At 39.7% G+C, this 288,358-nt stretch overlaps 1 protein-coding gene and 1 long non-coding RNA gene across 6 annotated transcripts; both read left to right on the top strand.

Moving 5' to 3' along the window:
• The first annotated feature begins 55,049 nt into the window (after positions 1-55,049).
• COBL (cordon-bleu WH2 repeat protein) lies at positions 55,050-215,081 on the top strand. Of its 5 annotated transcripts, none has more exons than XM_050970351.1 (15): positions 55,050-55,252; positions 97,118-97,324; positions 108,360-108,570; positions 109,289-109,517; positions 114,015-114,109; positions 117,400-117,477; positions 140,734-140,928; positions 161,003-161,141; positions 164,084-164,254; positions 188,804-189,116; positions 201,628-201,728; positions 202,989-205,006; positions 205,621-205,740; positions 208,070-208,321; positions 213,784-215,081. In XM_050970351.1, the coding sequence occupies exons 1-15, from the start codon at positions 55,209-55,211 to the stop codon at positions 213,799-213,801; spliced, it is 4,191 nt and encodes a 1,396-aa protein (XP_050826308.1). In that variant the 5' UTR covers positions 55,050-55,208; the 3' UTR covers positions 213,802-215,081. The 5 variants fall into 5 exon arrangements, with proteins under 5 accessions (XP_050826308.1, XP_050826309.1, XP_050826307.1 ...); XM_050970352.1 differs by having other exon boundaries at positions 201,625-201,728; positions 202,992-205,006; XM_050970350.1 differs by having other exon boundaries at positions 201,625-201,728.
• Positions 215,082-224,467: 9,386 nt separating this feature from the next.
• LOC127059169 (uncharacterized) lies at positions 224,468-233,881 on the top strand. Its single transcript, XR_007776720.1, has 3 exons — positions 224,468-224,548; positions 231,587-231,730; positions 231,835-233,881. It is a non-coding gene; the product is annotated as an uncharacterized LOC127059169 (long non-coding RNA).
• Positions 233,882-288,358: the final 54,477 nt, after the last annotated feature.

The raw sequence follows: 288,358 nt of genomic DNA, 5'->3' as shown, positions 1-288,358 counted from the left end.
TTTTGTCAACATTGAAGTGCCTGGGTACTTTTCAAATCTGATACAAGCAAACCTTTAAGTATTAATTGAGGGTGAATGTCGTAATAGAGAAAAGAAGTGAATGTATTCCTTGAAAGATCATAGAAGCACAGAACAGGAGAGTAAAAAGTTACACTAGCAACTACAAAAGATTTCATTGTGGCTGTGGCAGAGATCTTGTTCCTGGTTTTGGAGCCCACAGCTCAAGAAAGGATTTTAAGGAAAAAAAAATAAAGAAACATAACATGAAAATATTGTATGAGTTGGTAAATTGATCCATACTAATTCAAGTGGTCAATTATCAGATGCATGTGGGAAAGCTTAGGTAGTGAAACAGGGCAGACTCCAAAAAGGGAACGTAAAAGTGGTAGCTCAAGGAGTTCTTTTTACTAATTTAATGATAGAGACAAGCAAGACCATATGCAGTGTAACTCAATAAACATACAGGTTATAATATTGAATCTTAAATTAAATATTATTGCGATTGAAGTAAATCCTTTGACTGGCAGATTTTTCCACCAAGATTGTAAGTGTTTACTATAACTTTTTTTCTGCTTCATGCAGTGTTCTCTGGCTCTTTGTGGTATCGGTTATTTCAAAGAGTGTTCCTTAAATACAAGTTAGTGTCAAAAAGCCAAACTGGAAGCATATAAGGTGAATTGGTTTTTAGTAAATGTTTTTCAAGAAATCTCTGTGTTCTTGACTTGAATTCTTTGTATTTACAAAGAAAAAATGCAAAAAATTTTAAACTTCCTGTGAAAATAGAGTGTTGGTTTGCCTGGTTTTGATAAGCCCTTTGAAGGAAATATCCATTAAAATCTGTGTACTGAAGACATTTTGAAATATGTATTTTTAGAACCAAAGTGAAGCATTCTTCCATTACATATTCAAAGAATGTATCCTCTCTGCACTTGAGTCATATTTCTTAGTGCTCTAACACTTGCAAGAGTAATTTCAAGTATGTTTGCACTATACCTACAGCTTTATGATGCTGGATCTGTTGGTCTTAAGAGATATTCTTCTAATTTATTTTTGATATAACCTAGTCCATATTTATTGTATTTGCGAGGATTAATGGAGGGAAGATTATTTGAAGGATTAGAATATTCAGTCTCCAAAAAATTCAATTTTTTTCCTGCTGAATATAAAGTGTCAGTCTGTAGTTATTGTGAGGAATTTCCTTTTTTGGAGTTTCTCTCTTACTTCACCATAGAAATCTTGGAATTTTCCCTTTTGCTTGTTTTAGAGATTCCTGTCATGTCAGTAGGTTCTGTCATTTTTCTAAAAATAATTGATCATATGCTCTCTGCTAACCTTATCCCTTTATTTGCTCCATAGCTTATGTACTGGAGTTCAGAGGCTTCTTCCATATTTGTTGTCCATACAACCAATACATCTTACCAGTCTGTGTTGGTTGTTGAAATAGTTTCTCTCTTAACAGTAAAGTAAGTATCCGCAGTAACACCAGCTCAGATTCAGCTGAACTCTTGATTTTTATCAGATTCCCAGATCCAGGTGCTCTTTGGAGAAAATTTAGGTTAGGTGCTGCACAGTTGATCTTGGTTATATTTAGGTTTCAAGTTCAAGTTATAAAAAGAATTTATATTTCAAATAGTGTTTGAGTCTTGTTATATTTTAAACTGATTTTCCTGCTACTTCCTTTCCAGTCATCAAGGTGTAAATATCTGTGGGTTTGCCAGTTTAGACAGAATCTAACATAAGGGGCACAACAGCTGTTCCCTATCAATTACTTGCTATTCCTTCCTAGTGGAAGTTTATTCCTCTTCTGTTTGAAAGTCTTTGAATGAGCTTCTAGAGGAGCCTTCTGGAAAAGAGATCTGCACCTTCCCTGAGATGTTCAGTTATACTCCCTTAGCTTTATGTGAGCTTTGATTTAAGCACTCACAGCTATGGAGGTTCCTGGGACTTTGTGAGTTAGCTAGGGGCTGCAACTTTCTCAGCAAAGCAGCAGTGCTGAATACTGAAATATGTGTACAAGAGGAACATGGAATTAAATGAAAGGGGCTCCGAGAAACCACAGCTTACTTTTCTGAGCAATTGGTCCTACTGTTAGAATATGGAGTATTATGCTGTCTTTAGCTCTTACTCAGGATGTAATGTAACATAAAACAGAACACAAAAGGGCAGAATACTCATTGCCCAGTTTTAGAAATGAGCAACAGTGCTGCACTGTGGTGTTCCAGTAACTGAATGGGCTTTTTTGCCGCTGATGCAGGCCATCAAGGCAGGAACTGGATCTAGTTAAAATACTGCTAGCTCCAAACCTCCAGTAATGAGACACAGGCTGTTGCTTGTGTATTGACTGGAATTCTAGAAAGACTATAAATATGAGAAGAGATTCCTTTTTTTTGAGCAGAATTTTAAGGTTATGAAATTCATTTAAATCCAATTAAATTTTAAATTCTGAAAAAAAAATTAAAAAGAAAGGTATACCAAAATGAGAATATGGGGGGGGGGGGGGGCAGGGGGAGTGTTACTGTGTTACTGCTTTTTCCTTAATTATACCTCTGCCATCATCAGGGACTTTAAATACACCAAGATAATGAGGCATTGCTGTTGTACTGCATTGATGGACAGCACTTTACATTGACAATTAACATTATTCTTAGTATGTTTTTTCTGTGATGTATATATGTGCAATAGGTCCATTGAGTGAGTGAAACTATAACTACAGTCTGGCTTGGTTCAAATTACCACTGTAATGACAGATTTTGCTTTCAGATTGCAGGATCAGCCCCCATTCTCTTGCAAATGTTCAAATTACACCTCTAAAAAATCAGAGTCCATAAATGGAAATAACAATACCACATATCTTTAGGGGTTTTACATTTTGATTTAGTTTTGATCAGAACTTCTATCCTTTTTTCAAAATATTTGTTCCCTAGTAAACTGATAATCTGAAGAGGGTTAAAAACATCATGAAAGGGCAAATTATTTCAGTTAACATAAACATTTTTTTCCTCTCCTGCCTCAATGTCATTGTATTTAAAAACTTTCCTGATGACTTACTACAAAATAACAATTTATATTTTATAAGCTGCCAGAAAAATAAGCCAGTCCAAACAAATTAGATATTTCAAAGATATCATTTTGCAAGCAAAGTAGAAAGGTTTTCCTGGAACTTGTGATACTAATAACAAATGTGGTTTCTTGAACAGCAATTAAGTATTTTCCAAGTGAAAATACTGCAAATATTCAGAGCTGCTGCAGATTATTTTTAGTTCTCTCAGATCTCTGTAAATAGTTCTATCACCAAAAAGCAGTCAAGCAGTGACACCCAGTGGTTCCAGAATTTTGTTTTCAATCTCTATTGCAGAGAAATCTTTTGTTTATCTCTTGGTTTCAAATCCAGTGTTACTCAAAATAAGTAAATCATTTCCTCTTGAAGAGGTAGTCAGAATCCAGTAGTGATCCATGGTAATCCAGACTTCTCCACCTCACTAGGCAACTCTAGAATAAATTATTTAGCTGCCACCAGTATGGATATTAGTCAGATCTCTGTATTCAATGAGTTATTCAAGAAATGCATAGAAATAAACTCTGCAAATAAGCAATTAAGTTAGCCTTTGAACAATCAAGTGTACAAAATTCTGTGCTTAAAATCCTTTAACTGTCAGAAAGAAAGGGCATTTTTAACCATGTTTAAAGCCTTTGAAATTCATGAATGGAAAACTATGTTCTATTGAAAAATTCTATTAATATTTATGACATTAGGAAAAATAAATAAGAGGTGATGTTAGTACTGCCTTTAGGATGACAGCTTGACATTCTCAAAGTTGCCTGGAATTTAAACTGCAAAGTAAATCAAAATTCTGCCAAAACAAGTTTTCCTATCAAACATGACTGAACTACAATTTCCTTAGAGGCATATCTTGAAAAGAAATTGTCTGCCCAACATAAGGAGTGAATGCAAGAAGGCTAATTTTCTAACTGCTGTCTCAGAGATAAACAAATATGACATTTTTGAGTTTTAAATCAATAGCTTGGCTTTATCAAAACAAGCAAAACATCTTAGTCACAGAGTACTGATGACCATAAAAACAAATCAGATCACCCAGCCTTTTAAAATGTTCCAAGAGTTGTTCTCAGGGTATGTCTCTGCCAATCTTGCAGATGCTGCAGAAGAAGAACTCTAGAAGAATTCCTTGTTTTGCTTCTCTACCAGTTCAGTGTAACCAGTTTGGTGTATAGGAGTAAAGAGAAAGTAGAAATGCATTACAGCTATTTCAGCAAAAAGGCTCTATGATTTAGCACAGGTTTTATTAAGTGAGCTCAGGAAGAAGATATGGAAGTCCATGTCCATCACTCTCATACATCTCAGCATTCCCTCAGGTTGTGGTTGACTGCCCACTGCAGAAGATGATGCAAGACAGGCATCCACCACATCACTCCTGAAAACACTGACCCATGTCTATTTCAGTGGAAATTCTGTAAGCAGCAGTTATGATCAATAGTCTGTACTTCCACAGCAATGGGAGGGTGTAGTGGCATCTACCTAGAAATTCATAACAACTCCCAAGCCAAGGTGTCGCTGAAGAAACAGGCAGACCCTACGTGGCAGTGCACGAGAAACAGCGACAGATAAAGGAAGGAAGTCAGAGAGAGCTATTCCTCTGAAAAAGGAGGAGACTGCAGTTCTGCCAGGAAGAGTTGGCCTTCAGCACCAAGGTTCTCCCCCATAACTGCTTCATGGACAATAAACAGTTTTAAGTAAAACAAAACAAGGAAAAGCAATAGAAGTGCTCAGGGGCTTGTTAGATAACAGCTCTAAGGTCAGAGACGTTTCAGGCTAAAAAAACCATTTGCTGAATGTGCTCTTCTTCTTTCTCCTTTTCTCATTGCTAAAGACCAAGGGAGCTGTTTAGCATGGAGAAGACTGAGGGAGGACCTTATTGATGCATCTAAGTATCTGAAGGGAGGGAGTCAGGAGGATGGAGCCAGGCTCTGCCCGGTGGTGACAAGCAGTAGGACAAAAGTCAATGGGCAGAAACTGAAGGACAGGAGGTTCTACCTGAATATGAGGGAGAGAATCTTTACTGTATAGGTAACCAAGCACTGGAGCAGATTTCCAAGGAAGGCTGTGGAGTCACTATCTCTGGAGATGTTTCAAAAAGCTTTTTGGACACAATCCTGCATAACATGCTCTAAGGCACCCTACCTGAGCAGGGCTGTTGCATAGTTGATCTTCAGTGGTCCCTTCCAATCTCACCCATTTTTGGATTCTGTAGCAGAGGAGACTGGATGGTCTTTCTGTAGCAAGGTTTTGGTACCTGGCAGATGAGAATACACCTAAAGCTTGCCCCCATGTTGGACAGAACCAGGACAAACTGGCTCCAAGACAGACCCACCACTGGCCAAAGCTGAGTCCAGAAGCAACTTTGGTGGCACCTGGATACCAATGGGAGGGAGCAGTTACATCTACTCATAAATTCATGACAACTGCCAAGATGGAGATCTGAATAAAAGAGATATTGTTGAGGTTTTCCAAGGATATTTCACCCTTTTCTACTTTTTCTTCTTTAAAATGTATAGTGAAGTATTTTCATTGGACAACAGATGCTGCTATGGCTTGTTTTATACTGAGGTGCCAGCTGTCCCTTATGTTCCAAAAACAGTGCCAAACCTGCTGGCACGGGACTTACTGTACTGTCTTTTATACAATGTTAAGTTGTTCCAAATGGGCAACTCTTTCTGATAAAGTTTTCCCTCTTTTTAATAGGCACTAGTTTTAATGCTGGAGGCCACTGCTGTTATTGTTACCTGGAGTGACTGGATATTTGGAGTAACAAGCCATATGGGAGAACTACAAGTGATGACCAAACAGAGCATAGAGCAAAGAGAGAAGTAGGTATTTCTGTAACTGTATCTACATTTTCAACTGTATTATTTCTACAAAGTTGGGGATTGTTGTGCAAACATTATTTTTAGGGAAGATCAGTTTGGCTTAGCGGAAGTGAAAGCTTTTCCCTTGTTCAGGAGTGCTCTTCCACCTGAGTAATAAGACAGAACTTGTGACCTTGTAACCAAAGCATCAGTGCCCTCTGCCTAAATCTTCATGAACAATCATCTTGGAGAAGGGCTTCACAGAGAGATATGATTGATTCCATCTATCACTGCTAACCCACCCCTGTCCCAATATCATTTATCTAGCACAACCATTTGTGTGAGCTCAGTTATTTAACAGCAAGAGCTTGGGGTCCTTCACAATATTTATACTAGCACGATCCACAGCAACTACCAAGTACCTGGAACTCTCAAATGTTTATTCACAGGCTGGTCACTCCACGAGTATGTACCTCAAAAGTCAGGTCTTTATCTAGAGGTAGGTAAAAATCTACCCAAACCAAAGTTCATAATTGTGTCTCTTCTACGGGAGTTCAAAAAATCTTTATATGTATGGAGCTGTTCTAGGAAAGACAGCTTTTGTAGCATTTTCAGCTCTCAGACTTGTTCCTATCACACAGTTGATGATATTTCAGGAGTTTCCCAAGTGACTTGCTTTTCCTATTTCCCAAAAAATTTCAAATGGAAGAGAATTTATTTTCCCCAGGGGTGAAACCAGAGAAATACCAGCACAGCAGACGCTGATAACTAAGAAGTCAATATTGCTGGTGCACATTTTTCTAAAACACCTGGGCACAAACATAGGATGAAAATGCAGGTGTTTATTTTAACAAAACACAGCCCAGCAAACATATGATCCTGATCTGCACAGCTCTCTAATGGAAATTACTTGGAAATAGTGCTGTGAAAAAGACTGTAAATAGATAGCAAGACATAGATTTAGCAAAGTGTAAAACCAGCTATAATCATCAGAATTTCTCCTGCTTAAACCCAGGCTGCACTTTACCAATTTCATTTGATGTCTTCTCAGGTTACAACATGAAATGTTATCACTGAAAAGACTCAACTAGCTAAAGATACAGTTAAGATCATTTATCTGAGGTTTCATGACAAACCTTAGATATTACTTAATTGCAGCCTTCCAGTACTTGAAGGGAGCCTACAGGAAAGAGAGAAAAGGACTTTTTACAAGAGCATTTAGGGACAGGGCAAGGGGGAATGAATTCAAACTGAGAGTAGGTTTAGACAAGTTATACAAGAAATTCCTCACTGTGAGAGTGGTGAGACACTGGAACAGGTTTCCCAGAGAAGTTTTGGATGCCCCACCCCTGGAAATGTTCAAAGCCAGGCTAGGTGGAGCTCTGAATAACCTGGTCTAGTGGAAGGTGTCCCTGTCCAGGTGCAGGGGGTTGAAATGAAATGATCTTTAAGATCCCTTCCAGACCATTCATGATTTGTGACCAATAAAATATTCTCCATAGTTTCTGCAAAATAATTTCTTTTAATGTGAATATTTGAAAATTGCTGTATCATTTTAGAATATAACATGTATATAATAAGGATGATCACTAACAGTAACAGTATCTGCTTTCAAGGTAGCATTCATTATTCATACACTTTACTTCTGTAAGACAACTGCACTGACATTCAATTCTTATCTTATTGAATGTTTGCAAGAAAATGGATCAAAACAGAATAGAAATGCATATTCTGAAAAGAGACAAATCCCATTATTGTCAGGCAATTCACCATGATTTCTTTACAACTTCACCTACTTTCCATTGCTATTGAAGATCTTGCAAACCTCACATTTGTCTGGGCAGCAGAAGACTTCAGGAATTTTAGGATCTATATGCAAACACACACCAACCCTTGCCTAAACAATCTCTTCTAGCAGCGCAGTATATATATAACAAAACCCACCAGCTTTAACATATAAATAGAAACACCTTACATATGACTTTTTACTTACAATATGTTAACAGCAGCTTTTGGTGATGGGGTAAATATTTTTTAGGTCATGTTCCCTCCTCAAACAGTAAGCTTTTGAGTTTCCTACAAAATGGGAAACCTGCACAGTAGTATGTGGTTTACTGACTGACATCTATGACATGAACAAGGGAAATTTTGGCAGTTAAAATGATATTGCTTCAAATCTGTGGGCTTTCTCAGATGGCTAGAGCAGGCAGCAATCAATCTTTGTTTAAACACACCCCTATAATTAATGCTATTAATTAGGACAATTGGCTCTGGCTGTGATGATTAAGATCCTAAGCTCTTTCTGAGCAGCAAACACCAGTCAATATGAATCATGAAGCACTGAAGCAAGTTTGTTTACTGGTAGATTGTTTAACAAATGAGTCAATAGCTCATGCATTTAAAATCATGTTTTCTTTGTCATAATAAGTCACAGTCTCAAATACAGTGCACGACAGCAGCATAAGCTGAAAGCACACATATGTACCCAAGTGTAAGAAAAGAAAATGCTACAAGGGAGAAGAAAAAGTTTCATTGGACATTCAGGGTGCCCACAATTGTCTTTACAAATTCTAGAAGAAGGAATCCACAGTGGTAGAAAAATAAAGAGGTAGGTGAAGGAAATTATGCATGAAAACTTTTCCAGTTTCTCCAGGTAAATGGTACCATTACCTCTGAAAAAGCAAGTTTTGTTTTCCTAATATAACGTAAGCTCTACCTTCAAGCCTAAACTGGAATTTCTACGTTTATGTCCTTGTATCATTTGTGTGTCCCTAGAAAAGTGCTGCTGAATGTTTTCTGCTGTGTATTGTGCACAAACCTATTAAATTTATTAGTGGCTTTACTTCATCCAATTTCTTCCAAAATGATATAAAAATGCCTACAGACTGGAACCCTGTTGGCTCTAGCTATAAGGAGCTTTTAGATGAAAACCCTAATTCTTGGTATGACAAGTCTCTCAAACATGTCTGTTGCCCACTGTGCTGAATGTGGGTCGAGAGGAACTTTGCTATCACAGAGCTTCTGATACCGAATGCAGAGTTTGGAAAAAGACCATGCTACTGCAAGTAGATTACAAAGGAAAATACAGAGTCATAGAAGATGCTCGGACCTTTTCATCTCAGTATATGGGTTTCTGGATTTTATACATCAAAGCACACGGTGAAAGCTCCACGAATTATCTGGAAAATTATGAGTTGCCTTTGAGGAATGTCTCAGAAATGGGATATTCTAGAGAAACTTTTTTTCCTGTATCATAGTGATTTAAAGGCCATCATTCAGAGGTAAGAAAATCTCTATCTTTAATGTAAAAAAAAGACTATTACTTAAAAAATAAGATGTTCACTTCTTTCTTTTTTTTTAATTTTATTTGGCTAAAATATATAAAATAAAATATAATAAATAAAATATATAAAATAAAATAAATTTTGGTTTAAAATATATAAATAAAATATTACATAATAAAACCTAACAACAGTTCCATTTACTTGCATGGTTTCCCTTGTGGGTAGCATATAGACTTCTTTTTAGCTCCTCATTATTGCTTAATCCAACCCTAAAATCTTTTTGATTAGGTACATCACACAGGCAGTGATTGTTTATAGTATCACTATTGCTGGTTTTTTAACTTCCTTTGCTCTCTGTAGTGAAAAAATGGTCATGTTTATCTGAGCTCACTTACTTATTTACCTCTTCATTTCTAGCACTTCTAATTGTTCTTGAAATTTCTAATGTTGATTATTCTGGAGCATAACCTCCTGTACGCATTTAAAAACAACTGTTTCTGATGCCTTGTGTTTTTTCATTGACTGTGTTATGAAATCATGGGGATTAAAAAAAAACACATGAAAACCAGTTTATATAAACAGATTGATATTTTTAGAGCATGGGGTCAAGCAGATCAGCTTTTAATTAGAAACAGATTAAACTTTGATCACTCCTGCAGAGCTCTACAGCATTGACTGAAGGTAATCCCTACAAGCTTTGGAGTGAGCGTAGTTGAGATATCTTGCCAGTGACTTTGCATTTAAAAACTGAAGGTCAGAAAGTCAAAGCAGCATGCTAAAGCTGGGAAGATTCTAAATCCTACTGGGACATTGACACAAATGATGTGCTGCTGGGGAACACAAAAGGAGAGCAGTCCAAACTACAAATCGAGTGCTAAAGAGCTCCTATGTTTTCCAGTTCATTGATTTATGGTAATGTATGAATATCCCTTTTTCAGCGAAACCTTTATAAAAATAGTATTGTAGTAAGGTAGTACAAGATAGTCTTGTAGCTCATATCTGAGAAAGAGAAATAATATTTTTTGTTTCTGAAGGTTTTGACCACAGAAGCTAATTGTAGCTTCAAAATGCAATGGAAAAGCTCATGAGATTTGAGTAACAGTGTATAACCATGGAGCTGTTTATGGCATTTCTATAATGATCAACTTATTTAGACTGCTACATCTCAAATGTTTAAACATTCTTTGTGCTCATGTAGATGTGCATCTCTTAATATTGCTGACTATTGTGAAATCTCACCAAATTTCTCTTTAAAGCAGTGTAGACCCATAAGCAAGTCAGCAGACATAGATTGTCTATCCAGCTCTGACAAACTCATTTGAAAACCCTTTTTGTCTTTTTTTACTCACAATTTTAGAGGAGTATCTTGCCCTATAGGAGTACCATAGGTATTTAATTTATAGAAATAATCTTATGTCTTGCTTGAATAAGTTACAGAGCCTTATTTGGCTCTAAATTGGACAGATCAAATGGGCAGAGGCTCTGGTGACTGCTCTGTAACTGAACATCTGCAGGAGAGGCAGTCAGAAATACAGTCACAGAAGCATTAACCTTATGAGAAGCTTTTCACTTACCTCTTCAGGCTGTCCTGCATTCAAGTATTTGAGATTAAAAGAAATTACTTTTGGAAGCAGTTTGCTTTTGTTAATTACTCAAAGGTGTCAAGGTACCATGAAATTCAGTAAGGGTCCCTGACAAACTCTGTGTGTGCTACAAGAACATCCTAAGAAGACCAGTTCAGTTTTTCAATATTTTTCAATTTAGTGTTGATCTTTTATATCTAATTTTTTCCATGCTAAATTGGAGTGAATTTATTTTTTTTTTTATTTTTTTTATTGTTGGGGATTTTTATTGGGATTATTTTCCTGTTTTGTTTTGTTTTGTTTTTTACTCTCAGGGTAACAATCTGGGAATGCATAATACATGAGTTAATGTATTTCCATGGGGAAAGCTTTTTGTTAAAAATGTGAAAATTAAGACATTGATTTCTATGAAAAACTTTTCTGGAGGAACAAATGAAAAAAAAATTTAAGAGTTTAAATTTTAAGCATAATATTCATATTTTCCTAAGTGATTTCATTGAATGCAGTTGAAATTTATATTGAACAGAATTGAAACTAAAAATTTTGGACTTCAAGGAAGCCAGATGGCCTTATTGATGAGAACTTTATGTTCTAGGATTCCCTCAACAGAATTTTTCAGGAAAAGTCGAGAGAGCCTAAGCAGAGTAAATGCACTGAGTTCCAGCTTAGTTTTTCAGTACATGTTATGCAAAACCTTTGGATGGGTAGATGGATGAGCTGGATTTTTTCACCCTTCTGCAGCTCTCAGTTGTCTTTGGTCTCTTGCTGAAGCTGGTGTGTAATCACTGTCTCTTTGTGCTTCACGTTTGTGTTTTAACCGGCTTCCCTGGCCTCAAGGCTTTGCCCCCACGGCAGCTCCAAGCCTTGAGCAAGCCAAGTGTGGCGGCAGGTGCCTGTCACTAGAGGGCGATGCACATCCAGAGTTGCAGGAATTTTTGTCCCTCCAAAGGAGGCGACAGGTAGCGCAGCCCTTTGCGGTGGATCCAGCACACCTTGCTGCTGTTGCGGCTCTGAACTTTCTGCTTAGTTGTTAGATATGTATGATAACACTGATAAGAAAACATAAGAATTTGGGAAATGGCTAGGAGATCTCTGCCTGGAGTTTTACTGGGGTTTTACCGAAGATGGCTGTGTCATTTTTCTGAGTGCTTTTCCTGTTGAGTTTTACTTAAATATTTCTTTTCCTGTGGCACCTCCTGGCTTTTTTCTTTTTTTTTTCTTTTTTTTTTTTTTCTTCTTTTTTTTTATTTTTTTCCCTCAAGGAATGCATGGGGTTTTTTGTTTGTGGTTTTTTTTTTAATTACTTTCTCTTTAAGTTATTGAAACATAAATGGGTTGATATGTTTAATTACAGAAGTTCATACTTTCTTCCAGTGAACTCAGTAAAAAACTTTTGCCCATGTCTGATCCAGCTGGTGATGTGCAGTGGGTGTGCAAGGCAACAGCTCATGCTTATTGTACTGATCTGTACATGTAACTATTGATACTTAATTGCTATCAACACCTTCTGGCACTTTACAGCAAAAGCTATTGTATCAGAATAACATGAAGTACAGTGTTGTGAAACAAAACAAGCATGCAGATAGAAAAACACCAAAAACCCAGCATTTTCCTTTTCTGTCTCTATTTAAAGAGAATATTTGCTCATTCAAGCAGACCTCAGCAGCAGCAGGAACATGCCCTGTGAGCCCCAAGTTACAAGGACAAACAAGCCAACTGTGAAAGGAGCTGGGCTGGACAAGATAGGAGCTCCTGACAAGCCATTTTTGGAATACGTAATGTAACTTCCTATGGCTGGGATGAACTTGGCTTCTAGTAAGGTTTGGCACTTGTCTGCAATTAATTTTATTTGGAGAAAAAATTGTCATACTGCAAAGGTAGAAATGTTGGCACTTGGGTTTCCACAGATGCAGTCTTTTTTTTCATTTAGGTTAAACTCCTCAGAGGTTAGGGAGGTATCTGAGTTAGAAATGGCACCCAACTATCTCAGAGCTTTTGTCACCATTTGAGAATTAAGAGTATGCTGTTATCACAGGATCCATCAGGAAGTCAGGCAAGGGTTTTATTTCTTGTGTTGCCCATTATCCCAACCAAGGAACTGAAGAGATAGGCCTATTAAATGCTCACTTGATAAGATATACCTTTTCTACCCTCCAGTTCCCTTAAATGGAATGGAGAATCTCTTCCTTTCTAATCTTAAGGGCTTTTCAAGAAAATTTCTTTTGATGTCAGTATTAAGAGTTATTGTTGAAACCTAAATCAGAAAAAAATAGCAGTGACAAGTTCACAGTTGTTAGCTAAGAAAGCTGAGGTTGGATATGAGGTTGGGGTTACTGGTATTTTCTCCCTAAGATACAATACTGCATCTCTAGCTGAGAGATTTGGTGACTTTGTGCTAACTGGCGCAGTGGGATTCCCAAAGCTCAGATTTTGGTATCCTGCCTTACACGGGGCCACTCTGGGGTGCACAATCACTGTGGGGTGTTAGAGAGAAAATACTGGGTTTTTCTCTATCTTCTTTCTTTTTGAATATGATATTTTCTAAAGACTCAGCTTGGCTAGAGAGCCGTGTTTGGGAAAAGACCACTTCCAGTATAGTCAGAAGAGATATGTTTCCTTTTGGAATATACATGAAAGGGGCATTTATCCAGTGAACTTCATGCACAATTATTTCATTGGTGAGGCACAACCATGTCAAGATCTATCACAGGTCGTGTCCCTGCTCACCAGTTACTTCTTCCTGGTCCCCCAGACAGGAGTATTTGAGATAAGAGAAAGCTGTTGCCCCTGGGCAAATGCTTTTAATTTAATTAGCTCTAATACAAAATAGACTGTGCTTCTTTTTGGTAGCACTCAAATTCTTCCTCCTTCCAAGGGCCTAACATTTTGCATGTCTGTTGTGTACCCACACACAAGCTGTGAGATGTCAGGCCTCTTCCTTTCCACATAAATAACAATAAATGCCAAAAGACATTTGCTTACTTTCTCTTCTTCAACCCTCTCAACAGGGAGTCCCTGCTTCACAGCAATTGTTATATCCTGTTTCCATGAGGTCTGTGGTACCACAAAGCAGTCAGGTGATGACCTTGAATCAGAGCAGATGTCATAGCACCATGTATTTGTTTCCAATGCTATTAAATATTTGCTGTTTGCCCTAAGATAGCAAGCTGGCTTTTCTTATGGTAGTTTTCTTTTATAAGCTGGTCTGTAAGAAGTTCCAATTTAAACCTGATCTGATGCAAAGAAGTAAGCTAAACCACAGAGAGGTTGCAGATGAAGTGAATTAATTTTTGGTGCCAAGAGAAACTTTGACAGGATCCACATACCAAATCTTTTTGTACCCTCATGGCTTGAAGGGAGAAAAATAGGTTTTTGGTGTTTGACTAAGATTTGTCTTTGAAGCACCGCCTCAGAGAACAGAGTCACCTTGATTTGCTCTTGCAATGTGAATTCTGAGATTACCATCTAACAGTGTAGTCTCTGAGCACCTGGGCAAAACTTAATCAAGGAGGAGAAAAAGTAGGAACAACTCATGGTGTGCACTGTTTTGGTACTTTGAGCATCCTGTTCTGGGCTAAAGTTCAAGACCTGAATACTCAGATACTTTTTTCCCCCTGTCAGGAGTGCATGCATAACATAGCTAATTACATTTTCCCCTGAGCCTGGATTTGGGATGGAATGGTATACGCTTTCTATTTCTACAGCTTGTGGTCCTATTCACATTTGGCAACAGAGAAATAAACTGAGGCTGAAAAAATAACTATTGAGGCAAATCTTTGATTTGTACAGCTGAAACTGTGGCAGAAAGTCCTTGCTTAAAGGTTAGGAGTTGTGAAAATTATTGATCTTCATTATTTAATTTTTTCCTTGTGGATCTTGGTGATTCTGTCAAGGAAGTTTTAGCTGGCTTGGTTATTGGCTGATTTTTGTTACCCTCAGCATAACAATTTTTGCCTACTTGAGATCCTCTCAAACAGAGGCTAGTCTTCAGATCTTAGTCAACTATATTTGATTTGAACTGATTTCCCATCAAGTAAATCCTTTCTGCTAAGAAAGCAAAATTCAGGGAAAGTGACTTTCCTCAATACTCTCTATAATGCTATAATTGTCACTACTCTGTAAACAACACAACAAACCCACATCGCAGTGGCTAAAACATTACAACTAAAACAGTGGCAAGTCTTGATTAGAAACATAAACTCCTACAGTGTAGATCAGGTCAGTCTGCTCTTCATTTCAGTTTTCTTACCCCAAAAAAGCTAATTCTTCTGGCCATTAGGGTACTTGTGGAAATGCAGAAGGAATGGTTTTAAATTCTACTACAATGGACATGGTTAAGTGTCAAACCCATCTTTGCATTTCCCCAGACAGGTATCTTTGAGGCTTTAAATAGAAACCTACTAAGAAAGAGTGTCACATCTATGTCTAGAATTACAAATCCTTCCCAAAAAAAATCTTCATAAAGAAACATTGAATTATCTGACCTAAGGGGAAAAAAATTCACCAAATGTTCTTGTGAGCACTATAAGCTGAAGCACCTACTTTCTTCCATGAGCTTCAGTGTATTTTCATATCCTTCAACTCCATTATTAGAACCAGTAAAATATCCAGGTTACAGTAAAATTAAACAATCCTTATCCATTTTTTTCTGCTCTGGTACATGAACAAAGAACAATATTTGGGAAGTATTAACTAGAGTCTTTGTCAGGAATTCAGATTAGAAGCACACCTTTATTTCTTGAGCACTTAGAGTAGTTGGCATTTTCATGATGCCTTATGACAGCGTATTACCTTACTGACCTCGTTAGGCACAATACACCGCCATTCCTTAATTACTTTTAATCTCTTTTTAATGTCATTAGTGCAACCAGCACATTTTCTGCAGCCAGTGGAAATGACTAGTGATAATCCTAAAATAGGGTGGCCTGACTGTGCCTGCTGCCTGCTTTTATCATCCTTTCTATTTTGTGGAGATCTAAAAATTGGGACAGGTAAGTGTCACAAGACCTGTCTGTCAGCTGGCACAGGAAGCTGCTCATTGCAACCACAAAGAGTGAAATTAGCCATGCCTTGAGAGATGTCACCTGCTCTGTGTGTATGGTTCATTTTGCAGCTGCACTCTCCAGAGGCAGGGAGTAGTCCTATGTGCATGAGGCAGCTGAAGGTTTTTGTTTCATTGTATAAGTGCTTTAATTTCTTTTAATTTAAAGCTAAGACATAACAAGTTTTGCCAATCTCTAAGGGAAATGAAAAACTATTTAATACATTTTTATCATTCAAACTTGTCACTCTAGATATTTATTATGTATGAAAACAGGCTCATTTTGACCAAACCCATATAATTTTTTTTAAAGTACTCCTCAGTGAAAGGTGCTTTCTTGTATTTTTTTTTTAATAGCAACTGCTGCTTTCTTGTGGTTTTAGGTTGGTATATGCTTTGTTTCTCTCTTTAAACTGCACCTTTTCAAGAATGACAGAGCTGAGACGGTTTGGAGCATCACCAAATCACATCATCAGAAAACCTCAGGATCAATGTTCTAATCATCACCTCTCAAGAGGAGGTGGTCACAATACACTCTGCCATCACCTTTATTGGTTTGGTTGCAGAAGGAAGGTTGACGACACAGCAACTTTGCTTCATTAGACCAAAAATAACAACAAGGAGGGAAACAATCCTCTCAGAGCAATTTACTTTTGAACAGAAAGACCTCTATCCTGAGATGCCTGCTGAGTCTGTAAACTTTTAAGAAACTTCAGTTTCTTTCCTCATGGTAAGATTGCCTTATAGGGAGGGACTGGGTCAAATTAGACTCAGCTCTACCCTCGTGTCTCTTTTTCTGTGTAATAGACTTTGGTTCAAAGTGATCCTAGGTAAAGGGTATCACAAAGTGAAGAGTAGAAAGTGTGGAAACGTCTCAGTGGTAGACCATGTACTGGGGAACAACTTGCTTTGCCTGCTTCAGTTCTGTGGACTTCTCTGAAAGGGAAGAATCAAAACTCAGCTGTTCTAGCTTTGGCATCTGAAGCACTGGCAAGGATATTACCCCCTCTCTTCCCTCTGCTACTCCCCTTACCCCAGTTTACATGAGCATCCATTTACAATGGCACATAACAGCAAGAAAGGAAGCTGTGAAAACAAGATCCTTTTATAAAATGAAACTTGTAAATTCATCTCCTCTAGAAATCCAAAGCATGATGTAATGCTGATCACTTTGTTGTCCTGTGAAAAGATGTCTTTGTTCTTCATAGCTCTCTGAAAGCCAAAGGTTAAAGGCTGAATTCTTGGTATGTTTCTTCTGAGGCTGAATCTTACCCCAGAGATCAACTAGATCCAGGCATGGTGTCAGAAGCCCTTGCAATACAGGATGAGCTCAACTTGGGAATACGTGAGAAAAGCCATGAGCTAAATAATTCGTAGGAGAAGTATGAGAAAGAAAGATTCTTTTTAGCATCTATTATATGTTATTCCACTTCTTGCCAAATGTGCCCAGAGTGCAGTATAAGTCCTGGGGCTTTGAAGTTCTTTGTGCATTTCCTTGTTTATTAGACGAAGAAGCCTTTTTTTTGTTTTGGTTTGTTTTTTTGTTTTGGGGTTGTTTGTTTGCTTGTTGTTGTTGTTTCTGATTGGAATGGCACATGTGCCACTGAAATATGTTATAAATTGCTGCTTTACTATTCACTAAAAGGAAGACATAATGATGGGACTTAGTCACCATCACTTGATTTCTGCTGTCTTTGGGCTTCAGTGTTACACTCAGCCTTTCTAGAAGACGCCGTATTTGTATCTAGGCAAATGATCTGCATGCAATAAAAAATCTAAGACTTAAATTTAGAACTCAGCTAATATTTTAATTTTGATAATCTGCCTGTACTTGATTTTCTCTTCAAGGCTGATCTTTATTTCAGGTAATAGCAACTGAAATTTGAAGGTGAAACTTTACATCATAACATTTATTAGTAACTGTTCTTGTATTAAGTGCATCTTTATTTGTATTGTTGCTGAGTCTCAGCCTTGGACCAAAATAATAAGTCTGCCCCATCCTTTAAAAACATTTCAGTGTATTTGATTAGACGCTGTTAAGGCCCCTTCCAACCCTAAGCATTCTATTATTTCTGGAAGTGGTCCTTGGGGTAACCCTGTAATGAAGGCACTCTAATTTTCTGCCCATATGGCTTTCTGTCATGAAATAAAAATAAAAGCTATTCTAGAATGTTCAAAATGAATTTATGGAAAGGTCTTTTACTATCACAGAAACAGGACATTTGCCAACTGCATCCACCAACAGCTGCTCTGAACTTTTTATACAGCATTTACTGAAAATGGTGTATTAGGTTATAAAGGACTATGATTTTCAGAGCCAAAGTAAATGGCGAGATTCAGAGTACTATCAGCAAATAGAGTAGTACTGCCTTAGTTAGTTATGCAGCCCCTTCGTATTAAGCCTAGAGCTGGAATTCAATGAAGAATTGTAATTGAAAGGACTGTTTGGAAGAGGTAATGGTTTTATATCTGAAGATTTTTCTTTGCCTTGTGAAATTGCATATTATGAGCAACTTACCTGCATTGAAGCAGCTGCCCATATTGGAAAGAAAATGTGCAATGGTGTTTCTTGATGGACTTGGCGCCTTTTCAGGGAAAAGTGAGTTTGTGCATGTATTTTAAAAAACATGTTTGTGTATTATTTATATGCCTCAGCTGTCATTTCACTCCCAAGTCTAATTACGAAAAGTTTAGCTGAATTGAATCTGTCTGGAAATTCCTTATTCAGCAAGTCCAGGTGCTACTGTCATCTGTATCTGAACCAAATGCTAACATGCTTGAACCTCATGAGTTTTTAAAAACTGAATCTCTAGCAAAGTTCATAGACTCACTTCCTCTTAATGAGAGCAAGAGAATACAAAGCACTCTGAGACCAGAACGCATTCTGTGCATTTTCTGGAGTGTTCAAATAACAGATAATTATTCAGGGCAGTGGTAAGGCAAGGGCTTTTAGTTAGCACTTAGAACAGAATTGTACAATGGTTTGGGTTGGAAGAGACTCTAAAGATCATCTCCTCAGCAGCCCCGTGTCATGGGCAGGGACACCTCCCATTAGAAAAGGTTGCTCAAAGGCCACCTTATTAACCATGAATATTTGCAGGGATTGGGTACCCACAATATCTCAGGCAACATGTTCCAGTGCCTCACCAGGCTTACAGTACTGGCATTAAAGAACTGCTTCCTAATAGCTAATCTAAATCTGCCCTCTTTCCATTTAAAGTCTTTTCCTCTTGTTCTCCACTTTGTGAAGTCCCTTTCCAGCTTTCTTGTCCTCCCTTTGAGTACTAGAAGGTGCTCTGATAAGGTCTCCCTGGAGCCTTCTTTTTTCTAGGCTGAACAGCCCCAACTTTCTTAGCCTATCTACATAGGTCAGAGGTGCTCCAGCCCTCTGACCATTTTTGTGGCCCTCCTCTGGACTACCTCCAGCAGGTCCATGTCCTTTTTAATTTGGTAAAAATAATAGGGATGTAAGAATGATCAGAACACAAAGTAAAGGCACTGTTTGTGCTGCTCTCCAACTCTTAAGCTCATTGGTTCAAACCTATTAGAGATATAGTTTCATATTTTTTTTTTAAGTCTTTTGGTAGGAAATAAATTTGATAAGCATGATAATTTAAAAAGCCTCTGCAGGTAATAAGACATGTTTATTGAAGTCAGGGAAATAGAAACAAAAGCAACACTAAGTCCTGTGAAAAGTCAAAATAGCCTTTGTGTGAATTTTAGGGTAGAATGGCTTAAGATATTAGGCTTCTCAGACTAGCCATGTTGGGGTGAACTTTCCATCAGAATCTTGTGCTGTGTATACAGCACAGTAAACAAGGTAGCTTGAGGCTTGATAGCAGCCTGATGTTTCATCTTGGCTGACTAGATCTGTGTCTCTTATAGTGCTCCTATGCTGTGAGCACAGTGTCATGGTTTCAGGTACCTATATACCTGTGCTAGTTTAGGAACTAAGCTATTTCACAGTTCTAAACACAGAAGTGTGAAGAAGACACAGCATGACAGACATCCTGAGAGTGTCTCTGGTTTTTTATTACTTCTTTTCTATGAAAAAGCTCTTTACATAGACAGCCTCAGGCAATCAAATGAACCTAGTTTTGAATTACTGTTTCCTAATATTTTCTGGGGTTTTTTTTAAATCTAATTGATTAAATATGCTGTGGAAAACCAAACAGAATTTTCCTCCTTAATCCAGAAAAACATGGTAAGCTTACAAGAGTGCTGGCTAGGCAATAGATAAATAATATATTGGGCAGGTGTTTGTCAACAAAATTTATTAGCAGTCATGAGTTTCCTTGTAATCACATTACAGCTCTGTGCTGTAATTTGTTGCTGTTGTATCTTTATAAGCCTTGGGCCAATGTATTGTGCCTAGGACAAATACTGTTTTATGCCCTTGCTGATGTCTGTCATTTGATTAACTCACAGTGCTTAATCAATCTTGGCTTGAAGGACAGGTTCTGGTCAGGTGATGTGTTCAAACACACAGGCAGAGAGTGCCCTGGAAAGAAGGAGGAAGAGAATTCCAGGTTCTTCAGAGTTTCTCTCCTGCCAACAGATACAGGAAAAACACAGAGAATAAAACACACGTGAAAGTCTTTAGCTTGTTCTCGGTCACCCTTGCTCCATAGATGTTTAAACAAGTCCTTTACTCCCTAAACATTTGTGCTAGATGTTTTCTTTCCTTTGAAAGCAAGACTTCAGTTATCTTCCATCCTCAGAAGAGACCAGAGATTTGTTTTCAATATCTTTGCCAAAGCATGCTGGCTGCCAGCTAGTCTTCAGGTAGCTGGTATAAGCCAAAAAGACAAAAGATTATGTGAGCTTCGTGTCGGCTGCAAAGTGTAGAAGGGACCAGGGAAAAGATTCAGAAGCAAGTTGTGGAAAATTGTATCCAAGTAAGACAGCATATATACCTGTAATAGACAAATATTCTTTAAAAACAAGTAAATGACAGCAAAAAATGCTGCTTTGGGGAATCGCTATGATCTAATTATCTTGATATATGTTTCAGAACTTCAGAGCTGTGATAAGAATGGACTCCACACTTTTTCAGTCAGGAGCTGAGAGCACCTGCAAAGGGGGTGTCCCCCTTGGGTCGCTGCCTGCTCCTGTAGCCTGCCAGCAGTGCTGAACAGTAGAGTTGGCAGACTGGTATTCATCTGCCAGGGCCAGCACTGAAAAAGTGAATGGACAGTTCTTGTCAACAAATCAGATAAAATCACCATTGAAATTTAGGAAAGACCACCATGTACCTGCACGAGCTGTCAAAAAGGTTCTGTTGAGAGCTTCAGAGTCTTGAAGCAATGACACCAAGAGTTAATGCTCTGGGCAAACTCCCAGTTTTCTTCCTAAAGGGACTTTCATCTTTTACTCTGGTGTCCTTTATTCTTCCCTCAATATTTAACCAATTTCTGTACTGACAACGCTTAGATAACCAGCTATTGAATCATAGATACAGACTGCCATTTTAACAAGTCATGTTACTTAGAGCAACTCTGTCTAGAGCCTAAAGGTAAGTACCACTTAAATAGCAAGGTAATATAATATTTCATTAAAATGTACACATTTAAAATAAAAACAACAAAACCTTTTTTTGAGGTTGTGTTAGTATGGGTAACTTCTATGAAGGTGACTTCTAAAAAGTAGAAACAAATGAAATGGAAAAATCTGTCAAAATTTGAAAGGGTAACCTTCTATTTGAAGAACCGTGGTTTTGATCCCTGATTGAGACAGTCTGAGGAAAACTGTACCATAAGGAATTTAAACTCTCTTCATGCAAATGTTTAAGGGGATATGAAAATTCAACAAATCACTAGTTGTTCTTGAAATATCTATGCATGTAGTGCATGGAAGCGATTTGGAATAACTTGGAGAGTGGGTTGTTTGCACAGTAGTAAGGAAGAAGTGATACAGATCAGAATAAAAGCAAAACTGAGGCATGCATGAAATTGTTAGACATGATGAGATCAAAATACCATGCAAATTAAAAAACATATCTTGTTTACTTACAGCTCAGAGTTATGCAGGCGGTGAATTAGTTGGACTAACACAGGCTCATTTATACAAGATACCACCAAATAACCCATTTTTGGTGGTGCTTTTGTACCTGTGAGGGATTGTCATACTTGTCTTCACAGGACGTGAAAATCACAGTACATTCCTATGGATATCAGTCAGTATTTCTGAAGGGAGATAAGAGGTGGTACAACGTAGTAGGAATTTTTATTTCACAAATAACAATTTTATTTTTTTAACTTTGTGGGTTCAAGTTTCTGGTTTATTGAGTACTTTTGCATAAATAAGTAGTCATACATATGGAATCAGGGAAATAGGGACATATGCTTCTCTGTGGATCATACTCTGAATTTGTTTTTTCCTTGGCACAAAATCCTCAGAAGAAATATAATAATGTACATAGGTGAGGCACTAACAGTAACAAGCTTGCCTCTTGGGCTGCAAATGCAGAACACCTTTGACAGCTCTCCAAGGTTTATGCTATCAGGTAAATTAGTGATGTTCCAATTAGAGCTTCTACAGGAAGAATTTCTTCCCTGAGAGTGTGGCAGGCACTGGAATGCGGTGCCCAGGGAGATGATGCCGTTGCCATCCCCAGAACTGTTCAAAAAACCAAGTAGATGTGTCACCCTGTGATACGGTCTAGTGAAAGTGGTGGTGTTTAGTCAAAGGCTGGCCTCAATGACCTTGGAGGTCTTTTCCAATCCTAATGATTCTATGAAAGCAAAAAGTTACATAGCCTAGCACATTTCCCATTCTTGAGACCCCATCCCACTACTTAAAAGTTTCTCCACAGCTGCCAGTGTTCAGTGGCCTGAACATGCCAGAGTGCTGGAGACATGGAGGGTAAATGGTGACTCCACCATCCCTTGACACTGACCCTGTTTTCTCTATCCCAAATTGACCTTCCCTCCTAGGACCCAGAAAAGTTCTGTGGTTCAGGTCTTCTGGGGGTGTTTTCCTGTGGACTTTTTGGGTTTGGGGGTTTTTCCCCTTTATTTCTTCTCTTCCAGCAGAGATGATGCCCTGTAATTCCTGCAGTTTAACATTTGAAGGCAGAGACACAGTTCTGAGTATCCAGACAGAAGGGACGTGTTGCCTTTGGACACCTGAACTTCATTGTGTTGATGCAGAAGCACATCTTCCTTAAGCCTTATGATGTGACATACAAGAACAAACAGTTCTTGATTGTAGGACACACAGCCTGACAAAAAAATCTTTCCACAAATACTCTTCTGAATACCTGTGGGCTTTGTGCTCAAGTTCTGTTTGTCTTTCTTCACAGCAAGCACTCAAGCTACTAGTATTACTTGGAAGTTTTAATTTTAAAAGAGTGATTGGAAACGGTTAACAGAAAGCAAGACTTGAGCTCAGAAATGTGGCATTTATAAAGTTAAAAAAAAAAGGATAATCAACTTGTGCTGTGTGCATTTTCAAAATAATTGGTATTTTAGGCATGGTTTCTGAAATAATGGTTGGACAGTTATTATATATTACTTTAGTTTAAAAATTACTTAACATGTAAAAAATCTACAAAGAAGAAATTGACAAGAAGATATTGTTCTTAAATTATCCATATAGTTATTAAATCCACAGTTTAATAAATGGATATCTTGAAATATCAATGCCATTTTCTCCATGTGAGAAAAGCTACCTGGGCATAAGTTAAATACCTGTTCTCAGATATTAGTAACAGTTTTATATAGTTGTAATTATTATTCTGAGACATCGGCGCCACAAAAGCCACGAGAGGGCAACACTTTTGCATAGCTTGTACAGGGAGCTGGGCTTTGGATGATTCCCTGCTCAGTATCCATTCCAAAATCTACAGGGCAGTGCATATTTCTTCAGGATGAGAATAAACTCCTCCCCTAGCAATGCACCTAAAAAAAATATTTTTTCAGTTTGCCCACCTACGCTTCAAAACCATTTACAGTACCACTAGCTACTACTGAAAGTACTGACAAAAGTATCTAATTGGAGAAATATTCAATTATGCTTTAATTTTCAAGGGGAAAATTAGTAAAATGAGTTCAAATGAACAGTGTATTCTATTCACACTCCCAGCATGGGAGCAGCCTTGGCACAAAAATGAATATATAATTAAAGGTGGGTTCACCCTCTTGATTTGTCCAGATTTCAGCTATTTTTCTTCCTTAAAAGCTGCTTTAGACCTCTTACTTTTTTATCTTTTCTTAATTGTTTGGATTCCAAATTGTGTTTGCTGAAAGGATGTATTCTTTTCAAAGATTTCAGAAGTTATTCTTATTATCTATCTGCATATCATTTGGTTGAATTATTTTGAACTGAAACTGTGAGAAAGTACCCTCAGATCTCAAAAGAATTTTTCAATTTCTTGTATCTCACAGATAAATCTACAGATTTATCTTCTGTAAATCCATAGACAAGGAACCTGGCTCCAGAAAAAAAAAAATCTATGTTTTCCTTTAATGAAAACAATTCAGTTGGCTTTTTGGATTAGGTTTGATTTTGCCTAATCTAGTCATAAGGCCTTTTTAAAAATAACAGTTAAAACTATAGGCCTTCCCATGTTAAGATGCATTTTTTTTTCTGAGTTCTTTGCATTAAAAAAACATATAGATTAATTGAACCTTCTCTCTTGAATATTTTGGGGTGGGGGGGGGAAGAGTAATGGGGTTTTTTTGTTCTTGGGAAAAAGAGGCTGGGATTTCTCATCAGATCTCTATCACCTTGGTCAATGTGATGGGGGAGGTGGTGGTGTAACAAATGTTGATCATTGTGAAATTGTATCAATTTAGAAATCCTAGTAATGGAATGATTTATGTGCAGCAGAAGAAGTAGTTGCTAACTGTAAGAAGTAAAATGGGGTGGGAGAGGACTGGAGGGGATCAGTGGAAAACAAAGACTCTTTGTCAGATCTACAAGAGCCAAACACAGTTTCTTTAAACCAGTTGAGCAGGTTAAATGTAGAGATGTCTTGTTTTTCAAAAGAAATCCCCTGGAATTGTCAATTACTCTTCAACCTAGACAGTGATTCATTGTCCGTTGAATAAACAAAGTAAAAAAGCAGTTGTGAACATCATGATAAAAACACCTTTGAGAAAAGTCCAGAGCCTTGAGGGCTGAGAGCTCAGAGACAAATTGGGATCCACCTCCAGCCTTAGCTTTACAGTAGCTCCCAGTTTGTCCCCAAAAGAGTGCAGGAGTTCTCTTCACTAAGGACCTCATTTTAACATCTACCTGACTAGCACTGAGTCAGTATGCCTTGGGGAAAAAAGTGACTGAGGAGAATAGTTTTTAAATTGAATTGAAGGCTTTACAATTATTCCAGCTCTTTGTTCACTAACTAGGTTCCTGATGTTGACTCAGTGAAAACAACTTGTATTGTATATTAGCACAATGGTGCTGGGTGGAAAAAAAAACATCTCCAAATGAAATTTCCATCTCAAAAGCAGCCTACTCTTATCTGAATTTAGCTGTTTCCTATCAGTTGATTAGTCTTTAAATCTGGTGATAAAAATGAGATTGAAAGAATGTGCTGTGCCTTAGTAGTCTTGATATAGCTCCTATTAGGTGTTCTAACCCTGGATGAACACAGAGTACAGTAACAAATCACTTTAAAACTTCAGCCACCTCTCAGGTAGAGACCAGTCCTTGGCAAAAGAAAAAAATGTTCTTGCTCAGGGGCTGGGTTTATAAAGGGCACTTAACAGATTACAAATATAAAGGTTATTTGTAGTCCAAATTAAAAGAGCTTTTATACTGGGAAAATATGAATATGTACACATATTTCCCTGCAAACTTTTCAAAGACTTCTGCTTATTACTTCAATAGACAGATTAAAAAAAGAAAAAAAACAAAAAACAAAACAAAGCCAAACTTTCTGACTGGACCTGATGCCAGGTCCAGTATGTGAATTCACCCCTACCTTGAGATGAAATAGTCTTATAGTACATAGAACTCCTTCCAGTGTTTGAAGGCGTCTTTTGAAAACAAATACTGCAGTAATCCAGTGGACAGGCTCTGTGCACATAGTCTGACCAAAATCTCCGATAAACAGACACCTTCTAGGCAAGACCCCATTATCAACAAGGTGATCTTATGCTAGCAAAATTATCAGAAAGGTTTAGGGTGAAAATTGTAACAAGAAAAGATCAAATTGTCTCCTCTTATGACAACAGTAAATCATAATGTGCATATATTTTTGACCAAAATTTCTTAACAAAATGAATAATGGAAAAAGAATTTAGAAGCTGGTAAAATAAGGGGAAAAAAAGTATTGACAAAATACTCCAAAGTTGTGTTGGGAAGCATGAATATCATCTCTTAATTCCTGATTTATCAGTCAAAGAGCTCAGAAACATTTGATCTGTATATTTATTGTTTACTTAACTTTTATAACAAATCCAACCCTGAAGAAAAAGTTGGAGCAGAAGTTTAAGCAACTACTATAGTGAGATTTTGCTCAAATTATTTGATTGGGTAAATAGAACACTAATAAATCCTGCCAATGAATGACAGAAAAATGACAACAAACACTCAGTATGAAAAGCTGCTTCAGCCTCCAGACATGACAGCCTTTTGATGAAATAAACTCCTTCTCTACTCTGCCCAAATTGTATAGTGCCATTAAAAATTTATCTCTTGTTGTGACTAGGCTTTAAATTATAAAGAGAAGGCTGGAAAGTACTATACACAGACTGAAGGGACTGTTTCAGTGTCTTGTTCGGACACTGCTTACCAGCTGATTTACTTATGCCTCGTGCCAAATTATGTAAGAGTGTGTTGAAGAGACAAGAATGTTTTTTCCTGGCACTCGTGACTGGTTACAAATACACCCAGAAATGTTTCTTAAGACCCAAAGCTGTATTAGTTTCTCTTTAGCATTTCTTCTTTGCAGCTGAGCTGAAGAGCTTTTATTTTAAAGGGTGAAAGCAACTGTTTGAGGGGATAAGGAGATGCAACTTTTAGTTTGGTAGAGGCAGAAGACACTTAATGCTTTTAGTAGTTTTCTTCTTGCTTGCAGAGTAGCTAACAGAAGCCCATACAATACTGATCTTTTTAAAAATCATCAACTTCATTAAATGATATTTTCTTCATGCTTTAATAAAGAAAAAAAGAAATATTTAATATGTGCATATGGGAGGGCCCCCTCCTCACAAAACCCCAAATCCTGAAACAAAATCCCAAACTAAAATCACTGCACCCCCAAAAAAGCCTTTCTGAAATTTTTTTCCAACTGCCATGAGAACCTGAGTTCTCCTTTGCTGGTAGCATTGGTAACTATAACAATTAAAGCAGGACAAACAAGTAAGTTACTGATTTCAGATGCTGATGCTGGGGAAGACCACAGAACACTCAATCAGATGTTTCCAGGGGCAAGTCTTTCGGATCAATACTTGAAAGCTTACAAACCTCCCAGGGGTTTAGATGCCAGACTCAGTTAAACCTTCATTTAAGATCATTTACCTTCATTGAAGGCTGCTGGCTCAGAAAATCCTAACCAGAGACTGTTTTTCAGAGGTAGTTAAGTATGGATGTTGTACACAGTAAACATTGGTTCAGTGCAAACCATTTCTGGCCAATGCACAAGAGAAGCATAACTGGAGTCTCAAGATTGATTATGAAAAGGGCAGAACAGCAGCATGTTTGGGTTTTTTTTACCTCTGTCTTTATAATGATTGAAGTCCATACAACCCTTCCACACTTCTCTTCCAGTTGCAGGAAACCTTATATTTACTCCCAGTACCACACTCCTTAAATTGCAATTTTTCCCATTTTTCTGCCAGTTCTGTTTGGGAAATGTACTAATCGCCTGTCCTAAGAGAAACAGCTAAGAATTCATTTTGCTTGGTCCCATTTTTGCTGGTATCTCTTGTAGCCTGGGATGATTAACCTATTTTTGCTGGGTCACTCTTCACTTCTATAAAATGGGCATATTTCTCAACACCTGTATTATTCCATAAGGATGTTCTAAAATTTGGGTAAAGGGTTAATTGAGGTGACTTGTAAAGCACATTTAAAGATTTACCAGTGAGAATTGCTATATTCATGCTAACTTTTTGAAGACTACCTGTACTTACTAAGCCAATGAGTTGAAAATTAAAAACTGGGAACAGAGGTCTCATTGACATGTGTTTTTCTATAAATGAGTAAGAAAACGGATAAAATAAGATTTATCATTTTCACTAGACATCAACAACTACTTACAGCTTTTATTAGGGTAACTTTTCAGCAAAAATTGTAACATTTTCAAAGTTTGTAGGAAGAATTAAGTTGCCATGAGATGGCATGGACCTTTGCCTCTAAAACAGTATTTCTGTGTGAGTGAATAGTAGTTCCCTTCTTACTGCTTTACCAGGAAATAATTGCTTGCATATCTGGCAGTTTTAATCTGTTTCTGTTTGTGAGCCATCCAAAACTTTATCTGAGTGCTATTATCCCAATACAGAACTGCAAGTTAACTTTTTTTTCCAGAGTCTTCTATAGCATTTTTCTTTTGCTCTCTTTTTTGTCACCACCTAAAATCCAATAGCTGGTTTGAAACAGTCACTCTTCCAGCTGAACAGATGTGACCATCGCATGAAAGCTCTGAGGAATGTTCCATGGCAGCATCTGCTGCTTCACTTTAAAGTTTATTTTTAACATGAAATAGTTGTGAGGGTTCATTTGTAGCTGAAATGCTGTCTTCTCAGAGCAATGCAATTAGGTCTGACCCTTCAGCAGAAGGGGAAAAAGGTGTGATGACGTGTGTAAGGTAGAGCTGCTGCAGGCAAGACAGTGACTTTGCTTTGTTATTCATCACATTTGTGCAGGTCTATGTATCTTATATGCTACAATTTCCTTTGAAGTCAGGTTGTGTCATGGGAACTGCATCTTCAGAACCAAAACTTACCAAAAGCTTTGGCAAACTGTTCTGGGGGGTTTTGAAAGTGTTTCTTCTAGTTTAGGGTCTCCTTGTTGAAGAAAATTTTTTAGTTTTAATATGAAATTTTCTCCCTAATTTCATGTGACATCACAGTGTCATTGGAAGAATTGCTGTTATTTCTGTGCAAAAGACTGTTGTCACAACGGTAGGTATGATGGCACAAGATGAGTTTTGAGCTTCTGGGAGGCAGAGGGAGGCAATAGCAAAGGCTTTGCAGGTGTTTATATCCCCTGGGGAGTCAGCATGGCTGGAGCATTGGGGTAATCTGCCAGGGTAGCACAGTGATGCTCCCTGCCGTGCTCACTCAGGATTGTTACAGACAGAGGGTCACTTTACTGCCCAGAGCCAAGTGGCAGCTCACATCACTCAAAGGGGAATCCCAGATTCTCACTTACAGCAGTTTTCCACTCATTTGGTGCCAGGACTGGTGGAGTAGGAGAGAATCTCTAGCCCATTATTTTCACCCATCCAAAAAGACTGGCAGGAAACATATTGAAGCAGATGTCTTGTGTTTGAACAGAATTTCAGTGAGTCATCCACATGCCCTTAGGCATTCAATGCACCAGACAGCTTTCTAATGGCTGTGGCATCTTGCTCACAATCTAATATTATGCACATGTTCCACATAATAAAACCCCACATCCTCAGCTGGGGAAGGTCCATGATACTTTGCTAACCCTGGTAAATTTGCTGTGCAGTTGAGAACCTGGCACAGGAATGCAATGCCCAACACAACCTTAATCTGATTTGGTGTTAAGAGCCAGAAGGTGACCCTGACCCTGGCCCTGTAAGTGGCATAGCTGTAGCAATCTTTTGGGACATGAGCATTTGTCATCTCCAGACAGCCCATGCAGACAAAAGGGGTTTTGTGAGTTGGCTGGCAGCCCGTGAGGTACGTACACAGCTGTGTGCTACCTTAATTTTCCCCTTCTTTGTCCCAACATGCCCCTCCGGGACTGACTCAAAGTGAATTAAAATAAAAGAAAGATATTTCAGCTTTTAACAGCAGCGAGGTCTTTTCCTTCTATGAGTGCAAAAATAAATGTCTTATATCAGGTAAATTGTGCTCTTGTTACCCGTGACAACATGATGTAGCAGCTACTAAGGGCAGCAGGGAAGTTTCTCTTTTCCATCTGTCCTTTTGATACTTACCTACATGTTCCTTCTCCCCTAGCAAAAGAAATAAAGCCCCATGTTCTGTAATCCTCAATTAATACTATCTCACTGATCAATTTCATTGCTGGATTGAAGCAGCAGAGGAGGACACACATCCAGGTAATGATTTACTTACTGCAAGGTCAAGAAAATACTTGTGCACCGCTGATAATGACCAGCCCTGCCTACTTGGTCCCACACTTCCGGCCTGCCACTAAGCCTGGATGTGACGCAGTGATTTCTATATCAGCAATAGCAAAGCAAAGCCTTATCTTCATCACTTTCTTGGATGATTGCAAAATATTTGCACATGTGCCATGTGTAACATACACCTGATTACTCAATGTCATGAATTGACATGAAACCATCCCTGGGAACTAGACCTAGGTAACTCAAAACAGGTTGCAGAACTACAAAGAAATTACTGAACTCTGACAAGTGGTGCAGGAAATAGAGAAATTTATGGCAATATGAAGTCTAAACTGAATCTTATAGTGTTGTAAAGCTGACCTTGGATTAGTATAATTTGGAGTTTCTTACAAGCCCGGTTTTTTCTGTTTCACACAAGCAACTCAAACTTTTCTTTTTTTAAAAATAAAAGAAAAACTAATGTTTTTTCCACTCAGTCTCTCCATTTATTCTGTAAAAATAGTTCTCATAAAATGTCATTCTTACTTATGATTATCATACCAGATTGTCTAAAAACACTGTTAAGTATGCTGTGCTGGAGGGGGAGGGAAACTTTAGAGACTGCTTTACAAGTGCTCCTGTTTGGTTCTGCTCCTTATGTGGTTTTAAACAATGTATATTGCCTTTTTGACTAAGGTGCATGCTTTTTATCAGTGTACTCTATGTACCACATACAGTTGATACAGTAGCTCCCAAAACTGGGAGCTATTTCAGGTGAATCAAACAGTAGGAGTGTTTCTTCTCCTGAGAAAAAAAAAGGCCTTTTAGTTTTACTGTTTGATTAATTTCAGGATAATTTTAGTATAGCTTGTTCTTTGAATATACTTGTCTTTGAACTGTGTGAAAACACTGCAGTGACTTAGGGTTGCTGAATTTCTGACCTTTGATTTCTTGTATTTGCTAATGTTCTGCAGAGAATTCACAATGAATCCTAAATTGATTAAGAAGTGATCTCACTTTCAGCTATGGTGGTATCAGACCTTTTTTCTTTGAAGTCTCAACCTACTGCAGCCTGTTCTGAATGACTTTGGCTTGCAAATTCTGTTCCTGCATTGGAAACTGAAATCTTGCCTTGCAAGAGGGTGGCTTGTCCTGCTATGCATACTTTAACTTGCGTTGTTATCATGGACAGGCTGAAAAGCACAAAATCAATGTAAAGAACCTGGCTTCTGGAAATCTAGTTTATTGCTGTTTAATGAAACTGAAGAGAAATCATGTCATACATACCTGATTTTGCAAAGTGTAACATCTGAAGTTACCTGTAGGAGTGCCTCATGCCAGTGTCCTGTACCAACGGTAATGGGAAATGAATTAGTGAGCCTTTTAATAACAGCATTGATAGAAAATGAAGCTTTCATTGCTGTTGAATTGATTTGCTATGGAAGTGGGAACAACCATTCTTTCCTGCCTCTTGCCTGTGAGTTGCTCTCTGGCTATGAGAAAGAGCATGTGTTCATGTTGTAATTAGTAAACAGACAGTGAAACTTCTGTCCAGTGTATTCCTTCAGTTTTATTCTTTGGTATAGAACCAAAGGAAGTTCCAAAGCTCCTACAGAGTGCAGTAAACAAATGTAACAGAGATAGTGAGGTACCTGACTATTCAAAAGACGAACCTGAATGCACTGAATGAACCTGAATGTGACATTCTACATTGTAGCCGATCAAGAGCTTCATTACATCCTATGCCAGAGTTTTAGATACCTTAGCTTACTATAGGCATTGACAGCAATCCATATTAAATTTTTAATCTAACTCTGAAGATAATCAGAAAACTCGGTTTGCAGGGTTTTGGCTACGACTTACTTCCTGTTCGTTCAAGACATAAATTGTATTTTCTCTGAATAGAAGCCTGCTCAGTGAGGTTCTTGAGGACACTGTGCTTATTCATTGAGTAGGGTGATACTTTGAATGTGTAACCCCATCTTTTTCATATCAAATGTGGGTAAAGAGAGTTTGGCATCTAGCCCACTAACATCCTTAATCACTGAGCTCCTGCTAAAGAAAACTACAGCTGATGGAAACAGCGTCTTTGTTTTGAAAAGAGAACAAAGTGGCCACACAACCACACATGCAAACAAATGCTGGACTAGTTCAGCATGTAAAAGATGTATTTGAAGCCTGAGGTATCAACAAAAGGAATATAATGAGGAGAAACTTCCTAAGGCATCTGTAAACTCCTTCTTGCTTAACAGTAATTATATATAAAGTTCATACAAACATAGCATGTAAATACTGCTACCATTTAGGGGACACGCCTCAAAGAAAACTCTTTCAGTAAGTGACATGAAAATATCAACAGAAATACTTGTGTGCTTTAAGAATGGGGAGAGAACAATGGAAATATTGCCAAGTTTCAGCAAAATATGGAATATATAAAGATATTAGTAAATTATGCCCTGTGTTTGAGTTCAAATGTTTTTTGTTCATACAATGTTTAGTGGAAAATAACTAATACAAGATGCATCATGCTGATTTTATCTATTACATAAATTACATTACCTATGGAATTTGTTAACAGCATTGCTATTGTTACACATAGCATATGTGCAAATAATAGTGAAGAGTGATATTAACCACAACAATTTTCGTTGAACTGTTAGGAAACTAGCTACTGCTGGAAAATGTTGTCTGGGAAAGAAATTTTGTACTGGTTTTAATACATGAGAATGAAATAGCATCTTGACTGTAGAATGAACTATGCCACCTAAACTTTCCATGCAAGGCTGACAAAACCAATGCCAGACAGAATGCAAAAAAAAAATCCCAAATCTAGTTATTTGAGAGTGAACAAGTAGACTTGATTTGAGTAGATTGGAGCTTACAATCAATGTTTCCTACCTTACTGTGCTGCCTTAAGCAATAATCTGGTTAATTGTATGGTGTAGTATGTTCCTCTGTGAAGTTTTTCCTCTGAAGTTGAAAAGGATTAAGTTTCTAACTAATGTACAACATGAACACAAACTTTGATACATGAATATGAATAAGATAGAAATATCTAATCTCCAACACTACACTGAGGACCAAAGGCTTGTGCGCTATGCTCTTGCAAATGTCCAAACAATCTGAGGCTTTGTGCAATGAAATTAATTCTGTTTTGATTCTAGCAGGACTTAAGTGATATTTCTGCACAAGTATCATCAGCTTTTGAATACTCTTTAGCTTTTGATCTGAGATGTCTCAGTTTACCAGAAAGACATGCAACTGGAAGCATCCATCTCCTACACACAGCAGTAAAATTTGAACAGCATTAACATGTAGCATGTACATTATATGTCCCTAGAACCAAGGATTCCAGATATATTAGACAGATGTCAATCACCTATACAATGTGTTATGACAGCAGGCTGGAAATTAATCTACTTCCATTGTGTGAATAACAATAACAACTAAGTATGTATTTAATACATAAACTTTAAACAGATTGGCTTGAGAGTAGTGGAAAGTTTTGGGGATTGAACCCATTTCTGAAATATGCACCTGGGGTGTTAGTGAATATTAGCAAAGTCCAAGTGCCATGTCCTACACTTCAGCCACAACAACCCCATTCAGGGCTACAGGCTGGGGACAAAGTGGCTGGAAAGCCGCCCGTCAAAAAAGGATCTGGAGGTGTTGTTCATGTCCAGCTGAACATGAGCAAGCATGTGCTCAGGTGGACAAGAAGTCCAATGACATTGTGGCCTGTATCAGAAATAGTGACTGTCCCCCTGTCCTCAGCATGGGTGGGGCCACACCTCAAATACTGTGTTCAGTTTTGAGCCCCACACTACAAGAAGGACATTGAGGTGCCAGAGCATGTCCAGAGAAGGGCAACGGAGCTGGTGAAGGGTCCAGACTTATCCAGTCCTATGAGGAGCAGCTGAGGGAGCAGGGGTTGTTTTGCCTGGAGAAAGGGAGGCCCAGAGGAAACCTCATTGCTCTCTACAACTCCCTGAAAGGGGGAGGTAGAGGTCACTTCCAGGAAAATAGTGACAGGACAAGAGGAAATGGCCTCAAGTTGCACCAGGGGTGGTTCAGGCTGGACATTAGGAGGAATTTCTTCACTGAATGACTGTAAAACATTAGAATTCACTGTCCAAGAAAGTGGTGGAGTCACCATCTTTGGAGATGTTCAAGAAAAAACTGGATGTGGCACATACTGCCATCATCTAGTTGACAAGGTGGTGGACAGTCAAAGGTTGGACTTGATCTCAGGGATCTTTTCCAGTCTAAATAAATCTGTGCTTCTGGACATGGTGTCAAGAAGCTCTGTCTGTGTGAATTGCATTAGAAAACTCTTTTGTTTCACTTTTTTTTTTTTTTTCCTGCTTGAGTATGTTCAACAATTGCTGTACAGACATTTCTTCTTTTGTATTTTTTTGAATAGGTACCAAATGGGATAGGGTTGATGTTCTGTGGACCTTAAAACTGAAGAATAACCAGTTAACTTTGTGGAGAGGCACAAATTTATATTTTGGTATTCCCTGTTTTTATAGCAGAACTTTGAAATAGCACTTGTTGAATTCATTAGGGAACATTGACATTTACTAAACAGCAAATTTGGTTAATAATTTCATTTTTTTTCAAGTGTTTTAAAACATGATTCTCAAATTTATAACTGTGATTAATTTGCAAATCAAGCTAGCTGATGAAGAGTGTCTTTTGTCTATAAAACCCACAATCAAACAGCAAGGAATGGAATTAGTTGAAAGATGAGAAGTTGAGTTAAAAGACTGCAACATTCAGGTTGTAAACTTGAAGGAATTTGCTTCTCTTTCTAATGGTCTAAAAAGTTTTTGCCCTTCATTTATCTTGCACTATATGGATTATCTTCCTTTCCATCTGATATGATTGCAATTCCAAGGACATTAGAAACTGCTACATTTTTAGCAAGTGACTTGCCAAGAACTTTTCTCTGCCCTTCACAGTCCATATCACTATAATGTAGACTAAATTTTATTCACCAACTACAAAGAAGTCTTGATGGTCAAATTTCCACGTGATTGACATATACTTTCTCAGCTACCAGAATAATATTTCCCTTTTTACTTAAAGGAGAATGAAATAGGGATTCATATTTCTCTACAAGTCAAGAAACTGGAGCGCTCTGAACTCAACTCTCCTGGAGGCATGTCTAAAGTAAGAGCAGATGAACTTAAATGTTAAGTTCAAGTTAAATGCCTGAAGGTAACAATCCCAGTTGAGAGTATTAATTAGCACTAAAGAAGCATTCAGGTCTTTCAGAGCTCCATCTGCTATTGAAGAACTAAGATAACCAGCAACTACCCTACAGCAAACAAAGCAAACAAGACTCACTTTCAGAACACTTGCGCTCTTTTTCCTGTGGGAAGAACAGCTTATTTAATAAGAACAACATGAGGTAGATTTATTGCCAAGGCCAAGGATACCAAGTATTAGCTCTGCAGTCACTGTCAAGTCACAAGTATTGTTAGAAGGCAAGGTCACCAAGGGCATTGCTTCTCTGTTTTTCGCTCCTCTCTTATGCAGTAACTGTGGAAAGATTTCTTGCAAGGGTGTTATACAATCTATTGAATTTTTAGTGGGCAACACACCAGACTTCACTGTTTAAAGCTGTTCTTAATGTCCACCATAAATTTTACCTTACACATTGCTTTCTACAGGATTTTTTCTTTTCATAGGAGGAACGGGAGTAAAATGGGATTATATGCAAAGCTGAGTCTTGTAGGCTGCCTGAAAGTGTAGCAGCAAGCAAAGAAAAATGAAAACAGTATTTTATAGCTGTTATAAAAATTATTTCTGTGAGTAAAACATTTTCTTTAAAAAAATACCTCTTTCCTAAAAGTGACATATTGGGCTTCATTCTGTTATTGGATACTTATTGAAAATCTTTCTCTGATATTGCTTTTTTTTGTGTTACGGGGTTTAGGTTACAAGAGAGATGAAGAGAGACTTTTCACAAGAGCATGTAGTGATGGGACAAGGGGGAATGGCTTCAAATTGAGAGTAGGTTTAGAATTGATATTAGGAAGAAATTCTTCACTGTGGGGGTGATAAGGCACTGGAAGAGGTTGCTCAGAGAAGCTGTGAAAGTGTGCAAAGCCAGGCTGGATGGGAAAGTGTGCAAAGCCAGGCTGGATGGGACTTTCAGTAAGCTGGTCTAGTGGAAAGTGCCCCTGCCCATGGCAGAGGGGTTGGACTATAGATCTTTTAGGCCCTTTCCAACCCAAACCATTCTGTGAATCTCTTAATTAATGACTGAAAATGAGGTTTATGGTGATAATGCAAATGATCCCACTGTTGTCTCTGAGAGCTGAGCAACAGTTTACCTGTACATGTATGTTCAGTAAGTGGTCATATGCCCAGAGGCATACAAGTGACCATTATTTCTGTGAGCATATTACAGAGAGCCTACTGGATTTTTTATGTTATTTGGCTGTTTTCCCCAGTATGGGTTTCCCCACTGGAAGAAAAAAGACAGCTGTTTTATTATCTATGAGCACAAGAAGCTGCTTCTCCTTAACAGGCAGCAGCTGCCTGCACAGAGATGATAGTGCTGGCTTTGAGTTATAAAGCTTGAAGTGATTCTGTCCTGACAGTATGGGCAGCCTCTCTACTGAGTAGGGCAGTGCCCCACTGATGTTCTTGAGTTCAGACTCAAGGGTTTGCCTAGGCAGAGAAAAATTGAAGGAGAAAAGGCAGGTGCCAAGAGAGCGTAACTCTTGGATTCAGCTAACACGCCTGGGAACACAGGGATGAATAATTTTAGGAATATAAGTACTTCAGAGCTAAACACACAGACATGAGCAGAGTGTGATGTGATGTCTGCACATGATGTTATCTCAATGCTCTTGGAAAGAAAGGGGGATTTTTTTCAGTTGATGGGAATTTGATACCTAAGTCTCGTGAGTATTTGTTGGAAATGTTACTGTGAGGCTTATCTGTTTAGGCATGCATTCCACAAAAATTATTTTTGTTTGGGGGGGTTTTGGGGTGGGATATTATCTGAATAAGGATGGGAGAGGGCTAAGTTCCAAGTTTCAAACAGATATTTTTAATGTTTTAACAGATTCACTCCACTTACTAGAAAATGTAAAGAAATGCATTTTAATATACTTTAAATTAACAACTGACTCTCTGAAGAATTCTGATTCCAATCATCCAGGAAAGCTACTTATCTTGTGTAAACCTAAGACAAGGGGAAATCATGTGGAATGGCCATAGCACCTTTTATTTTCTCATAGTGGACAATGTTTTATTTTGCCAGGGGGTAAAACATGTAATCTGTTCGCATAAGTCAAACAATGGAAATGAAAATATACCCACTGGACACATAAAATATCTCATATATGCTCTGTCAAATATACAGTCCATATTCAAGTAACAAAACCTTAGAGATTGGTACTACTTCTGTGAGTACAGCAATACTAAATATTTTGTATTATTTTGCTTTTTTCCCCCTTTTTGTTTCTGGTCTTCTCTTTCTTGCTCAAAGCATAACTTACTGAAGTGTGTGTGTGTATTTTTCTACTATGCAGAGAATGAAGAGATAGATACCCTTGATCCCCATCAAGCAAACAGCTTTTAGATCCGGAAACTGAAGTAAGGAATTTGTTCTAGCCATCTCAGCAGCTTTTGAATGAGGCAAAAGGACTGCAAAGTGCATAGTAAAAGGCAAGCATCTCACTTTTTCAGTTGCATTGGTTGCCCAGATACCAGACAAGACTGGTGTATGCGAGACTATTATGACAAGACTCCAGTTTAAATTTTGTGGGGTTTTTTTTCAGAATACTCCTGGTGATTGACAGGACATTTTTCCTTGAAATTTAAATCTCCTGGCTAAATTGGTTCCATTTATCTTTAAATGCCACAAAACATATGCTGAGAATGTTATCAGTCACAGGAGATTATATTTTTAATTGAACTTAATATTTTCAGGCTGCTTGAATATTCTGTGATGCTCTCAAGTGCTAGTGTTTGTGTAAAGACACCGTACTAACACATATGCAATGCTCTCCAACCCATTCATCATACCATCAGGGCATCCATCTGCCTGGTAGCCCTTCTCAAAGGGGGCAGCTGAGCAGCATCTAAATTCAGATCTCATTTCTGCCTGAATACAGACAAGTACACGATGGTCATGTGCAGGGGTTTTAAAAACAAAATCCCCTTTGGATCAGACTTGCCACCTTTGTGGAGATTTACCTCCTTGCAGAAAATAGTGAGCAGCAGCACGAACTCTTGTCTGCAGAATGGAAATATCAAGCTGATCAACATTTCCGCATTGCTCGCAAGATAATCCTTCATTTGAGCTGCTTATCTGAAATCTGTCTCATGAATCTGATGGGAGGATTTGCCCTAAGTAGTTAATTATGGTGCTGCTAAATTTCCTCCTCTCTTCTTATTCTTTCACTTTAAGAAAAATCATGCAGTTATAAAGACTGTAAACTTAAATTAAAAACAAATGAAACATTGTCTAGCTGAAAACTTATTCAGGCACCTGAAATTATCTTTTTACCTTTCATTCTGATCTTACTTTTCCAGATGCTCACCATAGGTGGATTTTTAGTTGCAGCTAATCTGGCTGTTCTGAAAAAATGGTGGAGTTTGAGGGGTTTGTTTGGTTCATTGGTTGGTTTTTAGTATGTTTGGAGGTTTTTTTGTTTGCTTGGATTTTTAGGTTGTTGTTGATCTGACTTAGAGCATTTAAATGGAGTATTCTTCTATGTCAGGCTAAGCCCTGTCTGTTGTCCTGGTCTGAACCTGGCTGTGAAGGAATTGCAAAGACAGAATAAAGACATTGCCAGATTAATTATTTCTAGGGCATGTGAGATTCCTACAGTCTTCTAGTCTAACTTATACTGTGGAGAGGAACCATGGTTTTGGTTTTTAAAGTATTTTGTACCTAACAGAGATTTATGGGAAAGATATAATATGTTTTGCAATTTAAGTGCCACTTCTGACCCTTGATGTGATGATGATAAGGGATTGCAAAGACATGTTAATATGGATGATGAAAAATTACCATGGTAATATGGGAAATTGTTGGATCATTTCCCACACAAAGAATACATTTTGTCTATGAGGAAACATTTTGTTGGTTATTCAGATTTGTCAGCCAAACTCTTTAGGAAGATCCTATTCAGGTTCTGTTTACACACAAGCTTTCTTTTCCCTCTAGATGAGTTCAGTATATTTTTCCTGTGCTGACACTGAATGAAACTGGATGTTCCCTGTGCAAGTGGGTCTGCCTTAGGGTGGAATTTCTTATGTGGTTCAGCAAAACATTCATCTTGTGAGACATGTGAGAAAAAGACTTTAATTCAAGTAATAAAAGGTGTTTTCCTATCAGAGAAGAGATACCTATAAGAGTTAAGTTTTACTCAAAAAGTTCTAACAGTTCTGATTCTCCTTTTACTGATTTGCCAAACAGGACAGCCCTGGATTTCATGTGGTGTTGCCTTATGGGAAGCTCCAGGGCACAGCCTTTGTCCTGGAGAGCTCTCCTGCCCAGAGCTGGGTGTGTTGCTTTCTGCAACAACCCAGTCCCTAGAGAAAATGGAGCAAAATGTACTTAATTGTTCTTGCCATGAAAAATTACCATCTTGGAGGGAGAAATGGCTCCCATCCAACCTCTTCTATGAATTCCTAAAAGAAGTTAAAATTTTTCTCTGGAAGGTTTAAGATTTTGGGGATATTGTCAAATTGCCTTTCATTGGCTTTCTATAGCTTTATTCTGGATGTGTCCCAGAAGTTCCCACTTAATTCTCATGAAGTTTTGGTGGCTCAACAGCAGAGGCATAAGTGTCTTATGAAGATACCTGCTTAGGCATTTTTATAATTTTTTTTAACTTTTTATTCCCTTCACACAATGACCAGGACAGGTGTTACCTTATTTTTTTCTCATGATTGTGGCTGTTGAAAAAAATTTTTCAACAGCCACAATCATGAGACCACAATCAAAATTTTTAGAGCCTTTTGGCATGTGGTCTGTAAAAGCTTGTCAAAAGTGAACTTATTTGAACAAATAAATGCTTTCTGCTAATTACTCCAACCAGGCATTCTCCAGGACATGCTGAAATGTTCCAAGACTTGTGCTTAAACCATGGTCAGAAGTTCTTTTCTTCTTCCACATGGATTTTATGTTTTTTTCTTGCACAGCATGCAAAGTAACTGTGTGCAGGTCCTGGTCATTTACATTATTATGTACACATGACCAAGTACTGACTTATACCAGATTTAGTATGAGACACAGCTTCAAATTTTGTTTTGCACTTATTTTCTGCTGAGACCTGAGGCTCTACTAGCCCTGAGGCAGCAGGATTCTCCATGTGTGCCCAGTATTTTGATGCCTGAAGAAAGTCATTGGTTCATGGAAGCCTGTGTAGGACTTGCTTGAAGATCCAGTTTTGGGGTTTTTTTTTACTTCTTGAGGCCCTCGCTACACAGGGTTGCTTTTATTGTTATATTTCATAGGAATTTTGTACCTTGAGCAACAGTGCCTGCAAGAAGAATGTGAGGAAATAAAATGACTTTTCTCCTGCTTTCTTGTGTCAAGAAGCTATTTCTTAAGGCTATCTGCTTAAGTGCAGCTGCTGTCTGTGCCTGGAGATATTAGAAAAAATGGCATTATAGCTCAGAACAGCAGCTTACCCTGGTTCTGATTTCTCCTGCATTTACTACCAGACTCATTGGGCCCCTTACACTACCGAGATTGAGTAGATTGTTAAAATCCAGGTGGTGGGTGGCTTGTTTCCCCTTAACTGTTTTCATGGTTGGTGGCAGGAAAGTTTCTTGCCACTCCCTTATCTGAGATTTATGTAATGAATTGATCATAGGCGGTGCTCGCTTTGAACTTGTTCCAGTTTGGCAGAGCTTGGCTGTTCCTGAGTCACTGTGACTCTCAAAGGAATTCTTCCTGACTTTAGATGTAGGTAGGTGATTTATCCTTACCATGGGCATTTTGAAAAATGTCCCCAGTGAGAAATCAGGCTCTTAATTGGATACTGAAATGACACCATTGTACAGGCACACTCTGATTTAGAGTCTAAAAATACAGATCAGCTCTGACTCCAGGACACATGCTGAACTCCCCACTCTGTGTGCTGTCCTTCACCAAATGAGATACTCCAACTGCATATTCCAGATACCTCTGCCTACTAGGGTCAGTTTGAATCTCCTTACATGGGAGCTTTAACACATGTTCTCATATGCAATCTGTGTGTATGTGTGCTTTCTCATGGTCACTGTCTTGTTTTCCCACAGACAAGATCTGAATGTATCCCCATTTTCCCAAGAAATTAAAAATTAAATCTTTCACCAAGAGGTAATGATACCAGGTGTAATACTTCCTAAAAGATAACTCTACTTTCCCTGAAAGCCTCTAGAAAGGGAAAAGAGCAACCCAGGATCATACTGACAAATAGCCAAAGAGAGCTAAAGTTTTTCTTAGGGGTTACAACCTCAATTAAGCAAAGAGCAGAACACACCATAAAATAGCAAGCAGTAAGTTCTTGCAGCTGCTAGAGGATGTTGTGCTCTATTGACAGAGTGGTGGGCTCACTTCACAGCTAATGGGTTTTATAATGACAGCAGTGAAACACTGGGACAAGATGCCCATCCCTGGAAACATTCAAGGCCAGGATGGATGGGGCTCTGTGCAACCTGGTCTAGTTTAAGTGTGCCTGCTTATTGCAGGTAGGCTGGATCAGACAAACTTTAAAGGTCACTTTCAATCAAAACTAATTTATGATTCTATGAAAACACTCTAAAGTAACATAGTTGATCAAACTGCAAAATGACCCCCACCCCGAAAAGACTCCATCCAAAAACTGTGTATGTTGTGTACAGTGAGGTGCATTTGTTCAACCATCTCTCCCAAGCTGTCACTGTAAGCCAGGAAGAATTGCCTGCTGACAAGCAGGTAAATCCTCTTTTTTTGTTCTTGAGTCCCTTTTGGAGTTTCTAATTCACTTCCTTATCCTCTAAGAAACAGAGAAAGCCCTGTGAAACTGTGACTATTGCTGCAGGACTCCCTGACAAACAGGGGTATTGTGGTCTCTCTGCAGAATTTTCCTTTTTCTCCTCCACCAACAGGTGAAGTGGAGACATCTCACCACTATCACTACCAATAGTAACCTTTCAATGAAAATAGTGCACTTACTTGTTTATGTCCCCAAAAATTATTCCAAATCTTGACATTATTTCCCCAACTTTTTTTACCAACTCACTTTTACCACTTGTGTGCCTGTTCTATTCCACTCTCAGAATGCAAATAAACCAGGTGGGGCCAACTGTCAAGGTCTTTTTTGCTCTCCTTTTAAATTGACTGTCTGTAAAAAAAACCTCAGGGCTCTTTTACCAAATAAATAAAAAAACCAATAAAAATGGCTTACTCATTAAGGTATTTGTTCCTATATTTTGTGTAGGAAACTCTCCCAAACCTATGCTTTGCTCCTAAATTACTGAAAGTGTCCTTTCAAATTGCTAACAGAGCCAAAGAGCATGTGTAAGTGTTGCACAACATACGCACAGGAATTAATGTTTAACACTACAGTGCCACTGCTGAGAAGGTGTCTGTAAACAGTGCTTGTTTATATGAGAACCCTTGGCATATCTGCCGGTGAAGAGCAGATCTCAAAAACGTTTGCACCTGAGCAACTGACTCACAGTTGTTCAACTCCTCTAATGAAGGAAAAAGCCAGCTTCCTGCAAAATGAGCACTTGACCTCAGAAGTTATCCCATGGGACCTTTTGTTCACTGCTTCCCTATTTGGAATTTGTTTTTAAGAATTACAAATAAGGCTGATGCATTTGAGGTGTATTTTTTCTTGTGCAATTACCTTTTAACAAGCATAGATGTTCAGCTGTGGCATCAAGGTTGCACTTCAGGAAAAGTAGAATTAGGTGTACACATGGAAGCACGTAGTGTGGCTACGTTTGCTGTGTTCAGGTTGGGCTCACTGACATAGAATTAACAACTCCAAAGCATTAATTGATGCTAACTTCTCATTACAGTATTCAAAGACAAATAGGGATAGAAGAGTCTTGTTGTCTAAATGGAACAAACAATTTAAAAACAACATATATGGAAAAAGAGCCTTTTTTCCTCCATTGCTAGAATAAACAGCATTTTGCATACCTATATTTACTTGGACAAGTCACCAGCATATCAGAGCTGATGGGCTGTGACCTCTAGAAGTTAATATGTTACAGCAATACTACAAAACAGTGTTAAAGTAGCAAGTGCTGGAATCAGTGCCTGGTCTAGGAATTTCAAGTTCAGGTATCTTGACTACTGCCCTGTTTCACAGTACTCAAGGTATGTCACTGTACTGTCATCGCAGCTTGAAACGTGACTGCACCATCCTCCCACTCCACCCCAAACCAGGAAACCTATCTGGCTTAGCAAACGCTTTCCCTGTCATTCATGGAGTGTTTCTCAGTTGTAGTCAGGATGGCTGTAACTTGGATGGGGGCATGGGGAGGCTGAAAGTGTGTTTGGTAGCAGCAGGGTTGTCTTTCTGAGCAAGCTGCTTTCCCCACTCCATGCCACAGAGACAAATAAAGCTGCTCTGTGTGTGAAGGGGTGGGAAGAGGTGGAAAAGGGAATAGCTTTGCCAGAGACAGACAGGCAGGCAAGATTCCTCCTTTCATAATCTGTGCCAATTTAGATTAGCTTGAAGTGCCTGTGAAACTGTAGTCTAAATTAAGTTTCGTCCCGAGTACCCAGCTTTATTCATAATTGCTCAGAGACAAGGAATCTGTTGAGTCTGGGGTGGTATTTAGTTATTTTAATACACTGTCCTTTTTTCTTGCTAGAATCTCTTTGTTTGCTTCATTTTCAAACTAATGAGATAGACTACACTGCCTTAGTATATCCTCAGACTTCACATCCTCCATCCTACATACCAGTGGTAGCAGGGATTCTCTGGTAAAAGAAAAGTTTAGTCATTTCATTGAAACACTGCTGCTGTTGTTCCAAAGTAACCCTCCTGCCAGGACGTGACTGGCAGCAACAAGGTCTGGGTTCCAACTGAAAGGAGTTGCTCCAAATGTGGTGACTTGAGGCCACACCTGGACAACTGGAAAAATTAGGCTAAACTCTAGTATTCAATAAGCAGAGGCATATGTAAGAGGCAAACATGAATCAAACAGTTCAGGAAGATTTCTTTGGGTTTTGGTTTTTTTTTTTGGTAAGAGAGAACAAAAATCTGACCAGGTAGATAAACAGTGATAGTGACTGTTACAGTTATTCTTTAACTATTACAGTTCATAGTCTTTTTTTCTCTAAAGTAATTTCCAGGGTAGAATTTTTCCTTTCATATAAGCGAAAGTAAGTGAAAGCTAAGATTTTTTGGGCCATAAACTGCCGTGCGAAGCAATGCTCTGGTGGCTGCTTGGTTCCCTGATGGCTGTACCTCTGGCTGATCCATTTTCATTCATGGGCCATGGCAGCTCTGCCAAGAGCCCTTTGCTCTTGTCTGGCTGCTCCCAACCTGGCACAGTCGCCTGTGTGACTCCTGCGGCTGCTGGACTTCAGTGCTTTAATGCTCAAAGCTACCCACAGACAGCTGGCTGAACTGAACTGAACTGAATGAGGAGCTGGACATGAATCTTCTAAGAGGCAGGGAAAAGGGTTTTTTTCTCCCTTATATGCATATACAGACTACAGCATGCAGTCTTGTGAACCCCCTGCCCAAGCTGTCTAAGCATGACCACTAACCTTCCACTCAAAGCACAATATTAGTTGCTGTCTTAGGCTGGGACAGCCATTTGCTCAGATACATTTCACAAAGCTTCAAATAAATTTGAAGGCTATAAATATCATTGTTATATCTGCAAATTTTCCCCAGTTTCTAAACTCCATTTCTTAGCAGTACCTCTCAAGAGTAGTAACACAATGTACAAAATAAATGTTTAGAGCACATCTGCTCAGGTGTTCTATTTACTTCCCTTACACCCCTCCAGAGAGAAAAAGAGTCTTCTCTGGTGAGGTACAGAGGTGTCTAGGGGGAAGGTTGTTCTTACATATTTGGGGCAAGCCATAAGGTTTTAGGTCTCAAAGGTACTGAGTTAAAGATCATTCTGCTGCCGAAGTGTCTTTCCTTTCCTTTCTTTTTTTATTTTATTTTTCTTTTTTAAACATAGAATACCTGGGAATACAAGAGACAAAAATACAAGTCTTTCACAAGTGGCTGAAATCATTGTCCCACTGACAGTGGGTTCAACCTGACCTCCTCAGCTCTTCAGAGCAGCCATGAGCTCAGAAACTCAAAATCCTTTGTCTTATTTTTGTACCTCTCTCTCATCAAAACTGGAAGCTCTGATAACAAATCTACCCAGGGTGTCCTTTCAGCTTCCTGCTACAGCTTTGCTTTTATGATGATGTTAGCAGGATATTTCATCATCCACCTCCTAAGAGCACCCCCTTCATGCCCACGCATTTTATTCCCATTTTAAGAAAAAAGTGAAAGCTGTTCGGCTTTGCTTAGAGCATAGAGGGCTTACAAAAGCAGATATCAAGATTAAAATAAAGCCATGCTGTTCTCTTTTCCAGGAGGTAGTAACACCCTATTTTGCCATCTTAGGAAAGGAGTTGACCCCTCCTCCAAGAGATGCATATTGGGACTATCAGCCTCAAGTCCCCGGGGAGCAGGGACAAAGGCCTTCCAATGGAGAGGTGCTGGATACAAACATTTAAAAGTGGTATTTTGCAATAAGACTTTGGGGAATTTTTGGTGGTTTGTTTTGGGTTTGTTTTCCTGCTCATTGCTCTCTCCCCTTTCTTAATCATTAGCCTTTTCCAAGTTTTAATCCAATACTGAAATGTCATTAAGTCTTTCATTGGTCATTTTCTTGTAACAGATTGTCACAAGACTGTTGAAGAAATCATGCTCATTAAAATTACCTTCTCCAAGCTTTCCACAGCATGTTTTCTGATCATACTCTTGGACCACTGTGGAACCACTGATTTAATTTTGAGCTTCTACAGTAAAAATTAAACTAGAAATGAGTTCCTATCTGTTTTGTTGGCTCAGCTGCTAGATTCTGTTTCTGTTGAAAAAACACTCCATGTAGGGTTCTGAATCCTGGAGTTTCATTCTCAGTTGACCTCAAATATCCTTAGCTTGCCAGTGTAAGTATAAAACCAAACTATTCCTTCAAATCTTTATGGATATGTGCCTATTTATTGAAGAGTTTGTGGTCTTTATCCTAGACCTTTCGCAGCCACTAAAGCCTTTCTGTGATAGAGGAAAGATGAGTCTCTGTGGGGTTGTTGTTTTCCTCCCTTGTCATCCACCTCTGCTGAGTGAGGAGAAGGTGGAGAAAAGGTGGGGCTCTGGCTTTCCGCCCACTCTGCTGGAAAGGTAAACTGTGCCAACAGGCTGGGCAGCAAGCAAGTGCTGATCCAAACACCAGCTGCTGCCAGCAGAGCTCTTGCCATGCGGGCAGAGGAGGAACCAAGCACAGATCTTGTCATCACAGTTTGTTTTCTGGGCGGTCCCTGAAGCCACATACTAGTGCACCACCCTGAGTAGCAAATTCACAGGAAGTCTTGAAATTTTCCTAGTTTGCAACTGTGAACATCAAGAAAGTATTCTCTCTATTTTTAGGTTAGAGTTGCTCTACATTTACTTCTCCTAAGGACATCTAATGAGCTACTTTTGTATTCTTAATGCCTTAAATCTGAGGTAATTCTCATGCTGTACATTTTCTGGATACCTGCAGATGACTCACCTGAAAAAAATAGTGTGTAGTTTCATTTTAATTATGTAATAATTTATACTGCACCCCTAGACTGAGACTGCAGTGTGAGGAGAGCTGCCAAGCCAAGAGAAGACAGAGAAATAAAAAGGTTCCAAAGGTTCATAAACCACGCCATGTCAGGTACAGGGTGTTTAAAGGGTGTTTAAAGAACGTGGCAGACTTTTTACCTTCATGTTGTCTTTTAGGGGACAGTAAACAGCAGACTCTTAGGAAGATTCACAGAGCACCAGTATAACTGGTCAGAGGTAGAATTACAACATGATTAACTTCCCATTCAAAAGAAAGAGGGAAACAAAAAAAAGCTCTGTAGAACAGTCATTACTTGCCTGTGTTTGCAAGTGACATGAAAGATTTGGTAAATGCAATTGGAATCAGTAGAAAACCTCTCAATATCAGTTGGCTTTGGATCATGACGATAATTTTGTTCAGATAATCCATACTTCCTCCACCCCTCTTTGACTCTCCAATCCCTTCTTTGATAATTCAAGGACAGTTTTTCTGGTTTCTAATTCTGTGTATTGCTCATAGGAGCAGGGTGAGGAAGGTGACTGCAACCCTTCATAAAAAGAGAAGCTCTGCCCTGTCTTGTCACTGCGTAACCACATCAGTTCAGTGTCACCGTGGTGAAACAACTCTGTACTTCATCTCAGACCAAGATCTCCTGGATTTGTACCACCAGACATCTTTGGAAGTCACCCCTTTCTATTCTTTATCCATACCCAGCTAACCCAAATCTTCTGGAAAAAGATATAAGCAGCAGGATTGATCTCAAGGTATGTTAGCAAAAAAGAAAAGTATTATTATTTTGTCACATATTGGTATTAAGGTGTAAAGTTTACTAAATCTACTACGGGAGAATTAGGAAGCCTTTGCTGGCCTCAGAGGGTCAGGGGATGGAAAAGTCACCCTTTGAACCATTGATCATATCATGACATGATGGTGACTAGAAAAATTGTATTGTACATGATGTCAATCTAAATAAGCTCAAAGTGAATTCCTCAAGGTAAGGAGGTAAGTTATTTTTTCATTTACCCCCTTGTGCTTGTAACCTAAGTCTGAATAAGGCTTTTTGTGTGTCAGAGTTCATCTGCCCTCTTCAGATGCTTTCCTGACAATAGCATCTGTTAAGGTGCATCATTCCTTCAAGGCTATGAGTCTCATATTAATACAATTTAGTGATTTCAGCAGGTTCATGAGGTCTGTATTTGGGGTAGGAATGAGTAAAAGGTAGGCCTTTGGGAGTGCATGTAGTAATTTAACAGGCTGCAGCTATTCAAGTTCTGCTCAATTTTATGGAGAATTGTAGAGATTATATGATAGGTCAAAGGTCTTTTTTTCCTAAAGAATTAAAGAATATGGTGATATAATATTAGTGATCTTTCTTTTTAAACCTTTGTGTGCTTTGAATCGTTAAACTAAGGCAATCACAAATGAGGTAACTCAGTAGAAACAGTAGTAGCACCAAGGCTGCTACTTTTGTAACTTTGCATACCTATGTATGTATTTGTCTTTTTCTGTAGTGCATTAGCTGTGAATTAAGCACAGAACCAAAACCTTTTTTCGTTTATGTTGCTATCAATCAGGATTAACTGAAAGGTGCATCAGAGGATGCAAATGTGACATGAGAATTATGTATGTAACTATGAAACTCTATAAAATCTAGGTTGCAATTTATCCATTCTGAAACTTGAAAATGAAACCTTGAGATATCACCACCTCCTAACCATGGAAAATGTCTAAATTTCAGTGACTTATTTTCCTGCAAAAAAATATTTAATAGAAATTTAACCCAGTCTGTGAGCTAAAAGATAGTTGTGAACAATGTTAATAAAGCCTCTCCCATACAGTGTTAAATATTTATAAAGAGGACTGTGAGTGTATATAACTCTTCTGATTATAGCATGACTATATTTTTTAATATCAAAATGATAATTGCCTTCTTGAACTAGAAACCCTGGTACTGAGTATTCACTACGGACATGGTTCATGAGAGCTGTCTTCTAAGGGCATTTGGGACTAACTTACTCCAAGAATGCCTCCCGGAGTCAGCAGCTGAAGCCCCAGTCAGGGTTTCAAAGGCAGCAGGCGCTCCTCACTGCCATCATTCCCAGCTCCAGCCATGCTGCTGGCTGGAGAGCTGGGTGTGATGCATGGGAGGCGTGTGGGCTGCTTGCAGTGGAGAACACATGATGTTGTGTATGCAGTGTGCTGCACAGGAAACATTGCAAATGTGCCACATCCACAGCTTATAGAGAGGAGTTTTCTGTTTTATTGTGTCACTAGACCATGCACAGAGTTTCTCTTCTGCAGTCTTCTTCTCAATCCTGCCTGACCCTACAAAAGCCTGGCCTGTGTGTACCCCACTAACTGGAAAAGCATCAGTCAATGATGTGCTACAACTTCATACCACTTCCAAATGAATTGTTTCAGATTTGTGGAAAGTTATTTATGCAGGAGGCTTGTAAAGTTTCCCTTTCTGATAGTTCTTCTGGGCTGGGTGGCCCAAGACCTTTACTTAGATTTCACAAAAATTCTGAATGAGAGGGTAATTCTAAGAGTACAAATTACTTGTATTACAGGAAGAGGTAAAGATGAGGTTAATTTCCGTGGCACAAGCATCTGTGAGGCAGTGAGTTGCATCTCTGAAATGCTGCTTTCACAACTTCAGACTCTATGGCATGGCAAACAAAGAGCAAAAAATCTCCCAGAGAGGAATGGCTGTAGGTAGGTCATTCTGACCAGCAGGACAAACAGGATTACCCAGCTCAGTACAGTGAAGATAACTATACATAAATTAGATAGTGTTTTGATGCAAGTTTGTTTTATGAGGTAGGCAAGATTTCCCAAAGGTTTTTTCAGTCATACAATATGACATGGTGTTGAAAATTGATTTTGGATTTTCTCTGGATAGTACTATTGCCTTCTCTGACACTGTTTGGAGAAGTATGTTCTCACTGTACAGATGAGTATGGGTCATGCAACTATAAATTTTAGGAAGCATCTTCTATTATCATGTTGCCTAGGAAGGTTCTCACCCCAGCTGGGCCCAAGAACATGAGCTTTGGCCCACGGGGTCTGTCCCAGTAAATATACTTTCATTAATGTCAGTTCATTTGTAGACTAGGCCTCAGATTTCAAATGTTGAAAAAAAGTTAACATGAGAGGAATAGTAGAAAAGAGAGGAAATTGAAGGCTACTTGCCTAAAACATACAGAACAAAATGGTATGGAAACCAAATGTTGGGGGAAAAAAAGAATAAATGGAAGAATAAGCATGAAATCAATACCAGATCTTTAAAACAAAATCCCCAAAGTTCTATGGTTCTTACACTGAAGACTGTGTCAGTGATCAGCTAGAGATCAGCTTCAGTCCGGGTTATGTGGTTGTCTGCTGTGTCCACTTTGAGCCACATTTAGAATAACCCAGTTTTTATGTCGTGATGGCTGTTTGATGTCCTTTAATGCACTGTTCACAGAAATTTCACTTGCTCAGTTTACATCATGGGTTTAAACCATTTCCCCATCTCCTTTAATGTACATCATGTTCCTGCTGTCCATATGTCTTCTGAAATACTCTCTTAGGCAAAAGGACCCTCCCTTTCCAGAGTATTTTTACATGGCATGATGGTGCTCAATCTGCCCTGCGGCTCCTGATTGTTGGTGCTGGGCCAGGACTGCATCACACACCCTCTTGTCTCCAGTGCTGCTTCATCCCTCTTTCCACTTTCCAGATCACACCACAGTTCTAAATCACGAGTGAATGGTCAAGCAGGGGTTTCTTCAGCAGCTTTTTTCATCCAGGGAGTGGGCAAGAGCCTCTAGTTTTCTTCACCACAGTCAGGATACCTTTTTCTAGGTCTTAATGCCAAAAACCCACTAAACTCTTCACTGACTTCAGTAAGTTTTGGGAGATTAAAGGAAAAAAATCTCTGAAGGGATCTGTCTTTCAAAACAGAATCGGTTGAGAGACGGCAAGACAAAGGACAAGCTTCAGTATTTCTACAAACACAGAAGACAATTGCCCAATAATTCAGAAATGGCATAAACTACCTCAGCAAAAGCTACAAAACCCCTTATTTGTGTCTATATCCATGTGCTCTTTCAGATGGCTTGTCATGTTTTCATATGATTAGTATCTCTGTGATCCTCAATTGACATCACAAACATTTTACACATAAGTTTCTAAAAGATGAAGAAAACCAAAATTGCTGTTCCAAAACTCTGAGGTTGTCCAGGGCATGAACTGTCTTTGCCCTCTTGCAGATGCCATGCAAGTGCAGTTTGTCTCTGAGTCTCAAAGGAGGCTTCTCAGCACCACACAAGACAAGTGAGAAGAACAAAAGATGAAGCAGAAACTTTTTGTCAATTTGCTATGTGATTCAGGGCAGATCCAAGCACCCTTGTTTCTTCTTCCCCCTTGAGTGCTTCATTTATCAAGCCACGGTGCCTTTCTGAAGCAAATTCAGCCTCTTCAGTGGTATTTGATAATGTGTTAGGCTGTTATGGACCAATGACACAATATTTGTTCAAAACTAGTAAATGTTTTTGTTTGTTATTTTGACTCATTCCTCTAAAATGCATATAATTTGCTCTCAGCTATTTCAGGTTCCTAACAAAAACAACAGGACATGCAGGGCCAACTCCTAAAACAATTTCTGAAGAATGGGCACTCTGGGACTTAAGGAAAAGACCTAGCAAGCCCTGAAAATGTAAATTCCTGTCTCTTTTTTCCTTCTCACTATGGATAGCAAAATAAAAGAGTTTTGTGAGCTTGAGGCTACACAACTCCAATTGCTATAATTACATAGCCAGGAATTTTACAATTGTACAGTAAGTCAACTCTCTTACAGGGACTAATGCTTAAATTACAACTTCTAGATTGCTTAAAATGGGAAAAAGACTTATGTGGTTAAAAAGTTTGCTATTAACTGAACCTAACCACAATAACTAACTTCTATTTGCAGTTTCTTCCTGCTATAAATTTGGAGTTGTTATTTTTTGCTTTCGTTATTAGGCTCAGTCCTGTTTTCCAATTCTATGATGGTCCTCAAACAGCTAAATAATAAAAAGAGATTATGTGTTGGACTTGAGAAAAGGCTTGGTTAACTGGTGCATACTAGCTAATGCTGATCTAATTTTAAGCTCTTTTTGCTATATAAACAAATTCTTTGGTATTAGACTTGTCTTACTAGATTCCTTACGTGTTCAGTTACGTTTATACTACAAACTCAAATTCCTGAAATATTGCAGGCCAGTTTTAGTAGAAGAAAAATGTAGCCAAAGGGTTGATTCAGTAATACTACTGGCAGTGAAGCTGAAGAAAAATAGGAATAAGATTTTGAAAACTCTACAAAGGCATAAATGTGAAATTGCACTGGTGAATACTTGATTTTTGTTTTTATTTCATCCAAGTGAATTGATTTACTTAGAAAATATATTGAAGAGGCCTACTGAAACAGAGAGGAAGCTCTAAAAACAGGAAGGGGTTAAACAAACTGGGAGAGCTGAACATGCCAATCTCACAATTTTATGCCATTGGCAAATATTCATATAGCCCATCTCCAAACTAATGCCATTTGCCTAAACAAAGGAGCACAGCACCCCGATTGTGGGGATTACAATGCACACTAGAAATACCCCCTTTGCCCTTTTTAAGAGGGACACACAGTGCCCAGCAGCCTAGAGAAAAACAGATTTCCATGTTGCATCACACAGCGTACTCCTCACATTTCACTCAGCTTTTCCATCAGATACATGTGACTAAAGAATGGGGGACATGGACACTTGGCCCCACTGGTGCTCTGGAGATGCAAGATCATGAGTTGGATAATTAATAGGCTTTCACTCTTTTGATATGCTGTACAAAAAGAAGGGAACATAAAAAGCAAATACTAATTTGATGTTTTGTACTTTACACCCCTGCTCAGGTATAAAATGTTAGAAGCTACAGCTGAGGCAAGGGAAGTTCTTTTGGTGTAGTTTGCTAATGATGCAGTTGGGGAAACATTTGGGTGTTTCTGCAGAGGTTTTTGTGGCTGTGCAGCTTTAGCAACTGTTCTAGAATAGGGAAGAGTTCATTAAGATTTAGGAATAAAAACAGGAGATGAAAAATGACTGAACAGATGATGAACAGAGCAGTGAAATCAAGCTCCTGTGATTTAATAGATGACCATTCATTCCTGGAGCTATGGAAACTGACAGCGTGCAGTGACTGAACCAATCCACATGCAAAACAAGGCATGCAGCCTAGCCTATTTATTTTCATAAAGGTGCAAATTAAGATCATGCATGTGGCTCATTACTGCGGCATGTGGCTCAGATGACCGGGGGAATTACTAAACTGTGGTGACTCAGTCAACTTCTACCCGTGGTAACAGGGAAATTAGAGATCAATGTTTTGCTTCTGCAAATTTGTGGTTTTGTTTCTCTACATATAGCTAGGACAGGCAGCTGTCTCCCATAGGTACCGGCACATGTGGGCTTGGAGAGAGGGGAATGGAAGCCAGCATTCTTAAATGTCTGCCGAGGAGATGGGAATTAAGGGGAGACTTGAGGTTGCCAAAGTGAGAGAAGATAAAGTTAAGGATGACTATATAGCACAAGTGTTATGTTATACATTGGGGTAAATACATAGAAACTGGTATTTTGATCATAATGCAAAATGCAAAATGTCTTTTGGTAGACAAAAGTGGGCATTTACAGTGAACTTCCAGTCATGTAGTACAGAAAAGATGAACATGTCTTTCACTCCTCTCTTATTTGTAAATTAATCCAATGTCTTAATGTTTCAAAGCATTTTCTATCTGCCTGGGATGGATTTTTCTTGCATGTGGCAATGCCATCAGCTACCTGCAGCTTCTGACCCCTGTTTTCCAAATCTTGCTTACTGAGGAAGCAGCTCTCATTCTAGAACCAGAGAAGCTGTTTGCATCTACTCTGTGTGGTTACTGAGCTGGGCAAGACACTTTCTGATGGGCAGAGTATGCAGAAATATGAGCTCAAAACTGAAGGGATGGAAGGGTTTGGGGAAGGGGTGACCATTAAGCAGAACCTGTGCGACTATCACCAAGGCAGCCAGGTAAAAAGCCAGGTAAGGCAGCAGCTCAGTTCCTCTTTCGAGTCTCTGACTGTAACTTCACTCAGCCTGCTTGTTCCTATCTCCTGGTCCCAGTGTTGGCTGCTGGTCTGACCTGTCTATGCCAACCTCCCACCGTGGCCGGGAAAGCAAGATGACACAAATGGAGAGGAGCAGAGAAACTCTTGAAATACCTGGAGAAGCCAGGCTGCCCAACGCCGGGCACGCTGGGCTGAGCACACACAAAACAGTAGTGCCAGCCAGACTTCCCCGCTTCCAGCCGGGTTTTGCTTTTGCACGCAGGAATAGCAGTGGATATTCTGGGAAAAAGGCGCGAGGAAGGGATATTCCTGAAACAACACACACACAGATTTTAACGCGATGCCCACGTTTCCACGAAGACTGTGCCGTTGTGCGCCCCGCACCGCCCGGGGAGTGGGGCTGCCTTTTCCGCGCTGGGCTCATTCCGCAGGAGGAAAACCCGAGAAGAAGCCTGCCTTGCCGTACCACGGCCCTCCAGCCCCTCTCCCTGACCACAGCCACTGCCATTTTTAAAAGTGGTTTGTGCCGCCTCCGAGAGAAGAAAAACATGTCCCTGTATGAACAGAGGTGACGAGAAAAAGGCCTTAGGTGGTAGAGCCAGGGCTGGGCAGGGTATGAGGCTGACTAAAAGCCTCTGCTCCCCGCGGGGCTCAGTCTCGGGCACACTCGCCTGACAAGCATTGGGTTTGCCAAGTTCGTGGCAAAAGAGACAGACGAGGGTCCTGGGAGCTGGCGCTGGCGGGGGGTTATCGGTTTGTCGCTCCCCTCCCCCGCCTGTTACCCCATCCGCTCCGCTCCCACGCAGTGGCGTGGGCGGCCGCCCTGGCAGTGCCCGCGGGGGCGACCGCCGTGTTTGCGTTTGTGCCGGGCAGTCTCATGGAAACCGGCTCGTAGCGCCCCCGCACTCCCGCGCTGCTCGGGCAGCGGCCGGCCGAGCCGTGCTGCGCCGGGAGCTCCGCCGCCTGACGCTCGCCCCGCCGTGCCCGGCTGCGGTCTGGCCGGGCAGCCCGGGTGTCAGGGCCCGCGGCGCGGCGTGGCTTCCCTGCCGGCCGGGTAAGGCGGGCGGGGGCCGCCCCGGCAGCGCATCCCCGCCCGCACCCGCGGCCGGGCCGGGCAGCCGTGGGCGGCGGCGGCCCGGGCAGTGCCGCCCGACAGCGGGGCGGGGAGCAGGGAAGGTGGGGGCGAGGGAGGGGGCGAGGGCGGCTCTCTCTCCTGAACTTTCCTCTCTTCCCTCCCTCTCGGTACCCCCGCCTCCGACCTTCGCCGCTGTCGGGATCTCGTCTTGCACCGGCCCGTCCTCTGAGAAGTGGCAAGGGGGCCCGGCCATGGAGACCCTCGTGCGCCCCGGTGCCAGCAAACCCCCCACCGGGTAAGCTCCCGCCGGGACCTGGGCCGGACCGGCCGCCGCTCCTCTCCACGGGCGGGAGTGGCTCCGGACGGCGACAGCGGCTGTGCCGGCCGGCGGGCCGCGGTGCCTTCCCTCCGTCCCGCCTGTCTCGCTTCCCTCTGGCCGCAGAGCTCGGAGCGGCGCGCAGGTGTCGGCGGCCGGCCCGCTCGGAACACAGCCCTGGGACGTAGGGGGCACGGCGGGGAGCAGGGGGCGGCAGGGCAGTGAGCTCGGGCGCAAAAAGGTCAGGAGCAGGAGAAAGTGCCTGTTTCTCCTTTGCCCCGCGGGAGGTACGCCCCGGGCCGGCTGTCGGCGCTGCCCCTCCGGCTGCGAGACCGGAGAGTCGGTTCGGTTCGGGGCTTGTTCCCCTCACGGGGTGGTTCGGAGCGGCCCTAGGGGACGAAAGGCAGCCGCTGCTTGTAGCTCCCGAGCCGGGCCACCGGGGCTGGAAGGGACACTGGCGGGGAGGGAGCCGGGGCCGCGGCGGGGCTCGGGGCGGACCCGTCCGGCGGAGGGTCGGGGGAGCCCCCGCGGCCGTAGAGGTTCTCAGCCACACGCCCGTCTGCCCCAGCGCTAGGACGCAGCTGCCAAAAGCCTTTGAGAGGATTATTCAGCCGTCCCAGACGTGGGTCTCAGCCCCACCGCACGGCCGCGGCAGAGGAAGGAAGAGCACTGCCAACCGCGAATTAAAAGTGCCCAAAATTGTCCGAGGTTGGTGGGAGACCGCGGTGACTACTCCCAGTGCCTCCTGCCTTTGGTGACAAGCAGCGCTCTCGCAGCACTATTGCTAAGTAGCGGTCAGCCCGAGTGCAGACCGCAGGAGGGTTTGGGATTTTTCAAGAGAACAGACGAGTAGAAGATATGCCAGCAGTGGAATTTATTAGTCCGTTAATTAAAAGACGAGAGCAGCAGCACGATGAGATCCTAAGTGATCTCCTTTGTCAGAGCAAAAGCTGGGCAAGTTTGAAGAGCTGTGCTGTCTGCTCGCTGCAATTTACTGCTCTACTTCACACTGTACAGGCTGAAAGAGACTGTGATTGCTTCAGCAGCTTTTTTATTTTTAGTTCTAATGTTTATATCATAAATTTATTTTCAAAAAAGTAGGAAATAGCTCTAAAGTACATGCTAGTGGGCTACAGTAGTTTTGTTCCGTTTCATTTCCTTAGTTTGTGTTTAATAGGGAAGCTTGCAGTGTACACACAAAGTAGTATAGGGAGCAGTGAGTGAAGAAAAGATGCCATTGCTAGTGCTGTGGTAATGAAATAGTGTGTGCCATGTTTCTTTGACTTGCAGAGTAAGACATAGCTTGCTTCTCTTTTTGTAAATAAAATGCTTAATTCCAGCTGAAATTGAGCCTGTTTGATCGTGACCTTTTAGGCTAACCTTCCAGGAAGAGTGGTAGATGTAAGGTGCCTCCCATCTCTGCATTTAGTTATTGTAACAGTATAGCTGCTTTCTAAAATCCTGATGGAGAGGAGATCTATGGTGCCAGTTTACATGTGCGCTTTGAAGAGTAATTCAGATGCAGTGCTGGCTAAAAATTTGTCTTGATTGCTGGGTATCCAAAGATTCATTAAAAAAATTTAATTTGCAATGGGAACACATGTCATTGATGCATCTCAGAGAGGACCACTGGGGCCTGGGGGCATTTCTGAATAAAACTCCTGAATACTTTTGTAACCAGCTTCATCTGTGTAAACTTGTCCAGAGCCCGATTCAGAACTCACATGCATGAACAGAAGTTACAGTAACTGCATTAACTTCAGTCATATTGCTCCTGACATGGCTCAAGATGAATCCAGTGGTAGGGTGCAGATTCACTTGTGATATTGTATAACAAAGTGTGTGGGTGCTAATCTGCTCATGTGGAAGCTGATGGCAACACTGTCATGTGCACCAAGAGGTGACTGCCTATTTTATCTGAGCTCATTTCATCCTTGAATTACTTTGTGTTGCCTTTTCATGCAAGTCAGACCTTTCCGGCCTGGATGTGTCTATGCTGTTAGCAAGGGACTTACTTCATGGAATGGTTCATAATTCCCTCAGTTGCTATCATCCATATTGGACACTGGTGGATGTTTGATCCCTAATCAGATTTTACTCACTCAGTGATGAAATCTGTTGGGGTCAGGAAAGTGCAGCAAGAGCACAGCTTTGCCCTTTTTGGTTTCCATATGAATCCAGACATGAACTGCATCTGTGGAGTGTGGCTGAGGACCTCTGGCTGTTAAGGCCATTGTGACAGAAATACCTTCCTTTCACAGCAGAAGACATGCTATACACGATTCCGGCTTATTGATTGGCTCAGCTTGCAGTTATGAGACGGAGGTTAAAATGACTACAGCTCCAAAATTTTTAACAAAATTTAGGCAGCTGTTTTTGTCTCTATGTAAATCATTAACAGCAACATTGTGACCCTCCCTTGTTAAACAGTGAACAAATTTAATGTATAATTTTTAGCAGGGTAGAGCAGCTCTGCTGTGTGCCTACACAGATAAATTGATTATGTGTGTTCCACGGCACAGTTCCTTGAGAATTACACATTTAAATGAAAGACACTGTTGGGTTTTTGGTTTTTGGGGTTTTTTGTTGTTGTTGTTTTAAATGGCAAAGGAAAAACTGCAATTTGTGCTGGTGTTGCAGGTTTTTTTCCAATTTTTCAGTTTCAAAAAAAAATTGCATATTTCAGAACCAATAATTTCATTATTACTGATTGCTAGACATAAGTTTTTTACAAGCTTTACCAAGTACATAATGTTTTATTTAATGAATATTTATTTTGGTTTATGAAAGTGAATTTAAGACAACCAGTAGAAAAAGTAGAAATGACAATTTACTCTGTGATTATGCAATGGATACTAAAAGACAAAAACACTTCTTTAGTATCTTTCTGTTAGTATCTGCCCTTGTTTCATTAGGGAGAACAGAGAGAATCTTCTCTGGGTGTTTCAGTTGGTTTCTTTTTTGACATATTTTGTCATGACAGACATACACTGGTTATAAATGGCACTGCAAGCTCAAGGATCCATTCTGTCCTGCTCTGTTAGGAGCCCTGCAAAGAGCAGAGCATCTTCCCTGGCCACTGAAGGCATCTCCATCTCCCACAGAAGCCAGCAGTTTATGTATCCATCTTCATGCCTGTGTCTGAGCACAAAAAAGCTTCCTCTGGAGTATGGCAAATGTGGGGAAAACCTCTGTATTCAACTGGATATATGAGTGCTTTCTTTAAGCAGGACCTTTATTTTCTGTGGTTCAGCTTCCTTTGCTATCTCACAGGGCCTTATGGCACCAAAAAATACAGGCACATCTTAGCACACACACTTTAGAGTGCCTTCCCTGCTGGATTGAAGTATTCCTGGAAGTCAGATATGGATGTGAAACATCAGTAATGTTTATACGCCCAGCCAGGGAAAGAAAACCCGCAGTTACAGAGCAAGTTGTACATCTCAACTTGTTGAAAGTTCTTCTTACTATTTTATAACTACTACACATAAGTTTAGCATGTTACTTTGTGAAACTGCACAGCTAGCTTTAAAAAAAGAAAAAATGTGTCTAGGGTTTTATTTTCTTGTCTAGGAAAGCCTGGAGAGCACTGTTGTGCACAGAATATCTCTTAGTCTATGTAACACTAGTTATATCATACTCTAGCTCATCTCCAGGTGCTGCACAATTTAGGGCTAAAAAAAACAACATGTAATAAGTTTTGAATTCAAAACTGAGCAATTTGTATATGTTTTCTATGTTTTGTATTTATATGAGATTTCTGTATAATGTACAAAGTAGTTGACGGCAAATGGCAGTGACTGCAACTAGAAATGTAGAGTAGCAGTGTGGTAAAATCGTGGTGGTTTGGGTTGAAAGGGACCATAAAGATCATCTTATTCCAGCTCTCCTGCCAAAGGCAGGAACACCTTCCACTAGACCAGGTTGCTCAAAGTCCCATCCACTTTGGCCTTGAACACTGACAAGGATTAGACATGCACAGCTTCTCTGGGCAACCTGTTCTACTGTCTTACCACATGGTAAAAAATTTCTTCCTAATATCTCATCTAAACCTCCTTTCTTTTAGCTTAAAGCCATTCTCCCTTGTTCTATCTCTGCATGGTAGCAACTTTCAAGACTGCTGCCTTGACTGACACTTGTGCTTTTGGCATTTGCCTTCACATTGTTTCACTATTTGTATCTGGACCACTCCTGCAGAATTCAGTCGATTCACTTCATTGCACTTATGTGTCCACCTGAGATAGGGAGCTTCCCTGTGATGCATTTTTCTGGCACCACAGTCAACATTAACCCTGTCTTCCTCTCAGTCTGGGCCCAAAGTATTTCTTTCTGTGTCAGTGGAGATACATCGCATTAAATAAAACTCTGGTAGTAATGACAGAAAAATTGTTCTTGCTATTGCATAGAATGAAACAGGGTAATTTTTTCTGTGTTTGGCACCTCCATATGAATGTAACTGTTGAGCTAATATACTGTAACAGATTTGTATTTTCAGTCATGACTAATATCTCAGGATTGCTGAAGATAAGGATACTAATTGTAAGGGTAAGCCAAATGGCGAGATAAATGCAATGCAATCCAGTCCTGACAGCTGTTCTTTCTGAAGTCCAAACTCCTATTTCTCATATCTTATTTTTCCTTTTTTTTTTCCCTTTTTCTTTCTTTCAGAATCTGCCAGAGTAGAGAATTAAGGTGTTATAAAATATTTCATTTCTGTACTGTCTAGAATATTCAGGATTTGTTTTGATTTTTCCATCTCCCAGTTGTCTCTTCATTATTTTGTTCCTTTGGAATCTTTTATATTTTTTTCATCTTGCTATTTTATGCCGCTCCTGCTACTGTTAGATGAAATGAACCTTCTCTTTTTTACTGTCACCTGTCTTAGCTGCTGTTCATGTTCTTTCCCTTGTAATTTCAGATTCATTTTTTTAATCAGGTTTTGCTCCTTTAAATTTACATCTTGGTCAAAATGTCAAAATGCTTCATGGAATCATTTCAGTGTTCTGCAGGAACATTTTGATAGGACAGATTTTACTTACCACCCCATCTGGGCTGGCTATACCAGTAACAGTGAGTTTCAGGAGGCTGCACTGGAGAAGGGGGTGTTAATTACAGTTTCAAGTGATCTCCTGGGTACACTTTGAGAAGATGACGACCCTTAAAGAAAAACAATTTCCTAAATATTTTTGTTGAAGTCAGTTCAGTAAATACATAGCTGCTTTGTGTGTCTTAATCTTGCTGGACAAGTGGTACATTTCTTTTTGCCAAGTAATTCGGATCCCAATGGATACTTATGGCCAGAATGAAAGCAATTTTTTTTCCCTTCAAAGGAATGAGAGTTCTCTTGAATACTTGTATTTATTCTTAATCATCTGTCCTCATGAAGACTTCTGTTGTCACAGACTTGAATTATCTCACAAGCATTTATGAAGACTTCCTAACAATATTCATTTGTCTTAAAGAAATACATGTAGAAGACTGCATATTATTTATATAGGCAGAAGTGTGAACACATTTACATGACCAGCTCCAAAAGAAGCCAGGAGGCCTATGACAGAGTTAGGGAAGTACCTCACTTCTCCTGAATTGCAATTCAGTGCCTTAACAAGTGTTCCCCTGTGTCTGGGCTTTAGCTACTCTGTTAGCATCAGTAAACGCTTGATTTTTGGCAACGACTGTGTTCTGTATACTGCAGCTTTTTGTGTTGCTCTGGCATTGTGATTTCCATGAAAATTGACAGTTTTCACACTTTAATGCTGCTTCTAAGAGAATGACGGGCCTTTAGAGAAATTGTTTTTTCCATAGTGGGTTAAGCCAGTTTATGCATGAGAAACTGGGAATTGGAAAATATTTACAATCCATGTTTCCAGCTAAAATTATGATTTAAGGATCGTTTAGAAATGGCTGCATTTCCAGGCCATGGAAATTATAACCCTTATATAAGGTATGAATCCTCTTAATATTGAGAGTGTTTCCAGAGCTGGGATTTTCCCAGTGAGCCAGGCTGCTTATCATTAAATAACTGATGCTGGGAATAGTGTATTGTTGTCATAGTTTCAGCATGGGAGTGTCAGTGATGAGGCAGGCACTGGACCCATGCTAAGGAGTAAGTCACAAAGCTGTGTGGCACAGCTGTGCTCTGAGGGCACTGATGCACAGCATCTCCTACCCACTTTTGTCCCCTCATACCAGAAACCATGTCTTTTCAGTTTTATTAAACCCTCAGCTATTAAGCTTGCCTCAGGTGCTATGCATTTGTGCAGAGCAGTTGTAATAACCAGAGAAAGAGAAAAATAATTGATTTGGGATGGCTTTTTTATGTTCTTTTGTTCTTACTCTAGCTTCTAGATTCAGAGGGACCATAAAATCAATTTCTTATTCCTGTAAATTCAACATGATGTTTGTATGTTAAGCTGTGTTTTGTGTGTTCCTTGGCATGTGTTGTATGGAAGAGAGTTGTCAGTCTCCTTTACAGTTTCAGTGATGAAACATGAGTTACAAAGCTTTCTAATAGTCAAAAAATGATGCAGCCTGGGTACAGTATTTTTTGGACATGGTGAGCATCATTAAAGCAGGTAGGAAAGGTGGAAATGATGTGGTGCAGTCTGGCCTGAGGTACTTGTGCAGTAGACAGACTGCATTTTTGGGTTTGGTTCTGTGTTCTCTAGTGTCTTGTTTTTATTAAATGTCTTGACCTGTGCATAAATATTCAAGGCTGGTCTGTGAGCTTTTCTGCCTTTTTCTCTCTCAGTGTTGCTGTGGTGTATGCAAAGTGAAACAGCTCAGTAAAGTGTGATGGAGAGTCCCTCACCAAAGTAATCATCAACCAGGCAATTAGGGAACTCTCTTACAGAAAACCCATGTTCAAGGATCTACTTGACAAAGGAAGGGCTGAGGGTTAAACTTGCAGTAGCTTTTACTACACCAAATTGCTGGGACCACACCGCAGCCTGGAGTCCTCCTTTTTCCTTTGAGTCTGAAGCCAGACAGATGTGAGCCTCAGTATTCCTGAAGCCATTGTGTTGTACTTGGTGTTTCTGTAGCTAACTCTTACTGACTCAAAGACTAGAGAAAACATGGTCTTCCTCAGCTGCTCTGGTGTTGTGGTGCTAAAGACTTCCTTTGTTCAAAAAAATAAACAGGTGATGTGAAAAATCATCCCTCTCACATGGAGCTTGAGCAAGAAAATTACATTTTCTATTATCGGTGTTCTAAATATAGCCATACTGTAAGGTTCCAACAGCAAGTACCAATCCAAAAGTACTTAATCAGATAAGTGTTACTTGACGTTTTCACCAAGAGTGACTAACAATTAGTGTGATTCTCTGTTTGCCATGCCTACTTTCCTCTCCTGTGTGTTAGGCTCTATTTATATAAATGCATGATGATCTCATTGACTGTTACTGGGATGTTATTGTGAAGTGGAGCTAAAACTGTTGGTTTTCAGTTAACAGGGGTTAATGACATTGGGGTTTTTTTTTTAAGCCCCTGCAAACAGATTTAAAATGGATAACATTAATGGTTGATGAGATGCTTTCTGAATTTTTAAATGTTATTTCAATAAACATTCTTGTTACTATTCATAGTAAGAAGATATAAAACCTCTTTATATTTCTGCTTTTTGGTAATACTTCAGTGGCTTGGTTAGATTAAAGAACAGTAAAATTCAAGGGCCTGAGTACAAATGCACCATTGATGATCAGTTGTTGCCATCTCCAAAGTCTGACTATCATTCCTGTTAGCCTGCTGGTCCTCTTTTCTCTGAAAAAGCATGGTCCTTGTCTTTTTTTGCAGGGGAGGGGGAAATGTTTATCCTTTGTGTTACGTGATGCCAGGAGGATGGTATGGTGGTTTGAGCAGGAGTTTGTCCTCTGAGGTTGTGTGGAGGTCCCCATGCTATAGTATATGTATGATTTCACCAGTTACAGATTCATCTCAGTCAAGGCCAACATCTCCAGGGACACAACAGGAAAGTTCTGTTTTAGATTATCTAGATGATTTGTTTTAAAAGCTCATTTCTTCCTTCTTGCCCCCTGCATCCCACAGTGGGCATTCTTCAGTGCTCACCCTGGAGATTTGTTGGGTGCTATGACAGCAGTTTTCTGATGCAAGAGAAAATTAACTAGTAAATTCTACTCAAACCCTTTAAAATACTCATCTTTTTTTGTGTAGAGTTATTGTGATTATGATAACAACTTTTTCCCTGCATCAGTAGGTTCCAAAAGATAAATAAAAACTCCAAGTTACTTTATAGAAAAAACTTACTATTTCATTTTTTTTCTTACTCCTGTGCTTAGACAATTTTCTTTTCTGCACTTTTAATGTTTGAGGTCATTATCTTGCATAGGCAGCAAAAATATCTCTTAGATAAATACATCAAGCATGGCACGTCTGCTCTTACTGTGCACAGAATGTGTATTTTCCCCCCTGTTTTTGTCTGAGTTTGCGAGGAGGGGGGTCTCCAAAATCAATAAACAGTTTCAGACAAATGGGAAGAAAAAACATTTTCTCTGCTTTTCTTCAATATCTGCTCCCGTGGCAGTGCTTTATTTCTGAACGTCTCAGCAGTGGTTCAGGAGGCAATATCTTGGTACAAATCCAGATTCCTTCTGTTTCTTTTTGTGGTATTGAGTTTGGTTTTATTTATTTTTTTTTCTTTTGAATAATTTCTCATGGTACTTTTGGAACCAAGCCTACTCTTTTATGGATAATAAATAAATTACTGCTGGTTTCCCTGGGGGCACAGCTCACGTTTCAGTGTCAACACAGCTTTCTCTGCTCTAAGGGGGCTGGTGGTGTTGCTTGCAGTCGTTCTGAGGAACGCTTACTGCTAGGACAGGGCTTGCTTCTTGGCAAGGAGGCCAGCCTTTGGCTTGTGCCATGATTAAAATCTTGGTACTGTGACACCTTTGGGTGCTCCTAAGACTGACACAATTCATTAAATACAGCTACAGTTAGGTCAGACCATGTTGCTAAACTGACAGTGTTGTAATTAACACAGTTATTTATTTTTGTTGCTTTTAATTACCTGTTTATTTTCCTCTGCTGAACTGGAGAATCACTCAGTCATGTCACAGTGACACAGAGCAGCATCACATGCTAAAATAATGTTGCATTGCCAGATGTGTATTACCTTGTGCTTTCTGGGACATGCAATCTTTTTGCTGTCTTATTTTACATGGCTTAAGGTCTGTTGTGCAGCTTCATTCCCTGGGTAGTGACTTGTTCTGAGGGGGACAAACTGGGACCCTTGTCCACTTAGTGAGTCCCCAACCCTTCATTTATCCAGGGAAGATGCAAATTGTCCAACACTGGGCTATGTGTGGGAGTAGCTTTACCTGAGCCAGACTGACATAGGCATGACAGGGAGCAACCAGAGTGTGGCAGGAAATTGTTCTCCAACTCCATCATGTCTTTTGTAAACCAGAAGCTATTTTTATTCCTGCTCTTACACTAGCTAGTCAAGGATTACTGTCTTCTGATCAAGTCTGTTGTTCTGAAATATAACACATTAGTGCAGAATTGCTTCTTCTTATTAAACCCAGCTTTTCTGTTGTGAGATAAACACAGACATGTGATGAACAGAGGGTCTAGGATCAAACTTAAAACTGAAAGAAATCACCTTTTACATGAATCATTACCTAACAGAATTTTATCCTAATTTCAGAAATTTGTGGATTTTCCAAATTACCTGTGTAGGTAGGAGAAAGATAAAAATTTACACTGCAGTTTTAAATAATAAATTTAATTGGCTGTTTTTTCCCTTCACCTCAATTCCTATAGATTGTACTAACTTGGTAAAGCAGTTCAGAAAAGACTACCTAAGCACAGCTCTGTTGATGATTAAACCATGTCATGACATGGTGTCAATAAAGTTGCTGACAGTAAAGTGACAACAGTAAAACTGCTTTTCTTCCTAACTTCCTATCAAATACTTGAATTCCCCTTCCAGCTTTTACATGGATTTGTAAGAAAGAAGAGAATACCTTCCTGAAAGAGCAATTTATTTTTTTGCAACAAATATTTACTCTTCTAGAGAAGACTGATTATAGTTGTGGTGTAGAATTCTTTCTGAAGAAGACGAATTGTGAATTTTGGAAGTATTTGCTATCAGTGGGTGCAAGCTGTTCTTTGATTTCTTTTAATAGTTTTATTTCACAAATAATAATGGCTCAGGTGATTTTAGCACTTGATACCAGGATCAAAATACGGGGCCTTCCCTCTCCTGGCTCACATGTAGTAATTCTTTCTAATTTTTCTAACATTTACTATCTTCCAGCCTCATATCAGACAAACCAAGAATTTAATTTTTTCTTAGAAGCACTTTTGTTTTTTCACTTTTCTCACTTTAAATTTTTGCTAAGGCTGTTAGTGTAGTATTGTACAAAATGACTGCTAAGGACTGAGCAGATTCAGAGTCCATCTGTCCCCACAGACGACTAGATTCTGTTGGGACAGAGTCGGAGAGTCTGCTTGTACTTGCCAGAGAATGAAGAGCAGCAAAAGCACTGGCTAATTGTTTAACACAAAACTGGAAATGGGACTTTGGTCAGCTGCTCTGAAGCAGCATGAATTTTATCTGTTCAGCATGGAGGAGACTGGGCATGGCTATGCTCCCATTGCCTTAATATTCACGTTTTGAGCTGAAGAGTCCTTTGGGTTTAGTCTTGGTCTGCTTCATTTGCCAGGCTGAGGGGTGCAAATCCCAAGCAGCTTGGCTGAAATCTCTGGGTCTGCTCCTGCATCAGACAGGTATGAGAGGGACCAACGTGGTCTTCTTTCCCTCTATGAGAGGGAAATACTTGTGGGTGCACACTGATCTTGGTGCTTTACAGGGGTTCACATTTATGTTTTATATTACAGTAACAAAATTTGGTATCTCATTATAAAAGGAAGAGGTTGTTTAGGTAAAGATGGGTGAGTGCAGTCTGTGTGTTCCTTCTGTAGTTGATTTTCTTTACATGATGGTAAACTTCTAAGTGCCATCTTTTCACCAGTATTCTAGAGCTAAAGACCCCTTGGACATTAACAGTATATTGTTCATACTGGTTAAGGATACAGAGGTCACTTGTTTCTCTTCTCACTTATTCTTTTTGCAAGGTCAGATATTGTTTGTATTTTATAAAGCCTACAGCTTGTCTTTCCATTGCACCAGTCTTATTTAGGAGTTTTGCTCAAGTATATAGTTGTTTGTTGTTTATTACTGAATATTCTCAAATTAGCCATAGTTATTTTGGAATGAAATCTCTTTGCATTCAAGTGGTTAAATACCACACTTTCTCCCATTAAAAATGAGATCCAGGTCTACTGGAAAATATTTTACACATATAAAACTGCCTGAAGTATAAAACCTGTTTATACAGATACCATGGATCTCTTGCCATAAAAAGCACCGTAAATTCCCCATGCTGCTTCATTTTCATAAGGAGTTACTTGAAAAGAAATATTGCTTGCGGTGAGTTGCCAATTATTTATTTACTAATTTGCTACCTGAGAATAATTTCAGATTCTTAAATTCAGTTTGGTATTGAAGTGATAGAGAGGAAAAAATGTCTGAAACTACTTCATACTTTACAGTTTAGCTTAAATTTACTTGGAAAGAAACTGACAACACTGATTTATTATTTTTTAAAAAATTATGTTATTATTTCTTTTTTAAGGGCATGTCTTTATCTTTTAATTAAAGTGGTATATCTGTAAAGAGTTTTGAGGTTTGTTTTTTTAAATGTAAATTACCACCCACCTGTATTGTTACAGGACAAAAAACTCAGTGCTGTATATAGAATATTAAGCTGTTGTCGTGTAAGCAGTATCTGTGTGCAAAACTTTGGTGCCAGATTTGAATAGGAGGCTACATACAATGTCTGGGAGCAGAGAGCTCTGTTCTGCCATCATTTGAGAGGACATGCACGTCAGCCTGCAGTAGACATCAACCATTCAAGCAAATCATCCAGCCAATTGATGAGGGGAAATATATTCCCTTGCTTCTCTTTAAAAGGACACCATTGCTGTGTGCAGGAAAAAAAAAAAAAAAGGAAGTTTAGTGGCATTCGGCTGTACTATAGGGATGCAGTTAAGAGACTAAAAATAGTATGGCTTTATCTTCCAGCAATGAGATAGTTACTCAAATTTTGTAAGAAAAACTAAGTGAATTGGAGACTTCCTTTTGTACCTGCTGAGGTACCTGTGATTTATTCCATGCTTATCAGAATGCTTATCAGAAAAGATCTCAATTTTTCAGAAATAAATTGTCAGGGGTAGAGAGGTCCTCCAAAACAGGAAGCTGTTTCCTCCGAAACAGGAAGCTGTTTTGGAGGCTTCTTTGTATGATGTTTGGGAAGAGTACCTGTAGAACTTCTTGGGAGTGATGTGAGGAAGGATTAGGCTGCAGATGCTCCTGCACAGCTCTAGCCTTGCATGCACGCAGGTGGTCTGGGTAGCAAGCCTTTGTAACTGATCAGTAGCACAAGGCAGAGCAAGCTTACTGCTTGTAGAAAGAAACAGATTTTTCTTTTATCCTTCTGGTTTGGTAGGCTCTCTTGGCATTTAAAAGGAAATGTGTGACTATTTTAGGAATCTTTGAAAATGGCAGAGTATCTCTGAATTAATGTGTTCATATTTCTCACTGAGTTGCAGATGGAAAACTGTGATTTGGGCAACATATGTTGATTAATATTGGAAATACATGCTACCCTGTGGGACCTTGCTTCTGGAGCCAGCATGTCCACTGAGTCGTACAGCTGTACTGGTCTTTCCAGAATTGTTCTGCAATCTATTTGCTTCAAACAAATGTTGCAGTCATGGATGGCTTTATGGGGATAATGATCTGACAGACCATGCAAGCTTATAGATTATAAAATTTTCCGTACACAGGGAAACCACGTGTTCACCAATTAAACTCTCCTTATATGAAGAGGAGTGGTACTGCTGTGTTCCTCAAAATACATGTGGAAGATAAGAGGGGAGGAAAATAATTTTTATTGCTGCACAGTAGGGTGCAGGCATGTTGACACCTGATGCAGACTCAAAATTGCCCAAAATTCTCTATTGGCTTGTATAGCACTGTCAGCATATTTCTGTGGTTTGGCATTGTTGCCTGCAGATTTCACAAGCGGTGGAGTTCGATCTTTATGTTTGTTTTTTTTAAATTGTCAGAAAGTACATGTATGTTCCTCGGAGCTCAGGGTAAATAGACCTCACTTGGAAAACACTTGGAAAAATAGAACTGACCCTTGTTAGTGAAGTCTGTTCTTCCTGGCCTTTTTTATTAATTCTTTCTAGCAAGTTTCTAATTTTGTGGCATGACAGAAGAGGAGAACTGCGTCCTTCAATTTGTATCTGGAGTAAAGTTATCGTTGCTTGGGGGCTGCATTATACAAGCATTGGAAGGAGTTTTCTTTGCCATGGCTCGTCATCTGACAGCCACATTCTGCTTGGTCTTGTGCTCCTTGGCCTTTCAGGTCTCGTCTGCAAGCCTGTATCTCTCGGCAAAGCTCTGATTCCCCACACTTGAAGCAGCACTTTGGCCTTCTAAAATTGTCCTTACAATGACAGTGGGCCAGAAAGTCACAAACTCAGCAGACCCAGGGCTCAGCAGGGCGTATATAAAGGAAAGTTTTGGAAGGAAATTTTCAAGGTCCACAGCTATATAAATTGCTTTCCTCAAGCCGCTTGTTTGTTTTTATTTTTTTTTCCCTGACCCTTTTCAGTTCTTTCTGTTGTCTTCTTTCACCAAGCATTACTATCCTGCAGAAGAAAAAAGGGAAAAAATGTTATTAATGAAATAGCATGTTAAATTGTGTAGGCATAGTAATAATCATAAAAGTTTTACATGTTTAGATATAAATTTTACAACCATTGTGTTATAAGAAACAGGTACACCATATTGATTTATGCTTTTAGGTAGGATATAGGCAGGAATAGAATTAGTATTTTTTCTCACTTAATCTAATTCCAGCTATTTTCAAGCTCAGACGTACCAGTGTATTGTCTACTGTAAAGCTTTGTAATTACATAAAACTGATAACAAACCATATGACCTCTGCAAACAGATCTAAATATTACCATCAATACATTTATTATGTCTGAATATGTCTCTGTGCTTAGATCAGTCTGTAAATCATAATGTGCCATCTTTATTACTATTTACATAAAGAAATGTATTGTAATAGAACAGTACATCAATGAACACTTAAATGATGAACTGATTATGTGATAATGTACTTATTTTTTGCAGTGAAAATCTTTTCCCTTCTTAATAGCATTTAATACTTCCTTCCCGTTTTTTTTTTCTATCACAAAGTGAAATTTTCATGTTCATTGTCAAAATGTGATAAAATATGTATGTACAGACTGAACAGAAAGAGTTCTATTGCTGTAATATTTCAGTATATTACCTTTTTCACCCCATCTCAAAATTTCCTAATAATCTAAACAAGTGAATGTTGTGTAACTTTATGATATGGTTATATAAGTCAGGAAGTTGAGTTTTAATAATGAAATTAAATGCAATATGCAAACAGCAGGCACCTTTTTATTTACAAAACCGACTTAGTCTTGAGTGAAAGTTCAGAACTTTACTGCTGGCAGTTTGCTTTCAGCTTTGCTGGAAAATTAATGTTTTAATGACTGCATCCAGTTTTGAAAAAAGTACCCATGGGAAAATGTGAAATTTTTTCACTTTATACAACAAAAATACCTGTCAAATCTCTAAAATTTTTTCTTCTTAGGGAAAAAATTCTAGTTTAAATAAACTGCAGCAAGTTGTCTTTTAGGGAAGGGGGAGGGTAAAAACTTTTTTTTTTTTTCCTTACAGATAAAGTTTTTTAGCTTTGTTCCCTCTTTCAAATTTTCCCTGAAATACCCAAATCAAAAAGACCTTTGTTTTATGAAACCTGCTTTTGATTAAATTGATTGGTTTTTATTTACCTACTTAATCTGAACCATGCTTCTTCCTTATCGTGTAAAGTCGCTTACTGTTGCTAAATATACCCGTGTATTTTAAAGAAGCAAAGCTGTGCGTGAGTACGACCCATTCAGAGCGGGGTTGTAGGGTAGGGAGGGACCTGCTGGTAACCCGAGAGCAAGAGCAGATGCTAAATTAGCAGCTGGATCGTTAGTAATGAGTCCACAAGTGTCTGCTGGGAAATGATCTTCTTTGGGCGCATGGAGCGTGGGTGTGTGGGCTATTCAGAGTTTCTAGCATCTAGTTGCTCTTTACCCGTGACTCAAAGGAAAGTCATGGAGCCATGAGGATTTTTATTTTTGAAGCGACTGGCAACTTGTTTTTTATTGAAAGTACAGGCTGCATCTATAAATTGTCATTATTGCGCACCATTTTCTACTAGGACATGCAATTCTAAAATCATTGGAAAGGCAAGGAGATTGCTGGCAGTATTTAGTTACTAGGTGAAAACCACAAAAGATCTGTGGAAAAGCAAATAACATTATGAGGGCATCAATAATAAACTCAGGGTTACGTTCATTTCCACCTTTAATATAAACAGGTATCAACCACTGACTGTTGTCAGAATAGTTGAAATTGCAACTGGATGGGACTCTAGAATGTGACAAAGGACTATCAGAGTATGTGATTTAAGTGGCAGCCAAGCAGGGAAATCCAAATAAAAGATCATGAGAAAAAAAAGTAAGGGAATGTAAGAAGAATGCTGAGGAGTATGGCTTTACTTCATATTGAAAATCAATTAATTTCTTTATATCTTAAGCTAATGATTATGTAAATATGTGCTTTGCAGGTCATTTCTCCTTATTGAAGAGCATGTTTAGGTTCATTTTTTTTAAGCTTATCAATTTGGTGAGGATGATTCAATTTTGTAGTATAAACAGATGCAAAAATGATGCAGATAGGTAGAAACATGATATATGCATACCATGGTCCTAATGTCACCGAAAGGTTTTGTGATTTTTTTTTTTGTTGTTGTTGTTGATCGGGAGAAAAAGCTATATTATGGAAAGGAAACAAGCCTTCCAACTGACAAGTGTGGTTCTGCTTACTAGTCACAGCCTTATCATGGGCACAAAGTCAGTTTGTGGTGTTTTGAGGCAGTGACTATGATCTAATCCCCCAATAAAAACTGAACAAAAAAATCCCCAGATGGACCCCTTCCAGACTCATGTCTGGACGCCCACGCAGCAGTGATTTAACATATGAAGGTGCTGTATCGTACTCAGTTATCCTCCCCTGGTAATTCCACTCCAGTACCAGGTCTGACTGAAGGTCAGTCAAAAGTTAAGGCTTTGGGGCTGGCAGTGAGATTTTCAGTTAGGTGCTAGGAAGGGTCGGAAAGACGATTCTAATAGAAAGCCCTCTCTAGGCACGAACTTCTTGGCTATTTTGGTCAGGGATGCACAGGACAGGTCTACAGCTCTGACTTTCTTTTTCTGGGAAAGGATGAAGAAGAAACATTCAAACAACTGTTTTCATTTGAGAATCCTTTTCTGCTCAACGGCCCAGCAACTAGACTAGATATTTCCTCCTTTTTTTCCGAAGAGTTAAGCATCCGTGTGAAAGACAGGGAACAAGTTACAGTCAGTGCGGTTTTGTGTGAGTACAGAAGTGCTCTCCCCCAACCCCCAAAAAAGCATAGCTCGTTTTTGATTGTGTAGTGGCTATCTGTATTAACCTAAGTATAGAAAAATATTGAATTGATATAACTTGTCAGAAAAAGACAGATATATTGCTTGGTTTTGCATGTGTATATGTGAACAGATGTTACATTATCAAGTTTTAATTGACATGTTAATGCCTTGGTAGAATAGTGCATATGTGTGAAGACCATATAATGTTACCCAGTTCCAAGTACAAGCATGGGGGTGGGTTTATTTTGGGAAAAGGAAAAACAGAGGTTACCCTCTGGTAGCTTTTTTTCTGGGAAATTAGGGAGTGTGATTCTCTAGTTGTCTTTTGGCAAGGAATTGCTTTTCCATCTTTGTACACAACTGTAATTTAGCATTAATGGAAAAACAGAGTAGTTTGGTGTAAATCCTCCAGACAGTACATCCCATTCTAGTAGGGATTTAACAATGTTCTGCTGCATAGCTGATGTGTTGGTTGAGATTGCTGTAGCGTAGCAGCTGGGATGGAAAAGGAAGAGAGTTAGGCAGTTCTTTGTGATCACCAGGCAAAGAGCTACAGGTTTGGTGCTTGGAATATTTTTTAATTTTTAAAAAAATCTGTTACCTAATACAACACATTTGTAAAAGAAATTTGTGTCTCCCCCAGAAAGCAGTTTACTGTGAGCCTTTGTCACTAGCAAAGTCACTAACTTGTCTAACAATTATGTTCTCTTTATAAACAGGACTTAGATATTCGGGACCTATTTGGTCTAGTTCTCCTCAACTTGTTTGTACCAGTGTGCCTCGTTTTCTAGTGCTTCCTGACAGGCTGGGTGATGTGTGGTAATGACAACCTGAATGATCTGCAAAGCTTCAGATAACTCTCCTGTAATTTTGTTGCAGAGTCCTGTCCATAGCAGGTATAAGGAAGAAAGCAACCGTAAGCTTCATTCTTTGCTAATTCGTGTAATTGTAAATCAGGAGTATTTCAGTCTAAACTGGTGATTTTTGAGACAAGTAGCCACTGTTTTTTGTGAGATGTGAACCTTTCATACAGTATTTTAACATAAATTGTACAGTAATTTTTAAAGGGGTCAATTAACACAGAAAAAATATTTATAATTTATGATAAGTTAATATCTGTGGGGATTGTGGGAACTAGTCTGGAAGGGATAACCTGTCTGAGGCTTTGGTCTCCAACCTGAGCTGGCCTTGTGTACAAGAGCCAGTGAGGTCAGTTAAGGAGTCTGCAGAAGAAACCTTTTTAAGATAATGTAGGCATGAACTTAAACAGCATTTGGGATTAAATTTTTTACTTAGGTGTATGCATATTCTGTCAAATTATATGTGCTTTGAAACTGTGGTTAAAACAGACTCCACCTCTGAAGAGGCTGATTGAAGTAAAGTATCTCTTTGGATTTCGGTGTAAAGACCCAGAGGCTGCTTCAGTGCAGCATCTTCTGGGAGAGAGGTAGCCCAGAAATCATTTCAAATGTTTGATTCAATGCCTCCTATATCCTTATTCTACTTCCTTTGCCACTGCTGAACCTAAAATGCCTCAGGTACAAGTTAGAGGAGCCCCTTGAAAAACTTTATTTTTACATCCAAACTTTATATATATCAGTCTTCTTTGTTTATTTTTTTCAGCAAACCATTTGTGTTGGATTTGCAGTGAGATTTATCTTCCCTTAGTGTACGGCCTAACAAACCTTTATAAAACCTCCTTGCAGATCAAAATTACTAGACTCGGAAGTGCAGTCAATTCACATCCCTGTGACAGTAAACTCTGCAAATGAAGGTGTAACTGCAGGTGTCCCAAGTGTGTGAAGTCATGGGCTGTTTGGAGAATACCTTCCTGGGTCTGTGTTGCATCTTACTGGTTGTGGACAGGGCATGGGTGATGCAGTCACACAGTTCTGTGACGGCAACTCTAAATTAAAATACAACAATACCATGCAAAATTCAGTCCAGCCCTGATGCAAAAAAAGGAGAAACAGTTCCTCACTGCATGTCTTTTGGTTTATATATTCCTTTCATTATACTGTTGACCCTGACCACACAGTAGTCATTGGTAACAGATGAGCAAAGTTGATGTTTTTTTGACATTGACAGTGGATTTTTCCAACAGATCCAGCTGTTGGGAAATATGGTTTAAGCATTCAGACAAAATCCTCGTTTTTTTAACTCACATGAACAGAGGTATTGAAGACAAGTAAAAAAATTGGAGGATTGGAGGGTTTATGTTATCTCTGAGTTTGAGATCTGTTTGGGTTTTCGCGGCATAGGACAAAGAACCTTGGTGAGGAGAAGGAATACAAAGAAATGCTTGTTAAAAGGTGTTGTAGGCCTTCTCTCTGTGCAGGAGGCCCTGCAGATAGCTCTGCCTTGATGGCGTTCCACTGCACGTTTTAACACAGGTCAAGTGCCATGGAGCCTTTCTCCTCCTCGCCTGCTCCCATCAATGCATTTCAGACCCTGCCAAGTCTGCCTTTTCTGCTGTGTTTCTCCTGCTGCCTACACCTACCTCTGAAGCCTCTGTGCCGCTCGTGCCGAGCTGTGTCTGTCAGGCTGCACCCTGCCAAGCCACTGCTTGGACTCGCTGCCTTATAGGAAGGCACATTGCTGCTGGCTCCTGACCACTTGGCCAGGTTACATGTGTGTCTGTGCTGAGCAGGCAGGTGTAAAAAGAGTCTGATTCTGTGTGCTGGATTATTCCTGGCCAAAGTGTTTCAAAGATAACACGTGTTCCCTCTTATAAACCCACTTCAGAGGGGAGGGCGTGAGTGGGTTTAAAAGAAGCAGGGCATAAGCAAGGCAACTCCTGTGCATTTTTGTGGCATTGGGATCCCATGAAACCTGACCAAAAGAGATGCATTGATTCATGTTATGTAAGCTGAGGTTTGGCTCTGAGAGAGAATTCCTTTTTTTCTTTTTTTTTTCCTGGGGTGGGGGAAGGAAGCAGTGGGGGCATTTTCCTTTCATATCCTTGCTGACTGCATACAGAGGAGCTGTTGTAATTTAGTTACCAGGACTCATTGATGATCAGCTGTAAATATAAATCCAAGATCAAGAAAAGCAAAACAGGGCTCTGGTCCCTCTACGGAAATTGTTTCTCCTTCATTGCCCTAGGAGGACAAATGAAGGAGGTGAGGCACTTAGCAGTTTAAATTAAGCTGCTGTTTGGAGTGATTTTACACAAAACCCTCCCCAGGCAGATCACACAATGTGCTATATCTATCTGAAAATAAAAATACTATTACAGAGTGACTGTCATAAATATACAACTTCATACAGGTTGTTTTAGAAAATAAAGGTGGTGCACATGTTTGGATTTTATATTTGAAGAGACGTGTAGTGATACATCCAAGATAACAAGAGAAGGAAAGCTGTATTTCTATATTTTCACTCACAGTTCAGTTGTGATTTTCAGCTTTCAGATTCCTACTGCTTTTTGTGCCAGTTTCTGTGGCAGATAGGTGGGTACAGATGCTGACTTGCAGATTTGTGTTGAAATAAAGTGGTGAAGGCATGAAGGGAGGGGTTCAAAAGCAGGCTGCTGCTTGTAACAATGCATGTGCCTTGAACATCTTAGATCCTCAAAGTATGTGGAATTTTGGTTTGATCCTCTGACTGGAAAGGATAGTTAAAAGCAGAGATTTTATAGGTGGTGTCACTTGACAGTTTTGATTTAATGGGACATGAAAGGAGATGGATAGCTTGCACTAGAGACCATATGCTATAATGAAACAGAGAGGTAATTTTTGCCAAGTGTCTCTTGTTGACACTGCTATGAAAAGCTAGGGATTTTATTTTTTGAATCTTTTTATGAGGCAACATAAATACCTTTTTTTTTAACCTTTTTAACATATGAACTGTTTTCACTTCAAAAAAACAAAGTACATGTTCTGTGTGTTTAGTATGTATGATATTGAGCTGACTGTCCTGAATGCCAAATTTTCATGATGAAATACCAAAGTACAGATTATCTTTGAGATTGTGACAGCTGGGGACCATAAACTTTATAGAGAAGCACAAACTTTGGGAGCATTCCTAAAGTGGCAGTTTTCTCTATTCAGTCTTGAGACCAAACTGATAATGGGATGGAATGTGGAACTCATTTCCAAGGATTAAATCAGACTAATAGGAGCAAGGTTACTTTGCCCATAGCAGAATATCAGTGTCTATTCTGTTGTAAATTTATAATGACATAGCATATATTAAAAACATACTTCAGTGGGATTCCTTTTTGGCTCTCAGCAATAGCTCATTCATTATCTCATTATGATCTGGGAATCCTCCTTTTAGCATATGGTGTCCTTAGGTGCTTGCATGTGCTTCACTGGCTATGTGTTTTCTTGGTGAATTCACAGTCCAACAGCTGTTACTATGAAAAAGCAATTACTGCCTTTTATTTTTAATGAATACTGCAACATGCCAACAAGGTTCTTGAGATTTCAAGAACATTGTCTCATGCTGGACAGATGTCAGACCCCTTCCATTAGTCAGTATTTCAGCCCCTCTGCTAGTGCAATGTCTAAGATTTCTTAAATGCAAGATATAGCAATAGAATAGGAAAGAGTAGCTTGTTTTAAGATATTCCTGAGTATAGAAAGTGTTAATGTGCATGCTTTTTCCCCCTTCTTTGAAGCTCATATTCAAACCTGAGTATTCACTTAGTTTTTTGTCATAGTAGCTGGCACCAGATAGAGAGATTGTGAGAAATCATGGAATATGATGCTGATTGACTTCAGGTCAACCACTAGCAACGCCAGGATGTTCTGCTCATCTAGAACAGAACAGAAAAAGAGTTTGGGATATCTAGTCAAGAATTAAACAGGGATAAGTAAACTGATGTGACAAAAAAAAATTCTTTTCTAAAACAACCTATATGAGGTTGTATATTTATGACATTTATCCTATAAAAGCATGTTTATTTTCAGATAGATACAGTACATCATGTGATCTACTTAGGGAGGGTTTTGTATGAAATCACTCCAAATTGCAGCTTAATTCAATTGATGTGAGGAAAACAGCCACTGCTTTGGGATCTCTGGATCAAGCTGAAGAATGACTGATGTAATAGTAAGCATTTTGCTGTCAGGAAGTTGAATATGCCTAAGGCATCTGGTTTTATTCCATTAATTTTTTATTTTCTGCAAGACGATGCATAATCCCTCTATAGTGACTGTAAAAAACCTGCTTCCACTTTCTTTCTTGCTCCAAAATGGGATACTGTAGAATATTTATAGTATGTGCAACAGGAGTAGTGGTCTTTTTTTTTTTTCTTTTTTTTTTCCTGTTGCAGACAATGCCTCACTTGTGATACTGAAGATTAGTTTCAACAGATTACTGAAAAAAAGAACAGATACAGTGGGTATCTGGCAGTACTAAATTTCTCTGCAGACCCTTTTCAGCTGGAAAGCATGGCCCTTTAGACAGCCTTTGGATAAGTCTGGGTAGAATGTTACTGGCAATCTTAAAAAGTAATTAAAAACATTGGTGAGTTGTTTTAAATTGAGGGCTGAGTTGCAGAATGACAGATTTCTGAGTATTAACTAATGGAAATATCTGTAGGTTAGGTTCAGAAAACCCCAGCTCTGAATCCTTCTGTGTGCACAAAGCAGCAAATCTAGTAGCCCATACATCTAATTCTTCCAGCAGCCCTGCTGTTGCTTTATGGAGAGAGTTGGCATTTGCTCCCTGCTCTTCTCAATCTCTAAACAAGTTCCTTGCATGTTATTAACAGTCATGAATTTTGCTGAAAATGTAAAATGTTTCTTCATATTATGCCACAGGTAATTAATATAAGTAAAATGTGATGAGAATGGTTCAGGAGCAATGAATAGTGTAAAAAAATGACCTTTTTCAGAAGAAGGGTTGTATATCCTCTTTCTTGTTTCCCAACTGGATTTAGGCCTTTTCATCCTTTTATCAGGGTTTTTAGCTTTGCAGTACTCCAATTTTTAAGCATACATTTTTGCCAACTGTTGCAAAGATAGAATCAATCTGGCAGGCCACGTACTTCTTCTTTTGTTTATTTCTTTAATTTTTATTTTCTTTGTTTCTGCAAGTTACCTTTTTATCTATTTTTTTTCCCCAGTTTGTACAAATATGACTTTCATATTCATTCTATTTCTCCTGATGCCTTCCACCCTGAAGATGCAATTAATGTGCTACTATTCTGTCCCAGGCTAGATTTTACAAGAGTAACATTACTGCTGTTGTTCCTTGGATTTACTGTAAAATCAGGAAATGATCATGAGAAATCATCTACTCCTTTCCGTTTTCTAAGTTAAAATAAAACACTATAAGTACTTGTAATACGTATTTCCTTACATTTTTAAATTATGGACACTTTTAGCTCTATTGGTGTAATGGTAAGTGGAAACAGTTTAAAATCTCCATGCCTTGTCCATGGTTTTCTTTCATAAATTTTGTGTGTTTTTTTAACAGATAAATATAAAAGTTCTCCGTTTCACTGATAGTTTGCCAAACAGACATTGCTCAGAAATAAACTTTGGTAATAGGATATGTATGCTAAAGACATCTTGGAAGCAGGTTATTTCATTGGTTAAGGAAGGGTTATCCCTTTAATGTAATGGACAATGCTGATTCGCACACCAAGGGACTTAAACATTTATCAGTTTTATTTCTCTAAGGATTGTTACAAAATCAGCCAGACAGTTGTTCCCCCAGGCCCACGGTTAGCCCAGACGCCTTTTGTGATTCGATTAAGTTCATTCTCTAATGATGGCGTAATTAGCGCAGTTTTGCCAGAGGAAAGGGGATTTCTCTTTTGGCTCCAGTGTTTGTTTTCCACCGTGAACAATAAGAAGGCAAGAGCTAAAAATAGTGTTTGAAAGCAGTATTTTAAAAGGCAGTCGGAGCGTCCCCTCTGACACTCCAGCAGAGCGCAGGGCTGCGGCCGGGCTGGGCTCAGGTTGAGGGAAGGGAGGAGGTAGAGGAGGAGGAGGAGGAGGAGGAGCTGGAGGAGGGAGGCTCCGGCAGCCGCGGGCAGCAGAGCTCCCCCGGGCGGTGCCTGGGCCTCTCTGCCCCCCTCTGCTGCCTCGCTGAGCCCTGCGGGCAAACTTCCGACCTTGTTCATTCCTTGAAAGTACCGGCATCAGCAAACAAACGTTTGGTATCGATATGAAAAAGGACCTTTTTATTCCCTCCCGCTCTGCTGGTTTTTTCCACCCCAAAAGAAACGAGAAACATAACAGGTTTTAAAGATTCGCAAACAGAAGCGATGGTGTAAGCTGAGATTCACAGCGGGATGGAGCTCCTCCCCTGTGAAGACCGGGCAGAGACGAGTTGGGGTTGTTCAGCCTAGGGAAGAGATGGCTCCAGGGAGACCCTATAGTACCTTCAGTACCTAAAGAGGGTTTGCAGGAGATCTGGAGAGGGACTTTTTACAAGGTAATGTGGTTGTAGTGCAAGGAGGAATAAATTCAAACTGGAAAACAGTAGGTTTAGATTGGGTATTAGGAAAAATTCTTTGCTGTGGGGGTGGTGAGGCACTGGAACGGGTTGCCCAAAGAAGTTATGAATGCCCCATCCCAGAAAGTGTTCAAGGCAAGGCTGGATGGAGCTCTGAGCAACCTGGTTTAGTGGAAGGTGTCCTTGCCCATAGCAGGAGCATTGGAGGAATAATGAAATCATCAAGTTTGGAAGAGACCTTCAAGCTCAGTCAATCCAGCTGTCCACCCAGTCCTATTACGGTAACCCCTAAACCACATTACCCAGCACCAGATCCAGACACCTCTTAAACACCTGCAGGGATGGGAACTCCACCACCTCCCTGGGCAACCTATTCCAATGCCTGACCACCCTAACAATGAGTCTTTAATTTTAATTTCTCCTGTCTCATTTTAAGGCTGTTTCCTCTTTTCTCTTTTATGTAGTCATGGCAGAAGACATGAAAACTATATTTAAGGTCCCTTCCAACTCTAAGCCATTCTATGTTTCTACATGTGAATAATTTAAATAGATCCATATTTCTTATTTTACACACACATTTTACACACCCATTTATTATAATTTATTATCAATAATTATTATAATTTATTTTACACAGCCATTTTACCAACAAGTGAACATAGCAAATGACCAGGAAGCTCTTGAACTCAAAATTGTGTTCACACCACTGTAGTTCTCAAAAAAGGGTGTCAAGGTGTGAGCAGAAGAAAGTCTGCAGCAGTTCAGATGCCTTACTAACAGTGACAGCTATCTCTATGACATGAGTTGCTTTTTTGTTTTTTTTTTGTTTTGATAAGTGTTATGTTTTTGAAAATCCTACATTTACTAGGACTATTAGAATTTGGCTAATTTGTTGCTTTGTTTTAAGACCGTTGTCAATGTAATCTGTGTGAAAAGTTAGTGTTTTAATGATTGCAATCCTTGGCCTTACTGGCATGTATTGAGTAACAAGGCAATTGAAAACTTGAAGTAAAAATGCGGGGATGGGGTTTTGCATTTCAGACAGTACAGAGAGCTTATCTGCCACCATCCATATGTGTTGCTGCATCCCTGTGTGGTGATACTGTAAGAGGAAGATGCTGTTGCTTTGCTTCAGTACTTGACATTGAAGGAGCATTCCCTGAGCTGGATTTAAGAAATTTGATTTTACTGGGTACTTTTGTGGTTTATTTTATCTTTGTATTTCATGGAATTTTTGTGAGTTCATTTTAATTAAAGAAGAGGTCTAGCTTGTTTAAATGGTAGACTTTCAAAGTGTGATTGAAGTTTTTTCTGGTGTACTGCCAGCCAAAGCTGCAGGACAAAGGTAAGACTGAAGCCCTCTTGCCAAAACCTGAGGCAGCACGTTAACCTGTGTTGTTGGCCTTATGACAAGGAGTTCTGCCATCTCTGTGCTGCAGGTGAAGTTTCTCATTGGCCTTTATAGTTTTCTTGGGTAGTTTCATAAGGCACATCCTGTGTTTGACATGGGCTGAAGGTGGCCTGGATGGCACAGAGTGGGGAGAAGGTGTATTGGCTTGAGAGTTTTGCCTCGTTTTTAGTGTAGCCTTTCTGGGTCTGGCATGAATCTGGAGTTTAGTGAGATCTGCTGCTGTTGGCTTCCACACCCTGTTAGTTGGTGTTCTTCTGTAGAGGCTGTATTTTTTCACACAAGGTTTCTTGAACTCAACCTGCTGCTTAAGTCACTTTTGGGTCTTGGACAGCTCAGGTCACTGAGCATGTTGTCAAGACACTTCTCCTCTTCCATGGTGTCTGAGCACTTTGCTGTAGCATGTGTGTTTCCAGGGAAAGACAAACTGGATGAGCTTGAAGAGGCGGAGGGATCTGTCTGGGTTGTCAAGAGATCTGCCTGCAGCAGAGGAATAAATGGAACCTTCCCATCCCACAGCCCCTGCTTGTGTCTCAGCTGCGGATTCCCAGGCTGTGTTCCTGAACTGGAGAAGTCAAATGTGAAGTTATGTTTCTGCTCAGCACCTCCACTTCTGCTGGTGTTGTTGATTTTTAACTGTATGGTGCATCACTGGCAGGGTGGTGGGACAGCCCCAGTGAGGAGTGACCCTGCCTTTCCAGTTGGCTCCACAGCAGGGACTGAGCAGGACCGGGATGAACCCAGCTGGCAGCTGCCGGTTGGGCACTGGAAGGAACATCCACCTTTTTTGTTAGATGTTCTGCAAACCTATTCAGTGCAATACACCAGTATACCTGTCCTTTAAGTAGTCTTTCTCCTGCCTCATCTCACTCCGCCCTTCCAGTTTATATTAAGGGACTGCCTAGGAAAATACTTGGAGGTACATAGCTGTATTTGAGGTCGGTATGTCTGTGGCTTTTCTTCAGACTACCTGAAGAAGAGACTGCAAAGTGATAGAAATAATTACTTGTAAAAGTTGCTTGTTAATACCAATGAAGTCAGAAAAAGACTTCTTCTAATATCACTTGTTTCTTCTTTCAACAATGAAGATGTTTAGGGATTGACAGAAATTTGCTTTTGTATAGACACGTAATGAAATGCAACAAACCACATTGTTTTTCTACTTGACAGCAGTTCTTTGTGAGTTTAAGTTTGCTGATTCAAGGGAGAAACTGCTGAGTGAGGTTAGGGTTAGGCAATTCAACTTTTATTATATGTTTTTTCTATTCATGCTACCACTAATTCTTCAATATTAATATCATATGTAAAGGGTTTTTTCTCTATCCTAGGGCTGTTCCATCCTACTCTGCAGCAGAAATGAAAAGAAATATTATGCTACATTCTTTTTTCTCATTCATATCACTAGTATAGGAAGTTTTTTCTTTTTTACTTTGGCTTATTTTTTTTACCTTTCTGTTTTAAATTTCTTCTGAATCTTCACATTTCCTTCCGTCATTTCATGCCACCTACTACTACCAGCTATGCCGACTGAGTGCACAAAAAAAAGGGTGTGTGGAATTCATAAGCCCAACCCAGATATTTTCAATTGTCCAGGCTCTTCCAAGTTTAAAAATAAGTGGTTAAACTTGTTATGTGACACCATTCATATATGTTTAATTCAGCTGTCATTTGCCAAGACTATCAACATGCCAGGTATTCATTCCATCAAAGATTAAACTTTTAAGTCATTATTTGCTTGAGAGTGAGCAGAAGCAGTAGTGAAATGAAATTCTCACTCTTCCTACCCTGTCTCTCCGGACCTAATCCTGTGGTTAAGGACATGTGTGATAAAGAATAGCTTGCTTTTAACAATAGCATGGTCTGGATAATTTGAATGAGGTTCATGCATTAATAAGTCTTTAGACATTTACAGGGAAATGGGGCTGCATGCAAATAGTAGTTTGGCTAATGCCTGTATGCATGGCTTGAGTACATGGAAGTGTTTGATTCACTCGAGGTGGACTTCTTGCTGCTGATGTCAAGCATATGTCAGGAGGCATCTGCTTCTGGGCATTCATTTGCTGCTTCATAATAAGCACAAAGAGTATGTGATTTTTTATATCAGTGAGCGTGGTTTTTGACACTTGCACGCCAGGCAAAACCTTCAGTGTACTCTGTTATTGTGCTTCTGGACGTAACAGACCAACTGCTCTGTCAAATCTAGTGCATCCTCTTGTGAGGATGTGATATTTACTTTATAGCCAACAAATTACCTTAGAGATCATCAAGTCCAACCCAAGGCCTGACACCACCTTATCAACTAACCATGGCACTGAGTGCCACATCCAGTCTTTTTTTAAACACCTCCAGGTATGGTGACTCCACTACCTCCCTGGGCAGCCTGTTCTAATGCCCAGCCATTGGAATGGTCTTCTTTTTCTCTGAAGAATATTTTTTTCGAATGTGTAGCCTGAACTTCCCCTGGTGCAGCTTAAAACCATAGTGCACAAATGCCTTAATGTCTGGGTGCATGAATGCTTCCATGTCTGTTTCTCTGGCTCTGAACATGGGTAGTGATGATTCACAAGTGGTTACAATCTCTCATGTCTGCCATTATTACATGGTAATATTTATGTCATATAATTTTGTCACCCCCTACTTAAGGTGGGGAAAAAACAGTTTGGTCAAGCAGTTTCTGAAACACATTCATCTTCTGCTGGCTCATCTGTTCCCAGATGCTGTGAGATTGAATTTAGCTTGCTAGGAGGCCTGGGGCAACTGCAATCTGAGTTGGAAATGTACTTGCTTTGAAGTCAGCATTTGGTGGCATCCTTTTGTGGAGCAACAAGGAGTGATCAACAGGATCTGCTTGTGCCTGTGTTAGTAGATGTCCATAATAATTTCTTTATTCATATTGTTGTAGAGGAAGTTGATGGAAGATAAAGCAATGCTGTACAGGAGCAGCTGAATCTAAACAGTGAATATAATTTGTATATTGTTTAGTCCTACTTTTCATATATTACTGACTCAGAAGCAGAAATGATGGCATATAGCCCGATAGCTTTCTTTCTACATCAGATATATATGCATGATATGCATTTGGGTAAGAGGAGAACAGCCTTTACATGCTGTATGTCATGTGAAGGTGTGAAGCAGGCCTGTGCTTTTGTCAGTTATGATGTGCAGCAGCTGTGGCTGTGGAAATACTTTTGTGTTCCCTTCCTTCACATGCTGTTGTGAGTAGCCCATGCTAATTCACAGGCATTTATCCTGAAGTACATGGGTCAGTTGAGCTTGCAGGAATAACTGTTGTTTCTTCAGGGCTAAAATTAGAACACAAGGGAGACAAGACCCTTCACTTTTGTTTTGGTAGATGTAACTCTGGGTTTCTCCTGCCTTGTTGCTTTGCTTGTAGCTTTGCAGTTTATGTTGGGCTCAGAAGAGATTTATATGGAGGAAAATAGCGCTTTAAGCCGCATTCAGGATTTTCCTGTCTGGGAAGTCAAAAAGGCAAGAGGGGGGATGCTAGGTCTGCTTGCTAGCAGTGGAGTGTTCTCATCTCTGTTTGGGAAGCAGAGTGCCAACATGTGTCAAGTGAGCAACTGTTAGGTGCTGGCTCAGGGAGTGCTCTCTCTATGCTGGTAATTTCACCAATTATCACTATGCCACTGGCCTTCCTATTTCAGAGGAGGTGGCCAGAGAAATTGTGGTGTGGCAGGTCTGACTTTATCTGGTGTCCTCAGATTTCCTAGACCTCTCTGACTCATTTTAGAATCGGAAATGGTAAAAAGCCAGGGTGGTAACCCATGAAGATAGCCGTGCTTGCTTTTTTAATTGATTTTTTTTCCTCTCTTCCCTTTCTATTTTTTTAACTCCTTAGTTGTATTCTTCTGGTTTTTTGTAAGATGTAGTAAGAGCATCTAAGAGAACTGTGCCTTTGCATAGCTAAAAGGCAGCTGGTTGGATGCCCAGGGCAGTACCATGCAGTTGCTCTCCACTTCCCCAAGCTTCTCTAAGTGCCATGCTGCTGATGCTCCACGTTCTCCTGGTACCTGGAAGTTGCATTCTCACTGGGGGAGCCAGCAAGTGGAGCTGTCAGCACAGAGGTGAAACTGAGCTCTGCTGAGGTTCTGCCAGAATGAAAACTTGGCTTTCTGCAACATCAGTGGCAAAAGTCCTACTGACTTAACTGAGTCCAGGATATTTTTGTTCTGGTTTTCATCAGTTGTGAGGAGGAAACTCTCCAGTCAAACACTTCCAAACTCGTGTTTTTATTCCCTGTTGCCAGCTAGGGGCTTTCAGATGGGACAGACACCCTTACTTCAGCAGAGTCTGCCAATAGATGCAGTGCTAAATATAAGATGAAGTTTATTTCATTATGCTCTTTGTCTGTATTAAAAAAAAAAAAAGATTTTTTTACTGGTTGGTTTGGTTTCAGTTTAATTGACAACAGAGAAAGAAAAGCTAATGTACTAGCTTTTCATAAGTGTCTGGAAAGTTGGTGGCTGGTAGTGAGAGGAGGCCTTGTAATCACCTTGTAGGCAGTGGGGTGACAGCTGCAGGATAAGGTCCAGAGTTCAAGACAGTCATTAAGTACTCCAGCACTGAAAACAGTGCTGGAGCACTTGTGAGGCTTGTCACCCTTTTTGATATGAAAAGCAGTTCAGACAAGACAAGGAACCTGGAGGAAATTGGATGTCAATAATGCTGCTGTTTCTTTGTTTTTGACAAGGAGATGAAAGTCTCTTGGTTGAAAGTCCAGCTCTAAATCACCATTTTTTGTTGCTTGCATCTGAAGTATTTGTGTCTCTTGGCACTTCTAGTATAACTGTGGCAGTTCATGTTATAAGGTAGTCTAATATATCCTGTTTCTTCCTGTGTGGGTGTTGTAGGCTCTGCTGAGTGTGCAGCTGGCTCAGACATGTCTACAAAATCTTGCAATCGCTGCTGTGATGCCCCATCAGTGGTTACAGGGCAGCCTCAAGCATGTTTGCATTGAGTTATCTCTTGAGCAGCATTTAAAGCTCCTCAGCAGCAGATGCCTTCAGTTTCTTGGTGATGTTTTCTCATGGATAACATGTAACACCATTCCTGTGGATTCCAGGCTGCTGACAGGAAAGTCTTGGGTTTACTTTGTGAAGTCTGTAATGGTCCTGACTCCTGCCTGTTTCCTGTGTCCTGAGCCAGTGCCACACATCAATAAAATGCACACATCAGTAATCATCCCTGATTTGAATGTGTGTGATGAAGAGGGAGGGTATTTGGCTCCTTCCTCTCTCATTTAATACTGTCTGGGTGTGTTGACATGCCTGATTTATCAAGATTTTCTTCATAATGTGCTCTAGTTTGCACTGCATGAGGCCTATATCATTTTTGGTTTTGGGAGATTTAAAATCCATTAAGTAACGTGCATGCCTACAGGATACATTAAACAGAATTTTAAATGGAAACAAACTAAAAAAATGGGGTTTGCTGGCATATAAAAATCATTAAAATACTTCTTTTCTTACTTGATAAATCAGAATCACACTTCAGAGTCCTCCTGTTTGGAGGTAAGTGTTTTTATGTGCTAACATCTGCAGTATTCTTTTTGGTCAGACTTTCTGGTTTCTATATTAATGTAGGTTTCCCACCTCCATACTAGAACTGGAGTGGGGTTTCTCACTTAAATTTATGATACGCTTTTAATAAAACAAAATATTTGAATTTCAGTTTAAACCAAGAAGTACTTGATTCCTGTGTCATTTCGAAAGAAGAGAATATCATAAAAAATTAAAGCAAAATACGTATGGTTCTAATAAGAAATTTAATAAAACAAATAAGCACCAGAAAAATAAACAGAAAATCAGCTGAAGCTGTGAGATTTCCTCATAAAAGCACCTGTGGCATCCGAGAAGTACAGGGTCTGACAATAGTTTAGACTGTTGTGTCAAAGTTGTATATTTCTTTTTCTCATTGACACTGCATTTTTGCCTCATTAACCTTCATTTAATATACAGCTGTATGGGATTCCTTGCTGTGTGATGGAGTATGTATTAAGATTGAATTATAAATGCTAATTAAGATGATTAGGGAGGGTAAGGAATGTCCTGGCACCTCTGATTCTTTTTCTCTGTGAGTGAATGTAAACTACATCTTGCAAAAAAATGCATTCTTAGATTTTTTAGGGGATTTTTTTTTTCCTAGCTCCAAAGAGAAGCTTATCAGCCCTGTAGTTCAGGTGCTGGCTTCTTGCATGTCATGTAGTTTTCTACAGTTAAAATTTACAGAATAACTGCCGAAGAAAAAAAAAGAAAAAAAAAATTGGATTGAATCATGCCTTTTGTCTTCTAGATCAGGAAATCCAAAGTAAGTTATCTTTTTGTTTATCTTCCAATATTTTAGCAGATGTGGACTTTTGAATGTATGGGGAGCAGTGGGCCTTGGACTTGGACACAGCTTTCTCTTCTCTGCCCCAGGAAATTTGATGTAAGGTCAACCATGATAGGATCACAAGTGCTTCTCCAAGAGAAAGTGAATTTGAGAGAAAGCAGAGAGGTGCTTCCCCTTTTAGGAGAGTGCAGAGCAGATGGAAAATAAATGGCTTTTGTAGTCCTGCCTGCTGTGTTTTGTATCTCTCCTGCCCGGATCCTGGTAGCTGAAGAAACCAGATTTCATAAGTAGAGATACCTTCTAGCAACCTCTAAAGACATTAGGGTAGTTGCTAATTTTTCATTTAATTCCTGCTTAGAAGTACAGGTTTCTAATGTTTTGAGAAGCCTTTTGGGTCCAAGGGGTGCTTTGGAACTGGGCCAGGATGCCTCTTTACTCTGGTCAGAGCCTTTAACTTTTTGTCTCTATCTGTTTCTCTGATACATCAAGGTTTTCTGAAGTATCTGTGATCTTGTCACCGTTTGCAGACAGTTGAGTAGAGGCAAGTGAAATAACATAAGTGTAATTCTGAAAATTCTCTTTTAATGACCATTGCCTGCCTGTTTTTGTAGGATCTGTTTGTGTCAGGGTGAATAGATGAAACGAGCTTCAGTAGTGTATTCCTAGAGTGTTGTCACTGGATGAGGAATTACGATCTGTCAGCTTACAGTAACAGATGTTAGTGTTCACCAGCAGGTACCTATTTAGGCAGGTAATCATGCTAAACAATTCTTCCCCATCTGCCCCTCAGATGGACACTGTTTTAAGGCTGTTCCTAGTTGAAAAAGGTATTAGTATGAATAATATTCTCTAGTAATTAGTTGGTGGTTTTCCACTGAATTGCTCACTGGCTTCTAAGCATTTTATAAAATTTAGGAATTAGCCATATATATTGTTTTTTCCTTGATTCTTTCAAAACTGTTCCATCTTCTGTGGGAATACTGCAAGGAGCACTGATCTATGATCTTCAGGCCTCTAGAGAGTGATTCTCAGTAAGTGGTATTGAGGTTAAAAGTCTGTGGGTACAAAAATAGAGCGCAGTCTGGGATACCTTTGCTCAACAATGCAGGGCAAATGCACCTTGAATTTACATGTTAGTTGACAGTGCAAGTCACTACAGGAGAGTTTATAAATCAGTGTTGCTAAGCAATAAACTTTTATTGAAGGAGATTGTTGATAAGAGATTAAGAATGGACAACCACCCTGAAATCTGAACAACACCTATTATTTCAGGGATAATATGCAGTACAGGTGTTTCTGGGGTAGCCTCAGGCTTGAGAAACCATACCTTTAGTCATTGACCCCTCTAGAAACAAATAATCTGCTCATTGCTGACATGATTCACTGTTAATAAACATGATAAAGACTATCGTGTGTTAGTAGAGCCTATTAAAACTGGCAAGCTACCTTTCCAGACCTAGAGAGCTCATCATGGAGTTGTGGCATCCTCACAAAACCACAGCTGACAGGTAGCAGAGGGAGTGCATCTGAAGGATGCCCATTTGCCCACAACATGGAGAAGACCAGCAGTGCTTCCAGCCTGTTTGGAAATACTCTTGCTTCCACAGATGAGCATGGTTAGTAAGAGTCCAGTTAACCACCATGAAACTGACTATAACCTCATGAATAATGCTGAGAAATCTCATTAGTTGTCTTGCCAGAGATTTTAACCCTATATTTTTCACACTTCAGCCATAGTATTTTCCTTCTGCAGCAAATTCAGTGTGCAAAGTGGCTTGTCTGCATGGCTGTACCCTGCTATCTGCTTAACTGAGTGTCTTTAACAGCTCAGTGATGATTTGAGAGTGCAGAGAACAGAACAGAGTGCCGTGGTAACAGGGCTTGGGCATTTTACAGTGTTATCATCAGTATTCTGGTTTTCTCTCTTAAGTACATTCAGGATGTTAGCATGGATGGCTTTGGCATTTTGTTTGTTTGGTTTGGTTTTTTAAGTAACCAATGCCATTATACTTATGTATCAATAACATAAAAATTGAGTTCTCTTTTCCCACTGAAGCATACCATGCAAAGCAGCCTGATTTAGTCACAGATGAAGGAACTGGATGATATTTCAGCTGAGCACAAGCAATGTGATGTTTTCCTTGAGTGTTTTCTTTATTTTAGTATTACTGTTGCTTGGAATGGAATGAGACTTATAGATCAATACTTGATAAATGGGAAAAAAACATTGTGAGTTTGTGGATAATGAAGGAAGAAGTTAAAAATACTGTTAGGGATACTGTTCACTGAATGCTTTGCACTACTGCATTGCTGTTTTCTCTGAATGTCAGTTTAACAACAGTCTTTTATTTTGGTCAGCATGAAACTGGCAGACAGTTTTAGCTGAGGTGGTGACGGTTAAACATATTTGAGTCCTAAAGCTCAAATGTTTATTGCCTGTATTCATGTTTTGGTTCATCTGCAGCTTCTCTTCTGGCAAATGATGTTGTGAAAAGAGCAAGGCTTCACCATCCCTGCCTAGAGTGCTGTTTTTCAACTTTGCTTTTCCAGACCACATTTTTTTGAAGGTGAAGCTTCTTACCCATCCTCCAGCATGAGTTGTTGGTGGCATTTTGTTTGGATCCCATCTCCCAAGCTAAAGAGTTAAAACTGTTTCTGTGTATCTGACTGAGAGATGTGATATCGCTGTATTTTAGATTGCAGAATTTTACCTTTCCAAAATAGAACTTACCTGTGCTTTCTTGCCTTTAACCACCAGAGACTTCTGTTTTTCTTCAGCATACGATTTAGCAGATTAGGTAAATAATTAAATAATGTTAACTGCTTTACCATTTCATTCCTATTTACTGATGTGCAACCCAGTATAGTTGTATAGCATGGCACCAGCTTGTAGTGTGGTCTTTGCCACACACTGAACGTGTGGGTGGTATCCCAAAAGTCCCATGATACAGCTATTAGCGATACAGACCTTACAGTGCTTATTCAGGCAGTGTTTTCATTAACTGCAGTGGGCATGCACCCAAATCTGGGGATTTGGCTGCTTTTTAAAAGATTTTCTTTAGGGCTTGTCTTCTACTTTGTTTTGGGAACTGATACAGGTAGATCTATTCGGCTCCCTGGCGTGGCTGTGGTTACCAAGTGTAAAAGCATTGGTAGGCTCCAGTGTTATTCCTTGATCAGTTAAAGCCCGCCCCGTGTACAGGTCCATCCCTGCTTTCATGCTGAGAGGGCTTTCTGAGGTAGCCCTGGGGGGCACTGCATGGCCCATGCACTACAGGAGGCCAGGTTAGAGTGCTTCTGGCTTCTTCTGGCCCTAAAAATGACTCTGTTGTGGAATTGGTATGTCAGTTGCTCTGTACCAGATCTTGAGGGAATGCCTTAGTGACTGGAAAGAGAATTAGACTTTTGTTGGAAGATAATACACAAAGATTCTTATTGCAAAGCGTGGGTGATGTATAAAAACACAATTATTTGAGGATACCAGCCACAGGCTAACCAATCATTTAGCCTTCCTGTCAGAGAGTGAGCCCTCAGTAGTTCAGCAATTTCTTGTCAGTGCAGGTGTCTGAGTCCTGACTGGGCAGAAGCCTGTTTTCCCTTCTTTGGCAGCTCTGCAATGTTTCACAAGGACCAGAGTAGCCAGGTGTCTGCTGTGTGTTGGGACATTTCAGCCTCTCATGAAATGGGTCATATATGAGGCGATGCCTCTGGTAGCAAATTTTATAACAGTTATTCACTGGCACATCCAGGACCAGGAAACTGCAGCCCAACATTTTTAAATGATTGGTTAAGTTGGTGAAAAATTTAAAATTAGAGAGACGATATTAGGAACTACTTCCATTAAATTGTATCATCTCACCTTGACTTCTGTTTATTTTTTTTTAACTTCACCCTTGGGCAGTAATGATCATATACTTCCATCCCTGCTTCCTCTTCTGCAGATGTGCTCATTCTGTTTGCTTCTGTTCTTTATTTCCTTTTCTTTTCTTCTGGCATAGAAACTTTATTTTTAAAATACATGAAGCTGTAGGGTTTCTCATCAGTAGAATCAAATGGAAGATCAAAAATATAATTAAATAACTTTCATTTCTTTGCCAGAAACAAATTATTTTTTCTTGTCTATTTTGGGTGACTTTATCAGGGCCGCAAGGAAATAGTTTTCATTGTGTCTCTCAGTGTGATCCTGCCTTAAAAATGGAATGATCTTTTACAAGTAATATGAAATTCCAATAAAAGTTTGAAAAGAGAAAAGCATAAAATAATTATATGCTATAGTAGCCATGGAACTCAGAGTAAAAACTGCTAAAACAAAGGCAGCAACTTATTAAAAAAAATTAAGTAGAAAATGCCAATTGTTGCCTGAGCCATATCCACTAGTAATCTAGTTCATTCCATCTTAGTATCTGCTGAAGATTTCAGCTCTTTAGAAGGTGTGATATTTGTGTAATGTTACTAATTTTACCAAAATATTGTAAAATAATATGGGAAACAAGTTACTACAATAGTAATGCATTTTAGACCTGTAACCTATATGAGACATTTAAAGGTTTGCATTATCTGTGTTGCATGAAATTGTAATCAATTAGTATATTTAGCCTGTGATAGAAAAAGTAAACTTGAGAATGTTCTTTTGGCATTTTTGTATTGTTTTTAATTTAATTGGTTAATTTAAGTGCTATAGATGGCAAGGTGGAATGGAGTTCTAGTTTATGCTTTAAGGCTGTCTGGATGAATTTGTGCCTCTTTAGTAGTTACAGACAATATCATGCTCTCCTGGTGTCTGTACTCAGTCTCTCTGAGATTTGTTTGACTTTTGGTTTCCATTTTCAGAATTGTTGAGGTGCCTTGATCTTGCTGCTGATCTGTTTGTATTTCCTTTACATTTGTGTTGTGTATGTTACAATTTTTCTGATCTGCTGCATCAGAAGCTGAAAGGATTTTACTTACAAAGAGGAAACTCAGCATGTTTATTCTGATGAAGTGGTTGTCCCTTTCCCAGCCAGTGATCTGGGTTTTCTTTGCTTGGTCATAAGCAACAAGCAAAGAATGAAAAGGAAATGTTCTGTGAAAGGTATCTCGTTCACAAGTTAGATCACTGAGCATGAATGACTTCTACCCTGCTGTGTCTTGGTGGTTTGGAGTGTGAGGTGTGTGTCTGTGTCTCAGGGCTGAGCTTCTGACCTTGCTGTGCAAGTTGCCAGGGGAAAGGGAGCAAATGAACATATTCATCTGCATTTTTTTTTCTTGCCTATGTACACAGATTTCCCCTCAAAAGACTGTAGTAGTCCAGTCACCTGAAAATAAAGAATGTTTATTCCCATGTTTCCTGGTTTTCATCCAAGAGACTCTATGTCTGTATTTTCTCATCACTGGGCGCTGGCATGTTGGTTTGTTTCTCCTAATTATGAGATGGGGTGTACAATACTGTCTCAGAAAAAAACCTTTGCACCTGTTTGAGCTTTTTGACTAGACTGCAAATTGACTTGACCAGATTGTGCTAGTTGGCCATTACATAAAAAATTAATTTCCCATAGTTCTGCTATGGTAAGGGATGGTTAAGTTTTTGTTTTGATGTGGATTGGATTTTACTTGGTTTTGTTGGGTGGGGGTTTTAAGGTTTCTTGGGGGGGGGTTTCTCTCCTTTTATTTTATATTCTTCATTTTTTCCTGCAGAGTGTGTGTGTATGTGTGTTTCTATGCTTTTTTAATTGTTCTTGCTTGTTTAAAATGAATGGTTAGAGAGAGACACTGCATAGAAAAGACCAGATTCTACAAAGTGGTGAATTATGGAGCACTTGCCCAAGTCATGCTGACATGCATGGAATGAAGTCTGTTCTGTACCTGTTAAGTTGTCTTTGTTTTACAGGGTTGAGAGGATTATTGATTGTGAATAGTGGAAATGGGTAGCATTTCACCGTTTCAGTTTTTTCTTTTTAAAAGAGAGTGTGTGTGTGTGTGTGTGTGTGTGTCTGTGTGTGTGTGTTAGACTTTGTCTGAAGAAAGGCAATCTCTGCATAGCTTTGCCCTGGGCGTGGAAGTCGCAGGACCACTGCTGCTCAAAAGAGAGATCACATTTTTCTCGGATAGGATTGTAAAGTCCAGGTTACATCCTGTTGCTTGATAGTTATATATTAATAAAGTGTAGGTCCAAAGGGCTTGTGTTACCTTGTCTTGAAGTTCATAATCTGATGAAACTTCTTTTCATTTCTCTTGTGTTTCTTCTGTGCTGAGCTACAGAAACACTGATCTTATTAGTCAGTGGTAGTTGCAACCGTAACAGGTCAGTTTCCTTATTTTTCCATCTTGAGAAACCTGGTGCTTTTACTGATAGCAGTGCTGGTAGGTGATTTATATATTCTGCCTAGCTATTTCATGACTATAGGCATTTTTTTCCATTTGCAATTAAGTGAGAATAAATAGTTCAAGCCTCACTAAAAGGTACATTTGTGTATTAGAATCAGCTGCTTGTTTTCACTGTCTCTGTCTCAAGGACTGGATGGAAGCATTCATGTAACCATGAGTTAAACCAGATATGAAGTGTTCCCACTTGTAACTTCTCCTGCAGACAAGGAGCAGGTACAGGGTCTCAGTATCTCAGTAGTGAAGGATGATTGTGGAGAGAAGATGTCTGTTGAACTAAATTTAGGTTGAATTTATCTCACACTGAAGAATGGTATGCAACTTTTTTATTGTATGTTGTGGTTTATAGCATGGAAAGTACCCTTTCTTCCCTTGCTAAAAACAGGCTTTTAAATCACTCACTTTCTTTGTGCCTTATTTTAGTGGAGTAACAATAAGGCTTTTATTACGGAGTGCTTCTGTATTGTCCTCTATAGCCATTGTTGCTCTGACAAAGAAAGATTAATTCTTTTCCTCACTCACATTCAATAGCATTAACCAGCTTCTAGGCAGCTTCTGACTGCAGTTGCTGGAGCCTGTCAGAAAAAGCAGCTGCTCATGTCAGATCTAAGGTAGAGCTAGATCTGTGGATTTCAGTCTCTGATTCATGGAGCTACATTCTGCTACAGAGATGTTTCAGAAAGTTTGTTAGAAAATGCAAATCTGCGCAACATATCACTCCACAAATGTGAACTGTAGAGGGATCTGCTTCCACTGAAATAGTTTGAGATCTGTCATTTGGAAAATGTTGAAAACCAGGAATTTCAAGCAGTCACAGTGAGAATATGTAAGTCACTGTTGTGGAAAAGTTCGTATGAGGTCACCTGAACTGTTGCTAGGTTAGAGAGACTGCAGTGGGAATGTTTTCCCTTTTCCTTTCTCTGATGTCCCTGAAGGAAACAGACCTGCCCTGTCCTTTCTGCACAAAAGAAAAGGAGGATTGTAGTATCTAAAAGGCCCTGTCTGCATAATGCCAAAAAGGATATGCATTGTTGGATGTTATGTGGAGTTAAAGTGAGCATTGCTGGTCAATGTATGGCTGATGCTTTTGTTGGTGTGATGCCCAATTTGCTGACACACTGCACACACTGCCCCCCCCCTCACCCCCAACCTCAAGCAGTTTCATACAAGGTCTGTAACTGCAGAATTGGCTGAGGAGTACTTGAAAAGTTTTTAAAATACATTAAAAAGATAAAAATCACACTCTCTTTAAGGTGTCTGACCTTGTTTTTCTGTTCCCATAGAAAACCTCAGGCAGGTTTATGTTATCACCAGGGAACAGAAGCCTTGTTGTAGCATAGTCCCAATTTACTTCCAGCTCCTTCACTAGCTTCAAGACTCAGTCCTTCTTCACTTTTTCCCTGAAGTTTCAAGTGTCTACAGCTTCAGCTAATTTCAGTTTCATAATTATTTTATTACCATTGCTTTATTTCTTCTGCCTTTTTTCACTGTGAGATCTGGAATTTATGAGGTAAATCATAATTGCAACTAGTTCTGCCAGGCTCAGAACACTTACCTGCTTCTTTTCTTTCTACCAGTTGGTACTTTGTCAGATTCAATGTGTTGGAATTACCTCCTGCATTACAGAAAAAGCTGCAAGAACAAAAAATAAAAGCTTCTTTTAAGAAACAAGTAATAGTTTATAGTAGCTCTATAGCTACTTCTGTTGATGTAGTTGGTATAGTGAAAGGCAAGAGTTACATGATTTGTAAATCGATGTGAAGTTAAACTGTATGATTGTAAGGTGGTTTTGCCATGAGTCTGGATGTATGCAAAATTCCCATGTCTCTCACCACCTGCTTACAAATAACAACTGTAGCTAAACATAAAAGGACCTGAGGAGAAGATGAATCCAATTATTTTTTTTTTCAATACACAAATAAATTAAGAGTTTTGTTCATGGAGAGTCAAGCTAGTTAATTACTTGTCAATGCTCTGAACTTATCATCACCTCAATGGGGCGGAGCATAGGAGCTGCAAGTTAGTGACTGATGCCTCACTCAGTGTATATAGGATAAAAATGGAATGTTCAAGAAAATTTCTGATGAAAGAGAAATTTCTCTCTACTAGTTAATAAGGCAGTACCTCTCCCTGCATATCTGTAGAGAATGCTATTTGTTATGCACACAGGGAAGGAACGGCAGTATCTTCACTGCTGATTTACCACTGCCTTGTTGAGGTCTCACTGAAATGAGCATTTTCAAGGAAGTGTAAAGAATTTTTGCAAGTTGAGACATGTCACAGAGATTGTTGGTCAAATGCAAATACTGATTACAAAGTATGGAGGGTTTGGACTACCTCTGCACACTTTTTTTTATTTTTTTGGTTGGCTGGTTTGGTTTGTTTGGGTATTTTTGTTAATGTTATAAAGCTGTTACTTTTTTCTTCTGCCAGAAGCTTACACTGATAATCCAAACTAACTCTGTTTAGCCTTTTTATCTGTGAGAATAGAGGTTATCTCTTATTAAAGAAGAGTTTGATTTAGTATTTCAGTTCAGTTTTTAATTTTTTTTCCCCTATGCACAGTTTTGCCCTTGGCTGATTTGACCACTAACCTTTTCCAGCTTTTAAGAATTAGAGTGTTTTTTCTGTACTTTTCCTTTCTGGACCTCAGTTCATGTTGTTTGCAGGGCAAAAATCGTGTGAAGAATCATAATCCCTTCCTGCACCCTAAAAACAGGCAGATTAGGGAAATGCAGGCGGTAGGCCTCCACAATAATTTCCGAGTAAATATTTTACTGCTTTTTCCATCTGTTACACTAAAATCTGACTTAAACTAAGCGTAAATCTAGTCAGAAGAGGTCACTGGAGTATTAATCATCAGAGTTAATCCTCTTAGACATGTGTTTGGTATGAGGCCAGCTATTCAGAAGTTTAACAGCTCACATATGTTGCTTATCTGTCTGGCAGCTTGCCAAAGAAGTAAACTTCAAGTCTGTGGTGGGTTTATATCTCTGTAAAGTACGCTGCTTGTTTGGTGCAAGCTGATGCAGCTTTTCTGTGTATCACACATGGTGCATAGCCTGCTACTGAAGAATGAGTTCCTTTCAGGGTGCTTTTCAAAGAGCTGTAGTGTTGGTGTTGCATGGTAAGAAGTGATATCATTCACAGTTGACCTTTTCATGGTGCTTCCCTATGAAGTACGATGAGCCACATTTAATACTACTAACTCAGAGCAGAGGAAGAGTCAATGTTTCAAGTAGAGTAGTACTGTGGAACCCAAATATAGCTGAATGAAACCTCACCCTGCTTCCACTGCTGCCATTCTGACTTGGAGGAAACATTCATGTACATAAATACAACTCTTTCTTGAGTCAGGTCTGGACTGGACCCAGCATTTCTGTTTCTCACTTCATAGGAGTATGCTTCATACTCGACAGAAAAATTATTATATCATATCCTAATTATGGAACTGATTCATCCCCTGGGGCATGGAAAGCAAACAGTAGGAGTAAGTGCATCATTAAAAAAATAGTGTATTTTTAGAGAGGAGGTAAAAATAAAAGTGCAACTCCACTGAAAAGGTTAATGATGAAGTAAAAAATACTTGCATTAAAGAAACTTTTAAAAACAGTCTGAGATTATGGCCAAAAGAACATATAATTCTTAGTAATTTGTTTGGATTTCCTTGGAAGAAATTATTAATTTTCTTCTTGCCTTTCTTTCTCAAGGAGAAGAATGAAAGCTCGTGCTCCCCCTCCACCAAATCAACCTTCTGCAGCAAGTAGAATTCAAAGTGAGCCCAAGTCACCTGCAGAGACAGCTGTAACTTCTGATCAGAGCCTTGTGAGCATGAAGGAGAACATGATAAACAGACTGGTGGACTTCACAGTTGTTTTACCCAGTGGTGTGGAGCAGAAGTGCACAATGCAAGGAAGGTAAGGCTTTGATTAGCTCTCACTTTTGAAACCTTTTGTTCCCCATGGAATGCTTGGTGATGCTGTCCTTCTGAGTTTATAGGGCTTCTCTGTTGTGCTTTACTCTGCATTTTAAGCAGCTGTTGCACCAGAGTCCTGAGAGCCAAGTATAAAGGATCCTCTCTTCTGGGGCAAGAAGGATTTAGCAGCTATTGTGTTACTGTTTTCCCCATGGATCAGCACATGTATGGATCTATCCCTTTCATGTGTGTCACTGTGCTTAGGTTGTATCACATCTCATAATCCAGAGTGGGCTTGCTGCAGTGGAAGTAGGTGCTGCTGGCAAACAGTCCTGACAGTATGAGTGCCTGGAGGCATGCCAGGAAGCAGGCTCAGAAGATGGATGATTCATTACATTCAGAGATCCCGCCTTCACAATTACAGAGCAGTTGTGTAGATAGCAAAGTATCTGCTCATATTTAGGAAGCTTTTTATGGATAAAAGTTTATTTTTTTCCATGGAAAGAGACAGGGATTTTCTGTGTTACTTACTGGGTATAATCAAGAGAAAATTGTATTGGAAAGGTAATTTTGAGATAATTCTCTTCACTGTGGGAGCTCTTCTTTTTCCTCATTCTTTCTGGGTAAATTGTTTTGAAAGAGGAAGACATTACTTTAGGAAATAATATTGAGAACTTTCAAAAATATATAAACAATACTATGATGAAACCGTAGCAAACAGTGTCATGGTCAGGACTAGTCAAGAAACTGTAGGAAGTGTAACACCACATTCAAAAAGTATCTAGTTATAGGCACACAGTTTGTGGTCATTGGGAGTGGGGCTGCAGTGGAGCCTCACCCCCAGTGGGCTGCAGCTGTGCAGGACGGGTGAGCAGCATTGAAGGCAATGAGACCTGGAGTGCCCAGGTGCACTGACCAATCACCAAAGGGTGCAGAGGGCATAAAGGTGTAAGGCATGTCAGATGAAGGGTAGAAAAAGGTTGGGCTGAAGAATAATAAAGAGCAGATGCTGGAAGTTCTCTCAAGTGGTGTTATTGTGTACGGGCTGATGCTGTCTGATATTGTGTGGTGACACTCTGTGTATTGTGGCCATCTCAGCTGGGAAATGGAGGTGCCTGTTGATAAATCAGGTTCTCTGTTCATTTTACAATTCATTTTTTTGATAGTTAGTCTGCATTCTAGCAGAACTACTTTCTGGTCTCATGTGCTAGTCTGTGTTGACTGTTTCCCTCAGAGCACATTTTGATGGTCAAGGAGGATGTGTGAACTGGTGTTCGGCGTCTGGGACTTCTTTCTCCCCCCTTTTCTTGTAGACACTATCATTAGCTTATCCACTCTTGGGAGATGAGTGCAACTGGGGTGTGTCCACCCCAAAGCCAGAGTGATGTCAAAGGTTTGAAAGAAAAATAGAGCTCTCAGATAAGATGTGTAGTGATAGAGGTTTTATAGGGGGATTTGGACTTACTCAGAGAAAGACGAGAGCAGGCCTGGTAAGTGGAACAGGACATGAAACTCACTGGCCATTGGAGCCCAAAGAAAGGTGGTATTTCATTGGCAAATGCAAGCCACCTGGGAGCTGACAAGAGGTTAATATTCATGCAGCATTTTGTACTGAGACATAGATAATTGCCATAAGTTAGAAACTTTTTTCCTCTCCAAAGCAAGTGGTCCAAGAGTGCTATGAGTGGTCTTTTATTGTGACTTTTTGAGGAGCATAAAAGCTACAGGAGCAAAGAACAAGGAAAAAGTCCATGTACAGTAAATATTCTGTGCCTCACACAGGTGTTAATTATTATGTATCCCATACACTGAGACTGAGTGTTTTCTTATTAGAGTCTTTAGTCTGTGGACAAAAACCTGAAAGAAATGGCAAACATGAAACTTCATGCATTTCTGTGAGGTTATTTATATCATCTGCATTAAGCATTCTAAGCAACCAAAATGTTCTATTTGTTGTCTGAAGGTGCTCATTTCTCTCCAGGGTCTGCATGACAGGTACAGGCTTCTGATTTATGTGGCAATTAAGTTCCTGCTTGTGTTAACGGGTAATCTGCACATCACTGGTGCCTAACCTAGGCTGTGGCTCTTCCTCCTCAGTCGTATCTCAAAGACTTGGAGTGGAGAAGTTAGTGACACTATTAGCCAGCTGTGGGAAGTGGAAGATGATAGAAACTGAGAAAGAGGAATTAATCATCCTAACAAGCTATGAAATGAGAAAAGATTATTCTATAATAAGCCCTGTATCACAGTGGCATCAGTCTATGAACAGACCTCGTGTGTGCTGCTGTTCTTTCTAATCACTGGAAGATGCAATTTTCTGTACGTTAGCCCTGGCTTTGTTTTTAGGTATGTGGAATAGTGAAAAATAATGATGTCAAGATTATCTGAAACTTTCAAGGGGTGAACTGTCCTAAAGTTTGGGGGAAAGCCCAGGGTTTTTTCAACTTTTTCCATTGTTTTGGTATTGGAATCTAAACAGCTATGAAATACAATGATACTCAGGTGTAAACATTAAATGATGAAGTTACTGGATCTTATAAAATGTAGCCGTTTTTTTGGTTTTTTGTGGTTTTTTTTTTTTTTTTTAAGGTTTGGGACAAGAGTAAGAGCCAGTACAGGTAATGAATTATTTTCCCTGCTCACTCTTTTTATCTGTGATGATATCATGGAAGGGCAATTCAGAAAAATCTGCTGTTGTTTATACTACTTTAAATCTTCATTATTTTTGTTGCCATCATTAAAACTGTTTTCTGCAGAATCTCTATTTGGCTACCCTGGGGAGCTTTTCTGTTTCAAAAAAAATTTGCAAATCTTTGCCCTGGGCACATTCATAATGAAAAATGATTCTGTAATTTCAGGAAAGCAGTTCACAGAACAATGAAGTACGCTAGATTATATTTAAAAATATAAATACTGTAGATAATTAGTATCACTTAAGATTATTATAAGTGAACTAAAAGTAAAAATAACGTCTTTCAATTTGTTCATTGTATATAGGCAAAGTAACATATTGTAATTTAACTTTGTTCTCTATGTAAAAAGTTCCTGCACATATCAGCAGGAGGGCAGAATGTTCTCATTAAGTTTTCTTGAAGACACTAAGAAAAAAAGGTTTTACTATTTAAAGATGTTGTATTGAAATCTGGAACCTTGAAATTGTTTTATTTATAAAAGTTAACTTAAGCTGACAGTCTCTCTAACAGTTTATTGCCATCTTGTAACACACAATTTGTTCGAGAATTTGAAAATGTGTAGCGCAGATTTTGGTACAAAGCTGAGTCATTAGGGAGTGTGTGCAGAGATAGAATAGTATAAACAGTTTTCTTTTTGAAGGACCTAATCCCTGGGAACTCTGCTGTAAAACATGTAGAAGGATTCCTGAAAAACTGTCAGCCTACTTCCCCTTGGAAAGGAGGGAAACAGTGTTCTGTGTTTGTACTTGTGTATGAGCACTAACTGATGTGCTGAAAGGATAGGTAAAGCATTGGCCACTTACACATTTTATGCATGTAGATCTGTAGCACATCCACACAAGTGGTTAACAGGTCTGGGAGAGGTGGTGGGTAAATATTTAGATGGAAAACAAGTGAAAAAGCCCCCAAGTTATCAGTTTTCCATTCATGATTCTCAGAGGTAATACTTTCAATGGGTAACCCATAAATAAAGGGATCATGCATCTCTGTCCACACTTGGTGTCACTGAGGAGGACTTCCTGATTAACACAGATAAATACATTAACACAGCAGCTTGGAACTCAGTAGTATTTTAAATGCACTGTAGAAAAATGGGGATGTTTGAAGCTAAGTGAGGTTTGTTTTGAAGTTGTCAACACAATATGCTGAAAAGTAAACTGGACAGTTGTTGCTCCAGCTGTTATCTTCCATGTTACACAAATTCTCTTATACATATGATGCACATAGAGCAGGACACTGGAAGTAGTAATAAACTAGCCAAAGCTGTCGTCTGATTCTTCAAATATTGGAGGACAGAGTTCAGTACAGAATAATGTCAGAATATTCAGAAAGAGTATTCTCACATATTTTCAGTCTCTTTATTGTTGGCTTATAGCTCAACATGGAATAGCATTTCAAGAAAGACTGGAGGTTTGGAATCAGCTCAGGTTGGTAAAACATTCAAGAGGTGTTGTCAGAAGAAGATAAACAGGGCACATGGCAAAAGGGTTAAAAAATAGTTTAACTAAATACTGAATAAGAGCCAGGTCTATAGTGCAGTAGTTCAGTGTAGGCTAAGGGGGGAAGTTTTCCCAGAATTTATGTAGGAAGGGGCCCCTGGAACACACAGTCTCTAGGCAAGTTTGAATACTTCAGAGAGGAGGTTTCTGGGTTTCTCTGCACCTCTTTTCCAGGGCTGGAACCATCTTTTTGGAGACAATGTGTTTACTTGTATCTAAATGGAATTTCTTATTCAGCACTTGTCTGAAGAGTCTGTTTCTGTAACCCTACAGTTCATGCTTACAGACAGTAGCAAGGTCTCTCTTGACTTTTCTTGTTCTAAGGCTCAAAAAGCACTGTCCTCTCTCTCATGTGTCATCTTGAATGTTCCTTCTGTGGACTTGCTCATTTTTGGAAAACAAGAGCCAAATGTACAGGAGCAAGTTAAGAAAATAAATAGCAAAACATTTCTAAGTGTCTTAATTATCACATTTCCTGAACTTTTTGGATACAGCTTTGTTGTGGTGTAAAGCTATATCCTGCCCCTCAGCTGTGACTACTTCCTCCTTGCCTGTCCCCTGCCCTATTCCTGATTACTGTGCCAAGATCCACATTCGAGCAAGGGTATCGTGTGATTGACAGAAGTTCAAAAGATGCTCTTCAGGCCCGGAGTCATTGGCCTGTCCAGGTGTCATTGTTCCCTGAGACCCTGCCCCTCCCACCTGGTTGGTGGCTCACCTGTCCTCCCTCCCACCTTCCTGTGAGATTAAAAGGCGTTGGAGCCATGCGGTCGGGGTCTGTTCAGAGCAGTACTGAGATTCGGAACTGTAATACCTTGGAATAAACTCTGGATTTAACTCTCCGGCAGAACCCGCTCTCTTTCTCTTCACCATCGCCTGGACTTTCCTACTAGAGGTAAACTGAGTTCTGCTTTGCATGGGCCTATCTCGAGTGCTTAATAGTAACTGCCTGCGAGCTGAAGGTGTCTCTGAGGAGAAATATCCCCAGTAGTCACCTCTAGCTCAAGTGCAATCAATACAGCTTAGTACTTAGTGTGTACATTTTTGTTTGTGTAGAAAAAGTTGTAATCTTTTCATTAAGCTGCTGTACTTTGAAGCTTGTGAAAATAAAGACTGATGCTATTTTCTAGTTTAAATGGAAATAGTGAAAGAATTAGAGACTTTGGGTCATCCATTCCCTTTACAGTATTGCTTTCTTTTACAGTCAATTGCTAATGCAGATTCTTAATCCAAATTTGACATTGACCTAAATAAAGAAGATTCTTTCTTCCAGTTTAAGATTTTTTTTTTTTTTAATAATGGAATAACAGAATAGTTTGGGTAAGAAAGGACCTTAAAGACCTTCTACTTCTACTCCCCCTGCCATGCACCAGGGACTTGCTCAGAGCCCCATCCAACCTGGTCTCTCATGCTTCCAGGGATGGGGCATCCACAGTTTCTCTGGACCAGTTTTTGTTCTTCACCACTCTCACAGTGAAGAATTTCTTCCTAATATCTAATCTAAGGCTACTCTTAGTTTGAAACTTTTACCCCTTGTTCTGTCACCACATGCTCTTGTGGCAAGTCCCTCTCCAGCTTTCTCCTAGGCCTGCTAAGGTATTGGAAGGCATTTGTAGCATGAAAGTAGAAGATTAAAAAAAATTTGTTTGAAAGAATACAACTTTACCCTGAACATTTATTTTTAGATGTACAAGGCTATATTTTAATATGGATTTCTCTGTGTGATCCAAGGAGGTTAAGCCAAACCATACCCAAAACATCTCAGTTGTTTTATACTTCCTAAAAACCATAGGGCTCTGCTGCATTTTACTGGAGAACAGCAGGAAACAAGCAGTCTGGTCAGACTGGATCAGAGCTGGATCAGCATCATAAGTATTGCTGATAAATTAGTTATTCTTTACTGTCCAGAATTGGCATTAAATGTCAAACAGCTTAGTAATAAAATATCGAAATAGAGATAAAGTATTCTCCTTTGTAAGAATAGTCATGGACCTTTTTGTATGAGTCTTAAATTGTCTTCTCCCTTCAGTTTTGTTTCTGTGCTCTAGTATTTGCTTGTCAGTCATTAACTTTGGTTTGTCTATTATGTAGTGTTTAGTTACTCCCCCAAAAATTTCAGCAACATTGTACTAAAATAAAAAAGTAAGGTGTTTCTTAGCTGAGTAGTTAGAAAGACAGGACATATTTAACTTAATTTCAGCTTTAGATTTAAGACCTGCCTGAATTTCAAAACAGATTATGTTCTCTATCCAAGCAGGTTAATAGAAAGTGGGGATCTCTGTGGAGCAAGGTGGAAGCAAAGGAAGGATTGACTCTTTGCTTCTTCCAAGAGCCATATTCAGCCCAAGGTTAGAAAGAAAAGTTGGTCTAGATTAGTTGATTACTATTCTCTTGGTGTGTTTAGTGACTCTCTTCTGTGTGTAGAATATACATGGAGTTACTTGAAATAAAACTCCCATTTAAAATCAAGCTGTACTGTATTATGGTTTAGAAGGAATTTTTTTCAAGTTGGTGCCATGGAAATCTGATATAAGAATAACTTCATTGCAAGGGTTTCCCAGCTCTCTTACTTCGATTGAAACACAAGGATTTTGAACTTTGTTTGTGGAATTCCTCTCCTTTCCTCCTTTTCTCTCCCCGCTTCTTATTTTTTATTCTTTACACTTCAGAGGTTTGGTGAAAAATTTTCCCTGAATTTATATTTTTTAAAGAGCATGTGATTTGCTTTGAAGCTTTTTCAAAAGTTTCAGCTGTACTTTCAAACAGTATAGATGAAGGCTAGGGATGCTTTTCATGAAACAATTGTGTATTCTGAGCAGCATGGCACTGATTGGGATGTTGCAGACTTCCTTAAATGTTATGTTTAGTGCATGCCTGTTTATAATCAACAATAAGGTGAAATCTCAGATTTGGCTGGATTTTTGAATTTTTTGTTGTCCAGGCAAATTTGTTCAAGTTGCGTTATTGTCTGTAACTTGTTCTCTATGATGGCTGGTGTGGATTCTGATCTTGTTATAGTTGGGGTACTGTTGCTGCTGAATATATTCCATAATTTCAGTGGTGTATGTTTGGAATCATAAATTGCTATTTTGATTAAGTATCTTCTCTTTAGAAATACTTTTTCAAGAGGCAAGATAACTATCCAAATTTGAATGAACTATCAAAGTATTATGCACTGCAGAAATATGTTACTGTTCCACTTTAAATATAAATGTCAAGCACATAGGACACCATGTATTATGATTCTGCCAGGTTATTTCATTTTCTCTGAAACTATAATAAGAATGCAGAGGGAAAGCAAACACATGCAAATTTTAGTTTAAAATAAATATGTCTATAAACAGACAAGTTGAGATCTGTATCAGGAGAACCGATAAGCACTTTAAAAAAATGTGTACAGCACAGTTTAATGAGCATTCATGTAAATACTGGTGTAGGTGGGATTCTTCTGTAGTTTCTACTTAGTAGCTGTAAATGTCTGTTGTTTTGTGGTGTTTAGCATATGAACTGAACATACTTGTGAAACACAGATGTTTTCAACTTGTAGACAGTGGCAGAATGAGTCATCATGAAATGAGCTGATACAGTTTTGATTTGGATGCTTGTCCTGCTTTGAGAGGAAGTGAGTTTTTTGGGATGCTGTGGTCAAACCAATAGGTGCTCAGATTTTTATATTGGCACCTGGTGTGGCCACTGAGGACATGGATACGCCTCTGAGAATACAGGGGGGTTTAAAGCAGAGAACTCCCAGGGGGAAACTCTCTTGGGTTCTATCTGTGAAAGAGGTCAGAGTGCCACTGCCCAGCTGCAGGCTGGGCAGGGGAGGGGAAGCCAGGAGGCCTAAGTGATGTAGGCTGGAGCTTTGGACAGAGAAGGGAGGTAAAGGCTCCTGCAAGATGGAAGGGTGGAGGAGCGCTGAGAGACATCGGGCAGCCCCCCAGAGAGAGAGACAGAGAGCTTGTGCCACCTTGGAAATCGATATCATGTGTTGCCAGCATGGCGGGCCGGGAAGGAGAAGGAGAAGGGGGGCGGCGAGAGGGTGCCCGGCAGGGCAGAGTGGGAGTTCTGGACAGGCAGAGCCTGATATTTTAACCCTTCTCTTGGATGATGGAAACCTTACAAATGCTGATCCTCCTGGAGCTGAATGAGGAGAGAGATACAGATGGAATAGCAGGAAATGGGCAAGTGTGATGAAAATCCGTGCAAGTGAAAGATGTCTGAGAGAAGTTCAGAAGAATCCTAGGTGGGAGGAGGTGATGGTCCAGCCTTTGGCTGGACTTTTCTTGTATAGCCATGGACAGAATCATTTTTTCTGTGACACAGAGACTGCATGTAGGGGGGAGGCAATGGCTCAGAGCCAAAAAAGTGCAGTGATGTGATGTGAAGGAGTGTGTGAACAGAGACGACGGGTGAGGAGGGTGGTGGTGGTGCCCTCCATCTTCAGTGGAGAAGAAGATCTCTGTTCTGGAGACCCCTCGGCCCCAGGGGGTGAAATCTGGGGGGACAGGTGTCCCAAAAGTGCGAGACTGTGCTCTTTTGGAACTGGATAAAGCACCCTTAAAAGGAAAATCCTAGGAGCAGCTCTGGTCCATGCGCAGTGGTGAGAGCACTGGGCATGGAAGGAAGATGTCACAATGGCAAAATGATCTCCAGGTGGTGCCACGTGTGACATGGAAACACAAGAGGCTTCAACTGTGTTTCCAGGGGAAGCCCACGGAGCAAGAGGGACTCCTGTCTTCTTGATGAACTGAGAATTGATTATCTGAAGGGTGGTGATGGACTGAGAGTTAGTGATCGAAGGGGTGGTAACTGAATTGAGAATCCAAGGTTTTGTCCTACAGTGATGTATTGGGAATTTAGTGGGAGGAGGAAAAATGTTTTTGGAAGGTTTTCATTCTGAGTTCTGGGTGTTTCTTTTAGATATTGTAAGTTAATAAAGCTTTTTTCCTTTTATTCCGAAGCTGGAGCCTGCTTTGCTGTATTCCTGGTCACATCTCACAGCAGACACTAGGGAAAATATATTTTCATGGGGGCGCTGGCATTGCACCAGTGTCAAACCATGACAATGCTACACATTTGTATTTGTGCTCTGTATGTTAGCAGTTGCCACAGTGCACTCTGTTCGGAAGCATTGTATACACACTAATGCCATCTGTTTTCCTTATTTGATCTTCAGTCATCATCTTCCGAGTTCTTCCCTTTTCCCTGAGATCATGTTATTTCAAATTTCCCACGCTTGCCACTTTTCCAGCTCACTCTGTGTTACTCAGTTAAACTTGAAAAAGGTTACAGTAAAGAAGGCCCTTCCTCTTCTCTTGCATGAGAAGAGCTGTCACCTACCAGGTAATAAGGAATTACTCTAGTTTTCCATTTTTATTGTCTTTGCCATTAGCCCTCCAGCATTCTTCACCAACTTCTTGAGCAGTTGTTGGCCAACAACATACCTATAGAAAGAAGATTGTTGACCTTCCACAGAGTAGTTTCCCAGATGCTAACAGCTTGCAGTTTAAAGGATACTTCTTGAACTACAGATGTAATGGTTCTGGCTAATAAACTCTGGAAGATTTTTTCTTTGTATTTGCTTGCTTTTTGAATCTGTAAACAGTTTTCCCAGTTTAAACATTAAAAGAAGTGCCAGTTCTCTTGGCCAGTTTGCTGTCTTTGCATTTATTTTCACTTCTGCTAGGAGGCAGATATCCCCCTGTATATGATGGGTTCCAGCTACAGCTGGTTACATTTAGCTTGCATTGTTTTGTTGGTGACAGATTGGTTCATGAAAAAAAAACTTTTTGGGAAAATGACCACTTTTAATAAACCTATTTTCTTTAATTCTGTACTGAATTTTTGAGGGGAAGGCTGGGAAAATAAAAGTACCCTTCATTACCGTTGCAGAGGAGAATTTCTGGAGTGTGGGGGAGCACAGTTCATATCTCCTGTATTAGGCAGTACTCAGCTCCAGTGAACACTGAGTTCTTGACACAGAATAGAGTAGTTCTGTGGAGAGGCACGAAATGAGAGGGGCAGTTGCTGACTCTTTTAAAACTTCATTATTTTAAGAATCATACTGCAGTAAGCCTTGCTGATAATGGGGACATTCAGAACTGAATGGTTTTGTACAGGGTTAATGTCTTCACCAAAATAAATATGGACAGGATCTCTTGTACTGGAAAATATTGCTGGTGTCCAATGGATGTGGAGAACTCATGTGGAAATTAAGCCATACCTACCATTTGTCCCAAATTTAAGAACTCCGTTTTGGGTTATGTGATTGTTCAAATCTAGGTGGAGTTTCCCAGACTGTGAGTTCATAATCTACTCATATCTTGTCTTCACATTAATGAACAGAATTTGAACTGGAGCATTTAATGTATGGATTTAGTACATTATGACCCTCAGTTAGTCAGAGCATGATGCTTAATAAGACCAAGGTTGTGGGTTCAACCCCCACATGGGCCATTCACTTAAGAGTTGGACTTGTTGGATCCTTGAGAGTCACTTCCAACTCAGAATATTCAGTCTTCTGTGGTCTGGAAGTAAATAAGATGCACTTTGTCTGCTCTTGGCTGATGTTTGTTAGTGGTATGGTTGTCACTGCTGTCTGCTTGATACTGAACAGTTAGTTGTGAGCTCATAAACAGATACTAAAGTGGGAATATATTTAGTTCCTATCATTTTATCTGATCTGTTTAGCATTTCAAAGCACTAGCACTGTTCCCTCCCAAAGATTGTTAACTAGCAGCACATACGCAGCTTGTGTTGTCTTTTACCCCCCCCATCTTAAAACAGGTAAATTTTCTAGCAATGTTTTTTTCTCATGCTAATGGTGAATTCTTCTTCCTTGTAGTAAAGCTGTGATGGATGTATTGGTTGATTTATGCAGCCAGTATCGCTTAAATCCATCTCAACATAGTCTTGAACTAAAGTCTTCGGGAATTCAACAAGTTCTGAGTTACAAACCAAACACTTTGATAGGAGCACTGGATGTACAGACTGTACTTCTGAAAGAGAAGATTCCTGAAGAGAAGCCTAAGCGACCTCTGCCAAGGGTCCCTGAGGTCAGTACTCTGGAGGGCTAAAATGATGCTATGAAACATCATTCCATTCCTATGATTTCAGTTTTTTCCAATCTTTCCATCTTTAAACCAGATGGGAAAGACTTGGAATTGATTATAACCTGCTTTGCTAGCTTAACTAATAATGTTTTGCATGTAGATTAGTAGAGGCTAGTCTAGACATTTAGACAAAATGGTATGTTGCATGTGGTTGGATAGATGGAAATCTGAAGATTAGGGCAATTGAAAATTGCAGTATTGGCTGAAATGGGAGTGGGGTTGTGTGGAGATAGTGTTTTGGTGGTATTTTGTACACCATCTTCATTGAAGCTATGGGAGAAGGCTGATCATTAATAAGTGTATTTCACTTATAATACAGTGAAGATTAAGAAGTAGCCATTTTCCAAATGTTTGCTAAAATTTTCTATTGTTCTAATAACTATATCTAAAAATACTCTCCCACCTTTCAGAGTGGGACTTGTAAACTTTTACATTACATCTACCTCTTATTCCTTTTCCCTCTTTGTGTGTTCTTGTGAATATCTCCTTAGTGGAAAACGAGGTCTGAGATTTTATTCTTTAAAATATAATTTTTTTGTAATGTGTGGTAAGTTTGCCTAGGAATAGTCAAGACAACATGGAAATCCTCAGTGCTTTTGTCATTGTGAGATGGCCTATCCACCACAGAAGGGGGACTGAGAGTTTGTGTTTGTTTCTGCAGAAATCTGTGAGGCTGGTAGTAAACTACCTGAAGACACAGAAGGCTGTGGTTCGAGTTAGTCCAGAGGTGCCTCTCCACAACATCATCCCAGCTATTTGTGAGAAGTGTGAAGTCAGTCAAGAGCACATTGTTCTTCTGCGGGACGGCATAACTGGGGAAGAGCTGGAGCTTACCAAGTCCTTGGAGGAGCTGGGGATAAAGGAGCTGTACGCCTGGGACAGAAAAAAAGGTGAGCCAAGACTCAAAGCAGTCACTGCAGGGCTATATGATGTGACAACAATATTATGGGCAGTTAAAAGCATTCCTGCTGCCATTCCTTTGGGGTCCAGCTGAAACAGCAGAGTGAGATCTCAGACTGGAGAGCAGCATGGGTTTGTTCAGTGAGCTGTGCCCAGAGCAGCAGCCAGGTCAGCAATGTGCCCAGCCATCCTTGGATGCTCTTGGGCCTTGTGCCAGGCTGGGCTGGACTCTGGAAAGGTGCAGGCTGGCCTAGGGCAGGGCAAAAGGAGGAGCTTTGCTGTGTCCCAGAGCTGCTGTTGGTCGAGGTGCACATAATTCAAGGGGCCTCATCCAGGGAGAGTGTCACCTACCTGTGCTGTGAGCTGGAGAGAAGGAAAGAAGAGACATGCCACAGTCATGGCAGCTGTGAAAGCTGAGAGTCAGAGAAGACAAACCAGGGCTTATGAGATACAGACTGGACAGGATCAGAGACAGTTCCTCCAAAGAGCACAGTTATTGACGGCTTAGTGAAGAGGAGCTAAGAGGTATTTGTATTTAAAATTTTGTGCTTATGTTTACATATCCTCACTTTCTGTTCTCATAGACAAAATTGTAATAGCAGCTTCTCAGAGTTGAGTTTTATCAGCCTGATTATGTATTTAAATAACATAATTCTGTGATGTGCTTTAAAATATGCCTGCTTTAAAAATACACATTGGCAAGCACAGCTTCCTTTGAGGTCAGATTGTGATATTCATTAAAATTGTCTCCTGCAGTTTTTCTCAGTTGCTACCACTTCCAGCACAGTAAATGTCCTTATTTATTGTTTAGATAACGTCATTCTTGTAGGTGCTGAGCTGTAGGCTTATTTTTTATTTATAAAATTATTTATTTATGTTGACATTCTGTCTCTTCTTTCCAACTCTTTGAGAAGTGACAGTTCTACCTCTGTGCGAGTCAAATTTCAGGGAGTTTAGACTTCTAAGTAAACTAAATATCTCCTTTTCTTTTGAATTCCTGGGATGTTCCAAAAAAGAAGCTGACAACATGTCATAACTCAATTGCATGTTTGTTTTTTTCAAGACATGTTTACTGTAATTAAGCTAGCCATTTTAGAGCAACATATTGAACGTGGAGTGTATTCAACAGCATTCATTCAACATACTTCAGGGACAACTTAGAGAGTAATTATCATAAGCCTTCAGTAAAGTCTTTTCCTTCAAGTGAAAGTGGTGGTGTGTATGCTGGTACAGTGTTGGTCCTCAAATTTGGTTGTAGCCTATACAGTCAAAACCAAGACTTTACTACAGGGCTGGGATTATAGCAGTAAGCTATCACAGAATATATTGAGTTGAAGTGACCCACAAAGATCTACATATCATAGTGTGCTGCTCTCTACATCAGCTGTTCTTTTTTATATTCCATTCTTTTTTAACCTTTTGGTATTCCTTTCATTATGATAAAATCCCCCTGATCCTAAGTCAATCTTTTGTGCTTTCCTCTTACCCCCCATGGTGTCTGACAAAAACCATAAATGCACATAAAATTTGCAAGCATTTCTCCTTTGTTTCAGCAAATTTCTTCTTTAATGTTCTCATTTGTAACATCCAAGAGGAATAAATCCATTGGTGTCAGTAGCATTTGGTCTGTGACTTGTGCATTGAGTGGGTATCTAGCCTGTTTATTTAACAGATAATAGGTTTTTAAAACATATTCTCACTAACAAGTAAGGTATCACAGGTGCTGAAAGCCATAGGCTGTGCTTGTAAAAGCAGATTCTTATTCAGTCTTCCCTTCCCTGAAACAGAAAACACCAAGAGCTGAAGGATTATTAAAAGAGAAGCTCTGCTGCCACCTGCTTACTTAATTCTATTTAGCAGTTGAAGCAGCTTCTTGGCTGAATCAGGAATTAATACAAATGCAGCTAAACTGCTTCAGTAGCAGCTCTGCATGTGTGTTGTCGGCCAACATTTTTTTCTGTAATGCTTAGGAAGAAGGGTGCTAGGACTAATTAATGAATATTGTGCTTTACAGGGCTATATTAGAACTTTAATGTGTTTTCTCTTATCCTTTCATTGCCTGACTTTTCCAGTTCCTCCATCAAAAACTCAGTCTGAGCCTTCTCTGAACTATAGAGGTATTGTACAATGCTGCTGAGGGGAAGCTTCACTCTGTGTTTAACTCTTTCACTTCACTCTACGTTTAATGTGGGTTTTATCGGTAGATCTTTAAGAATGTGAAGTGCTGTAGAGAAACAAGCATTTCTTATCTGTTTTGTCTTTCCAAAGTGTTGCTTACATGTCTTATGTTTCTGCTAAGAACAAACGCATTCTGTGTGTACTGTCTCTTCAGCAATAGCCATTAGAGCACCAGCAAGTAACAAATTTTGCTATTTAACTGTTTTGTGGTGTGGTATATCATTGTAGATTTCAAGCCTGTTCAGTTTACCTCAGTCATGATTAGGTAAATTTCAGAGTTACTAACATTTCTGAGGTCTCTTGGGTTCAAAATTTATTTAGTTGCAAAGGCAGAAAATTTTGATGTCTGTGAGATCTTCCACTGATTTCAATTTACATGCAGCAAAGCACTTTAATATCAAATGTATACAGACACATTGGGTAACTGAATTGATACTGACTTCTGAATTGTTACAGTAGATGAGGTTGAATTAGATTGTATCGGTGCTTCTGCTTCGAGTCAAATAGAAAATGTGTGTATTTAGTGTGTCCTTTTCTCTACTGACTCTGTTTTAAATATTGCCTAAATTAACTATCCTCAAGAAAGGTATGGTTGATTTCTAATGAGCTTTACTTCTTTGCTGGTAGACGCAACACAAGCAAAGTAAAACTGGATAACTTATTTAAATTTTTATTAAGAAAGTCCACCTCCAGTAGGTGGCAGCCATCGAGCAAATCTTAGCTCATGGCCTTTTGGCTTCACTAGTGGTAGCACTATTCCCCCTAATTGTCTGTCATTACTTGCTGTGGCTTCCTCTTACATGGAGATCAATGCTAGATGAAATATCTGCTGTATTTATTTAATAAAAAGTTACACAGATTAATAAAGTATAATTATTTTGATATTATATGCCTTAATTAAGTCCTAATTTATTTGGATTACACAATGTTCAAGGACAGTGTTGGTAGTCAGCTGCTCTGCTAGCCTTTCCACAGCATTGTTTATAGTTGAAGACTATGCAAGTAAAGCAATCATAATCCATATCTAGTCACAGCCCAGCCCAAAGCAAGAAACCAGCATACATAGTGCCTAGTATTTGAGAAGAGCAGTAATTCATTACTGTATTTCTTTACAGTGCAGTTGCAGCCTTTCTTAAGGATAGCTTCTCCTTGTTGTCCTTTCTGTTCATTGTATATGTTTAACTCTTTCTGACACATGGGATTGTTTATATGTAAAAGTAATCTGTGTGAAAATCACTTTGTATTTTATGCAAATAAGTTTACAAGAGTTCTGGGAATGAGGTTTTTTTCAGTGAAGTCAAACTTTATTTTGTGTCAACAAGTAAGTTCATTTTGAATTTGAGTTTTAATTGTTATTAAGAACATATTTACAAGAGAAAGTGGGGTTTTTTCCCTGTGAACTAAAATTTTGAATGCTAGTGGAATAATCTGATGTGCTTGGAATCAGCAGGAAAGATTTATAACATTATGCAGAGTCCATTTAAAAAAGTGAGAGGGCTTCATCATCTGTGTATTAAATGATCAGTGTTGTTTCCTGTAACGCATGAGTGTGTCATTTTGTTCATCCAGCTTGTGGATGAGAAACTGAAGGGAGAAATTGTGGGAATACTAAATGGTATGAGAACTCATACAATTTCTCAAGCAGATTCAATGTGGTCTTACAGCCTGAAATATCTATGAACTCCCGTCTTTTCCCACCTGAAGTAAAAGCACCAAGATAAGAAAGATGTCCCAAGTCAGCTAATTCAAGTTCTAAAGAGTGCCCTGTTTCCAAGAGGAGGGTCTTTTTCCTTCCCCTTGGAAATGGGGGTAAGAGCTTTATCCAAATTACACATTTAGAATTTCTTGTTTAAGTTCACAGTATTAAGTCAGACCTATGAATTGTTAAAGATATTCACCAGTACAGCTTTTTTTAATGAATTGTTAAAGATACTCACCAGTGTATCTTTTTTTAGATGTTTGGGGTTTTTTAGTATTATGGTACTCTATGAGATTTAAGTGATACATCTAACAAGCATTTCTGAAGTCATAAGCAACTTGCTCATGTTTTTCCTTTTAATAAGGGTTCCTGGATTGTGTTTGAAAACCTAGTGCACTATATTAAATTATTCCATTAGATTTTGGAATATACTCAGAACACATGAAAGTTTGATGACAAAGTGCAGGATCTGACTGTTTACTTAGATAATCCAGTCCATAACATCTTCAGCTCATAAAAATCCAGCATTAACCCAGGACATTTTAAAGTACTCATCTTGTGAATCTTCCTTTTCAAAAATGTAACAGCTATTCCATTAAATTTTTTTTAGAACCAAATCGAAAGGCTTCAGTAAGCAGTGATGCAATAGAGAAAGAGAAGACAAGACTTTTGGGATTGTTTAATGCTGATAGAAGAAGCAGCAAGGTAAGTGTCCAGCAATGTGCTGCTCACTTTCTTTCTAGATCTGTTATGTCTGTAGGTGGTGGCATTTTTTTGGCCTGCCTTCCTTTTCCTTCCAGAGAGCAATCTGTTAACAGGGGCATAAACTGTATGTGATCAGTGCAGCCTGGTGGCCATATCACCTGCTTATTGAAGGAGTCAATGTTGACTATTTACTTTTTTCTTTATTTTTTTTTCAATGCTGTGAGTTCAGTAGATGTTAAAGAAGGGCAGTAGTTTCAAGCAACCTGTGTCTGCCTATTAGTAGTACTCACATTGTAAAATGCATTTATGAAAGGACTGATGTAATACAGGACAATTTAATTACCAAGTAGATGTGTCTTATGTCCTCTTCTGTGCATGGCTGATAATCTCTTTTAAAGCATTCATACCTCTTGGAAGCTCTGTGCCATTGCCCCATTGCCTTCTCCAAGTCTTTAAAGCTGATGAATCAGGTATAGAAGAAATAACTTCTGATACTGAACTGAAGGATCAGTGTCTTCTGGGGTACATGTTAGCCATTTTAAACTTTGTGTTCCTGAACTGAAAAATTTAGGAAAGAAATTTTGTATTAAAAAATTCTGTTGAGATGCATTTATGAAGAATCTTTCATTTATCACAGGAATAAAATACAGAAGAACTTTCTGACTTAACATAGAAAAAATAGCAGGCTTTTAACTTCATACTTTTTGCACTCTTTACTAAAAATATTGGTGTTAAATTATTTTGGTCATAAAGTGTTTAATGCTCTAGGATGTCAGAGGAAAAAGGGAGCTTTCTTTTCTCTAGTTTAAACCCTCTAAGGCTTTTGGAGTGGAATTACAAAATGTGTATCTGATTAACTGTCAGAAAGAAACATTTGCTTGTTAATGGACTGGGGTTTTACTTATCCAGTCATCTCAGTCACATTTGCAAAACTGTGAAGGCTTTTCAAAATCTCTCACAGTTGTCTGCCTTTTTATTCATTACTAAATTTGTGGTGCTTTTGCTCGGGAATAGAATCCTTTATGGACATTTTGAATTACTTATTTCTGTCATAGATACTAAACTATTCTTAATATCTTATAAGGGACACATGAGAACTATTTTATGAGATAAGAAGAAAAACACTTTAGAGTGTTTTTCCACTGTAAGAAAATACTTCCTGTATAGAAGGGAAAAAATTATAACTAGAGTGATAACACTGTATCTGCTCAGAAGAATCAAGTAAACAAGGGATCTCAACCTGAGCCTCTAGAGCACGCTGTGGGGCTGTAATTCCTCTGGAAGAAACAAACACATTACATCATGCAATTTGTGCATCATACCTTGTCCTCTCATTCAGTTTCACTGAACTTGGGTGTGAAATCTGTGTCCTTGCAGTTCTAACTCCTGAAGCAGATCAGTTTTAACTTTTAAAGTATTAATGCTTACAATCTTAACAAAAGTTTCTATGAAGCATCCTAATTCAGTGTGTTTCTCACAGCTGAGTTGTAAATGTGTTCAAAGATTGCAAGCTCCCCTCTTTTTTTCTGTTCTCTTTCTCTTGCTTATTAAAGCAAAGGAGGTGATTCTGTGAGTTTTTCAAAATAGAAAATTTGAAAAAATGCTAAGGACATTGAGGGTGAATTAAATTCAAAATTGTATTTGACCTGGGAAGAAGTAGGAGCTGTACAAATAAGTCTGAGAAACAGCTTCTAAATCTGAGGAAAAGTTCTAAGTCTTTCTTGCTGATAGTTATGACAGGTTAATTGATTTTTTTTTTTTTTTTGTAATTTCTTTATTGGACACTTACTTTCAAATGGCAGTTACTCTGTAGGAAAAGAAACTATTTTGTTTAGTCAGTAATTTTGTTTAGTTGAGCAAGAAAGTCACTATTGCCTTCACAAACCTCTGGGAATTTAGAACACCATAGATGGAAAAATTACTGAAAACTGAAGAATAACACAGCACACAGGAGCAAGCAGGTGTAATTAGGCAAAAGATATGTGACTTGCTATTGTGAGAGCTTTCTAACCAAAAAAGCAGTGAAACTGCTGAACAGACTTAGCAGGATGAGGGTAAACTAATAAAGCTCTTGTAATGAAAGATTTGCTAGGTTTATGAAGGGATTAAATGATGGGATGCTTTGTGATTTCAGGGACCTGGAATCAAAACCCCAGGGTACCTAAACTCTGCTCTTTATTGGATTTTTACATTTTTACTCTCCCACAAGGCTTAAGTTGGTTCTGTGTATTTTTTGTTTGTTTGTTTGTTTGCATTATGATTTGCAGTGGTGAGATGTGTGGTCATGCATATTAGAACTATTTGATAGGAAGAATTGTTCAAAGCTCTGCACGGTAGTAGGACTGCAGACTTGCAGGCATTTGCAAAGGGAAGGCGATTTCTTTTGCAAGGGAAGAGCATTAGCCTGTGTTGCAAACTGTCCTGGATCAGATGTCACTGCACACTACAGGCCTATGCTCAGATTTCCATGCCCATGCACATGCTTTCTTTCTCAGCTGGCTCACTGAGAGCAGTAATTGTGGTCTGACAATACACCAGACCTAACTTTTCTAAAAAAACTTTTCCCTTACATTGAAAACACTGTGACATAGAATGAAAGCAAAGTCCTACTCTCATGGCTGGTACAAATTTGTTAAAAGTATTTCTTTGGTTAACTTTGTACTGGCAGGCTTAATGCCAGATCAGGTATCATCTTGTTCTCTTCCATTCTAATTTTATGCTGGATCAGTTACCCTCTGTTCTCCTGCAGCTGGCATAAAAAAACATAAAGGTGGCATGAACTCCATTTCTTTTCGATGTTAAATGTAGTCGTTTGCCTGAGGCTAAATCCAGGTCAAATTGGCGTTGCTAAACAATTGCTAAAGTAGAGCAGAGGTACTGTGCAGACAATCATGGGATCTAGGCTTAAGGTGCATGCTAGCACACAGAAATAGTTCCTTCATAGGGAAATGGCAAGGAAGGAGCTCCCTGCTTGTTCCATTGTGTCTGTGTGTATAGCAGAGACCATCAGTCTGGTCCCTGATATTACAGGAATTAGTTACTCCCTATTTTTATCCTTGCCTAAGAATTTTGTCTTTGTATTCTTAAATATTTTTCCTGATGGCTTTCTTAGCTCCTTGCCTACATCAGGGAATTTTGCAGACTACTTCAGAGTTTCTCAGCAATCAGGTCCAGCACTACTGAGACAGTTTGTCTTGGTACCATCATGGGGTTTGGTATTTTGCTCTGGCATCTTTTTGCAGTTTTTTTTCCTTTGCTGCTGCTGTGTAGGACACTTGTTTGTGTTGCAGACAGAAGAATACTTGAACAGAGATTGTGGTGAGGAGGATGTTTTTAGTTCTGCATCTACAAGTGAAGGAAGCTTGGATGTAAGTACTAACACAGCTTGTAGATGCTATTGCATTCTTATTAGCTCCTGCAGTTTGAATTAACCAGAAACCACTGCTGTTCCTGATGCTTAGCCAAGTAGAAGTAGAAATAGCTTAAGCTTTAGCAGGCTTTGTTACGTGAGTGCACAGTTTGCATATCTTCATGAAGTTAAACTGTAATGCATTGTCTTCAAATAAAACTTGCTAGCTTCACTATGAATAAAGTTTCATTCAGTGTTAAATTCCAACCAGCTGTGGGAGAGAACATGGATGTTGTGACATGCAGTGACAGTCCTGCATGATGCAAGACAATGTTTGCCTCACCAACGCTATTTAAAGGGGACTTTTCCTATAAAAATCACATCTTTCTTTTTCATCCCTGTATCTGACTTCTGCAGCATGGCAGCATTCTATTTGTTTCATAAGGAGCTTGGGGATGAAGAGTAAACACTGGAAAAAACCAGGATTTTTTAAGTATCTCAATAGGGTTTGGGGTACTAAAATCCTGTGAACCACATTTAGAAACATTAAGTGACTGACAGCCTACCAATTTATAAGGATCCAAATAGGAAGGTATCAGATCTGGAAGTGTGAATCCTAAATATTTTCTAAAATGGTTCTGGTGGTATAGTAATTATAATAAATGGCACATATTTTCATTACTTTTAAAAATTACTTGACTTTTTTTAATCATATTTTTCAAAACCTAGAGAAGACTGATGATGTGTTAGAAATTTGAAATGTGAAGTTCCACTCTGAATCCCCCTTTCATAAGCAGATCTTTGTAAAAGGAGTGTGGATCTGCGAAATATAGAACTCAGTAGCTACAGAGAAGGATGATGAGGAATTGTGGAAAAAAAATTAAGGAGTAAGAGAACAAATCCCAGATGAAAAGAGTAATATGAAAGTCCAAAAGGAGAAATAGATGGAAAATTGATTGGCTACGAAGTGTAAAAACACCAAACTCTGCAAATCTGTGAAGACTTCATAATAAAAGATTACTGAAATGGAAAAGCTGCTTGTGATACTAAAAATTTGGGCAACGCATTAAAGATGAATGGATTAATAGGCCTCTGTTTCTAAAAGAAAGTCCTAGAAGAGGGTGTTCATGTGTAATTGAAATAGACTAAGTAAAAGCATAGAAAAAAAATCACAAGTACTGCCAAAATAAAATAATTTTGTGGTTTGTATTCACTGCCATATAAATTAATCTCAACATCTTGATACCCAAGTACTAGAAAAGAATGAGGAGGAAGAGCAGGAATTACAAGTAACAATATGATGCTAAAGGTGTGTGGTGCTTTCCCCAGAAGAGAGACATCACCTTATTTTTCTTGGGAATTTTATAGAGCAAATTGTAATATTTTTTTTTCCTCCTCTGATGTTGATGAGGAAAGATTTCAAAACAGTTTTGAACATGTAAATATCTTCTAAAGGTGCCAGTTTATAGGGGGGAAATAGCTCTTGAAGAGGTAAAAATGTTTTCATTCTATTCAGTTAAATGAGCATGTCAGGGATTTAACTTTTCCCCACTTTCTTTGTAAGAGGAATTAATCTTGAAGAACAATGTAGGCCTTGTTCAGTGTTTGTCTTTCACTTCTAATTTGACACCTGTATTTGTATGAGCACCAATCCTGCTAATAAATGAGCACATGAAAAAAATATGTTTACCTTGTTGCATTGAATTTGGCAGTATTCTGTTCAAGCTTATAGAAGGTGCATTAAATGAGTCTAACAGATTCACTCAGCAGCACAGGAAGTCTGTCCTTTCAAGAGGCTAGATGGGATTCAAGAAGAAGTTGAAAAATTGTGATTCCTTTGGAGAAAAATTCAGAAGTGCTGCAAACTTGGTACAGATAGTTGGCGTAGATAACTTTTTATTAAGATAAATTCAAATGGAAACACCATCAAAAACAATTCATAATTTTGGAAGTTCAGCTTAGCAGTTCCTTATGGACTAGGTTGGAGACCCTCAGTCATTCTGAGTGATTTGTTTCTCTGCTTGTTCAAACCATACCTCATTTACTTCAGTGGAACTAAGTATCCCTCTTCCATCTAAATGGTATCTTAGATGGACATATATGTGAAATATGTGTTTAGAGATCATTATATAGAAGAGTCATTGCTGAGATAGGATTGTTGGCAAAATGTCCATCCAATAGAGGATTCCTCTTTTGCGGTTGCCTCCGGTCTGCTCTCTAGTACTGTTTTGGGTCATCTGACAGTATTTTGGCTTTGCTGTGTGGGAGCCAAAGGCAGTTTCAGTTTTATTTCTGAAAGAAAAATATCTTGCCATTGCTTTTGGTACAGTAGCAGGCATTACACTGACTGGCTCAAGAAAATTTTTCTTGCCCATAAAGACATAGTTAACTTGTGAAGTACTACTAAGCTAAAGGCATGTACTTTCATATGCTTAGTTTAAATCCTTTTCTCACTATTATGTGGTGGGGGTGCACACTGAATTGTAGGAAAGAAAATGTAATGATTCTGTTCTGGAGTTGATTGATTCAGAGTTGATTTCTGGCTTTGTTTAAACTGGGCAATATGAAGTAATGCAATAAAAGTATGAGAAATAATAGACCCTTAGGTGTTTATTCACACACAAGTTATATTCATTTTTTAACCACCAAACCATTCTCAGTGGCATATTTATCTAATTATTATTGGAATTATTAATGCCTCTAAAAATACTTTGAATTGTTGATGAAGAAGCAAATTTTCAAAGTCAAGATTGCAAAGTCAACATTTATGCTTGAGGTGAAGGGACGCTTTTTCAGTGTCAGCAAAAATAAAGGTGAAAAGAATTTTTTAGCTTAGAGAGAGGGTGTAGGCACGAAAAGATTTCTCTGAGAAAATCCTCAAAGTGCAGCAGTTCATTACACCACACACCAGTAGAGGACACAAAATCCAACAGTATATTTAAAATGAAGCAGAAATCCTTTCCCTTAATCTGGGAAGAAAAACAAATCAGTTTTTTGCTAAGCAGATGAGTTTTATATCCAGGGTAACTTTTCACCAAACAAATGCTATTGAGATAGATACACAACGTACAGGTAAAGCAGTTGGAGGTTGCAGCCCGGTTAAGTGTATGGAGGTTTTTCTGTGCCGAAGGCAGACTGTCAGAGCTCGAGTTCAGAACAGCTGGAAAAAAAGGGAACTTGGATTCTCTCTGCCACTTGGTGTCACTGTCCTCATATAAACAGTAGATCAAGATAAAACACGGTATTGGAACACAGTACTAAAATTAGCCGGTTTTATTTTTGGGGCCTTCGTGTTTTCATAAATCAAGAGTGAAAAAACACGTCCCAAGTGCTGAACGATGTGTAGCTCTGATGTGGACTTTGTTTATGTAATATATCAGCTTGAGAACAAATATTTAGAAGTACAGCCAGGAACACTTATCTGAGGTTTTGAAACTTCAGCACAAAGTCTTATCACACAGGGTTTCTCTAGTTCAAACAGGACTGCAGCCATGCAGTGTTGGAGGATCTTCATCAGCACTTCATCAGCACCATTTTAAAAATAACTCGTTTTCAGTGTATTTCAGAATGTAAGTTTTGCCCATAATAGAATCAATTAATTAAATGAAGCAAATAGTCCAGAAATTCTCTGCTTGATGAGTCTGTCATGCTATGATTATGTATGTTCATATGCAAAACTACAAGAGGACAAGAAACATGTAATTTAAAATACCAAACAGTTATCAGATATTTTGAGGATGTGTGTGGGGGAGTTTGGGTTTGTTTTTATTTCATAAAACAAAGGTACCTGAATAATTGCAAGATTGTTCTCCAGAAGAAAAGTTCTGTTCTGTTCTGTTCTCCAGAAGAAAATCATCAAGAATTTTGGTGCATTAGTAATCCTGGCAATCACTTCTTAAGTGGTGGCAACAACTCTTTTCCATATAAGGGCTTTAAAAACATTTAAGATTTACTTTTTCAGAGCCTTGTACTCTAGCTGTGACTTCTATGCCCTCTTTGATGGCAGGTGTTACACCCTTCATGGTGCACATTGTCAGTTCGGAATGGGTGGAAAGAAGAATCAGGTGCAGTTAGGTGAATGTTATTTCTCTTCAACCATGTCAGGTCCCAGGGGATCAGGTAATATCCTTTCCTGTCAAGGATTTCATGTCACATGCGCAGGTACTCTTCAGGGCAATCGGAAAGGGAATACTGGCCATGTCATCTATGTGGAAGTTAACACCATCCATTTGTAATATTTCCTTGTCTTTGACAATTACATTTGCTTTAAATTCCTAGTTTCATGTTCTACCTTCTTGGTCTCCTGACAGCGCTGAGTGTGTTTATTTCTTATTAGCAGGGACAAATCCTGAGATAGTTATGTTGCATTTTGTAGAGTTAAAGCTATCTCTGCACTGTCCAAGATGTAGGTTTTGATCTGGCCTTGAAACAATGTTTCCTAGTGTAATTTGGTTTGCAAAATATGAAACTCAACAAACTGAGTATGGAAAGTTGTCTAAATGCTGCAGCAGACAGGGCTGTTTGCCCCAGTCTTTCGTAAAGGGTGCCTGTAATCTACCTGGTAGTTAGATGCCAAAGGATGACACTAGGGAAGATACAGTTATGAATATTTTCATTTGTGCAGCTATTGACATGATCAGAAGAAAAAGAAAGCTAATAAATACCATATATCTCAACATAAGGTTCACCATTACAGTAGAGTTTGTTTTATTTTGATACACTGTGAGGAAAAAAAAATCATTACTTTTAACTTGCCTTGGTAAAACAAAAGGTTTGCCCAAGTCTTGAGCTGTCATTGAGAGAATTTCAATAGTAAAGATGCCAATGATCAACTTTATTTCTCCGTATCTACTGAGGGACAGGAAGCAATATCCTTTATATATAGCAGTAGAAATTTAACTTAGATACAAGAGGGGGAAAAATTTGACTGCATGGAAATTTCACTGGGGGAGCATGCTATTAAAGTGATTTGAAATCCTTATCATCCCCTAATCTGAAAAACTTCCAAAAATGGCTAGAGGATGAGCTACATGTACTTTATTCTTTCTCAGGGCAGAGTTAGAAATTAAGCAGACCATGGAGGCTCCTTTCAGCCAGGCTATGGCTGCTGGAGAGATGCAGCTGTACCCACCTCCTTTTGTGGTGTGCACTTACAGGATATTAACTGTCTTCACTCATGTGAATCATAGATGGTTTTGCATATTATAGTGTCTTCAGATTTTTCTTACAGTATGTGATAGCAGAAGGCAAGAGCTTGAAACAGTGGCTGCCTGCCACCACCAGACTTCAAGTTTTTGCTCCGCAATGTGGTGTTACTAGACCTCTTCAAAGAAAAGGTCCTTGGAGTTAGTGCAAAAAAAAAATCATCTCAGAACCAGCCAAACTACTCTGGCTGAAAAAAAATAAAAAAATTAAAAATGGCCCGAGGCAGACACCTGGAATGGAAAGTCTCAGCATCCATGGTTAAAGCATGGTGAAGTTACAAGCTATTAAAAAGCTAGTTACAGCTATCTGGTGAAGAGACATGTCAGCTGACCCCTGTTCTGTCTGTGCTGCTTAGCTTGTTCTTGCCAACTTCATGCATTCAAAAATCGCTTGTCAGCTCTTGCCCTCACCACACAGAAGTGGCTTAAGATAATGAGATTTGAAAAGAAATCATTAAGGGTGGACTTTCCTCCATTTGACTTCTGAGTGTTAAGTTTCTAGAAGTTGGATTTAAGCTTCTTTTCTGTGACAATGAAGGTTTTTTATTTTTAAAATAAAAGATTATCAGGTAGTCAGTAGTTACCAGAACCTGTATCTTTATTTAGAAGTGCATGGTTAAGAGTTAAATCATCACAACTCATGGTATTCATGTTGCTGCTTTTAAAAAGATAGGTCATAATCTTCAGTTCCTGCAGTGGTTTTAGCTGGACATTTTAAAGGAAATATTGTCAAGAAACATTCTGAGATGAACACAGAGAAATGGATTAAGTCAAATCAAAAGGGCTTGAGAAGCGTCACATCTATAAAAGGAATTGGTAACAACTGTGCCTGGCAGTGCCTGTTTTAAATACCTGACAGTGTGGGTGTCTGGACTCTGAATCTCAGCAGCTGAGAGTCAGATTTCCCTAGTTTTGAATCCACTGAAATCTTCACAGCAGGAGTTGCTTGTTAAATTCTGCCCATCTGTGTCTGTTACCTGCCTCTGCTCAAGATTCAGATCTCAAGTCAGCTGTTAGATTCAGGTATTTAAAGCTTTTGCTCTAGTGCATTGCCACCTACCACTGTTATCCAAAATGTGAGCGACCTAAGTTCTCTTTTTTGTCTTCAGAGATATCAGCATCAGAGAATTATTTCCTCCTTTGCAAAAAAAAAATAAAAAAACCAAAATACTTACTGGGCTGGAGACTGCCTGGAACAAAGCTGTGAGGTATTCTTGATGTGGGAAGCACCCTTTTGTAAAAATACCTAACTATTCAGTGACTCAGAGAGCAAGAGCAAGCTTAACTATTCAGTCTAGTAATGAACTAACTTAAGTGCGGTGGCAGCTCTGGCTTCCAGTGCCAGCACCAGAGATGTTTTTCTGTGTTTTATGCTAAGCAGATGTTACATCCAGCAAGTAAGTAGTCACTATTGCTAGAACTGGAGGAGCCAAATGGCTTCCTGCCCAGATGAATGCCCTAATCTCAGTCTCTTTTTAGCTAAACTCATGTTCATGTCCTTGAACAGAGAATTCTTGTGAGTCTTGCTCTCCTCACAAGAGGGGAAAGTTTTTTATTTCTCAGTTAGACAATGGTTTTGGACCTAGATTTACCATACTCTTACTGAATTATCAAACCTGTGGCAGGGGTTTGGACAGGAGAAGAGGTAAATATCATAGCTACCTTTTCAGGCAGTTTAATTTTTGTGAAGTCCAGTTGCTTAGTTGTGCTTTAAACATATCTATTGGATCAGGCCCCTTGGCTGGCAAAGAAGGAGATTTGCGCATTTTATGGATCCTGTTGGAATTTAGGCAGGAGATTAGAAGCATGGTTTCTCCACAGTTTCTGTGCTCAGCATGCCCAGAAACCAAATTCAGGCACCAAAATGGAAGTGAGCACATCAGAGGGATATGTGTCAGGCTTATTGATGGGAAAGCACAAACCACTGTGATTTAGGGAGGCATAGCCTAACAGGAGCACGCTAAGTTAGGCTTGTGTGTGGCAATTCCAGAGCTGGGCTGTATGGCATCATTCTCTGCACGGTGATGTACCCAGCCAGTCTGGCGTAAGTTGGCTCAGATATCTCCCTCGGATGTTTAATTAAGACCTGGTGACACACCCTTAACCACCCAAATCCTTTTATGTCTGATTCATCTTTTGTTACTGATTTCACTGAAAAGTTCTGAAGTTAACTTACTGAAAAAAAAAAAAAAATAGAATAAAGCAGCAGCTAATAAGACCAATGGCTTTTAATTTGCATTAATAAAAGCGCATTAAAAAATACCCAATGACAAACTCAAAATTCCACTTGAGATTTTTCTAGTGACATGTCAACCACTCAGGCTTTGCTTTCTTGGTAATTAATATTACCAGAACCCCTTAATAGTCTGTAATAGCCTTGTAATTCACATTTGGTCATAACACATTCAGCATATTGTTCTTAGTGGCAAGCATGCAGTGGTCTGGACAATACCACCTTGAAACAGAAGTTTATATGAGGATCAGGCTTTTCACAATTGGAATTTCTTGTCAGGCTTTCCAGTGGTAACTACTGTAGTGAAAGGATAAGTGTGTATTTGTGCCAGTGCCCTTTACTAGATGAAATCAGAAATGGCTAATAGTATGTTATTGATTCCATGTTTCTAATATACAATGGAAATTTTTTTAGGCAGTAAAACCTGTTTTGTAGTGGCATAATCTGAATCCCATGTAACCATAGATTCATTATATTAGTCTAAAATGTCCTATTAGCATATGTAGATTTTAGATACAGCAAAAATTTTCAGCACCAGTTAAGGTATAATTTCTTTTCTTTTGCAAACAATTTCTGAGGCATGAGTGCTAATAGGGTTTGGTTTCTTTCCAGCCTCTTCTGTGGACAGTGAAGACTCGATTTCATTAAAAGTAGTGGCATACAATAACATTTCGTTTAATTAGATGATCTCATGATTTCCACACATATTTGTTCTGTGCATTATTGTTAGTTGGCAAAACTGAGTTGCTTGGTAGCGTGTGAAACCATATGTCTCAATAACATCTTATGGCAGGTAAGGGAGGATTTGCAAAACACTTGCTGACAGGACGCAATGCATTTTGCTTTGATGGGGAAGTTTTCCTAAGTCAACTTTATGGCTTAGTTCTCTCATGCAAAGTCAGACCCACATGAGACTTAGTGACTCTCACAGGTCTTCCTTTAACTCAAAGAGTTGTCTGCATGAAGCAAAGACTGTGTAGCACTTTGCTTCTCAGTGTGTTCTTCTCAGTTGTTCATCACTACAAAAAGAGACCCTCTAACATCTGTAGCCTGTGTAGCTGTTTCATGTTCTTTCTTCTTGCTTTTTAATAGACAACTGTTGAATTAGGTTTTTTAAGTCTTTTACAGCTGCAATACTGTTCCTCTCTTAGGAGCTTAGCAGAAAGGACTGCAAATAATTTCAGCCATTGCTTTTTCTCTTACTCTGTTTCAAGCATATCATACTTCATTTGAATTCTAAGAAACATCTTGGGATGAGAATTGAAGTAGAGAGAGTGTGGCAAATAGTGGTCAGTCTTTTTAAAAGCTTTTCAACATTATGAAGTAATCAGTTCAACTTTCTTGAATTATTTTTTCGATGACATTTGCACTTGCAAGCAGATTTAAAAGCACTTGGGCAAGCTAAGGAAAATATTTCTGGTTTTGTAAGTGGTCAGCTGGAAGGGCAGAAAAGAGAGGTCAAGGCAGGTAGCAAGACGTAGCCCTACAGAAGTCTTAAATGGGAAATTAGCTGTAGGAATTGGCCCCCCTGACTTTTTCAGTGCCATCCCAAGCACCTGTTGAGGTGTTTTGCTGGTGCAGTATCTCAGTGACCTGCTGTGAGCCAAGTGTGACCAATGTGCAGGTTATAAATTCTGCAGGCAGTCTCTGAAGTACACTGACATAGTGAGATGGAGAGATTGCCAGTAGATGTATTTTGTTAGTGTGAAATTCCCCACACTCCCCTTCTCTGATGGTAACATTTTCTTCTTTCCATCCTAGAAAATGCTCAGGTACCATCTTGACTTCAGTCTCTCCCAATTTCAGTGCAGAGATAGTGTGATTTCATTGACGCTAAATGGAGCTTATTCTGATTTACAGTTGTTTGCACAGGACAAGAGTCAGGCCAGTAAAGTGCAGTGTGGAGGTTTGCCTTGTAAAAACCTAATGGCAATGGATTTGACAGAAGGGGGGAGGGAAGAAGAAACATTTAAGACTATTTATTAATCAAGAATTCCAGCAGGGAGGCTTTTCTTGCCTTGATTCTGGCAAATGTACAGATGAAAGATATTGTGCAGAGACTGTTTCTGCACAGACAGAGAAAGCCCTTCAGATGTAAACATTTGAGCAGCTGGCATGGGAGTTTAGTGCAGCAGCAGTGGGAGGGGGGTAATAGTGGATAGTGGTGCTCTCTAAATTTAACAAATGTTAAACAAGGTCCTTGTTCTAGTGTAAGGGCTACAGGTCAGAAAGACAATATCAACTGAAAATACTGGCAGTTGTACAAGTCAGACAAAGTTATTAACTGGTATTTAATTAAAAGCATATTGCCTATCCAAAGTTCTAACCCCTTCTTTCCCCCTCACCCAAAAGGCGGGGGAAAAAGGGAGCTGGGAAAATGTATCCTACACAACTTCTTTGAGTTAGGAAGAAAAAAAACTACTTTATCCTCTGACTATGGAAAGGCAATACTTTGGGACTTCTTAGTGTTTTTTGTTTTGATGGTGAACTTAATGTATTGTTCTACTTTTAATTTCCTGTGGCTGAAAATTATATCAAAGAAAGAATCATGCTAAGGGTGTAAGTAGTGGTCTTTTAGCTTTTTAGACATGTTCATATGCTGTTTAATATGTGTTTTGTTTTTTTAAACCCTTGCCAATTATTTAGACAACTAATTATATATCAGTGTAGGGTATCTGATCATGGATCAGGGTTCTATGGATTTTGGTTTTTCATCTGTTTTGATCATGCTTTTAAAACAACTCCTTGCTATTTGTTAGGATCCAGTTCATATGTGTTTTGTTGGAGGTACTTTAATTTCTTCATTTCTTCAACAGAAGAGATTGAAGTATGGCTATCTGGAACCAAATTTTATGTTTAAAAAAATCAGAGCTATGCTTTCTTACCTGGCATTGTTATGATTTTCATTGAGCTTGAAAGTATACTGAAGAAAAAGATTTTCTGGAGAAATGACAATGGCAGCGTAATTTAGCTATTACTTTCTTTCGGCATCATACAGTTAGTTTGACCTTTGGAGACTCGATGCAGAACTCACTAGAGTCAATGGAAAAATTCCTGCTGGTTTTAACTGGCTTTGGATTATGTCCTTTATGATTTGCTAGCCATTATCTACACTAATCCATTTTAGAATCGTTCCTTCTTGTCCTACTTCAGGTTCTCAGAAGTCTTCTGACACTTTCACTGTAATCACTTAAAATGTAAGACCTTCGTTCCTTTTTGATGGATAGTTGGCGTAGATAAACCCCTTGAAGTTGCTTAATTTATAGAGCATTTTCTCATCGGGAAGGAGAAAACCCCAAAGTAAACATGTTAAGTCTTGTAGAAGATGAATTGCAAACAGTGGCAAAGGAAGGGAGTGGCATTCACCAACCAATAATTTGTGCAAAAGCAGGTTTTTCTTTGTTATCTGGAGCAGTGTGTACCCACAAGTGAGCAGAATTCCCAGCACTGGTTGCCCTATTTAGGCTGTAGTTGTGCCAGCTGAAGTCCAAGTGTCAGTCAGTATATGTTGGATCTATTTCCACAGGTTTTTAACTATTGTGTCAGTTAAATCTGGGATTGTGCTTGAAAAGTTTCTGCCAAAACTCAGCAATAGGGAGTTCCCTCCATTGAACTGGAGTACACCATTCTGTGAAAATAAATAGATTGGAGAGATGTGATTTCTTAGTCTTTAACGCTAAATTCAGAAAAAACAAGGCTGTATACAGTAGGAAAATTAGTTTCTTGGGAATAATAAACATTGACAAGTCAAGCTCTGATTTCCTAAGGATATATCACTTTTTTTTTACTTAGAGAAACCTCAAAGGCTACAGTATACTGCAAAGGAAGATAAAAATATGAATTTATTTATATACATATATACAAAGTGGGAAAAGGGTGTAGTAGCCTGGTCTCCAGCACATCTGTACTTCCATTCCCTTTGTGGTGTCCTATATTATCACTTCAAGTTTATTTAGAAGATGGAGTGTTCTAGACAAAGTTAGAGTTGAAAGAATAGCAAAAAATGTTCACAGTAGAAAAGCTTAAAGGCCAAGGATATTAAAATAGTGTTCAAGCATTGCTTCAAAGAAAATTCAAAGGGAGGGTCTGCTTCTTTACTCTTAGCCTGTTCCTCTGAACCCATTTAATGAACTTGTATGATTTTTGCTAGCATGATCAGGGTATTGATTTTTCGCCAAAGAGGATAGTTTTGGGAGCATCCTAAAGGAGATGAAGCTGGATTTGATAGAGAGGAAGCTTGGATTTGAATTTCATGGTCCTGGAAGATTGAAATCCTGAAATTAATTCACTTGACTTCTTCAAAATATAAGCATATGTATTTTTCTATCCAAATGGATCACCTCCTATATGAGACAAGCTTAATTTCTGCAGGTATCAATCTGTAGATGTTATGAAACAGAAGGTGGCTGTGTACCACACCTGGATGTGCTCTATCCATTGTCCAGCAGGAGAGTGTTGTCTTTAAACCTTCTCACCCCTGTACTCTCACATGATGTCCTCCTTCTGACCATGGATGCTGATCTGAGACTAAAAATTCATCTGTTATAATTCAAAGTGGTTTGTTGGCATCAGTTCCCAACCATCAAGCTGTAAGCATGGTGTGAGTTTGTCTTTTGATTTTGTCTTCTGCAGAATGCTGTCATATCTTGTTAAAGGGTTGGTCTGCTCCAGTGCCATAGTTTGCAGTCAGAAGTTGTCATGAAACTCCTGAAAAGTGTGAAAGATGCAGAGAGCTAGAGAGCTTGCTTAGGCCAGCCCTTAGGGCTTCAGGATCAGCATGTTGTACTCAGTGTGTAGAAGGTGTGTGTGCATTGAGGCACAAACATGCATGCAAACATTAGGAAGAGCTAACTGAAGTGATAAGCTGTGTGTGCATACATCTCTGTGTTTGCCTGTAGATCTGTGTATGTGTGCACAGAGGTTATGCACATGCACACCTGCACATCCAGGCTTCTGAAGGAGCTAATTGAAACTGTAAAGTTCCTGGCTGCAGACTTCTGATTCATGTTGCCAGAATCTTCTTAGTGACTCTGTAATTAGGATTTGTTATAAGATTTGCACTAATTTTAGAGTTCAAAAGCTTAATTGTTCTTCTAATTTAAGTTTTAAAGTCTTCAGAGGTTTTATTGTTTTTCAGTAATATTTTTGGCAGTGTTTTATCATTACAAAGTGTAAAGTTTCCTTTTTGAAAATTTGCTTTGACATTTGGATGATTGTATTTGTCTCACTCTAGCTAACCACCTACAGTCACCACATACTTCAAAGGGAAAAGTTGTTGCAGGAATGCATCCTAATTTAATAAAGTATTTGTGTCAGAATTGGATTATAAGGACTGGAGCTGGAAGCCAGATCCCAGAGCTTGAATAGATCAGAGCTTTGACTTCAGAGAAATTCTGCAGATTGTGGTGAAAATTTGCCTTTGAATCTCAGAGATTTTCTTCATTCATCAACAGCTATAATAAGTAGAGATTTTCAGAGGCCAATAGTCATACGTGTCAGAATTTCAGCAGACACTGAAAGTTTTTGAGGATTGTTCATTCCTGTTTCTTGCCTCTGGAAAACTTTCATAAGGACAACACTTTCATTAAAATGTGGAGAAAACACTTTCTAATTCAAATGTAATAAACATACTTTCAGTAAAACCCAGAAATTATTTCTCCAAAACCAAACAAATCTACACCCAAAAACCTCATGCCAGGAACTATTCCATTCATAATTCTGGTCACCATAAAAATTGACTATGCAGACATTAAAGCAGATATTTTTAAAATTGTATGTTTTATGTAAAGTTTCCATCTCCTCCTCCAGCATAAATTGGCATATCTACAATGAAAATATATTGAAGATTATCAAGTCTAGTGGTTTAATAGTTTCTATATGTTAAAAGAATTTGCAGAGAAGAACTTCTTCTGCAATAGTTTTTAAATATCTTGAATTTCAGGACGGCATATATTGCAGATGTAACAACTCCTGTCTTCCATGAACTAAAAACATTGGCTGATTGACTTAAAAGAATTAGTAATTCTACAGAAAATCAATTCATATTGCAATGATGAATTAATTTTGCTCAAGACTCTTGATTCATTTTTTTGTTGTTTATGATTGATGAATGCTTAATACCAGTGGAAAAATAGGTTTTTTTCTGTTGTCAGTCTTTGACCTTTTGAATTCCCTGTTTCCTGAAGTCTGTTGCCAGACCATTAATAAAGACAGATTTTGATTTTTGGCTTGGTGGTTCAACACTGTTGGATTGAGCTAATCTATTTTCATGTAGTGCAAAAGTATAAGTGAAAGGAGAAACCAACTTTTTCAAGCTTGCAAAAATGTGAATTTTTCCATCCTCAGTCTTCCAAGTTTGCTCTCACACTATCTGCTAATGCCCTTCCAAGGCAAAGTGTATATAGCCTCTTTTCTAATGTTCTTCCCTTGTTTTGCTTCCAGCTTAATATTTTCCTATCTTCTTTCTATACTGAGATTGAACTGAATTTTGGAGTCCATGTGGATTTTCCTCTGTAATTCTTTCTTCAGGTTTCTTTAAAATGTGTTTTTCTATTTGGGTCTGTCGTTGGCTTTTGGACATTTCTTAGTAAGTTTCAAAATTTTTCTTTCATTATTTTCTTTCATTCGGCTTCATTTCCATGTTTTACTATGTATTAAATCCCTACCACAGAAATATTTAGCACACGTTCACAAATGTGTATATATCAATCCCCTTCTCATTCAGTGCTAAATCTTTTCTGATTTGAGTTTTATTCATTTGACTTTTCCCCCACTGCCTTCATGATAAGCAAACGTGAACATCACAATCTTTCTGGGTCAGTATATGGACAGTCATGGAGTTTTCTTACAAAATATGATTTCTGTCCTTCGCAGCCTCCTTAGTTAATTGTTCCTTCCCCAGGATATAAGGCAGTACTTTTATCATCACATTCACTGAACTCTTCTGCTTTTTGCAATGTTCCACTCCTTTTCCAGACTTTCATGTCTGAATTTCTTCAAGGACTTAGTTTCTTTTCAAATCTTGTGAACATGTTCACATCATTTTTTGCCACAATAACTGTTTTTGTTCCCATCCTCACTTAATGTGTTCTTTTTTACTTCTTTCACATCTGCTTTTATTCCACTTGGACAAATACCCAAAAAGAGACTTGTAATGTTTTCCTCATTTTTTCTTATTTCCCTTTCTGATTCACCAATTCTTTTATAATTCCCTGCACATCTCTCATTACAAGCATGTAGCTATCAAAAAAAAAAAAAAGCTATCAAAAGAGAGGAGTACCTGAATTTGCTGACTCTATCTTTTGTGGGATACTCCTTTGTGTGACTCTTTTGAAATTACTATTTCTTCCCACAGTGGCTTTACATACTGGTATTTTTGACAGTTAAGAAAAATCTGTTTTCAAAATACGGTGATTTTTTTATAGGCTGACATATTTTGACAGTGCATTGTTACAAAAGTGTTGGACTTCTGGAAAAAAAGTTTTTACCAGTGTAGCCAGAAAGAGGTAAATCAGTCTCAAGAGGGTGCATTTTAGATTTCAATTAATTCTGGTACTTTCACAAAATTATCGTAAAAGAAAGAAAGGGGGAAAAAATGAGAACATTCCATTAAATGAGACACAAAGTTGTCCACACACTTCTGAAAGTCAAGATAAATTATTTTACACTTGTATGGAATGCAAAACAACTTTATCCTAAGCATCTGGTGGCATCCCAGACTGTCACCTGCAGTTCAGCTTGGTTTTGGAATTCAGTTCAGATTGTGCCTGATGCCTGCACTCCCCACCTCCCACCTGAGTGATGGGTAGCAATTGTTTCCTTTAAACTGCTGAGGAGCATAGGAACATTGGATCCCAAAATGTTTTCCGTGCCATGTTAATTATGTTTTTTTCTCACTAGGGTTTACATACACAAAACAAAAGCAAAATTATTTGTATTTTAAGGATTTTTTAAATACATCTCACATCCAGAAAGTTAAAAAAGAACCCAGTGTGCTGTCACTGAGCCTGATGGTCTCAGCTGCAGAGCACCTTAAAGGCAAAAAGGAGGTTGGCATGTTTTGGAAGCTTGTGCATATATGTTCATGTTTTCTCTGAATATATATGGCACTACAAAATGACATTTTAAGGTACTGGACATGTGCTGAAGCCCATTTCATGGATGTAATTGGATTTATACCAACGCTGAAGTATCTCCCAATAGTTTGGTGTCTCATCATCTTTAGCTGTGTTTTTGTAAATTGAGAACCTGGAGAGTAGTGGAATATTAAGTGTTAAACATGTCAGTTTGTGTGATGTTCAGCTGAGGTTTGATGTTTTGAGCATACCATTCCTTACTTTGCTGATCACTTTTGTTCAGAAAAGATTGTTTAGCAGTCTACGTTTCTTTCATTTGTGGCTAAATATCTTCAGATTTTAGCAAAATATTTTTTTTTTGCTCCTTCACAGAACACACAGTAATAGAAATTAAATTAATTTTACATTATGAAGATTTGTAGCAAGTGTGAATTCACTACATAGAGTTGAGTGTCAATGGTAACAGCTCTGAATCAAAGAAATTATGTTTCTCTTCTTTTTAACAAGTTCTTCAGCTGTGATTCCCAAGTTCCACAGGAAATGAGTTTGGTGGTCACAGCAATGAGTTCAGTGTCCAGACTGATAGGAGAGAACACAGAGTATTTATATTTGTGTGCCTTCCAAACAACCATTTATACAATTGGATCTTCCCATTAGTACCAGGCAGCATTCTGCCTGCTCCCACCTTCTGAATTGTTGAGACAATTGTTGGCTACCCTCTTCTGTCAAGGAAAGATTATTTTTTGCTAATTCTGTTGGGGTGCTACTATTTTTTTAAAAATGAATTGGTTTGAAACAGGCTGTCACTTACAGAAGAGATGATAGAAAGACATAAATGTAAATCAAGTTAGCTTGTCTTCCCTTTTTTGCATCTATTGCTGCAATGGAAAAAATTATTGTGTCCATTTCTCTTGATACTGATTGACTTCTTCAGATTGACATGAATGAATTTGGGTAGCAGCAATAGACATAGGTTTTATTAAGCATAAAGAGTATTCCGACTTGAGAAAATCTGAAAAGTAAAACAGGAAACAGGACAATTTATTTGGAGGAAATACATTGAATTTTAAATCACAAGAAGTGATTTAAAAGCTGTGATTCTCAAAGCATTGAGGAATTCTCAAAGCACTGATCTGTCATAAAATCTTGAAAAAAATATAACTGACTTGACAACCTCTGAGTTGCTTGATTAATCTAGATTGTTGAATTCCTAGACTTGTATTCCACTGCTTTATATGTGCCATGGTACGTACTTTAGTTTTGGAGAACTCAGATTAAATTTGTGATCTAAAACTGGCAGAATACTGAGGGAGGTGATAGTAGTGGGTGATACTGCATCTGCTTCTTTACATTTGCAAGAGTTTGCAGACATGTTTACGTTTAGCTGGAATTCATGTATTCCCAATCCATGTTTTCTGACCTCCTGATGATTTGAGTAAAATGTTTATATTCTTCAACTTCAAAATATAGTATTTGACAGCTCATTAAAAAAAGCAGCTAGCTTACATGTGGGTTCTTACTTGTGGGTTTTGACATATTCATTCAGTATCCTTGTGATTTTTCAAATGGAAACCAAAGTGTGAATATTGCTTCCCTTCTTTTATATATACGAGGCACAACAAGTATAACAAAAACTAAAGAAGGTCCTTGGAAGCTCTCTCTGGTTGTGCACCCTTGTTGTCCTCAGTGTAGTGGAAGGGGCCAGAGTTAATACCCATATTTGCTCCCCACTGAGAAATTCACGGTGAATCTAAGTTTGGTGTGTTTTGGAAATCTTTTTTCCCAGAGGCTTCCATTTTTCTAGTTCCTTTCCTTGAGTGTTTGTTTTTTCAGCTTTTCTACTGGATGAGAAGTTGGACACCACAGGAGTGTCAAAGTGAACATAAATAAGTTGGAGCTGGAAAAGAAATTTGTACTCTTAGTTGTGGGGACACTTTCCATCACATGAGCTTACCTAAGAGAATACAAGAAGTAATCAAATAAGCTTCTAGGAAGGGAAGTTATGGTTAAGGTCTAAGGAAAATAATAATGATAAAGACAAGAAAAAAAACTGCATAATTGCAAATGGTGTGAACCTGTGTCATAGGAAAATTGTAGTAACCTCCAGAGTGACATATGGGTCACTGGAAGATAAAATGGATGATTTTGTATGGGAGGTAACTGCCTTGCGCCTGGCACTGCTAGGATTTCTGACTGAAAAACTCTATATTAAAACAGGAGGAATGTGGTCAGCCACGCTTAGGGAAAGCTGGCAGGGGCACAGGAGACAGAATGTTCTCAGACATCTCTGGTTCTGGTTGTGTAAGTTCTGGTGTCTTTCAAATGGGCCCTGACCACAAGATCTGGAACTGCTATCTAGATGCTCTGATAGACTCATACAAGTGTAAGGTAGCACTAGTTGTACAGGCTGCAAAGTATGACTCAAAACTTTTACAGTAAGAACTTGAGAGCCTACTTGCCAGGCATATAAAATCAACACAGTGCAGCCTGTGTAAAAAACTGTTGTGGGAATGAAATAGTTTCTTCTCTTTTATTATTGTGGTGTGTGACTAGATAATTTCCTACCAATGGCAAAATGAAACAAGATTATAAAGCAGCATAAAGTAAAATGCAGAAAAATGCCTTTTTTTTATTTTCAGTTCAGAACAGGAAAAGGTTAACTTTTTTTTCCTTCCGACTGCAGACTGTTAGCACAAGTGCTTCAGGGAGTACAAAAAAACAAACTGTATTCAGTGTGGCTGGTTAAAAAGGAAAATCTGAGTAGTCATAGTTTTTTTTGTTTTATTTTGTTGGGTTTTTTAAACTGTGTCTCCCAGCAATGTCATTAATTCAGTTAATTCTGTGCTGTTAATTTCAGTGCAAATTTAGTGTAATATCAGTGTCACATAAGGGAAAGCAGCTTCTAAGTTCACTTTGTGCAGTAGGTCTGTCTGGCATTTTATATGGCCAGTTGTAATCAGTTGTGGTATCATTCAGTGAATCAATACAAGTTTGCATTAATGGAGTTCAAATGTCTAACAGGCATAAATATTCTTGCTGTCACCGAATAGATGAATTTTTTTGCCTGCTGTAAATATTATCTTTCATATTTACCCATTATATACTTGCAAAAAATATATCCTTTATGAAACTTTTATTTTTTGTTTGTATTTTGGAAAAAATCAAACCTTTACTTTTTGCTAATACATTTGGTACTTTGAGTGCATTAAAACAGCTCAATTGATTATTTCTGATTTAAAAACTCCTGAGAAGGAAGTTGCATAACAAGACTGGGAGCTCAAATATGTGAGTTTTGGCAAAGAGCTGCGGAAGAAAGGCTTGTCTGTAGCAACCTTGCAAGAAAAGAACTTGACATTTTGAAAAATTTTTATTGACCAGTGTGAACAGGGAACAGGAAGTCAAATCACTCTCACAGGCAATCTGCAGCCTCTTCCTTGCTGACCTTTAAATGCCACTTAGTGTCATCAGAAAGTCAAGGAAATGCTAATAACAGGGCTTTGGGCAAGAAAGTTATGTATAAGGAACGTTTTTTAAAAGCGATCATGAGCTGATTTCCATTTTTATACACATCTGCTTTTGTAAACCTGAATTCTCCCAGCAGTACTTTTATATTTTTGATAGATTACTCTTGCCTTTATTTATATATGACTTCAAATTTTTCCAAGTACCCATAGGATACCAGAACTTCTGTTTATCTTGAAAAGGAGGTAGTTTGAAAAAGATAGTTTACAATTGCATTCTAGGTTGATGACCTTGGAACAGAGACTGACCTCAGCTTTAGGTTCTTAATCTATCTTGTGTTGAGTTCAGCAGGTATGGGACTTTAGAAGTCATGTAGAAAGCTGACTGCTTGGTGTCTTCTGAAAATGAGAGTGGTATGCATACCTCACCAGAGAACTCTTAGCCTTCATACTTCTGTGGTTTAATAGTGCTTATTTGCCCTGCAAAAATGTCTTTGATAGCTAAATTTCAAATAGAAGAACTAGTAGGAAAAAAAATTAAATTGCTGAATCCCAAAGAAAACACCTGGTACATTAGGAAAGAAACAGGATGTTCCTTGGGTTTCAGAAGTTTAATGAGAGGGGAAGAAGCCTAGCTGACAAGTTTAACACGAAACGATGATGACACGTGATGGCGCCATAGGTTGGCACGGCAGTTGTTTCTTGTCTCCTTCTGATATTTTCATGGAATTGAAATGGACTGTAATCCATGGTTGTGCTTCAGCACATATTCCAAACCTGTGCTCAGCTAGTGTCTAACCTCACTGCTGACCTTTGCTGGTCTATCTGGTTTTGTATTGGGTTTGCTTTAATTCAGGGGAAAAAACAACCCCAAACCAAACTGTTTCTTTTTTTTTCTAGTTCACATTATTTCATTGCTGTTTGAACTGGTCGCAAAGTGCTCCAACACTAGTGGCTTAACAAAGACTGTGATTTTACACATTGAGAGACATTTTTGAAAGCTCTTTATATAATTAGTTTTCATTACTTTTCTTTTATTAATTGAATTTTTTTCTGTTTTCCTTTTTTTTTTCTTATGAAGCACATGGATTCTGTGAACTGATTTGTAATCTGAGCACAGTATTCGTGCTAACCTGTTTGTCAAATGAAATGGAGGATAAGGGCTGACTTTTTTTAGCCAACAGCATTGGCTTCAATTCCTGAGCTTGGCTTTCCTCACTTAGACTGCTGTAATTTGAGTAATTCAATTGGTTCTTTGATAACAAATTAGAAAAACAAGAAATGAGAGATTGTTTGAGTATTTGGCATGTAGATATCATGTCCCTGCAATTTTGCTTGATTAATGTTGTTTGCTCTTAATAGTTGCCTTGCTAAACTTGCCTGAAAAACAAAACTCCAAAATTCTGTGATTTGGAAAGAAACTGCATTGCATCTAACTCAACATGAAATATAAAAGCTGGCTTAGGTGTTGTCTCTTGGTATTAGTTAAAAAAAAAAAAAGACAAGTCATGCCGCAATCACTTGTGTCAGTGTTTTGTCAGGGTTGATTTTTTTTCTCTTAAAGCTAATGAAAATAACTGCACACATGGGAGAATGTGAAGGTCTGACTCCAGTTAGGCAAAGCTCTTGTTGCTGCATGAGAGGGCTTTCAAAACTAGTTCAAAACTGTTTCATTCTGTTCTCCTGGAAGCTGTGGCAAGTTTTTGGTTTAGGGCAAGTGTATTTACGTGAGCATTCTTGAAATGCTCAGTAATGGAATAATGGGCTTGATATAAAGGTTGGACTTGGAAAAGAAAACATAGATGAACTTGCAAGGTTGGGTTTTTTTCCTTTTTCAAGTCTTTTTATTAAAAAGTACTTATAGTTTAATGGAAGTATTACCTTTTTTTTTTCCTTGTATCTTCTGTTAGGAAATCCAAAAAACAGCACAAAGCAGCTTTAAACTGTTTAGTTGTTCATCATTGTATTCCTTCCCAATGACCTGTAGCTTGGAAAAGGATTGTGATAACTCTTCAAACACAAGATCTTGAGATAAAATTTAATATTGATTTCAAAATGGTTATTGCCTGTCATCTTACCACCACTCTGTATTTTTAGTGCTAAGAAGGAAGTCTTAGGGCTTTTTTTTATTATTTTCATACATCCTTGTCTAAAATTTCTCCACCCTTTTATCTAGAAGGCTAGAGAATTAATAGAGTCAAAGCATACCTGCAGAACCCACTTTGGAAATGTTTTGTTTGGTTGTTTTGTAAATGTGTGAAAAGAGAAAACTCTATTTCCCTCCATGAACCCGTCATTTCTGTAGGAGTAAATAAACTTTATTTGATAGGACCTTGTGCAGTATGCACTGATAATAACTTAAAACTTTTAGCTTACAGATGAGATCATTATTTTTTCCACTGCCCAAGGTACAGGGCCAAGACAAGACTACTTCTCCATAAGATTATACCTAATCTTTTAAGCAATACCTTCTACACCTTCTACTTCAACCTTTTTTCTTCCTTTCCTAGAAGGGTAAAGCTTCTGTTGATGCCACTCAATTCAGAGAAATTAGTGATGAAAAAGATGCAGCAAACACTGCTTTCAGTCAGAGAAGACTGGTCTCATATTCCACATGTGCCAAATATATTATTCTAAGATGAATATTTTTGTTACAATTTTTTAACAAAATTATTGTTAAATTTTGTTAAATTAACTTTTGTTAAATTTTGTTACAAAAGCATCTAGGTCAGTAATTTTCATCACATGCACAATAAATGCAGGAGAAGGCACAAATCTGGTTGCATCTCAGTTGCTTTCACAGGAATCTATGGAACATGGAACTTTCCCAGGCAGTAAAGGGGTCTGTATTATACATATTTTTGCATTGCTCTTTTTTTTAGCTCTTTATGCTTTATCAGTGTTTCCTCAATGGTCCTAAAACTAAATGAATTGTGTTTTTAATCTTGCTGCCCTGTGTTTTTCATTTTACCTAAGCTTGCACTTGGCACTTGTGGAATGAAATTATCTTTCTTTTTTTGAAAGTAATGGCATTTGGGGTGGCCTTTAAGTTTCCTGCCAGTATGTATTCTGTGGTTTTGGACAAAATTCCACCAGAGAGCTGTATGTCCTTGATGGGAGAGTTTTGAAATTGTGGTAGCATGTTCTGTTGTGATAAGAACAGCATTATCAACCATGCTCATCAGCCTATGTTTCTAGAAGAGCTATTCAGCTCCAGGTCATGGTGAAGTGGTATCAGTGGTGATTCCACAGAAGATATTTCTGGGAAGAAGTTACAGTCAAATAACTTAATTAAAAAGTAAAATCTTCAGTTTAATATGGAAGGTTCTCTTAATTAAAAAAAGGAGAGGGTGACTCAGATTTTGAGGGGAAAAAAAAATCTTTTTGCAAGATTTTTATTAGCAGAGTAAAAAATAGGTATTGAATTTAAAAGTAAAAACTAAAGTTAAAATGCACATTTTCAAGGAATCCTAGTTGTAATATTTTTTATTTGTAGATTTGCTACTATGTGACTGCATATGTTTCTGTTTGCATATTAATAGAAAAATGTATTAAGATTCTGAATTCCATTAAACTTTTTCCAATGATTTTATTAAGTTTTCAATGCAAACTAAAGTAACTTTTAACAGTAAGGAATTACTGAAGTAATTTTCTGTTTCTCCTTTCATCTGGGCCTGTTAGAATCCAGAGTGGTGTCTGTCAGTAGGACTTCTTTTCACCAAGTTAAATTGTTGTTTTCAGTAAGTTGTGAGTGATTATGCGTGATTGTGCATGTAAATTGGGAATAGCTAAATGGTAGCAGAATTTCTCTTATGTAAATCTGTGGAGAAGACTCAGGTGAATCAGGCAGATTGATAACAAAATAGACAAGCCTGAGACGCTGACAGCATTTTATTAATACAGTGCTCTCATTTAAGAGTAAATCTTGCTGCCAGAAATGTGTAACACTTGTAATTTAAATGCAACTGCAAATGCATTTGGATAACTGTAATTATGAGTCTTGATGTGAACTTTATATTTTAAATAGCAAGCAGCAGCAGTGTTCCCATCAATACTACTGTTAAACCGCAGTAGGTGCTTATCGTGCCTCCTGTCTTATTAATACTGCCTGTAAGCTTTGTTCCAGTTGACCTTTGGAAGTTTCCAAAAGTTAGAGTTTGCAATTCAGCAGGTTTGGCAGAGGAACATACATGATTATTCATATCATTGTTTAAACGGTAACCAGATGTGTCTTGTTTTTCTTCTTTCTTTCCCATTGTTTTTAAAGAGTGATGTTAATCCAAGATGTTAATCCATTTACAGGGTTTTTCCACAGCACCAAATTCCCCTTCGGTGAATTCTCGTTCCAGTAGCCTGGGTTCATCACTGTCCCTTGGTAGCATCTCTGGAATGACAGCAAACCCAGAAGTGAAAAAGCGCAGAGCACCTCCTCCACCAGTTGCAACCCCAGTATTGCCGAACACGGAGGCGAGGGGACAAGAGCGGACAGCAGCACAGGTAACAGTGACACTGCTGATGGGCTCCTTTTCTTGCTGTGCTGGGTACCATTCATTCAGCAGTCCTAAAGCCATTCACAGGTATTTTGGCCAGCTGTTAGCTACAGGTGACCAAAACTCCCTCTTACAAGATAAAATTATCAAAGGTCTTAGTGTTTTGTACACATTTACCGAGCTCTCTTGAGACTGCCCAGAGCTTCCTGCCCTGTCAAGAACCATTCTAAATCAGAAAACTTTTGTGAAGCAATATGCTAGGAGGAGGAGGGTAAAGAAAAAGTAAGGCAGAAAAGCTGGAAATTGTATAAGGTGTCCCTACTGTCTCCAGGGCAGTCCTGGAGAACAGGTGAAAGTTCTAATGAGTGACAAAAACCTTCAGCACACTGTTTTGTCCAGATGCTTGTCAAGCTATCACCTGTATCCTTGTTTCCAGTGCTGCCATGGGATACCAGAATGTCTACTCTGTTTTCTGAGTGACTATGTGACCTTTTAAAGCAGTACCCTGGTTTTGTTTTTATAAAGGTCACTGTTCCGCTGTACATTATTGAGAATTAAACAGAAATGGGGGAAAACCTTTCTGAGGACCTAAGCCTTTGAAAAGAATAGAGCTAAGGGAAGAGGAAATTGCTCTTGCTTTTATAGTGACACTCAGGCACTCAGGTGTGTTTTACTAAACCTGCACAAGTCCTCTGGTTCCACCAGCAATAGTATTGAAATCTAAGTGTAAAATGTAGAAATCAGCATGTAAAGTTATATCGGGAGGCCAAAGAAGAGTGCAAGGAATCAATATCACCAAAGCTGTGTAATGTGGACTGACTCTTACCTGCTCAGGGCTTGTCACCTCTGCAGCAGACTGATCTTTGCAAAGCAAACTGTCCTAGTACAAAATGGAGTCCAAAAGGAATCTTTGAGTTCACTCCAGAGGAAGAGGAGAGGAGCCTGGTGCTCAGTCTCACTCCCCTTCACTCTCTTATTTATCTGCTTTAAGACATATGTTAAACACCTTCTCAAGTGAAGCATTCTGTAAGAAAAGTTGATGCACGCTCTCAGTATTGTGGATTTTTATTTTCCCATTCTTAGGTTATCTAAGTGTGATTGCTGGAACATAGTGTTTTATCTTTTAAAATTGGGATAGATGCCTTGAAGTAGCACTTATTTACAGACACAGCTGAAGAGAAATAACAGCATTTTTCTAGCAACACTTGTGCAATTTTTTCCTAAAATTTCCTTTTGAAATTCCTATGTAAATATTATTATGAGGTTTCTAGCATCCCCCAGAGTTAATGTGTTTAAGGTAAATAGATCTTTTCATACAAAAATACTATGGCATTCTGACTCCTAAGTTTACACTGGTATGGTAATCACAGACTGCATTATTCTGCCATTCTCTGGCTGATCTCCTTGCAGTATGGCACTGAGATTTTAAATTGTGGTGTACAATTACACTGCAAATCTAAACTCTCCTTAAACATACTAACATTTCTATTTTCAGCATTGTTGCAAATAGGTTAAAATGCTGAAGCCATGGGTAGAAAAGTCTGTGGTTTATTTTTTGCAAGTAATATACAGTACAGTATGAATTTCAAATTCTCTTAATCTGAAGGAAAAGTTATGGTGAAGAAGGGAAGGTTGTGTCAGAGGATTTTCCATAACAAAGTTCATTTTGGGCAAAAGAAATGTCCTTTGTAGCTGTCACAGTCAGTGAAGACCACCATAGAGGTGCTAGAGTATATTTGGCTGCATTTGTTAAGTAAATGATATCTTTCTGGAAACAATGGCATAGGACAAAATGTTAGAAAGTTATGGTGTGTTTCTGAAGCTCCCAGGCTGAAAGGCTGTACTGTACTTTGAACAGGAATGGAGTAGAATTGAAATAAAGCACAAGTTACATGAAGCAATCAAAAACTGAGGGAAGAAATTCATTATTCAGTCTTATGGGGCAAAGTAGCAACGGAGATATTGTTTATAAGAAAACCCAAATAGTTCCATTTTATCTACGTGCAGACAAGCCAGTTTGCTGTGAAAATAGAGTAAAAAATCTCAGGGTGTAAGTTTATTTCTTTAGTTTATGGGAAAGAATTAGCACTGATCTGTTTTTTCAAGGAAGGACGTCAATTCCTTATTAATGGACTTCCTTCCATAAAAAGATAAGATGTTTGTTTAGAAAACTTTATTTATGTGCAACTGTTACTAACAGGAAGATCCTGCAAAAGGGGAACATGTTTATTTCCAGTGAAGCTAGCACACTAATAGAATGAAAAGGTGATATTCTGAACTTTCAGAAAGTTTTTTCTTTTTTATCTGTCCTGTTCCATAAAATCTGTAGGAAATAAAGTACTGTAGCTATTATGAGCACCTGTAACTTTCTAAACCATTAAGTCTGTTATTTTTAACCCATTGTTATGTTCTAGGTATAAAAGGTTCTTTAGGGTTATATATATCTTATCTCCCTGCCTACTGGTCCCAGTCAGAAATTTCCATGTGTATGAAGACTGGGGTGATTTAGTTGATGATGTACATTTAGATTTTCTCCACTCGTTTTTCTGCATAGGTGACTTATTGCAAAATAATTTTGCTGTCTCACAGCTTTTGTTCCTATGGGGCTTAGGATAAATTATCTCCTTGTGGCTAAGGCCCCTGCAGTAAATTTATTTACTTTTTAGTGCAACAACATTAGTTTTCCATATCTATTTAAAGGTAGTGTTCTCTCTGTAACTGTTTTAAATCTACCCTAGAAAATACTCATGTCTCTTCAGAGTGTGCTGAACATGCACTAAGTAGTTTGCAAATGAGTTTGCAGAGTCCAAGAAAGGAGTCTACAGATTTCTCCCCTGGAGACTTCACCCCTGTTTTTCTTAAACATCTTCCAAATTATACTATTTAGAATAATGAGAAGTCACTTGAAAAAATAACTTACTCGTTGAAGAGTCTTACTTACCTGAACAAAAAGGCAAGAGAGACAAAAGAGAGCCACAGCCACTCTCATAATTTCTGGCAGTTTTCTTTCCCATTGTCCACAGTTAAAATAAACCAATTCTATGCTTAATGAGAAGTTTGGCTTCAAGAGAATTATTATAATGTGAAAAAAAATGTAAATGAGATTTTCATATCTTTCCTTGTGGAAATAAGATACACTAAAAATTTGCCAAATGTCTTGCTTATGTAGAAGATATTTTCAGTAATTGCTATGTTTTTGCCATCTTCATTGATGATCTCTTATACTGACCAGCCCATAGGGTGCTCCTTTCCATCTCCCTCTATGTTGGACGTAGCAGCCTCCTGCAAAGTATGCTGCCAGTGCATATTGCAATTGAAAGAGTGATGATTCTGCTGGCAGTCATTGATAGGAGTGCTGCAGAGCTGGCAGGACCCTGGCTTAGGCATCCTATCCATTTAGTAGCATTTCATGCTTTTGGTAGGGTTGCCTTTCTCACAGCAGAATTCATGTTGCAGTACTAGTTTCTGTCCTTTTATATGTAAACCAATATAAATAGAATATACCAGGGATGGAAAAGTTAGGTCCTCCCTACCTGGTTGAGCACATTAGCAAGAAGGAAAAATGCTCCGGTGAAATGTCCTCTCTGGAAACCATCGAATTTGTACCTATCTGCAGGCACCCTGAAACACTTGAAATGACACTGCAGATGAGCACATCATATAGTGAGAACAAACCTGGAATTCATTCTGCCAGCAAGAACCATAGAATAATCTTCAAGCAGTAAAAATAAAGGAGAGGCAGTAAAGGAAATGTATGAATAAATGAATAATTTAATATTGGAATCATAATTAACATACTAAATTTTTTCAAAGTGTAATTAAACTGAAGACTCATCAAAATTTTTAGAATCAGTCCCTGAATTTTCAGTTCTTAAATTCCCCTTTTGTATGTGTGTATGATACAGGTATGGACTTGGAAGGAGCTTGGAACTGTGACTCATAATCTTCCATAGAATTAAAATATATTTTAAAATGGTGGCCAAGATTTTTAGAAATGGTTAGTTCAGCTGTCCATAATTAGGAAGCTGATTTTGGAGCTTGATGTTTTCTGAACTTTTAAGATGTCAGAAGCTACGTCTGGTTGCTCGGCAACTCAGTATCTGGCCACTGTGATTTTAATATCATATTATTATCCAATGTGCCACCTTCTGTCACCATAGGAATTTAAATTGAGGTTGTTAATACAAAAATCTGAGCAAAGCAAGAATTTCTTCCACTAATGTCCCCCCAGCACAGCAGGGTTTTTTGCGCAGTCATCTTTGATGCATTTTTGTGCAAAGTGATAACCACTCATCACCTTGCTTCTGTATAATCTAATGCCATGGATTTGTGGTTAGCTGGCTGCAAGGACAATCTTGATTGATATGAAATCACACTGTTACTGTTGTTCTCATCAGGTTTTCCAAATGACATATTTCCCTGTGGCTGCAAATTAAGCCTTAAAGCCATAAGCACAAAGCATCCTGTAGAACAGTGCAGAGTAAGTTCTTGCCATGTATGTCTGTGTCAGTATGGATGCCACAAGTAGAGCTCTCTATGTATGTGTCCTGTGAGTCTTGAATCTGCCTTGTCCCTGGGTATTCTAATAAATCTGATACTTCAAATAATAATATTCCTGCAGTTGTTTTCCCTCTGAGAAACAGCCAAGTCTTTAGGAACAACCTGTGTTTGTGTGGATGGCAGCTTTTTTTCCTCATAAATTTTTTTGGACTATGATATTTGATATTTTTTAAGAGAAACATGACAACAGCAGTCACTGGAGTTGTGGGATTTTGAGGGACAGAAGACTCACAACTGAATGAGAACACTTACCACAGCTTCTTACAGAACTGAGATTTATTGCAGCCAGCTAAAACCCACTTCATTAACACCACCTATAGAAGCACAGTACTCACACCAGCTTCTTTCCATCTACTTCTTCTTTTGTGCATCTGCTGTAATTTATTATTGTCTAAATTTCACTCTGATCAGAGTCCTGTGTCCCAAGAGGAATAGTTTCAAATTAGTTTAGATTTACCTGGTTGGTAGATCCTATTTTTTATAGAAAGTATTGCAGTCATACTTGGAGGGGTTTGGTTTTGTACTTACGGCAGCAGGATACGTTTATGCTATAGGTATTTTCTTCCCTTCTACCTTGTACTTTATTTCACTTCTTCTGTAAAAGGTTCAAGATAATGGGCAGTTTGTGGGGGACATGTGGCAGATGTATTCTGTTTTAATAAGAAGCCCAGAATTCAACAAAAGGGTGGATGGCTTCAGATTACTTATCTCCCTTTCATAGGTTACACCTAAACCAGAAATGTCTACTCGAAGTCAACAAGATATGAATGCATGCTTTTTTTATCATCTTTTAGAGAGGAAGGGAGGTTTCTCTTGACTCAAAGGTCTTCTGGGTGAGGTCTTCTCAACCTTTTTCTTATGACACATTTCCTTTCTTCCTTAAGTGTTCTGTGAATGTATTTTCATTTTGCTTTGTGGGTTGTTGTTTTTTTTTCTGTGGAGCATCCAGAAGTCTCCTTTGAGAATAACAGATACTTTTTTTCACATTCTGAGGAAGGATGCAATGAATCAGATTTTGCTGTAAGAAAAAGCTGTTTTTCATAATGTGTCTTTTATTTCTACAGCCTACTGTATCTTCTAGGTCACTTCTCAGGTTTTTATGAGTTCCCTGAGAACATGAAAGCAGGATTTATTCAGAAGGAAAAGGAAGAACACTTGACTGACTTTTTAATTTGTTTAAATTGTTGATTTAAAGTTAATTAATGACTGAGTTTATATGCCTTTTCAATTGTTCTGATTTAAATTTCATTTTTGTGCACAGAGGCCTGAAATGTGAATACCGAATGTGATTTTTAGAAGTGTCTTTGCCTTTATCCATTACCTGAAGATGTGATGAGTGTTAGCTGTGATCTTCTCTGGTCTTTGTGGCAGACTTGCTAGAATTCTCAGGCAGTATGTGATATCACTCAACAACATTTTTCTGATGAGGGCAAGGATATTGAATCTTTAATAAAGATGCTCTTTCCCTGGAACACTGTTCAAATGCCCAAGTTATCTAAGCCTTAAAGAAGGAAGCTAGTTTTTTTTTGTATTAGAGTTTGGATATTGGGTGCTGGAGTGCACTTCTTACTTCTGTATGATGACAAATTAAGAGGCTGAGTCTTCTTAGATAATTGGCATGGGGCAATATTTTGATAAGGTCAAAGAGTAGCTGCGTGTCTCTCTGTTGATGCACATAAAAATAATTATTGATAAACCAATTAAGAATGGAGATAATATTTTTTTATTTGTTTCTGTGTTTCACATCAAATTCATGTATCAATATAACTTATTTTGAATGTACAAGGCTGTAAATACTGCATGGTAATTACAAAAATTTTCCATTAGGCTTTTATTATCTATTTTTATGTGCTTTTCTTCCAGTCATTCTGCCTGAAATTTTAGTTAGAAGTTAATTTATTTCATTTATGCATTCCTGTGGATGTTGAGAGTTTATGGGTATCATGGGGTCTTTTGCCTCTGTTCATAGAACCATATAGAAATTATTTACTTTGTCTTACGCCTTGGCCAGAGTCTTTAGCCTGTTAGTCTGGGATGGTAAAACAGTTAAACTTGGCTTGACATTTTTCACAGGTTAAGTGTTCTGGCACAGACAGATAATGACCATCAAGCTTGTCCAATAACAGAGATAAGGAGTGCACTTCAGTTCTTTGTCTGAGGAGCGCATTGTAGTTCCTTTGTCTGAGCAGCAGGTGTGTGAAGTATTCTCAAGATGATGCACCAGAAACTGTACTTCTGTCTGAAGTAGGAAAGATTGTATAAAATAACTGTGTCTGTAGTAAGTCTCTTTCTGCTATGACAAGCAAAGAAATAGAGAAAAAAATTACTGAATAATACTGCTAAATGCTGCCAATGCCACATTCTGGTGTGAAAAAATTCAGAGAAAATAGGTGAAAGATATAGTTGCTGTTTGGAAAGTGTAAAAGAAATTAAAAAAAAAAAAAACAAAAAAAAAAAACCAAAACCAAAACCCCTAACCCTCTTTAGGTGGTTTATGTACTGGCAAAATTACTGGAAATATAATAGAGAATTTAACCAGTTGGCATCTTTGTAAAGATAGCGAATAGGGTAAATGTAGCTTTAGTAAAAGAGAAACCCTGCTTTACAACTCCCTTACAGTGCTCTTGACACATTCAGCAAGCAGATGGGTGTGATCTGGTTGATACAGTCTGTCTGGATTTCCACAAAGCTTCCAAGTTCCCTCATCAAGAATTTCATAAGGAAACCAAGTCTCAGTTCCATAATAAATAAGGTCATCCTACTCTTAAATAACAAACACGAAAGAAAAGAAAATAGAGATTGCAGGTTAGGACTAAATGAGCTGCTCACCTAGTGGTGAAATGTTGCAGAAGCCTTGGAGTGTTTGACCATCCATGTTGATTATTAAGAAAGGACCTGAAAAAGAAACAGTGAGAAATTTTGTTGCTCCTACTTGAGTTATCTGGATAGCAAGGACCAAGACTGAGTATGAAGAGCAACAGTTAGAAGACCTTATGAGACTGAGCACTGGAAGCACTTGCAGATGAATGTAGTTAAATTCAGTGTGGGGAAGGGTGAAGTGATACACATGAGAAAAGAACACTCTTAATTTTTCCTAAGACCTTGTAAGATACTGATCTCTCTGCTGGCAGTAACTGATTAGGAAGATCTTAGGATCAGATTAAGATTTTTATTTGAAAAAAGTCATCCCCAAGCTCAATAGCAATCAAAAAAGGAAATCCAATTCAGAGCATTTTAGGAGAAGAAAAGTGGGTAAAAGGATAGTTTTATTACTCCTCTACATTGTCAGCTTTTTTAATGCCATCTTAAATACTACAACAGTGTTCTCCTTTCTTCAGAAGGATATTACAGAATAGGATGAGACTCATGGAAGAACATCGAGAGTGATCAAAGGTGTTGAGTAGTTTAGTACAGGGTCAATGGTGCAACTTAAATAAACCATGATTCTTCATCTTGAAAAAGTCACTGAAGACTATGGAAAAAGACTTGACTTTTCAGCCAGCCACTATAAGAGCATTTGGTGCTAATATTAAACAGGCAAACTCCCAAAGTCAAAGCACGTGGGTCTTCATTGGCCTGATCCACCAAGGTTATTATGGACACTAAAAATTTACATGGGCTTAGGAGGAGACTGGACAAATGCTGCAAGAATGACAAATCCATTATGAATTTTGAAAGATAAATCATATCAGGAAGTCCCTAAAATGAAGTTGGTTGGTGGGCACAAGAGTGTTTGGGAGAAGGTAGTATTGAACATACCTTTCCTCTTCTTTTGCTGTCCTGTAGTTACCTGCCACAGTCTAATAAAGAAGCCTGAGCAGAACCCTTGATCTAACACATGCAGCTATCTTTGGAGAATACTGAAGAGAGTCATATCCAAATGATTGTCTCATATAATCTGATATCACTCCAGAAAAGTCACTGGCAGCATACACAATGACTTCACTAGGTCTTCTTATCAGTGGTAGTTTGATGACCAGAAAAACATGTTTCTCATTAAAAACAGAAACAGCTGCCTCTGATTGCTATTCCCAGTCATCAGTCTTTGTTTTGTGTTCCTAAGTGCAAGACTGCATTTGCAGAATGAAGCTGGAAGGTTTGCCAGTAAATCATGGGACCAATAAGAATTTTGCACCATGAACCCTAAAGCCACTTGCCTGGTATGCGTTTTATGACTTGGTAGTGTGACTGGAGGATCAAAGAGCCCCCTGGGACTCTGAGGGCCATATTTGCAGGCCCATTGGGCTGCTCCTCAAAATAATGAGATGTACTAAACCAGCTCATATTACAGGTGGCTGGGAGCAGTATGGGTGATGTCCAGTGGACTCCACAGGACATGTGCCTTTCACTGACAAAATAAAAAGCAGCATGATCCCTTTGCATTTCAAATCAGAGTCTGATTCAGATGCATGCCAGATATATTCTCAAGGTTGCAGGTCCTCTGAGGAAGGAACTGTTAGCTTGTGCAGTGACAGGGCTATTGTTTTACTTAGAAAATATGATATTTCTACCTTTCAGGAGATAGAAAGTCAATCTCTTTGGGTGTTCCCTCCATCTATCCCCTTTTGGCAATTTTTTTTAAGAGTGTATAAGGGTGGAGCTTTTCTTAATGACTTTCACTTAATGGCCTTCTCAAAAAAAAAATCATGGACAAACTGTTGCCCTTCACAAACATAAAATTTTGTGATGACACACATTAAGTTTTATAGAAACAATAGTCTCTGTAAACAATCATAAACCTGGAAGGTTTTATGTATTTCATATTTCCACCGGAGGTGAATCTGGCTAGTGCTATCCTATTGTAGAGACCATTATCAAGGTGTACGGAAACAATTAGTAGAAACAAGAGTGAGTAGTAAAAAAACTGTGGTCTTTAAAATGCCCTAACTACTAAGAAATTAAAACTCAACAATTCATTTCTAATTTGAAGGTGTTTTGTTCATTTTTTAAAAGAGCTTTAAACATGACATTCAGTTATCTGAATGAGAAATATCCAGACTTGTTCATGTCTTACAAAACAATAATCAGATGGCAAAGATGAAACCAGCTGACAGCACATCAGATAATGTTTGCTGTGCAGTTTGGATGCTTAATTTAGCTAACAGCTGCACTTTGGTTTGGATAAATGATGCAGGCCCAAATTAAAAGAAAAGAGTAAAGTGCAATGATGGCTGAAGGCTTATCTTGCTGTCATGTAAAGCATGAAATTTAGGAAGGCTAGAAAAAGCTGCTAGAGAAAGGGAGTAATTTGTACTTCTCTTTATGATAGAAACAGCTCCAAAAATTAATTCTGGTGTATGCGCACTTAAACACATTAATTCTTTTAGTGTGGTTATTAAAAACTACAGCTTAAATGATATATGCAGTGTAGTGACTACTTTCAGCATCTCCAAAGAGTGTCAGTTAAGCATATGTTGTATTTTAATAATGTATTACAGAATTTTCTTCTGTATACCTCTAAAGAAATTCTGTTGTTTCAGTCTAAACTGCTACCCATCCTCTTTATTGGTCCTAATGCTCAACTTCATGTTGCTGCACATGTATTTATGAATACATGTGCAGCATGGTCTCATTAAAAAAAAGAGTGACAGAAAGCATTTTAATAAAATGGCAACTCTTTTTTTAGGCAGCCAACTTATTTTCCAGCAGCTTTTTTGTCCCTCCTTTTCTTTCAACTCTTTTTTCCTGTAATTTTAAAAGGTGTCACAGTGTGATGAATTATTTAAAAGGAGTCTAAGTTTTCTCAGTCAAGAAGCAATTAACTACAATTGGTTATACTTTTTCCTGAAGCTTGGCCAGTGAGAACTAGGAACTAGTTCAGAATTTCAGTAGAGGTTTTTGTGTTAGTGAGAAGGTACAGCCTCTCAGAAATGCAGTTGGAGATAAGACTCATTTTGCAACACCCTTTTGAAAAAATCTGTACTCAGATAATGTTCACAGTCAATTAACAGGTTTTGCACCAGAAGAATTTTAAAACTTTGAGGTCTGCTTTAAAATTTTATCTTTTTGCATTGTAAGAGGAATCCACTGTGTGGTTTTTTTGCAGTTTCAGGGGTAGGTTTTTTTCAGCTTTGTCCAGGAAATAGAAGAAATGTCAGTTCAGTGGTGATTTAAATTGCTTACCTACTTTAACTGAAGGCTGGACTTTGTGAAGTGCTGGGTCCTTCACAATTTGACTTGGATAGGCTGTTATTTTAGAGGGGTTGGAGAACGTAATTATAAAATTTTGTAAAGTTCCCCCATGGTCTACTTTCCTGTTGTTATTTGGAAAGTACTACAGTCCTGTACTCTAACCTGTGTAGCTATAACCTCTGAATTGACATCAGAGTTGGAGTTACCTGGTGATGTTTAATATACATGCAAGAACACAAGCAAGGTAAGCTTACAGTGTCTTTACATTACAATTTAACATACATAACATATTAATCATGCAAAAATGCAAGATTTGTTTGGCAGGAGGACATCCATCTTTTTTCAAGAAAACATATGTCTTTAGAGTTGAATCCTTGAATTATGTGCAAGAAGAATTCTTGGAATAGTCTTTTTTCCAGCATCAATAGCATTCTTCATCTTTTGCAATAATCCAGTTGCTTCTGGCTGTGAGTTCATGGTTCAGTTGCCAACTGTTTCTGCACAGACTATACTACCTGCCTTGGGAATGATACCACAACTTACCATCTGGTGAGATCATGATAGCATCGACTGACCTCCACATGTGGTCTCTGTCAAGCACTTCATTGAAAACTGGCAAGGCATTAGGGCCGGAACATACTGTTCTATGCAGCCCTGAATTTTGGCAGGGTTGCAATGCTCAGTAAGTAAACTTCATCTGGCTTGTAAGTCCCAGACAAATAGAAAAGGCTGATGTCATCGAAAGCTTTAACTCTCATTAAAGAAGAAAGTATGTGTCAAGTAATTATGAGGCTTTGTTGGGCACAGTATTTAGGGGAAGTTAATAGACAAAGATCATTTTGAACACTGAGACTTCTGAAGAGCTGGCATTCAATGAGCGATGAAAAATGACTCTAGCACTGTGCTTAATTTAGAAACTGGGTTTGCATCACTTTTCAGACTTTGTTTCTAACTCCACCTTATGTAGATCCTAAATTAAAAAATTTTTAAAATTACAGAATTGAAAAATTAACAAAGTAAACATGTCCTGTGTCAATCAGGTTTAATTCTATGGCTTAATAGCATAGTCATTGTTTAGCCAAATAAGAAAATAAGGGAAAACATCACAGGTATAATAATAATTAAAAAAATGTTCATTGCTACTTCAAGCTATTTTTCACAGAATCGTGGAATTCTAAGGGGTGGAAGGGACAGCTGGAGATCATCCAGTCTGACCCCTCTGCCAAGGCAGGGTCCCCTAGAGCAGGTTACACAGGAACACATCCAGAGGGGTTCTGTCCCAGACACAGAGACTCCACAACCTCCCTGGACAAGCAGTTCCAGTGCTCTCCCACTCTCAAGGTAAAGAAGTTCTTCCTCATGTTGAGGTGCACCTTTGTGTGTTTCATTTTATGGCCATTGCTCCTGACCCTGTTGCAGGGCACCACTGAAAAGAGTCTGGCACAATCCTCTTTAGAGTTGCAATGGGTCACTTGGAGAAAAAGCATCTCATTTTTTTTTTTTGCAGTATGCCTGTCTTAATGAGAATGTAATTTCTCATGTCCTGAGAGATCCAGTAGAGAGCCCCTGAGTCCTGCTCAGCTCTGTGTTGCTGACACTTCCATGTGTGGCTAACAAGCAGTGTGCCATGATGAATTCCTTAAGTCTTCATAGCAGAATCTATTTGTAATTTTGGATAAGAGAATTTGATACTTGTGGGCAATAACTTGATGTACAGCCATATTATGCTACAGTCCTAGTAATATATCTAATTGACACTGTGGTTCCACTTTGCTCTTCTCCCCTCTTCATGCTTTTAGGCTGTGGAAATTCAGGGGCTTTTGGCTGGGGCTCATAAGTGCTGGAGAGAACTTGACTTGAGTGGGAATTTGAAGGGGGCAGTGGGAAGGCATGGCACAAAGGAGGTGATTGTTAAAGGTCCTCTAACCCAAACCATTCTAATGACCTATCATATTGGAAAGGAGTCAGAAACTATTGCTGGGCTTACTGCCTAAACCACGTTCCCCAGGCTTTCTATGTGCCTGCAGAAGGAGAAGGCTGATAGAAGGGGAAATAACACTGGAAATAACCAGATATGTTTTTCTCTAGATTGAAAAGACTGCCAAGGTGATTGCCTAGGACTTAGTGCTAAGTACTAGAAATTTAACTTGGCTATGTCTACAGAAGAAAAATGACAATTAACAAAACAAATGAACTTTAATAAGAGTGTAAGATGTTAATTGTATAGTTCTAACTAAAAAGATGTGCACAAATATAAGATTAAAATCTGGAGGTCAATTTTGCCTTTTTTTTTGACTTCTGTAGAAGAGAAATGAATATTGGTTTGTGGTCGTTTTAAAATGCAATTTTTAAGTGTTTGCGGGGTTCTTGTTGGTTTTCTTCCCCCCTAAATGAAGACATAAATGAGGAAAATTACATTGTATTCTGAGAAACAGAGGAAGTTCAATTCTTTGCCAAAGCAAACATCCGCAGACTTGTGTAGTCTACATGTTTCAATGCATGTGAAAATATTTGGTGTTGTAGAGTGATTTCCTTGAGTGGAAATAATGCTGCAGCTAGAAAGGAGATTTTGCAAAGAAGGAAGTCACAGCTATCTTAGTAATTTAACATCTCAGATTTGTTTATGGATAATTTCCTGTCTGACACATTTAACTGAACAAGTTAAAGGGTTTAAAGATTAGAATGGCATTAATTTTTAACTGTCCTTGACGGTGACATTTCACAAAGGGTGTGTTCTATAAAAACAGATGGAAAAATGAGCTTGCCCCTTCACCTTATACTGGCTTTCTTGTGTTAACTGATTTAGCTTTCTGTCACCAATCAGCCAAGTATTCAAGGACATACTTGCCTTTTGTCTTCTTCATTTTGTGAATAAAATAGCAAAAGAGCATAGAAATTTCTGTAAAATCCAGTAGTAGTAAGCTTTTATCTGTTATTAAGGCTGACATGTTTTTGCAGTCAGAGCTTTTTTCTGCTTAACACCAAAGTTATATAATAAAAAAAAATCTGAAATTAAGCATTATGGGCAAAAAATATGCAAAATAGTGTGATAGGTGATTAAAATATTAATGGTAGGGTTCTTTTCAGGAGGCAGATGCAGTTTGCATTCTAGTTCTAAGACAGATTTCCCACAGTACCTGAGCGCTTCCAGCAGTAAAGCAGCTGGGGAGCTGAGGCAGGGGGTACAGCTGCTGGTGCAGGTGTAGATGCTTGGGATGCAGCCATCAGGTGAGACAGACACCTGCACAGCACAAGGAAGCACAGTGCAGAGTTTCAAAGTCAGGAGGAAGCCCCCTGATAGAAAGTGGTGTTGTCAGGACTGAAATATGGTTATCCTGTTCTTTGAGTTACTTGCTGTTCATGTGGACTTAAGTTTGCAGTAGCTTGGGAGTTTCCCATCTAAATCTGCTCCCCAGGAGAGTGATGTGTCCAGGGTTACACAAGGTGTCAGGTCTGCTTGGTCCAAATATCCGTCCTGCTATCCCAGCATACTTACTCATATGGCTTACTTAAAGCTAAGCCTATTTTTATTCATTTTATTGCCAGGCTTTGAGATCCAACACATCAGCATGAATGGAAGTAAAATGACCAATGCAGAGAAACTCTTTGCTAATTCCTAAAGTGTAGTTATTCCTATGCATTTTACCAAAATGACAAGTTTTCCAAATGATACCCTCTTTAAAAGTGGTTTCAGCGTGCTAGATTTTTTATTAACTCTGTGTCTGTTGTTTTGGCAATATGTTGTTGTATTGCGTGGTATCCCAGTAAGTATTTTAAATAACCCACACAAATGCATTCTGCACAGTAAGGACACGCTTCTAGGGAGACATCAGGCTGCTGTCTTTGAATGCAGTTTCTAAAATACTTGTGTTTTAGTGTACTTGTGTACTTAGGGATTAAACATTCATCTTTTAATCAAATGAAACAGGATACTACCCAATAAGGAAAGAAGGTAGATAAGTTCAGTGCAGAATAGACAGTTTTATTCAATGTAGCTTAAAGTGGTCAGCCTCATTAGCTCAGTTGCCCAGTTTTGAGAGCTCACTGAATTTTCCTTTGTCAGTGTATGCCAATGAAAAGACTAATGATGTATGACATATCCAAGGAATATTAGGCACATGAGTTGTATAAGACACATTAAAGTTCAATTGGGACTTCTTGTGGTTTCTAGTACTAGGCATGTTGAAGCATCTGTTACCCTGTGAAAATGCAGAATCAGCTGGGCAGGATAGCTTTTATATCATCAAGTTTAGTGGACAGATTTATGTCTCTATTCTGCAGCTGAAAGATTTATCTGTCTGATTTTCCTAGAGCAACTCTCCTTGGATCAAAATATTTTCTTCTCAACGGCTTTCAGTTATGTCACAGTAATATGTCTTTAAATCTAAACCCATAAATGTTACATACCAATCTACCACTTGTCTTTCATAGAATATTATAAAAGATTAGTGCAGTTATATCAAGCATTTGAAGCCAGTTAATGAAATATGCATCTTGTTTTCTTTTAGAATTCTTCTAAAATGATTGTTAATTATTTGAAGATTGCTTGAATTTTTTTTGCAGGGGAAGAAGTTTGAGAGGGTCCCATACGTGGTTTGGGATGTTACTGTTGTTTTTTCAGTTACAGCTTAGCTCTGGGGATTTTTTTTTTCTGTTTGGGTTGCATTTAAACGTTTTTGAAATTCAATAGGCACTCTGACCCCATACAATATCATCACCAGCAGGTGTATCAGAATCTGGCTCACTTAAATCAGAGTGTGTGTCTGGTCAGTGTGGAATGATGGAACCACTTTGTCGTGAGGGTGTGCTGGTGGATGAATCCATGTGTTGTTTTTCCAGTTATTTTTCTTTACTTCTAAAAAAAATTTCTGCAGTCATTCACTGCTTCCATGAATAAAACAATTCATATACAAATTAGCCAATTCCTCTATCAATAAAAGGTCCTGATGTGTAACATTGCATAAAAAGGAGAAAGAAGCAAGAGAGTATAAGGAATTTCTTCACACTGTTTATATCATGTGCTATAGAATTATTTATTTGCATGTGCTCAACAATAGTCTGACATCCCTTAAAAGCAATCCTTATTCCAGACATGATTCTATTGCTGACATGATTCTATTCCAGACATGAGTCTATTCATCTGTATCATCTGTAGCTATGTTGTTTGAGCAGGAAGAAAATTGCTTTAAGGAGAATTTTGTTAAATATCGAGACTGGAAAATTCTTAGGTTTTCAAGATTTATCCCTTTCAATGGCAAAATGATAAGAGTGATAGTAAAAGGAAAAATCTGTTGCCATAAAACAAATGTTTCTTGCAATTTCTATAAAAAATACTGCAAAGACTGGCTTGGATTTTGAAACACAAACTATTCAAATTAATGGTGCAGTTTCTGGCTTACAGAAAGAGGCTCAGTTTTAGGAACCAGAATCCTGCAGTGAATTTGGGCCTAGTTGGGTCTGTGGATTAAAGAAAGTTGGCATTGACCAGATGACTTAGTACTTTTATAAATCAGCATTTCTGTTAGAAAGCTTAAAAGGGAAGGGCTGACAAATACAAAACCAGTGTCTGGCCTGTAAGTATAGGACAGGCAAGGCAAAGGGGTGAAGCTCACACTGGAATTCTATCTGAGAACCTCCTTGTCTTTGAATGCTTGATGAATTTTCAGTAGTGGTGACTTTTGTTTCCTTGGACCTCCTTTAATAATTTCAATTATTTCATACTCATTGCAACATGACCTGAAGAAAATACTGGACTTTTACACATAAGGAAACTTAAACTCAGTTTACACATGCACTCTTACAGTGTCCACAGATTTTTTGCATGTAGGGTGACTGTGACATGCCACTGATTGAAAATTTCAAGGATTGGCCTTGTAGGATTCTTTTCTACACAAATAACCTCCCCATGATGTTGTTGTTATGCTCTAAATATATTCTCAAATCTTATCTAGAGCCCTCAAATTTTGTTAAGTATGTTGAAATTTCACAGTAGGAAAACAAATTCAGCACGTTGCTCAGATATTTTGTGTGCAATATTGGAAGTATTTTTCAAAGAGCGTGTGAGCCCTGAATGTGATGTTTTTTTTGGTTTTGTTTTATTTTAATTATTCTATATTGTCTTATCGGTAGGGGAAGAGAAATTGCACTGTTTTTCAGATTTGGGTCCTTTTGACCTCTTTTATTTTGGCTCAGTTCATGGTATTAATTATGCTCAGAATTTAATGAACATTTTTTCACATTAAGCATTTGTTGTAACAGGAGCTGATCTAATAATTTCTTGTTGATAAATACAGGTGAAGCACAAGTGCTAGGACTAGAAAATATTCTGTTAGACTCAAAGAGGGTCTTCTCATTGTAACAAAGTTTCAATGGGAAATTACTCCCAATAGTGTTGCTAAGGCTTGATCTCTTTATAAAAGAAGCAGCCAGCCATAACAAATTATTTTCGAGTTCTATTGGTTTTGTATATACAATTGGAAGAAAGAAACAGAATGTTCTTTGTGTTTTTTCCATTTATGTTTAGCCTCATAGGTTTACCGAAATTGGGATTAAAGAAAAGATACTTTTAACAATTTTTATGACCTCTTCTTGAACTAGATACTTCTTATATACTTTGTAGCATGACTGGCTTTAAACAAGCTTTTTGTCTTCTTTATGGTGTTTGTGAAGAACACCGCACTTAGCTGACAGTATAATAAAATCATTTTTGTGTGTGTATTTCACCAAACTTTCATTATTGCAGTCATGCACTAGCTGTTTCTAAGCCTATTCTTTAACTGCAGCAGCGTGATCATCCATACATGTGTCTAATGTTCCTCAGAAGATTCGACTAAGTAAGAATAAATAGGGCTGAAAAGGATAATCTGACTTCTAACAAGGATCCCTTCTTCATAGGAAAGCAGTTATGTGTCTTTGTGGGATTTGAATATACCAAGCTAACATCCTTCACTCATCTCATACTTGGAGAAGGGTGATTAGTGATCTCTAGCATTTTAAGTGGGAAGACACATTTCCTTACTTTCTGCCCTGATTGTCAAGATTTTCTAACTTTATCATTTAAATCACCAGTCTAACCAGTTTTTGTCCTAAGATAAAATTACTTTTCTGTCTGGAGAGGGAGGAGTGAAGGTGGGAGCTGTAAAATGCCATTAAACAACTGCAAAAGTCAAGCTTGTACTTGTGAAGTTTTGGGAAAGTTCAGATGGTGCCTGTCTCCCTGATGATTCAAGCTCTCCATAGCTACTGAATTTTGCAGTCTTTGTAGCAATCAAAATCACAAGTTTATTAATTTTCTTTCTCCTTTTTTCTCTGTAAGATAGTATCCTGCACAATCAAAATGCAGTATTAAGTGCCTAAATGTTGTTAGCTTTTTAAAATGCAGGGGAGAAGAATGGGATTTTTTTTTTCAAAGTGTGTATTTGCTAATTTCTTCAATGGAGAAGAATGCAGCATTAGATGGCTGTCCTTGGTGTTATTCCCCTCAAAACCAAAGCCTGCTGAGTCTATTTCACTGAATGGAGTTTCCCATGTTCAGCTCAATATTGAGCATTCTGTTTCAACTTCAGTTAGTTGTGGTTAGCTCCTAATCACTACAGGCAGTTTCTTTGTCAGGGCAATGTCCCATCTTAATATGGAGCAACACTATAACATTGGGCAAAAGTTTTTCAATGGAGCTCTAAAATTTTGCTGCATCTATTTTGAGCATTTGGTGTGGCTCTCTTTTCTGGGTGTAAGTCCAATGTTTTTTAAATTCTATGAAATTTTGGTGACCAAAATTTAGGTCCTCAAAGTTGCTAGTTACCCCTAACATTATTGCCCATTTACTATGCCTAACTTTGTCTAGATTGGCCTCATTGGCTTAAGTCATGTACTGTACCGGATGGAAATTTAGTATAAAATGCTGACATAATCCATGATAGTAAGTATTAGGACCAGGATACTTTTCTTTCCCACTCTTGTTTCCTGTGAAGCTGCAGCTCATCCTGGTTGCTGTACTCTATGTCCAAAGTAGTTACTACCAAGTTCCTCCCATGCAGGATGCAGATACCCCAAGGAGTGAAGAGTGTCCAGTTGTCATGTAGCATGATGGTTAAAGTGTAATCCTCAAGGGTGGGAACAAAAGAGTTCTTTTTTTAAAATGTAAGATCTTCCTAAGTACTTTTAAAAAGGAAGGCTAAGTGAAGAACACTCTTTTCATATCCTAATCTTCATAAAATTCATTTATTCTCAGATTTTTTACTCAACATAGGAAAGGAAATCGGTAAATGAGTGCCTTTCCTCTGAAGTCTGGTGGTAGATTTAAGCAGTGTGAAGCTATTATTTGTTTAATGAAATCTCCCACAACAGTTGTATTTTAAGGGTCTATTAATCCTCTGGGTTAAAGAAAATATTATGAATATGATTGTTGGTTTTTTTATTTTATTAGTTAGGCCTTTGAAATAGTACTGCAGTTCTGTATATTAGGTACAGAAGTATTGAGATAGACAGAGAAGTTAAATCAAAGACCTGAAGACTTCTTTGGTACAATACCAGGAGCATGTTATATGTGGGCAGCCACCATTACTCTCTACCTCAGCAAAGCCTGGTACTGACTGGTGTTGTCAGTACCTTTCAAATATAAAAATTCCACAGATTTTCCTACATGCTTTTATTATTATTATTTTACCAGAAAAAGGAAGTAGAGCTAAGTTCCAACAAGCTACAGAAAATATTATGCAACCCAATGAAACCCAAGTTATTTGTAATAACATTTTTCGTATTTTTAAAAGGAGCATAAACAGTAGTGAAGTCTTGGCATAGCAACCAGCATGTTGCAATTATTGGAAGCCAAGGTGTTACAGATCTTCAAAGCAGGACTGTGAAGTCAGTAGGCATGAATAGAGTACAGTGTGATCTCATATCATCATGCAAGCAAACAGTCAATTCTGATTCTTCTCTCAAAAGTCCTTAGACAAGAATTTGAGAGGAAAATAAAAGAATGAGAAAGACCTATTCACTATACATGCCAGTTGGAGTATTCAGCCATAATTTAAGGTTTGAAGAAACCAATGGGAAAAGATCTTGTTATGGCTCAAGCTTAAAAACACACATAATGTCATACTTTGCTTTGCTGAGTGTTGGGCTCTCTAGTTCACTTTTCCCAAAACCATCAAATGCCTGCCAGAGTGGTATTTCTACTGTGACACTCATCAGCAGTTCTTGTCTCTTTCCCTTTCTGAGAGCAACATTACTGTAATTCTTTAATCTCTGGTTGTCACTATAATTGCTCTTTCTAAAGATATTGTGCTCAGAAATTAGGTCATATGGCAAGCACTTTTCTTTTGGTTATTGAAAATTTACGACTTCAACAAAATATATCCTTTACTGTGCTTATTTTTCAACTTTGTTAGACATCGCAAGGAGCATCCTTGAACGATTTAAGGAAAAAGAAGAGGCGTGCCCCGCTTCCACCAGCTGCGTCTGCTCCACCCACTCCTGCCATACCAAACAGGACAGAAGACAGGGAAGACAAGAGGAAGAGCACAATGGGTGAGAAGCGTTCTTTTCTCCTGAATAACCCTATTCATGTGTTTTCAATGCTCACTGTTTGAAGTTGCCTTAATTCTGTTATGCTGTGAGTTTGGAAACTTTTGTAACTTGGGGAAAAAACTACATTTCTCTGCAGAATGAAAGTCTGGAAATAAGTGTTTGTATATTACCTCTTCGTTTTTTTTTTTTTTTTCAATGGCACCATTCAGAGTATCACAGGATAGTAAAATGTAGATAACACTCATCAGATTATTTGAATATTTAGCACAAACTTTATATCCAAAAGCACTAGCCCTGGGCCTATTGTGGCCTTGAAGGTCATGATTGGTTCACTAGTAAATGGAAATGCAGAAATAGTAAATGCAAATGCTAACCAATGGAGATAGGCCAGGCAATACTGAATGCATCTGAAGCCTTGATGTTCTGCTAGGACCAAGGTACAGGTTCACTGTTTCCTCATGTTTGTAAAGCCTGAAGACATTTGATTTTCATATAGTCCTCCAACAGTTTGACATCAACTGCCCATATAAAGAAAAGTTGGGGTGTTTTTTTTAATTTCATCCTCACTTTTATTATAAATCACTATCTGATGATTCTTTAGCTAATCAGTAGAAGAAAAGAACTGATGCTGTCAAAGGAATGCCGTACGTACTTAGACTGAACAAAAGAAACTGTAGCTTCAGCTGCATGTGGCACCACATTTACTCACACAGGAAAACTGAAAAACATTCTCCCAGACCTCTGTTGTCATCTGCCTGGTAGCTTGTTCAGACTGGTAAGAGCTTTGCTTGAGTGAGGACACCAGGATTATGCTTCTAGTAAGCAAAGTGATTCTATATTGGGTCAAGTTATGAGATAATGACCCCGCATATTGGAACTCATTTTTCAGTACATTAAGAGAATCATTCTTCAAGTGCCATAACGCACTCAGTGCACTTCAGTTCATGCCTTTGACCTCATGTTTCATAAAATGCCTAAGACATACAGATATGACATTCTGTCATTTATAATTGCTTACATTACAAATGCCTCACAGTTTAGTAAGAAACCTCTTGGCTTTGTTCCAACATTTATTTTCAGTAAATGCTTCACATTTAATGCCTCAGCATTTATGTAGCAGCAGGAGTCCATTATCATATGACATATTCAACTCCATTGACATCTCTTATTTAAACTCTCTAAGGGCAGTGTTATTGCTGGACCATGTAACACAGGAGTTTTCAGCAAATTGGCTTATTTTTAATCACTACAGAGGTCACACCACCACTTCTCACGCTTTGCCCTACTACTGGTCACTTTTTTGATGACATTTGTTGCTTTAACTTTTTATAAGTGTTCTTTTTCTTTTGTATTGGTGCTCAAATGTTACAGATGAGATAGAGCAGAGCAGAGCTACTTCTAGTCTGTTCAGTACTGGGTACATAAGTGCTTGTTGGAGTGCTCTGCTCATGTAGGATTCTGTAGTATCATTTGCTTTAATGGAGCCTTATTATTTTACACTGACAAAGAACTCGTCCCACAGTAGCCCTGTCTTCAGTGCTTTTTGTTTTCTGCTACTTTCTTGAATGAATGTGTTCATTAACAAGAAAAAATGTTACAGGCAGAGAGGCTTGGTAAAACAGCCTCTCTTCAGGGCCCTTGCAGGAAAACAATGAGAAAGCACAGATGGCTCTGAAAGCATGAGAGAAAAGCTGTGAAAAAGCAAGACTCTAGTGAGGGGAAAAAACGTGCTGCAAGAAATAGTCAGCCACATGATGGAAAAAAGTATTAAAGATACCTGTGTACCTCTCAAGTTACCCATGTGAATCAAAACAAAAGATTCTATCAAAAATATTCTAAACTGGCAAATTCCCCATAGTGTTCAATACTGAATCAGTTATTATGACACCAAAGTATTGCGCCAAATTTCCTCAAAGCAGTAAAAAAGGGCTTGCACATTTGCCAGCATTAAATTGTGTCTCTGGAAGATACTCCTCTGGAAGCTAAAGACTGCTAAGTGAAAAATCATAATGCTTTAATCTTTTTCTTCCCCCTTGGTGCTGCTTCCCTTCTCAGCAGCCCAAAGCACAAGCCAGAGAGTGTAGGAATGGATCAGACCAAACATCTGTCTCTGCCAGCATCCATCTTCAGCAATGACCACAGCACATGCTTAAAGCAGGGTATGAAAGCAGAAAAAGCAGGTAGTTGTGATTCCTCAGTGCACTTCCAACCTCAAAGGACTTTCCAAAAAACAGTAGCTAAGTTCTGCACACTACAAACTGGCAGCGGCTTTTTTACATTGGAAGTGGTTCAGAGAGTACAGTGCAAAGGTGCATGTATTTCTTTAGTCATTGCACATAGTGTTGAAATAATTCCCCAGACCAAGTTATGGGCATTTCCTCTGATAGCTTCAAACACTATTTTGCAAAAAACAGTTTAGTCATCTGCTTCTCTAAAATGTCAAAATAATGAAAACTGACTCAAAAAGAAGAGCAGAAAAGCCTGTAAGATACCTACTTCAAAATAGTGACCTAAGGCATCTTCCTCTTTCTCTCAGGAAGAGCAGGAAAATAGTCACGTAAAGTATCTGAGAGGTCAACAAATTCAGGCAGTTTGACACTTCAGAAGATAAAATAAAACACATTTTTCACATTTTCTTACACAGCTTTTTTCAATTTTTTTTAGTTAGCTTAACTATTTTTCTCCATCCTTATGCCTGCCAAAACCAGTGATTTTTACTGGTAGTTGTAATGTATGTCTGTGTGCTGGACTCAATTCTGCTGTTGGTTTAAGATACATCTTTTCCTCCTCCCTTAATTATTTGGATGGAAATAAGAGCAGAACTAGATCCAGAGAGACTTTGGATGTGGGTAAGGGAAAATCAATGTGTTTTTAAAAAATAAAAATGAACAGAGTGATCATTATCTTGCAATGAAGTAACAAGTCAATTGATCCCCCTGTAGGTGATGGACGGCAGGTGCCACAAAAGCCTCCTAGGGGCACCACTCGTGGTCCCCCCCAGTTAGTGATCCCCCCACCCCCACCTTACCCTCCTCCTGGCAGTGACATTGTGGATCCAACAGTGTGTTACAGAGAAGCAGATGTTACAGCACCAACAGAGCTGGTACCTAAACGTATGTTTGAAAATATATGTATTTGCATTTCCATTCTTTTGATGATTACTCTCAGGGTAGCTTTTCCAGACTTTCCTCTCTGCTCTTTAGACATCTGTGTCTGTTTTTCCCCCTTTTTCCAGCCTGTTGTCTTTCAAAATGCCCAATGCAGTGTAACCAATTAATATAAAGTGAGCAAAATGCTTGCTTGGAGAGAGTTTTGCACGCGATACCTGGTCATTGTACAGAAGCATTTTAAAGTAACCATCAAGCTTTGTTGCTTTGTTCAACTGAAAAAAAAAAATCTTTTGTCTTTTATCAATTCCCCAAGTTCGTTTTTCTGTACTAACAAATTTTTTGTCTCCCCAGAGTCAATGGGTCTATCAGTCTAGGTTGAAAACTACAGTGTCTTCCTTAAGAAAATTAGGCCATTTACAGGCTTTGTGTATTGTTAAAGGCCTTCCTGTCCTAATGGATCCATTTTCTTGGCATCTCTGGGTAGTCCTTTGTGTGCTCTTCACCTTGGGGCGTAACAGTTATCAGACAAAGAAGTGCAATATTTTTCACATGCCCGTGTACTTGTGAAAAGCATGTTTTCATGCTGCTTTTTCGTGCTTATCCATTGACTGCCTTTAAATCTTTGTACACAATCCAAGTCTTTGATCATGTATTATGTTCCCTGTGGGCTTGCCCTGCACACCCATGTAGAGCTGGTAAAAGCAGCAAAGCTCTGCACGTTATGACACCTCATGGATGCACTTCCTTTGAAGACTAGGAGGGTGTCTCCTAACCATGGGATAGAGAAATGTCTCCATAAGCTACTAATTTGACAGAAGGTCTCTTTCCAGGACCTTATTTTTACCAAAAGTACTCTGCAGTTTGTAGTTACTCTGATACATTAATGTGGGTGTGTTTGCTGTTGATTACCAGCTAAATCTAAAGCCCTATTTCTCAAATCTATGCTGAGGAAATTAAAAAATTTGCTAAGTTTTATTGGAGCTAATAATGGAAATTAAGGAGATCATACTAACAGAAAACCTGAATCTTATTGAGTATTAACCCTAAGACATCTTTACCAACTAATGCACAGAAATCATATCATACTTAAAATCTTCTTTTTGTTCTAGATACCATCAGCTTTCCTGCGATATTTTCTTTATTAAAAATCCATTGTGGCCTTCTTTGCATTAATATTTCTGCTTCATTTGAGTTTCTATCTCTGTTATTTTGCAATGCTTTCCTGATCTGCCTTGCTGATCAAGTACCCTTTAATCAATGCAGCCCTGATGTAATCAGTGTGATCATTTGCTCTTAAACAAACACGGTGTCTCAGCCAAAAGGATTTGATTAAGCTTGTACATAGAAACATAACATGAGTTTTTATTGTCCTCAATTTACTGAGAGCAAGAGCTTAGTGGGTACTTATTTTAGACTTAACGCATCAGTGTTGGAGAGGGACAAGTTTTAGCTCTGTAATTATGCTTTGTCCTACCTAGATAAAGATAAGTGTGTAGATTTACACAAGAGAAGCGTGTACAGATGTACCCATGAGAGACAGCAGCACAGGCAGGACAGATGCTAATTACATTGCCTAATGCTGTTCTGAAAGGTGCTCAGATGCCGTAGTGATTGAGCCCTGTAAGAGCAACGTTTTGCAATGATGTGTTTTATTGCCTGAGAATGCCCCAAGCAGTGCAAATAAGATTTGCGCGGTAGATTCAAAGAACAAAATTTTCAATCTTCCTTACTCTAACCTCAGTAAATGTGTTTTGTCATAGAATGAGGTAGGGAGGAGAATAAACTGCTGATACCTGGTGTTGTTAGAAGCCATGTTTTTTCTGAAATCACTCTCAAAACCACTTTCTCTGATAACAATTGTGGGTGGGTGACTGTCAACAGCAGTATGTGTTCCATGAGAAAAAATTCCCTTTTAGAAGTTAAAATTCTTTGATCATGTGGAGTTTAAATTCTCACTCCTTTTGATCTGCCACTGTCTGTGAAGGTCCTTCCTTCCTTCCTTCCTTCCTTCCTTCCTTCCTTCCTTTCCTTCCTCCTTCCTTCCATTCCTTCCTTCCTTCCTCCTTCCTTCCTTCCTTCTTCCTCCTTCCTTCCTTCCTTCCTCCTTCCTTCCTTCCGTCCTTCCTTTCCTTCCTTCCTCCTTCCTTCCGTCCTCTTCCTCCTTCCTTCCTTCCTTCCTTCCTTCCTCCTTCCTTTCCTTCCCTTCCGCCTTCCTTCCTGCCTTCCTTCCTTCCTTCCTTCCTTCCTTCCTTCCTTCCTTCCTTCCTTCCGTCCTTCCTTTCCTTACTTTATCCTTCGTCCACTTCCTCCTTCCTTCCTCCTTCCTCCTATCCTTCCTTCCTTCCTTCCGCCACTCCTGCCTTCCTTCCCCGCCACTTCCTTCGCCCTTCCTTCCGCCACTTCCTTCCTGCCCAACTTCCTTCCTTCCGCCACTTCCGTCCTTCCGCCACTTCCTTCCTTCTGCCACTTCCTTCCTCCGCCACTTCCTTCCTTCCGCCACTTCCTTCCTTCCGCCACTTCCTTCCTTCGCCACTTCCTTCCGCCACTTCCTTCCGCCACTTCCTTCCGCCACTGTCCGCCACTTCCTTCCGCCACTTCCTTCCGCCACTTCCTTCCGCCACTTCTTCCGCCACTTCCTTCGCCACTTCCCTTCCGCCACTTCCTTCCGCCACTACTTCTCCTATCCTTCCGCACTGCTCCTTCCTTCCGATCCACCGCCACCTATTATCCTTCCGTCCACAATTCCTTCCTCCACTAACTGGGAGCGAAAGTGCATTCCTTCCAATTATCCATTCCTTGCCGCCCCTTCCGTCCTCCGCCACTTCTGTAAAGTCCTTCCCCCGTCCACGTTTGCCTCCTTCCGCCTCCATCCTCCCTGGCTGACGGATGATCCATCCTTGACGGCGCCACTACTGTGGCCATGATCGTTCCTTCCCGCCGCCACTTCCTACCATTCCTTCCTGCCACTTATTCCTTCCTTCGTCCTGTCCTGTGTGGCCTGTCCTTCCTTGCCTTTCCTTCACCTTCCGTTCCTTCCTTACCTTCGCTTCGCCTTCCTTCCCGTTCCTATCCGTTCCTGCCTTCACTTCCTTTCCTGGCCTTCCTTATCCTTTCCTTCCTTCCATTCCTAGGTTCCGTTGCCTTCCTATACCGTTCTTCCTTCCTTCCTTCCTTCTTCCTTCCTCCTTCCTTCCTAGTCCTTCCTTGCCTGTCCTTCCTTCCTGCCGTGCCTTTCCTTCCTTCCTCCTTCCTTTCTTCTCCGTCCTTCCTTCCTTCCTTCCTTCCGTCCTTCCTTCCTCCCCTCCCTCCCTTCCCTTTCCCTTCCCTTCCCTTCCCCTTCCCTTCCCTTCCTCCCTTCCCTTTGCCCTTCCCTTCCTTCCCTTCCCTTCCCTTCCCTCCCTTCCCTCCCTTCCCTTCCCTTCCCTTCCCTTCCCTTCCCTTCCCTTCCCTTCCCTTCCCTTCCCTTCCCTTCCCCTTCCCTTCCCTTCCCTTCCCTTCCTTCCCTTCCCTTCCCTTCCCGTTCCCTTCCCTTCCCTTCCCTTCCCTTCCCTTCCCTTCCCTCCTGCCCTTCCCTTCCCTTCCCTCCCCCCTCCCCCTCTCCTTCCAACACACAGTAATCACTGTTCATTGAGTTTTCCAAATTTATGTGGAGTGTAAGTAATTCATGAGTACGGCCTTTAGTAAGATACTCAAGCTTTTCTGTATTAAAGACCATTTAATACATTTAAGAATCTATTCCACAAACAAGGGTATAGAAGTTCCTCACAGTTTTTCTCTTAAATCTTTTTATCCTCATTGCATGGCCTTTTCTCTAACATTTGCTCTGGTAGAACCTTAGCTGCATGTTGTGTGCACATTTAAAATTGATGTGTTTATGGGATCCTTTCCCCTTCCTTACCATACTAATCAGATTGTTCACGGCCTGATTCTAAGATTGACTGACTGCACTTTGGAGATGGAGATCGTTGCATGGTGTTTGGTTATGTCACATTGCTAGTGAAGTTCCAAAGGTGTGAGTTGATGGTAAGCTCTGTGCTACTTACCTGAGGTAAAGAATGCACGTCATGAAAGACTGCTGCACCTAGGCAAGCAACTGAAACATGCTGCCTTGAAATGTCAGCCAGCTCATGAGAGTAAATTCAGTATTCCTGTGAAACTCCACATTAGCCCTCTATTTGGCTAGTTATTAACTATCATTAAGATATGCAGTAAGAAATTAAAAGATCTCTGGGAAAGAATATACAATATACTCTGCCTTCCTGTAGAGTGAGATCCTGAAGTTAAGTTTTTGACTCTGGCACTGGATAAAGTACTAGTGAACTCAGTGCTCACACTGGGTAAAGACTTGACAACTGATTGATTTGTAAATTTCAGAAAGTGCTATTTCTTTGAAGAAATGAAATACTGATTTGAACCTGTCGTTGTTTTTAACTTTAGGTCAAAATAGTCAAATGTTCCTTAGTTAGAAGGTCTTTAGGGGGTTAAGGAGTAGGTGCACTATTTTATTTTCTGTAGATGACATGCATGCTAGTGGTTGATAAATAAAACCAGGTTAGTTTTAAGATACTACAAGAACAAGAAGGAGCCTTGTCTATATATCTAATTTTTAATTTTTTTCATTATATCACTGATATATGAACTGGTAATACAATCTGGCTGACAAAGGCGATGACAGTTTCACAAACAGTTCAGTTGTATTTCTTCAGTCACTTTAGAAATATATCTACTCTTTCACAGGGCTAGATTCTAAGAGTTTGGTTTTGTTAGATAAAGCAAAAATGAGTAGAAATACAGAGAGAAGCTTCACTCTTTTACATGTGGCTCTACATCAACTGAGAACTGAGGGCTGCTCTGCAGGGAGTTTTGCTGGCTTGTCATGGTACACTGCTTCATAAGGCATGTGTCAAGTGACCCAGCCTTTTCTTTCTCAGAGGTGGTCTTTAAAGCAAGTATGCCTGCAGGTGTGGCTTAGGAGGCTTTTATTGCCATCACTACTCTTACTCATTCAGGCAATCTGAGGCTAAAGAATGAAGCTGAATCTCCAATATCATCTATCTTGCTCCTCCTGGAGAATTAAAATTCAGGCCAAGTAAAGCAGAATTCACTGACATAAAGTGTATCAGTAAGTATTGTGTTGTTACGACTGAGATAGCTTATACATGAACCCAGGCAGTTAGAGCAGCTGTGGAATTCCACATTTTAAAACATGCCCATGCACTTACACTTCCTTTGGGCATCTGATTCTTTAATGTTGCTGAGCATGCTAGCCATCCTGCCATCTGACCTACACAATACTTATAATTTTATCCTTTTACTTTTTTCCCCTGACAGTTTACTGTTGTGCATCATTCCCTTCATACTCCAAGCGTGTCTGACAGACCTTGCCTCTTCCTATGACCTTCATACTTCTGAACCTCCTGTTGCCTCTGCTATCTTGATTCTTCTGTTGCCTTCCTTCCTCCTCTGCTGGGAAAAAAACCCTTTTTTTTTTGACTGAGATTTTGGCTTTTTTCTTTTTAAACTCGCACATTCTCTTTAATCACTGTTGATTATTTTTGGCTGTGATTCATACTCATTTGTGAGATGTATGTTCCAGAACTGAATGGTGTGTTACATAAATCTATATATCAGCCTCAGAAAGATTATCTGTCATTCTTTTCCAAAAGACTCTCTTTATTTTGAGCCATGGTTTGCTTTGATTTGGTGTTGCAGAAGAGTGTGTTCTTGGGACAGGGTGTCTTACTTTCCATGTTGTTTAAAGTTTTAATGAAAAGATTCTAAGAACTCTTTTTTGTTTTTTCTTTCTGTTACTCTAGGTATAAAGTTTTGTATTCTCTATTTGCTCTATTTTCCTTTTATTGCCTCTATTTTGTTCCTTTGGAACAAAACTAGTACTGGGCATGGCCTAGTCAAGTTGAAGTGCAAGATTCTTTCTGTATCTTGGCTATCAATCGAGCTGTCAAGACAAAAGAAACAGGAAGATCTGTTGCATCTATAAGGGGCTTAAAAGGAATACCAAGAACCAATACCAAATGCACTGATTCATATTCTTTACTTATGCTTTCATCCTGATGCTTAATATGAGTAATTTTATCTTGATGCTGAAGACATGCTGTGGAAATCAAGGTGTGTGTTCTATTTCTGTAACAAAAGACACAAACACTGTTTGCTCAAGATACATCTCGTTCTACAAGTCTCCTTCTTGCGCTTGTGCTAGGAATTGTCAGTGAGTTCTAATTAAAACATCTTCTAAAGGTTTGTACTTAGCAAAAACTTCTTTGTGCTAAAGGAAGTTCTTCATGAGAACAGCCCATAAGACATGTATTTTTAATAATCCTGAGCTACAAACATAGGCTTTATGAGTTGTAGTGTAATGGTGCACACACCCAGAACTATTCTGACCTCACATGTACTGTGCTTTAAGACATTCATGTTATTTAAATGAGTGACTTGCAATACATAACTCTAATTTAAATGATGAAAAATTATTGTTTTACCCTCAAGCAAATAATCATGTTAATCTTGACTCCTTTCCAGGTAGGCAAAATGGAGAATAAGAAAGCAAAGCATGCCTACAGATAGTATGAAATATGACTAAAATGGGGTTTGACAGTTTTTAATACAAATATGACATGTAGCTAGTAAGCTTTAAATGATTCTTTAGAAAGTATACTTAGTACCCTAAGGGTCTTCTAATAAAAGTGGAGAGGATTTGAATTCTCTGAGCTGCCAGGTACTTTGTAATACCTTCTTAAGACAGGACAATAGTTTAATTGTAAGTCTTCTCTCTCAAAAAAAAAAAAAAAAAAAAACCAAACTAAAAACAAGTAGGCGTTCACAATGTGAAGATTAGGAACCTAATTTACCCATTCTCATTGCTCTATGTGCATCCTATTTGTAATTCCTCAGTTACATGTCCCATGGAGCTCAAACTAGTGGTGAAACAAAGTGGTTTATATTGAGTACAAAGTACTGAGTATTGTCAAAGCAGTTCTTTCCATTGTCACCATTGTCTCTGAAAGGTGGCAAAAGTTTTCAACAAAATCTTTAATGAAAAAATCTCCTTGCTTTGAAAAGATACAGCTATGGCCTCTCTCTACATAGCTGGCATGTTTCCTGCAAATAGCAGTCTTTTTTCAGGTAGCTTCCTCAAGCTCTTAAAAGCTATAGGTGAAATCTCAATAAGTTCATTATTTACACTTAATTTACCTTTTCTTTCACTAAAATGCAGAATTTACCTCGAAAATATATTCAGGGGAATTGACAGTTTTTGTGAAATTCCTAGGTTAAATAATTTAAAGACCAGCTTAAGCTAGCAAGCTCTGCCTTTTAGGATTTAAAAAGGACCATTGCTTATGTTCAGTCATATTTGTTTGTTATGATTTCATAAGTTACAGATACATATATATATACATAATAAACAGAACTTGCAAAAAATATAGAAGAAAGATTTCTGTGTCTTTACAAGAAATCATCCTAGTTACAAGAAATTACACTATGACATTAGCATAGTTTGAAACCCCCCCGTACTCTACATGGTGTCAGAAAAAACTTTCAGTGACGCTCAAGAAATCCAAATCTGTTGAGTGGAATTGCACAGATACTCGGTCTCAGAACTGTTCATGCACAATAGCATGTGTGCAGGGAGGGGTTTAAGCAGAGCATGATTGCAGGACCGGGAAATCTCTGGAAGTTTGGGTCATGAGCACCAGCTCAGCCCTGAGGACAATTCCTGTTTGTTCCAAGCTTCAGCTCAGGATTTGTAAGAGATCCTCAACTTGGCTTCTGAAAGAGAATGGTTTTTTTCTGTCATTTTCAGTAACAGGAAGGAGTATCAATTTAGATCTCTTTGATGGAGTCTTAGGTCAGCAGTGATATGAAAGGACATTGTCTTTGTTTTGCTCCTTTTATTTTAACCTTGGAGACATTGGAAGTGTAGTGAGAATGAAATGGAAAAGTTAATAACAAATTCGCCACTATAACAAATTTTTCACCAAAATGCTGTTACCAGACTTAGTAAGAAACACATTTAGTATACTCAGGATTTATCTGCACTACCAAACAGCCTTGTTCAAATGCTGTCCTTCACGTTAAGATATCTGGGGTGAAAATCAAATAAGCACTCAAAAAAAAAAGAAAATGGAAAATATCATTGAGCCCTTTCTGGAGAATAAATAAATGCCTAGATAACTTATAAATCAAAACAAATTCCTGTCTCGCAACTCCAGTGTCAGTCACATTCAGTGGTCTTAGGGAATAAAGACAGATTTATAATTTATGATTAAACCTATTCCGATGAATGTTCTCAACCCATACGAAATCCAGTGAATTGGAAACAGATTAAGTAAACTTTGTGGCGCAGGAGATTTTACTGAAATCTTTTTTTTGGTTGGCCACCAGAGGGAGCCGGTGTTGTCCCAGATTCACAGAAGGAGAGAGAGAGAAAAAATAAAAGTGAATTTCAACCTGATAGATTACAAACTTACGCAAAGTTTTTTAGTTTTTGGAGTAGTTGTTTTTTTTCTTTTCTGCAACTAAAATAAATAAAATAATTTTGTTTCTAGAGTATTTTAAAATCAGTTTCCCCACAAATGAGAAAATGAAGATAAAATTATATTTTTAGGTGATGCCACTGTGACGGCATCTTCCAGATGCAAGCTCAGTTTTTTGTTTTAAGCTTTCTCAGAGCCTGGTGCATAGATATTGCCTCTGTACCTATAGCAGCTGTGTCCAAAGTGTGGTAACTAGTGCATTTGGTTGGTATACGTGCTTAAAACGTGCATAAGTGCATCAGAGTGGGTCAGGTTTAGTGCCAGTACCGATAGACTGTGTTCTGCTAGGTGGATCTCATCAGCTTGAGTCTTAGAATTTTAAAACCATGAGCAGATCAGTTTAGTATCCATCTTCTTTCACAGACAAATTACTTCATTACCAGCAATTCAGTCACTTAGAGACTAAAATCTCTGCTTTTCAAAACATCCTTAAATATATTTTCTACATGTAATACTTTCAGGTTTTTTCCTTACAGTTAGAATCTTTGAGGATCAAAATGAATGTTGTCTTTCTCACTGGGAAGATGGATTTTTTTCCTTTTCTAGTGGCAAGGCTGTAGAATAATTCTACCTTTGAACTCATTCCATTTTTATCTTCGGAAAATATGTGCTACTGATGCAGCACTGAAAATTATTCTGGGTAGGTTAAACATGGAGAAAAATATTCTAAATATATGAATGGAAAAAGGAAATACTTCTCTTCTTGTTGTCTTTGAACTGGAATTATTTAAAACTGTCTGTGGTATCTAGAGTTATCCAGTAAGTGCCAAGGGAGAATGATTGGCAGAGAACTCATCCAGTTCCAATTGTATGATGAGTTGCAAAGATTTATGTTGCATTTATTTATTAAACATATGGCCATCCAATCTATCATATGCCCATCATCTGTCCCTTTGTTCTGCCTTTTTAAAGTAAACTCTGTGGTCATGATTCTCAAATGCCCATCATTTATATGTACAGCCAGTTTAAGCCCTCCTTGTTGTTCTGTCGCAGTATAAAAGTGCCTCTTTTTGAAAGCTGGGCTGTTTGTGTGTATGGATAACAGCAGTTCTGTCTTCTGAGCTTGGCTTCCAGTCACTACCATGACTCTCAATATATATTTAGTACATGCAGTAGGCACCATTTAGCGTTCCATACAAAAATACATGTTATTTTAGAAGACAGAATGGAACTTATTCCATCCCTTGAAAATTACAGCCATGTTGCTTTCTGATGTCATTGTAAAACTATGGACTCCCCCCTCAAGGACAGTGAAACAAAATTACTGTCTCTGTTTACACTTCTTATTCATAAGCTTCTGTTATAGCAGCTCTGTGGCTAGAGAAGTCCACTGTTAAAATTCATAAGAAGTTGACAAAACAGAAAGTGACATAATTAATTCCTTGTTTATCCAGAAGAGCTTGCCTGTAATAAATGCTGATTTTTGCTGAGATGGCTAAGGGGAAAGGTGATCTTGTATATTTCCCTGCAAGAATCCCCTGCTTTATTCCTTTTTATTGCATATTCTCGTGTAGTGATCTGGCCCCATTTTGCAGTGGTAAATGATTGTTGAAAGCATCAAGAACAAAGAGAGAATGAATGACTTTAGAAGCTGGCAGCATACAAAACAGGTATCAACTACTGAGTCCTTTATATTCCTTGGATGTACCTTGAACGTGAAAAATTATTTTTTCTGTTCACTTCTAATAAGAAAATAGTAAATTTGGGTCACCAGATTTCCTTCATTTTCTCATGCCTTGAAAAAGTTCTTAGGAAGGAGACTGAGTCCTGGGTACGAACACTGGTTGGAAAGTGTTCGTACACTCCCCGACATTGTGCTGCCTGCCTGTATTGGAAATAAGAGTTGTGGTTTTGCACACTTTCATCCAGAAACCAGTCTGAATCTAGGAAGCACAATCACTTTGAATATCCAAATATTTTCTGGTTACACTAGTATGGGACTGGACCCCAGTGAATCAAATAGTCTTTCTAGACACATTTCCTGGTATTTAGATTTTTAACTGTCTCCTTACCTATTTCATGTAGTGTGGAATAAAGCACCAACCTGAGCTTCCCTTCTCCCATCCTGACTAAATGTCAAGACATTTCTTTTCTTAATTCCCTTGCAGACCGGCTTTGCAATCCAAGTGGTCTGTGGATAAACTGTGAACATTTCTTCCAAATGAAACCAAATTCCCTGTTATCCTCTTCCTTCATCAAAAGAAGAGCAGTTTTAACTACAGGAGCTGTACCTTTAACAACTGAGTGGCCTCTGAGGCATACTCTGCTGCCCTTGAATGGTGGAATGTGAGGAAGTTGTCACAGCCATACACACAGAACAACTTACACTTCATCAGCAACAAGTGGGGCTAAACTTCTGTGTTCAACCAAATATATGCATGTGCTGCAAATGTGTGTGTGAGAACTTTCGTCCTTGGTGTGAATTTGAAGTGTTGCCAGGTTTACACATAAGGTATGGGCCAAATAAAACTGGAAGGTTGGTGCTTTAAGTGGCCTTTGTAGTGCAAGCTCCTACTGATTCAAATGCAGGTAATGCTCATGGACCTGCAGTGAACAAACTGTTGAAATTTTTTCTCTTTTCCAAGTAGGTGATGATTCCAATACCAAATGAACATGCTCATACTCAGCTTTTCCTATTACCACTTCTAAGTCAGAAAACACTGACTAAAATGCCTGTCTACTTTCTTCTAAGAAATTGAGAATTCTGGCCACGCACATTCACTTCTGGGTTTTCGGGCATGAGGGAGCAGAGGCTGAGAGCAGAGACGGCTTCTCCTTTGTCAGCTCCTTTTGTGGATTCCATAATTGTGGTTCCTGGCATGGATAAAATAATTACTTTCTAACCTACTACCATAAGCAAAGGCTGGGTGTAATGGAGGACAAAGACATAAAACAAAAGAAGATGGAGGAAAAACCAAGAAAAAAAGACTATGATGGACAAATACAATTTTTTCTTCTAAGACTATAGTGATTAAAAGGTGAAAATAAAGTTGCTAAATATATGGTGCTCTCCCATAAACGGTTCAAGATTGGTAGGGGATTATCTGCTTAATTGTTAGAGTAAACAAAGCAACAAATTTTTCTACTTTTCAAGCATCTGATAAAAATCATTATTGTTTTCTGATTTTTAGTACATATATGTAAGCATTTTTCTCTTTCATGGTTTTTTTATCATTTTTTTCACTTGACAAGAAGGTAAAAACTTAAAGGAAAATAATTATACTATTTGTAAAAGCATGAAACTTAATGATGAAATAGTTTCAACATTTTTTTCTAAATTATGTGGAAATATGCAAGAGATCTATTTTTAAGGTGTATCTGTGGATGAAACAGTCAAGATTTAAATGAATATACTTCTTAAAACATAAGAAGTATGAAAAATTATATAGGAATTATAAAGACTGTAAGTTAAAATAATTACTGGCTTTCAGTTCAAGATAAGAGCCTGGTTTACTTAACTTTTACTTGTGAGAGATGGAGCATTTTGGAAGGCAAACCATCTCTTGCAGACTTGTTCTACAGAAAGCCTCACAGTGGACTGCCAAGGTCTGCAGAAGGGCCACCCTTTGGAACTTCCTGGTTTTATTGGAAGTAGATGACACTTTGGGGACTACTGTGTGAATGCATTGGTTTTGTTCTGAAAGTCTTTATGGGTGCTCCAGTCTCACACATACTAAATCAATGCTTAGGAGTGACACAATTATTTTAATGCCACTGTTCTCCCCAGAAATAAGAAACATCTTTTTCTTTCTTTTTTTTCTTTTTTTTCCCCCAGAAGAGATCCTGTTTCAATTAAATAAAATGTATGTGAATATATTATTGATTTCTTACAGTTTAAAACTGTATTTTTTCATTTCTAAAACCCTTCTCTGCTTGCCTTCAGAGAATTAGAACAATATGCTGATTAACTGACCAGTCAGTTAAAGAAACTTTGAGGTTTAAGTGCCCAAGTTTTCCAAATGAAAATTTAGGTTAAAAAAAAAAAAAAAAAAAAGAAAAAAGCATGCATATACTGTAATTTGCTTGTTTGCTCCACTCCCTTCTGGACATGCCCAGCTTCCTCTGTACCTGGCAGCTTTCCTGCTCTGTATTCATCATGCTAATCAATGGGATTCAGATGTTCCTGAAATAAAATCATTTGTCTTCAGTCTGCTCTTACAAAGGACACAGACTGTACTAGAAAGTCTTTTCTGCACTTCCAGAGTACATTAAATACATGCCACTGTTCATAATATAAGGCTTTGGCAAAGTATCGATTGCTTTCTTTAACACAAAAAATCCTTGTGCGGGGAAACTCCTTGTGGTTTTTTCCACATACTTAAATTAGTGCCTGTGAGAAAATTAGCAGGCTGATAGTAATTGAGGCAGAAGTCTTTAAATTTTCATGCTGCAATAAGAAGAGTAGTAACAAACCACCAGCTTGATTCTGTGCTGGTTTGATAGGGGCTGCTCTAAGGTGAGTGGAAAGTTTTATAATACCATGCTGAAATTATGACTAACCAGAGAATTAAGGTAATGTTGGAGCATTACTGTACAAACTGTACTGTACAAAGTGCAACAGTGGCCAGTCACACCTGCTAAAAATTTTTTCAAACACACTTCTTGGGTAATGGCTTTAGGAAAAAAAATTACCTGGTTCTTTGGAGATTAAAAGAGAGGGTGCCTTTTCTTTTTCTTAATACTCTTTGATTTTTTTTTTTTAATTAGGGATAAGAATGGGAAAGAGAGAGGATAATAATGAATAAAAAGGGGAAAAATAGAAGGAGATTAAAATCCCAGGACCTTGAGGTTCTTGATTTTCAAAACCAAAAAGATTTGAGAATGTCTCCTTTCTTTTTTTCTTCTTTGTTTTCTTCTTTTCTTCCTCCAGACCACATCAAGTAAGCATTTCTTTTGAACTTCTGTATAAATGACTGAGTTCTCTGATATATAAACCCCATCAAACTTGGGGTTGAAGTTTTGGTTATGATTCATAGCATCCTTCTCTCAGTATCCCTGGTAGATAATAGAAAATAAGCTTTTACATGTAGATGAAGAAAGTTTCTGTGCTCTGTCCTTCTGCCTCTTTATTAAACTTTTGTAACTGAACTTCAGGCTCTTATCCTTCCTGACTCATTCAGGAGAAGCTGGTAGCCACTTTAAAAGTTACTGGAGTGTTTCATAGACAAGCTTAAAAACTACAACTGGGTGACCTTCTCAGCCTAATTTGAGGAGGAACTGATGCTGAAAAGAAAGAAACTCAAAGGCATTTCCAAATTTCCCCTTTTATGCTGATCCTATTTAAGCCCATTGACTCAGGTGAGAAATTCCCCAAACTAGCTTGCTTATTTTGAGCATATGATCATAGCAAACCTTCAAATTCTAGAAATGGCCCTGCTCCAGCAAAGCACTTAAGCATGCTTAATCAGGTACCCCATTATACAGCATGCACATTATTATTGAATGAACTGTGTAAATGAAAGCCTTAAAATTCTTCACATGAATAAAAATGCAGACAAATTTTCCCTGTGGGGATTCATCCCATGCAGGAGATATCTGCAGCTTTGCATTTTAATCAGTGAACGGTCTGATCCTGCTGCTGGTGAAGTCAGGAGCAGAACCTAACTGCTGCAGTGGAAGCAGGATCTGATACTAGCAGCACGTAATATGAAAGGGGAAATTTTTTTCCAAGTGGGTGTTCAGATGATGACCCACTTCTTGCATCAGGCTATTGTTCACCAGAGATGGCACTGCCATCAACGTTTTACTATCCACAAATCAGTACAAAGCGTAACATCCAGTTACCGCTCTTGCATGTTTGCATTTCTTCAAGTTAATAGGGAAAGAGAGCCCCAGGGCAAAGCATGATTGATGAGATAATTGACTTCACACGAGGACTGTGGAAGAGCAGGCCAAATTCAGCTCTGACTTAAGTATTTCTATCTCTACTTATGTCTGAAATAATCCGATGTAGTCCATCTGCTGCTGCCAAAGAGGAGTGGTGGCATGACAGCAGTGCTCTTCTGTGAGCACTTTGTTCTCTACTTGTCCAGTATTCCCCTTCTTACTAGGCTGCCAGGGAGAGCCTCAGTGTGCACTGCTGGAAGAGATGACTTCATGGATAGTGTGTGGGCATCATAGTATCAAAAAACATAAAGTGGTTTGGATTGGAAGGGATCTTAAAGATTATCTATAAGTCTAACACCCCTGAATGGACAGGGATACATTCCATTAGACCAGGTTGCTCAAAGCCTGATCCAGCCTGATGTTGAATGCTTCCAGGGATGGGGCATCCATAACTTCTCTGGACAACCTGTTGCAATGTCAAAAAAAAGAATTTCTTCGCAATGTCTAATCTAAACCCACCTTCTTCCAGTTTAAAGTCATTCCCCCTTGTCCTATCACTGCATGCCCTTGTGAAAAATCCCTCTCCAGTTCTCTTGGAAGGCCCCTTTTCAAGGATCTGAAGAATGCTATGGGGTCTCCCCAGAGCCTTCTCTGCTCCAGGCTGAACAAACCAGCTTTTTCAGCCTGTCTCCACTGGAGAGGTGCTCCAGCCCTCTGATAATCTTCATAACCCTCCTCTGGACTCATGACACCCTCCCTGCTTTTGATTCCTGTCCTTTGCTGTGATTGCTTGGCTATGTCTGTGTCACTGAAAAAGAAGTGTCTCTCTTGCTATAATTCCATAGATCCAATTGCCCTGGTGGTCCTCTGCAGCATGTGTGTGCCTGTTTCCTGCTAGTTTAGATCCAGGGGTGCCTGGCAGTGTTTTAGGTGGAGAGTGTGATTGGCATGCACTGTCCTGGCCTCACTTCTCTTGGTTTGCCCTCATCCCAGCACAGGAGTCTGGTCTTCAAATGGCCTAGGAAACATCCTTTGAAAGTGGTACAATGCCCTTGCAGAGGGTACCACACAAGAACTTCAGGGAGATGCTATGTGTACTCCAACCCTGGGTTTTCTTCCCTGCAAGAATAATTTTTTCTTTACTGGGCAGTTTCAGAAGGCAGACTGTTTTAGTGACAAGAAGTGTTCACGTACTCATAGTAGTGTCTCACCAGCTTTATGCTTTTACTGACATAATTGGATGTCTTACAGCTCTGAGAAGTACAATAGCAGAGTAATTCAGTGTGTATGTGCAGTAAAATGTGCTATAACGCAGAAAAAAAACACGGTCTTCTAGGTTAAAATATTTCTGGAAATACAACTGCTGAAGTAAACAACCAGGCCAAGTTTATTGAAAAGCCTCTTGGAGGTAGGAGCACGTTTTCCACAGATCAGGAGTTCCAAGAGGAGTCAGTTAATGTACATCAAAAGGGGTAAGAGTAGAGTTTTGTGTCTTTATACTATGGAGGTGTATGAAAATGTTTTCATATCTAAATTTGGAGCTAGCTGTAGAAAATCTGTGTAGGTATTTACATTGTTGGTGGTTTGGCTGAAATATGTTTTGGCCTATTAAATTGAGTCATTTGATGCCATTTTAATTGTAAGTTAGGTGGTTTGTTCACAAAATTTTCTCAGGGCTCTGTCTGACTTCAGAATATGCTAAGGTACTGTCCTACAAAAAGAGAAAGAAATGTAAGGGAAAATGATGGATGCACTGATGGGGGAACTGGAGAGTTCTGCAAGAGCGATGAAATCCCATTTTGTTAATCATCACTCTAGCCTGTAGTTCACTATTAGCTTTTAGTATTAAGCAAAACCAGTGCTTGTTGCCATTACTGCCAGTAAGTCTGCATTGATAGGAAGATTTTTTCTCAGTTGTGCTGCAGTTCCCAGTAGAAGTGCTTCTGTGCCCAAGACAAGTATACTTTTTCCCCAAAATCAGAAGGCAGCTGTTCAAAATTTTTTATTTGTATGTGTGTAATACCTAATGGTTTCAGTAATAGATTATTACAGATTGACCTGATTCTCTTTCCCCCTTCCTAACTTTTAATCACTTTTAATTAAGAAATAAATACACAACTGGGAGTAGAGTTCTGGAAAGAGCTCTTAAATCTCACGAGGGTGCCTGAATATGTGCCTAAATATGTGTATGTGTGCTTGGTTTAGGGCTGGGTTTTTGTGTCTCTTCTTTTCTGAGTTTCCTGGCAGCCAGTTCATGGGGAAGAAAAGGATAATTACAATGCAAACTTGTTTTATGTTTTTCTCCTGTGGATGATGCTATAAATATAAAATTGCAGTAGAGATTTTATGGAATTGTTAACAAACTAAGGAAGTTAATTAATTGATGCAGAGTGCACAAGGGGAAAAAGATAAAAAGATAGTGAAGTTTAAAAAGAAAAGTTGGGCAAATAGCCTTTTTTTGGTGGTCTTAAAAATCACCTAATAAAACGTTGTTTTATTGCATAGGTACACTTATAATTTCTGGTTTTAATCATTACACTTCATATGCTTTTTCAAGCAATTTTATAGAGTGTAGTCTCTAAGGTGGCTCATGAAAATCACCTTCACAGTCCATTTGTTTAGATGCTGCAGTGTGCCTGAGTGAAAGCCGACCACCTCTGAAAAGGATGCGAATTGCCCAAATCTATCACTTAAGACTAATAGTTCCCTGCAAAACGGGGAAAGTGGGTTATTCCTGGTTATTTCTTCACCAGGCTCATTATACTGGGAAGTCTCTGGTTTTAGATCTAGATTTTCCTGTCCTGCAAACACCCCCAAAGAGCCCTGTTATTTAACACAGCGTGTCGCCAGTGTTGCACATGGTGATTTATGAAAGTGCAAGTTCGAAGTTATCTATAATTGCTCTTAAATCTATTTCTTGTTATCTTCCTCCTCTAACCTACATTGTCTGCTTGTTTGTAGTCTTTTTGAACTGCACAGATTAGGCACCCTGCCCCTCTCCTCACCCGAAGTAAGGGACCATCCAAAGCCCTGAATTCACCTTGTGAATCATTCTAGCTTGCTTTTAACCTCAGAAAGCGTACACCAGGAACTGTTGTGAAACTCTCCCCATCATACTTCATTGTGTATAAAAGGAAATGAACAACTCACACTACTGGTTCATTTTCTAAAATCTGTCCTTCCCAAAGCCAAGTGACAATGTATCTCCTGTTAATCAAGGAAAGATCTACTTTGACACATGATCCTTTTTCTGTCAAAGAGCATTTTACTCTTTGTGTCGCTTTTATGACATCTGATCCCTTTGAATAAGGAAGGCTAGTTACTGGCTATGATGTAGAGTTGTCAGAGAGTCCAAACAAGGCTTTTATAAAAGCAAGGAGCTAGTGGGTTCAAGAGGGTGCCAAAACAGAGAGGATGAAAAGCAGTTCAGCAATAGCAGCAGCATTCTAGGTCAAATGGGCTTTGCAGGGGTCAGAGAGTCTTTTTCAGTCACTGAAGAAAGGATTGTGGGAAAGAAATAGGAATAATAAAGTCCAATATGTTGATTTTCCCCTGTCTGAAAATCTGTGCTGCATTAGTTCAGAAATTTTTCTTTGCTTGTTTGGCAGGTGGTAAAAATAAGGGTCTGAAATGGGAGAGTGTAGCAGGCATTTACTTGCAGGGGTAGCTTCCTCTGAGACTTTCAAGTGACAGCAGACATTTTAGGTTGTGTTGTTTTGAGAAAGAGGCTTCACGATCATTTTCAGTATATGTTTGAAAGGAAAAGCAAACATTAGTGCACAGATCTTTACAGCTGCTTGTACATGAAAAAAACAATGGAGGGACTGGAACACTCTTCACTTCTCGTTCCCTGGCTTGATCCTATCTTGTATTGCCTTTGGTGTAGGAAACTCCACTGCCAAAAAAGCTTTTGTGAAAGTTACAATACTTTTCTGTTGTGTTATCAACTAACAACAGACAATTTTAACCCCAAGGGAAGTGCTTAACTACCTCAAATTCATAAGGCAGGTTAAATAAGTCCACATTGCTTTTATTTTTCAACCATAGGAGAACAGACCTAGGTAGCTGAGTTAACTGTCATTAGTTTGGGACTGACTGTGGAAATGCTGAAGATTCACAGGGTGTGACTAATGACACTCCATTTGTACCTTTCTGATGATGTGTCTGGTGAGAGTCTTTGTGAGTCTTTTAATTTTTGTTATTGGCTAGCATGTAAAGGAATGGATTTACTTTTGTTTGCAGGGATTGCAGTGAGAATGACTTCAATTAAAGAGCATATTGGAAAACATGAGGATGGGGCATAAGACTAGGAAGCAGACTGAAAATATCTCATTATGTGAGACTGGAAGTCGCATGCAGGGCTGTGTGAGTCAGCAGCGTGCCCTTGCAGTGATGAAGCACTAACCACAGGCTGGGTTGCACTGGCAAGAGCACAGCCAGCAGATCACAGGAAATGATTATTCCCCTTTACTTGGCTACCGTGAAGCCACATGTGACTCCACTGTCCAAAAGTGAGTCCAGTTTGAGTTCTGTGTAACAAGATATTGACACACCAGAGCAGAGGCAACAGAGTCTGGCACGAAGCATCAAGGATGTGCATTAAGTTGCTGAGGCAACAGGCCATCTTCAGCTCTCCCCTGCAGAAGGGAAGGGTAAGGACAGTTTGAATGCTGTCTTGCATCTAATGGAGGAGGAAAGACTGAGACAGATTCTCCTCTGAGATTTGCTGCAAAAAGATAATAAGACTGCAACAGTGACAAGTTGCAGCTAGAATTTTTTTAGGTTGACATTAAAATAATGTTCTTAAGTGGGAGAAGCATTAGATGCTGCCCAGTGAATGATTCATAATTTTTTCCAGAGAGGCTGTTGGGTCTTCATGCTTGGAGATTTTCAAAGCTAAGCTGTTCAAGGCCCTGAGCTACTTTGTCAAAGCTGGAAGATAGCCTTGCTTTGAGGAGGACATTGAACTAGGTGACCTCCAGAGGTTCTTTCCAAATGAAACTGTTCTGTGATTCTGTGACCTAAATAAACTAAGCCAACATTAAGCTGCTCTACATCCTCATTTTGGAGGAGGACTAGAGCTGCAGAGCATGGTACCTCAGCTCAGTATTTCCTGGCCTCTTTTTGATTTTCTGCAAGGCAGTTCCAGAAGTTCGGAGAGGAGTGCTTTGGAATTGATCCATTCCCCCACTCCCTTAATGATATTGTATAACAGTGGTCATTTATTTTCTCTTTGTTTCTCTGATTTTTTTTTAAAAAAAAAGAAATTATGCATGCATGTTCAAATAGGCTAAAATTAAAATTTTAATTATGATAGAGAGAAGACCACCCAGTCTGTGTACTGCTTTATCTGCCCATTGAGTGATCTTTAACACCTATCTCTATATACAGGTTTTTGATCTATGAGAAAAATTAGTAAAATGTAACAAGAACACACTGTACCTGTGTGAAAACCCTTAAGCTAATCCTTAATGGTGTTCTTAATTTTCATAATCTCTATAAATAATTGCCATAACAAATGTTATCTTTTCCTGTTTCTTCCATCAGCCTTCTTCCAAGCATATGAAAAAAAATGCACAGTATTTTAATACTGCTCTTTTTTGATGGTCTCAACTTTTTACTGCCAGAACAAATAATTAGGACAGTGTTTCTTTCTCCAGATAGAAGTTTTAAATTCTGTCAGCGAAAGAATTATGTTATAATTTGGGAAACATTATAAGAATTAATATTCTTTAATATCATGAAGTTCGTGGTAATTTTTTGCAACTTCATTATAATAGACCACTTGGACTACAGCAAAGAAATTTTAGTCCATGAAAAGAGGGTTCTTTAGCAGTGGAACAAATGATGAAAGAAATTGTAAAACAATTACCAACATGTTAGCAAGAGTTAGATAAGTTAGAGAAACTCTGCATCTCTAAAATGATTGTGAAGTTCAGGTTACTCATCATGTAAGGGTGGAATCCACTGTTACATCTTATGTCTGTCCTTATTGAATGTAATAACAAAACATCAGCAGTGCTGTAAAACCAGGTCACAGCACTTCCTGAACAGTTAGGATTTACACTCTGTGCCCATTGGACTCAGAAGGGGGGATGACTTGGGCTTTGGTGACTGATTTTGTAAGTCCAGATGGGATAGGCATCTTTTGAACACTTATGTCCAATTCTGATCTAATTCAATTTTGATAGTGGTGATTTTCATAATAGTAATCAGAGTGAGTATTTTACCCATGGAAGTCTTCACATATTGAATTAAATCTTCATTTCTGAAAGTGCTGATTCACATTTTAACCAGGTGAGGTTTATCTGTCTCCCCATCATTGGCATTCTGGATGAGTAATGTGTACATATATGCAATATCAAACTGCACGAATGCAGATATGACTCCTCTAAACTCAGAGTTCAGTGTTTTCCTAATTGCTTACAGGCTATTGAGATTAAAGCAACAAGATCTCTTTTGTGTTAAACAAGAAGCTCACATTCCTTACTCATGAGCTACTCTCCTCTTTCCCTCTTGGTGATCACGGGCAGCATTTTTGCAAACAGACGTCCCAGTCCGTCCCCCTCTGCAAGAAAGCCTTTGTAACTTGTGGCTGACCTAATTGTGCAGCGACAGCCCTGCTGCTGCAAATCTGGGGAGATCCCTGCTACAGCACTCATGTGGGCTTAGCAGTGTCTGCAGCCTGAAGCAGGATATAGGTAAGCAGCAATGCAAGGCTTGGAAGGACTCTCCCCAGTTTGATGTGGGGGTGAGATGTCCCATGGAGATCTTAGAATAGCTTGGAGACCATGGACTGACTTCTGTGTGCTTTTCAGTGCCACACCCCACCTGATGCCAGTGAATAGGGTTATGTTACTGAAAATTGTTAGATATTTGAAAACTCAGCCTTCTGTACAGAAATCTTTCAAACACTATGTTATCTGTGGCAGTCGGAATTTGTGCTTTCAATTCTGAAGTACTTGCTGAATGCTCTTACTTAACCTGATATGTCTGCATGAGGTCCTTGGGATCAGAGCCTGAATTTGTGTAAGTGTTACGACAGAGGAAAGAGAGGAAAATGTTGAGATTTTATTTCTTTATTTGACCAACAAATAACCTCAGTAATGCCATCATTGTGGTCACACTGTGTTAGTGCGGGGTGGAGAAAAAAAATGCAAAAATTGCAAGAGAGAATCACATCTACTACTAAATGTTATCCTGTTCTCCTTGTAAAATTAGAAGGCTTTATAATGTTTTTTCGGTCTCCTGAAGACAAGACCACTCAGTAATGTTGAGGTAGGCTTTTTTCATGTCATGTGTCATTACCCAATAATGCCCATCCCATCTTCAGTTTGCACTAGTGAAGACTTAATCAAGCATGTAGGAGGAAGAATAGTTCTTACTTAATCCATCCAAGAATGGCTCAGATTTGAAACAGGGGTGTTTTAGTGCTGCTCTTAGCTGAAACAAGGTTGTTAACATGACACAGAACCATCACAGTCGTGTTTTATGTGTGTGCTTTCATGTTCAGACAAGTAGTAGTGGCAATCAAAATGGTTTGTCTCAGCCAATATCTCTATTCAGTGCCATGTGTTAACTGTGTTAAAAATTTATGAATCTTCTTGGTGAAGATAAAAATTGGGAAGCACTTTGTCAAACTGATAGGTTTGAAGAAAGGGGAACATTTTGGTTTTGCTTGAGCTTTGGGAATTTAATCATTGAGTAGAAAGATGTCTATTTGTATTTCCATGCTTCAGGATAAAACTGCTGTTGAATGAGGGGGTCTTATTCTGGCCTGGGTGATTCAGCTGCCAAGATCCAGACATAACAGGGATCAGTTCACCCGTGAACTCTGATAACAAGAGATTGGTTTTCCTTCTGTTTGTCAACATGTGAGGACAGTGGGCTGGAGCTGGGGATCCTGCAGCAGAGCAGGGAGACACTTGAGTGTTGTTATTACTGGAGTAGGCAAGTAGGGCTCTGTGACCAAAAGGATCTAAATCCTTGAGCAGAAAGATGCAGGAAATAGTTGCAGGCAGGCAAGAAGAGGATGAGGAAATGCAAGAGACAGCGAGTGAGGAAAAGGCTGCCCCCTTCATGTCAGGATCTGGGAGTAGGTACTTGGCTATAAATTGCTATGCTAGCTGTAGGGTGGAGGTCATTTATGGCATCCGTGTGACAATAGATTTGTCATGTATTTCAGAGAGGTCTCTTTGCATCAAGGTATATATACTGCATTGTGCATTACTTCAAAATCTTCCTGTGTGCTTTCACTCTTCAACTTCCACTCTATAAATTGATTTCTCTGTTATGCTACTTTGTCCTGGTTTTAACATATTGTAACTTTTACTAATGTTTGTTACTGGGCTTTTTTTTTTTGTTTATCTAAAAGCCAAGAAGCCATATACTCATACCTGTCCGTTCACAGTGAGTTTTTGTGGGGTTTTATTATTTGATGTTCAATGTCAAACTGTTCATATTTATCCTTCATGTTGGTTTTCTGCTAACTGTAGTTCTATGGCTAGCATACTCAAATCCATTCAGTGGCACATTCTTTGTTCTTGTAATTACCATTTTAAAATGGAATAATCTCTGAGACTATATCCAGAATCTAGAACTAATGTTACAGAAAATAAGGTCAAAGAAATCAAGTAACATTGCTTCCAAAGTTGCAATAGATTCTTTGGATCATCTTCCATCATTAATATAAATTCTTGACAGCACTTAAAACTTTAATCATGATTTGTAACCCTCTGAATTTTATTGCTTCTACTGTCGGAAATCAATTTCAGTACTTAATGGCATCTTGTAACCTCAGTCAAGGAGAATGTTGTCTTGATTTTTATTCTGCTTTTACTTGAAGCTTCACTGCTAAGCTATACCCTGACAAAATTATTTCTGTGACATTCTGTGATAAAGTTGTTTTCAGTTCTCTGACTTGAAAAAAATACTTTTGTGTATACAACAGATTTCAGAAGTATTTCTCTCTGTTGATAATTTTTGTTGAGCTATAGCTTCACGTATTCTCCAAAAAGTTGTTAATTCCAAGCCTAAAATACAGTGAAGTGTATGTTTAATCTTGGTCACACTTGCAGACCTTGGACTTCTCGTGTAATTAACATCCACCACAAGTGTCTGGAAGATCAGACCATAAACTGTTGTTTAATCTTCCTGTTGCTTACTGAGGTTCAAGAAGAGAATGGAGCACACTTATAATTCCAAATTAAACATTTAGATTAGTCTTTATTGATTCCTTTTGATCAGGAGAAGTGTGTTTGGGCTTGATTCTGTTTCGTCACTCAGTAATTTCAGTCACTGAAATTATTGACCTGGTTGGGAGCTCTCCTTTAGTGGCATAATTGCAGGATGAAATTGAGCATTATTCCTAATAGAAATTGGAATTGTGTTTTTTATCAAAAAACACAAAAAGGGGTAGCTCATAGAAAGCAAACTAAAACAGGGTACAAGAAATTTTACTGTACTGAATCTCCTCTCAAAATATGCAGCTTTTAAATATTTTAAAATATGCCCTTTTAAACATGCAAAGGGCATATCCCTTGACCTCCTGTATAAATAACTAAACATTGGAAAAGTTTATATTTTACTTTACATATTTTATTTGTCTACTTTTCTGTACATTTATTAGGAGATTTTGTGTGCTTTGAAAAATAGAAAAATTGAAGGGTGATAAAATCAATGACACCCACTGGGCCAGCAGTAGGTCTAGTTTACCACTTAAATGTCCTGACTGGGAAATGCTGCCCATTTTTACCTGTACACAGACTTCTTATTGGAAATGTTATCTGTTTGGCATAGAAGAGAAATAATGAGAATATGTTGCCATAAAGAGTAACAGGAGAGATTTCTTGAACCATGTTACTTAAACCTCAGTCTAATTCCTCAAGAAACTGTCCCTGGAAACTTGTTTCTTCAGGGAATTAAGGAAACTGATTTGCTTTGGAAGTTATAAGTCCCAAACCCCAGAGGACCAGCATAGCAAACCACATCTCTAAAAGCAAAGGGCATAATTTTTGTCACTTTTCAAATCATCTTTATCTTACATACAAACACTGAGCACCCTCCCTCACATTTCTAATGCGTTTCATGTGGGTTTTTCCAATTACAAAGGGACAGCTCTCTGATTTACGTACTGATGACTTCCAGCTAACTTTCCTTGCTGTATTTCATTTAGAGAGCCCGCTGTCTGCACATGATAATGTTTCTGTAGTGGATGACACGGTTCTGGAGCTATCGGAGGTGGAAGAAACGGCGTCAGAAAGCAGCTGCTTTGCATCAGAGGACACCACGGAGGACTCGGGCGTTGTGAGCTCCCCGTCTGACATTGTGTCTCTGGAGTCACAAAATGACAGTATGAAGCTGAGAGACATCAAGCTGGTCAATGGCTACACGGACCCGGCTGAGGCCGATGCAGTGTGCGGCACAGAGACGGGCCCCGTGCAGAACGCTCACTGCGACAGCCTGGGACCCGACCGCGCTGCACTGAGGTAAACAGCTACTTGCCACCAGCGCTTGTCCTCCTGGTAGGGACTCGTTTAAGAAAACCAACTTATACTTTCTTCTGCTCTTTCATAAACCAGTACCAATGCCAAGTGACTCCTCCCAGTGAAAAGCTCACTGCCAAATCCCCTCGAGCAACATACTTGTAGCAACAGGCAAAGGTCACTTCTCTGTTTGAACTTGCAGTTACATTTCTTGCAAAAGACCGCTGCCCTCCAGAGTTGATTTCTTCAAGGAATATGAAATAATTCTGTTACAGTTTGTTTTATTCTGTACTTCTTATAGCGCCTGAAGTTTTTAAAAAATGTTACCATATATTGATCCAGAAAAATTACATGCAGGTCATATAATGGAAAATTCAAGCCACTGAGTGCCAGGTGAAAAAGGACTGTGTGCAGTGAACTTTGGAGATTGGTTTGGAAATGTTTGCATACATATATATTTTTATATATACACACATATATATTTTTATATATACACACATATATATTTTTATATATATATTTATATGCATATATATATCTGTTCACCTAATGCTAACCTCCACTAGTGTTATACCTTGGGGTGGGGGTCTTTTCAACATATTTCCTTTTCTTTTCCCTTTTTTTTTTTTTTTATTTTACCATAAACAAACATTTTTCTGCAGTTTTTGCAAGAAAATACAAGAACCTGGAGTTTAACTAGAAACTGCCTTCAAGCACAAATGACTCTGACACTGTTTGTTTGCCAAAACTCACATAGTTGGTGGCAGAGCTGCAAAGGGAACCCAAAATTTATAGGACTTTGCAAATACAAGCTGGCCAAATAGGAAGCTGTGTCTCCGGCAAGGAGGGTGGCCTGGTAATACTGACAGGGATCCGCTCTGTGTGATGCTGCAGAGTCATGGGACAGGGGCCAGAAATTCCTCTGAATTCTCAGTTGACACAAAGTCTGTGCTTTCTGGTCTCTCTCCATTCAGCTGCTAATCTGTACCCTCTTCATAAAAGCATGTATCATGACCTAGTTATTTCCATCCACACATTTCTGAGTGAGAACTTCATCTTGGATCGTGCAGTGGGTGATAACTTAGGGATAAATTAGCCCAAAGTCAGTATTTAACCTACTAGAATGATCTTGGGGTTTTTATTTATCCATCAGTATCAATGGGGACAAGGTCAAGCCTCAGTTAGATACTTGTTCCAGAATGTATTATCCTTGTGATTTTTCCTTCTGCATTGTCTTTGGTCCTGATGCAGTTTCTATTGGAAGGATTAGATAGGCTGGTATAGTAACTGCAATTAACATTCCAGACCTGATCCAAAAAAGCAACCCAATAATTTCAGTAGTCTTAGATTGGTCCTTTTGAGGTAAATAGGCTATCCCAACTTTCTTCAAAATGCAGGATCTAAAGTGGTTTGAAAAACACACGTGCATGTTCCGTGGAGGAGAAGGAAGTCAGCATTTTGTTGACCAAAGACATCAAAGCAAAGCCCTGTGATAACAATACTAATCAGCTACAATTTGGGGGGAACTTTTTCTGTTTTTTAATCAAATTAAGGATTAACCACAGGTCATTGTGACACACTCCCTCTTGAAAGTCAGTATTCCCTCCATCTTTCACCTCAGCTAAAGATACATATTCTGTCCATGACATTTAGAATTGCCCTTGCCCCACAAGCCCACATAATTTTTACAATTTGGAAAGAGTGCACAGAGAAGCTGTCCATCAGGACTTGGGTCCAGGGGTCTTGCTGAGCCAAAGAGTGGAAACTGGAAGTGTGATGCACTGCCCATTGCAGTCAGGAAGGTGCTGAGAGGCCGGTGCTGCAGTGTCTTGGGCTCCCAGTTCAAGAGAGAGACTGGAAACCTTCAGAGGGTCCAGTGGAGAGCCTCTGAGGGGGCTGGGGCACTGGAGCACTCGAGGTGTGAGGGGAATGGTTGCTCACAGTGGGAAAGCAATGCTGGTAAGGAGGGACCTGGTTGCAGTCTTTCCCTAACAAAAGGAAGACTATCAGGGTTCTCAGGCGTGCAGTATGAAAGGACAAGAAGCAGCTGTCACCAGCTTCTCTAAAAGAAATAGAAATTAAATATGAGGGAATTCCTCAAAATGGGAATGGTTAAGCAGTGGAAGAGGTTCCCCAGAGAAGCTGAGGAATGTCCATGTCTGGAGACTCTCAGAAATCAGCCAGGTGAAGCCTTGGGCAGCCTGTTCTGGCTTTGAAGTTAGCCCTGCTTGGAGCTGGAGATTAGGCTAGGCTTCCAACTTTCTTGTTTGTTTTTTTTTTCCCTGTGATTTTATAATGCTAAATATTCTGTATTTATCTAATGTATCTGTAATTTAAAAACAGAGGTTTGGGACTGAAATAGGTTGTTGTTGTTTGGGGCATGCAGTTATTTTTCATAAATACTATTTATTTTTTTGGTCCTGAGACCCCAAAGTTGCTCCAGATCAGCTTAGCAATATAGCAAAAACTTAACATTTGTGATGTGTTTTAATCTTGTGCCCGCAACCACTTAGATTGACACAACAGTGATGCTGAGAGTAATATCCTTTAAAATATTATGCTTGGAATGTGCCAGTAATATTTGAAGGTAAAACCAATTCCACTCATAACATATCTTTGTAAACAAAGCAGCTTTGAAAATTGTGCTCCTCTAAATCCTTTTGAGGTCAAGCTGCTAAGTTTTTAAAAGCCACTTCCTAAGTGTAGACGAAAGGGAAAAAGGTATTTTTTTTTAGAACTATTTGCATGAAATTCTTGTTTTAATCAGATATAAATCTTTTCTTAGTACAATTTTGAGTACAGACAAATTTGGAGAACATCAGTTTCCCTTTTCACTGTCAGAACTGCCACCCCACTAGTGAAATGTGTTGGGAACTCAGAAATTCTACATAGCTCTTGATGAATGGGCTACTTTCAGGACCAAACCAGCCTCATGAATCCCCAGATGAGTCAAAATGCACTTCATGTGAACAGCCGATACCAAGCTATACAGAGTTTCAAGTACCTTTCATAAGCTACAAAATAAAAAGGAAAATTTTACACAGAGTTTCCTCATTCCTTTTTATCTTCTACTTTGTAAAATGGTGATCTAAACTTAATACTAAAAGGAAGATAAGAACTAAGAAATTGGAACAATGTGTTGCTACTGTAACATGGTAGGGGTTAGCAGTAGTGAGACTGAGTTCTCCTTGAGTCTGAGCTCTGCTGAAGCCAAAAATTTTATTTAGTGACTAATTTGGCTAAGGCTTGGGAAACAAAAAGGTTAATAAGAATAATGGAAACATTTAGTTGCCATTTTATATTGCAAACCTGACTAAAAATTGGGCTTTTCAGTCAGTGAAATAAATTCTGAAGTGTTAATAGTGCTATGTGCTAAAATAGTTTTGTACTCTGGTACATGGTGAAAAGGACCCTTAAAGTGGAAGCAAATTATATTTAGAGTGTGAAGGGCTGTAAAAAATGTCCAGGTAGTATTTTGCCCATCCATTGTGAAGTACTGAAATGAAGAGCAGAATCAAGTCCACAGTTCTCATATTGGTTTGCTCCAGGAGATCAAGAATATTTTGCTATGTTGCTTCCTCCAATTAGTTGTATGTTTTACTTTAAATTAATTTTTCTTAGGGTTTCTGGAGTTTTTCACTGGATGTTCTAGGTGGTCTCTGTGTGGCTGTAATATCTGATAGCATTAGAACATCACAACAGGGTTTTCATCTGCTGCTGAAGTCGAGGAAAGTTGTGAGCATTTAAGGGTACAGTCTCTGACATGGGATATGTTTGTTTGCACATAGCAGGGTAAGATTGTGGCCAGGTCAGAAATTACACCAACCACGGGCTTTGCAAAAACAAATATAACAGCACAGCAGAGCTCTAATCTGCTTCAGTTCCCAGAGCACAGAAACAGAAATCTCTAAAAGAAAGTACATGGATTCCGGGGTTTCCAAGCTGGGGTCTTTCCTCTATGGTTTTAATTTTCTGTTCATGGTAGCAACTTGAAAATGCACTCTTTTTTGTTTGGTTAGGTTTGGGGATTCTTGTTCAAGCAATCATAATCCGAATATACATACTAATTAGCAATTAGAATATCAAAACAAATGTCAAAACAGTCTAGTCCTACTGTTAGCTCTGCCTCTAACCTCTTAAACCATCTTAGTCTCTCTGCCTGTGAGATCCCCTTCTGACACTGACTGGTTTTTTACAGCAAAAACCATAACACAGCCATCATATCTCACGATACATTGGTACAGTGCCTGGTGCAGCAGAATCCAGACCTCAGCTGGAGGTGCCACGGGCTAAACCCATATAAATAATTGACTACATGCAATGTTTGCCTGTGAATGTTTTAATATTAACTGCTGAGTCTGAACATTGTACTACATAGTTCTCTTTATTCATACCCTTTCTTACGGTTGATGTCTTTGTGTTATGTATCTGTTCACCAAATTTTAATATATAGTGTTAAATGAGTAACAAGAAAACCACAGGGAAGCTGAAATGTTGCTTATGTAGCAGTAAGTACATCTCATGATCTCACAGTGTTGCAACCCTGTCCTCCCATACCCCCTCTTTTCCCATCCCATGTGTGGTGTCATCACGCAAGCTCCTAGGGGCAGGGATCAGACAATTTTGCACGCCTATAAAGCATCGTACACACCTACTGTCTGGAGCTTTATAAATAATTACACGTTAAAAATTATGTTAAAATAATAATATTAGGAATGCTAGGTCATGCGTTCAAAGTTAGGTAACTTCAATATTGAGGCTCTGTGTGTAATCTTGGATTCTCCTCTTTTAACGTCAATTCCCCCCCTTTTGTACAGTGTGATAATGTCTCTGGTTACAGGGATGGGACTCGATTTTATTTTCTTTCTAAGTTTCAGCACTCAATTAAAAAGACAGATATACCGCTGTTCACTCAGTTCAAATTCTCTTCTGGAATTAATTAATTACTGCTCAATTTCCTTTGGCTCTCTTTATGTTACTCATTGCACTGGTATTCACATGCTATGCAGACTTTAATTCATTTCTCTGCACAGTGCTCATGTGATATGAGGAGGTGGCATTTTCCTGTTTTAGGGAAGGAAAGCTGATGGGCAGAGAGTCAAGGCAGAGTAGTGAACAGATAGACCATGCCAGGACCACTGTTTTTTTCACAGGGCTGAGTATTAAATAGAATTGCATGTATCAGAATGTGGCTCCCCTTTTCCTGCAAGCTATGTTCTTGGAAGACATTTAAATGTTTTGGTTGAAATAAGATAATTATGGGCAGGATATAAGTTGTCATATCCTCTATCTGTCATATCCTCATACCTTCCTCACAGAGGTATGTAGTTTCTCAACTTTAAAAGCAACTGAAATCAGTGTTTTAAAGGGGGTCACTCCTAAGAGTGGTTCTGCTGTCCTGTCTCAGAGAAGGAAAAACACTTTAAAATACCAGACTTTTTTTTATTCTGAAAATATTTTAAAAGTATTGAAATGTTTAAAAAAAGTATTTTAATATGTGAAGGAAACTTCGGAGTTATAAAGATATAAATAAATACAGGCTTGTGTGTGGCAAAAAGACAAAATACTTTCTAAAAGTCTGAAAGGGATTTTCCCCTCCCTTGAATGTCTGCTTCAGTAGCCATGAGAGAGGAATATTTTTTCACGTACAGCTAGTAGAGGACATAGGGTGGGGGTGGGGGAACCCTCCAGAGATCAGTTCCTGCTGTGGGTCTGGACAGAGATAATCCCATTTCCTCCCTTTCTCTTGGAAGAATTTGTTACCTTTGGCTCTGGTCAGGGTAGCTGAAGCTGCTGGGAGGACAGTCCTCTTAGTTACCAACCTGAGAAGTACTTGCTGTTTGCTACTAAACTGTTTGAGTTTTGGTGAGTTAGTTTAAAACAAAAGCTTGAAATGATAGGGGTGGGTGAACCTGTTCTGCTTAATTTTCAGTCCATTCACATTCAAATGTTGCAGGGTTTTGTGTTCCACTTGGGAAGGACAGGACAGAAGGAGAAGTCAGTAGCTGGAGAGAATTCAGCGTGGAAGCTGGTCAGAAGAAATAAAAATAGTGAGTGGCAGAAGGCAGGAAGGGAAGAGAAAAACTGCGGTGAAAAATAGCAGTGCATTTATGTATTATATATACCTCTGTGAGCAAACACATTCTGTATAATTACTTGTAACTGTCTCTGAGAAACAGGAGAAAGTTTAGTTCTGTTATTTCTCTCTAGGATAGGTTTTATTTTAACTGGGTAGGCCTGTGTTACTTTTTTGAAAATAGTTTCAATGGGTAGGAAAGTAGAGAAAGAGTTAAAGTGACAGGGAGAACCTCAGGGAAGAAAAATTATTTAATTAAGACCCAGATGTCTGACAGATTTGCAAGCCTCTGCTTCTTACATAGTTTTCCTTCCTTATCTCTGGCTTTCCCTTTCCCCTTGTTCCAGAAAACTCTTCAAATTTGGAAACTTTTGTGCACTTTTTTTGCTGGCAGATCTTCGTGGAAGAAAGATATGATGGATATTATGGTTAAGTAATAGATACTCACAGTCATTCTAGGGCAAGAATACTGATTAGCCTTTCAGTTAAACTCGTCCACTGGAAAAATACTGTATGCTTTGGAGCTGTAGAATATTTTAAATACTATAAAGCAGCTTGGGTTGCTAAAGGCCTGGTGTTGGCTTACAGGAAAGGAAGACTCTGGTCCTTTTCTGTTTTTATTTTTCTGTGTAAATCAAGAGAAGTTATTTGACTGTACCATCTTTTAACTTGCAATATTACGTTATACAGGTGATGTGATTGTATAAAGATCTAAATCATGCTAGTCCCCTTTCCTGACTATTTCTGGCATTCTGTCTGCCGACTGGCTTTCCTGTGGAGAAGCTGCTGCCAGAGGAGGGGGAGTGGGGGTGCATCCGCATTAGAGCAACTACAAGCTGCTGCTTATGCAGCAGGGCCTGGAACTGACATATGTCGGGTACTCTGGAAGCTTAAATCACCCTGGTATGTACCTCATTAGAGATTGATAGCATTAGAACACAAAATGATACCATGAAAAGCATACTCGTTTGCTTTCTGTTTAGATTCTTGACCAGTAACTGTGGAGGAAAATTGTAAAAGGACCATAAACCCAGCTGCCTTTGAAAAATTGCTTCATTGTGCTCCTCGCCTCTATTTTCAAATTCTTATTGTTAAATGGCTGGCAGCATATCTGAAGATGCTACTGGACCTGTGTATTACAGGACTGAAAAATAGTTAAATTCAATCTTTGATGACTTTTATTCAGCACAGATATAAATGCAGTGAAAGACCTGTGTTTGATCTAGTCCCACAGAACTAGAAACAGAACACAAACTAAAAATGGAAAGGAAGTGATACCTGTACCTTGCTCTCAAAAATATATGCAGCTTTTTTTTTTTTTATTGCCTATCTAAGAACTTAAAAAAGAAGGTTATCTGGTATTCAACAGAATATGACCATGTTATTTTTCCCTTTCCTAGTTTCCTGCCAATTTCAGAAATCTTGCATCAAACACAAGTGAGGACTTTGCTATCTAACCAGTCCTGAATTGTTCAGTCTACAACTTTTGAAGTTTAACAGTCTTTGGTTAAAAATTCATTCTCAAGTTCACCGGAGCCAGTAGAAACAGAAAATATCACTGGTCAGGTCATTACTAGAGTCATGTTAGGTGACTAGAATGTCCAGCACTTATTCTAGCTGCTCTCCTGCTGCAGTTATATTACATCCTTGAATAGAAATGAAATAAATTTACCTAGCCTAAGAAATACAAAGAATGGAGAAATGGTCTCTAAAATTGTGGAAACCATTGGTTTATCCAGAAAACAGTTACCTTCACTTTTGAAGAGTACTTTGCCACATCACTCACAAAAATGAATATATAAAAACCCTGAGTTTACTTAATGCTGTCTTTCTGGCCTGATTAAATAGCAAATTGTTTTCTAAAAGCTTCAGCCATACTTCCTACAACTTGAAATCCTTCAGCATCAGTCTTTTCTTTAACACCCACTTCTATATATACAGAAGGTAGAAGCATTTCCCTTTGCAGCATTTGTGTAAGAGGTGAATATCATGGATTCATTTTAAAGAGGACAAATTTGGATACATAAAGATGAGTTAATGTAATTCCCCAGTACCAGACTGGGACGGTTGTCCGAGCTGGGAAGGGAGCCTGAATGTTCCAAAGCCCAATCTTTGGAACTGGAGTAACCATGTCAGTTTTCCATGTAGGTCAGTCCCTCTTAGCTGCCCAAGGCTCATGTGAGAAGCTGAATGCTCTCAATGTACCTCACAATTGTCACTACATCCCTGCATGTCCTACTGCCCAGTGTGCCTGTATGAATTTGACTTCTTTGCAATGGCTCTGTCCTCCCACCCCACCTAGTAACAGGTTCATGGGAGCCATGTTCTCAAGTCTTTCAGTATAGCAAATACTGTGCAAAATGAGTGAGATTGCAAGTCACATTCACTTAACCTGAGATATGTCTGCTACTAGGCTTCTTCTTACCTGCTGCCATTCAGGTAGCATGCAAATTTCCCTGTCTTCCACATTAAGTCTAAGAGCCCCAGACAGATGTCTTGAATATCCTACAGCATTTAAATGGCACCAAGTATCTGCATTTGGATAATTGCATGTCTTCCTCCCTCCCTTCTCTGCAGTTTACATAGGTCTGTGTTGTCTTTAAGCAGCTGTGGTGGGAGGTGTGGTCTCTACCTCTGGTGCCATAGGTGAGGCTCACCAGACCTCCCAAGAAGTGCTCAGAGAAACTTGGGTCAGATTTATCATTTGCAGACCCACAGGTAGACCTGCTTTGACTATAACAAAATGGCAGCTTTTCTCATTGCAAATCCCTTGTCTTACCACCAGCCTGGGTTTATTTTTAAGCAGCATTTCCACCTAGTTTTATCAGAGAAATTTCTCTCCTTCTTAGAATGTTAACCTCCTCATAAATGTATGTCTCTCATGGCACTAATTTGGTAAAATGCTGCTGTAAGTTTCATTTTGTCTCCAACTGCGCAAATGACTGCCAAGGAGTAATTAGGCGTTGTAGCCTGAGCTCAGTGGAACATTAAATGCTGTAGTTTAGTAGTCACTTTGCTTCGTTCTGTGCTCTTGCACAAATCTCTGCTAATCTGCATAAGTAATGTGTGCGCAGGCTTCCAGGAACCGTGCACATTTGCCATTTCGAGCTTGGGCTAAATGCTCACCAGTGCTGTATTTTTAGCACCTCATATTTTAACCAGGAAGGCAGCGTAAAGGTTATCAAGTTCTTCCCTAAGTCAAAAAAAAAAAAAAAAAGGATGTATGAGAAAATACCACTGGTAATGTTTATCCAGAATGTAAAACATGATATCGAAATAAGTAATATTTTTCTTGGCTTCTGGCCAGAACAGCTGTCAACAAAAGAAAAGTGTAGAAGGGAAGAAGGCTATGGAAAAAAAATTTTTGAAGCCCTTTTGTTTTCCTTTTCCTGTGAGAAAAAGTCTTCTTAGGCATATTTGTAAGTCATGTGAGCTCCTGGAAACTACCAGACCTTCACCTCACAAAACACATAGCCCATTCTAGATTCCCAGTGGTAAGAATTTTCTGAAAAGCCCTTGCGATTAATCTATAGCTTCTGGCTTGCTTTGTAGGTGAGTTTGGAGATGCATTGAACAGTAGCTCTTCTAGAGATTTAGAAATGCAAAAGAAAATATCTTTTTCTGGAGCTCCCTCTGTAGCAGCAAATAAGAATCAATTCATTTTGAATGCATTGTTCTCTTTCCTTCAGAAAAAGGCTGTGAATTGGATAATATTATCCCAGTTGTCTAAGTAAAGAGATTATGTATAGTCACTGCATAAGTGCTCAGAGGATTATGAAAGAGACCACTGCTGGCTGTTGTGCCCAGCAAGGAGAGCATCATTTTGCTGTGAAAATTGAAAGATTCCCACTGATAGACATGAGAAAAGAGCTGGTCGGTGCAGTGCAATGGACCTATGTTCCATATTTGAAGGCCAGGAATGCTTGTTCCCTTCCCAAATATGTTTTTCTAGACAAATTTCCCCTAAAATTCTCAAGCCTATTTTTTCCTGTAGAGATTCCAGCATGGACAACCTTAGTAATACAGATTTTGGCTGCATTGTAAAAGAGTCGGGCAATAGACAGGAAAATATAAACAGGTAGCAAGAGGGTGGTGAGCTGACATAGTCTTCATGAAATTAGGTCTCGTGAGTTTACAGATTTTTCTTCCAAGGCTTTGGAAACAACTTCTCTGCAGTAGGTCTAAGAATGAGTCTCAGTGTGTCACTTGCCTCCAGTTGTGTGCAACTATTCTGCAAGACCAGCTTTGTAAAGAGTAAAGTGGTATTTGCTTTCCTTGACGGATAGACTTGTTGCTTAGCTGGTGCACAGTTTGAATGGTTCTCCCATTGTAAATGCTCTGAGTTTGCAAATAAATTGCTTTGAAGTGCACTCAGAGTAGAGTATTTTTTTATTAATTTTATTAAACTTTCCACTGCAAGAACAATATGAAATTCAGTTAGTTCCTTCTTTCTGCCATCTTCACATTGAGAGTTATGTTTGCCAGTCTTCTCTCCCAATTCAGATGCTGTAATAAGTGTAAATCATCTTGTCAGATGGCTCAGATGAGTAATCTCATTGATTTATGGATGAATGTGTGTTTGTGTGTGTGTGTGTGTGTGTGTGTGTGCCTTAGGGTACAGAGGAACTGCAGTCCTACAACACCAGGTACCTGCTCTGGAGACTTTAACTGATTTGCTCCATCATCCTCATAATCCATCAGGGGGAAACATCAGTTCACCATAAATCTTTCAGTGTGGATGTTAAGCCTGGGCATCATAAGATCACACTGGCTTGTGGGGATGTTCAGGGCCTGTCAAAACTCAGGTCAGTGGCAGATGTTGGCAGAAATTTTACTCCAGTCGCAGAGCACCCTGTATCCTCGTCTGTATTTAAAACAGCCAATACTGATTTCCATCTTAGATTCCAGTTTAGGAAACCTCTTAGTCATATATCAAGCCTTGTTATTTTGAATTAATCCCATCTGTGTATTCAGACACACAACAATGTGTGCATGACAGTTTTGGAAGGCTTCCCTGGAGGTGTATGTTGTTGTTTTCATTGATACCGCATACGTGACGTCAGCTTTGTAAGGGCAAGGCAGTTTAGGTAAAAGTAGAAATATCAGGCTGCAGGACTACTACAAAAGATGTAAAGGAGAGGTGAATGCTAAATAAATAATGAAGTAAAAAAATAAAATAAAAAATAAATAAAATCAAATACCTGATGCTTCAACATGTTGTTTCAGTTGCTCCTGGTATGAGCAGGGGAAAAATCAAACAGCAAAGTAGCAAAAAGTGATGCTACATTGTTGGATGAAATTTAAATCAATGTCAGGAAACACACCTGCATTTTTATTCAGATTCCTACCTTAAAGGAAAGACAAAAAATAGCGTTTTTCAGGTAGTGTTTGGTAAACTAACAAAAAAATCTGTCATGTGTTACTGTATCTGTGCAATTAAGGGTATGATCTTGAAAAGGGCAAATCTGCTTCACCCAGCTAGATTTTAAGTGTGGCTGGAATGGAAAGTGACTTTTTAAATAGATTAGTCACAAGGGCAAAACTTAGATACAGTGTCACAGACCACAACATCTTTAATTTGGGTGAGGTAACTGAAAGAAATAAATTGTCCAATGTGAAATTTTAGTTTCAATGATTTGGATAAAAATGTTCTGCTGATCAAGATTTCCCTCTAATAAAAAGGAGAATTGTCGTGTACCTGGTTGCCATACAGGTGGGTTTTTTTTGTTTTGGTTTGTTATTGTTTTCTTTTTTTTTAATGTTAGGGGGGTGGCGTTAGGATTCTTTTTGTTTCATTTTCTTTTTCTTCTCTTTTTTTAATAAGCCAAATCAACACTTGGCACTCATTTTGATTTCAGACTTGTCTTAGGTCATTATACAGCTTCATCAGTTTTCTGGCAAAATCAGGTCCCTTGGTGTTTCATTAGAAACTGCTTTCACTCCCTCCCACACCTCAAGATGCAGAGTGATTGTCTAACAGTACTTTGAGTGTACTTATTTTTCATTACCATGCAATTTTTGTTTAATTAAGGTGCACATGTATTGTTACAGCGGGTGCACAGGATTGTTAGTGGTCTGCCTTAAAATTGTATGGATGTGCAAAAACCTTTGTCCTGGCATATGCTGTGTTTCTGCAGTCCAGCTGAAATGTGTACTTCACACTGAAGCCAGGCCATTTGTTTGCAGGCTTTATTAATTGTAATCTTTTGATTACCAGCACACTGGGTTTGCTCAAGCCCCTACTGAGATCTTTCCTAGATGTGGATGTGTCAGTACGGTGGTTTGTGTGTAAGGCCACACATTTTTCATGCTTTGGGGAATGAGTTTGAGAACCCCAGTGGGAGCAAAGGGGCTGAAATTATAGTGTGTTTCAGAGCAACAGTGCAAAGTGAAAGAAAGGGGAGAGACTCAATTATTTTTTTCTCTTTCCTTTAGCAGGCAAGATGAAGCAACAGCTTTGGCTAAGCATGAGAATGAAGATACATTCATTGCAGCACAGTTCCAGCAGACTTTGGCTGACCTGGATGAAGATTTAGAAGGTAAGAAAGTGTGTGTTACCTCTGAAGTGCAAGAGACAGAGACACAGCCAGTGGATGCAGAATCAAGCTGTGCTCTTGAGACACCCTGTATGTTTCTCACTGAGATCACGGGGAACAACTCATGAGTGTGAGGTAGAATGTGGTCCTCCCAAAGTGGCTCCTTTGCTTAAGGAGCCACCCTTTATAGGCTCCCACTGAACGTTTTGCAAACTGCATGTCAGATTGTTGTTGTATTTCAGTGTCTTCTACCAAAAAGAGATGAACAGCAGTCAATGGACATATTTTATGGGCCAAATTTAGTATAATTTCACTGACTTCAGTGAAGCTACATCAGTTATGAATTTAGCTCTGTGATTAATGAAGAATCCCTCTGTCTTTATTTTTTCATTATGAACTGGAAAAGGATGAAACATTTTTGTACCCAGTGTCTCCTCTGTGTTAACAGGCACATTTAAAAGTTAAAAATGGAAAACATGAAACAGTGGGAAGAGATAAAATGTCATATTGAGCTCCTCTTTTACCTACTGTTAAAAAAAAACACCCCAACTTCTCTATTATTGGTTTGTCAACAAATGACATTGATTTCTTTTTTTTTTTTAACTTCCCATCTTCATTTTAATATTTCTGCAATGGAATTGAGTCTGATTTGATTTCATGTGAGTTCTGAGACACAGCCATTCCTTAGCTTGTGTTGTAACCTTTGATTTATACCAGAAAATTTGAGAGGATATATCGCCCTCTTGCACAATAAGGCTTCTGGAGTCACTGGTAATAAAGGGTGAGAAGAATGGAGAAAAGATAAAAGTACTGTTTTTTTTGTTTGCTTGTTCAAGGAAATCCTTCAGCTGGGCTGTTATTACTAACCAGGTCTGGGAAATGTGATTTGGAGTTACTTGCTGTTTCTTAGAAATGTTTCTTCTTTGGAGTCATGTGGTGAAATGTTTATCACTTAGATAAGTTAATCAAAGATAAGGTATGAACAATAGATGAAATTCTGCTTTCAGCTGCATTTGTCTGTTTCCCACTGGCTGAAGCAGAGCTGCAGGAATATTTTGCCAATCCTAATCAGCAGCCCAACAATAAGAAGGACCCAGACGTCTCCTTTTTTTGTAATACAGGCATAAAAAAAAGTCTGTTACTTAATGTGGAACTAAAATACATGATTTGCTTAAACTTGTACTGGCTATTTGTGTAATTTATAGTCATATTGCCTAAATACTGCCTGTTGCACATATGTAACATTGTGTGTGTATTTTGCAGCAGAGGATGGTGTCACAAACTCTGACTCTGACTACACCAGTGAAGCCTTGAGCCCTCATGTAAGAAAAGTTGAGGCTGCCCATGATGTTTCCATTTCTGTTCCAGTAACAATCATAGATGATGCTCCAGATGTTAGCATCTCTAACTCCTATGAAAATCAAGAGGTGGAAATTAAGGTTTCACAGAATATCTCAGCTAATGTTAATGACTCTGTTAATGCAAGAAACTTCACAAATAAAAACAACAATGCAGGTTCCTTTGATAAGGGACACACAGATGGTGGAGCTTTATACAAGGACCTAATATATCAGCAACCATCTGAAAATGAATTCATTCACTTGCCTGTGGAACAGAGAAGAGATATGTTTGAATCTCTCACATCCTCCTTTGAAAAAAGAAATGAAAAGAACTTAAGACTGGAACCCTCTCCTAAACATAGTGTGAAATCTGAGGAATGTAAATCCAAGCTGAGTCCATCTCACGCCAAAGCCATGGCTGAAATCAGTACAGCAAAAGAGAAGCTAAATCCAGTTAATGAATGTAGTAGCAAGGAGAGATCGCTGAAAAAAAGTAAATCAGAGTTAGAAATCAAATGGCCACCAGCAAAAAAACCAGAAGTAGAAGTCCCATCAACACCCGCATGGTGTCATCGTGCCCAGAATTCAGGATCAAGCTACGAACCTAAAATGGGTTTGACAACGTTTAAAGTTGTCCCTCCCAAACCCGAAGTAAGACATTTTGATAGAGGAGCTTCAGTCTCCACTGGTGCCATTAAGATAGATGAACTGGGCAATCTTATAGGCCCAAACACCAGTGTTAGTAAGCATGTACAAGGTTTTTCTTCCGATGAAAGTGAGGAAATTCATATTGGGAGAGTGAAGGCATTCTGGAGGTCAAGTTCTATGGAAAAGCAAAGTGATGACTCTGCTGAGCATTTTCCTAAAAAGTCAGCAGTCACCACAAACTCTAAGCCCTTTACTATAAAACATGAACACAAACCTGTCAGTCCTTCAGCTCCAAAACCCGCAGCACCACAAACTGTTACTACCCAGGTAGCTGAAAGACAATTTGAGAATGAAAGGACCAAACCAGCTCTCTCAGTTACGCAGTCCCAGGTAACGCCATTAGCAGCCCCAGCCGTTAGCAAGGACAAGCTGGAACTCCCGTTCATAAAGCCACACAGGAGAACTTCAAGTCAGTATGTTGCCTCTGCCATTGCAAGACACATCAATGCAACTACCTTTAAATCTGACACTATGGAATATAATGAGAAAGATGAAAACAAGCAAGGGGCAGGAGAGGTTAAGAATGAAGTGGAAGTTTCACCAAAAAGATGTATTATTGTGGCCAAATATAGCCCTGTGGAAACAGAATCAGCAGAAACAAGAGAAACCCTTTCAAGTATTTTTGCTTGCAGTCAGAAAGCATCCCACAGGTTTACACCTGGTGATAATTCTGGCATGGAAAACAAAGTAGTTAATATCAGGGCACCAAATCAAGCAACTCCTGTGAGTTTATATAAAAAGAATGCCACTGTCCCACTTATTAAATCTTCTTCAAAGGATAACAACAGTGCAGAAGATGATAATGGTTTAAACAGCAAGCAAAGTGTAGCAGAGAAAAAGACTGTGTTTGACCAGAAGTGTGAGACTTTGACCCATACTAATTCAGCGTCATCCCTCAAGTCTCCTGATCTCCAGGGAGTCCCATCCTCTTTCAGCTCATCTTTACGAGTCACTAAATGGCGTCCCACTAATGGTGTACAAGTCAGTTCACTTAAAGCTTCACCTGAGCTAAATGGTGCAGCAGCAAATGCAGAGTCAGAACAGGAGGAGAAACCTGATGATCCAGATGTTAATACTGTTGGTGAACTGGATTTTAATGTGCAGACCAATATTTTCGGACCAAAGAAGAAGTTCAAACCTGTCATCCAGAAGCCAGTTCCAAAAGACACATCATTGCACAGTGCCCTAATGGAAGCCATTCAAACAGGAGGAGGAAAGGAGAAACTCAGAAAGGTAAAGTGGAAACCTTTTTTAACCTGATCAGACTGCAGAGCCCTGTATTGACCCTGTCAGACACCAGAGGTTTGGTAACTTGTATAGTTGCTGGTGAGGCAGAGAACACAAGGCATTTGAAAAATTTATAATGGCAAAATGCAGACCAAGCTGCTGCTTATTCTGCACATCCATATATTATGCAACATCATGGCTGCTGTGCTAGCTGGGTAGGCAGAGGGTGCATAGACACAGAGTAAGGAGAGGTAATTGAGGTTAGTCTAAGATCCAAACCCTCATTTCCAGACCCTTATGTAAAAACAGAAACACACCGCATGGAGAAAACTTGTAAATATCTGCAGTGAGAGAAAATTGCATTTTGTTTTACTTGAGTATAATAGTATGCCACTGACTTCATGCTCAGGGGATATGGACTGCATCTCCAAGTACAGCATTACTATCTACACATACCCTTACTGTTCAGTGTGAATAAGGTTTTACAAGCAGGCCCAAAAAAAGACAAACTGATTAGTCTTCATAGTTTGCATTCTGGTACAAGTGCCAAAAAGTGTTCCCAAGATATCTCTAAGTAAATATCTAATAACAATGTGAGGTTTATTCCCTTCATATTCTAGGTTTCAAATGGTGCATTAAATGGCAGTCATGGGAAACCCTCATACACTGAGCCAGAGAATGAGCGCTCAGCCCTATTAGCAGCAATTAGAGGCCACAGTGGCACCTCCAAGCTAAAAAAGGTAAGGATCAGGATGGTAAGTGATCTTTGAAGGGCATTCTATTCCTTCTGAGTGTTTTGAATAAACCCAGATATCCCACAAATTAAACATTGCGCTGCAAAGAAAGAAATTGAGGGGGCAACCATATGACAGAAGACCAGATCTGACTTAGGCAGACAGCACAGCAGGTTTAATCCTATTCTCTGCTATAAAACTTAAAGGTCTTTCAAATAGTGTGCTTTTAGCTTAGAAAGAAGCATATAGAAACCAATTATAGGGAGTGTACATAGAAGACATCAAATATTCAGCCTTTTCACGTTTAGGTGGGGTCTTTTTTTAGAATGGTTTTGGTTGGAAAGGAGTTAAGTATTATCTAGTTCCAACCCCTCTGCCTTGGGCAGGGACTTCTCCCATTACACCAGGGTGCTGAAGGCCCCATCCAACCAGCCCTCAAATACCAACAGAGATGGGGCATCCACAGCTTCTCTGCACAGTGAAGCTGTAGTTTAGGAGTTTGCAGTTCATTTATATATTTGCATTACCTACCTTATATATCCAAAACACACTAGCAAAACTTCCTGAAAACACAGTAGGGCTTCTTCATACATGCTGTGTATCTGCTAACATGGTGCAAGTTGTACGCAAGTAAGTGATACTGATGTTTCATCAACAATCACCACAGCAGGATGATTGCTTCTCTCTGAAAGATTTATCTAACCATTAAAGCATCTCTTATTCTTAATAGCCAAAACCTGCATTGTTCTAGCCTTAGTTTTCACTCGGTTGACTAATCCAGCCAAAGATGTGTCCTTGGCAAGGAGGTTCCCATTTCCCTCGTGCAATGACTCAGTTCATTAGCACATATCCAGATAGCTGGCATGAGCTAGAAAAATTCTCTTGCCTGTGTTAGGGAATTACTTCACCCCTCAAATATCCTACTGCCCTTGCTGCAGGTAGGGCACAGCTTCCTCTGAGCCTGTGAGCAGGATGTGCTAAGCAGCAGCAATCTTCACACGTACTTAACTGCATTCTGCATTCATTAGGAATAAATAGCAATTTGTTTAAAAGAGGCTCTGACAATGAAGTCATCGCAGAGACTTTTTTGAATACTTTCCTCTGGCAGAGAAGCTTTTGCCATGATTTTAAAGGAAGTCACCTAGAAACCATATGCTTTTTCACACCATGTCACCTGTGCTAGTTAAATCAGTGTGTTGGTGTGTGTATGGGGCACTGTACTGATGTGGTATCCCTTTCATGTTGTCTCAGATGTTTGCCTTCTATCTGACATGACATAATGCTCATATATATATATATATATATATATATATATATATATATATATATATATAGTGTGTGTGTATATATATATATATGTATAGGGAAGGAATATAATACAGGAGCTCTCCGTGGATTATTTTAGGGGAGACGAATCCTTTCATTTTTCACCACAGAAGCTGTGCTGCAGTTTGTCTGAGAAATGAATTATAATGGATCTGCTTGGAAAACTATTTGGCTGATAGTACTGAATTTCTTAATAATTGCTGAATCATTGTAATTACTAACAATTCATCATGATTGTTACTAGTATTAATGGAAAAAAGTATCTCTTGACACAGTTGATGAAAAAGCTGGCTTAGTCTGAAAGACTGTCTTCTTTGCCTGCATGCATTTAAAGTAGGATGAGTTTCCAAGCTGATAATTTGTGCAGAAATTTTAGTTTCTGAAATTCCATAGAAACAAACTTGGAAGAATTATCCATTGATTTTTGTCCTCAGTGCTTTCAAGTAGCTCTCTCTAGTTTTTTGGGGGGGGTTTTTTGGTGTTTTTTTTTTTTTTTAAAGTATGGCTGGAGACTTTAGGTTTAATGGTTTTTTTTTCAGTGAAGCTATGTCTGAGAGCTCAGATCTGGAAGAGCTTCCCTGTCATCTGAGATTATTTCTGTGCAGCCCAGACTGCAAAAAGTAATCATATTCCTGGGTGGCTACTGCAGCCTTAATATATCTTCCTGATTCCAAAACCCTTGTGGTTGTTTCCAAGTTAATACCAAGTCCAACTTTCTCTCTTACCTTACATGCCAAGAAGAGTTACAGGATGCTGAAGCTCACAGTAAATAAAGATTGAGTTTCTGAGACAGATTCAATGCCAAGTCCTCAATGCTGGTAATCAGCCCAGCTGAGTGATGTGAGTGAGTAGTAACAGATGTTCAACCCCATGAGCAAACAAAAGTTCTGTGGTTTTACATCATCCAAGAAAAGTGAAATTGGGGTACTGAAAGGGAATCTAATGTCAAATAATTACAGTTCAGCCATGCTTGATATTAACCCCCTTCTTTCAACTGCATGATGAGCAGATCTCCTCATTGGCCTCCCAAGAGCTGCAGCGTTTTAGGGATGCAGAACAGTCCTCACAGAAGGCAGAAGACCTTCAGGAAGAGCAGCTGTGTGTCCCACCTGCCCCTGCCCAGCCACCACCACCACCTCCCATTCAGCTGTCAGCAGCAGCTCCTAAATCCTCTGCCACAGCTTCAGGGAATCCAGTGGAGGCAAGGCAAGCCCTGTTGGAGGCCATTCGCTCTGGTGCCGGGGCAGCAAAGTTAAGAAAGGTAAAAGTACTTTTATATTTTACTGTGGATGAAACAACCTATGCTTGCTGTGTTTTCAGAACCATTTTTAAGCTGTTCTAGCTAGACATTTCTTTCTTCCATCAGAAGAAGGTACATGCACTATTTCCTCTAACTGAATCAAAGATCAGGAATGTATTTGAAACCTTTGAACAGCTAATGAAACACACCCATGCATATATGCAACCATGTGAACAGACAATGTGTTTTATTAAAGAGACCATCAAGAGCATGACTATAATTTCATTTTCATGACCTTTTCATTCTGTATTATCTGGGATAATACTGGATGTCCTTTAGACAAGGTAAGCCTAAGAAAGATCAAATATGAGACCCAAAGCAAGTCTATAAATAAATAGAAGCAAATTTATAAATAAATATTCTTTCCTACCTTCTGCAGTGTGTCCTAGACCTTGATTCCCAACACTTAAACCTTGATCACAATGTGCTGAGAGCTGTCAGTGAAACTGTGAGGTCAATTTAATGTCTGCCTGAACTTTATTAATTGAATTATGTATGTTTCACTTTTGTGGTTAGATGTGAATTGGTCGGCTCCCAGATGACTAAATGCTCAGTTGCCTGTGTGTGATTTTTGGAGTAACTTTCCTTATCTCTTTGATCAAATTTTATTCTTCCCAATCGCAAGTTACACTGTGTTTCTTGGTAAAGAGAAGCAGATCAATTGTTCTGAGTGGAGGCATCCCAATATTGCACTGCAGTATCCAAGAGCAGACATTAATCCAGGGCCTTTAGGGAATGTAGAAAAGCAGATATCGTTTTCCCAACCCATGAGTTAGCTGATGCCAACCATAAATGTGTAAATAGACATTAATCTTGCTCACTTTTCCTCATTTAAATAATTTTAAAATGCACTCAAATTTTAATAATCGGAAGTTGTCAAAAAAAAAAAATCTGGTTTCTGATAAACCAGAAGTTCCACAGAATCAGACAAATGGCACAAACAAAGCAGTGTTTCACGGAAATTTACATCAGCATGGTCTCATTACATCAGGAGCCTGGATGTGCAGTTAATTCTTCATGTGAAAAATTACATCTATGTTATGCTTACAATTATGAGGAGCAGCTGAGTTCACACTTGGTTTGTTCAACTTGGAGAAGGCTGAGGAGCAACTTCATTGCAGTCAGTGCTTTCCTTGAGGAGGGCAGCTGAGGGGCAGGCACAGTCTCCTCTCTGTGGTGGCCAGCAATAGATCCCAAGGGAATGGAATGCAGCTGTGTCAGGGGAAGTCCATACGACGGTAGGAGAAGGTTCTTCCCCCAGAGGGTGTTTGGGCACTGGAACAGGCTCCCCATGGAAGTGATCACAGCACCAGCCTGACAGAGTTCAAGGAGCAGCTGGATGATGCTCTTAGTCATATGGTTTAGTTTTAGGCATTCTTGGGAGGAGCAGGGAGTTGGACTCAGTGATCCTTATGGGTCCCTTCCAATTTGAGAAATTCTATGATTCTAAAACTACAAATTATGAAGAAGTCAGGCTTTTTATTTCCCCACTTGACCAATTGACAGAAAAAAATGGGATTTGGACATGGAAGGGTACTTCATGCAGTTGTTTTCTAGATACTTCCAAGTTTCTTGTTCTTCCAATTGCATCGCTCTTGCAGAAGTCTCTGAGGGAATCCATAGCTCTACTCATGAAAACAAGTCTTTATCATATCTTTGGGGATTTATTTCAAAACACTTGGATAACCAGTGCAGGTCATGAAAGTACACCAGATAGGCAGATAAATACTATGCCCGTCTTGTCTCATTTCCAAGACAGAATAATTTTTGCTACTTTTGACATTGAAACAACAGAAGAGTACATTTCATTATATAGGTCTCTTATGAAAATAAAAGAGAACAGTGTTTTGTCCAAGACAGAGTATGATTTTCTTATTACTGTGCTGTCCTTCCAGATACTGGATATGCAAGCTAGTCTTATGTATGCCAAAGTCATCATGACACTTTGACGTCTGAGATCTCATGTTCTTGATAACTGATTAAAGTAAAAATGTTGTCAGATTTCTGAAAAGGCTTTCTATCCACTGTGTTTTAATATCTCTTCCAGTTTTATGCATTATATTGAGAGCCAAATTCTGATCCTTCCCTGCAATTGGACAACTTGGTGAGAGCAAAAGTTGAATCCATAGAGGAGAGTGAACACATAATAACTGAATATTGAGGTTTTCTTCCTTTACCCGTGTCTAAGGAACACGTGAGTTTTTTGTAGGCAGTGGCTGACAGGTTGATTTGTGCCAGGGCCAAAGGAAATTTTTTCATTGTTTTGCCTCCTCTGTCAAAGTTCTGTGTTGTTGTGATTTAGAGATGTGAACACAGCACTGTTTTTGGCTTTGCTTCCTAGAAGATTTTGGTTGCAGCAACTAAGCAGGAGAGTAGGTAGTTCAGTTCAGTAATGGCATCTGTTTCTCTTCCATTGTCTTCTCAAAATCTTCTGGGACAAAGACTTCTGACAGCAAAGTCATTTGTTTAGCTAATATTGTGGAGAACTGGGAAAAATCTGTGTTGCTGACAGCAAAGTCGTTTATTTAGCTAATATTGTAGAGAGCTGGGAAGACTCTGTGTTGCATAATTATGCGTGACTCGGTGCTTATTTATGTGGGGTTAGTTGCAATGGAAGTAGATCAAACATAGCTGTCATGGGAAGCAAATGTAAAAAGCAACCAATTACCTAGATAAGGAGCATCCCAACAAACATTTGAGCTCAAGTATTATCTGTGAAAAGGCAGCTCCTCCACTCCTCCCCTGATTACACAGCTGTTTGCTAAAGTCATGAACTTTAAGGTTAAAAAATTCACTGTGCAGGAAATGAGGAGAGAAGTTGCTGCAGGCTGACCTTGCTTAGCTGAGAGTCAGGGTCTGCACAGCACAGTCTCTAATTGGGTCAGCCAAAAGAAACCAGAGCAGAAATAGATGCTTGAGGGAAATGCCAAGTATAGGTAAGATAGTATTTGCATAGCTCTCCTCTCTCTTCCTTAATCCCTTTTCTGGAGTACTGTGTCTGTTTGGGCAAATAAATCACTCTTTGTTTTGAAGAAATGGCTTTCAATTGCACTGTTGCTGTCCACAGACTCCTGAAGGAAAATTCTTGCAGTTGCCAAGCCCATTTGAGCCTGCTCAGTCAAGTGTTTCATCCCTACTGCAGGGCTAGTGCCAGAAAGTGGTTACACTACAGATCCTACCCAAAAGAAAGGGAGACACGGATGTGTTACAGGACTGGGATGGATTTACCAACCTGGAGAAGACCTGACAGTGTGCAAGGAAGTAACCCTTTTCTTCAGTTTTTGAAATGATCTGTCGAGGAACCTGATGGGTGTTCAACACATCCAAAGTATAACAGCAAGACAGGGAGGTGGCATCAAGGAAAGCCACCAGCCATGATGGGCCTTTGGTGGTTTCTTATGAGAAATGAACATGTCTCTCTAGCAAAGAGGCTGTCCCAGCCATGGGGTCTGCTGCACGAGCAAAGGAGAATCAGTTGATCTAGGAAGTAAATAACTCATCTGAGACCAAGTTTTGGCTAATTCTGGTGGACAGAACTCAGGTCTTAGAGCTGTACCATTCAACATTCTGATTTTAAAAGTGAACCAGTGTTTTCCTTAAATTGTGTCAAACAGTATCATATAGTTAGATCTCTATGTGCAGTTTTAAACTTCCTATTTTCCATCTCATAAAATGCAAAATAATGTAGCTAGATGTCTGAAATTCTCTGTATCAATGGATGTGTATTTTTGTGCTTATGTAACTTGCCTTGGGATTTACCATGACTATTTGTGGAAAAAAACCCATAACTACACATGCAAATAACCCATTAGATGTCTAGCTGTAGGTATAGTTGCAGCACAAGTCCATGCAGGATTAAAAATCTTACTCAACAAAGGGAAACCATAAAAGTTGCTTTAGCTTATATGCCATACACTCATTTTAAGTAGAGTTGTACTCAGGGATTTGGTAGAAATATTGCAGGGGAATTTGTCTGCACGTGGTGGGGAAAGCAAGTTATATCTCTGAAGATCAGGCTGTAGCTCTTGGTAAAGTGATTGCTTCAGACCACTCTTTAATGGTATGTGCAAGGGAGATTCTGTAGATTCCATGTATTTTCCAATAAAGATTGGAGTTGCACCAAAGTAGCCTTTTCTGTTTGTTCACTGAGATTTTAAAAATTAATTTGGCTCCATCACAGTTCCCACAAGCATTCATGGTGATGTTTGGCATCAGCATTAGGTCACGTCAGCTCTTGATACGTGCAGTGTATCATTCTGTTGGCAATCAAAGGAGCCAGGTAAGATAATTACTGCATCAATTGCAAGGAGTCCCTGTGTTCTCTGGGATAATTTGGAGTTGGTTGTCAACAAGTAACGCGTCGATCGAAATTATGTCATGTTGAGTGTCTTCTAGGAAGCATGGCCTAGTTCCATGCCTTTATGTCAAGCAGTGGACTATTCTTCTCACATAAGCAGAGAAGTATAATTGTGAATTAACAAATACTGTTTCTTATTATCAGTATCTGTGGGTGCAATGAAAGAAATTACAGGCTCAAAGCCACAGCTGATGTATGCATTGGCGTGCTGGAAATGAGGCAGGAGGCCCAACGATAAGGTTGACCAAGCTTGATATACAAGTAGTCAAATAAGCTTATAAAGTGATTCTAGTTCCCATGCACAGTGAGAGGCAGGCATTTGCATGCTGTTACTCTGTTTTAATTGGAAGATAAAACATCATTTGAACTCTTCACCTTGCTAATAATTTATACCATGACCTATTTTTTTCCTCAAGAATAAGGGTCAAAATGGAAAACTTAGACTTGATCAAATGCATTACTCCTGTTCAGCTTTTGTGGTGACCTTAATGTATACCTCTCTGATAGAATCAAAGCTCAGTAACTTTGAATTTGGAAGAGCACCTTAGCATATGTATTTAAAATAAAGCATATGCTTAGATGACCCGAGGACTGGGAAGGAAGATTAGCATGTGTATGTTTTCCTGAATCAAAGCCACTGGGAGTTTCCTTCATTCAATCAGAAAGCAAAGTACTCATCAATTCATTTTTATGGCCAGTGACAGCTAACCAATACAGAACAGATTTTCACTGAAAGATGTTGCATACTTGCAGCCTGAGCTTCTGCTCGTTCCACAAAATGAAAGAATTTCACAGAAAAATGCATCACCTATGCTCCAGAAATAACACAATTACAAACATAATACCTAAGGATGTATGAGGTGTGGGTTTTTTAAGGAAGGAAAGCACTTTTCATTGAACCAAGTGACATAGCTAGGGAAAAAGGCACATGAGCTTAAGTAGTCTCAAGGAGCAGACGAAGAAACCAAGCTTGAAAACAGCCCCCTGGGAGAATGTTTGGTTAACAATGTCAACAGTTGGAGGTTTAAAAATATCTTGAATGATCATGTGCTTTTCTTTGTTACAGGTCCCTCTGCTCGTTTGAATCATGTAAAAAGAATAGGTAACTGGAAAATCTAACCCCGTATGCACCCATAATCATCATTCAAAGTCTGAAGTGGCAAAAAAACATCAAGAAGTTTAGTTTATTCTCTTGACTCCAAGCCAAAATAAGTTGTAGTTAATTTTCTGTGTGTTCCTGCATAATGGTTCTAAGGGGAAAATATGTTGCTCTGCTGTAAAGCTTCTGTGCCAAGGAATTGTGTTTTGCCTCTGAATATTTAAGGTTGCCAATAAACTATTCTTGTTGGCAGGTTAATAAGAATATAAACACTGTGCAGTCCTGCGTTAATACTTAATTGTGTTTATGGGCAAAACTAAAAACTTTGCTAGTTATCTGAAAAGTAATACTCATTTCCAGCTGTTAAAAGTATATAACTATTTCAAACTATTCACTTGCTTCTTTTTTGATTTCAAGAAGGGCTGTATGCGATTAGGGTGAAAACCAGAGTAAAGATCTATAAAAAACAATCACAAGAAAAAAGTTATGATACCTAAATTGTCATCTGCTGGGGTCACTGGTTTTAAAAATTAAATTAACTTTGTATCTCTGCTGGAGCGCTGAGAAAGCAGGCAATCAATAATGAATGTGAGACAGTGTCTATAGAAAAGTTACTTACGGGGTATGACGTATAGAATGCTAATGTGCAGAGATATGCTGAACCCTGGTAACAAACATGGAACTTCAAAAATACTGACCCACCTTAAAGGATCTCTATTTGCAACAGACTGTGAAGGTTATAAATATGATTCAGAGTATAGTGGCCGAAGATGTAGAATTCATTCTGCACTGTGAAATGAAGCAGAGCTGGTTTATGTCAGTAACCAGGACTTTTGTGGCCTATTGTTCAGGTCATGCATAAGTTGGCCCTTGGTTTCTAATGTGTATGGCTGTTGTATGTTGTCTCACAAGTATTTATAGCAGCATCTTTTTCAAATGTTAACTACTTGGTAGTTGTTGTTGTACATATTTTGAAAATATTTCGTTAAATTGATTAACTTAAAAAGGACAAATGAAAATGCTTTTTCACATTTCCTATATTGTAATGAAACTGAAGAAGAGGAAGTTTGTACATTTACATTTTTATAATTACAGACTACAGCAGTGGCAGATTTTTTCTTTAAGCTGGAATTTAAAATGTATAGCTATGGACTGTTGAAAGCACGAGAATATTTAGCCATCTGCATTTAATGTGGGTATATATTATGTATTATAAAATATTGATGTCTGTTAGTGCCACGAATAAAAACAAAATCAAAACCTGACATGATTTTAAAGGCTCTTTTTTTTGTTTTTCATATTCATTTTTTTTTGTTTTTCATATTCATATTTTTCATCTTCTGAAAGAAATTAGAACTAGAAATGGACTTTAGCAAACCAGTATGCTGTGCGTAGTATCTCAAGTCCAACGTAAAGTATCTCAAGCCAGGAAAGTGCTCACAGCTAACAGTTTGTAAGTGCAGTAGAAATCACCAGCTAGGATCAATATGTGAGTTACATAACATTTCAACAATGATGGAGTACTGGTAATGTTCCCTTTTCTCATTAGGGAAGCTTATAAATTCAGAATTAAGGTGCTCAGTTGCCCTCTGTGAAAAATAGGACCACCTCTTTTGATTGTGATTATCCTTCTTTCGCCTTTAAAGTTTTCTCAGTGTGCTAGAGATCAGAGGCACTACCATGTTGAAAATGTTATCACAGGAAAAGATTCAGTCACTCATAAGCTTGATGCTGTAGATATTCCCCAGAGCAGCAAATACTCCTTCTTTGCCTGGCTGCTGCAAGGCAAATTTCAGTGCATCTCTCCTTCTGCTTGTTCTTAGTGTTGCCTGAAGGCCCTGCGTGCATAGCCCTTCTTCCTAACAGCCTTTTAGTGTAGTAAGGTATATGAGTACTTACTGTACAATGTAAGGGATTCAAAACTGGATTTTTGGACAGTAACATCCTCTGGGTTTCACAATGCAAAAGTTTTAGTTCTGGGTGCTGGCACTATATAGAACTGAAGTTTCTAAGTTTTATTCATAGCTAAACTTCTGAGTAAAAGCTATAAAAACAGCCACAAGATAAGATGTCCTTCACTTTTCAGAAAAAAAAAATTACAGAGACCCTGATGGCTCAGTCACAACTCAGACTAAAAATGGAGGGGGAGTTCAGTTACCTTCAGTAGGAAGCCTAGGCTGGTATTCATTCCCTTCTCATGTTAATGGGACTTGTGTCTGCTCTTAAACTGTCATCCAGGTGCTGTTGAACTCTTGGTAGGAGCTCAATTTAACCCCAGGTGAATTTAGATTAGAAATTAGTAGATTTTACTGTAAACCCAGTTATAATGAAGTTTAGTTACCGGTATGATCCTTCCATATAGTAAATTCCTGTTCATGCTTTCAGTAGTAATAATGGTTAGCTCATCCTGAATTAAAAGAAAAACCCTGAAATGTGTCTGGTAAAGACATGGCCTTCTCAGCAACAAATATTTTCATCTATATGGCTGCTCTTACTCTCCCACGCTGTTTGCTAGTGCAGCACAGCCTGTGTCTAGAGATGCACACGTTGCCCAGGTTACACCCTGACATGTCCTGTCATGGCACAGTCTGCAAGCTCCTTTCTATTTTGAAGGACTGCAAGAAGGACAGGGAGATCCCCTTTTCTTTGGTGTCTCTTGTCTCTCCGCCTAGATTTTCCCCACATTCTCTTGCCTCAATTCAACCAAAGGAAAGGCTCAGATATATGCCTGATTTATCCAGTCCTTTATATTTATTTTTTTTAGTAAGAGTTTGAAATTAAGTGAAAAAATGGTATCACCACGGAAACTGAATGGAGAACTTGGGTTTGAGATCTTTATTTATTGCACAGGTATAATTTAATGTTCAGGGCTTAAAGAAATCCAATCTCATTACTCAAATAAAAATTTCTACTTCTTCCTTCCCTTTTTTTACATGTTTTTATTATTTTTTTTTAAACTTGAGTTTAGAGTACTCATCAACCATTAAGTCAGACATCATTAGATCTCTCTGGTTAGATATTTAATTTAAATAATACTGGTTGTCTGCACAAGCCATTTGATTTAGAGGAGTTCAATACACATTCTTTGTTTTTTAAAGACAGCCTGTTAATATTAGTCATGCAAAGTATTGGACCAAAGGACCTCTTGACATGCACATCAATCTACAGATTTTCAAACATGGCAGGGTTCTACTTCCCCAGCTCATGCAAGTGATTTGCACTATTTATGCTACATTTGCCACAGCCAAAAATTAACACTTCATCAGTGTGTAGGAGAAGGAAAGAGAACAAGAGATGCATTTATGAAACAATGGAAAGCTACACCCTGAGATGGTTTTCCCTCTAACTTCTCCAGAAAAGAAAGGAGCAGTTCTATTGTTGAGTGCTGCTTAGCATTAAGCACAAGGTTTAATTTGAATCCAAAGATTTGCACAAATCTTGATTTGAATCAGTTTGTCTGGAAGGAATGTTTATAAATCGGTTCTTTGTTGGTGCAATATGAAAAATAGTTGTCTTCTGCAGCCGTTAATTAGCAACTTTTACATATGTAAAGTATTTATTTGTGTGTATTGTTTCTCATCTCTAATCCCCTGTTGGGTTACATATGCGTTATGTGCACCAACGTGCTTTGCCTGTGAGACGTCTGTTAAAATTTATTAGACTATTCCCATTGTTTCTCCGTTTGTTGTTGCTGAGCACACACAATAAAATACTCCATGCCCCTGCTATATAGCTTTAGCTGCCATAATGGTTGCATTTCCCCACTTGCAGAAAATGACCTTTGCAATGACAAAGTTCTTTGTTAAACAAAAGATGAAACAAATTCCTGATTTTTCAGTAATGTTCACCTGGATTTTGTGCATGACTGTTTTGATTTGCTTTACTTTTTTGTTGCTGAGTATGGTGTGGAGTTTGGTTCATAGCTGATGGCTTCCTTTGCTGGAAAAAGTTTCCCTGTAGTTGCATTCTCAGGGCTGTTCATCAAAGTATGGTAAGATGGATGACCCTTTCCAAGGGCAAAAAGGTAGCTTTTTTGGTTATTGTCACCAAATATAATTATTTGTTAAATAAATATAATTTGCCTAAATACTAGCAGGTTACATGATGCTGCCCACTATCCACTGTTTGTCTACCAACTTTTTGTTCTTGTTTAAACCGTTTCTGATTTATTGCAGTATTGAAGACTTCAAAAAGAGAGAGAAAATAGAACTACTTAACAGGAATATTGTGTTTTTCACACTTTAGGAGTTTAGGAACAAGCTCCCTTCCATAGTCTGTTCCCTCCCATCACTCATTCCATATGTACAGGAGCACACGCGCACAGAGTCTCCTTCGTCATTTCAGAAGGTCAGGAATAGTTAAAAAAGCATCTTTACCACGGGATCCTTTTCCATTTTTAACAGTAGCTTTTTTTGTCCTGTAAAATAGGAACTTCCAGAAAGTCAGGGACTGTGTTTTGGCGCAGTCACAGCAGTGATACACTGTCACTGCTGGAAGCAATGTCAAATCCAGCTCCATATAGTGCTATCTTCAGCCAATTTCTTTTCCTTCGGGTTTTTTTTTCTTCTTTCCTTTCTTGTCTGTTAGCTGATAAAAGCATGTAAGTGCCACGTCTCTTCTGAGGTCATTACTGTGCTTGAAGCCCTAAAAGGATGTCCCTTGAACAAAGCATAGGGGTGTTGCAGTTGAACACCAGACTGAAAGAGGACATTTATTCATACACAAACATCACTGGCCAGCTTGCAAGTCAGGAGCTTGAAAAGGAAACCTTATTGAAAGAACAAGACTGGAACATTATTGTCTTCTACATCAGAACCTGTGTTTACTGTAACAGGAACAAAGCAAACATAGTGCAAATAGGCGTGGGCGTCCTTTGTCTTGTTCCATGCATTTAACAGAGGGTTTCTGTCAGAAGCACTGGCATCTGTCCCCAGTAGTGCTTGGCACGGGTGAGTGGGTCACAACTCGAGAGTACTGATTTTGGTGGCACCACTGTTGGGTTGTGCCACTGGTTTGGGCTTTTTTTGCCTTGTGATAAGCCAAAATGTGGTTTGATTTAGCCAGTACTCGAGACTGCAAACCGAGTACCTGTGCTGCAGCAATGAGCAAAGGCTCCACACGTGGACCACTGTTGAGATGGAGAGTGATCCATGAGCCATTGTGTGCCAAGTACAGCACCCAGATGCCAGTAGCCAGTGCAATCTCATCTTCTTAAGCCAGAGGTAATGATAATGGTGAAGGGAGAGGGAAATGGATGCATCTGCCTTCTGACAGAACTGAGGAATAAGCCACATGTAATTCAAAGAGCTGCAGCCCTCCCTGTCCCAGCAATATCTAACAGTGCAAAGGACATGCAGGAGGTGACTCAGTAAGCAGCAGGTCCATCAAAACTACTGGTAAGTCTGAATTTTACTGACAAGATCCTGAAACTGCACATATCTCTGCTGACACAGCTACCTGGTGAGTTAGCATGCTCAAGACCAGTCTAAAACTCTCCCCAGTATAGACCCTTTGCTGATAAAATCCAGCCCTCAGTCCTTCAGTCAGCTCAGGAGGTGGGTGTACCTGGCAGGTTCCCAACCAGCAGCACCAAACGTAGAGCAGTGGTTTGGCTGCCTGCACAGTGCATGCTTCCTCATTCATTAGCCTCGCTGCTAATGTTCCAAACTTCCCAACTTCTGGAAGGAACTGTCAGAGGCAATTTGCAGGCAGCCAGTGCTGCAGAACTGCACAGAGTTATATTTTTATGTGTTGATGAATAATTTAGCAACAATTCTGTGTTATGTAAAATTACTGCTTTACTGCTACTGGGGCCAATGTTCGTACAAAGTGTTCTAAGCCCAGTTGTACAAGTTAAAGCTTGCTAGTTTTATCCTATGCATCTGTCATTAGAGATAATTTTTCCAGGTTCAAACTGGGAAGCAGAGCAGGTCTTTCATTCCAGGAGTGGGAAGTTCCACATCCTCATTCTCCTTTATAGTCCTGATCACTCTACCTATTTCCAAGTGGTCAGTTTTGCACTAGGTTGTGCAGTAGTGCTGGTTTTCCCACAGAGCAGGAGGCTATGTAATACATTTCCATTAAAATGCCATGGAAATCATCAATCCTCCAGACCTTTGATTTATACTACAGAGCAACCTAAGAGATATTTTCATGAACCTAATGTGGGCAGGGAACACAGAACATGGGCAGATGTACATATATCTGGTTTTGGTTTCAGATTGGAAGTTTTTTCTTTGAGATTCCACCTATTCTATCCTCAGAGCAGGGCTAAAAGATTAGGGAAATAAAGGAGTATTATTGCCACCCAAAAGCATGCTTGTAAGAGTAAAGTGAGATTGAAAAACTTCAGTAACTCAATATGGTCCACATCCAGAAATGGAGAAACTCACAGGCTTCCTTAGGACTCTGCATCTGAGCGACTGCTTCTGCCGTATTCTACAAGTGTTGCCAAGAGATGCTTAGTTGCAAATGCAAATATGTTCAAGGCTGAAGGATCAAAGAGCAATTAAATTAAAAACTGCTGACAGGTCAATCTTAATAGTCATTTCCATGCTGAAATAAGTCAATAAATCTTAGCATGCAATAAATCTTACCACATAAAGGTGGGCTTGCATAACAGGAAAATGTAGTAAAATATAGCAATATATTTTATGCAAATGCTTTTTAAAAGTAATGAGTAGCATGTTTTATTCATCTTGTCCTGGCATCAAAGCGGTCAAGAAGACATTGGACTTCTGGAATGGGTTAATCCTCTCCAGCAGCAGTGTGCTGAGCAGGCAGAATGCCTTCTATTTATATTACTATTTACTTATATTTGTAAATACAAGCCTTAATTGAGCTCCTGAGTCCTGCTGTGTTTGGTACTGTGCAATCACCACATAAGTGACTGTCCCTGCCCCAAAGACCTTTACAAACTAGAAAAGTCAGAAGAGGAGGATGGGAGCAAAACAGTCGTGTGACTTGCCTGAGGTCACCCAAGTTGTTAGTGGCAGAAGCAGAACTGGAGCCTGGGATTCCTGTGCCATTCTTTGGTTCTGTTTTCCAAGTCATACAGTTTCCTGGCCTATATAATAAATGCAGTAAGTATGGATCATATAAGAAACTAACTCAACCTCTCTTGGTATCAACCTCTTTTAGTAACTGAACATGCCCTTGTGTTTTTATCTGTTCTCTCAAATGCATTAAATATGAATAAATATTAGATAATGCTCCAAGGTACTTGTGTCTATAATGACATACATTTCCAACAAACACATAATACAAGAGAGATTTGGAATCCAGCTGCTAAATTTAAAACAGATTTTCTGTGTGGTAGAAACTCCCTGATAGTTAAATAGCCAATATGTCCATCACAGCTTCCTGCCCACCTGTAGCTGTACTGCCTGCTCTCCCCAAGGGAAGATCCAAGAGGAAAAGGTTCCTGATCCTGCTGCTTCAGCAGTGCCTGAGTGCCTGAACAAGGATCTTTCTATTAGCCCCTGTGTAAACACAGGATGGCAGCCCTGGCAGACAACACCAGGTGGAGGGAGCACGGATCATTTTAAATCATTTGCACGTTCTAAATCACCGGGCACGAGCTGTGAAGAGTGGATCTTGTGTTGCACGCTGCACTTGGGAGGCAGTGGAGACTATTTCCAGCTAATAAAATTCACAACAAATGACCCAACACAGGAGAAGTCCTGTTCTCAAGGAAAAGCCTTACACCAGCACAGGCTCACAACTTGCCCTTTTTCTCGCAGTGGAAAGATGAAGATTTTAATCCCAATTCAAAAACAAGTTAAAACATGGTGATTACAGTAATTGCACAGACAAAAATAAAGGGTTTGGGGACAACCTGTACTTCTCTTTATCTCCCTCTCTTTTTTTTGCCTTCGTTCAGAAGAGCTGCTCTTAGGCTTTTGTGGTCTATGGCAAGATGCAGTACCTCATTTCCAGAGGGTTTTTCCTGGTGCTAACAGACAGCATAGAGCCCAACCCAGAGCAATAACTTGCTGCATGTTCCCAAAATTGTGAACAAAAGGAGAGGATTTCTTGTTTTCCTCGGAATGCAGGTCTCATGTTACTTGTCTAAGGATGCAATATGAATGAGATTTCAAAACTAATTTCAACCTGTTCCCTTTGTATACCTTTAACCAGAAGAAAGATTTTCACTGTTAACAACAATGGCAAATATGCCCTTTTGGCTCATAGGACAGTAAATTGTCACCAATAATCAAAGGTGGCATTAGAAAAAACAGGCTTAACATGCCAAGGGAGATTTCTCCCAAGAGCAGGTAACATTATTCTCCACAGCAGCAAACCAGTCCAGCACTGAAGTCTGCCAGTGAAATACCAAATGGAAGATGTAAACCTGGTTTTATAAAAAACACATCCCAGGTCTACCTGACCTGTGCCTAGGAGCAGATTTTATTTTTCAGTGTGTGAGGCAGAATTTTCAGAGATGAGGAATGATGAGTCAGACCCACAAAATCATGAGACCAGAATCCAGTATGATGAGGGTTGCATTTTTCTGTTTTTAAGGGAACAGGTTCTGCCATGTGGTTTGGTCTGCCCGATTTCTAAAACTCCTTTGTCTGTCTGTGGGGTGTGGGTAGAGCTGTCAGCACCATCCTCTCCTACTTTGTCCCCCCAGCTGTGCTGCAGGGTCAGGCAGGGAAACCCAAAGTGGCCCCAAAGGCAATGAGCAGTTCCAGGAGAAGGGATGTTGAGTCAGCACAGTGAGCACGGCTTCTCACTCAGCCCCTGTCCACACCAGTGTCTCTACACAGGACATTAATTGCTGCCTAAAAAGGAGAAGAATGAGAAGAGGGATGAAAGTGCAATATTCCCTGCAAGCACTGTCATTCATGCTATCAGGCTACTGAATGTTTGACACACATTTGCCAGTGAGCCAGGTAGTTCAAGCCAGTGCTCAAAAAATGTCTGGCCAGATTACTTGTAAGAGAGTTGTTAGAATATTGGTGGGGAGGAAGACTGTCTTGAATGTTTTTGCTTAGGCCTGTTGGACTCAGGTTTTGCACTGGTACAGCTATTTCTATTCAAGGTGTGATATTTTTTACTGAAATAGATAAACCAATAGGAACCACTAGTTGGGAACACTTGTTCTGGCACAATGGTGCTTTATACTAGTGCAGCTTATTCGCCTGCTTGTATGGAAATAGAAATTCAAGCATAAATAAGCTTCTTTATACTGGTATAACTGTTTCTACCCTAGGGAAATTAAACCATTTTTACTATGCTTGTGGAGTTACAATTTTGTGTGTAGCCAAGCCTTTGCAGTAGTACCCCTTCCGTGTAGAAAGCCCTCATGGCTGCCTGTGCCTCACTGTGCCAAAAAGCTGCAGAAAGTCAATGAGATTATTCAGATATTAGTTATCTCACTGGATGAGGCTATCAAAATCTGCTGGAGAGGGAGGAGTGCTTTCATTGTACTTTAGTTGTCTGCTAAAATAGTCCATGTATCTGGCATGGTTTTGCTGATATCTAGAGGCAGCGGACAACAGATATGAGAGTCAACTTTTTGTAACACATTGCAACAGGAAGAGTTACTTTTACAATGTCTTCATAAGTTCATTTTACACAAGAGGAATAAAGCTCTGGTAGCAGAAGCCTGTCACTGTGAGTCTCTCTGCTTTGGAAATGAACATCCTTCCTTTGCTCACACCTGGGTATCTCCAATTTAACCCAGCACGATACAGAAGCAGAAAGCCATTATCCTGTGAGATAATAGCTTCTTCAGTTGTCATCGCTTACAGACAGTTTATGTTGAGCAAAAAAAAGAAGAAATACAACAGTTAAGGGTAGTCAGCAACCATGTGAAGCTTTTCACCTTAGAATGCCTTGCAAACTCTAGTTATATTTAAACTCATCTCGCTGGAGTATCTATTGTCTATCTGTGTGGGTGCTCTGTCCTTTCTTTAGTGCTCTATGTAAACATACCAGGAAGACAGGCAACGCTCACAGGTCAGTGTGTGTAACAGGAAAATGCTTGAGCTGTGCACAGCAGTGGTTAGGAAATGGTCAAGCTTCTGCTGTTGGGTCTCCTGTGGGAGGGGAGGGAAGAAGGGAAGGGAAAGGCAAGACTTTGTTTCTTGATGCATCTAGTTGTGCTCCGAAATGGAGTCAGCCTCTCCTTTTAGGTGATCAGAAAAGTAACTTAAAGAATGGGCTGGGAAATGATTTTTAAATACCTGCTGACAGTGTGATTACTTACTGCATTATAGATGGAGTATGCAGGTTGGTGATCCAAGTCTTTTCCCACTAAATGTGAATTCACAGTCTTCCTCTCTTTGTCTGGAATAATTTAGAGGTCGTTTTGGCAGTGTGGAACATGGATTAATTCACCTGCTATCCTGATGGCCATTATGAGAAAATCACTAAGTCAGGGAAGTGCCTTGAAGTCTTCTGCAGACATGAGACTATTATTCAGCTGCAGAGCTCTGTGGCCCTTGAAGCAGAGTTGCAAGGGTGAAAGTCACTGCTCAGCCACTAATCACATTGCCATTACATGGAGTTTTAATCAGCAAATACTGGGCAGATACAGCTCGGGTACCACACTGTTAAATACAATGGAATTTGCCCCACAGATGACTGTAGGTCCTTGTTGTTAAATCAACTCTGCCTGTTTACCTTTCAGCTGCAGATCAAACATATGAAATGTGCCATAATCCAGCTTTTCCCACATCAGAGGATGAAGAAACCACTTTCCTGTAGCATTGCATATAAAGAGGTAACATTTCTTCATTTGCCTCACATATCAAGATTCAAGGTAATCAGTCATTCATTCTACATCATAAATAATACATGTACCCAACCAAACACAAAAGGCTGTACTTCTGTCTGTTTTCCCTCCACACTTTAATAAGATCATCTGAATTTCAAGATGAAATGTACAGTCTCATATTTAAATCATTAGGTCCCTGTGTGGTATTTTGTCTCATTTTTGCAAGGTCAGGGTGCCCAATGTGGTCAAAGAAAGAAAGAAAGATAATGACTTTATCAGCAGAACAAAAAACTGATTCAGAGTGAAGAGAAAACAGGGGACTCATAGAGGGTAAAGGCTTGCTGGGGATTTGCAAGTGAGCTGTAAATCACTGCTTTGAGACTACAGTGAGATGCACCTTCCCTGTGGTACAGTGTCCTGCCATAGTGAACCCTCAGCTCCTCTGCTGGCCCTTTCCCAGGCCTGGATGTGTTTTGCTGAAAGGATAGCAGTTCAGCTTCCAAAATACTTGTGGCAATTTTAGGGAAACTGGAACACGCAAAAAAAAAACCCAGAAATTCCCTATATCAATATGGGTCCAGGAGCTAAAACTTCCTGGTTTCTGTGCAGTTTCTGGCCATGATTGCCTGTTTGGAACAGAGGATGGTCCTGAGACCCAGTAAGCCTGGGTTACATTTTTGCCTCCCCACAGACTTCCTCCATGACCCTGGGCAAATCACCCCATTCTTGCTCGTCCCAGTTTCCAGACCTGTATTCATACAGGATATCCTCTCAGCTGGCCTCCCCTGTCTTGTCTGCTCCAAAGAAAATCTGCCAGAGGATGAAGAGGGGGCTGAATTGTTGAGCATTTGTTAAGCACTGGGGAGGTCCAAAACTTAGGCAGAAGTTGTGGTCCCCCTAACATGGGTCTATCATAATAATGTGATTACTTAACCCATCCAGCTTCCCTGGATGTTGAACTGCAGGAATTTATGGGATGTGGCCCCCTCAGAAAGGTGCTGTGGGTAATGTTTGGGAGGCACTGCTTAGGTTAAAGGTGCTAAGTTGTCTTTACTGTCAGGTCCCAGAAAGTGCTCATATGAATGCATTGGGCACAGAAGTATCAAAATAAATGTTGCAGCTCTTATTAGTCCTAGCACAAGCAGAAGCAGGACCTCAACGCAATCCAAGAAAGAGTGACAGAAAAATTTGGCAGGAAAAGTACACTATATTCTCATGGCCTCTTTAAATAACAATTTACTAAAAAAGGGTTGCCTATAAATCCAGATAGAGACAGACAATTGAACTCCAAAGCTAATTTATAAAAAAGGTTTCCACAGCCTACATGCCCCATGTTATTTTGTGTAGCAGCCTGGACCACAATAACCTGGGCAATACCAGGACCTCTCTCGGCAGCGACAATTTGGGCACAAAATAGCTACAGGAGTGCATGATTAAATGTAGAGTGTTGAATGGGTAACACTTGCAGAAGTGTCATGTCTTGCCCCCTAGTTATACCCATCATAAATTTTGTCCAGCTAATTAAGTCTTCTGTGATACTCAAAGGTATTCTCCCTCTTCTGTGATGCTCCTTACAGGACTTTTCAGTGAGAAGTGAGGAGGAGATCACAAAAGACCTCTACAGATAATTAACTGAGCTGTGGGGGTGGTCCAGCAAGTGCAACCACATGACAACTTTAACACAAGTAATCTCATTCAGTCACCATCCAGTTTGGGCTAATTGTACTCTTGTGGCAGGTTGCTTCTCCCACCAGTCCAGCTGTCATAGCAAGCTTTGCTCCCACCATCCTCCAGGCCTAATTTCCAGCTGTGGTGCTGGGGGCAAGAGCAGACCTTGGCAGCTGGTATGGAGCTCATGGCATCACTCCTTGGCAAAGAGGTCAGAGGTTTTCAGAATCCAGAGTCTCCTCACAGCCAGCACAGCCAGACCATGGTGGTCAACAAACCGCTGACCACAGAGCAGTCATAAACCCAAGCTGAAGATTATTCATGAGAGGACTAGATTGTTTCCCCCTTCAATTATCTTTTTACTGCTGAAAGAAAAAGAAAAAAATCCTTTAATTATATGGGGTTTCTTTTCATGTCCAAGGGTTCAGGATAAACTAGCATGCTTAAGAAAGAAAATGTCCATACAGGAGAAGATTAAGAATTCGGACTATTCAAAACACATATTCTTTCCTAATGATTTTCCTCTCTCCTCTAAGGTACTGAAAGAAGATGGGCTGATAGGCATGTTCCTGAACAGCCCTTTGTACATGACATGGACATGTATCTAGGAATTGATATATATGCAATGAGTTATATTGACTGCCTTGTACTAAAATTAATCACAACCCAGATGGAATGTGAAAGATTTTACACACACACATATGCACACATACACACACCAGCAGGTGTCTTACCTCCTGAGGAGGTTAAAAAGGAAACCTGAAAAGTGATGGATGGATGAATAAGAGTCCTCCCTATGTTTGTTTAAATATGAATCCTCTGCAGTGCTTATCTAAACCCAGAGCTCTTAGAGATGCTGATAAGCATGACAGACCTATTACAGCTTCATTTGAAAATCTCCAGAACATGCATCCAGCCCTTTCACGTTGACTGAAAACCCGCTGTCCCCAGAGCCTGCTGTGCCCACAGCCCCCAGGCTCATCCAGAAACATGAAAAAACATGGAGTGTTGCATCTCTGTGCCTCATCACTTCCAGGCATCGCTGGTAAGAGTTCACAGCTCCCCTCTCTCCTCTGCAAATGCTGCCCAAGCATCAATAATTATTTTGCCTTCAGGTCCTGACTCACAGCCCAACTTCATCCCTGGGTCCTGTGCCACACATTTTAAGCCAAAGATTGAGGTTCTCCTTAGAAACGCCCTTCCTAGCTTCCCTTGCTCCTCCTGGCAAGCAACCAGCTCAACTGCTAGCGTAACCCTGGCTCCTCCAAAAAAACAGCTGAATGACCCTGGTTTCCTTCCTCCCAGAGGGCACAGGCCTTTCCAGCTGCTGAGATGGCTCAGGCTACCCAGGGGGATTTTTCTGAGGCACAAGCAAATCTTAGGGAGGGAAGAAGAAGTCACAAAGAGGGCAGGGAGCCACCTTCCAAAAGCAGCCTGGTGCAGTGTGCCTCCCAGAGTGTGGCAGGGCCTCAGTAAATAAATTCACTGGTGATTGCTTTAAGCCCTTTTTGCACATGCAGTCCTAGACATGGGATCTGCCCCAGTTTCTGGAGTAATTATGGTCCTATGGGGTCCTTTGGCTGAAGGCAGTCAAAGGTGCACAGCAAGAACCTGTTCCTCCTTGGTTTCACTTGAGCACAGTTCCAGCAGATGGGCATTAGTGAAGGAATGACTGTAAGTGCTCTCCATGTCTTGGGGGCCTCCCTTTTCCTGCCCCACCACAGGCTATTGAGTTAAAACTCCACCACGACTGGTTTGTCTCACAGATCTGCTCCCCCAAGAGTGCAAAGCTTGCCCCCAGATCATGAACAAAAGTTTGTCAGTGGCACTCCTCAAATTTTTCTCCAACTCTATGGATGGTTTATGAGCTGTCACTCCCTTTTGCCAGGTCTTGTCTATGTGATTGTCATTAGCTTTTGAACTTCCTAAAGTAAAATTTCCATGGGGACATAGAGCTGGAAGTGGTCTTTTTGCTCTGCTGCTGCAAGCCACACTTATCCCCCTTACAGATCATCACTTTTCCAGCTCTAGTGTTTGAAGCCTTAATAGCAGCTGAAGGGCAGTTGCAGTCCTTCTGTCCCTTATTTAAGCCTAGTCAACATGTGTTCCTGGGAAGTTTATGTCCTTCTACCCCTGGAAATGTTGGAGAAATGCTGTAAAACTTGTGAGTTGAAAAAAGGGGTTAAACGTTGACTTTCAGTGGCCTCATGTTCAACCACAGTGAGCTCTTAGGTATGGCCCTACCTTTCCTCTGCGAGTTCAAACCACATCCCCATGTCAGGCAGCTGCTCTAGAGGGACCAAAAGGGTGTTTTCTGCCTTCTGCAGAGATATGAGCTTGTTTGCAGCCATGTAGCTGAAGAGTGTATTTGCACAGCAGAATAGCTGGCAGCTATTGTGGTAGAAATGGGCTCTGTAGCCTGCTCAGCCTTACAGGTGAGTACCTGCCTGCTTAACAAGCTGTTGTTTTGGGGCAATTTTTAGGATCATCTTGTATTACAATAGCCCAAGCTTAAAAGCTTTGATGTCTCTGTGATAGGAACTTCCGTTCAAGAAAAGTTTTTTTTTTCTCCGTTAAAACTAAAAAAAAATCTAAATCTAAAACTGCAGGAAGAAGTCCTAAAGTGTTTGTTTAATATTTTTGGTCTGCAAGGTAGTTTTCTGATAGCCTGCCCATCGTGAGGACTAATGAAGTGGATTGTGCAATTTCTCTACCATTTGCTGAAAAGACAAGGTTATATGATTTTTGAGAAACTGTCTCTCTCTACTGCTGGGACTTCAGTGAGTAGAAGCAAAGAGCTGAGCACATTTGGGTTCACCTGGTCCATATTTGGGTATGGTTGCTTTGCTAGCAGTAGTGGTACTCCACAGGCTCTCCTGGTACAAAGCACAGGTGGATAGCTTTCTCCAAGTCCTCAGGCTCACATCAAGTATGACAGCAAGAGGCACACCTGAAAGTCTGAGCTGGAAGAAGAAAAAGAGAGAGAGAGAGAGAGAGAGAGAGAGAACCTGAAATTCTGAGCCAAAGTTTAAAGAAAATACATAAACAGCTTTCCTATCTTTTATGAGATGAGAGAAGCGGTCAGGCAGGTAGACTGGAGTTTTTGTTATGGTTCTCTTTAAGGCCTTAAAGGAGTTGAATAAAAGGCACCATTTCATATCTTTCTTTTCTAAAGATACTGAATATAATATGTGGTTTTATCTGATTAGAGAAGCAAAATCCTGACAGAAGGGGAAAAGATGTATCATTTTCTGAGGGAATGCTTCCTGCTGGTTTTTGTAGCCCCTGGGCTAGGCTGTAAGCCTTTGGACATGATAAACTCTGTGACCTCCTCATGGGAATGAAAGGTGGTTTGGTTTTTTTGCCACTTCTTTTTTTTTTTTCCTTACTACTCCAAGTAATATGCAGCTTGGCTGGAGACATTAAAGGACATTAAATTACTCGGTTTCCAGAGCTCACTTTCCTTCTTAGAAGGACAGCTTCTTCTTTTTTTCTTTTTTTTTTTTTTTTGGCTTGATAATTTGATGCTGCTATCTGGAAAAAGGTCAAGCTTGCTGTCATTGTACAGCATTTGTGGGTATTTTCTTAGATGGGAAAAGGCTGGGTGCTGTCACCCTCCGTGCTATACAGGTCCTGTCTTGCCCTGAATATTGCAAAAACGTCTCACAATTTCATTAATAGAACTGAGGTGCTTTAGTAGGGAAATATTACTCTGTAGAGCATTTGCAAGAGTGATTTCTGTATCAAATAGAGATGACATCTTAATTGCTAGTTGTGGACAAATCCTCTCCTTCTAGAGTAAAGGCAGCTCCTGCAGAGTCAGCACTCGTAGCTCTCCTCTCCTGAGGCTGAATGCAATGGCCTGAGCTTCTCCTTCTGATATACTCCTCAATTATACGTGTGACACCAGCTAAGCTAAAGTAGGAGCTCCTTCTAGGTGGAGAGAGTGGCAGGGTCCTTTCCTTCCAACACCGAACAAGGAATTGTATCAGGAGAAGGAAAACTGTGACATCCCCAAACTCGCTGTTTCCCTGCAGCACTACAGGACCAGAGCTTTCCTGGACTTTCCCTGGGTATCCTTTACACTGCTTTATAACTCACATCTCCAAGACAGGCCTTTTAACATATATTCAGCGTGGCCCCCATCCACGGCCGTGCTGATTACGGGAAAGGACTTCTTGGAGCAGGATGGGTTTTATCCACAAGCTCTTGGGTCACCCCAGCAAATCCCTGGTAGCTCTCTCTCTCACCCAGCTGGTCCATGGGGTGCAGCACTGCCCATTGCTCCATGAAGCAGCTCTGAAAAAGAGCTCAGCCTCCTGCAAAGCCCCAGTGTCCATAGCTGCCTTGCTGGATATGTTGGTGGCAGCACAGCTAGCTGTGGTTTAGAAAGGTGGAGAGAGAGGCTGTTTCTCAAGAGAGCTTGAGGAAGAGGCAGAGACTAGAGCCGTGTGCTCCAGTGCCCATCTCCACAGTAGCTTAGATGCACCCTAAGAGGCTGTCAGGTGTTTGTTCAAGGGAGCTATCAGATGTCTGAAGGCCAGCAGATGCTGCTGACAGAGCTGAGCTGGGCAGGGCTGTCAGGACTGCCATGGTTTGCTGTGCCCTTTCCTGCCTGAGCCAGCACCACCACGGCATGACCTACCAGTCCCATGGCTCTGGGGAGATCACACAGTCCAAACAGGTATTTGCCCAACACAACTCAAATTTTCAGCTTAGGAGATGTGGCCCAGCCAGGGAAGAGCTGCATGGCTCTGTGTCTCATCATTCCAAACTGCCCTCAGATGCCACATCCCTTCTTACAGTCATGTCACTCTTCTGCCTAGGGTATATTGACTCCTTCTACCACTTCCTTCAGACAGTGTCCCCCACTCTCCCATCCTTCCACCTCAGCAACTGTGTCTGATGTTCTGTAAAACCTGCATCGGTCCTCTCCTGCCAGCCAAAACAACAGGATGCCTGCCCCATGCAGTAATAAAACCTCCCTGTTTAGAGAAGCATATCAAAACCTCCTGGCTTTTTTCCTGGAGTCTCTGGCAGTTAGCTGCCATATAAGGGGCTTCTTCCATTTTTCCTTCCCCCCACACTCAAGGAAAAGTGCTTCCCCCTGTGTTTCCTCCTGCACTCAGGGGCATGTTCCCTTGCAAGGCCACAGCTCCTGCCACACACACATGCACAGGAGCACCCAAACACACATCTCATGCCCCTGCCCAGCCACCCTCTGCTCACTGTCCTTCTCTCTCCGTGGGAGTTCTGGGGCCCATTGCAGGGTCTGCCCTTGAGCCCACCCCATCTCCTGCCTGTGGCTGCCCTGGTGGCTGGGTCACCTCTCACCTCTCCCATGTCCCCTGACTCCTACTATCTCACTTTCTCCAGGACTGCTGGAACAGGGGGAAAGCAATCCAACATTCCAGCAATGTTGGATGAATACTCATATTTCTTGCATGATTCAGTCACATCAGGAAAATACCTGAGCTTCTGAAACGAGATTGAGATGTAGACATCATCTCACCAGCCCACGTAAGTAAAAAGCACATTTGGATTTTTTCTACCAAATTAATAAGGTTAATTTAAACCCCTGTAAAATATATTCTTCAGGTTGTCTGTTTCTTTTCTGCTTTTAGAGTCCTTTCAGTGCAATTGGGAAGATCCAGAACTACTATGTCAAAAATTACTATCAGCCTTCAAATGATATCACTACATCCAGGCACCAGGCTGAGAACAGAAAAAAAAAAGAAGAAAACCAACATAATGCAAAACTTGTGATGTGATCCCGAGCTGTCAACATCAAATACTTCTGGATAATTAGAGGACCAGACATGACTTGCCCAAATGGATATTTGATTTACTGCATGTCCCCACAAATATATACTCACGGGTCATTCAATCCCTGCTTCTGAAGCAAGGTAGAGACAGTAGCAACTGCAGGCAGGGATACTGTAGTGCTGGGGAAGGGGATGGGCTTGGGAACTCCCTCCCTTTGAGGACTTCCAAGAGAGAAACAACCGGGAGCGTAATGCCAGTCAGGAAATCTTGTTCACTGGAACTTCTCGAGTCTTTGGTGACCAGATAGCCATGTTTGACAGCTAAAGCAGTTTGGATCCATCTTGGTGTTGTGCCTGTGCATTGGGACAAGAAATAGTTACATGGAGCATCTGCCCAGCCTACTCCTCGTGGCAGGACCATAAGGTTTAAAAGCAGCAATGGAAAAAGCCACCACTCCAGAAACACTGCGCTCTGTGGCATCCCAGCTCTGCTCTACTGCCCCTTCTTCAAGACCACAGAAGAAGGGAGATGCTCTGGGGTAGGTGAGGCATTTCTGCATCAGGAGGAGGTTGGAGGCACGGGCAGGGGCTGGGCATGCAGTGTGTGAGAGAGCTTGGGGTCAGGCATGGGGGTTAAAGGAAATAGGAAGAAGGTTTTCCACCTCCTAAGACCTCCTAAGTGAGGAATTAAAACTCCCATGAGAGATGAGGGAGAGCAGAGTGATTCTGGGATTGGACAGGACTGGGAAGTCATTGCTTGTGCCTCAGCCCTGAGTGATCCCCCACTTTCTCCCCTGGGGAAACGCAAGGAGAGGGGAGGAAATGGATTGGCAGTTTTGGCACTGGATCTCTGTGACACCAGCCCTCTGGCCCCAGCAGTTGTGCCTTAGGGGGAAGCAGACAGGAGCCCTGGCCCAAGGCAGCTGTGGGACAGCCAGAGGAGGCAGTGGGAGGAGAGACACCCCAGCAAGGGCCGTGGAAGGAGGCAAAGCCCAGCAAAGCCCTATTTTCAGTCCATACTGTCAGGCAGGATTTGTTCAGGGACAATACATTTCCCCGTTGTGACAGCTCTGGCAGACGGTGCAAGCATTGCTGGTCCAAAGCTCTGCTCAGGGGCTCGCTTCCTAATTAGGAAGAGAATTTGGGAAGAGTTCCTGAATTTTTGCTGTTGTTTACCAACATCCTGGTGGTCACCTTGCTAGGGCAAAGCACTTCTGCAGCCTGGAGGTATTTGATAAGAACTGCCAGAGGACAGCTGATGGAGGAAGTCTTCATGGTACAAATGGTCCCACAAAGGTTCTGTCTGCACAGAAAGGGATGCACAGGCTTGGACCTGACAAAGAAGACAAATAAGCAATGATTTTTGAGGATGTATTTAAAGTAGAATAATGAACCTTACAGAGGAAGTTTTCATAGTCAGAGTGCAGGAACAGGAGAGGATCAAGCAAATTAAGAGGCAAATGTAAGTAAAATACAATTCTTTTAAGGAAGGGCCTTTATATACACAACCAATAATTAACTTCTGAAACTTACTGCCCCAGCTGCTATTATTGAGGTCAGCAAATAAATAAGATTTAAAGAGGCCCATGAATAATAAAAAACACCAAGCGTTGCACTCAGTAGAATAACAAATTACAAGGGATATAAATCACCATGCTTTAGATCTTAAATAATAATAAATTGCCCAGTGATTAGAAGGCAACTTTTGCTAGGGGCAGGTTCCTTGGTAATTGCTCATTTTAGCACTTCTTGCCCTTTTCTTCCCCCTGAACGTGCAGTGCTGGCCACTGCCTCAACAAGAGAAATGTGTCTTGATGGTGAGCAGACATTTTCTCTGCCTAGTGTATTACAGTGAAGAATTTCAGCTTCTTCTCTTAAATAAGAATTACTTAAAAGGGAATTTCCCTTATATAAACAGCACAATAGCAGCAGAAAACCTGCAATATGCCATTGTATTCTGCAGTGTTAGGAAAAGAGATTAAAATAAATAAAATTATTTTAGCATTTTTAGCTTTCTCTGACTAGTTCTTAGCTTTTGTCATGGTTTTCTTGTCTTATTTGTTTGGGGCTTTTTCACAGAGGTCATAAAAAAATTCAAGATAAACATTTTGCTTAGACTATTGTGTTTTTGTGGCACCTACTTTTAGCTGGTCTGCCAGACAAACTGATTTATAGATTGGATAAATGCATGTTGCTTCAGTTGACACACCAGAAAACCTAGGTTCCAGCTATTTAGACTCCAGCTCCTTCCTAATAGAGATTAATATAGTTCTCTGAGTTAACATTTAATTTCTGGGCTGCCAAAAAGAAAGTAATTTGAAGCAGCTAAGAGACAGTCTTGGAGCTGAGCGGGATACAAATTGAATCAAGGCTTTCAGTGCTCCTCTCACTGAGGCAATGCTCCCTGGCTTGTTTCCTAGCAGGATGCAGGGCAGTGTTACTGGCACAGGCGCTCTACAAAGACATTTTGTGGTGCTTCCCCATCCTGAAGTTTTCCATATGTTTTCTCCTTACTCAGTAATTAAGCAGGGCTCGGGCAGCACCACCTCTCTGCCCTTGGGATGAGGAACATGTGCTTGGGTAAGAGGTTTGTAGCTTATGTCTGTTTGTACAGACCAGTGATTATTCTGGTACCACTCAGCTCTGCTGGGCATCTCTGTGGGCTTTCAACAGGCACAGTTCTTTATAATAACAGGGTTTTTTCTCTGACAATTCAGGAAAATTGAATTGCCTTCATTTTTGAAGAAAAGGCAATTGCATTACTTTTCTGTTTCCCCTCACCACAGCACCCCCTGAAATGCAGCACCTCACCCTTCTGAGCATCCCTAACCTCTTTCTCAAGCTCAGTTTGCCACCACAGCAGGATAACAGCTGGCTGAAACCAAGTTTGGTCATCTCCTCCTCTCTGGGCAGTCACATTGTTGGTAGAGTAAAACCAGACTCCTGGATGACACCAAAGCTGCTCCTAACCCACGTCTGCCCCCTCTCTCCATGGGAAAGCATGATCAGTCCTGCCCCAGAGAGAGAGAGACTAATAATACAGTCTCCACTGTTCTGGACCAGCTGCTTCCCTAAAATTAAATGCACTGGAGTGCCTGGCGTTTCTGCTGAGGAAGTGTTTATAAATGTTAGGCAAGGACTTTACACCACCGGTTATCACTTTGCAGGATGTGCTAATAAGGCAATGCTCCACGGAGCACAGGCATCACCCATGCTGCACAAGCAAACGTGGTGGCCACATTCATCTCCTCAGGGGGAAACCTGCTGGGTTTAGACACAGAGGGCAAAGAAACTAGAAAATATGTATTTGCACAAAAGACAGCCCACATCTTAACTCTGTACTGAGGACATGATTTTCAGGTTTTCCATAGAATTTTCCATAATTTTTGCCCTATTTTACATACACAAACATACACAGACATATTTACTGTTTGGAAAAATGGGAAAGTCACAATTCTTTAACACCTTTTTGTGGTTCAGGCCAGCGTGGGATGGTACTCCTCTAGCACAGCCCTGGCCAAGGTCAGCAGCTGGCCCCTGTGGTCTCACTGGGAAGGGGACACCGAGGGGAATGGCCACGCTCAGCACAGTGAACTCCTGGTGCCACCTTATGAATGGACAGCCTGTGGCCACACAATATTTACCTGTGAACACAAATGTTTAGCAAGAGCCTTTGGTTTGTTTTGCGTCATGTTTCTGTCTCACCACAGGGAACTTATCATCATTTACCTGATTATTTAGTGTCAAATGGTTCTGCTAACTTTATTCAGCTGGGTTCTTCTCAGGGAAGGACGGCTGTTCCCATTCACTGAGTCCTTGATGGAGCAGTTCAGTCAGCATGGCCCAGACTATTTTCTGGGCCTCCAGACTGAGAGAAAGTAGATGAAAAATCACAGAGCCTTAAGACCAAAGGGACAAGACAATTATTGAGGTTAATGATGTCTTGGATTGAATTGACACAATTTTGGCTGATCTTAGAAGGAATTTATGGTACTCAGAGATGAGACTCTGCACCCACATAGACAACTGGGCATTCCTCCCACGGCTGTATTATCTGTGTCACACATAAATCTGCTGCAGGCATTCTATGCAAGGAATCCCAGGACCAAAACACACAGGACCAAAAGGGCTTGTGGTGGTCATTTTCCTGGCCTGCTCCTCCTCCTCTGAGGTGCTCAGCTTTTGGTGGCATTGGCAAAGCACTTGGCACCACAGTGTGGGCACAGGCGTGTGCCGGTGTGCACGGGCACATGGGAGAGGCAGTGCATGGAGAGGTTCTGTCCCAAATGCTTCCTGGAGACTCTTCCCTCCTCTGCCACTGCATTTCACTGCAGCTCAAGGAAATCTGCTTCTACACTGTTGGCTGAAAGTTATTAGGAATATTAGCATTGACAGTACTGTGAAGAGGAGCCCTTCCTCTACCGCTCTGCAAACTAAGTTAGAGAATATATAGATACAAAAGACCCTCCACAAGTCAAGTAAAGGAGATGATCCAAAATAATACAATTAAGTTCCCCTTTTCACCCTGTTTTAAAATCAGTTGTTCTTCATGACAGAGTTCTGCTGGAAAAACTACTTGCTTCAGCTATTGATTGCAAACAATTACCCAAAAATGCTCACTTGTTTGTTTGCTTGCAGACAGAACCTCATTCTTCACCCTAGAGAACAGGTAAAAGGGCAAACTGCTCACCATGACTATAGGCTCATCCTCATTTAAGGCCTGTAATTGATACACTAAACGACTCTGATACGTTTCTATTCCCTTGGTGCTGTGATTAGATGAGTAGATCTCTTCAACAGAAGAATAGTGAAATAATGACTAGTGAATAATAGATCTTTGTTTGCATGCTAATACTCTGCGGAATATCAGGTGTGGTAAAAAAAGTGGCTATCCCCCAAACAATTTGCTCAAACAAAACCCTTGTTCTGAATTCAAACGCTGTTTCTGCCATATCCAGTTATCTGTAGCCAGAGGCTTTGCAGAGAAAGTGTTTCAAGGAATGATTTAAATGAAAATGGGCGGCTGCTTGGATCATAAACGAGGGAAAGAGTTCCAAGAGTGAGAAACTGCAGAAAAAGGGCCAAAATCATAAAATGTAAATTTGTGCTTTAAGGAATTGTTCACTACTTTTCAGACAAAGGGAACTGCTTACCCTCCTCTCCCTGAGAGGCTTGTCTCTGGCTCTGGGAGAAGGGGAGGTTGTGAGTTGGATGGGAAAGCGATGGGTAGCGTAAAGAAGCAGCTCCAAGCCCAGCATGTGCTGCCTTGTCATTGCTGGGCTCCGGCTGTGCCCGAGGCTCCGTGCTGCTGACAGGCCAAGGATAGGCTCCAGAGCCAGGCCAAGGGCCTTTCCCTCCTGAGGAGAAGGGCACCAATCCTGCACCAGCATGGCCTGCAAGGATTCCACTGCTGATGTTATCAGGGAGATCCAGGAAGAGCAGCGCGGCTTTTCGGCAGCATGACAGGATGTGTGCACACGCACAAGCGCCGTGCACGCAGGTAGCAGGTGTGATGGAATGCCCATGGAATGTGGGTGCGTGTGTGTGCATAAAGCACCAGGCTGACAGCTGAAGTTGGTTTCCAAGAAACAGTTTGTTTCTAACACAGTTTGGGGATGCGGTAAGACTGACTGCTTGCTGAAGCTGAAGAGTTAAAATTGTCACATGCTGGGCAAAGGATTTTTGTACTGTTATATTAATCTTAAATTAATTTTAATAGTTTTATTAGATTTACTTAGGTATCTGCTTTGTTTGCTTCATTGCATTACCCATTATGAGGGCTAGATTTCCCTCAAACGTGGCTATATGCATGTTGCTATAGCTACCCCAGTTCTGGCTATTTTTTTCCATAAAGCCAGAGTTCTGAACAGCCTTCCTGTTCTAGCATCTGAAACAGTTCATCCATAGTTTTTGTATTCATGTGTGTCTTGCATTTAAGATCACAGAAGCTTCTGTATCATTCTCCTCCTGTGAAGCAGTAAGGACCTTTATCTGAAGACAATTAAGCTTCACTTAGGTACAGGAGGGGAAAAAAGGTCTTTGAAGAACGCCTTTGAAGAATTTAAGAATTTACAAAAGGCACAGTGAGGAAAGCTTGGAGAATGAGAGATAAAAATCCTCCTCTGAAAGAATTAACTAGCAGGAAACTAAAGTGGAAAGGCCAAAAAACTAAAATGCATCCCAGAGGTGGAGAAAACATGCACAGTTTTCTCGAGTGTTCTCCTCTGCTGATGGAAGGCATCCCTGGAACTTACTTGCTACCAGGGCCAGGGGATAAAGAGACTCAATTTCTCCATACAAAGTCTCACAGGAAAGAGTACTCTTGAGAACAAATATCATCTGTCTAGAGTGGTCCAGGGGCACAGTGTAGTCCCCATTCACAAACAACCCTCTGACATTTTTGTTCAGGTGAGACTCAAAGTAAGAATGGAGGGACATGCAGGCATGTGGGTAAATTCAGATGTGAGACAGATGTTTTGTTGTGCAGACAGGATAGATGGCATCTTACAGCCTTGGCAACTACCATATATCCCATCTGACAAAAATTGCATCTAAGCAATCCTTCTTACATGGCTCCTGAGGTTGCTTCACCTAGAAGCAAACCCAATTTATAGCTCAGAGTTTCTTATGCAATGTTCATACCAACAGGCTGACTGAGAAATAGTGTAGAGTTGGTGGCACGAATGCAGAGCATGGGGTCAGGGGGTGCACCAGAGTTTCCCTATTTGTGCTTGACAAGCTGTGTAGACATAGCCTAGAATTATCACCATCCTCTCCTCCATCGACATCTCTGGTATTTCCTCCAGGCCCTGCAACTGGCAGCACTGGATTCTTATTTTACCTGGCATCTGTTGTTTCCTTCAGACCAAATGGTAGCCAGTGTGTCTCATACACTTTAATATCATATTAGCAAAGTCCCAAAATATGTTCGAACACTGGGAATGTGATTTCCTAAGATTACACATTGTCCACTATTTAAAAGTGCAATTCAAGGTTTTTTTAATGGGGTAGACAAAATAGGGGAGAGAAGTTCCTACCCAAGTAGGAGTTTTTAACTTTCAGTTTGCCTAAAATCCTTGAAGTTGGTTCAAAAAATAAGGAAGAAATAGTTGGCTCTGTGAGGCATCCCTATGTCCTTGCAGTGACTGATTGCCTCACCTCAACCAGCCCGAAGTGCTTGGACTGAAAAACTGGCATTTAACCTCGATTTCACATTTCATTGAATGCCAAGTCCAAAGGCTTTTATTATTCAACAGTTCATCGAAGCAGAAGGGCGTGACTCTTTGCAGAAATGGAGATTTCAGATTTGATGAGTACCAAGCAACGCCCTTATCACATATTGAATTGCTTTATGATTTCTAACAGGGCAGGATAGACTGTCTAGGATGTACAGTGAAATCCTGCCATTCATCAGCAAATACTGTAAATGTGACCTCATGTTCCTCGAACGAGCTGTAGATGCAGTTCACATTTCCCTGACCCCAGCTGTCGCCTATCTCGCCTCTCCTGAGACCTCTCCCAGCTCCCTAAGGGCACCCTTTCCAAGAAGTAGTCAGGGCCCTTCACTTCTTTCTTGGTGTAATGAACTAATGTCTCCTTGCTCCAGTCTGCAGGCTATACCCTCGCAACAGCAGAGCAGAATGCCCTTTACATGCTCTGGGACTTCCGTCTGAAATTAAATTCATGCTTTAGGGGTGCATAACTCAGCTGCTGAACTGAGCCCTGGTTACCCTTTGGGCTGAGCTCCTCTGCATGCCAGTTATTGCAAGTGAGAATTTCCTCTCTTCCCTGTTCCAGGAATCAGGCCCTGAGCAGATTGCTGTCTTTCAATTGCTCTCCTCTAAACTTTGGCAAACAATCCTGTCGCTGGGCTGAGGAGCACAGACTGAGGAGTCACCTTGAGACTGTGAATGTGTTCAAGGGGATGCTGCTTAATTAGGGCACTGTTTTGATCTTTCCTGCACCTTTTTTTAGCCACCACTTATGATCGAATGTTAATCATTTAGATAAGGATAGTGTGCAACAGACTCGCTGAGGTTATATGATATGCAGCTAAGTGATACATATTAAAGCTCAAACTTTGTGCTAAGAAGCTAATGATCAAGTTATCTACACCAAGGACACCTTGACCTGCTAACCTGAGCAGAGACAGCTTCCCTTTCACTGTGGGCAGATGCAGAGGGCTCTGCTTATGTGGTGGTGACTAATAGTACTAAAGCAGTGTTTTGCTCAGGGATTTTTATTTTTTCTTCACCTCCTGCAGCACAGTCTTGGTCATCACCCACCCCTGTATCAGTCAAATGCCTTCTGGGTGTCAAGATTCAAAGTATAGAGAATGTGCATAAAAAGTCAGTGTCCTGAAAAATGTAGCAGAGACTAACCTCTGTAATCTCTTCCATACAGAGGCATCAACGTGTGTGAAAATCAAAGATGAGAAGGAAGTGGTGCCTTTCCAACCACTGATGGCCTTTTGTCATGAGAGCCTTCCCTTCTTTTCCCATGATAATTTCATATTCACTGCTCTCCCACTTTCATCCTTCACTGACTTAATTTTCTTTGAAAGCAGTTGATCTTGCTGTTACCCTCCTTATTTAATTTTTGGGGGTTTTTTTCTGTGGTTTTTTTTGGTTTTTTGTTTTGTTTTTGTTTGTTTGTTTATTTGTTTTTGGGTTTTCTTTTGTATTTCTCTTGTACACACAGTCTTTTAGTCGAGAGAAACTTACCTCCCTTTTATTTTCAGTAGAGAATCCTTGACTAAGAAAGGATTAAAAAGTTTGGCCTTCCATTTCTCTAGCTCCATGGATTTTAATCTGTTTATACTCATGGTGTGTCCAGCAAAACATATCTGCTATCTGCTGATTTTGCTCATCTAGGTCTTTGCTTTGTAATCTGTATTTTGAGAACTAGCATTTTGCATTATCAAGAAACTATGCTTAAGCAGGGAAATATGACTTATTTTGAACTTCAATAGAATGAGATATTCATCACTAAACCATGTAGGAGTAAATTTGTTTACCTTAAGTTTTAGAAACAAAGAAAGGTATTATTCATATTTTCTTGAAGTAGCCCATTCTGCAATTCAATTAACTGCACCAAAATAGCAGAGTAATAACATTAAATTGTGCTGGGATATCCTAAACTCCCAGCACATTTGTTTAATCAAAAGTAAATGTTGTATCTACAGAAAATTTTTAGCAGTGTGTTATGACTACAGCGTGTCTCATAATATATTATTAAGCACAATAAACAAAGTAACACAAAAATATTTGTTTGGAGCAACAATGGTATTTTAATGCAAATATCTGTCTATATTACCAGGCTGCTACAGATAATAAAACCTATACTAAATATGACTGAGTTATCTAACGTTTTATCTCCTTATTTTCAGGTTTGGCTTGGGCATCTTTCAGTTTTCAACTACTGACTGCTCAGCATGGTATTTAAGTTACCCAAAGACATATTATATAATTTATTTATATAATTGGTTCCAGCAATATGCTGAGTGTTGTTTGAAGTACAGTGATAAAAACAGCTCTCACTGCAAATTATTTACAGTCTAGAGAGAGAGAGAGGCATGGTCCAGTTCCTTCACAGTTCAAATGTTTGGGACACAAACATCCTTTTAAAATGTTAAGGATCACAGTAGTTTCCAGAAATTTCTCTCAACACTAGCAAGCTGACTGTGCACCTTTTGCTCAAAGTGCTCTCTGCTGTGGTTGGCAGTGTACATGGGGTTACCTACCACTCTGTCTGGAATCTTCAGGCACCCTCAGCCTGTTGCTGATGGGCCCAGATCTGGACAAAAGTGATTTTGGTGGTGATTTGCCTTGTCTCCAGTGCTCACACATTGGAGTGCTGGAGTTTGCTGGCTCAGGAACAGGACAAGGGACTTTCTCTGCTCCTCACAGCAGTGAGGGAAAACCTGTTAAATCGTAAAGGGAAGGGATGGTCCCTGCCTCGGAAAAGAAATCTTCTGTTAAGCGCTGTGAATCATATTAAATGCATTAACATGATGGTTGTTAATTAAACCATCACATAAAAAGGGGCTGCTTTAGCAATTTACTTGCATCAGGCATTTCTAAAATATAAGCTGTCCCACCCAGATTTTTCATGAGCTGCGCTCTGAGGACATGGCTCTGTTCCCAGCCGTGCAGGGGAGATAGCATTTGTCATGCAGAGAATCAGGGCCAGATGAGGCAGGGCTGACTCTGGCAAGGCAGCTTAGACAGGTTACAGCACCTCATGCTGCACCGCCAGCAAGCCTAACCACAAGAAGAGCTTTGCACGAAGCAAATCTCCAGGACTGCTGCTGCTTTATTTTTACATGAACCAGGTATCAGCCAGCACTCAGCAGCTCTCTCTCTCTCTCCAAAATGTTTAATTTGTTGAACCATTTCATTTATCACAACCACAAAGGTGCTTTAAAGCCTGGAATGTGTTATGTCACTAAGAAAGCCATGCTCGGAGAGGGTGAACTGTCCTGCCATTACTGTCATTACTATGGTCATTAAATGGAAGTTAAGAGTTGTAATTGTTCTCCTAATCGTTGCATCATATCTTGTTTGTGTTGAGGCAAAATGTTTTACAGGCAGGTCACAGTGCCAAAAAGTGACAGAAATTAATCACCCGCTGTCTCATTGTGGTCTGGGGATGCTGACTCAAAGAGAAAAAAGCCCCAGATCACCTCTCCATCAACACATGTGGCTGCTGAGCAGTGCAGCTCTGATCCCCCTTGTGCCGGTAGGAGAGGTAGGCTTGGCACCTCGGCATTCCTAAGCAAAGACAGACACATAACAGACATACACAGAACATAAACACACAATCCCAGCAAATGCCCATTGTCCTCTGCCCACCAGGAGCTGGAGTTGCAGCAGAAAGAGGAACCAAAGGGAAGGCTGGTTTTCTTGAGGGCACAGCCCTAGAGCTGAAGATGAGACCATATTGTTTTTAGGTGGTAGCTTTCCAGGGGGAGTCAGCATGGGTTTTATCTGGCCAACTGACTCAAAAATGAGTAGCTCTAAATCAGTCCCCTGGAATCCAGGCAATGTAAACCTTTCCTGTCCCCAGCACATGCCAACATTCACAGCTGCTGAGATGTGGGCATAGTCCTGCATCCCAAAAATAAATCATGACCATAGCTGATATACCCAACCCTGCGCCCGAGGCTGCAACTGTCTTAGAGGCCAGCTGTGGAAAATGCAAGGCACTCGGATGCTTAGGAAATGCTGGCTATAGAAGGGAAGAGAACACAACAAAACACTTTTCATGACTTATGAGAACCCAGAGAGACAATAGATGAAAGGCTAAGACAGGGCAAAGTCTGAGGTGGACAGAATGAAGTGGTTTTGGAGGGCAGAAAGCACTGATGCGCTGATTTCTCCCCAAGCCATTGCCCATGTCTTCTCTGGGTGGCTTTGACAGATGGACTGAGAATTTTTGTGTGATAATTTCTTATTCTTTATGAGAGCCAAGAGAGGAATGGGAGAGTGGCAACCTGCTGAAGCCAGGCAAAGTGCCAGATAATGTAAAATGCCCACTGGAGGGTCCCATCACCTCTAATATGGGGGACTTTGATTGCTGAATCACTGGATCTTAGGAAAACCTAAGAACAGATGAATAGCAATTTCACATTGACACCACTCAAACTATGAACTGCTTCCTAACTTGATGAATACTTCAACTGCAGGAAAAAGAAATCATGCCCAAAGCTCAGTATTCAGCCTTTCCTGTCCTTTGATCCCAAGAGATGAGATGATTGCCAGACTCCCACTTTATACTGATAAGGGCTGAGGCTGCTCATCACCTTGCAGAGGCAGATCCTGGAGCTATTTATGAAGAACATTTGCATGCAGTGATGATTTTAACCATTAGCTGAAAGAACACTGCAGTCTGCCAAGGTCCCAAATGCATCAGCTAAAAGTGGTATTAGAAGGATATTATTTGCTGCTACTGACTGTGTTTAAATACTCAGTTCTCCAACAGAAAAGAAATCTGGGGGGAAAAAAAAGCTTATAAAAATATTATATCCTACTAGTATAGACACCTTTTGTGAAAGACAAATGGTTTAATTATAAACTGATGCTGCTCAGAATACATTCTTCTATCATTGCTACTGTGATTTTTGGAGCTGCAGTTCGTGGTTATTCTTTCTAATTTTCATTTTGGATGGAAGACAGCTCTGTTTTGAGAGGAAGCAGGAAAGAAATGAGGCCAGGAAATTTAAGAGAAGACATCACACGGCAACTCTTCCTATCAGTCATGAAATAATTAAGTAATAACTCCACAACACCCAGAATTCACCTTTCAGAGCTGGGAGAGTTACACAGACAAGACCACAGGAACCTCCATCTCTCTATAAAGTAAAGAAAATGACAGGACAGACTTCAAAATGCTGACACAGGCAGTAACTTGCTGCTCATAAAAAAAAGACGTAGTCAAAATGTGTTGAATAGAGAACACTGATGAGGTAATTTGTCAGATTATGAGCTGCCTGAAATCTGAAGGCAGTGTCTGATGATGTGTCCCCTTTCACAGGTCCTTTTGACTGGCTTCTCCCAGGCCCATTATCTAACCACATATAGTGTGTGGTTGTTTTTTTCCCCCCACAACCAGCCTGAATAATGGACAATCAGTAAAAACTTTCTGAGAGGATAACCCAAAACTTCATTTTCAAATGGTATGAAAACAATCAAGCATAACTGAGGATCCTGAGAGAAGAATTTAATTTCACTGCATGTATTTGATCCCATAGTCAGTTTAAAACATGATTTTTAAATGCAGAAATAAAGTTTAAAATATTTTCAAGTGGGAAGCCACACATCCTAGTATTCTATGTACCAAAGGGCTGTGTCACTGTGTCACTTAGGATGTGATGCTCAGATTTACTTATGCATTTGGAAATCAAATTTAGATCAGGGAAAAATGGACCTATTCAAAATAACAGCAGCAGGTGCTGAGACCTGCCTGCCTTCTCCACCGATGCAACCACCTTTAAGGATTCCTCAAAATCATAAGAAAATAACCCTGAGAAGGAAAATTCTGGCAGAGCCATTGCCATTTTACTATGCCCTGATAAAGGGACTGTTTGGTGCTCAGCCATGTTGCCCCTACCAGTGTGACTTAGTCAGTCTCCACATTCCTAGTTTGTCTTTCTTCAGGCCCTATTTCAGATAGAACCAGGTGAATTTGCTGAAGTCTGGCTATTCATTGGGATTTTTGTTAGATGTTAAGGGTCTTGGACTTGTCACAACCATCATCATAACAGGAAGATAGGAACCAACTCGGTGAAAGAAAAGCTGACCACAAAAAAAGGCTGGCCCCTTGCACCCCTGGATTTGCTTGGAGCATGCACAGTATCTCCTGGTTCCTGCTGACCTGACAAAGAGGCCTTGAAATGACATTCCTCCATGAGGGACTCATTCACTGAAACATCTTAGCACCTGAGGGAAACAAGTGAGGCTGAGCAGCTCGGTCTGACCTGGAGAGAGAAACCAGCGGGTCCCATCGCACGAGCATGACGTACTGTCTGGGCTGAAATGCACTCAGCAGGAGGGCGTGCTCTGAGTCTTATGTTCACATGTGACATGGGATTATATCACCATAAAATATGATGGCTTTGTTTTTTTATAGGTCTGACAGATATAGATATGAGTACTCAGGACAACAAGGGTCATAGAGTTTCTCTGCGTTTGTACGTTGTAGGTATTCAGCTCCAAAATGTCCAAAGATTATTCCTTTTCTGTTAGACCATCTGCAAAATCCTAGAACTAATGCAAAAGCCTTTGGGTTAAAACCTAAAATGAAAGCTCATATTCTGCAAGAGGCAGAACAAAGAAGACCCTGATCATGGGGTTGAATTTCTAGCACAGATGCTCATTTTGGCTTAATTTCAGGAGGCTTTGAGTGCACCATGCAATTAAGCAAACTCTTACCCAACGTATCCCAGCACTAGAGCTCTACTGACTTGTGTCAGATGCAGATGATGCTCTGACCCTGCAGTGCATCAGCCTCCTTCACACCGAACAAAACTGCAAGTAAATTTTTTTGTTCTCCTTGCTGTAGTTTCAGGAAAGATAAATTTTGATGTGGGAAAGAGTAAAGAACACTATTTCGTTCTTGCTCTAGGTCTGATAGTCACTTTTTGCTTATTTGCTAAGCAGCTGAAGTCCCATAGGATGGTTTCTGAGACATGGGAGATGGTAGGTGGTCACAACAAACTGGATTGGCAGGCAGCCTGGGGGATGTTGTTGTCCTTTCTTAAACTGAGACAACACTGGAGAATAGGAGAATACAGTAGACATCATATTTCCCTTAGCAATTATCTCCATCCCATGTAGGGCAAAACTATTCAGTCCTTCAGCAGGCATAGTTTATCCAGTCAGGAAACATACTATTGCCTCATAAAATGGGGCGCCTGTCTCATTTTCCATTAAATATTAACAGCAGCACCATAGAAATGAGCTGTAGTAGTGTTTATTATAGTAAGATTCTGGGTAAATCTTATTAAAGTGTACCGTGGATGTCAACAAACAGAAATAAAGCAGGAAAACATGAAAAACATGAAAAATTGCAGACTGATGTGGTTTTGACACCACAGCATCCTTTTTGCACAGGTAACAAGTACTTCCTCATCCTTCAGTGCTGCACTATAGAACTGGTAACGCTCATCGCTCCTGAAGTATCTTTGTTATCAGTAGATAGCAAAGCCTTTGCTCAGGACTGCAAAGGGCCTTTGCAGGGTGCTTGTAGCAGAGTCTGAAAGCCAGGTACAACCACCTGAAGCCAGGTGCCTGAGCTGCAAGAAAAGCACTGCAGAAACAGGGCCAGCACCCTGCCGCCACTGCAGGGCACCCTCTCTTATCCACTTAGCGGCACTTGCTATATAAGGGACAGTCTGCCATGTCCACCAGAGACTTATATCCCACACAATCTCCTTAGCTCTGCTGCCTGGCTCCTGACCTTTGGGGGCAGAGCACACTGAACCTGCTCTGAGAACCTTGCTTAAAACAGTCACGTACTTCACTCTTCCCTGCTTCAGCCCAGGCAGGAAGCGCCAGAACAGAAATACCACACCAAAGGCTGTTCCTGCTGCTTCCCCAGCCTGACCTTCCCGTTCCTGTTCCCTGTGGACAAGTCTCCTGAAACCTCCGGATTCGGCTGGGAGTCTCCAGGCTTTCTCAGGGCTTTCCAGCTCGTCCCGGGTTTAGCTGAGCTGGGAAATCTGCAAGAATAGCTTTTGTCCTGCCCCTGCTGTATTCCTGTTTCCCAGCCTTGCTGAAACAAAAGCAGCACAGGGAATGTTTTCAGTGTTGCAGATGAATAAGATTTTCCTGGAATTAATAAAAAGGTCAAATTTGATTCCCATCACAACTCCTGTGTATTTCTAGCTTGTGGGCTCTCTCTGAGACTCAGCCACTTTATGCTCAAAAGCCAACCACTGCCTTTCACCCAGCTTTAGTCCTTTGTACAGCAATTTATATAAAACACTCAAGCAAATAAATGGTTTATCCTACTTTTGTGGACTCAGATTGGTAACTAATGCTGTAGATATGAAAGAGAGAAAACCAGTGAAGACTCAGTTTTGCTGTTTCTTTGTGTTTTTCAAAATTCGCAAATGCAAAGATTTTCAGATCAAACCATTCTTAATGTGCTCTGTTCTCACCACTGGTATCCAAATGGTGTGGCCTGAAACACAGTAAAGACTGAGCTGGGAAAGACTGAAATGAGACTGAATTGAAAATTTGTAAGGTCATAAGCCAGAAAATAATTACAAATAGGTCCAATAATTAGCAATAGAATCTTAGCTATACAGTACCTACATACATTCTCTGTGGGTTATTTCAGAAAGGAAGGAAGGAAGGAAGGAAGGAGAGGAAGGAGGAATGAAGGAAGGAAGGAAGGAAGGAAGGCAGGAAGGAAGGACGAGTGAAGCGAAGGAAGGACTACCGTCCTGCCGTCACGTGCCGTCCGGACATTCCGGACGGCCCGGCAGCGTCATGCCTGCACTTCCTGCCTGCCTTCCTTCGCCTTCCGTCCTGCCTGTCCCTTCCTTCCGTCCTTCCTCCTGCCCTTCCTTCCTTCGTCCTGCCTTCCTTCCTGTCCTTCCTGCCTTCCTTCCGCCGTCCTTCCTGCCGTCCCTTCTCCTTCCTTCCTTCCTCGCCTTCCTCCCTTCCTTCCGTCTCCTTCCTTCCGTCCGGCCTCTCCTTCCGTCCTTCCTTCCTTCCTTCCTCCTGTCTTCCTGCCGTCCTTCCTTCCCCTTCCTTCCTTCCTTCCCTGCCGTCCTTCCTTCCTTCGCCTCCCTTCCGCCCTCCCTCCCTCCCTCCTCCCGCCCTCCGTCCCTCCTCCGCTCCTCCGCCTCCCTCCTCCCGCCGCCATCCCTCCCGTCCCTCCCTCCCTCCTCCCGCCCTCCCGCACCGCCCTCCCATCCTCCACCCCGCCCTCCCTCCACCTCAGCCGGTGTGCTGCTTTCAGCCCTCCTTCCCATGTCTCTTTTCCTCTCATTCTCTTTGTCCATTTCCTCCAGTCTGTGATAAATTCAGACTTTTTTCATACTGTGCATCTACCATACACACCTTTAGGGACAAAGAAAAATTGTGGTGGGTAGAAAAAAGCTGCAGTAGGTTTTTCATACCTTCTAACAATCCCCAAAGGGAAAGAATATGAGAAAGAATATGCACCTGTCTAGTCTCTAATCTTTGCCTTGATAGAGTTTATACCTGGGTACAGCCCCAGACTAAGTAGTTTGTGGGAATAGAAGGGAAACAGGGACTTCCACTATTGGAAAAATAGGTTTTGTAGAGATTTGGATGGGGAAGTTAACAAAACTTGATGTTTGAAGCTGCTCGGGTTTGTTTGGCTCAGTTCCAGGACAAACTCTCAAGGATTTTTACAATTAGAGACAAACATTGTCTTGGATTATCTCAGGAGTCAGCTGACGAGAAGAAGATTTACAAATGTATGTGTGAATAAATGATCTTATAGCTGCTTGTAGGGCAGCAGCTTTTGTTATTTGAGCTGTTTGTAGCATCACAGTATTTGTCCCCTTAAAATATTTACCTGATCTGAAATTGTAAGAGGTGGTTGGTTTACTGGCTTTTGTTTCCTTTTTTTTCTCTCTCCTAATTGCTCTTCAACGTTATCCTGTTAAACATTTTCAGCCATCTAGTCCAGGTGTTACAACTATGCAGTATAGCACAGCCTGATAAAATACCAGAGCAAACAACTTGTAGAGTAACTACAGGTAGGCATTCCACTTACCCAAACCAACCAGCAAATGTTTTCAACAAATGATATTTACAGTCAAAAGTAGGAAAGATTTCATGACTGGTGAGCAATCCAGTGAAAAAAACCAGAATGTTACAGAAATTCATGCAATGCTGGCTTCAATGATCTTCAATGATATTTTCTTCCAATATATATTATTTATACACTATTTATTGAGCTTGGCCCTAAAGTAGAACAAGAACCCATCAAGTACATTCTTTACCTTATAGAATTTATATTCTGTCACTGAAAAATAGTATGAATGGATACAGCAGTGTTTTAGATCATAAAGGTCAATTCTGGATTAATGAGGAGCATGTATCAATGTCATTTTACACTTGAATAGACAAATTTTAAAGGATTTTCTTGCCACACAAGACCAGTGTTACATTTAATGCCGTGTAGACCTCACACACTTGTCAAAACTGAACTTTGATTTCTGAAAATGCTATTGATTAGAAAATTATTTATGCATAGGTATAAAGACAAAAGAAGGGAGGCTATGGAGCTGAGTTCTGTGTAACGGCTCTGAGACTGAAAAATGTAAACAAATAAAAAATAGAAGCAATAATACAGTTCAGTTGTGTCTAATGGCAGATAATGTTGGTGATAAGTACTGTAATATGTTCTGCTTTCTTATCTGGAAAGACCACAAATAATGACTAACTACTGATAAAAATAACAATTCCCTTTGCAGACTCGCTTTTTCCCTTCCAAATCTATGTGGACTCTGTGAACAAGAGCCCTGTGATGATGATGACTTCTGAGTAACTTATGTGTTGTCTTGGAATAAATTTTTAATTTATGACTGGGTTGATTACCCTGGCTGAAGGGGAAAAAGCTTGGAGCTCCCAAAACCCCCACCTCCTCTGCTTTTTCATCCTCCGATGTTTTATTTTCCCATCAGTCCAGCTGTACTCTCCTCATACTGTGTGTATTGTTGGGATTATCTTCAGCCATGTGAACTATAAACATGGCTCACTGCAGCCCAGCTAACAGAGTGGCAAAGGGCCAAGAAGGAAAATCATCCTCTTCATCTGAGAGGCATCTGGAAAATGGACCCAGAAAGGGTCTTTCCCTGGGTCTGCTGGAAGTTCTCTGACACCACAATGACAAAGAAAAGCCCACAAAATAACATAGCCATTGTTTCTAGGTGATGGAACACTCCCAGGTAATCATCATGACAACAAGGATTTTGATTCTGGTTGGATTTTTTTATTTTTTAAGTTATGAGTGAAAGGAAGACTTGTCCCCATTTCCCACCAGAGGCGGGGATGTTGTCCAACAACACATTTTAAGAGAAGAAAAAGCAGAACTTGAGGCACACATTTTCCAGTCATTGTGACTTTAGGGATCACAATTCCTCTGTGCCTCAGGTCCATCACATGTAAACATGGAAAGTAAATCTGCACACTGATTTGTAATGTGTCCTTGTAGCTATAATGTCCAGTGTTGAGCTTACTGCTACAGAGAAGCACTTTATTTTACTGAAGTCTACCTGGAATAAAGATAACAACAGCAAAAGTTTGAAATCACTTAACACCCTTAGTAGAAAATTAGTTGTCTTTAAAATTATTGTGTAGTAGAGGACAAAGTGGAAATTAAGAACATAGAGAGCTCTCTGTATCTGTGTCTGTGGGGATACGGATATAACAAGGCCTACCAGGGCTAGTCCCTAATTAAAAGAGAATAGTTGTCTGATTAATGGGCAGCACCAGATGGCATCAAAGGAGTTGCCTTTTTTAGCTTTACTTAGCCATTCTTCAAAAATGCTTATTTCAGGCTGTGATGAGTTGAGGGTTTTTTTCCATAGGGTATCACCTATAAATTTATGTTCCCTCTGCAAATTCCTCAAGTGCCTGAGAAACAGCATCCAGAATAAAGCAGCTTATCAACCTTGTCAGGAGCTGTTGCCAATGCCCAAACCATATTTTCACTTACTTACATCACATGCACTCTCCATTTTGGTGAAGGAGAAACGAGGACTTCACCTCCAGCCCTGGCTCCTGACATGCTGTGCAGCCACCTGATGCTGGAGTCAGCAATGTCAGGGCATATGTGGAAGCCCTGTCTCCACTAACCCTCAGCACGTACCTAAACTTTAGATTAAAGGTTAAACTTTGCTTCTGCCTTTTTCTTGACTCAGAAAGCCAGTGTCCTCAGGCAGGCAAGCTATTTTGTTGTATTTCATCAGTTGGTGGAAAGCAGCTGTACTGCTTAGCATAATTAACGAGGAGGTCAGACAGCAATGCTTTGTGCACAGTAGTGTTATATGCAGCACTAAGGCAAGTAATTATCCATAAAAAGAGTTTCTTGTAAAAAGAGTGGGGAAAATCCCCCTCCCCGGGAAAAAATAAAAAACGGGAGCACAGTACTTCCTTTTAGACATCACTAAAAACATTTCCCCTTCAGGTTCTTCAAGGACAGAAAATCCTTTACCAAAATATTCAGGAAGTAATCCACAGCAATACTCATTTCTGTTTATTGAAAATTTGCAACTGACCATTACAAATATACAAGAAAAATATCCGTGTAAAAGGAAGGCAGTTGCACACCGTGCTGTATTTCCTAGCCCTCCTGGTGTATCCAAAGGTAGTTTCAAAGATATTACAAGAGTAAATTCCCAATAGTTTCCCGCAAGTTCCTTTGCATATAACTTTTGTTCAGGTCTTTGACTATAAAACAATACATTTCTACAGGTGGATGGGGGAAAAGCCACTAGTATGTGCTCATTCATGATAAAAATATTTCCTTCCCAACCAAAGCTCAAGCAAGAGGCATATTTTCAGAAGTACTGAACAGGCTGACTCATTCTTCAGGAAACAGAGAATGCTGGAGAAGATGGCAGGGTGAATGGAATCCCTCTTAAGTTGAGATTTTACTGTTTAGAATGGAATTGAACAGACTCTTTGGAAGGGATTTACATCGCCCATCCAGTCAGGGCTGACCAAGTTAAATCTCTTTGTTAAGGACACTATCCAAATGATTCTAAAACACTGACAGGCTTTGGGCACTAACCACCTCTCTAGGAAGCCCGTTCCAGTGTATGACCACTTTCTCAGCAAAGGAATGTTTCCTGATGTCCAGACTGAGCAGCCCCTGGTGCAGTTTTGCACTGTTGTCTAATATGGGTTTGCTCTTTTTTGGTAGAAATGCAGACTGGCTTCTGAAGAGCCCAGAGATGGTAAAACTGAGTATTCATGAGCAGCCATCTGACTCATTCCAATGAAGGGATGATATCCAGGCCCAGTGAAAGGCCTCTGGCTCTGCCCTGAGCATCTTCTCTTTTTACAACTTTTCACAACAGATGATAACACAGAGTGTTTCTCACATGTTCCTTTACCTAAGAAAGCTCTTTCAGTCTTTGCTGTAATCATGACATCTGGAGAGTGTGCTGCCAGACTCTCATGCTGACCAGTAACCTGCTTGTGCACAAAAGTATTCAACAGAACTGAAGGATGCCAGATCACAACATATATTACATAAGTTACAGCATGTATTCAAACCCTCAGTATGGGACCTTACTCTGTGCCAACACTGTGGACCACTGCCAGGGAGCACCTTATTCCATTTACAAGTATCATTAATTTTGCTGAGGTGCAAAAAGGATCAGTGCAGCTGATCTGAAAAGATCTGTACAAAAATTTTAGAGCTCTATGTGAAAAGGTATATTAACATATGAATTCCTCTGGAATCTTCTATTTCATACATCTTGTTTGAGCTTATCAGATGGTACTGCTTGAACATTGACCATGCTGTCTAAAAGTAAGGAATCTAGTTCTGTCTAGTCCGTTGGGGAAGTCACCCATGCTCATCGACTGTAGAGGCAATTCAGGCAATAATTGTGAATCAGACATCTAACTTTCGGATGGCCAAAGCTGGAAAATATACATGTATGTATATATTTTTTTCATATAATATATGTATTAACTAATTTGTATTATATAAATCTTATGCACACATTTCAGAATTTACTGAAATCCTCATAACAACCATTTTCCCTGTAGCCCAGTACTGCAATATACCTGGCAAAACTTGTAACACACATTTAATGGTGTTCCATTTTTTTTTCCTGACTCTTCTTTTGATTAACAGAAGCTACCTGGTAACTAGAATTAAAAGAATACATAAGATAAAGGTTAACTAGTGCTAACTGGCTTTACAAAGGGCTGCACAGATGTTAACCATGTTTCCCAGGCAGGGCAGGCACCATCTACCACTCCCCAGTGTGGGGAAGGTGGCACTTTGTCTTTTACATCTGTTACAGACTTCTGCTCACCACGGCTGGGACATCAACTCAAACGGAAAGAGCATCTGGGAGTAAACATGCCTGTCATGATGTACTCTGTGAATAGTTTACCTCAGAAACACTTCCACATCACGGTGCTTTGGCATGTCTTGGGGGCTGTAGAATCAAGCTGGGGCTTGGGTTGTGGGGTATTTTTGCTGCTGGAGCCTGGACTACTAGGCAAAATCCTCAGGAGTGTCTTTCAGTGCTCTGAAGAGATATGTTAATATTTGAACCTCAGACACAAAGTTAATAATATCCTAATGGCTGGCTCTTGGACTTCCTCCTCGCAGAGACAAACGCTACCCACACATTCCTCTGCCCGATACACAGACAGCCATAACTTGGCGATTAGCGCGGTTCCAAGGTCTGCTGAGACAAATCACAGAAAAGCACTGCATTGCTTTATACAGACTAATAACTTGGAGCAAGTCAGGAATGCGAAGAAAGCTGTAGGAAGGGATGTTTCTGATGAACAGCTCTCTGTCAAAGATAACAGCAAGGAGCATGAGTGACAGATAGCACCAGCCAAATATGCAGCATAGGAGAACCAGGGAGGAATCTGAAGCCCAAACAGTCAAAGATATAAAGGCAGTTTATAAATTCTCAGCTGATTCTGCCGTCTCTGAGACATGACTAATATGGAGACAATGACAGTACGTGGATGTCTCAGGGAGAAATAAAATGGTGCTAGGAAGGGAAGGAGTGCTTTTAATTTCTAAACTGAAAACCAGTAGAGTCTGTTTCCTTTTTTAAAAATTATCATTATCATAGGGACATCGTGGATTTTAAGAAGTACATACTCTCCCAGGTATGGTAAAAATTGGTGTTAAATGTGATCAGCATCCCAACAAAAATGCACAATTGTCACATAGGAAAGAAGGAAAAAATGGGGCATTCATTTGTCTCCTGCAGAATATCTGAATTCATTAAAAGGACAGTTAAATGTCCTGAAGTGTAGAATAAAACAGGGTTGTACTTTGGCTTGTCTGCAATAATCCAAGGGTAACAAAAAGAGGAAAATAAAAATGTTCATTTCATACAGACGTTACATATTTTGCATGCATCCATACTGACTCGAGGTGTTTTCTACAAGATTTTCCCCTCTCAGAAACAAGGACATATAAAAAATATTGCCTGTAGATTTATTCTGGTTGCTGCTTCTTTGATTGTGAAGCTGAAATAATGTACCCTCCAAACCCACTAATATTTCTATTGTGACCAGACTTGTCCAGAGTTTTACAATCCTAATTAGTTTCACAGTTGTCTTGTTGTTTTCCTGTACTCCCCCTCTGTCTGCTCATCACCATCTGCTGTTGTCCACGGTGTGATCTTAAAGGAAGTACCATCTCTTTGTTCTGCCTCTATACAGCACTTAATAGAAATAGCTCATTATGGGAATCCAGGGCAGAAATTCCTAAACACCATGGCAATAAATGCAGTGGACAGAAAGAATAATGAGTCTCTGAAACAGTAGAGAAATGCCCAACTCCTGGCTTTTGGGTAGTATCTCCTGCTTTTTGACTCCATCTTTTGTCCCTGTGCCATTTCTGCTCAGCCCATTACAAGAATTGCTGGAAGGAGTTAGATGAGCACACAGAGCTTGGTCACAATGCAGCCGTCATTTGGGGAAAAAAAGGCAGTGATGGATGTGGGAAAGGGAAAAGTGAACATCAGAACAAATCCTCTTTCAAACTCACACAAGTGCAAATAGGGAAATATCACCTTTGCACTGTGCTGTGTGGTACTGTACCTCAGTACCTGCACTTCAGGCTATCTGCTTGAGGCTTTTGCTCTGTTTTTATCAAGTTAGAAACATTTAAATGAAGACACATTTGGTGCCAGTGTGTCCCAATAGGGAATGGGTGTGGGTGTGGTCAGTGACAGCATTAGCTCTAAGGATCAGCTCTCCTCAGTGTTCACCAACTCTTACTCCCTCAAAGAGCAGTCAGTAGCTGGGCATAATACTCAGTGGATGCTTCCTACTTATTTCACTTCTGTCTCCTATTTCTCACAAGTTCTTTATGTTTGTTATTTGTATATACTAAGAACATAAGATCTCGTTCATTCAGTAACTGAAAGAACTGATGAGATAGGAACAACAAAACATAAGTATAATTTCATCTGGTAAGTTATGGGTGGCCAGAATTGGGATCTCTGCAAATGAACTGTATTATAAATTCTTGAGGTTTAGGGGTCATGGGGTTGCTTAGATTTGTGATGAAGGATATGGAAAAATCTGAAAGAAATTAATATTTTTCACTAATACTTAACAGAAAAGGGTAACATTCCCGAGGCAGGTTAGTTCAAAGGCCTTACTTGGACTGAATGTGAAATGTGATCAAATTGCCTCCAAAAATCTGAGGTTTGTGGCTATTAGAAATACAGCAGTTTGGGAGGCAATGTATTGAACCTCAGTGACTGGCTTTTGGCATTCGAACAAGCCAACATAAAATGATGAAACTAAATATTCAGGAGGACTGGTCTTTCAAAATTCCTGAACAGACATTCATTTTCATAACTGTTCATCTTACATTGTGGTCTGCGGTACTCAGTTGCTCATAAAAATCTTTTAAGTAGAATTGCCTTTTCAAATAAGGCTGAACTTGTTGTTCATGGAGGCTTATTAATACTTAATCAATTGTTACAAAGTTCATCAAGTCAGTATGTTGCTTATTCCCACAGTTTATGGCCTGTTTCAACATTCTCTCATGAAGTACTTATACCACAAAGAATATTCATTTATAGGACCATCATGTCAAGCCTGAAACATTCTTTCAACTCTAAAAAAATTTATAAATGCATCATTTCTAAAAAATGTAACCTTGCTGGATATTTATTTTTAATGTTTAGCATATCCACTTTCTAAATGAACATCCAAATCTGTGCTATTGTTTTAAAATTATATGGCAAATTACATAAGCTACAGCTCTGTTCTAAAGAGGTAGACCTCTCTACAGCACATACTGTCTGTCTCAGAGTAGGAAATTGCTGGGTGATGAGCAAATGCTAAGGTCATACTAGTTAGCTATTTAAGGTGACTTTAAAAGACCGAAATGACTCCTCAAAAGATGACAGTGTTCCCAGGGAAGCCCCTAGCAGGGGTAACACAGCAACCCATTGTGCAGGGCAGCAATTAGGAGTGCCAGTGCTGACTGGAATCCTGGGATTCATTGTTCTTCCTGATTTTCAGGTCATTCCACCCAATGGACAGATGCTGGGGAAGTCATAATAGAGATTACCAGTTTGGGGATGCCACTTCAACAGAGGACCATGGGTTAGTGTGGGATTTTCACTTGTCTGGACTCTGCTCGAGGAAATAACTTCTTTTGAGAGGAAAAACTAACTACAATGAACACAAGTATTTTGTGTTGTGTTTGTGAAGATAATTGCCAGTGTGCCTCTGGCACCTTTGGGGAGCCATCCAGGCTCACATTCCTTTCCCTCCTAACACCCTGTGATCACTGGGGTAAAGACCATCATTACCTGTTCTCTGAAGAAATGTTCCCAGGATGTACCAGCAGTTGCATCTGAAGCATGTGGATGCTTGAAAAACTTCAGAGCAGCAGTAAATGGCCCAGAAAATGCTTGCAAGCAGTTTGGCAAGCCAGCTTCAGGCACATTCCCAGGAGGTGAATTCTTTTGGTACCCCCCGTCTGTGCTGGCCATTCTCAAAGGTCAGCATGGGGCTCTCGCAGGGTGTGAGAAAGGAGGAACTGGAAGGGAAAGGCCTCCAAGTTCTGCCATGGAGAGACTGGGTGGTAAAACTGATCTTTCTCATGAAGTAGGGCTCCAGTGCAAGAGAGGTCAGCATACCCTATTGACAAGTATCAGCATGTTCAGACCATCTTCTACCACCTGGGACATTTCACTCTTCTCCTTCTGTCTTGGACCAGCCAGAATTAGGGGCACCTGTGTGTTCTCCCTTCCTTCCTTTGGCTTATTTTTTCAGCCCATTTGAGCTGCCCTAAGGTTTTCCTGGCAGCAGCACGATGACCATCCCCGATAGGGTGAGTGCAAGGTGCATTTATGCAGGGGAACACACTGGGGGCTGCCTTAGCTTTAGCCTTGACCCCGCATCAGGCTCCTCACTGGGTAAGGCAGCCCAGAGAGCAGTGTCTGCCCCCACTGCTGAGGGATTACTCCTGTAGATCATGGGAATAAAGCAGGCAGATGGCATGGAGGCAGTGTTCCAGAGCATGGTGACCTGAGTGAAACCCAGGAGTAGTGGCACACAGCTGACCTGACTGGGTCTTCAAGTGTGGAAAAGGGATGTGAGAGTCCTTAAAGAGATGAACAAGCTGAGGAGCACTGAGAAGGGAGATTCCTGAGACAACACAAAGACTGCAGCTGGAAGACACACTAAAAAAAGGGCACTTACTGGAAAAGGTCAAAAAGGGCAACAAGAAAGGCTGGGAAGGCTTTGCCTTATAGTAAATGACATAAGGATGCTGATCTAACAAGAGTGAACGTAAGCAATTGTTAGCACAATTTCCTGAAGAACGTGGTCAAATCCAAATCACCTGAAGACTTTAAACCAAACTAGCTATGAAAAAATGCAAGACAGCTGAAAGAAATACCTGAAACCACAAACCAACAAAATGCTGTCCCATGCCCTGAGTGGTGGGTAATCCAAAGATGTTCATATTGGTATCTCAGAGCCCAAACATGCTCTGCATCTTCATTATGAGCAACACATCATTCTTAGCTAAACTAGTACCTGCGAGTTGAGCAAATTCCTTATGCTTGTAAGAAAACATCTCTAATTTCAAGCCAAAACTTATTTTTTGTGTCTGTGTTTTGCAAAATTTTTCACTTTCTGTACAATAGGTCGTGAGGAGGCAGGAAAATTTGTGATCGTGATCTTATATGGGTGTATAACTGTGCAGTGGTGAAGTATTTACTTGTAGCAGATGGAATGAATATGGGAGAACATCTAATGTGGTAATTGACGCTGAAACCTAAGGCATTAATTAAATGTGTGTTCTACTTAAGGAGCCGGATAAATGATGAGTGACAATTAAAAATGATGTCTTTATAATTATTCCAATTCCTATTTATGAAAGTGGAGTGTGACTGCATATTAAAATATGATTGAAGGTTTGATGACTCCCTATTCTTTCACAGTTAAAACATTTGCAATTATTTCTCCCTCAGATTAGAGCAATGCATAGTGATGTAAAGTAAAACAGCGTAGGCTTGATTCTCCAGTCTCTTAACACAGGTTTTATATTGGCATATGGTGACTCCCTTAAGCAGAGCACTCCTCAGTTAGGGTGATTTGAATGGACAATTAAGCTCAGCATGATAAATACTGCAAATTCAATATGAACATCTGGGGATGCATTTAAGGATCAGTGATTCATTTTTTAAAAAAATATTTGTTTAGGTTTGGAAAACCCGGTGCCACTGTAAGAGTGAAGATTTCTCCTTCCTGACGAAGCAGTGGGAAAAATCCCTTTCCTTCACAGGGCACAAGATTGGCCTATTCATAGAAGCCAGGGTCCTTTCCCCCAGTCTGAACGTGTCTAACATATCTCTTTGAAAATGCTTAATTAGTATAGCAGAGTCAAACTTTGCCAAAGGGCTGCATACCACTGTCTTTGGATTATGTAAACTAGAAGTCATAATTGGTTGCAGTACCAAGAGATGTTCTGAACACAGTTCTCCTACACTTCCACAATGACTCTCTAAGGTTTCAGATAGTGGAAAATTCCCTTCTCTCAACAAGTTTCAAAGACTCCTCACAGTCACAGCCAGAGTTGTTTGGGTTTTTCTTGCCTATTATGTAACCATTAATAGCCCCCTTTTTAATTTATTCTTCAGAAGTTGTATGGCGAATATTTTTATTCAGGAACAGAAGTTTGATTTCATATTACACCCAAGAATTACCAGGTAGAGAAGATGAGTCCTTCCTTTATTTGGATTTTGTTTGTATTTATTTTTACTGTGCATATTCTTTTGCCTTTCTTTCACCTTTCTTTCACCCTCTGTAGTTGTTGGGGATATGCTGTGGAACCAGCAGTTCATATCTTTGAGAAGGCAGTAAGCTCAAGGCTACCTGGCAGTGCTGTTGATTATTTTTACTGCAACTTTGAAAAGAAAGAAAACAAAAAGTGTGTATATGTATATATATACCTACAGGTTTATTTACATACACACAAAAGATAAATATTCACTGAATGCCAAGCTGGAGAAGCTGGTTTTTGCATTGGAGTCTTTCCTAGAACCCAAGGCAAAGGACTCTACCCTTGTCTGCAGAGCAGCAGCATCCTTGTAGCTTCTGTACTTGCTTCTCTCAGGGGTGGAGAGGAGGGTAGCCAAAAGCCTGCTTCATCTGTCTGCTTTTCATCCTCTGGTACTATTACCAAGCCTCTCTTTTCAGCCTCCATGGCTCACTTCTCCTATTTATACTACCTCAGCATTTTTGCATTAAAAATGCTGCCATCTTCCAGCTTAAGCCTTTTTGCCACTGCCCCACTCTGATGGGCACCCCTGTCTGCTCCTGAGTACTGCTGCAAAACACTCTCCCTGCCTGCCCCAAGTCTTACACCCTGCAAAGCTCTCCTTACTCTTTCCAGCTGCTGTACAAGCATTTCTACATTTTCATTTTGTGCTTCTGCCTGGAAAACATCTTCTCTCCTCCAGTCCATTAGCAGGTCTCAGACATCTCTCTTTTGTGTTGATTCTCCCAGTCACCTGGTGCATTGTGATACATTAGCTTCTGTGTTTACCTTCTTCAATTAGCTTTTATTCTGCTCTGAATTGGATTTTAGCCACCCATAATTTGTGAGTATTTAGAATTAGATATATATATTGGAAGCCATTTGAAAAACAAGGATATCAAGCTTCCAGATGGCATAAAATACTGGTTTCTGGATTTAGTACTTCTCAAGATAGAACCTGTAAAAATCATATCTGACTGGAAAGGTGGAAAAAAAGCAAGAGGGCAGTCCAAGAACTGTGCTTCTGGGTTGTTTTTTTTTTCTTCTTTTTGTTTTTCTTCCAAGAGGGCCCTTTACAGGTGACAATTACATGGAAATAGGCAGAGAAGAGCAGGGCAGTCAGTATGCATAAGATGCATCTAAGAGATGGTTAGGATGTGCACAAAAAACTAACCAGGGGCTCAAGGGCTTCTTTCTCCTTTTTGTGTTAAACACAATTAAACAAGATGGTGGAAGTGCTGACATTGTAATTAGCCAGACTAGTTTTATTCATGTCATAATAAAAATTCACCATTATAATCTTATTAAAAATAAACAGCTGTATAATTTAGGAAATTATTTATACAATGAATGTTAATGCTATGAATTAGGCCTAAAGTCAAAAAATAAGGTGTTTTTTAAGATCAGCTCTCCACAGGTCATTTGACCCTTAAAAAAAAAACTATACTTTTTACTAGTGCCACCACATTTTGATCTTTCTTCACTTTAGATTCCTTCTTTAAAAAGCTACTGCTCATCACCTTACCCCTCCTGCAAAGCTCCCTAGACCTTTAATCTGTTTAGTCCACTTTTCATGAACTTTCTCCTTTTTTAATGGGTGGAATTTAAATATTCTCACTGGCAGTTTTGTTTCTCCAGGAATATTAGACCTCCATTGCAACTTGCTCCTGATGTGCAGGATTTCCAAGTGCTGCTTCCTAAAACATCTTTGACCCAAAACGAGGGCTTTGGTATTGTGCCTGGCCTTCCTTCAGCAGAACACAGCTAATGAAACAACATGTGAAAGAGAAATCTAATTTGGAAGCTCCTACCTGGGGAGGGGCAAATACTTCTATCACAGGCATCCAGAGGAAGTCAGGGCATGCTAAGAATCACAGAGAGTAGCACTGCAGGGTTTAAGACCCTGCAGAGAGTAAGCACCAGAAGGCCATCCCTTGATTGACCACAATATGACTGTGCATGGAGGAGGAAAAGGCACTGACTGGCAATCCCATTGAGCAGATGTCCTACAAGAGAAAGTCTTTTATCTCATCACCTACTGTGTCAAAACCTCCTCTGACAGCTCAGCACTGAATAACCACAGGAAGAATCTCAATTACATTGCTGCCTGTTTCCTCCACAGTAATTCCTGCCCAGGAACTGGGATAGACCAGGCTACAGGTTAGCCACTTCCCCAAAACCCAATAATATTGTACATGAGCCATCCAACCCCAGATGCACATGCTGCAGCACAGCTGGCAAAACAAGGCACACACACGGCGGTCTTTCATTCAGTGATCCTGTTTTACAATGTTGACAGAGGAATCTCTCCATGTTCATTTTCCAGCCTGCTGTCAGTATTGTGGCATTTATATTGCAGATGCATTTACATAATATTTATGTATTGGTACTGCTTTCACTAACCGGCTTTCCCACCCGGCAGCTGGCAGTGAGGCTGGCACCCGGCAATGGCAGATTTAAGGGATACTGTTGAGCTCTTTGAGGCAACAGGTAAACACAGTTTTGGTGGATGTAAAGGCCAGGTAGTAAGGTAGGCAGGTGGTAGTTATGCCTGTTTTTCTATGCAGGCATACTAGGCCAAGGGAACCTTAAGAAGTTTAAAAATACATAATGCCTGGTGGCAAGTCAGAGGATTGCTAACGTTGAGTAGAGAATTATCCCTTCCAAAAGTTAGACGTGCTGACAAATTACTGCTCTAAACTAATAGCAGTGTTGAAGACCTCTCTGCTAACACTATCAGATAAATTCATCTACAATCTCTGCTTCCCACATTTGGCACCTCTTAAGGGCTTGCCTACACAATGAAGTTGTTCTTACATTGATTTAAAAAAATGTCATTTGGTTTATAAGTGATTTAGTTTACCATCATTTAAATAAATTCTTTTGAAAAACATGTGTTTATATAAAACATTGGATGCAGAGATTGGGTGATAGAATAAAAGCTCTACAGAAACCAACACCATCCAGGTCCTGACTCGGACAGAAATTGGATTGTTGTACAATTTCCAGTCTTGGACTCAGATGAAGCTCTCTGCTTTGTTGGGTTTTTTTGGTTTTTTGGTTTTTTTAATAAATGAAAATGTCTCTAGGCATTTTAAATTAATGGGTTTTTAAAAATTACTATATTTGTGTATATATATTTATATATGTTTATATACACACATATATATAGACATATTTTACTTCTGTTGACATAGCTAATGCTTTTATTAGGAGTCTTTATCTGCTTAGAGACACTTTCACTGAATAAAATGAAGTGCTATCTGAGACACTCATATAGTCCTAGTATTTCTAGACTGAAGTGCTTTCCTCTGTGAGATACAGAATGTTTCACAACTCCTTATCATCAATATGGTTGTAACTAGTATGACATATCCTTTCTCTGGTGTCCATCCATGTTCTAACACCCAAGTTAAATCAGAATTGGCAAAAGTGGGATTTCTCCTGTTCTGTGATGTAGAAAGAATAGCCAGTCATTGTTTGTATAAATTACTTCATAGTCACAGTTATATACAATACAGCTTCCTAATGAGGCCAATTCCCTAGGCAACAGCCCAAATCTGTAAATGTCTTAAGCACAGAAATACAGCCAGCAGGATGTCTAATTCAGTTGAACTCAATGGAGATTATTTGGTACTCATATTCTCCTCACCTCTGTGAGCTGTATGCCTTCCTTCCCAAGGGAATTTTTCTAAAACTTCCTCATTTGTCCTGGGTATTTTACTGCCCATTTTTGAAAAATTGGTTTTCTCTCCTGAAATTCAAAACAACCTTCAAGAAAAACAACGAAGAAATTAAACTAAAGAAGCTGTAAGTATATTTAATTCAATATTTAATACAATGCCTTGTGGTTTGAGTAACCAAAGAAGTCTGCTTTTGACTATTTTATTTTCCTGAAATAAAAGAAGTTTCAGTCTTTCAGATCACATGCCATGAGATGATTTATTTCTCCTTTGGCCTGTCTCTCCATCATTGCACCTCTTCTCTCCCACATCTCTATTCATCTGCATGAAAAGGCTTCCATTACAAATCAGTAGGATATTTTGTCTTGTCAGTCCTTTCAGACAACTTCATATGCACGTTTGCATGAGTAGTAACAGATGCATGTACTGCACCTTGATCAAAAGTGAAGCCTAGTTGACTTCTTACAAGAAGACCAAATGGCAATGAGATAACTACATGGGGATGATTCAGCTTGCTGTGTGTCTGGGGCACCAGAAAGTTTGGCTATGTCCTGACCATACTCATAACTCTGAAACACACCATTCACTGGACCTGATAACTGCTGGTGTAGGTCACTCCAGCATTATCCTTAAACCTCAGTGAAATGGACCCAAGATGGAAGGAAAATTGTCTTTGAAACTGTTCCTGTACCGCTGCCTCCCATCTGTGCTGAGTGCTGCTCAGCCTGTCCCTGTCCAGGAACTGGTGCCACAGCAGCTTTGCAAGGGCAATAAAAAGAGCAATCAATTTTTACTCTTCCTAAAGGACAATGCAAAGCATACATGCCTCAAACCTGAGCTTTAAAATAGACAGTGGGAAGGTTTTACTAGGTCATAAAAGTGTGATTCATTGCAACCTGTCTGACATGATAGGACAGAGATCACCTATGTGTTGGTTGCACTTTTGTTCCAGTGAACCCACAGCACCGTGTAATATTAACCTGCTAGACACAAAAGCAAAAAGAAGCTTGAGGAACACATGGGTACCTTGCTCCCTATCTGTCAGAAAGCTGCCTAGGGAAATGAGGTCAGCTATCTGCTCAGAAACACTGCTTGAACACAAGGGAGCCGAGATCTTTGTTTCCTTAAATTGCAGAGGGTTTGGCCTTCCTCACAGGGAAAGTGGAGGAAAATTCCTTCTACACTTTCAGCAAGGTAGGGTCAGCAGCTTTACAAAGGACAAGGACACACAAAGCAAAGGGACTTGCTATTTGGGCTGAATAATCAACTTCCTTTTAAGTCTGTGTAGTGTTTAGTTATGTACTGGAAAATGAAGAACTAAAGTACTCACCTGTTTGGTTTTGCCTGAACTATCTATCCTTCCACTGCCTCTCATTTATCTTTGACTATCCTACTGCTGAGATCATGACCCAGTGGAGACACATTCTCAGATACAACTGTAAGTTATCAAGAATAAAATAAAATACTTTTCTTTAATTGTATAGAGGGATTGGTAAGGATTTCTGCTCATAGTATGATCTTGAATCTCAAATTGTGAACATTTGCTTTGCTGCTCAAGTAGATTTGAACTGCCACTTAGTAGGGGAGGAAATTCTCCTAGATCTGACTGGTGTCTCTGCTGTACTGTCAGTTTGCACATGAACTCATTTTAGCTAATCGTGAGCAAGGGATAAAAATAAATAGCTATCGAAAGAAAGCCTCTACCAAATATGTCTCTTTGGAACCAGAATATCCAGGACCTGCTCTCTCCTATGAAACATGTGAAAAACACCCTGTAATTTGCTCCTCTTTCTAATTCCTGTAAAGATAAGAAGGAACAAAATCTGTTCTTTTACATAAAATTAATAGGGGAGGTTAGGGAGAGTTCTCCAGCAGATACAAATGGAAGAGGCTTTTGAGGGAAAGCCCTTCCACCTTAAAGGCCTCTAGTAGGAAGTTCCTAAAAATTGCAACAGAATCTAGATGACTAACTACTGAGGTTGTTTGAGGACTTAGCCACAACACAAATATATAAAGACTGCAAGGTCTGAGAACTAATCATCATACAAGGAAGAAACACTTTTTTGTTTTCCCTGTTTAGATTTTATGGGTCATCTGCCACTGAACTGTGAATAAGTCTGGGAAATGTGGGACTCTTGTGGGACTCTTCCCATCTCTCATATTTAAAGTCATGGTGTCCAACTTTGGATTTGGGTGTAGAATGAAGCTTTTCATTGTGGGGCAATTCATTGATGGCTGGAAGACATTAGAGTTGTTGACATCTGTAAAGTATTTCAGAAATTATGAGGATATATAGTGATGAGCAACACAGAGGCCACATCAGACTCTGCTTCATAGTCACCCAGGAGTTGCGTAATTGAGGAAGAAACATGGATTCTTTCCAGAAGATGTTAAATTAAGTCCATCTGTACTGAAGCAGGACTGAAAAATGTGCATTGTATTCAAGTATCAACTCAAGCAAAAGCTCAGTCAGAATTTCCCTTCTACAGCTCTGTCTGATGTGAAGTTCTGCCTTTACTCTGACAGGCTTCTTTACACTTCCATAGCATACATTTCTCCTTGTTATCTTTAACACGGACAGATTTAAATCCACATATTAAATTCCGCTTTCCTTCTGCTAATTCTTTTACTGTTGCATTTGTATTCCTTCCTCATTTTTCTTTGTTGCCTTTCCTAGGGAGGCAGGAATGCTAATTAATTAATACTCTTATTAATTAATAGGAGGTAGGAATGTGTAGATGAAAAGCAGGGACATTACAAATAATTAGCTGAAGTATTGTAGGAACTGGGTGGCCACTTCATCAGAAGTCTGGGACTTTAGAGTTTTTGGGCAAGAATGGTTTAATCCTCAGGTCCTGCTGCTGCATCCAGTGTAGGAATTCCCTACTGGATGTCTGGTCCCTCACAGTTGACCGCAGAGTAATTCTCTCTTGTGGGTTTGCAGGAGCCTGCGTTGTTTTGCAGCATAAGGGAATGCTTTTTGAATGCCAAGCTGTTACCCTTCATATTGTATTTTGACTGCATCACTTTTTTCCTGCCCCTGCCCCATTCACTGAAGTGGTGATTCCAACACTGCCATCTTAGCTTTCCTGGTGGCTTGCATCCATGTAAATGAGGTGTAAACTCCCAGGGCTGTCATGCATTTAGTCTTGTCTGATCAACACATTGATGAGCCTGGGTAACCAAAACAGAAGAAAATGGTGAAGGAGCTTAGAGGGACCAGTGTTGGAAAGAAGTCACTTAGGACGTCAGGCTTTGTGCAGCAAATTATGATTTCTGTATTACTATAGCAAATAGTTTCCACCTCTCCCACCATGGTTCTTTTATTTTTTTAGAGGTTTTTCTTTGCCATGGGTCCACTTTCTCATGTATAAGCCATCCACTAGAAATTAAAATCCCTTTTCTCTTCAAAGAGAAGAGATAGTCTACCCATCCATTTTTTGGGGAAAAGGGGTTACCATCAGATTTTGCTGTCTTTCTAAATTTTTTTTTATTTTACATACTGTCATGCAGGACTTGGACAAACAAGGAGAACTGACTAGCTAAAGAGTAAAGACACTAAAACTTAAAATATCAAGAGAGCTGTCAAGCGTATTGAGTAAGTGGGGAGGAGTAGAAATTTTCTTCTAATCTCTTTCAGCTATTGTAAACACATCTCACTTGCAGCAGCACATCTTATCAACAGATGTTGGTTGTTCTTGTCTTTAATTGCTGCTGTCACTTTAGCTTCTAGCAGTTCTTGCTCCTTCAGCTCAGTTGAACTAAAGGACACTTCTCCTCTAACCTCTTTTTGCTCTGATATCCTGCCCCTCTCTGTGTGTGCATCTAGGGGGGGTGGATGTGGGTGCACTTTCTTTGCAGCTTCACTTTTTCTGCTGCCATGCTCACACTGCAGGGTCGGTGTGGGGAGGTTGGTGGTGTAATCCCTCCGTGCTCAGTGTGTACCACTGATTCCAAGGATGAAAACTGTTTTCTCCCATCTGGCCCCAGCCCTGGAAAGCTGCAGGAAAACTGTATGGCAGGTGCTACTTAAAGAAAGCTCTTCTCATGCTCAGACAGGATACCCTTTTTATCCCGCATAAAACGTGCCAAAGTATTTTTCTCCACATAATCCTCTCAATTCCTGTCTATTTGCTGCTCTTCTCTTCATGCCCCCACTACTGCCTTTTCTTTCTCCCATGGGACTGGCAGAATCTCAGAGGAAATAAGTAAAGCTTTCCTAATATAGAAGCTCATCTTCTCTGAAAACACTTCTCATTCTGTTAATGGAGTTCTGGAAATGTTTCAGTTCTCTCCCTACTCTAATACTTTATTCTTTTCCTCTGATAGCTGTCCAAGCACCAGTGTCATCAGTTTTCCTAGCTTTATTAGCTCATTCTGCAAAGGAATGCTCAGGCAGTCTAACAAAATAATAATAAAAAATTGGCTGGAGTGTTTTATAGCTATGTACTCTCTTTAGAAAAATAAATATGCATCTGGAGAGACATCTTTCTGAGACCATTTCTTTACAGGGGTTTTACTCTTCACAAATATATGTGCTCTACATACAAATATCAATGGAAGATAACATAGGTTGCTTAGTAGATTTACATATGTTCCTTTCCCCTTCCTCTCTTACACTGATATATGCCTGGCCTAGGGCTCTTCTTCTTGAGTCTCTCCACCTATGATATCTGTGCTCAATATTTGCAAATCCACTCGTAAAATTTTATGTAACAAAAGTGCCTGCAAATCCTCTGCGTAGAAGGGAGTGCTTTTTCTGTGCCTCCCTCCCCCACAGTTACATGAGTTCTGGGGAGAAGCAAGGGAAGTGCAGAGCAGCAGACATGGAAACGCTCTTATTCTTCAATGAGAGTAGGGTTTTCCACCAGGGAGAAGGTGCGGCTTAGTACCAGGGGCAGGTGGATTTGCTGTACCCAGTGTTGGTCTTTCAGGCTGCAGCAGAGAGGGAGGGAAGCTCAGGTTCCCTCCTGTCCCCTCAAAACCTCAACTTGAAGATGGGGGTGGGGCAGGGTGAGCAGGGAGCCTTCCATCCTCAAAATAGAAATTGTGGGGAGCAAGGGCACTCTAAGCATGAATGCACGTAAGGGTGGGAAGTTGATGGGAAGTCAGTTGGAGGAGGAAGAGTTCTTTGGAATGGTGGCATCTGGGGAGACTATGGCAAATTATGGCCCATAAGAGGAGAAATACCTGCAGTTGCACTGGGAGAAAACTACCGAGCATATGAAGGAGGCTCTGTAAGCACATGCTTAAAATGTTCCACCTGCATTTTGGAGACATTCATTAGCACAGGCTACCTTCCTTGTTCTTCACTCGAGCTGCCCAGGATGTGCTTCCTTGCCCACCCTTTTCCAGACACAGCTTGTGCAGAAATAGGAACTGACTGAGATAAGCACCACACAAGACATGGACAACTGCTGCCAGGCAGAGCCCTGTCTTAATGGCTTGTCCCAAATGAGCAGGAGGGAGGATAGGAGAAGAGTTGCCTGGGATGGACTTCCATTCCACACAGCCTCTCCCAGGGAAGACTACTGGGTGCCCCAGTCAGAGTGTCCCAGATTAGCACATACAGAATTTCCAGTAGGTTGCAACACCTGCTCTGCCTGATACCCTTTCCATTTTTGACCCATGAGGATGCCAGCAGGGCAGTTCCTTTTCTGTGGTCCACCCAAAACTAAAAGTGAGGGCAAGAAAAAGAAACTGGATACCTGCTAGAATAACTTGGTTGCATGAAGTGTAGTTTGGGAAGTGAACTGGTCTTGATAAAGGCTGGCCATGCTGACATCAGCATTTAGAGTACAAATTTGGTCATAATTATGCACACAGAGTGCAGAGACTGGAAAAACCTGAGCTGAAAAGTGTGTTCTCCAGCAGGAACACAGAATTAAGGTGCTACTTTTATGCTGCATTTTCATTAGTGGTATCTCAAAAATATCACTTTCAGCATGCCTTTTTCACTTCTCCCACAGAAGCATGAAAATTAACATCAGCTAACAAAATTTTCTATTGCTCTGGAGGAAATGTTGTGGAGAGCTGTTAATACATTATTTTTCTCATTTGCTTTTTTTTTTTTTTTTTTACTTTATCAAAGTCCTGTCATAATGAGATACCTGACTATTTTCCTTTTTTTTTCTGGTTTTTTTTAAGCATAATTTAATTCTTTTTCCCCCTCCCAGAGTTTAAGACACACACAGACACACCACAACAAGCGAAACACAAGACCCTTCATGCAGAGTCATTTCCCACCAAGTTTCATACCAGGCATGACATGCCAGCCCAGATAGAATACAGCACGTGGTGCCAGCACACATCTTCCAGGCACAGGCAGCAGGCTTGCCCCCTGGATGGCTGGAGGACATCCTCACCAATTCGATTCTGCCATGTGCAAGAAAATAGCTCTGCTGCTCATGGAGGTGAGGTCACATTTGGGGGTTGCAATTCATTATTCTCTACCTGTCCTTTATTCCAAGGGAAAGGTGTTTGGGCTCACATCTTCTTTTGGTTGCTGCTGTGCCACCTGGAGTTGTCAGAAAGGGCCTGTTCCCTCCAACTTTCACCTTATCTCTTAGTGTCAGCACCAGTCCTTCCAAACCAAGTGGGCTAAGGACATATTGTGACTGCACATGCAGGAAAACACACTTCCACAGTGAATAGGAGGAGAAGTCAAGTCCTAAGCTTCTGCAGCCCTTTTCCTGCAAACCAAAATCCCAGGGCATCACACTTTACCTGTCTTTACCTGATCCATGGCTGCACAGGAGTGAAAACTAGTGTTTTTTTCCCCAGACTAAAGTTCTACCACTTACAGGTAGCTTATGCAATCCTGTAGATGAATTAACTGTACCCCAAACAGGAACCTAAACAGGGTGAAGGTCAATTCCTGTGAAAATATACTATCTGCTGCTAGGTCTATCGTTCAAATTACTCAAGGTCAGGTTTTATTTAATCATGCTTTCTTCCACAATTTTTCCCTCCAATATTAAAATAAAAAAAAAAGCAATTAGATAACGAAGCATATGTAGCTTGTTTTTTTGGATTGTTTCTCAGCTTTTTCCTAAATTGTCACTGCCCCTTTGGACTTCAGCAGTGGGATAGCTGCCAGGTTTCCACAGAGATGCAAACAAATTCTATGCAATAAAATATCATCTCTACATAATTTAAGTCCCAAATGTACATGGTGACAGTTTTATGTTTGAGTAATATGAAAAGCCGAGATATTGGATGTGAGTATAATTTAGGATCGAGAGCTGCAAACATTTCTGTGCCCTGGAATCCAGTTAAAATGCACCATTGCACATGCCGTGTTTTGTGGTGAAGTATTGCTTGCCTCTGATTGCTGCAGGGTAAGAACTTTATTTTCCTAACCCATGATTTAATGCTTTCCACCCCCTGTAAATGTAACTAACAATGCCCTCTATGTGAGCTCTGGTAGCTGAGGAGTCAGGGGGAGATGGCTGCAGCAGGGAAAGGGAAAGAGGGGAGAAAAGAAGGGCAAATGAGAGGAACATCTGCAATGGGTCAAAAAACATTCATAACTTGCCTTCTTAAAGAACTGAAGGCTGAATACTGGGCCAAAACCCCAATTAGATGGTGGCAGTAGAACTCCTCTGATTTTGAAGGAGCTGAGCCAGTCTGAACCAGCTGAGAAGCTGGTCCACAGTTTCACATTTAGTGCCCAAAGTGGCTGGAGCAGGGAAGGTTTGAAACTGTACTCCTCACGTAGCACGGAGGGGCCTGCAGGAATAATGTTTGCTTTGGCATGGAGGTGGGTTAGTGTAGACCCAGCAGATCCTGCAGTGAAAGGCTCCTTTCTGTTCTGAGTGATGGTGACTTCCATAAAGACAGCAAATTCATCCAGAGATATGCCTTAACCCACATCCTTCTTTAATGTGTAAGTCCTTGCACAGTGCAGACCTCAAGGTTAATCTGTGTGGATGCTCTTGCCCTTGTTTGCATCCCTGGACGTCCTCTGTTTCTCTGCATGGCACAGATCTTGTGGTGTTTTCCCTGGATACCTATTCCAGACTGCCTCTTTAGTACAGCAGCTATCAGAGTCTGTGTCAGGACCTGATAAACTCTGATGCCTCTTTCTACAGCTGTGAATCTCAGGGAAAAGGAGCTGCTGCATTTCCTCCATCTTCCCTTTTCCATATAGAAAGGCCCTAAGAGGAATTGTTGTTAAGATTTACCCATTTCTGGCATAATTTCTGAAATTTGCCCTCTTCTTCCTTCCTATCCTTTTCTCTTTTCCCAGGATGCTTGCTCTGGCTCCATCTTGTTCGGAAGATTATCTTCTCACAGCATGTAAAATTAAGAAGTAGCTGTGAGGAAAATTGCAGATAGATAAGAGGTTCCTCTCATCACAGGCAGCCTGGTGCAAAATGTTTCAAGAAGCATGGGAATGCCTGAATGAGGCTGAGGTATAACAAAGCTCACATCCATCCCATGAAGGCCACCTTCTTTCCAAGAGATGAGTAACAAAACAGAGGACAGGTGGACAGGGAATATTACCTGATTTCTTTTATGATGTAGTGATCAGAAGATATCAAAAAAGAACAGCAGGCAACAGGTTTAAAATAGTCAGAGATACCACATTATGCAACTTATAATAAGCATCTCCTCAGTTTAATCACAGCATGAGTGAAGACTTAAAAATTGTATGGGTGAAAAACCTGATTGGCAAATACATTAAATTATAAGGAGATAACTCTCATGCAGGGAATCCCTGAGGTACAAAACATCAAGCACAGGGAACTACTGAAGGAAATACCACTTTGAGTTTGATCTGCTGCTACACTCTCCCAGGAGCATCTACTTATTGGCCATCCCTCCAGGTAGGGCACCGTGCTGCTGGCCTTGGTCTGACCCAGTGCCACCTCTGTTATGTTCACAGGCCCAGTTAGTCAGGTGCTGAGTGCCACCAGACCTGCAGCCCTGCTCTCTTTGAGAACTTAGAAAATCATTTGCTTGGTCAACTTTCTATCAAGACCGAATACTACCAAGGAATTGTAATTCCAGATATGCTGTCCAGGAGTTCTGAAGACATTTTCCTTCCATGTAGAGGAAAATGAATGCCCATGATAAATACTGACTGCACTTACCTATAAAATTCATCTAGCTGATGCATATCTAGTCTTTATAGCTGCCTGAGTCTGTGGTAAAATGGATACCCACCAGTCCCAGAGATATACACCAGCCATTCTTTCTTTGCATCCTCTGGGCTTCCCAAAGGATCACCATGTGCTGATATTCCTCACCTGACTGCAGCCATGGAAAAGCATCTGTGGTGAGAAAAAGAAGGCATTTTTTAAAACCGGCACTGAATGTATTTTGTGTGGCACAACTCCAAAGAGAGAGACAACCTTTTCCCCTTAGCAATACAGAAGGGTGATACTGGTGTGGACCGAGAACACAGATATGCCACATGCAGGAATGGATGCCAACCCCTGAATGACTGCCCTGTTTACATCTGATGCCACATTATCTTTCCTTCAACATTATTGCAACTAACACCAGAAATCCTGACCCAGAACCTGTGCCTGCTGTCTTGTGGGGCATCTGCAATACTAGGAGTTTGTTGCAAGCTGGTAAGTGGCAGTCATATATGAGCTGAGATTTGGTGGTGTATCATATGTGACCTCAGACAGAAATGCTTTATCACCAAAGAGATCCTTATTTGGATAAGCTGTTATGTCACAGCACACCACACCACAACAGTTTGCTGCTAAGGCATCTCAGGATCTTAGGCATGTGAGTAATATTTATAATTTATGAAATGATTTATGATTTATTATGTATGATGCTACTAACCTGAAAGCCAGGTTAGTAGCATGTCCATTTTTTGATCGCTGGAAAAAACTTCACAGTAATGCCAATTATATAATATCTCCTTTTAAGAAACACAGAGCAGATGCCACAGCCAACCAATCACAGTTTCTTCTAAATTATAAAATCTATACCATGATGTCAAGTTTTGTTGTCTGAAATTATAGGAAACATCTCACTGCTATTTGTCTAGAATAAACATCTTATGCTCTGAGTGCCCTGGTGTCAGCTAATGAGTGTATTAATATTGAGCATGGGATTTTACTAATTCCCTGCTGATCAAGGACTTTTGGCCTGAGAGCATTTAGCAGTGGAACAGATCAATCATCACCCCAAACTGATTATAAGCATTTCTAGGAATATATAACAGCATATGCAAATTCTAGATTCTGTCACCCTTCCTCACATCAAATCCTACCTTGTCAAACACCTCCTGCCTTCCAGAGCTATTCCAAGAGCAGGGATTCCTCAGTGAAACAGCAGTAGTGTAATTACAAATAGGGGACCACTTATGGGTTTCTTCTATACCCCAAATTCTCTGGCTTCAGCTGCCTGAACTGGATATGTTACACAAAACAGAAGACATGCTCGTCCCAGTTCAAAATCGTGTGATAACTGAACTACTAGAGATAGGATTTAGGATTTCTGAGGGACCTAGCTGATTGGTCCTGAAGCAAATGAGGACAAAGAAGGAAAACTATTTTCCTTCAATGTGATTGATTTTGGTAGGATATTCAGAGATTCACTTCCCACTACTTGCAAATTCACGCCACTTCATGAAGAAACATCAGAAATTACCATAATTTCTCCTAAGAAAAATGTATGCCTGAATTAATGTGTTTAATTAGTCGGTCTCAGTTCAGTGTTGAGGGATGTTTAATTTAACATCTCAGTTTTACATATTTGCTCCCTTCATCTTTTTTTTTTCCTGTTTATTACTGTTTGTCGCACACCCCTTTCAAGAAGGTGATATCAGGTTCTAGAACTTCACTACTCCTTGATGTAGACACCTATACAGCTTTCTAATCTGGTATGGTGGCCATTGCTCAAACAGGTCTGATATTAAACCTTCAGAAATAATCTGACCAGATGGATCTTCCTGCACATTTAATTTCTCCTCTATAAATTAGGTACCTAGATGTCACAGTAATTTCTGCGCACCTTGTAACTACAGTTAACCCTCTTAGAGTTGATGTTGTATATGAAAGAATTGGGGCCTACCTCTGAGAATTAAGTACTTAAGAAGAGAGATGAAGATGTTTTAGGGATAAACTCTCAAATATCAGGAAGATGTCCTAATGTACACTTTGTTATGCAAATTACCCCATTCTGGGATTTCGGTAATTCTTCTGATTTTGCTAAGTATAATGTGTGAGACTTCCACTTAAGCTCTTCTGTTACAAATTCAGAAATTTGTTGTTTCTTTTTGTTTCCATTCAAGTTTTGATTGCCTGTAGCTATTGGAAAAAGAAGGGCAGGAATGTGCTTTCAGCATGAGGATTCTCAGACTGGGTGGCTAGATGGGTCTAAAGGTGAAATGTTTTGAATACTTATGTTCTTTTCTGAGTAAAATCCATCTGATCTCTTTTAGTTCAGTCAATTACAGATCTAACCTCATTTCCATTTACATTAATAGGAGTTTTATCTACTGCTTCAGTTGTCAGAAACCCTTCTGCAGTGTAGCCAAGTTCATATCAGAGTTCCCATTTCAAGTTGATTTTAAGATCTTTTCTTTTTGATAGTGTCTCTTGCATCATGATGTGATATACCAAAGAGCTGACTCCCTGCAGGTAACAAAAGTTTCAAGGAGTTTTATTTGGAGGGAGAAATGAGACATGAATTGAACAGTAGCTGTCAAAGAAAATAGGAATTTATCATGGGGATGAAGGTAGATTTAATTGGGAGACATGAGGGAAGGCGAAGGAGTGAGAAAAGGGAGATGATATCTGTTTATATTGTGAAATAAAAAACAGGTTTATAGGCCAACACTGCTGTGAGAGATGGAGAATAATGAAGAAGTCAGCATTATCTTAATCTTCCTGGTCTTTTTTTAAATAAATCATCATTTCATATGGCAAGTCTCACTTTCTTTATACCCATTTCCATCATACAGATTTAAGTAACAAATTGTTTGCCTTCTCAAAAAGCAATATGCCAAAACACATGCTAAATCCATTAGTAAAACTACAAGACACCAGTCTTCTGCTTACTTCAATCTATCTATCCTTTATTTTTTAAATTTTAACTTTGCTGTAGTTGCCTGCATGGTATTGATTTCAGGAAGAGCCTAGAGTTGTGAACATCACAAGACATCGTAAGCTAAATTTGGTTTCCTCAGGTGTGTTTTGATTCACTCAGAATTGCAGCTGTCTCAAAATAGCTTCTCCAAAATGCTGAAAAGACAAGCAAAAAGCATGTATACTAGATTAGTATCCTACACCTATCTTACCCTTTGAGCTTTTCTTTCCACCTGAGTTTTCATCCTTTCTCTTGTTCATTTCTTTAATAATGAACAACAAAAAATGGGCAGCAGAAAAGTGCCTGGGGTGGTTTTGTGGCACCTCTTGTCTTTGATCTCCTCGCGGTCCGTCACTCATCACAACCGCTCACGCTGCACCACACATCTGTCCTTCTGCCCCTTCTTGTCCCAGTCTACTGTTCCTCTCAATGCCAAGCTGCCTTTTCCTCCCCAGACCATCTCTTCCACCTTTTCAGCTTGCTCTGGCTCCATTCCTTTCTTTCCGATGTAGTTTTGCGGCTTGACAAGGCACATGTTATTTCCCCTAGAAACACAAATTGATGAGTATGGTCTAGCACGTGTTTACACTGACTTTAGAGATTTTTGGATGTAATCCTCTCCCTCAAAAATATGGACTGTAAAGCAATATGTTATTTCCTCCTTGTTGGTTCTAGAGTGTTCCATGTAATACTGCAAACTCAGTCCTCGCCTTGCATACAGCATTCAGAAAGTTGCTGAATGTTGCTTCTGTGCTGCACATTTATTGACTGAAACATTTGAGTTGTTGCTTTTCACACTGGTAATTTTAGAGCACAGATGCCTAGCATGTTTACTCACATACCAGGGCTCACATTTAATGAGCAAAATGTCAAGTATATTGTTATCCACCATAAAAACTGTGAAAAATATCCTTGCCATCTGCAGTGTGCCTTCTGCTTCAGCCTAAAAGACTTTTACAAGCAACTACATGAAATTAGCATTAAAGTCAATATTTATAAATGGAACCAACTCTAAAGGGCCGGATCTTCTCCCCTCCCACACCCCCTGTTCCTCTGGGATCTAATGAGCTGGAGAGGCTGGGTGCAGGAAGGGAGCTGAGTTGTGCCTGGCTCCTGGTTGCAGTCAGGCAGAATAATCTCCCTGCACTGAGGAAGAACTGGAAAGAGAAGAGTGGTACTAAATGGCATTGACAGCATCCAAGGGCCAGATCCTGAGCTGGTGTCAGTTGGTGTAATGTCATTGTCCTCGCTGAAGTGACACAGCCAGCATAAATCAGCACAGTTTGGGTGACTGACACAGCACTGTGTTTGATCTGTGCTACCTGAGGATGGAGTCCATAGTAACACTCATGGAATAGACGGTCGATAGTAGAGCTGGGATTTGATAGACTACCATCAGAAAAGAATAACATCTTCCAAGAAAATGTTGGCCAATTCTCCTCCAAGTGTGGAAAAAATTAGCCATTTGTTCTGGCTTTCTACAGAGCTGAGGAGAATGAAGATTGTCTGTTGCTGAAGTCTCTAGACTGTACTGCAAGAATAATAAAATGAACAATTACCAGGAATGGATAACTGCTCCTGAGCCTTCTCCAAGCAGCCTATATGAACTTTTAATTCTGCTCTTGCAAAACCTTTAATCCAACCATGATTAGTGTGTTGCAGAACTGAGATACAAGCACATTTTGAAAACTGTGGCTGTCCACTGCTGTTATCCCAACATCCATAAGCTGCTGAAATTCCAGCCACATCTTCATGGGGCAGAGCTGATGAACCAAAGCCAGAATATGCTCCCTCAGATGGGTGACCAAGATAACTTTTGCCATTTGTTCCAGCTGTTCTGCCAAGTCTGCCACGTACCATTGGCTCCACCAAGCTCACATGAACCACAGCCTAGCACAGACATCATGAAAGCTGGTCACTCCCACAGCTGGAGGCTAATGAAACAGAGAAAGGTAGCATCATCATACAACCCACACCACCTTGCCTTTTTCTTTGTACACGTGTTGAACAAGAGGATCAGGATGAAAATTGCTGTGGTGATTAGCAAACACAGCATAAACGTTTATCCAGAAAATTACAGATCAAATAAATTTTAAAATTTTTATTTATGGCTGTTTAGATGCAAATATATTTCACTAACTGGACTTTAAGAAGGGCACTTACATGTTCCCTTAGAGTATTTCTAATATAATCATTGCTTGGGCAATTAGGCCACTCACTAAGCCACAAATCTTATCTTTCACACCAGTGAGTCATAAATAAGGACTGAGTCACAAATAGACCAGACAGACAAATGGTGTCAGGAAGGAAATAAGATTGGCTGTGAATATATTTAGGCTGGAAATTAGAAGATGGCTGCAGACTACCTGAGGAATGCAATTTTGATATAGTTTTCTAATTGGGAGGAACTGAGCTAAGAGAAGTAACTTAAATTGCTTTATCATTTAGCTTCACAAGCCAATGAAAGGGATTGTACACCAAGGGGAATTTCTTAAGACTGAATTTGATGATAGAAATCCTCAAGGATTCAGAGTCTCTGTCTGCCATGTCTACCTACAATTAGTGGCTTGCTTACCCAAGTTGTCCCAGCCAGTCCTGTTCTTATCAGTAGTCCTTAGGACTCATACACAGCAGGGACAGATTGGACAGATACAGCAATGCCAGTGTCGTCATAGAGTCAAGGTTCTGTGCAATGCAGACTCTGGTGTTCTCACTGTGAGTGTGTGAAGCTGTGTTGCTGTGGCTGTTGCAAAACCCTCCTGCCAGAGAAACTGAGAACACCTTGACTTCCTATGATTGTATTCAAGGGCAAGTTCAGTAATGGGGTATTCTGTGATGGGGTGCACATAGTAAAATGGAGATCAACTAATAGCTCTATAAGCTAATTTAATGTTTTCCAGTGTTAGACCAGTGCAATGACTTTCTGTCATAGAACCAGAGTTCCTGGGAACTCTGGTAATACAAATAATGGGATTTACGATGTTGGCTTGCCTTTACTGGCCTCTTTATTTCTCAAGGAGAAAGGGAGAGTGGGATTTTTGCTCTTCATAGAAGATAATTTACTTATTTTCTTGATGTAAATAATGCTGAATATGCTAATGCAGTGTCTTACACAGGCTGGCAGGATGTCTGCATATGAATGCTATCTGCTAAATGAAGAGTCCCATGTCTGTCACAGCATGGATTTAACTGTGCCAGTTCCACATCAGTTCCACATCAGCTCTGTTCTGTACCAGCAGAATTGTCTTTAAATGTGATCCTTGCTTTGCTGTGACACATTATGACTTAAAAATATTTTTCTTTTAATCAATCTCTAGAGCATGGATACACATTCCATAGCACATTGCCCACATCAAGTATTTTTACCTTTTGTATCCAGGGTACAGTCTTCTCTCTCTTGTTCCCTTTCCTGCATGCCCTTTGGTCTCTGTCCTATCATATGACGCAGGCACTAGTGTTTCCCAGAGATATTCATGCTCAGTTAGGCAGCAGGAATTCACATGACATGATGATGAAATTATATAGCAACGTATAATTCTCGTGTGATACTGGGCACCTGCATCTTGCTATAGTGAGGGCCACGTTCCCCAGTGCACCTGAATGACCTGAGGTGCTTTCCACTGCAGATACAAGGACTGTCTGACCACAAGACCCAGTACTGGTATTTTACAGAATCACAGAATCAGTCAAGTTGGAAAAGACCTCTAAGATCATCAAGTCCAACCTATGACCTAACATTACCAGGTCAACTAGACCATGGCACCAAATGCCTCCAGAGACAGTGACTCCACCACCTCCCAGAGCAGCTCCTTCCAATGTCTAGTCACCCTTTCTATAGAAAAATTCCTCCTAATGTCCAACCCAAACCTTAGGGTCTGTTACTGCTTCCTTTCTGAAAACTTACCATCAGGAATTGCTTCACTGTCCTAGAGAAATACTTCCATTTCTTGCTGTTTCTTAACACTTAGTCTGTCTACACATGATAATAGAAAGGTGTCCTACCTCATTGCCTCAATGTATGGAAAGGTGAGATGACAAAAAAAAAAAAAAAGACCTCCACATACCTAATTTCAGTTTTCTGGAAATAAAGAAAAATTAAAATATTAGTGTGTTAACAATCAAAAGAAAAAATTACTTTTAACTATACAGCATGTGCTGCAGAGTTTAGAGATGAAGAAATCAAGCCTGACTCCAACTTGCACCTTGACCTCACTGGGACCAGAACTGGACCCTAGTTTATAATGCAGCCTGTTTTCTCAAAAAGTAGCCTGACAGGGTGTGAGTGTCAGCACTGAAATACAGATTGTATTTCAGTATTAAAATTTATTACCCTGTGTAATACATTTTAATAAATGTATTACACAGAGTAATACATTTATTAAAATATATAAAGCAAAATATATTTTTATAAGAGTAGCTTTCTCTTTGCAAAACTAATTTTCTGAACTGCTAGTAGAAAAATGGAAGTTCACTCTTCAGAAACTTGTATTTTTTGACTCCTATGTAGTTTGCCACTGGCTCTGCTTTCTTTTTCTCCTTTTCTAACTTACACTGTGAAGATCATTTAAAAGTATTTCTGCTATGAAAGAGTCCACTTTTGAAAACCCATGAGAAATCACCCTTATGTCTTCCTAGCTTCGCTACTATAGAGATTTTAGACCCAGTAAAGATCTGCTGTTGGGGTTATGCACTTTAATTTACAGCAAAGTTTTTTGCTGTGTGCCCAAAGTTGCTCATGCTTGAGAGTTTTGTTTTTGACCTCACTGCACATTGGAATAAGGTCTGAGAAATATGCAAGATTTCTCCTACTCTCACATTACCTTATTTATGTTGTACTCCAACATTTGGGCTGAAATTCTTCCCATTTCAATATCATGACTGTATTGGTTACTAGATCAATGTAAGAAGTAGGAATTTTTTTCTGCTTCTTCCATTTTAAAAATGCCTTTTTCATTACTCAGGTTTGCTCAGGCCTGACCAGGGAAACATACTGATGCCTATTTATGGAGAGTTTCACCATCTCAGCAGGTTCCCTGGATCCATGTGTACCTTGTGCTGCAAGGGATAACACCTAGCAGGTATTCACATTCAGAAATCCAGTTCCGCTTTGCACAAGTGCTTAACTTGTCCAAGAGGTGCTTTTTGTGGGCAAGTTGTTCCCAGAGTAGCTGGATACTTGCCATGGGCTCACAGGCAGAGCCTACAAAGCACAGCCCAGAACTGAGCTGCTCTGGGTCCTGGTCCAGCTACTCACTTTCTTGTGGGGCTTGGGAAATTCTCTCTTTTGACAATGGCTTTGTCTCTGCCTCTAACTAGCATCCCTTAATTTCATGTGCACGATGTTTGAGTGCCATGCTTGTGGCAGAATGCAAGGAGTTTAGAGATGCTGATTTTCCTTCAGATGGAGAACAGAATCTCTTGGAAAACTGTGGGCATGGGAATGCTGTAAACCTGACATGCATCAGTTTCCCTGTGTGCTAAAGCAGAGAAATCCCACTAACTCTGCTACCAGGGCACTATAAAATTATGCTCATTATTGTTTGGAAAAGGCATCAAGTTTCTTAGATCAATACTGCTGCTGAAGTACAAAGTAATAGTACTTCTCAAGGAGGAAGAGGATTGCCTTTTGAGCTGCCATCTGCTCCTGGCCTGACTCCAGTTTCTTCCTAGTGAGTAATATAAAGGCAATTTCATTTTCACAATATGACATATGTAGCTCTAGGTCTTAAAGAGGGACGAACAATCCACCAGTCGTCTGCCTCCCACTGTAGAAGCAAATTATCTAAATTAGAGCATAGTAATTAGACAGACTCATTGATTTGCTGTAAATATCCTAGCTCTGTCATCAGTCCATTGTGGTTCACAGAATGAAGTTTGTTTGGTTGTTTCTTAATATGACATTTTCTACATTATCTCATCCCTGAGGCATGGCTGAAATAAAGGTCTGTTCAAATGCTTGCCAAACAATATTAGGATAAGAGGATCACCAAATCTTTGGGGGCAGAAGGGAGAACCTACAAAGCAATCAATGTAAGACCAGAAATATCATCTGTCATCTTAAAACAAGGGCTGTTTGGAACAGAACCCACCCCCTTGAGGTGGGCACATGATCACAGAGGAGCCACATTGCTGCTTCAAGGGAGCCTCACTGCTGGAGCCCCAGTCTTTTCACCATGCAGCAGCCTGTCTTTATCTTCACAGAGTACTTGGTGTGTGTTCAAAAGGCTCTTGGTCAAGGAGAAAGAACGGACCTTGCCAGGTGGATGTAACTGTTCTGAAAGTCTTTTCTGCAAAGATATTCTCTGTTCCCTTTCACTGAACATTTTGAGGTCCAATTAGCATATGAGATTAGACAGATGCGCACCTTTACATGACTAAGTTTAGAAAAAATTTAGAATAAAACATAGCTAAATCTTAGGCAATCAGTGACAAGCTTCCCTGTCCCAAACTTCCAGCTAGAGGTGGTGAGAGCTTCCTGAGGAGTGCCAGTGGATTTCCTCTCAGCTGCTGTAGTAGCTACTGCGAGGCTCCCTGAGCCTGTGGATGTAGAGTGCTGCTGAAGATGAATGTCTGAGCTACTGTGTTGTAACACAACTTTATTTTTTTATTTCCTGTCTGCTGAAGCATCAGAAGAAAACACTCAGGGGCAGTTTGACCTTCGTAACTTTAATTACATTTTTTTGATAGTGAAATGAAGAATCCTCAAAAATTTACTTCTCAAGAAAGTTTCAGATTGCACTAAGAATATACACAGACTATTAGTATACAACTGACAACCATGGAAAAGAGGTTCTTTGATAAGGAACAGCCATCAAAGTTTTGAGAGGAGAGGAATCACAGCATCATCAAGGTTGGAATGACCCCACAAGAAATCCTCATTTTGTCAGGATAGCAACTGCAGGGCAGTCCTTTCTGTTGAAAGACTGCTCTCTTATCAAAGGATGTAAATCTCTTTTTGTATATCATATAATTCATCCTCCAAGATTTCTCTACAATAAAGACACACTAAATGCCTACTTCTGGCCAGACAATGAAGTGCAAGTCCCATCAGTCTCCTTGGATGACTATCTTTCCAAACAGAAGGAAATAATTTAAACCAGAGAATGACTTCTTACTCCTTTAGTGGAGTTGAATAAATAGACAAGACTTGTGGAAAAGAATCTTTTAAATCACTGCAGACACAATTTCTATTTTATCACAAGTTCTAAATGCTCTGTTTAAGGAGCTAGCCCACTGCTTGCTATGGATAGAGCAAGGGAATCTTTTCCTGCCAGCCAATTTCTGGGAAATTTTTGACTTAATTGGCTAACAAGAATTAATGAGAGACTATAACTGTATTACAAGGGATTAATTTAGATGACAATGCAGTGTACATTGGTTTTGGTTTGGTGATTTTTGGGGTAATTCTTGTACCAGGAAAGCAAAATACGACTTCCTTTGCAAATAGCAGTTTAAATACAAAAAGTCTATTTCAGACTTGAATTGAGTATTAGACGCCTGCATTTTGTTCATGTAAAGTCACAGGATGGGAATGGTCTCAAAACTCCACATCAACTGCTCTGGAGAATGGATTGAGACATGACTTGGCTGTTATGGAGAGTAAAGGTGTCTACAGCATGTGGGGAAAACCAGTCTGAAACCCACCTCAGCTCTGCACCCATACCCTGCAAGCCAGCAAAAGGCACACTGGCTCCCTGCAAGGCTGTGCTGTACAGAGGTGCATTTTAATTCAGAGGGTGCTGGGGCCTGCACACAGCTCAGCACACTGAGGGAAGAACTGTTTTGAGTCCAACACAGCTGGATCTCTCTGCCTCCTCTCTCAGCTTAGTAATACCTACTTCTATGTAATCTATTTTTTGTTTACACCATTTAAATGTTTCTGGTTTTCAGATGGCACTAGCCCAATGATCCTGCTTCAGCTGTTGTAAAAATATGCTCTAAAAGCTACAGCCTGCAGGCAAGTTGTGGCATTGATGATTTTCTCTTTGTCTTTATTATTATTTTAATTGCCCCTTCCTCAGGAACCAAGAAAATACTTGAGACAAAATCACAGTCACACTAAGATCTCTAAGAGTTTTGCCACTGACTGCAGTGTGGCTGGATTTCATTCTGAATCACAATTTTTGTTGCCTTCTCTCCTTATCTGTGAATGAGCACTACATTTTAAATAAATCCTGATTTCTCATGTCATAAATGAGAATATAAAGTATAGTTTGAACTGAATCTCCTCCTCTTGCAGTATAATTTTGAATTTTTCTTCTAGTGTTATTTGGCATCCTAGTTGAAAACTTATTATGCATTAGGAAAGCAGCTGACTTTGATTTGGGGAAAGTAAACACTTTTAAGGTGTCATTTTGCTTAACACCTTTGATGTCCAAAAGTGCCCATTTTCTTCATCACTTTGTTGGAACTGAGAGAATACAGCAATTTATAATTCCTAGTGTTGAATGAGTCTATGTGTTAATTGTGGAGCTAGCAGTGGGAACAGATGTGTTTTTGTAGAAGGGTGGGCTGAATGTATCTGTCTTTTTAATGTAGCTTCTGTTTGAATGATCAGTATTGCCTAAAATTCCCCTCTCCTCTATACCACCTTGTGTAACTGCTCTATTTTGTGCAATTCAGGAAGATCACATCTCTCTCACTAGAGCTTAGGACTCCATCTCAAATTACAAAATGTCCCTGACTATTCAGCCTTTTGAAAAAGCTGTAAATAGAGATATAACTTACCTAGCAACAAAGAATAGATCTTCACAATGTGGTCTATGAACACAGTGAGTTTATTCAGTTATGGTCATGCCATAGCTTTTCTTTTTCTGTCGCTAGTCTTTAGACATAGACTACAGAAAAACTCTATTTCTATTAAGAAATATAGGTATTTGATATTGAGAAATCCTCTTGATAACAACTGGGCAGAAGATGAAGTCTCTAAACTTCTAAAACTAATGTATTTGATGAAGTTCTGGCTGAATCAGTTAAAAACCAGAACTGAGCGAATATTTGGTAGAAAAACATGTAAAGTTTTGAAAATCTCAGTCTTTTCAGTCTTTTGGTGAAATTCCATTTGTATTCTTTAACTCATACAGTTATATTTAATGATTGTTTTTGCAAACTTGTTTAGTTTTTTTTCTTAGTGCTTTCACTTCCCCTTTCAGTTTACAATCTCCACCATATATTGAGTGATTAAAAAAAAGTACAATGAAAATGAAGGGTGTAGACAGAAAGAAAGGAGAGTGTTCCCCCTGCTTCCATCTTGATGTTAAAAAGGCTTATTTTTTTCCTGCTTTTAAAAATATTTTAAGTATTTGCTTCATTTATAGTAAAAGCAACAGAAATAATTTTGAGTTGGGTTTGTTCCAGATTAAGCTTCATTAAAATTCTACTGTGTTAGAAGACTTCCTGTCTATTTAAGGTGAAAAGCTTTGTCCATGACAAAAGAAACTTATTATCATTTCAAAGGCTGGTCAGCACTTCTGCCTATATACCTACCAGGCAATAATGACCAAGTTGACCCCTTTTAGGTAGCTGGATTCTTTTATCAGTGCATTCTACTAGTTCAAGATCATGCTTAATGCCGACTTTCATATAATGCTTTCATGAAAGTTCCTTTGAGAGGGAAAGCAGTGACCAGATTCTGATCTCTCCTCTTCAGATCTTTTGCTCCTGGATTTTCATTTCCTAAATCAATGTAATAGAAAAGAAAATTACGCCTGTTCTCAGTATATATATGAAATATAATAATGTTTCTAAAGAAAACTTCATATCTACTAGACAGTTTTCATTAGTCTATTTAATAAAACATGAAAATGACCTTTTTCTCTGTTGGAACTAACTGAATTGTGAGCTTAGTGTCCTTTGGCTAAGTTCCAAAATGAAAAGTCACCCTGCAGAGTTCAAGTCTTTGTGGAAAGCAAACCAAGTCCACAGTACTTGAACTCCAACAGCCATTTATTATCAGGTATTGAGTCTTAAATGTAGTTCTAAATAGAGAGAGAGTGCCTCTATTCTGCTTATATTTTGGATCTGGTTTTGAACACATGAGAAACTGGCATTAATGCAAGTTCCTGAGAAGCATAAATGGTAAAAAAGAGCTTTTCCTGGGCTTTCTGGGTATCTTGAGGTAGAGAACAAAGAGAATAAAACTGATATCAGAAGCCCAATTGCACCACAGACTCTGAGCTTGGAAGCTGCAGGGCAGCAAGACCCTCTCCAGCTAGGAGGGAACTGCATGCCCCATCTTCTTCTCCTCCAGTGGCCTGGATTCCCTTGGGCACAGCTAGGGACTCTCATTAGTTCTTTCATTTTCTTCCATCATGGGTCAGAGGAATCTGTCTTCTCTAACCCAAACCTCAACCACTGCAGAAAGAAGAAGAAAACAGGGAGCTGGGACAAACTTCTCCTGGGTACAAAGTCCTGAAGGCATCAAGGCTTTTGCCAAAGCTGTTTGCCTTTACTTTTTAGACTGTCCTTGAGCAGGAATAATGTTTACATATTCGGAGTACATTATTGCCAACATTATTTCTTGTGTGCTTTTTCTTGCAGAAAATGATAATCTTTTCCTCTTAGAGAAAATATCATCATTTTAGGCTGTTATTTTCATGATCCAGCATTGTGTAGGGTGTTGCCAGAGATTCACTATTTAAGACAAAAGATAAGCATGTCCTTCACTGCTACTGAAAAGATGCATTGCTACTTCTCCACTTAACCATTTTAGTGGTGCTATTTTGGATAAACAATCTTATGACAGTACAGTTTTGTCTTGAACGACACAGCTGTAGTCTAGGAAACTAAACATATCTTTCCTAGTGTTTTTATTTTTCAGATGAGTATTTTCAATATTCATGTGTATCTGTTTTTTTTAACATACCACAAGATTAAAAATGTTATACTAATAAGATTTGAGCAGTTGCTTATTTTTGTATGTATCAGAAAGAAATTTAAATACATACACATGCCTAATAATAATAATTCAATTGAACATTTTATCATTGTCAAAGGCATCTTTAGAGGAATCCATCAACTCTTCTGATTTCCATACAAGTCAATTTACTGTCTTCAAAATGTAATGGTAATGGCACTCAGTGTACACACTGTAATCCTTTAAAATAATGTACATGGCAAACGGATATGTTCTCATGCATTAATAATTTAAAAGTTAATTTTAGGTACTTAATATGATTAACTGATGGATCAGCAGTCTCATATATGAGAAACAGTGAGCACACTCAAAGGAAGAGCATACTGGAAGGCAGCCAGGTGGCTGCCTGCGTGATGCTTCAAAAATACCTGAGTTTTATCCCTCCAGTTTCCCTTCAGTGTCAGATGCAGAGCATCATGGTCATAAAGGTGGTCTGGTTTCGAGATGGAGCGTGCAAATTGCCTTAGAGGTTGAGGCAGCTGGACTTTTGGGGAAGAAGGGGATGTTTTAGAAGGTGGGAATCCCTGCAATGCAATCCTGCTGGTGGTTGGCTGGCTCTGCAGCACCAGACCAGTTATATAACTTCTCTCATTTCACTTCTCGCTTTTTGAGGACACGCTGTAACGCAGGGCTGTAAATTGATATTCTGGGGTGGAAATACTACAGATGACAAAGTATAACTGTTGCATTGCACGGCTAAGGAATGTGCCAGGGGCAAATAGCATTAAACAGAGTGTGGAAGAGGCATGTGCTGAAGTCCTTGGCCATGCCCACAGCAGCGGGTTCTGCGAAAGCAGCAACAACTGGACACCTATTGCACAAACCCTGGTCAAACCATACAGGTACATGCATGGCTGCAAAAAAGATGGAGATTTTCTCTTCACTGGGAGGCACAGGGAGCAGACAGAGCAGCAGGTACAAGTTGCACGAGGAGAGGTTTCACCTTGAATTTGATTCACTAAAATAAAAAAGGAATTTTTACAGCTAGAACAATCATCCGCAGGAAATCATCCTCAGGGGCGGGGTGGAGTCCCCACAACTGGAGGCTTTCAAGATGAGATTGGACAGGGTGACAATCTCATCCCTTTCCATAAAAAGTTGCACTAGGTGATCTTTGGAGTTCCTTTCCAAACTGGGCTGGATCTATGTGTGCAGAAAGTTTATGATGTAAACATGTGGGACTGTGATGCCAGCCTACTGTGGGTGGGTGCCTTCTTTCCTCTGGAGTAATGTCAGGCAGAATCTGATACCACCTGCATTCACATTTTCACTAAATAGTAACCTGGGCAGGAGACAGCTTCTCCTTTGGTGAGGCACCAGCACTCTGAGGCTGGACCCACAAAATGCAAGATCAGGGTGAATACTGGCTCACGGGAAGGCAGGACAAACCAGCCCGGTGGTGGGAAGAGAGGGCTGAATGGGGCTGGGAAGTGATGGCCAAGGTCCTGATGGACTGGGTGAGGACAGGACAGGGCAGGACAGGACAGAACGGGCAGCAGTGGTGCTGACAGACTGAAGAGCAATGCTCATCACTGCATCAAGCAGAGATGGCCGAGGGGAGCGCGGTGCCGAGGAGAGGCCAGGAGCTGGTGGCAAGAGCAGGGTGAGCAGCGAGCAGGCAGCAGAGCGGCACGTGTGTCCAAGAGGCTGAGGTGACACGCTAAAGGAAACTGGAGAGATTATTTGAGGACTTGAACAGGGAGAGTGAGTGGTGAGAACACAGCGAGAACAGAGGGAGACCAGAGCATGGCTGGAAACACGGGGACCGGAGGACGGGCTGATAAGAAAAGCATTCCTTTAAACACAGTAAAGACGAGCCACGGAGGAAGAAAGAGCAAGAGCAAAGAAGATATCGTGTTACATTTGAAAATATATTCAGCTCGGGCGCTCAGCCACAATACTCCCATTAGTGTACATGCATCTGCCTAGGAAGAAAAGCCCTGAGATTTTTCCCACTTCTCCTTGGACTCAATTGCCTTTTATAGGGCTGACCACTTTCTTATGAGAGGTGTTTTTGCGTCTGGTGAAGTAAATATTCCTCTCCTCACAGAGAGTGACGGCTCTTGTTGGAAGTCAATACGTTTTAAACCAGTAGCTCTTAGGGAAGCGTGCAGATTTGCTTCCCTTAAAAGAACTTTTCCACAGTCCGGGTTATTTGCAAGCTACTTGCAAATCGGATGGTTCGGAACTACCGTGGTGAATTAGCAAAGGTCCCAGTGCACAGAAGTTC

The sequence above is a fragment of the Serinus canaria genome, chromosome 2 (genome assembly GCF_022539315.1).
Source record: "Serinus canaria isolate serCan28SL12 chromosome 2, serCan2020, whole genome shotgun sequence".
Taxonomy (NCBI): domain Eukaryota; kingdom Metazoa; phylum Chordata; class Aves; order Passeriformes; family Fringillidae; genus Serinus; species Serinus canaria.
This window is presented reverse-complemented; position numbering and strand designations above follow the sequence as displayed.

Bases quoted from the DNA above. Each gene is read 5' to 3' on its own strand.
- COBL (XM_050970350.1), top strand. From the start codon at position 55,209: ATGGAGACCCTCGTGCGCCCCGGTGCCAGCAAACCCCCCACCGG. The intron at 201,729-202,988 runs GTAAGAAAGTGT...TGTATTTTGCAG, and splicing joins CCTGGATGAAGATTTAGAAG to CAGAGGATGGTGTCACAAAC. The intron at 205,007-205,620 runs GTAAAGTGGAAA...TTCATATTCTAG, and splicing joins GAAAGGAGAAACTCAGAAAG to GTTTCAAATGGTGCATTAAA.